Source organism: Lissotriton helveticus, chromosome 12 (genome assembly GCF_964261635.1).
Source record: "Lissotriton helveticus chromosome 12, aLisHel1.1, whole genome shotgun sequence".
Taxonomy (NCBI): Eukaryota; Metazoa; Chordata; class Amphibia; order Caudata; family Salamandridae; genus Lissotriton; species Lissotriton helveticus.
In genome coordinates this window covers 329,627,840-329,916,197 of record NC_136073.1, presented here as the reverse complement: position 1 = coordinate 329,916,197, position 288,358 = coordinate 329,627,840, and positions in this window count along the sequence as shown.

The window sequence follows — 288,358 nt, the reverse complement described above, 5'->3', positions numbered from 1 at the left end:
AGACCCATCCTGGGCTCACGTGTGCACAGCCGGGAGGGCTCCCCAACAAGACATGGGGGCCACCATGCGGGAGAGAGGGGCGAGTCCATCGAGGCGCTAGAGCTACTCTTCAAAAGACCCTGCTCTGCACCCAGACGGTCACCCACTTGGACATACTGGGTGAATTTACTCTTTAGTACCATATTACCACACACAGTGCCTAATTTGTAAAAAAAAAATATATATATATAGAATTAAAAACTATAAAATCAATGCAACAGACACGCATTCATTTACCATCTATTTTAAGAAAGACCCATAAAATATTTTACAAATGGATTAACATGTATTAATAAAAAAAATCTGTAAAACATTAAAACATTATTATTTTGCTGTGGTCAGTTTCTTATCAATTAATATCCTTATCAAAATGTTCATCTTCTATGTTCTGAACCCCATCATTACACAGGGGGCACAAACTGTCTTGATAAAAAGTCCTTGTCCAGCGATCAGTGTTCGATTTAGGGTGGTCAATTAGCTGTAGAAGATAACCCTAAGCTTTTCAGGTCGAGCCTGGGAAGCGCATGCGCTGCTCTGCAAGGCATGCTGTATTCAGGTAGGGACTTGAAGCTCCACCCATATTTTTTTATTGGCTTGTGTCATTGTCCACTGTAAACTGTGACTGTTCATTGGTGAATAGGCTTAGTAGTCCCTCCTTAGAACCACCTTGTCTAATTTTGTAACCTCCCATGGCAACACCCCATGTTGCGTGTGTTGTTACTCAGTAGGCTTTAATTACAGCCTCCGAGCACTATTTTCTCAAATAGCTTTGTCCTGCCTGCTGTTGCAGGCAGGTCACGCTCTCTCCTAACACTTTTTAACAATTGTTATTGCAATGCAATAGATCTCACATTTGCGAGGGTTTAAACTATTGGCATTGTAAATGACAATGCCTTAGATTCATCTGTATTAAAAAAAACACATAAATAAAAGACATTCTCAATTACATTGCCAATAGCTCAAACTCTCATAAATGTGAGACCTATTGCATTGCAAATGCTTGTTGTAATTGGGGTTGGCCCTGGGGTGGTGGTCCCCAGGGATGTAATAGGCCTAAGAGGAGGGTCCGCGTGGCCTCCCCTCCCATTATAAACTTTGGCCTTGCCCCGAGGAGGTGGTGGTATCAGGGCCTGTAAACAGCCTGGCGAGGGAGGCTGCACCCCTCCCCTTTATTTAACACTGGCCTGCCGGGGGAGGTGGCATCTCTTGGGTCAAAATCGGCCAAGGGGAGGAGGGCCATGTGTGCTTCCACTTCCCCAATATATTAATTTCATTTTGTCCTCTTGACCTGACTCACCGGGGGGCTGAGGTACAAACAAGCACAGGAGACTGTGCTTGTTTTTTCTCAATTTTGCTACAAATTTGTAGATCCACCCACAATTTTGTGACGAAATTGAGAAAAAAAGGCTTTTTGACCTCATCCCCAGGCCTAGGGGAACAGGGTATTCTTACCATGACCCCTTCTCTTTTTTCATACTTTTCTTTGCAGCTCAGATGAATCTGAGTCCCAAAATGGCTTCCCGCACTTTCTGGTTGAAGTCCATGTCCCTAGATATCTATGTTTCATTTTCCTTTAATAATTCTAAAACTATTGAAGAGATTTACACCAAGTTACTAAAAGTTCTCTTTCTTGACCAAAAGCTACCTTTCTGCCAAATTTGATGTAATTCCATCCAGTAGTTCGGGCTGCAGTCATGTTAAAAATCCCTATGGGAAAAGCACTGTTTTGACCCCTCTTTTTCTCTGCCCCCGCTTGACAAATCACTCCAAAACAATCCAAGCAAAACTAGACATACCAATCCACTTGTTTGGAAAATTTTGTGAAGATTCAAAAGTCGTCAAATTAAGACGAAAGTCACAAAATTCCGCAAGTGGGTTTATTTATATATATATGTATATATATATACCTAGATAGATAGATAGATAGATAGATAGATAGATAGATAGATAGATAGATAGATAGATAGATAGACATACATATATATATATATATATATATATGTACGTTTGTTCGCAAGAACAGTGTGGTGTTTTGGATATATATATATATATATATATATGAAATCCACTATTGCTGGTAGAAGGGGTCAGCTGTCACGGGCGGTCCTGCATGAAGCTACCAGCCAGCCACATTAAATTCTTCAGAAAAACTCCACCAATTATGGAAAGATGCAGGACACTCGTAGTTCAGTGGTATAAGATTTATTCCGCAGATGAAAAAGTAACGACGCGTTTCGCCAATACGGCTTGATCACGCTCGTCTGCAAGTAAACACAGCCATTTTTTTATACATCCAACACCCTAGTGCATAGTTACCAACTTGGAAAATAAGCAGCCATTTTGGAATGGTAAAATGTTGATGGAAAACATATGCTAACCCATCCGGTTCGCACTTCCTGACATTGATATATTTCAAAAACATGTAACTTGAATTATGTACATATTAAATACAAAAATATATTAGTTGCTGTCAAAAGAGTTACGTATGATCAAATCACATAATTTGAACTCCCACAATGTTATCGACATATCAGAATCTAATAAATGCATAATTATATCATCATTACACATGTACTCCCAGATATATTCCTCGGGAGAAAATAACTAACCAGCGTGAGTGATAGTATTTCATTCGCTGCTCAATAATCTTCCGCGCCATTGGTTAGACGTTGTCCTAGCTACACGCTGTCAACAGTCGTAATGATCGACTATGTGAGAAAAAGTGCATATAACGCTGCCCCAGTGGGCCATAAACCTCCCAAGTGTTCAAAGTCACGTGAAATCATATAAACCCCAGTGGGTAATGCATTTGAAAAATAATATTGCATTAATAGATTCTTCCAATAGAGTCCAATATCTTCTGCTAGCCCAAGTTGTGTGAAATCTAAAAACAATACAAAGATTGTGTTAAAATCAAGAAGACTACGGATACATTATTACAATAGATAATCTCAATGTGCACATATATTCATTCATATAAATGTACGGCCAGTTCTTCACTCATATTAAATCCTTTCGGAGTAAGACACTCGAAATCCACAATATATTTTGATTCTAGTTTCCTAAGTGACAACTCACGATTGCCTCCTCGGATCCCCAAATCAACATTGTCAATAACCACTAACTGCACCAATTTCTCATCCTGCATGTGTTCTGAGAAGAAATGTCGCGCTATAGGGTATTGTCTGTTGTTGTTACGTATTGCGCGAAGGTGCTCCAGTACTCTCTTTTTGGCCTCATGTTTGGTACTTCCCACATACCATTTATTGCATGGGCAAATGAGCACGTATACACTATAGGGTGTGTTGCATGTTAGATGTTTGCGTATTGTGAAGGTCTTACTAGTAGTGGGCACAAGAAGAGTCTGGCAATCATGACTAAATTTACATGCTTTACAGCGTCTGCAGCATTTAAAGCCAACATCCTGATTAGTTGTACTTGCTGATGTAACATAATTCCTACTTAGTTCATCTCTTAATGATCTGCCTTTCCGGAAGGTTATTTGTGGGTTGTCACTCAAATATTTCTTGAGATGTATGTCAGTATGCAAAACATGCCAATGTTTCTCAAATATTTTACGCACCTCACGTGCTTGACCTGAAAAAGTAGTGATAAATCTTACTTGGTTTACATCATCCGATGTAACTCTCGGAATTAATAATTCGTCTCTGGTTTTCAATGCTACTCTTTCCTTGGCAGTGTTGATCATATTAGGACTATACCCCCTATTCTGGAATCTCAGACACATTTTCTTCTCTTCATCACGAAACGCACCCTCGGTACTGCAATTCCGTTTGGCGCGGAGTAACTCGCCATACGGAATACTGTAAACCAAGCTGCGGGGATGGCAACTGTTCGCATTTAAGATGCTGTTACCAGCAGTTTTTTTGCGAAACAGCTTGGTGACCAGCTGTTTGTTCTCAACCTCAACAAGAACATCGAGAAACTCAAGCTTTACATCACTGATATGTTCAGTAAATGTAAGATTCAAATTGTTGACATTTAGTTTCTGTATAAAAAGCTTCACAGATGTCTCATCACCGTTCCAAATAAAGAAAATGTCATCTATGTACCGCAGCCACAGGGCCACGTTGTCAAAGTCTGCCATCTCACTGACAACCTGCTCCTCCCACCAGCCCATGAATAAATTCGCATAGCTGGGGGCGAAGCAGGTTCCCATGGCTGTGCCCTGTGACTGACGGTACAAGATGTTGTCAAAGAAAAAAAAATTGTTTCTAAGACAAAAGTCAATCATAGATATGATCATTTTCGAGTGTTGCAAGTACGAGACAGAACGTGTCCTTAGAAAATGTTCAATGGCTTTCAGTCCCTGCTCATGAAAAATACTCGTATAAAGGCTTGTCACATCTAGTGTGACAAGAATAAAGTGATCTTCCCAATGAATTCCATTTATGGCAGTCAAAAAATGGGTAGTATCTTTGATGTACGATGGGAGGGCGACCACATACGGTCTGAGGTAGTGGTCGATATATTTTGATGTATGTTCCAATAGTGACCCAATTGAAGAAACAATTGGACGGCCTGGTGGAACTAGGGGGTCTTTGTGTAGTTTGGGTAATAAGTATAACATGGGGGTTCTAGGATGGGCACAATAAAGATATTGAAATTCCTCAGGTTCAATTAATCCCACATCTTTCCATTCCAACAACAGATCCCTGAATGTTAGATTAGATTTCAACAGATCTTCCTGGTTGGTTTTACAGTAACACCTCACATCATTAAGTTGTCGTAGCCCCTCATTAATGTACTGAGTTTTGTTAAGCACTACAACGTTTCCACCCTTGTCACTCTGTCTGATGACAATACTCCCATCACATTTCAATTCATCAATGGCCAATAATTGGCTAGTGGTAAGATTTTTCTTTCTGCCCGGTATTTTCTGGTAACGTAATTTGGTCAAATCATGCAAAACACCTCTTTCGAATACATCGATGGCATCACACTGAATCAATGGAAGAAAAACAGACTTCGGTTTAAATTTAGTTCCCGGATTAAGACCCAAATCAGTCCCCCATGTGTCCCATTCCGAAGTATTGTGGGCATTGTCCGGGTCGGAACTCATAACATGTAATAGTTCCATATCATTCATGACTAAATTACTGGCAACTGATGTCATACTCACAGATTCGTTGCTCTTGGGTTTCGTTGCAAACCATTTCTTGAGTTTAAGCTTTCTTGAGAATAGAAAAAGATCAATGCGTGTTTCTGCAAAATTCATATTAAGAGACGGACAAAAAGATAAACCAAAAGCCAAAACTTCTTCTTCTTGCTGAGTAAGGATCCTGTTTGATAAATTCACAACTGTCATACTTGATTCTGTTGACGGCTCCTTGTTGCCATTCCCATTGGAGCATTGTTTCCTTTTGCACCTCCTCTTTTTGGCTTGTTTGTTGCGGTAGTTCCTCCTCTGTTTCCCCGTCCTCTGCCCCTTGGGGATCGTGTTTCCTGGAACATTTCTGTCCGATTTTTGCTTAACATTTGGAATTGTAATAAAAAATTCGGATTTCTGGTATTTTCCACTGTTACATCTTGATTTACTTCTACCGTCGGGGTATCAGAGACATTGCCATCTGAGATATCGCTTTCTACTACCTCTTCCCTTCCAGCCGATGATGGTTTGGTTATTGCTAGACCTGTTTTTTTGTCAAATAAATGATCATACTTTTTCTGGAACGTGAGGGTTCGTCCCGCTTGGTAATCTTTATAGTCTCTGATGAATTTGCGTTGTTTTTTAGCTGTAATTTCGCTTTCCAACTTATCCATTCTCACCAGTAATTTTTTGATGAAATCTTCCAATTCATCTTTCGTCATCATTGTGCTGATTTCCAGTGTTAATTGCTCAATCTCTAATAAGAGTTTCGCTCTATCTTTGATGGCATACTTGACCAAAATTCTCATCATGATCATAGAGCAGGCGGCTGAATTGTCAGACCATTCCTGTAGCATTTCTGCATCTGGATTTTCATAGGTTGGGACTGTAAACACTCTTAGTCCCCGCGGTACTCTTTTTACTCCAATATATCTTTGTAGGGATTCCGCTTCCCACCATTTTGACAGTTCTTGTTTGTACAGACGCTCCAGTTTGTTTAGTTTAGATTGCAAGTTTAGTTCTGTTCCCATACTCGAAACAGTAGGTCTTTCATCCATTGTATTGGCATCATTAGTGACGAACAATTGGTCCGCAGTCTTCTTGCGACGAGCATCTAGCTCATCTGCCATAGTAGGAACAGACTTCTTTACTGAACTACGTGCAACTTCTGCTGTATACAGCAAGCACTTCGTAGTATGCTCCCAACTTCGGAATTGGCGCCGGCACCGTCAATGCTCAGTCAGACAGACCCGGTAATCCGGAATTCCGAGCACATCTACCGAAATAGACCGCTCGTACCTTCCATTTCCCAGTGTGCCAGACACAAGCTAGCGGGCTCAGCTCAGCGTTTATGCAGCGATAATGGAATGCGTCCGGAATATACTTCGTAATAAAACGAGAACAGCTCACGTTGTAAACTATCGTTGGTCTGTTAGTTCCAGATGACAACCAATTCCGGCGTTTCCAAACAATTCCAAAGGTCAGCTACCTCTTTTACAAATTTGTGAAATCCACTATTGCTGGTAGAAGGGGTCAGCTGTCACGGGCGGTCCTGCATGAAGCTACCAGCCAGCCACATTAAATTCTTCAGAAAAACTCCACCAATTATGGAAAGATGCAGGACACTCGTAGTTCAGTGGTATAAGATTTATTCCGCAGATGAAAAAGTAACGACGCGTTTCGCCAATACGGCTTGATCACGCTCGTCTGCAAGTAAACACAGCCATTTTTTTATACATCCAACACCCTAGTGCATAGTTACCAACTTGGAAAATAAGCAGCCATTTTGGAATGGTAAAATGTTGATGGAAAACATATGCTAACCCATCCGGTTCGCACTTCCTGACATTGATATATTTCAAAAACATGTAACTTGAATTATGTACATATTAAATACAAAAATATATTAGTTGCTGTCAAAAGAGTTACGTATGATCAAATCACATAATTTGAACTCCCACAATGTTATCGACATATCAGAATCTAATAAATGCATAATTATATCATCATTACACATGTACTCCCAGATATATTCCTCGGGAGAAAATAACTAACCAGCGTGAGTGATAGTATTTCATTCGCTGCTCAATAATCTTCCGCGCCATTGGTTAGACGTTGTCCTAGCTACACGCTGTCAACAGTCGTAATGATCGACTATGTGAGAAAAAGTGCATATAACGCTGCCCCAGTGGGCCATAAACCTCCCAAGTGTTCAAAGTCACGTGAAATCATATAAACCCCAGTGGGTAATGCATTTGAAAAATAATATTGCATTAATAGATTCTTCCAATAGAGTCCAATATCTTCTGCTAGCCCAAGTTGTGTGAAATCTAAAAACAATACAAAGATTGTGTTAAAATCAAGAAGACTACGGATACATTATTACAATAGATAATCTCAATGTGCACATATATTCATTCATATAAATGTACGGCCAGTTCTTCACTCATATTAAATCCTTTCGGAGTAAGACACTCGAAATCCACAATATATTTTGATTCTAGTTTCCTAAGTGACAACTCACGATTGCCTCCTCGGATCCCCAAATCAACATTGTCAATAACCACTAACTGCACCAATTTCTCATCCTGCATGTGTTCTGAGAAGAAATGTCGCGCTATAGGGTATTGTCTGTTGTTGTTACGTATTGCGCGAAGGTGCTCCAGTACTCTCTTTTTGGCCTCATGTTTGGTACTTCCCACATACCATTTATTGCATGGGCAAATGAGCACGTATACACTATAGGGTGTGTTGCATGTTAGATGTTTGCGTATTGTGAAGGTCTTACTAGTAGTGGGCACAAGAAGAGTCTGGCAATCATGACTAAATTTACATGCTTTACAGCGTCTGCAGCATTTAAAGCCAACATCCTGATTAGTTGTACTTGCTGATGTAACATAATTCCTACTTAGTTCATCTCTTAATGATCTGCCTTTCCGGAAGGTTATTTGTGGGTTGTCACTCAAATATTTCTTGAGATGTATGTCAGTATGCAAAACATGCCAATGTTTCTCAAATATTTTACGCACCTCACGTGCTTGACCTGAAAAAGTAGTGATAAATCTTACTTGGTTTACATCATCCGATGTAACTCTCGGAATTAATAATTCGTCTCTGGTTTTCAATGCTACTCTTTCCTTGGCAGTGTTGATCATATTAGGACTATACCCCCTATTCTGGAATCTCAGACACATTTTCTTCTCTTCATCACGAAACGCACTGAAGAATATATATATATATATATATTCACATATATATATATATTTTTTTTAACTCTTTTGCTCCTTACGCTTGCCCCCGCCCTCGCAGAGGATAGCATATAGTTGGCGGAACGTGCCAACATAGGAATCCACTACATCGAAGTTCAATAAAGCGATCACTCAGAGTAGGCAAACACCAGTGATGGTGATTTATTCCCGGTTACGCATTTCGCTCACACAGCGAGCTTGGTCACACAATGAAACCGGGGAAAGTCAAAGCATTACATAGGCATTTTAGACACAAATGTAGGACCAATAAAAGGTATACTCTAACTTTGACAAATGGCATCCATTTTGTAGTGTTTAACCTTTAGAGAGTTAAGGTTGTGTATTACATCATACTTTCACCTTCTCATTTTATAGTCACAGTAAATGTATTATTGACAATTATAAATCAAAGTCAATCTCAAAAGTGAAGGCTGAAAACCAGGCAACCAAATAGTTATATAATTATATAATAAAGCCAAGGCACCATCTTGTAACGTGTATGTTTACCAAAATCAAGTGTTGTGCACGGTGAAAACACAAACAATGTCAATGTCTCTCCATAAATACGAGCAGCGCGTGGTGCACTGTCATAAGGACTATATGCAGTATAATGGGTAGTTTAAATTGTATTTCGTTCCAGTCAGCCCGGTGCCAGTAAAATTATTATGGTAAAACCAGGTATCCCAATATTGTTTATGGTGTACACATTTCCTTTGGACTAGTGCCTGTTTTTAAAGTTGCTGGTTAGTCTCCCCCTCATGATAAGTCTGTATGCTCACTTCCCCCTAGATCAGAGCTACACAAAACATCCACCGTTGTAAAGAAGAAAAGGGTAGGGGGTGTCAGAGGAGAGGTGGTCCTTCATAATCTGCCCCTTCCTTTTCTCCTGGAAAAAGAAGAAAAAACAAACATATTAAAATCCATGAACAGTCTCAATCAAGGATTAAAAACATTTCAAACAAAGTTACAATTACATCAGTGTACAGTTGTAGAGGAACATTGATTTTTTGAAAGAATGTTAAGTTTACAAGTATGTACTGACATTATTCATGGAGATGTATGCTCATCTCCTCATCCTGGTTGAGCTCTTCTGGGCTCTTTGTTTGGAGGTTGATTTTATGCCAGGATTCTTTTTTTGTGTGAGTATAGGACTCTATTACCCCCTCTATGTGCATATTCGATCTGCTCAATGGTGAAGAACGTCAAGAGGGAGCTGTTGGAGAGGTGGTACTCTGCAAAATGCCTAGCTACTGGGTAATGTGGGCCTTTGTTGGAAATAGCCCTCATATGTTCCAACACCCATTTTTTTGTAGCCAGAGTCGTGCTGCCTACATACCTCAGCTTACATGGGCACTCAAGAATGTAGATGGTAAAGATCGTGCCACATGTGAGGAATTGCTTCATGGGTTTTTCTCCGGTTGGGGTGCTGTAGCGTTTTCTCATGGAACTATTCCTACAGGTTTTACAGTGGCCACAGGGGAAGAATCCAGGGAGATTAATCTGGGAATTTAAGCTTTTGTTTGTGATATCAACCTTCACTAGGAAATCTTTAAGGTTTCTCCCCTTCCTGTAGGTGATCCGGGGTGTCTCCTGTATGGTGTGGCCTATCACCGGATCAGTGGTGAGAATGTTCCAATTGTGTGTAAGTATTTTAGATATGGCCTTCTATTCCTTGTTGTAAGTTAGAATCACTCTGGTGGTATTATCCTCCTCTGTGGTTTTCTCCCTCAACGTAGCCTCAACCTTGTCTCTGGCTCTCTGCAGGACCTAATTCGGATAACCTCTTTCTCTGAATCTTTTTATCATGATTTCTTGTTCAGCAAGAAAGCTTTCCTGGGTGCTGCAGTTTCTTTTTGCTTTCAGCAGTTCTCCAAATGGGATGCTCCATTTCAGTGTTTCCAGATGGCAACTAAATGCGTGAAACAAGCTGTTCCCTGTCCTGGATTTCCCATGAAGTTTGGTGTTTATTTTGTTCTCAGAAATCTCCACTACCACATCGAGGAATTCAATTTGACTGGTGCTGATGTTGTATGTAAGGGTGAGGTTAAAATTGTTGTTGTTCAGTTCCCTGATCATTTCTTCAGCACCTTCCTCACTGCTGTTCCACACAACAAACAGGTTGTCAATGTACCTGTACCATTTGACAACTTTATTGCCATTCGGGTCTTGGTCTAGTTTCTTAAGGACCTCCCCCTCCCATACCCCCAGGAAAAGGTTAGCAAAACTGGGGACAAAGCAAATCCCCATTGCCTGCCAAGTACTTGTTTGAACCTGGTAAGATTGAATATAAACATAATGTTGACCAGACAGAACTGCATCAATTCTTGCAGAGGATCGCATATAGTTGGCGGAGCGTGCCAACATAGGAATCCACTACATCAAAGTTCAATGAAGCCATCATTCAGAGTAGGCAAACACCAGTGATGGTGATTTATTCCAGGTTACGAGTTTCGCTCGCACAGTGAGCTTGGACACACAATGAAACCGGGGAAAGTCAAAGCATTACATAGGCATTTTAGACACAAATGTAGGACCAACAAAAGGTATACTCTAACATTGACAAATGGCATCCATTTTGAGGTGTATAACCTTTAGAGAGTTAAGGTTGTGTATTACATCATACTTTCACCTTCTCATTTTATAGTCACAGAAAATGTATTATTGACAATTATAAATCAAAGAAAATCTCAAAAGCGAAGGCTGAAAACCCGGCAACCAAATAGGCATATAATAAAGCCAAGGCGCCATCTTGTAACGTGTATGTTTACCAAAATCAAGTGATGTGCACGGTGAAAACACGAACAATATCTCTCCATAAATACAAGCACACATTAATTAGTGGCATTTTATGCCAGTATTCAATATAGATGACTAGCCACATCCACCTAAGGCTTCGCAAAACATACACCATTGTTATATTTTCGTATACATCTTGCCACTGTATGCTAGTGCATTAATCTGTATTGACACTAGATAATTTGATTGTCAACACTGCCAGTGTTTATGGTGTGCACATTCCCTCGGACCATAAACAGTAGTGGGATACCTGGCTTTTCCATAATAATGTTACTGGCACCGGGCTGACTGGAACAAAATACAATTTAAACTACCATACCACTGTAATGGAGAGACATTGACATGGTCAGTGACAACACTGATGATATCATTGATGATATTTTAGATGACATCTCTGATGACATCTTCCACAGAAACACCCACACACTCACTCAAACACCCAACAACCTCTCATGCATCTACTCACACACCCCAGCACCCACTCACATACCCATTCGTAGACCCATACAACTTCTGAGACACACTCACTCATTCATACAGCCACTCACACAATCTCTTTCACATATTGACACTCAGAGACCCATACAGCTGCTCACACACTTACTCACACATCCATGCAACCACTCATATACCCATTCACATACCCACACAGCCACTCACACAACCACTTATTTATCCATACAGCCACGCACTCACCCGTACAGGTAGTAACAGAGCTACAAAACCACTTACATACTGTGTGTTGTCAAGGTGTTCCAGGTATTCCATTCTGTTCAGAACTCAGGATTATGATGTAATATGTTGGTATATGTAGTTTTCAATGCAGAAGCTGTTGAGGTTTTGCTGTGGGTGCAATCTTGCTCCGGAACTGTGTAGCTACCAATAAGCTAACTACAAGAAGACAACTCCCTGCCTCATTTTTAGTTGCTACAGAATTGTGGCAATGAGCTGACTACACGGTGAATCGTGTGTGCATTTACCGGTTTCAATGCCTCTGATCATCTCATTCTGGCCTGCCACTCCATTATTCCCATGGAGCGAGATTTCTACTTTTGTTTCCATGTCACGGCGATCTCGGTTGCCGTTCTGTGCAAGGATTCGTTGAATACTTAAAAAGGTGATGCGTTGCAGTTGTTGCATTCAGCCAGTCTAGTGCTCCGGTGAAGATTTTTGGCTGCCATCTTTAAGGTACTGTTTCTCTTACCGTGATGTCGTGCGTCTGATGCCATTTTGACTTTCTCTTCTCCGATCATGGTGCCTGATGGAGCCTGACTCCTTGCTGCGGTCTGCCGTGCATGTTCATGTGTGATCACGTCGGGTGCACACTGGAAGCCATACTGGGGTGCTGTGTGCCGGCACGCAAAGGATAAACACTGTCTAGTGTTCCCTACCTACAGCACTGTGTGAGCTTGACTCTAGACCCTCCTCATATTTTTGGGGGGGTTATTTTGGCTAAACGTTATTCTTCGCATAGCCGTCCTCTTCTACATCAGCAAACGAAACCGTTCTTTTCTACTTTTATCAAGTCAAACTATACCCTTGCCTCCTGAGTGCAGAGAACTTCTTCCCATACTGTACTGACATGGTAATGTGCACACCTAAACACCAGTAAGTTTTCACCATGAAGGTTTCAACTAAGTCTCTATGTGTACAACCATTTACAGCAGGATTCCCGATGAGGTGCACAACTAAACTAGGGTTTCCTGGTTATCATTTCAGTTTGTGTTCACAGAGATGTGTACACTTGGTTAATCTATTCTAGAAAGGGCCCTCTAAGTCTGGAATTCAGGTGTTGCAATTTTTCATAATAGCACATTCAGTTGAGAATGTGGTACGTGTGTATTTTCTTAGGGATGCGGTGTAACAAGATCCCAACATTATTTTAACTAGTATATTCCTTTTGTTGTTTTAGCATGTGCACCATGAAAGCTATCAATCCCCTTCTTTCTCAGACAACCCTGGGGAGCTGCCTGTTCGATGTGAAGTATGGTATGATGCCTTTGAAACCTATTTGGGAGCCTTTGGTGCACTCAGGTTTACTCCAGAAAGGAAGAAATGTTTACTTCCCCATTCACTAGGGTTTGAAGGGAGGTCCATGTTCAAACATTTTCCTGATGTAGCAGCACAAGAGGGTGATGTTTTAGACAAATACAGTGAGACTGTCCTGATACTAAAAAACAGATTTGACAAGCAACCCAGCCTAATTGTCCTCAGGCACAAATGTTTCAAACGTAAGCAATCTGAGTGTGAAGATGTTGCTGGCTATATATCTTCACTGTGTATGTTGGCTTCTTAATGTCAATTTCTGACATCTACTGCTTAGTTGATCATGGATCAGTTTGCTTACCACTTTAAGGACAAACAAATCAGACAAAAGTTGATAAGTATGGGTAATCCCCCTCTTGAAGAAACTTACAAGGTTCCCAAAAGCATTGAACTATCTCAAGCCTCCTTTGGGGAACTGAAGTATAAAAATTTAGCGAGTGTGGGTGTGATGGGGGGTACAAAACCAAACTGAAGACAGGACGTCCTACATCTACTAAACTAGATAACTTTATTTCCCGGAGCTTGGGTATGTGCATGCGGTGTAGTAATCCACCACATCCCAAAGGTTGCAAGTGTCCTGCAAGTAATGTTATATGCAACTATTGGAAAAAATTAGGTCATTTTGCTAAAGTGTGTTTGAAGAAGAAGTCGCACAAGAAAAGCATTGCATATGTCCTCGAATCTGAAGGAAAGTCTGACTCTGAAATCATATTGATGGTGTGTGATGGATCAGAGAAAGGAGATGTGCTACTAGAAGGTGATGCCTCAACTTGTTTTGATTCCATCATGGAGGTTGTGGTGGGTGGAAAGGCTCTCAATCTTCTTGTAGATTCTGGAGCCAGGATTAATATGATAATGTAAAAGCTTTTTAAAGAGACCTGGGGTGAGAGACAACTATAGCCTTATGATTGTTCTCCTGTATCCTACGAGGGTCGTAGAATCTAGCTATTGGGCTACTTAGAAGATGAAATGTTGTTAACGGGCAGAAAAATTAAGGGAAAGATCTATGTAGCTTTTAAAGGACTTAACATATTTGGTTCCATCAAGGTCTGTTTGGCATGATATTAAAACCAGGGACAAAGGAACAAGTCCTCGTTGTTTTTTTCTGATGATTGGGGTACAAATTGGAAGGAAAGATTTCCTACAGCTTTTGGAGACGAATTAGGAAAGATAAGTGGGTTCAAGCATAAGATTATCAAGAAAGAAGGAGCAATACCTATTAAGCACATACTAAGGGGGGTTCTTTTAGTATTAGAGAGGTCTTAAATAAAGAATTGGAGTCTCTTTGTGCCAAAGGCATTGTTGAACCCACTGAGTCCTCCTTGTAGCTTTCTCCATTTGTAGTTGCCCGGAAAAGGAGTGGACAACTGTGTGTTTATGTGGACCTGAGGTATCTTAACAAGGAGATCTGGATTGATTTGCATCCTTTTCCCAAAAGAAAGATATTTTTACTTGCATACAGGGAGGAAAATGTTTTACCAAGTTGGATTGGCCATTGTATATCACCAGATTGAGCTACATCCAGAATCTCATCATCTTACTGCCTTCACTTCACCTTTGGGCACTTTACAATATTGTTGCATGCCATTTGTGTTAGCTTCGGCTGCCTCGGTGTTCCAAAGGGTGATGTTCAATCTCATCAACAATGTTAATGGTGTTCTTGTTTTTGTAGATAATGTTCTTATTTTTGTGAAATATGTTACATCACATGACAAGGTCTTACAGAAAGTTCTAGACATTTTTTCAAAGAAGGGTGTTGTGTTCAAATCAGAGAAATGCAAAATAAATTGCTCTGAAATAGAATACCTGGGTCATTTTATCTCAGGAGAAGGTACCAGCCCCAGGCCAGGTCTAGAAGATGCAATAGTTGATGCTCCTCTTCCCACAGACAAATTCAGTGTGAAATCATTATTAGGATTTTGTGAAAGTTCACCTGATCACCAACTTGTTAGAAAAGGGGATTAACTTTGATTGGTATAAAAACTGCATGGAGGCTCTTACCCTAATCAAGTCCATGTTGAGAAACAGCAAACTTTGAAGCCTTTTGATTCAGAGTTTTTGTGTTGTATCACTATGGATGCAAGCCAAGTAGGACTTGGGATGATCTTGACCCAATAGGTCGAAGGAGTGGAAAACAGCATCATGTTTGCCTCTAGAGTACTTAAAGAAGCAGAGTTGCAATACTCTGTTATTGAGAAGGAACTTAGCTTGTGCATGGGCCATTGAAAAGTTTCACCCATATGTCTGCTGGATACAATTTTTGTTACAAACTGCTCACAAACCCCTAGTCAACATTTAAGGGGATGACATGAGCAAGTGTTGCACTCCCAGGATTTTGAGGATGGTTACCAAACTTCACCAATATTAGTTTGATGTGTCCCACATGTCTGATGGTAACAATGGAAGTGGAGTGTGGGTGTCTCCCAATTTGGAAAGTGGGGCCCTCTCGCACCCATTTGGGTGTCATGCTTCATCGTAAGGCTTGCTCCTTGTCAGGCCAGCACTGCGATGGCTGACGGGCACCTTAAGGGGGGCTCTTTGTCTGAGATCTTATTCCCAAGCCATGTATGTGAGGTGCATGTGAGGGGCCTAGTGGTGTAGATGTGAGAAGAAATAAAATGTGGCGAGGTGGTGTTCAAAATTAATTTTAATCTGTGAGCCCCCGCATCTCATTAAAACCAAAATAGGGAAACCGCTGATTATAATGGTTGGATGTGTCTATATGTGTGTAGTCATGGTCAACATGTTTCTTGCCCTATGTGTGTAAATCCCTCAGCAATTCTTCAGGACCTATCTTGATGCCCTATCTACGCGGTTGCTTGGTTTTGAAAAGTGAACCAACCACTCTGATGACCTTTCAATGAGGTACCTTAATAATACAAATCATGGGACCAACGCAATTCGGGTTCAGGTCACACCTCATCAATAGTTAGGCAGAGCAACAATTGTTACAAAAGTTAATGTCATGAGTTTTCCTGGAAAACAGGTGCTGGGAACCTACCCCTCGCTCTGTCTCCCTCCTCCCTATGAAGGTCACTCCTTTTGAACTTTTGAGAGGGAGAAGAGCCAACACTAGTTTCAGAACCGGTTGGATGTCGAAGTGGCTTAAATTTGATTCCAATGTGAAGCAGCTGATGCTCATGGTGAAGGAGAACATGTTGCTTTCTCAGGGAAAACTGTGGTCAGACATAAAAAGGGGTGCCAAGTTGGTTCCTTTGACCCTTGTGGACATGGTTAGAATTAAGTCTCCTGTACATGTCAAGAAAGGGGGTGGTACATTTGGTGAGCTGGTCAGAGTGCTAAAAATCAAAGGCAATGCTGTACTGGTTGAGGGTAGACATTGGTGGATCCTTGACTGGATTATTAAAACAAGAGCAATCTTGAAGCCTTCTGGTCCTGAGGTGGAGAGTGGGTCTGGTGTGAACAATGAGTTTTTGGCATCTCCCCAATAGAGTTTTGGCGGGGAAAGTTCTTGAGTTTTTTTGGGATCTCCCAACTAAGTAGCGCCAGGAGAATCTCTAGAGTCAGGAGGATTCCCATTCGCTTTTGTACATAATGTTGGGGTTCATGTATTTTGCCATTTTTCCTTTACCATTCAGCGCTACTATATATAGAACTTTGTTTTTGTGTGTTTTGTTTTGTTTTGTTTGAGAAGGAGGGAAGATATGTGGTATTTACTACATAAATGTTGTCATTAGTGTTTCAGATATTCCATTCTGTTCAGAACACTCAGGATTATGAAGTAATATGTTGGAATGTGTAGTTTTGAACGCAGAAGCTGTTGAGGGTTTTGCTGTGGGAGCAATCTTGCTCCTGAACCGTGTAGCCAACAATAAACTAACTATAAGAAGTCAACTCCCTGCCTCTGTGTAGGTACAACACATATCCATTTACACAAAGGTACAGCTAGCACATGTAACAGCAGTAGCAGGGGGTGGGGGAGTCGAAGGACGAAGGGATAGATAAAATAAAATGCCTCACCTTGCGCAAGGTAAGCGGTTTTATTTATTTTTTATTTTATTTTGCCTATCCTGTTGCCTGTCAACTTCCCCCTGCTCCACCCCCACTGCTGTTACCTGTGTCAGCCACACCTGTTTACACATCAATGCAATCACTCATGACCCACCCTCTCATCTATACAGCCATTCACACAAATACTTACTGTGCAAAACAGCCACTCACACACCCAGTCACTTAGCCGTACACCCAATCAAAAAGCCACTCACTTACCCATACATCCATTTGCACACCCAGTCACTCACCTATAGAGTCATTCACACAGGCACTCAGTAAACCATACTGCCACTCACACCCACTCATCCACCCATTGAGCCTCTCACCAAGCTACCACAGCCACCGATACAGCCACTCACACACACATCCATCAATACAGGCACTCACACAGTTACTCACTCACCCATACAGCCACTCACACACCCATACAGCCACTCAGACACCCACTGCCACACTGATACAGTCACAGTGCCACTCAGATGACATATATAAGAAACAGTATAATCAGTAATACAAAAAGAATAGTAATTCAACTTATGAAGGAGCATAGTATATATCTTTAACTCTCGGAAACTTTTACAAAACACTAACACTCACTGGATGTCATCAGTGATGTCATTTGAAGTGTCATCAATGATGTAATCAGTGATGTCACAGACCGTGTCATGAGTGATGTAATATGTGAGGTCACAAGCAGTGTATTGTAGGGGCGTAAGTTATAGTAATTTTAAATAACTATATTTGCTGATTTTCATTTGTATGAGTGAAACCTGAGCCTAACTATAACATCGCAGTAACCTTTGTTTTTTTGTAGTGAATTTCCAAATTTTTTAAATTCCATTTCCTAGTTATAACGTCCCTGCAACCTTTGTTTTTTCAGTGAATTTCTATGTTTTTTTAAGTAGTAGTCATGTTTGCAGAGTGGTGGAGAAGGGGGGCTGAGCCTCCGACCAGTTCTCAGAAATCCTGTTATGTAGGACTTAAATGCGGTACCTGGAGGGCTTCTTGGCCACCAAGGTTACTCAGGAGTAAATTGGTCTTCATCTCCCAAACAGAAGTGCACCTGTAGGTGCGTTTGCAGAGTGGTGGAGAAAGGGAGTGTGGTCTCAGAAGACCTCCTAGGAATCTCTCTGTGTGGAAGTTACTGGAGGTAACAGGAGGGGTAGTTGGCCTCTAAAGACCCTCTGTACCCAAGAGGACTTCGTCCCCCAACCCCCAAATTATAAATAATTGTGCACATCCTCGCTAATGCTGAGACCATTTGGGGTTTTGGAGTTGAGTTCCAATATGTATTGGGTTTCTAACTGTCTTAGTAATTTCTCCTGATTACCACCTCTTCTGAGAACCGGGGCGTCATTAATAACAAAATACTTTAGTTGACTTAAATTGTTATTGTGAAATTATTTAAAATGACGAGCCACTGCGTATGTGGGATCGGAGTTGACAATGGCCCTTAGATGTAAAATTCTCAGGTGCACCTGAAGCTTGGTACTACCCACATACCTAAGCCCACAGGTGAATTCCAACACATACACAGCATACTCTGTTCTACAAGTGAATAATCATTCTGTTTCTACAGGTTCAGAACGGAACGGTGTGGTGACTTGAGTAGTGTTGGTCCCAACTCGGCAAATCCTGCATGTACTGCATTTGTATAAACCATTAATATATATATATATATATATATATATATATATATTTATAGATATATATATATATTATTTATATATATATATATATTACCTACTGGCGGTCGCCAGTAGGTATATATAGTTAGGATTTTTTCTCTATGGGATTTTTGAAAATTCTATGTCTAATAACTTTGGCGTTTGTGGACGGAATTGGCTGAAATGTTCAGGAAAATGGAACATTTTGTTTCTGAGTAGCCCCTGAAAATTTGGGGGGGTTTCGTCAAGGGGGGGCCGAGAAAAAAGGGGGGTCCCAAAACGTGTTTTTAACATTGAGTTTTCCATAGGGCGGTTGGCCTCACTTTTAGCCCGAACGGCTGAATGGATTTGCACAAAATTGGCAAAATTGTAGGGACTGGTAGCCCGATGTGCCTTTGCTAGGTCTCAATATATGTGCTCCAGTGGATTTTGAGAAATTAACGTTCAAAAAAAGATATATATCTGTAACAGCGGACCGGGCAGCGCTCCAGTTCGCGTACTTTTCGCGTTATGGAGCTTTGTGAAGCGAAGCTGATTGGTTCTCCGGCGTCTGTAAACATTCCAAACAGTCCGTAGCGGCCGCCATCTTGTCTCTCGGTAGGATCGAGAGACAAGAGGAGGCCAAAGCGAAGGGGAAAATGACCATAAGGGGGCATAGTAGATCCTCCCTGACCCCCTAGGTTTGATGTGGAGGTTTTAAAAGGGCCCCGCGGGGCAAAAAAAAAAAAAATAATAATAATCGAACGGCTGAATGGATTTGCACGAAACTTGGCAAAATTGTAGGGACTGGTAGCCCGATGTGCCTTTGCTAGGTCTCAATATATGTGCTCCAGTGGATTTTGAGAAATTAACGTTCAAAAAAAGATATATATCTGTAACAGCGGAACGGGCAGCGCTCCAGTTCGCGTACTTTTCGCGTTACGGAGCTTTGTGAAGCGAAGCTGATTGGTTCTCCGGCGTCTGTAAACATTCCAAACAGTCCGTAGCGGCCGCCATCTTGTCTCTTGGTAGGATCGAGAGACAAGAGGAGGCCAAAGCGAAGGGGCAAATGACCATAAGGGGGCATAGTAGATCCTCCCTGACCCCATAGGTTTGATGTGGAGGTTTTTTTGGTGGGGTGCGCCCGGTTAGCGTAACGGGAAGCGGACTGGGGAGCGTACTACAAGGAATGAAGAATGATTGACTTTTAACTTATTGTATGTTTATAGACTTTTTTTAAACTTTTTTTTCTGCTGAGTGACGTCTCGGCCTATCTTCACGGGATGCAGTCCCTACCATCTCGGCGTTTAAGCCCAGGGGGACCGGTAGTGTGGGAGAGATAACGGGGCATATTATCAAGGGGGTTTATCTCCGCTTTTTTGGCTTTAAAAGCCAAGAAAGCGGAGATAAAATTATCTCTGTATTACCTAGCTGTCGCTAACACCAGTTAGCGACCGCTAGTAGGAGATAGCGACCATCTTGGGCCCCACTTTGCATGTCAGTGATATTTATCACTAATGACATGCAAAGTGGGCATGCCAAGATGTTAGCGACTGGAAACAGTCGCTAACATCGCTATCTCCTATTACCAACTTTTGGAGATATTCGCGCTAAGCGCGAATATCTCCAAAAAGTAACACCTGCCCTGAGCAGTTCTTAGCCATGTTATCCAATGGGAGGTGGATAACATGGCTAAGAGCATTAGCTCGGTAATGCATGAATATCGCTGACTTTTCAGCGATATTAATGCATTGCGGCCATTTTTTATCGCATTTGCGATAAACCTTGATAATAGCAAGGTTTATCTGCAATAATTTCTGACGATGCTTAGCGGTAAAAAATTCGTTGCTAAGCATCGTTAGGGTAAATATCGCTTAACTTTGGTAATATGCCCCAACGTCTGTTAACGTTCGATTCGAAGGAAATCAGGAAGTGTTGAAAAACATTGTCTGCGCCATCTTGCCTTTTTTCAAATGCCACACTTTTGTTGTGCACGGCAGCCATTTTAGATGACTTGACCAGACCCACTCTCTGCACGCTGTCGATCCTTAGCATGGCTCCCCACCCTCGCAAGCATCTCCCCCAGGCACTGGTCACCCCCGCTCTCTGTCTTATGCATGGGCAATAAACCTCCCCCCATCTGCGCTGCTCTTCCCTGAGAATCACACCCTGTGCCCGCCCGACACCTCCCTTTCGCCCTATTCACTACCGCACCCTCTGACACTCCTCTTCCTCTGTGTCCGATTGTCCAGGCCGGTCCCAGGCTATCAGCTAGCCCTGCAGATGTAGTTTATGGCCCCAGCTGTAAAGAATTACCCCTCTTCAAAGGAGTTATAGTAGATCAAGGCCCACACCCGATGAGATCCGTCACACCACACGCGTTCCTACTATCTGAAAACCATCCTGTATTGTGATTGGGGAGCGGACCGAGCCTGAAGCGGAAGATTCCAGGGATGACTCTTTGTACATCAAAGTTTTTACAATTATGTGTCACATTAAAAATATATAGCACTCCAACAAAGTAGTAGGATTATAAAACTTTAATAACTTATAAATATATACAACAAAACAAAAACAGTAAAAACATTTAAACATTTTTAGGGAAAAAGAAGGAAGTAGCGGTCGGTTGTGCGAATAGTCCCAAGGCAGCACAACGTCCAGATTTCTGGACGGCACCCAGGTGATGTTGCCTGGGTGCCGCACTGATTTCGGTATCCGGCGTGGGACGTCGCGGGGGGTGGGTCATCAGTAGCGGTCTGTTGTGCGAATAGTTCCAAGGCAGCAGAACGATGGCACCAAGGTGATGTCCAGTAAGTTGCCGCCCTCCGAATAACGGCGTGGGGCGCCCCGGGGGGGGGGGAGGCGGCGTGAACGGGCCTCCCCAGGTGGAGCCTCGTCTGCTGTAGTGGGGCGCCCCTTTACCGTTTCAGTTGCCATTCCGTCCGCTTTTGGTCCACTGTGTCAAAATCCGCAATTCAGCTGAGTTGCCGCCCTCCGAATAACGGCGTGGGGCGCCCCGGGGGGGGGGGAGGCGGCGTGAACGGGCCTCCCCAGGTGGAGCCTCGTCTGCTGTAGTGGGGCGCCCCTTTACCGTTTCAGTTGTCATTCCGTCTGCTTTTGGTCCACTGTGTCAAAATCCGCAATTCAGCTGAGTTGCGCCCACTCTTGCGGTGCAGCGATAGGCGGCTGTCACAGGACTCTCAAAATGGCGGCAGGCTCTTTCCTTTTTGGGCCTGGTCCACTGAAATGGCCCTGGGACACCTTGGAATCGGACGCTTGTCTGCTAGGTCTTGGACCCCATTCTCGAAAGCGTCCCCTCCGCCTTGAGGATTCTACAAAAGTCTTGGGGGCCCCCGACTCCTGTAGGCTTCCGGTGGGGAGCGGCTGCCATGATTGCTCGCGGAATGACCACGACGGAGCCACGAGATGGTGGTGCTTTCATGCTGACGCCAGCTTCAGTCTGAAACATCCAGAAACAAGGTGGGGCTTTCATCGTTTGGGAAAAAAAAATAGTTTTCATCCAATGAAAAGTGTTATTTTTAGGTCATATGATCAAGCCTTCCATCATTAGGAAACCAAAAGTAAAATGAACCAATGAAAAGTTTTATAAACAAGTCACATGACCTGTTATGCGGCATAGGGTATAAAAAGCGTAGAAAATCCGTTGGCACGTGAGGCGGCGTCAGTAGCGGACCGATGTGCGAATAGGCCGAAGGCAGCACAACGCGCCAAGATCCGGATGGCACCGAGGTGGTGTCCAGCAAGTTGTCGCACTGGTGTGGCCATCCTACAATGCTGAAAGTCGGCGTGGGGCGCCCCGTTGGCCTGTGAGATGGCGTCAGTAGCGGACCGATGTGCGAATGGGGCCAAAGGCAGCGCAACAATATTTTCTGAATAGAAGACACCACAAGGCGCTGAGATGCCAAGATCCGGATGGCACCGAGGTGGTGTCTAGTAAGTTGTCGCACTGGTGTGGCCATCCTACAATGCTGAAAGTCGGCGTGGGGCGCCCCGTTGGCCTGTGAGATGGCGTCAGTAGCGGACCGATGTGCGAATGGGGCCAAAGGCAGCGCAACAATATTTTCGGAATAGAAGACACCACAAGGCGCTGAGATTCGGTTAGCACCGAGGTGGTGTCTAGCAAGCTATGCAGCTGAGTTGCGTGCGCACTTGCGACGAATAGGTCGAAGGCAGCACAACAATGTTTTCTGAATAGAAGACACCACAAGGCGCTGAGATTCGGTAGGCACCGAGGTGGTGTCTAGCAAGTTGCCGTACTGGTGTGGCCATCCTACAATCCTGCTCCGAATAACGGCGTGGGGTGCCCGAAGGGGGGGGGGAGGCGGCGTGAACGGGCCTTCCTAGGTGGAGGCTCGTCTGCTGTAGTGGGGCGCCCCTTTACCGTTTCAGTTGCCATTCAGCTGAGTTTCGGCCGCTCTTGATGCTACAGCGACAGGCGGCTGCAAGAGGACTCTCAAAATGGCGGCCTGTTCTTTGGATTTGGGCCTGGTCCACTAAAAATGGCTGTGGGACACCTTAGAACTCGGACGCTCGAATTTTTTTTCCTTTCCTCTACATGCAAAAAAAGGTAAATGCCCGGTACGTTACACGCTTCATCTGCCACGATGTACTCTCCAGAGGAACTATAGTTATGGTAACTATACCATGCATCGTCATATGGAGAGGTGGCACCGATTAATTATAGTGCTGCATAAAAGAGAGATTTGGAGGAGAACCCCCGACCTGCCAGTACATTCATCAAAGAAGTGGCCCTGACAGCATCAGAGGCAAGGGAAACGGTCCCAAATATTTAGAAGAACTTTGGAAAGATTAAAATGACATGTTTAGATTGTGGCAAATTAATTTCATGTGGACAGATGAGTGTTACTCTAATAAATACAGCATATGAACATCATCATAGTCGATGGTTGGTAGAGACATTTTGACTATATCCTGGACCTGCCCGTCCTCGCCCAAAATGGCGCCGGAATAAATGGGACTCGTAACTCCTTGTTGTGTACTGGTTGCACAACCTTGATATCACGAGATACGTATGCAGTTTTGAAGCACATGGCGGGCGGGGACGAGAATAGATTGAATATTTCGATATCCCTATTGATATTAAGTTCTGATGTGTTATTGATTACTGTACTATTGAAAGTTCGAATTAACGTCACCCATGGTACTTGCCCGCAAATGTATATCTAGATAATTTTATTGTAAGTGGCCCTGTCGTATTTTAATTATAAAATGTACGTCCACCGATTCCGCAACTGTTAGACACTTTAGTTCTTGCAACCTAATGGCCCGCCCGTTACGTTCCTCTACAGTGTAAATGTCTACTCATCATATACGATTACAGTTTGCTCCGTGGCCGGCCCACGTGGTTATAGGCCCGTATTTGTATAATGACATTTTCACAATAAAGGTTTTTAAAAGAAAACATGGTAGTAGTATATACATTGGTAAAGTTTTTAATAATAGTCACTGTTTTCGAATCAGTAAAAGGCAAGTGAAATAAAGCAGTCCAATTACATGAAGGGTAAAAGGTATAATACGCAGGAACGCAGTAAAGATAAATGGTCAAGGGCTGTTGTGTTTTCTACTCCTGCAACATAAAGTGATCGATAAGAATCTGATATTCAGGCGTATCGGCGACTAAGACAGCAGGCCGACCCTCTTTTGCTCAACGGCTCCGTCATGGGACGAAGAAACGCCCTTTTTCTCGAAAAAGGAATATATTTTACTTGCAGGACAGTTGTAAATTTTCCGTGAAAGTACATTAGCCTGGAACATTATAACATATATTTAAGAAAAAATAATGTTCGAAAGCATCATTAGAATAAGAAAAGTAAAATGAACCAATGAAAAGTTTTATTAACAAGTCATATGACCTGTTATGCTTACGTTACGCGCTGCGCGTCGCGCCCCGGATCACTTCCGGATGCGCTAACGCGGCGCGTCATATGACGCATTACGCGACAACGCAGGTCTAGAATATAGTCAAAATGTCTCCACCAACCAGCGGTCGGAACACAACCCCTTTCAGCAGGCTAAATAGTTCTGTTAAATGACAACAGAAGGGACAGGCAACAAGAACCATCAGTGAAAGAGGGGAGGGCTAGTTCTTCTCCACCGGGTCACGTTGGGGCGCTACCGGAACTGATCGAATTGGTAGTCTACAGTGTTTCTGGATGTTTTAGACTGAAGCTGGCGTTACCATGAGAGCACCACCATTTTGTAGCTCCGTCGTGGCCATTCGACGAGCAATAATGCTAGCCGCTCTCCACCAGAAGCCTGCGGGAGTCGGGGGCCCCCAATACTTTTGTAGAATCTTCAAGGCTGAGAGGACGCTTTCGAGAATGGAGCCCAATCTCTAGCAGACAAGCGTCCGAGTTCCAAGGTGTCGCAGGGCAATTTTAGTGGACCACGCCCAAATCTGAAGAGTCGGCCGCCATTTTGAGAGTACTGTGGCAGCCGGCTATCGCTGCACCGCAAGAGCGGGAGCAACTCAACTACATGGTGAGCGAGACGCTGTAGTCGAAAGAGCGGGCGGTAAACAGCTGAATAGCGGAAGAGGCACAGTGTAGCAAAAGCGGGCGGAATGGCAACTGAAATGGTAAAGGGGCGCCCCACTACAGCGTGTCTTTAGGTGAAACGGATTGTGGGACAAGGTCAAGAATGGAAGAGTTACCAAAAGGCAAAAAGTTCCGCTTGATCCCGGGAGCCGGCCACCTATGTCGGGGGCGATCTCAGGCTACACCAGGAGAACACGACTTGGGGAGGGAGCCGGAGCCAAGCGCACCCTCCAAGTCCGCGCCATCACACCGTCCCTCGGGGGCCTCCGTCAAGCGGTTCAGGGTGGCACCGCATTACATTGTTCACAAATGCAGTCACGTCCTCAAACAGTCCCCACTTTACTTTGACAATAGTGAAGCTGAAGCAAGTGCAAATAGGCTTCAGACAGTGTTACAAGCACTCCTCAAAACTTTGAACCATCAGAGTGCATGAGTTTCATGCTCGATCGATTGAGCTAGCCGGATCGGGCAACAAAAAGTATAAAATAGTTATGTAAATAGTTGTTTAATAAAATGTTTTACCCTGTTACTTTGCTGGTGTGTTGTATATATTTGTAATATTTGCATAGTTTATCGTTATTTTGGGCGGGGTGGGTGGCGGAGCCGAGCTGTATTGCAGCCATCATGGTGTGGAGTTCAGTTCATCTCAATAGTTTCGTGTTTGTCATGAGGGGTTGTTCCTAATGTTTCTATTTTAGCGAGGTCAAAAAGAGATCCCATTAGTGGCCTTATGATTTTGCTCGATTCCTTTTGTTTTTTTACACGATTTTTCGCTATCTGCAAAGACTAAACAGAGTATTGCGACTCTGTGCTTGTCTGTAAATAGAGAATGAACCAAAGAGAACCAATTCTAAAACAGTAAATGCTTGGATAACAATCAATCAAATGGAGAGAGAAGCAGGCACAACGGATTACAACGGGGGCAAAGGCCTGCGTTAACTACCCTTCACTATCTGCAAAGAGAGAGTACTCCTAATAGAAATGAGGGGGAGGGGGGGGCAGCATTCAAAGCAGATCAGTGTGCATAAACACGAAAATGTTTTTACTTACCACGTACTTGACATTCGACAGCTTATGATATTTGCTATTAAAAAACCATTGAAATTCACTGAAAAAACCATAGGTTAGAGACCATATATAGTTAGGAATTAGCATTTAAAAAACCTTGAAAATTCACTGAAAAAACCATAGGTTATAGACCATATATAGTTAGGGCTTAGCATTTAAAAAACCTTATTTTACTCACACAAAACCATTGAAATTCCATATATAGTTAGTTGCACTAACTATATATCGCGCACCCGCAATCCACTGCTGATGATGTCACATATTACATCATTCATGACATGGTCAGTGACATCACTGATGACATCACTGATGACATCTCAAATGACATCACTGATGACATCACTGATGACATCTCAAATGACATCACTGATGACATCATCTAGTGTCTGTGTGTTTTTGTAAAGTTTAAATATGTTTTACATATTGAAGAATGAGTGGATGTATGGAAGACTGAGTGTGTGTGTGGCTGGCTGGGAGGTGTGTGACTCTGTGCATATCAATGTGTACTTGTATCAGTGATTGTATAAGAGAGTAAGTATGTGTTAGTATATGTGTGAAAAGTATGGTGTTCTGTGTTTAACTGTATAGATGAGGAAATCGAAGTGTGATTGATTCTTCACAGGACTGACTAGGTGTATGAGTGCATATGATAGTGTTGTAATAATGAGTGACTGTATGTATGAGTGATTGTATGGGTGAATAAGTGAATGTGTGTGTAGACGTAGGAATCAGTGAGTGCGTATGTAGTAACTGGTATTGGTGTGTCATGATGTCATCAGTGATGTCATTTGAGATGTCATCAGTGATGTCATTTGAGATGTCATCAGTGATGTCACTGAAGTATGGTGTTCTGTGTTTAACTGTGTAGATGAGGAAATGGAAGTGTGATTGATTCTTTACAGGACTGACTAGGTGTGTGAGTAACTCCATGGATGAGTGGCAGTGTGTGAGTGTCTGCATAGGTGTATGAGTGCATATGATAGTGTTGTAATAATGAGTGACTGTATGTATGAGTGATTGTATGGGTGAATGAGTGAATGTGTGTGTAGACGTAGGAATCAGTGAGTGCGTATGTAGTAACTGGTACTGGTGTGTCATGATGTCATCAGTGATGTCATTTGAGATGTCATCAGTGATGTCATCAGTGATGTCATTTGAGATGTCATCAGTGATGTCATCAGTGATGTCACTGACCATGTCATGAATGATGTAATATGTGACATCATCAGCAGTGGATTGCGGGTGCGCGATATATAGTTAGTGCAACTAACTATATATGGAATTTCAATGGTTTTGTGTGAGTAAAATAAGGTTTTTTAAATGCTAAGCCCTAACTATATATGGTCTATAACCTATGGTTTTTTCAGTGAATTTTCAAGGTTTTTTAAATGCTAATTCCTAACTATATATGGTCTCTAACCTATGGTTTTTTCAGTGAATATATATATATATATATATATATATATATATATATATATATATAATATATCGGGGAGTGGTGCACTGTGGCGGTGGTTTCCTGGCAGGGAGCACAGCGGTATTCAACAACGGAGGAACTTTCCCTGTCCGCTGTCTGTGAGAACGACTCCCAGCCAATGAAAACACTTGGACTGTATTTTAAACAGCAGCTACGTGGTAAAACTCACCTTGGCACATTCAGCTACTTAACCGGCACTGATGAGGCACACGCCGAAACGCGTCTGCCGGACGCTGATACTGTGGACATCGCGAAGCTTGATAAATGTGCACCAGTGGAAATAAATCACTTTTGGGAAACCTGAGCATGTGTCAGACCTGTCTTTTAAAAAAAGCAGGATTGGAGGAATATATATATATATATATATGAATCCGTTTTCCCCAAGGGGAATTTTTCTTCATGCACTCTCGGGTATTTACAAATTACAAACCAACACATAAATTGCAAAGTTTGTGCGGTTTATTCCTCAATTTTAACAGCAAGCCAGCAACACCTTACGCGTTTCGGTCTCTACGGAGACCTTGCTCACAGAAAAACCAATTAGGCATTTTTTACACAGTTTAAATAAAGTGCATACTCATTACTGACACATCACTTCCTGTTACTTCACGGGAATTGTGGGACCTGTAGTTTTAACGCATAAAAAACGGATTCATTTAAATACACGCTTGGGTCCTGCCGCGCTTCGTGTGCACCGCCGAAGAGCACCCGGAAACCCATGGTCTGGACCAAAACGGGAAACGATTTGGAAAGGGTTCGGGTGAATGCCGACTTGAAACCTGTGACAATCAACTCTGTGGAAGGAACCGAGGGAAACTAACCGGCCCGGCTTGGAAACGGGTGGCAGTGGTTCCGGAGGGAGCACGTCAACCAGAGTACCCTGGAGCTGGTAAGCGACCTCTGGTTTTCACATTGTGATACAGAAACTGTGTATAAAAGTCTTACAGTACATTCTATGGTCGGCTGGTCTCTAACAATTGTGCCATCTTGTGTGGAAACTTACGAGTGAAATAAAGACTCGAGGAATTTTGCCTGGAATATAAAATCACATAAGTTGAGCCGTTGGAGGTTCTAATTGGACACAAATTGAGTCGGGTATTATAATTACTATAAGAAACGTCTTTAATACGAATGCAAACGCATTTTTGATAAAAATTCAGCTAAAATATTCAAAGTTGCCAGCTAACCATGGATAAGAGAGAGGTATCAAGAAATACTTTAATTCAATCATGTTTCGAGGAAGAAATAATAGCCACAGGAGCTAGTGGTGGTGTTCGCAAAACTGACCTGAAAAACAAACTATGCACATGGGAAAAACTTTCCAAAAAAGAAATCAACAAATGGTGGGAAGTTGCGGCCCTAAAGAAATATTTGGAAGTTAAGCGGGTGCCTCAAGCATTACGCATCAGTTTAATGCCCAGTCATCAAGACACAAGCAATGAATTGTTAAGTGAATGGGGAGAATTCATTTTAAACTCATCATTGGGTCTAATGCAGATCTTAGTAACACACTTTGAGATTGCATTAGAAAAAACGACAAAACAACTAAAAGACATGGAAAAGGAAATGGCTTCAATGGATTTAAACCCGGAAATGAAAAAATTCAAGGAAGACCTTGAACAATACATTGAAAAACATGAAGAGAGTGTACGTTTGAGGAAACAATCTAAGTTCCAACGGGATAAAGAGGATTACGAGGAGGGTCGTATTTTTACATACGCAAGAAAATATGAGAAATTCAGACAAAGTGATTCTGGAAGCATGATAACCATGGGAGTTTGGTTTGCCCTGTTCCCATCATGCACTGGGACAGGAACAGACTAATTTGCATATAGCCAAGTTCTGAGCTGGGATGGTGCAGTGAGCTAAAAAACGGTGATGGATCAAGCCCTGATCTTTGGACTGGGTAAGAGTGGTCTGCTTAATTCAGGCACTCTGTTCATCACCACCCCCTTTTCTGAATCATTTTGTCCACCATATGCGTGGTAGGGTATACTCAGATGTGAGTCCCTTGCTCATTGCACCATCAGGATTCAAGCAAGCCGGGCCGACGACGCCTGAAATGGCAGAAACCGGTCCCCGGAAGCTTGTTTCCTTCCCAGTATAAGAATTGGCTTGGTAGTTTGGTTTGCCCTGTTCCCATCATGCACTGGAACAGGAACAGACTAATTTGCATATAGCCAAGTTCTGAGCTGGGATGGTGCAGTGAGCTAAAAAACGGTGATGGATCAAGCCCTGATCTTTGGACTGGGTAAGAGTGGTCTGCTTAATTCAGGCACTCTGTTCATCACCACCCCCTTTTCTGAATCATGATAACCATGGGAAGCATGTCCTCCCTCTCCTCCCTTTTTTATTTTATTTTATTGAACTTGTATTGCGCACAGCTACCCGCAATGGGTTTCCCGGCGCCAGGGACAGACTAGAGAAGAAAACAAGCAGTAGCTGAGAGAAAAAACAGAACTGAAGAACTTAGAACAGAAAAGTCTTCAATTTTTTACGGAAAGCAAAAAGGCTAGTTTCTGTTTTTAGCGCCAACGGGAGAGCATTCCACATCTTGGGTCCTAGATATGCGAATGAACGGCCTCCCATTTTTGTCAGTCGGATCCTAGGAATCACAAGATTGCTGTTGTTGGATGACCTAAGAGAGCAGCCAGGCTGATATGGCTGGGCAAGATTGAGCAGGTAGATGGGAGCAGAACCCTGACGAATCTTAAATAGGAAGCACAAAGTTTTAAAGACCACACGATCAGAAATGTTTAACCAATGAAGGTCAGGCAGAGCTTGCATTGCGGACGTTCTCCGTGGAACATTGCGCAACAAGTGCGCAGCTGAGTTCTGTACAACCTGGAGTTTATTGATTGTGGCTTTATCTGCTCCTAAATAGAGCACATTGCCATAGTCGATACGAGACATCACAAGGGCCTGTACGACAGTTCTTCGAGTGGACTCAGGCAACATCCATATGATCTTCTGCAACCAGCGTAGAGTATTGAAACAGATTGCAGCGACCTTCGTTGCTTGCTGCCTCATCGAAAGTTTATCGTCAATCAGGACACCGAGGTTACGGGCAACAGGCACGGGGGTAGGCAGCGGACCCATATCACTGGGCCAGTGTCTAGAGCCCCACAGATCTTTATGTTTACCCAGTATGATCACCTCGGTCTTGTCTCCGTTGAGCTTTAGCAGATGCGCTTGCATCCAAGCTGCAACACGAGAAAGGCCAATTTTAAGGGCAGAAGTGTCCTGAGCCCTGCTGCTAGACAAAGAAAACACAATCTGCGTGTCGTCTGCATATGAGTATATAGACAGACCGGCGTCCTCTACGATAGAAGCAAGTGGTCTGATATAAATATTGAACAACAAAGGGCTCAATATAGACCCTTGAGGGACGCCGTAAGCAGAGGAGTAAATCGCAGATTCAGCTTTGTTTGAGAAAACCTGAAAAGTGCGCTCATTAAGAAATGAGGCCACCCAGGCAAGCGCTGGTCCAGCAACACCAAGGGAGCAGAGAGACTCCAATAGGATGGAATGGGACACGGTATCGAAAGCAGCGCTTAAATCAAGAAGAATAAGCGCAAAGGTCTCACCGCTATCGATACCGTGTCGGAGTCGCTCAGTCACCCCAAGGAGTGCGGATTCGGTGGAATAATTAGCGCGAAAGCCTGATTGGGATGGATGGAGATATCCCACGTTTTCAACAAACTCATAGAGCTGAGTGTTAACATGACGCTCCAATATTTTGGAACAGGCTGGCAGCAGGGATATAGGCCTGAAGTTAGCAAGATTTGTGATGTCAGCACCTGATTTTTTAAGCAGGGGAACTACCATGGCATGTTTCCAGTCCTGTTCTACCCGAGATTCAGTGAGAGAGATGTTAAGTAGCCTCATTAGGAATCGCCGTGGTTCAAGGTCAAGTTGTTTCAGTATCTTCATACGGACAGGGTCCCTCGGAGAACCTGACCTGATGCTTTTTAGGCAAGACAGGAAGGAGGAGTCATCAAATAATGTCCAGTTGTGAATGAACTCAGTGGGGGAGACGAAAGCATTGCAGGAAGAGCTGGGTTGAGAGAAATCAGTTGGAGGTAAAAGGGAGGCCAAAGATTGATAAATGCCCTCAACCTTGGATATAAAAAAGTCTGCAATGGCATTACATTGTATACCATCTAAAGCCGGCAGCGCAGGAGTGATATCAGCTCCTGTAAGTTTCTTAACTGTGACAAAAAGAGTCCGGGGACAATTTTGCACTGAGGTGATTGTAGAGGCGATGTAAGAGGCCTTAGCACGTTTACAGTTTGCGTGGTAGAATTTTAGTTCTTCTTTGTAAATCACTTTAGAAGGAGCAGAGTAAGACATCCTCCACTTCCTCTCCAGGGCTTTACATTTAGCACGTTGGATTTTAAGCTCATCCGAGTACCAAGGTGCTGGTGGGCGCAAGGATCTGCATTTGCTGCTGGACCGAGGAACGAGAACCGACACTGCATCTGTCAGCCAACCAAAAATGGGAGCATTCAAATTCTGCTCAGTGTTGATAAAAGATGGAATAGTCTCAGTCAGACGCAGATTAAAAGCGGCTACATCAAGCCTGTCCCAGCGATAAGATGATTTAATTTCCTCCACATAAACACTGGCCGAATATAGACCAGGTGGTAGCTCGAAATGTATCGCATAGTGATAAGACCAGACGAGCGGACGCGCCGAGTAAGTGCAATCAAATGACAGAGTAGAAATAATAGGATCCAAGAGATGACCGGCAAGATGAGTAGCTCCGGAATTACAAAGTTTGAGGTTAAAAACCTCAAGATCGGAGAGAAAAGATTTACTAAGGGGATTATTAACATCATCTAAATGGATGTTTAAATCACCAAGAATGGTGAAATTATTCGATTTTAGTAGTGTTGCTGATAAGCAATCAATGAGTGAGGTGATCCATGACGCGGCATTTCCGGGCGGCCGATAAATTAGCAGACCGGAAAGCGTCATTTGAGGGTTAATCATGAGTTTGAACAATGCTGCCTCACTACCTGGAAGATGTAATAATTCCAGTTTACATTGGTAAATAGATTTAAAGATGATTGCGATTCCACCACCTTTACCTGAGGGTCTATCCTGATGCAGCACAACATAGTTGGGAGGAATAGCTGCGGCTATATCCGGACCCGAGCTGGCATGTATCCAAGTCTCGGTCAGGAACAGAGCATCAGGGGATTCCTCAGTAATAAAATCGAAGATGTTTAATTTATTCTTAGGAAGCGATCTACAATTTAGGCTCCAGAAATGGAGCGGGGAAGGAGAAGAAGTATGACCCTTGGTAGGCTTCCTTTTTCCCCTGTAATGCTTAACACTCTGTTGTGTCTTAGAGAGCTGCATTTTGCCAGTAGAGAAGCCACAACCAGCACATAAAAAATAATGACGGGGTAAAATGCATAAGGTGCAGGAAGTGGGGATACAGGGTCGCAGTGAAAGTAATGCCGAGGAAGAGTAGTATACACGACCAACCAGAGCTTGCCTACCGGAGGACATGATGGTAGAAGGCAGCACGTCCTGCAGCCCGTCCTCAGCGCGGACGGGCGCAGACGGGCTGAACTCAGGCGTAACTCCGGCGGAAGTCCGGCGATCCCGCTGCGCGATGACGCTGCGCGTCTGCATGGCTCCTATTTATAGTGGTCGCGCCTCCTAAATGCAGACTAGACCGCGCTATAACTCACCCCTCACTCAATATGGCCGCCGTCGAGACACTGGCGAGGGACCCGCGAAATGCGGTGATTTGCTCGATTATGGTGCAAGTGAGAATGGCAGCGTGCAGGTAAGCGTGACCGGCAAGTTAAAATCAGGGAAAAAGATTGCGCTAACAAAAATAACACAAAACACTAAAACGGGAAGAATTAAAATCAGAGAAGCTGCACAATAGCAGAGCGCTATCAAGAATGACGCTAAAGCTAGTTAGCTTGCATCGACGGAGCCAAGCGTCAGCGGAGGAGAAGAAGAACAAAGAGAAGCAAGAGCAAGAGTCTCTTTTTTAGACGAAATGAAACTGGCGTTCCATCAAAAAAATTGGGAGAAATCAATGGGACCCCAAAAAACACCGTATCAAAGAGGAAAGGGGAGAGGAAGGGGCAATGCACCACAAAACAAACCAGAAGAGGCAGGCACAAGTGCAGTAAAAAATACTGGCGAAACCCGCGTGGGAACCATGACAAGGAACATGCGGAAGAAATGGAATCACTAATCATGGATGACGAAACGATAATTGAAAATCAAGAACTACAAGTAATTAACTTATCCTCTAAAAAACTAAATGATTTGGAACTTAATTTATTAAAACGTGGTATGAACTTCTGCCCAACAAGTGGAATGAACCTGGCAGAAACACGGGTGGATTTGTACAAATATATAAGGAAGATTAAACTGGCAAAACTCTTTGTGGACAAACCTAATATGGCTAACTGGAGAAGAACTGTACCCCAACCAACTATGGGAATACCATTACAAGAAACCGAACACTTTGTGAACCTAATGGAATTGAGTTAAGATCTGCAACAAAGCGGGAGGGAAGTACAAGCATATTGTGTACAATTAGGAGCTGGCATTTCCAAAATGAAACCACAATCCAAATTTTATCCGCAACTCCCACCAGGAAACAAAATAGACTTTTTTCATGAATGCGTAGTAAAAGATCTTTACCAACTGAAAATCCCTTACCAAAAAGACAATCTTACAAGGGAAGAACGACAGGCTTTGAACAAATTACAGAAGGATGACACCATCGAAATCAAAATGGCAGATAAGGGTGGAAATGTTATCGTCCTGGATAAGGAAACATATATGCGAGAAGCACATTCTCAACTACGGAATAGGGAATATTATGAAAAATTCAAAACGAATCCTATGCCTCAGCTGAAAGAGGAACTTGACCATAAGCTAGAAAATTGGTTCAAACAAAATCTTATTGATAACGATGAATACAAATATCTTCAGACATCTCACCCAAAAATGGCCACTATCTATTTTCTTCCCAAAATACACAAACACCCCACAAAACCACCAGGGAGGCCTATAATCTCAGCTAAAGGAGCCCTACTGAAGCCAATGGCAAATTATCTTGATATTTGTTTGCTACCCTACGTAAAAGGACTAACGTCGTACATCAAAGACACGGGAGATCTGCTGAGAAGATTACAGGACACCCCTTGGCAATCCTCCTATAAGCTAATTACAATGGATGTCATAGCATTGTACTCAAACATTCAAAACAAAATTGGCTTAGAGGCTTGTAAATCTTTCCTCATGGACAGAAATATCCAGTACGCAGATCATAATGAAATGCTTCTACAAATGATCTCAATGTGTTTGGAGCAAAATGTATTTATGTTTGGGAAAGAGATCTACCGGCAATGCAAAGGCACAGCGATGGGCTTTTCTTTTAGCCCATCATACGCTTGTTTGACAATGGGTCATTGGGAAAAAATATGGGCGTGGAAATGTGAAAATGATGTAGCAGTATCTAAAACCATAGCATGGCTAAGATACATAGACGATCTTTTGTTGATATGGGATGGAACAAACGAAGAATTTGAAGCATATTTTGAAATATTGAACAATTCAAACTTTGGTCTTAAATTCACATACACTATCAGCGAGTCAAAAGTGATTTTTCTGGATACAGAAATCTTTATTGAGAACAATGTAATACAGACGACATTACATCGAAAGAGTACTGTGACAAATCCAGTGTTACATGCTCAAAGTTTTCATCAATCCAGTTTAGCTCAAAATATCCCATACGGGGAATTCCTGAGAATAAAAAGAATTTGCTCGAAGGAAGAAGATTGGATCAAAAATCAAAGACAAGCAAGTAAAAGGTTTGAAAAACGGAAATACAATCCTGCTATATTTCAAACTGCTGTGAATCGCTCCTCCAATGTAAAAAGAACGGATCTGTTAAAAGAAAAACCTAAACCAACAATAGATGATCAAAAGATCCGATTCATAACAACTCATTCGACAGCAAACCAATCCATAACTAAAATCCTAAGAAAAAATTGGCACATCCTACGCATGGATCCAAAAATATCAGAAATCGTGGGAGATCATCCCAATATCACCTATCGTAGGGCCAAAAATCTCAAGGATAAATTAATTTACAGTCACTTTCAAGAACAAAAAAAAACAGAGGCATGGTATAAACCAAAGGGTTTCTATAACTGTTCTGGCTGTAAAGTTTGCTGCATTGCCAAAAACACAAAGGAACTGGAGATGGCCAATAAAAGACATGGAAAATTGGCCAACTGATCAACTGCAAGACACAATTCGTCATTTATGTTTTGGAATGCCCGTGTCGGTTGAAATATATTGGCAGCACCAAAAAAGAACTAAAAATGCGCATTTTGGAACATGTACGAGCCACCATTAATAACGACAGTAGCAATGCCATGGCCAAACACATGGAAAAAGAACACAATGGCAACTTGGAAAAACTCAGGTTTTATGGCATTGAGAGTGTTGGATCAAATCAGAGAGGAGGTGACCGTGAAAAAATCATGAGACAAAAGGAATCAAAGCACATAATGAGTTTTCGAACCTTGAACCCTTATGGGCACAACCAGGATGAAGAACTGCATTGCCACCTTTAAACATCCTATAACTGTAACAATATGAAGTACGAACTATACCTCTCTCAAGACATTTTAACTATTTTCACTATTATTATTTGTAACCTTTTGACTACACAATTTGTTTCACCTCAATTTTGAGAAAAATCTTTTTCACATCAATTTGTATGGGACACAGAATTGAATATCATATCTGTATATTAACAATGACACAAATGAGATAACACAAGGAGATGTTTGTGAAAGAATATTGTTTTAGCCCACCGGAGGGTTTGATTGGATTAGTTTCATGTGTAAAAATTCTGAATTTAATATAAACATATGGTGTATTATACATAAGAATCATGTGGTTCGAAATTCAAGACCAGTATCCAAGTGATTTATTAGTTACCCACTGGAGGGCAATACTCCACAATTTATTCCTCGCGTATCTCCCGGTTAAATTTATATACTTAGAATCGGATATTAATTTGAAATACGGTTCTTTTTTATGTGTTAAAACTACAGGTCCCACAATTCCCGTGAAGTAACAGGAAGTAATGTGTCAGTAATGAGTATGCACTTTATTTAAACTGTGTAAAAAAATGCCTAATTGGTTTTCCTGTGAGCAAAGTCTCCGTAGAGACAGAAATGCGTAAGGTGTTGCTGGCTTGCTGTTAAATTTGAGGAATAAACCGCACGAACTTTGCAATTTATGTGTTGGTTTGTAATTTGTAAATACCCGAGAGTGCATGAAGAAAAATTCCCCTTGGGGAAAACGGATTCATTTAAATACGCGGCTGGGTCCTGCCGCGCTTCGTGTGCACCGCCGAAGAGCACCCGGAAACCCATGGTCTGGACCAAAGTGGGAAACGATATATATATATATATATATATATATATATATATATATATATATATATATATATATATATATATACACATATATATATATATATATATATATATATATATATATATATATATATATATATATATCGAAAAACACACAAGTGGCATGCTTCTGCCGCTTTCACAGCGGGCGCTCGACAGGATCGCCACACCCTCAAAATGAACAGTTCCTGGCGTATAAGATGTATACTCAAACACCAGAGTCGAAGCCCAAATTCAATTTCAGTGCTCAGGTTTATTGGAGGAAAAACAGCCCCTACGCGTTTCGAGGTAAGCCTACCTCTTGCTCACGGGTGGAGTACAGGTAAACGCGCCAAACTTTTAAAGTGAAAAAGACACATTGTATCGTGTACCCCGTGGTAATAGACATTAAAGACATACTCAAGGCTACAATGTTTACAAGTCAGACGTGCTTCTCCCCCAAACAAAGTGACTGGTGACGCTTAAATTGCAGCGTTGTGCATTTTGCTACATCAAACAGTGCTATAATACTGTGTAAGTTGCAACATGGTAAAAATTGTTCAAAATAAACTACTCATATAAATTCATGAACAATTAAACAAATATGTCACCTGTTGCACTTAGTAGGAAGAGGCCAAATAAAGCATAGTGTTGCCCAAGTGGGCATTTAACAAAAGCTGACCCATTTAAAAAGCTTATCTGTAGCATTGCACATTTCATGGAATAAACATAAGTGCAGTGTTATTCAATTTACATAACAAACTACCATTGAAACAAAAAGTCCCGCAATGTTTTTCTCATATTGCTCACATTAGGTAAACGGGAGGAATAACGCCCCAGTGGGCATGTGTCATCTGATGTGTCTTGTTAGGTAGTTTTCAGAATACTTCAAATTTTTCAATTTTTTTTTCACAATTCAGCCCTAGTGGGCAAGGAATCCAACACCTGCAACAAAAGGACAGTCTACTTTTAGCCCGTATGTCAAAGAAACAAATGTATATACTATATACGTGCAGTTTAAAATCATAGTTCTCGTTAAAAGTTAGCAGTAATAGAAAAGGAAGCGGCAACTAGTTACTCAATATGAGTCAAAGTATACGCACAATACAGAATTAAATAACATTCAAATAGCATCCCAGTCATGCCTGTATTACAGACTTATTATTCTCTAAGGTGGACTGCTAGTTCCTCCCCAAGGTTGTGACCTACAGGTTGGATCGTGTTGTACTTGATTATATGTTTGGACTCCAGTTTCCTGAGATCAAGCCACCTATTACCCCCTCTTTCCTTATTGTCCACTTAGTCAGCTTTTGTTAAATGCCCACTTGGGCAACACTATGCTTTATTTGGCCCCTTCGTACTAAGTGCAACAGGTGACATATTTGTTTAATTGTTCATGAATTTATATGAGTAGTTTATTTGAACAATTTTTACCATGTTGCAACTTACACAGTATTATAGCACTGTTTGATGTAGCAAAATGCACAATGCTGAAATTTAAGCGTCACCAGTCACTTTGTTTGGTGGAGAAGAACGTCTGACTTGTGAACATTGTAGCCTTGAGCATGTCTTTAATGTCTATTACCACGTGGTACACAATACAATGTGTCTTTTTCACTTTAAAGGTTTGGCGCGTTTACCTGTACTCCACCCGTGAGCAAGAGGTAGGCTTACCTCGAAACGCGTAGGGGCTGTTTTTCCGCCAATAAACCTGAGCACTGAAATTGAATTTGGGCTTCGACTCTGGTGTTAGAGTTTACATCCTATACGCCAGGAACTGTTCATATATATATATATATATATATATATATATATATATATATATATATATATATATATATTACCTACTGGCGGTCGCCAGTAGGTAGTTATAGTTAGGATCGTTTTCCATAGGAAATCCGCAACATTCTATTGGGAATAACTTTGGCGCCGAATGAGGGATCTGCCTGTAGTTTTCCTTAACTTTGCCTCGCTGCGCTCCGCTCCTTCCCTGAAAGTGTCGGGGGGATCCTTCAAGCGGGGGCCGAGATAAAAGGGGGTCCCAAAACGTGTTTTACCCATGTTAATTTCCATAGGGCGGTTGGACTCACTTTTAGCCCGAACGGCTGAATGGATTTCCACCAAACTTGGCAAAAATGTAGGGACTGGTACCCCGATGGGCCTTTGCTATGTCTCAAGATATATGCTCCAGTGGTTTTTACGAAAATTAACTTTGAAAAAATATATATTGGGCTACATTGGGCTATATATATGTTAGAGCCCAAATGTAGCCCAATGTAGCCCAATGTAGCCCAATGTAGCCCAAAGATGGCCACCAGAGACAAAAAAAAACAAATGTAGCCCAAATATCAGCCAGATGTAGCCCAACTATAGCCCAATGACAGAATGTCCCAGAGTGTTCTAAAGAACAACTAGAGCGCTAACAGTCTTACTTATGACAAAAGTATGGCACACCTGAAGTCATCTTGATTGGAATAAAGTGTTAACACTTAAAACATTTAATTTGCAAAGGAACAAAATGAGGGGGTTTATTTTGCCATAGAAATTATGATTAGTGCTGAAGAAAGAAAAATTAGGGCACATTTTGAGTGACTTCTCAAATCCTCTTATATTTCATTAAAAAAATTCTGATATGCAGTCTCCCAAGATGGCCACCAGAGACAAAAGAGCCCAAATGTAGCCCAAATATCAGCCAGATGTAGCCCAACTATAGCCCAATGACAGAATGTCCCAGAGTGTTCTAAAGAACAACTAGAACGCTAACAGTCTTACTTATGACAAAAGTATGGCACACCTGAAGTCATCTTGATTGGAATAAAGTGGTAACACTTAATACATTTAATTTGAAAAGGAACAAAATGAGGGGTTTCATTTTGCCATAGAAATTTTATATATATACATCTGACTTGCATAGTAAAAATGTTACCTAGTAACTAGGATTTGTAGAGAATATATAGAAGCCTCCAATTCCTAATGCAGACATAAACATTCATTTAACTTGTTTTTAATCACTACACATTTTTTCTAGTTTTTTTATCACTTGGACCTATCAGCACTTTACACAGGGACTAGGTTCCATATAGTATTATAATATAAGTGGGCTAACATTCGGGATCGTATGTTGCCCAAGAACTTTTTTATACATCTATTTTCATATAGCACCAGTGTCTATATATTCTTACAATCGGCATATCACAGCGATACAAACTCATTTATGAGGTTCTTCTCAGCATAGTATTGCACATGAAGTGTTTTTTGGCATTTATGCAGATAATTGATTTGCACTGATTTGCACTGAAAACCTTGCAATATGTTGCACATTTATGCGTATATTTGCACATGTTATCCAACAAAATATATATTTTTTTGTATCATATTTATATGTTTTATAATAACAGGTTTTAATTACAATGAATTTTTAACATATTATTGTTATTGAATTGTAATGTGTATATATTTACTATGCTTATTTATTGCTAGAAGTTGCACCTTGTTAATTTTGTGCATTTATGCCAAGAATAATCAAAATAAGTAACCGCTGTATTTAATAATGCATTAAATTGTTGATATTGCCGAAATATATGTAAGAAATGCAAATATACGCTAAATGCGTTTAATCCCTGTGAGTCATGCACTTATTGCACTTTCAAGTATGTTTTCACTTTTCATTGTATCACGTGCTAAAACTCACCAATGAAACTAGTATTTAATGTGGTTTGTAAAACTTTGTCGACATGTGATCAAGGGCATTCTGTGCCCGAAACGCGTCATACCGAAATAAGACCTATGGAAGATAATAAACCTACCTACTAAATACTATCTGCTGCGTGGTGGTCCGTATATCTGTGGTGGTGGTGATTGACCAGTGAAACAGAGACTGGGAATATATATATATGTATATATATATTCACTGAAAAAACCATAGGTTATAGACCATATATAGTTAGGAATTAGCATTTACAAAACCTTAAAAATTCACTGAAAAAACCATAGGTTATAGACCATATATAGTTAGGGATTAGCATTTAAAAAACCTTATTTTACTCACACAAAACCATTGAAATTCCATATATAGTTAGTTGCACTAACTATATATCGCGCACCCGCAATCCACTGCTGATCATGTCACATATTACATCATTCATGACATGGTCAGTGACATCACTGATGACATCACTGATGACATCTCAAATGACATCACTGATGACAACATCCAGTGACTGTATGTTTCTGTAAAGTTAAAATATGTCTTAGATATTGAAGAATGAGTGGATGTATAAGTGTCTGGATGAAGGATTTAGTAGGTGCGTGACTGACTGTATGAGTGAGTGATTAAATGTGTCTCACTGAATGCATGGGTTAGTGACTAAACTGTCTTAATTTGTGCATCATTATGTCTGTTGTTCTGTAAACTGCTGCATGTGTTGATCATTAGCTATACGAGAGGCTATATGTGTTATTAATTGGTTGCCCAAGTATTTCTATGGGAGATTGAGTTTGTGTAGGGGTGGCTGGAAGGTGTGTGACTCTATGCATAGATGTGTGAGCAGTTTATTCACTAGGTGTATGAGTTCAAGAGGGCATGTGGAAACAGCTACATGGGCAGTTGACTGTGTGCATGAGTGTATTGATGAGTGAATGGATATCTCAATGCTACATGTCATAGTAAGTACATATGTAAAACACAGTACATGTGAGAGTTGGCATATATAAATAACTGTGCATGAGAGCCACTGAATGAGTGAGTAGTTGTATCGATCATTGTGAACTTGTATCAGGGATTGTATAAGAGAGTAAATATGTGTTAGTATATGTTTCAATAAGTAAGGTGTGTTTAACTGTATAGTTGAAGAAATGGAGGTGAGATTGTTTCTTTGCATGACTGACTGGGTGTGTGAGTAACTCCATGGATGAGTGGCAGTGTGTGAGTGTCTGTATACACTGAGTGTATCTAAGGTTATATTAGAGTCTGAAGAGGTTTATCGTATTAGCACAAGAATGATGTCAAATGAGATGTCATCAGTGATGTCATCAGTGATGTCATTTGAGATGTCATCAGTGATGTCATCAGTGATGTCACTGACCATGTCATGAATGATGTAATATGTGACATGATCAGCAGTGGATTGCGGGTGCGCGATATATAGTTAGTGCAACTAACTATATATGGAATTTCAATGGTTTTGTGTGAGTAAAATAAGGTTTTTTAAATGCTAATCCCTAACTATATATGGTCTATAACCTATGGTTTTTCAGTGAATTTTTAAGGTTTTGTAAATGCTAATTCCTAACTATATATGGTCTATAACCTATGGTTTTTTCAGTGAATTTCATTGGTTTTTTAATAGCTAATATCAAAACCTTTACAATGTATTATTCTTTAAAAAGAAAAATATTTTTTACATGTTTTTTATACAATTTTTTTTTTATTTTTTTTTGTTTCGCTCCCAGTACGCGTACCGGTTAGCTTCCCGTTAGCTCAATCCGGAGGCGCGACCCGGTACGCGAACTGGTAAACGTTCCTTTTGCGCACCTCTCGCGTTACAAAACAACATGGTGACGCTTCGCGTCAGCATGACGTTTCGCGTTCTCGCGTAATACGTCATATTACGTGCTACGTTCGCGTACCCGGAAGCGCACCGGTACGCGAACCGGAAGCGATCCGCGGCGCGGCGCCGACCGCGTAATGTAAACATAGCAGGTCATGTGACTCGATAATAACACTTTTCATTGGTTCATTTCACTTTTGGTTTCCTAATGATGTAATACAAGGTCATGTGATCTAAAATGGACACTTGTCATTGGTTTAGAACTTTTGTTTTTCCCAAATGATGAAAACCCCTCCTTCTTACATCACTCTGACTTTCATCTTGGTGAGAGAAAGACCCTTTATTGAGACTTTGTGATGGCTTCATTAGTAGCTTCAGCTGGTGCTAGCCCACCACCTCCACCAAATCCAAGAAAGAGAGGACCACCTGCAGAAGTAATTCTGCAAGAAGAGGAAGAACAGGAAGAGGAGGAAGAGGAGGAAGAGCATGAGTTTTTGCCAGAGGAGCCCAGGAGGTACAATCGACAGGAGAATTATATCTGGCAATTCTACAGAATTCCTGAGGGGCAAAAGAAAGTGAATGCTCGTTACGTGTTTTGCCGCATATGCGGTGACAGATTGTCAAGGGGCACCGATAAAAAATATAGTTATGGGAATCATACTATGCATCGGCATATGAGTAGGTGGCACCCAAATAACTATAGTGCTGCCCAGCTACGTGACCAACAACAACATCCCCTCCAAATGGCAAGAAGATCGGTGGTTCCAGAGGTGTCGGGACCAGAGGCGAGGGAGGTGATTGCAAACATCCAAATGTTGTTTGGTCACGTAAAACAAGTGTGCGTGGAATGTGGCGCTTTCATCTGCTACAGAGAAAGTAGCATCACTTTGATTTTGCGAGCAATTCAAAATCATATTAATGTTTGCACAAAACGCACCAAAAAATAAATTCATTTTTTTTTTTTGCTCCTGTTGAGCCCTTTATAATGGATCGTTTTTGTTTCCCCCCCCCCCAAAAAAACCAAAAATTTTTTAAAAACGTTCAGAAAATACAAAAAAAGTAAAAAAATGTTCAAAAAATACTACAAAAAATATAAAACAACAAAAACATAAAAAAAAAAGTTCTTTTCAGAACTAACTCCCCATTATAAAAAAATTGGTAGAAAATTTGGAACTCTGCCAACCTGTATTTCTCTTAGTTCGCTCCCGGAGCGCTACCCGGTACGCGTACCGGAAGCTAACCAAAAAAATATTTTTTAAAAAAGAACAGTAACTATAAGGGAAGGAAATACACAGTTATGTTAAAAGAAAGACAGCTCTAGGGAGTAAAATAAGGATACTGTTACCTACAATCCACTGTTGATGATTTCACATATTACATCATTCATGACATGGTCAGTAACATCAACAGCAGTGGATTGTAGGTAACAGTATCGTTAGTTTACTCCCTTTAGCTGTCTTTCTTTTAACATAACTGTCTATTTCCTTCCCTTATAGTTACTGTTCTTTTTTAAAAAACATTTTTTTGATCAGTCATAAACAGTGACATTAATAGAAACAGAGAGAGTGAACAAGAGTGAAGAACTATGGTCCTCCTGAGCCACCCTCAGAAAACCAAGGGGGTCAAGATACATCTACCGTGCCCCCTTCTACCTATTCTGAACATTATTTGCCCTCCATCTTGTATCTTGATTCGAACGAAACACAAAATGGTGGACTGCCATAACGCTGCTGGTTTGCGAACCGGGCAACTTCCCAGGAAGCGGTCCCCAAAAAAAAAAAGTTGGGAAAGTAATTCACAGACACTAAGAGTAATAGAGATGGAGTGAGTGAACAAGACTGAGGAACTATGAGAACAGAGGGACTGAGAAAAAGAGTGGAAGGAGTTGAGTAAATAGGTAATAGAGAAAGGAATGAGGAAAGTAGCAAAGGCAGGAAACTGAGGATTAAAGAAGTGAAGCAGTGGATCTAATAGTAGGTGAATGTGATAGAAATGTAACGAAAAGAGTACAACTATTTACCTTGTAATTGCTGTTAAATTAATCACATTTTATTTCTATACTTTCAATCTGTGAAAGAGAGAACCAACATTTAAAAAAAAATTAAAATATGTATTTAAAAATTACAAAAGACAAGGGAAAATATTGAAGGACAAATAGTTTTTCAACAACTTTGACACTGACAGAAGCTTCTGCTTCTCCAGGTCCTCTACACAATGCTAAAGATATACATTTTAAACTAACAGTATCTTGATGCAGATGAAGTGAGGACTATCTTAAAACATGGTGCATCTTTTGCATTGCTCTTGTTTCAGAAAAGTGTCGCTTCAGTATGCCAATAACATGTCTCCTATCCAGAGATTTGTTTGAGGTGAGGCCTACTCAGAGTTCAAGATGAGATTTACACTTGTTGAAGTGTACAGAGGAGATAATATCTGTGAAAGTCTACTAATGAAGTGAGTCATGTCCACTGCACTCTTCAACAAAGTAGAAACCTCCTATGTTTCCCTGGACAGACCTAAACTTGATCTGCACAATGTGATTCGTAATGATAGGAAACTCAAGTGATGTAATTGAAATATGTGCAATTTATTTTGCTCATTTCACAATCACATCACTTGTGTTTCCTTTGCTTAGGTATCTCATTGTGCAGATGTAGTCCAGCATATGAAAGATTACGTAGAAGTGCAGCACTGCATACAATAAATTTAACACTTACAGAAAACTCACCTTCTCCATGCCTCCTACACAGTTCTACATATACATCATAAATGCAAACAGTACAGAATTAATTATACATGTTAAATGGTTTATTTTTGCTGTTCTCAGAATGTATCAAAATTCACTAAAAACAGTGACTTGAAGGTATTCATCATGTAACAGCGGGGAAAAAAAAACACAATCAAAATGATTGTGTTTAAAAAACCCATACAACATCAGAAAATAAAATTCAGAACTCCTTAAAGTTAACTTACTTTCCATGACGTCCAAGGATGTCCTATGAACAGCTTACACTCTTTTGTGCTGTTATTACTTTCAGCCCGCCACTTTCTGAAAGAAAACCTCCATCGTTTTTAAAAACACGTTACATGCAATAAATGACTTCTTGCTCTCTACCACTATTTTCCACAAGGCCAAATCTAGTCAGAGATATTTATAACTCTTGGATTTCTTGTAAGCCAATCCCATCATTTGGCATTTCCGCAACTTTCAGAATTAAAATGTTGAAGATCATTTTCACAATCCTGGAATAGTAATATCTTCCCCTTCTTGGTCAGTCATGTTCTACATTTCCTATGACACTGATACTGCTTAATATGAAGCAGACTTACACTACCTCTATGAGTACTACAATTATTTAATTCTCTACATCACTTTTAATCACAAAGCAATGTAAAACAGTAGACAGCATTGCAGACTTACATTCCCTCTACTCCATGTTTTGATTGGCTGCTTCAATTAGCTTATGAAAAGAAACAATTTTTCTGAACTCATTTAAAGTGCACATACATCTCCATGATGTCCAATCCTTTGATTAGAAGTTATGTCTCTGAACTACACTTATCCTCAAGGCCAAATTGTGTAGGAGCCATTAGAACTTCTTGAAATTCCACAGATCATATCCCGAGATTATTTTCCTAAAATTTTGGTTTTAAAAACACCAGGTAAGAGTTTTTAAGGTCATACGGCAATTTTTTTTTGAAAATTAAAACAGAATCATTGCAGAATGACCAGCCATTTCTAGACTTTAAATAAGCTGTGTAATGTCCTGATGATATTGAAGGGCCGTCATGATATATAATTGCTGTAGTTACAAAAGTCCTTCCTGATATTGACAACTGCGAAGCTACAAAATTTTTTATTAAAGTTGTCAATTTTGTTCCATCAGGCCTACATCGTTGGAACATTAAAATGACGTACTGGCCATATTTTCGTATAAATAATGTGGACATCATTTCAGATTTACATTGGCTACACTCCATGCTGTGATTAGCAGCTTTTACTAGCTTATTAAAGGAGACTGATTTACTGTCTGGCAAAGTTAAATATATAAATCTTTCTGAGTCTACACTAGTAGTACTTGATACCATACAGTTCTCGCAGTCATGCTGCCATTGATAAGAAAGCCCAAACAGCTGATCTACATCTACACCTTCAGCATGTAATACATCAAGCATATACATTAAAAACTCCTGACAATCTTGCTGAATATTTTGAGAGAATTGTGTTTGCCCTGAACATCTGTCTAACAGGTTTCGAATTTCAGACACACTTTCTATTTTTGTTCTATCTGTGCTACATTTCTCTAACACAGAATTCAACAAACTGCAAAATCTTTGATCAGAATTGACCACAATCTCTTCTTTTACATTTTTTAGAGAAAACAAAACATTCATTACTACATTAGCATAGCAGTTGACACCAGAACTGTTTTCAAACTGAAAACCAACAACATCTTCAACAGAATCCTCTTTGTTTCTGCTTGTAATTTTAGGTTCATTCACTTTTTGTCTTTTTGCTACAACCTCCCCAGTATTGTTCTCATTTCTTCGTTTCCGGCCTACCAGACGTTTCTCAAACAAAGGAAACTGAGGCAAATGTGGCGCATACTCTCTTCTTAACCTATTGTATTCCTTAACACAATCTAGATCTGCACAAATGTTTCTGACATCACACTCAATCAAGTACAATCCCGATAAAGTTCTAACTCGTGACAATGCCACATATGCCATACCCTCCTTGAACACAGAACTGCCAATATTCACCAATGCAGTGTCTACACTTAAACCTTGCGATTTATGAATTGTCACCGCATATGCCAAGCAAACAGGGAACTGCTTACGGCGAACATATAAGTCTTTTACAAGCAAAAATCTAGCAGAACAACGAGCAATTAGCTGTACTTCCTCAATGCCATCAAATTTAATTTTTAAAAATTCAATTCCATCTCTATTTCTGTATTTCACAAAATCAACAACATTACCCATTGATCCATTTACCAGACCTCTTTCAACATGTAAATTCCTTCTTAAAATTATACGGCAGTTCAAGCACACATTCAGAGTCTTTTCAAAACCTGCAGTTTTAGATATAGTCTTCTCTAATGAATCCAATTTTGATTTCAGATTCTCAGACAAAATAATTGTTGATCCCATATGCTCTACTCTATCAATAGCTTCCACTTTCACAATCTCTTGCTTTTCTAAATGCAACATTTTGTTGTTAAATTTGGCACATTCTGCAAGAGTTGGCATCAAACATATTCCAGATTTCTTATCAGTAATTTTCTGAAAAATATTCTCAGGCACAACATCTTGTTCTGGATATAAATTTGACAGTAATCGTGCATGTAAAGCTTCTTTTCCATGCTCGGTCACTTTTCCAATTCTAACATCTTGTAGAATAGTCTTGTAAACTTCATCCTTTGCCTGACGCATATTTTCATGCAGTTCAGCATAATTGAAGTTTAACCATATATTGACGTTGCCAATGCTGCCTAGGCACTTCCTGGTATCTTCATGCGTGAGCATTTTGAACACAGGTTGCCCTTTCACTGGTGTCAGCTGCAGAAGATCTCCGAAAACAATGATGTGTTTGCCACCAAATAACACATCATACTCTGTTTTGAGAACTTCTTGCATCCTCAAATGCACAAAGGCAAGCATGACATTGGAAACCATGCTTACTTCGTCAATGATAAGAAGTTTCATTTTCCTCAAGATTCTTGAAACTTCAAAACAAGCATCTCCAGATAGCTTGTGATATTCTAATTTGTTGTCATGCTCCACTGGCAGCATCAGTAAACGATGTAAAGTAATCCCTTTAATATTATGTGCTGCCAGTCCAGTTGGAGCAGTGACAACACAAGACAGCGATGACTCTGTCCTTTCCTGCAAATAGCATGAAATTGCTTTAATGAGGAAACTTTTTCCAGTTCCCGCTTCTCCACTCACGTACAGTCGGACAGGCTTCAACGACGTACATGAGCACTCTTTCTTATCATGACTTAATCCATGATCAATTTGCATGGTAACTTCGTCATATATTTTCCTCTGCTCAACGTTGAGTTGCCTTTCCAACTCTTCTAAGTTAACCACATCCTCTTGAGCATGTGCCATGGCTCTTTCCACCTCATTCATAGCAGTGGCAGCTTCATTTTCAATAAGAGGTCCTCCTAGTGGATCCTGACTCAATGAAGCAGAACTCTGACTGTCCTGAGAACTGTCTCTGGCAATCTCGGCTGCAATTGTTGCTTCCTGCTCAATTTCCGCATTCAACATTTCAACATATTTGGGAAAAGCAGGACATTCTATGGTCTCCTTGGCGGCATTGAAAGAGTCTTCATAACAGAGGAAATCTCCAAGCAGTTCCTCTTCTGCACGCCAAGGCTTGAAAAGTTGCAAAAGTGCTAAATAGAAAAACTCCTTTTTTTCAGGAGATTCGCCACTCAATTTTCGATGGTTTATCAAGTGGCATTTTCTTTGCTTCACCAGACATCCCTCACTTCCTATTACAGCATACACTCCTTTCTCAGTATCTTCTTTGATGTTCCTCTTGAACATGTAATTTTGCAGAACCTCATACAGACAAACATTCTCTAGGTGACTGCTTCGATTTGGATAATATGTATCCAACATGTTTGTCTTCAAAATGTCGGTACTGTTTGGCTCCTTTTCCGCCAAATACTCAATTTCCCGCACAGGTTTGAGAACTCGATTACGCGTTGCAGCAAGACCAAGACTCGCCCAAACGATACTCCTGGACTTGGCATAGAGACTTGCTGAAGACAACCGGTCAGAACATTCGTACGCTCCGATTTCTCGATGCGACAACATCTTCAGACTGAAACTGTACAACTTCTTGCTGAGGCTCTTTTCATGGGAAATGTCCTCCCACATATCCTTCAATTCTGTCTTCTCTTTTTTGGTGATGTAAGACGTCACATACCGAGCCACAGCCATACAGTTATCAGCCACAAACTGTATATCCATGTTAGCATTCCACATGGACAAAATCACCGGGTTGTAGTCGTTGATGTACTTGGACTCTTCGTTCCTCTTCAAATTGTAAGTGTTTTTAGGTGATTTCTTCATGACATTGTGTCGCAGCGAAGACATCAAACTGTTTACTCTTCCTTTAGAAATCACCGGTCGTGGATAGCCGAAACGACATTTAGTGTAGAACTTGTCCTTGTTTCGGAATTTACGACGGCAGTACTTTCCACATCGATGGCTTTGGAAACGCAGAACTTTTTCTCTTAGGCTTTTCTTCTCCTTTGCGTTTGGAACAGCACACGTAGAATACTGTTGGATGAAACTCATCACTGAGTCATCTGGATCCGTTCCAAATTTAGGTGCATCCTTGATCCACAGCAACATATGTATATGAGGAGCACCTCTTGCTTGGTACTCCTTTCTCCAGAAGAAATCCAACACCTCTCCAAGAGGTGGATTCTTCTTATTCATGATGAAAGACATCATAGCTTCAAATCTATGATTGAAGTACCTACATACATTGACTGGATCCAAAGAGCACAGTTCTCCGGGTGTCTTGAATTCGATGTTTTCTACGTTAGCATTTGCCTCTCGTAGAAATTCAAGTAAGTCTTCCCAGCCATACTCGGCACAGCTCAGAGTGAGGAACCATGTGGGAGTACCTAAGTTCCTCAGCATACATTTTAAATCACCATGACGACGGTACCAGTACTCATTAGTACCACGCTGACACGCCATGAGATTAATCAGGTGAGAATCCAAAATACTATCTTGGACATTCACTTTATCCATAAAATCACTTGCCGAGATGTTTTGCATGTGTATACCACTTTTCAAGATGTGGTTCACTGCATATGACAGTCCAGACAGATCGCTTTCAAACAGGAGATGAAACAAATATGGAATGCATTGTCGAAACCTAGCATCTCCTGCATACAATCGCAAAGTCCGGTATTCAGAAGCAGGAATTTGATGAGGTCGCTCATCATATCTTCCTCCCTGACCTGTTGGAAAAAGCTGTGGGAAACACCGAGCTTCCAAACTTTGCTCCCAAACACTAATGGGACTCCCTTTGGCTTGTTTCATTTGAAACAACTCAATAGCATTCCCCATGACTTCCTTTGAATGCAAAGGATGAACACTATAATGTTCATATATTTCCTCACTAGTAGAGGGTTCTACTTTCTCAATTTGACCAGCACACAAATCGCTATCCTCTTCCTCACTTACTTCCTCTTCTTCAACATATACATTCTTATAGTATTTATTATTTTTTTTCAAATACAATGTTGCCTTTTTAACTTTCCTAACATCTACTAAATCTTGCCATATTTTCTTATTCTTTGTCGGAACCCCATTAACTAAGATAACCAGAGGTTCCTCTTCCACTTTTTCTACTCCAATTGTGTTAATGTTTTTCTTCAAATCTAGAGGCAAATAAACAACTCTTCCCTTTAATCCTCTCTGTAAATCTGATGGAGGCAATTTCCCTGTCTTTGGCTCCATTCTTACAATAGCCTGAAAGGGATGGATACTTTGAATCAAAATAGATTCATAAGTATTTAAGTCCTTCAATTCAGAAGGAATCTCAACCAATTCCAGATTATTATGAACTGCTCTAGCAGGCATCTGGTTTTGTTTTAATTTGTTACAACAATAAGTACACACACGTTGATCCAATCCCAAATCAAAACAATTTTCTACCATCAAGTATGTTGCAAAATCCTTCCATTCACTATTATTTTCCCTTTCACTTTTTGCATATAAATCCACTAACTTAGTCTGATTCTTATAATAAGTGCGTCGACAACACACACAAGTGAAATTAGGCCTCTCACTTGATTTCATGTCAAACGTCGCAATTTCCCTCTGGAAATTATCTGTACTGGAAACATGTACAGTATCTTCCAAATGACCCTCTATTTCTTGCTCAATTTCAACATTCTCCTCTTTACTTCCAAAGTAACAAAACTCAATTTCTTCACATATATTCCTCACATCTATTTCAGAACCATGCAGAAGAGCAGCACATAATTGTTTCAGCATAATTGCTGGACTCTTAGCATAATACAACAGTCTAACTAACTTCCTCACTTTGTTATGATGCACTGCTAGCATCCTGAAATGATGAAAAACACTCTGGCATACTCTCCTGGAAAGACAAGCCAGTGAATGACCATGCAAACCTGTCACTTCTCTCACTCTGCAAGGATCTAATTCTTGCAACAACCTCATTTTCTGCTTCAAACTTTTCTTGTTAAATGACCGTACAAAATCACAAAGCAAATTGATAGAATCCTGTCGCACACTGCAAATACTACTACACTTCCAGGTGTACACAGGACCCTTAGCACGTCTTCCTAAAACCTCATTACCTAACAACTCTTCTGCCTCTGTTGTCACAAGTTTTTCTTTTTCAACTGGACAACCATCTTTCACTTCATAAGCACGACCACTGATGTCAACTGCATGCACCAAATCATTATCCTGGAAATAACTCTCTTCATTAAAAAATGCCTCACAGCTTGAACTATGTATCCATTCTCCAGAAAAAACTTCACAAAAATTACTACGATTAACTATTCTCTTCCATCTACTATTTCTTTTGAAATCAAAAATTGCCTTGTTTAGCTTCCTAATTCTATTGATTATCAAAATAAATAACTTACGTTTAATTTCAAAAGCCTGATCAATAACTTTCTCAACTTTTTTTTTTCTCCTATAAAAAACTAATTTCTGTTGACCTTTCTTAATATTTTTTAACAAATTGCCAATTATCCTGTTACGGAACATTCGTTTACGAATCTCCGTAAACTGTTGTTTCCTTCTACTATCATGCACAGATTTATCTCTTGCTCTAGCAGTAACATTTTCATTTGTCCTTTTCTTTCCATTTGATTTACTTGTGTTGTTATGGATTGAAACATTTTCTGTACTAATATTTTTTTTATTTGAAATATTTTTTATGAAATATTTAGAGCTCTTACCCGGTGCTTTCTTCATCGCTTGAGAAATCTTTTTGTTAGAGGACTGCTGCATTTTTTTTTTCTCCTGCTGTCTTTGACGTTTTGCAGCCTTCATCTCTCTTATTTTTGTAGGCATAGTTGAATCTGAGGAAAAATATAATAAAAATGTTAATAAAAAAATATTATCAAACAGTAAATCAGTAATAGTGATCAAAAACATAACACACTACTTGACATTTTAAATAGAAGATTTTTTAGTCCTTGCAAATTTACAATACAGAAGTAGCAGAAAAGAAATGAGATTTATATTTATGTTACCTATGCTATTTTATATGTGAATCTGATCTAATTTTATGAGCATATTTTAATATTTTATTGAAGACACTACACATAACCTGTTTTTGAAGGTGTCTTTATTTTTAAATTAAACGGTTTACCTTTTTACTTTTTATTCATTATAAATTTTAAAAATAAATGTTTATAATTCCAAAGGCTCAAGCAGGTCATCTTCCCATCCTATATCATATAATTCGGACAAATCTGCATCCTCATCACGCTCTTCTTCATCCTCAGGATTTAAATCATCCAATGGATCAACATCCACTGATGTTTCAATTACAAGTTCAATGATGAGGTCAAAATCAACTGATTGCAGATTGTCGCTCATGTTGAGGTTGTCTTTATCTTTAAAGAAAGACAACAACAATGAGATGTTGCAGAGTAAGAGACAAATCTCACAGATTATAATAGTAAAATTATTTAACAAGAGTAACATTTTGCAGCTATTATTTAGCCATGTCCAGCGATGCTGAGCAGGTGAAGCCTATGTCTAATTTTTCACTGGACAGGACTCATCTGTTCTTAACCTTGGATAAGCCTCAACGACTCTGTGTCCCCTGCACATACTCAAATGTTAAAGTGCAGATTTATATTAAATGGCACATCCCCAGGCATGCACCAGTTAATGTGCACCACTGCTTTACCACCCATGGTGTGCCGCATTTACAATCAGATAGGAGAAAGCTGCTTCAAAACCCTGCACCTGCTTGAAGCTGGCATAGGTCTTGACGCAGCATTGTATAGATGGGGCACCCCTGATCCTTGCTGGAGCTGCATCGCACTTACGATACAACTCCAGCAATGCGCCACCTTTACAGCACAGATGCGTCACACATCTGTGCCTTTTTTGCCCCATGCTGCGCCGCATTGTAAATGCAGCACACCATGGGTGGCGGAACAGTGGCGCAGGATGACTGTCACATCCCTGGGGATGCGCCACTCATCATAAATCTATCCCTAAGCTTCTTATCTTGTTACAGATGAACTGCCATATGTATCATCAAAATATTTTACATATTATAAATAGCAAATTTTAAGGAATAAATAGCGATTCTTTACTATTCCTAATTTGCAATGAGCAAATTGCTAATTGCAAATTACCCATTCATTTCCATAGGCTAGGAGGCTCATAGGAATTAATGTTGCAAGTTGTGATTAGCAATTAGCTCATCACAAAATAGGATTTTTTTCAAGCGTGCAGGGGTATCTCAAGAACAACCTGCTGCACCCCTGAAAAAGAAATTTGGGAGCACATGGCACACCTACATGCCCTAATGGCATGTATGGGCGTCATATGGGACCTTTTTTTTTTTTAAAAAAAAATTCTTTTTGAAAAGAATTCGCAAATTACCACAAACTACAAGTTGGTGGTAGTTTCCAAATCCTTAATATCATTTTTTACATATTTTTTTTTTATACATTGCATTTAAGGAATCACAATTTTTGAATTATTGACATTTTAAGTAATTTCCACATGTGCACTGTTTTCTAAATATAATTTGAAAATCGTTTTTGGGGAAAAGTAATGGTTTGCAAATTTATGACAAGGACATAATGGTGTATGCTTCTCTATAAGGCATTTCAGTATCTCTAATGTCATTTTTCCCATATTACATTATAAGACCTTTCCCCATGAAGCACATTCCTTGTAAATATGCTCCCACCAGTGCATTGCAAATTTAGATTTTGACTGTTTCAGACACATAGCCATGTTGAAAGTGACCCAAAAAAATTGCAAACGTTTAAAAAAAACACATTCATGTGTCTTAATGACATTTTAATTCATTTCCCCATGGACAATGTTTTCTAAGTGGCACAAAAGAGGTATACACCTATCATAAATCTGTCCCTAGAATTATAAATGATTAAATCAGGATGACAATAAGATGTGGCCTATCCAGAGGTTTGTTTAAGGTGAGGCCTACTCAGGATTGCAGATTAAAGTTATGCTTGATGAAGAATACAGAGGAGATAATTTATTGTAAAGGCCTACCAATGAAGTAAGTGATTTCTACTTCATTGCACCAGTCATCATAAATGTATCCATAAGCTTCTTATCTTGTTAGACATCAACCGCCATATGTATCATATAACTATTTTGCATTTCCAAAAAAGCGAATTTTAAGGAATAAATAGCGATTCTTTACCATTCCAAATTTGCGATGAGAAAATTGCTAATTGCAAATTACCCATTCATTTCCATGGGCTAGGAGGCTCATATAAATGAAGGTGCAATTTGCGATTAACAATTTGCTCATCACAAATTAGGAATTTATTCCAAAAGTGCAGGGGTGTCTCAAGAGCACCCTGCTGCAACCCTGAGAAAGAAATTTGGGGGCATATGGCGAACATAAATTTTAACAACATTCCTTTACCTCAAAAACGATTTTCAAATCATAACTTCAAAACACTACACATGGGAAAATTACTTAAATTGTCCTTAAGACACATAAAAGCGTATTTTGATTGGCTTTCCTGCATGGTAGGGTCACTTTAAACATGGCTATGTAACATAAACATTCAAAATCAAAATTTTCAATGTACAGGTGGGAGCATATTTACAAGCAATTTGCGCCACAAAGAAAGGTCTGACATTAAAATGGGAAAAATAACATCAGGGACAGTCAATTGCCTTATAAAGAACCATACACCATTATGTCCTTCTCTTGAATTTAAAAACAATTCCTTTTTCCCAAAAACGATTTTCAGATCATAATTTCAAAAAACTGCACATGAGAAAATGACTTAAAATGTCATTGAAACACATGAAAGCGTTTTTTTATTGGCTTTCCTGCATGGTTGGTTCACTTTTATCATGGCTATGTAACACAAACATTGATAATTAAAATTTTCATGCACATGTAAGAGCATATTTACAAGCAATTTGCGCCACAGAGAAAGGTCTTACAATAAAATGAGAAAAATAACATCAAGGACAGTCAATTGCCTTATAAATAACCATACACCATTATTTCCTTGTCATGATTTTAAAAACAATTCCTTTTCCACAAAAACGATTTTCAAATCATAATTTCTAAACACTGCACATCAGAAAATGACTTAAAATGTCATTAAAATACATGAAATCATTTTTTGATTGACTTTCCAGCATGGTTGAGTCACTTTTAACATGGCATATAACAGAAACATTCAAAATCAAAAATTTCCATGCACATGTGAGAGCATATTTACTAGCAAATTGCGCCACATAAATCATAATTTTCTCCTTAAAGCACACTATTCTCTATCTAAAGTAAAGAAATATTTTCTCACCTTAGCAAATACTTTGAGTTTGAAAACAGTCTCAGAAACACACCAATTTGTCTTCAGCAGAGCAAAAGGTATGCACTCCAGAGTCTGCAGCTATCAAAAGCACAGAAATGGTGTAATTCTTCACACATATTTCTCATGTCACCCAATCAAAACTCTTCCCTCACTTTTTTTCAAATGAAAACCCTTCCCCCTCTGCCCTTTCTGCCTATTTTCCATAGCAACCACCTCTTGGAGAAACTCTGGTGTTTGCAAATTCACACAACAATGTTGCAATTGAACTCTGAACTCTCAGTGCACCTGCATATCCAGTGCTTTCTTTCATTTAATGATTTTTTATTGACCACTCAAAATACATCTTTCAAAGAACACATCTCTACACCCTAACTTTCTGTTTTCATCAATCAAAATCCACCAATCACTGTTACTACTTCATGAACACAGAAACTCCACAGTTTTTTTCATTTCAAACTCACATTTTTTCAACTGCCATTTCATTGCCACACTTCATCTGACTGCAGGAGAACCTTCTCTCACCATGTTTTCTGTCTGGATTGTTGGTCATAGTTATATTCACTGGGCTCAAAGGTACGTTGAAAGCAGGAATTTACCTAACCTCAATTTACAAGATGTGGAAATTAAGTGGTTTGGCCAGAGAGGATTAAAATGTCACCAATTGATACCATTGGTGAAAACCTTTATGCATTTGCCAAAACCTGACCTGTTAATTGTGCACTGTGGAGGTAATGACTTGGGCACTTTGACTGGTGTAGGTCTGGAAATGCTTTTAAAGGACACCTTTGAGCAATTAATGGCACTTTTTCCTCAGACTGCCTTGGTATATTCAAATATATGCCAAAGACAGAAATGGAGGTGGTCAAACCAATTTTGTCCACAAATTGAGAAGTCGAGGAAGCATGTAAACAAATCTGTTTCAGCTTACATGAGAGACCATGGAATGGGCTCCCTGTACAACAATAACTTGCGTTACTACATGCAAGATATCTACAGAGGAGATGGAGTTCACTTCTCAGATGAGGGCAACAGAGTTTTCACTCTGAATTTAAAAATGTGCATTGGTACCTACTTATAAGTACCTAAATGTACCATAAACCCAAAAGCTCTTCTCAGAGCTACCCTACATCTAATCACTCACAATTATTTTTTTACTCTAACTATTTTCACTAATTTTCAACAAAATACGCTCCCTGGTGCGCTACCCGGTACGCGTACCGGGAGCTAACCTCGCGAAATTTTAAAAAAAAATGTTTTTTTTTCCGCACATATGGGCCTCCTCAGCCACCCTCACAAAACCTAGGGGGTCAAGATAAGTCTACCGTGCCCCCTTCTACCCATTCTGAACATTATTTGCCCTCCATCTTGTATCATAATTCGACCGAAACACAAAATGGTGGACTCCCGGAACGCTTAAGGTCCGCGAACCGAGGCGCTCAACGGTTCGCGTACCGGGTCGCTTCCTGGGAAGCGCACCATCAAAAAAGGTGGGAAAGTAGTTCACAGAAAAGCCACTGGAGACAATTTTACCAAATATAGAATAGCTCATACTACATACCAATCCCTACCATTTTCACAAATTTGATTGGAATTCCATTTAGCCATTTAGCCTGTAGTCCTCTCTAAATACCGTGAGGTAAATTACTTCACAAAACACATCTGAAGTGTTGGAATTGACAACCAATTAAAATGTTACTTTCATTTTCTACTTTTTTTACATGATATTTGATTGGTTATGTACCCGAATATATATAAAGGAAGAGAAGGAAACACAGCCATTTTGACTACTACTTCCTGGTGTACATTTCATTTGGATTTTCATTAATAACTTCAACTTCTTTTTAAAGGTAAGTTGTTATTTTTAAAACTGAAGTATATTGTGCACTTTAAGTTAATATGGCAAACTTTTTCTGTTAGTTATATACTATCCCTCTGTAGTACTTATAAATTTAGATACACTTTTTTATATTCCTACTTCCACTCTGATACTATACACTGCCCAAAGATAAATTCTCTGATAAAAACTGCCTATCTAAAATTAATCCCAACAGTGCCCTACCTCTACTAATATATATTTTTTTTATGCAAATTTCAGGAAAAATGGAAAGTGAACAAAACATTTCATTTGAAATTGTCCTTCCAGAGTCCAACACAGAAATCATTGATCCAAATGAGATTGAATTTATGGATGAAACATGGGACCAAGAACTACTGCAATGTGTGCAAGCAGTAGATAACCTCCTTGCAAATGAGGACATTTTACAACCTCAGAGACTACAATCTATATTCCATGATTATGAAATTTCTGACAATGAAATGTTAGAAAGTTTAATAAATTATGAAACACAATAAAAAAAGTTTAAAAAAAAAAAAATAATCAACAAAACCAACAATCAATTAACATACAGCATTTGAAAAGTCTATCATTCATTTTTTATTGTGATACGCTCCCCAGTACGCTTCCCGGTTCGCGTACCGGGCGCTAACCACGAAAAAAAACAAAAAAAATTTTTTTTTTTTTTTGCTTAGCGGGGCCCCTTTAAAGCCTCCACATCAAACCTAGGGGGTCAGGGAGTATCTACTATGCCCCCTTAAGGTCATTTGCCCCTTCGCTTTTGACCTCCTCTTGTCTCTCGATCCTACCGAGAGACAAGATGGCGGCCGCTCCGGACTGTTTAGAATGTTGACAGACACCGGAGAGCCAATCAACTTCGCTACGCGAAGTTCCGTTACGCGTCAAGTACGCGTACCGGGGCGCTGCCTGGTCCGCGCTTACAGATATATATCTTTTTTTGAACGTTATTTTCTCAAAATCCACTGCAGCACATATATTAAGACCTACAAAAGGCACATCGGGCTACTAGTCCCTACAATTTTGCCAAGTTTCGTGCAAATCCATTCAGCCGTTCGGGCTAAAAGTGAGGCTAACCGCCCTATGGAAAACTCAATGTTAAAAACACGTTTTGGGACCCCCCTTTTTTCTCGGCCCCCCCTGGACCAACTCCCCCCAAATTTCCAGTGGCTGCTCAGAAACAAAATGTTCCATTTTCCAGAAAATTTCAGCCAATTCCGTCCACAAACGCCAAAGTTATTAGACATAGAATTTTCAAAAAACCCATAGAGAAAAAATCCTAACTATATATACCTACTGGCGACCGCCAGTAGGTAATATATATATATATATATATATATATATATATATATATATATATATATATATATATATATATATATATCCACCAAATCGTCTCCGTTACACAATCCTCTGGCGCTCCTTCCACCGGTGCGAAACTCCTAAGCAGAGCCCCGCTTTTGCAATATTTTGTCCAACTCCCTTTCATCATGGGAATGAGTCCGCACTCTCTGAGATAATTATTCCCAATTTCTTTTATTTCAAATCGTCAAGCTCCAAAAAACACCAGCACAAAACCTTTGTGCTGGTGTTTTTTGGAGCTTGACGATTTGAAATAAAAGAAATTGGGAATAATTATCTCCGAGAGTGCGGACTCATTCCCTTGATGAAAGGGAGTTGGACAAAATATATATATATATATATATATTCACTGAAAAAACCATAGGTTATAGACCATATATAGTTAGGAATTAGCATTTAAAAAACCTTATTTTACTCACACAAAACCATTGAAATTCCATATATAGTTAGTTGCACTAACTATATATCGCGCACCCGCAATCCACTGCTGATGATGTCACATATTACATCATTCATGACATGGTCAGTGACATCACTGATGACATCACTGATGACATCTCAAATGACATCACTGATGACATCACTGATGACATCTCATTTGACATCATTCTCGTGCTAATACGATAAACCTCTTCAGACTCTAATATAACCTTAGATACACTCAGTGTATACAGACACTCACACACTGTCACTCATCCATGGAGTTACTCACACACCTTGTCAGTCATGCAAAGAAACAATCTCACCTCCATTTCCTCAACTATACAGTTATACACACCTTACTTATTCAAACATATACTAACACATATTTACTCTCTTATACAATCCCTGATACAAGTTCACAATGATCCATACAGCCACTCACACATTCAGTGGCTCTCATGCACAGTTATTTATATGTGCCAACTCTCACATGTATTGTGTTTTACATATGTACTTACTATGACATGTAGCATTGAGATATCCATTCACTCATCAATACACTCATGCACACAGTCAACTGCCCATGTAGCTGTTTCCACATGCACTCTTGAACTCATACACCTAGTGAATCAACTGCTCACACATCAATGCACAGAGTCACACACCTCCCAGCCACCCCCACACAAACTCAATCTCCCATACAAATACTTGGGCAACCAATCAATAACACATATAGCCTCTCGTATAGCTAATGAACAACACATGCAGCAGTTTACATCACAACAGACATACTGATGCACACATTCAGACAGTTTAGTCACTAACCCATGCATTTAGTACGACACATTTATTCACTCACTCATACAGTCAGTCACGCACCTACTAAATCCTTCATCCAGACACTTATACATCCACTCATTCTTCAATATGTAAGACATATTTTAACTTTACAGAAACATACAGTCACTGGATGTTGTCATCAGTGATGTCATCAGTGATGTCATTTGAGATGTCATCAGTGATGTCATCAGTGATGTCACTGACCATGTCATGAATGATGTAATATGTGACATCATCAGCAGTGGATTGCGGGTGCGCGATATATAGTTAGTGCAACTAACTATATATGGAATTTCAATGGTTTTGTGTGAGTAAAATAAGGTTTTTTAAATGCTAATTCCTAACTATATATGGTCTATAACCTATGGTTTTTTCAGTGAATTTTCAAGGTTTTGTAAATGCTAATTCCTAACTATATATGGTCTATAACCTATGTTTTTTTCAGTGAATTTCAATGGTTTTTTAATAGCAAATATCATAAGCTGTCGAATGTCAAGTACGTGGTAAGTGAAAACATTTTCGTGTTTATGCACACTGATCTGCTTTGAATGGTGCCCCCCCCCCTCATTTCTATTAGGAGTACTCTCTCTTTGCAGATAGTGAAAGGTAGTTAACGCAGGCCTTTGCCCCCGTTGTAATCCGTCGTGCCTGCTTCTCTCTCCATTTGATTGATTGTTATCCAAGTATTTACTGTTTTAGAATTAGTTCTCTTTCGTTCATTCTCTATTTACAAACAAACACAGAGTCGCAATACTCTGTTTAGTCTTTGCAGATAACGAAAAATCGTGTAAAAAAAAAAAGAAAAGGAATCGAGCAAAATCAGTAGGCCACTAATGGGATCTCTTTTTGACCTCGCTAAAATAGAAACATTAGGAACAACCCCTCATGACAAATACAAAACTAGTGAGATGAACTGAACTCCACACAATGATGGCTGCAAAACAGCTCGGCTCCGCCACCCACCCCGCCCAAAATAACGATAAAGAGCGGCTGCCATGATTGGTTGCGGAATGGCCACGACGGAGCTACGAAATGATGCTGCTCTCATGCTAACCCCAGCTTCAGTCTGAAACATCCAGAAACACTGTAGACTACCAATTCGATCAGTTCCGGTAGCGCCCCAATGTAACCCGGTAGAGAAGAACTAGCCCTCCCCTCTTTGACTGATGGTTCTTGTTGCCTGTCCCTTCTGTTCTCATTTAACAGAACTATTTAGCCTGCTGAAAGGGGTTGTGTTCCGACCGCTGGTTGGTGGAGACATTTTGACTATATTCTGGACCTGCGTTGTCGCGTAATGCGTCATATGACGCGCCGCGTTAGCGCATCCGGAAGTCATCCGGGGCGCGCAGCGCGTAACGTAAGCATAACAAGTCATGTGACTTGTTAATAAAACTTTTCATTGGTTCATTTTACTTTTCTTATTGTAATGATGAAAGGCTTGGTCATATGACCTAAAAATTACGCTTTTCATTACTTCCGAACATTATTTTTTCTTAAATATATGTTATAATGTTCCAGGCTAATGTACTTTCCCGGAAATTTTACAACTGTCCTGCAAGTAAAATATATTCTTTTTTCGAGAAAAAGAGCGTTTCTTCGTCCCATGATGGAGCCGTTGAGCAAAAGAGGGTCGACCTGCTGTCTTAGTCGCCGATACGCCTGAATATGAGATTCTTATCGATCACTTTATGTTGCAGGAATAGAAAACACAACAGCCCTTGACCATTTATCTTTACTGCGTTCCTTCGTATTATACCTTTTACCCTTCATGTAATTGGTCTGCTTTATTTCACTTGCCTTTTAATGATTCTAAAACAGTGACTATTATTACAAACTTTACCAATGTATATACTACTACCATGTTTTCTTTTAAAAACCTTTATTGTGAAAATTTCATTATACAAATACGAGCCTATAACCACGTGGGCCGGCCACGGAGCAAACTGTAATCGTATGTGATGAGTAGACATTTACACTGTAGAGGAACGTAACGGGCGGGCCATTAGGTTGCAAGAACTAAGGTGTCTAACAGTTACGGAATCGGTGGACGTACATTTTATAATTAAAATACGACAGGGCCAGTTACAATAAAATTATCTAGATATACATTTGCGGGCAAGTACCATGGGTGACGTTAATTCGAACTTTCAACAGTACAGTAATCAATAACACATCAGAACTTAATATCAATAGGGATGTCGAAATATTCAATCAATTCTCGTCCCCGCCCGCCATGTGCTTCAAAACTGCATACGTATCTCGTGATTTCAAGGTTCTGCAACCAGTACACAACAAGGAGTTACGAGTCCCATTTATTCCGGCGCCATTTTGGGCGAGGACGGGCAGGTCCAGGATATAGTCAAAATGTCTCTACCAACCATCGACTATGATGATGTTCATATGCTGTATTTATTAGAGTAACACTCATCTGTCCACATGAAATTAATTTGCCACAATCTAAACATGTCATTTTAATCTTTCCAAAGTTCTTCTAAATATTTGGGACCGTTTCCCTTGCCTCTGAAGCTCTCAGTGCCACTTCTTTGATGAATGTACTAGCAGGTCAGGGGTTCTCCTCCAAATCTCTCTTTTATGCAGCACTATAATTAATTGGTGCCACCTCTCCATATGACGATGCATGGTATAGTTACCACAACTATATTTTTTTTCGGTTCCTCTGGAGAGTTCATCGTGGCAGATGAAGCGTGTAACGTACCGGGCATTTACCTTTTTTTGCATGTACAGGAAAGGAAAAAAAAATCGAGCGTCCGAGTTCTAAGGTGTCCCAGGGCCATTTTAGTGGAGGACATGATACAGCGATAATGCCCTGGATAAGGACACTTCCTTCGGGCACCCCACGCCGTCTTTCGGCGCAGCATTGTAGGATGGCCACACCAGTGCGGCAACTTGCTAGACACCACCTCGGTGCCATCCGGATCTCGGCGCCCCACTGCAGATGAACTGCCTCCACATGGAGAAGCGGGAGAGGCTCGTTTGCGCCGCCTCCCCCCCCCCCTTCGGGCACCCCACGCCGACTTTCGGCGCAGCATTGTAGGATGGCCACACCAGTGCGGCAACTTGCTGGACACCACCTCGGTGCCAACCGAATCTCAGCGCCTTGTATTGTCTTCCATTCCGAAAATATTGTTGGCAGCATTTTGAAAGGAAAGATAAACAGCCGTTTGTGGCCCTCACTACACCGTTCTCCTAGTGAGTCTCACATTGTTACATTTAGGAAGAATGTTGAAGAGTAGTATGTTGAAAATCTGAAGCCATTGTTATACAAACTCTCAACCAGCCTTGGATGGAAAAATCCTGAAGAATGTACAAACTGAAAACCAGTTTTTGTCTGTATAGCATCAGCAGCAACGCTTGAGTCAGCTTTGTGTGAAGCCGCCATTTTGATTCAATCAATAGCGTCCCCCTGCACACATTCAGGGACCTGGTCGTGTCTTCAGGTCAAACGGATTTTGGGACAAGATGCACAAAGGAAAAGGAAAAAAGTTCCGCCGGACCCCGGGAGGTGGCCGCCTATGTCATGGGCGATCTTAGGCCACACCAGGGCAATAGTGAAGCTGCAGCAGGTGCAAATAAGCTTCAGACAGTGTTACAAGCGCTGCTCAGAACTCTCAACTATGACACCACCTCGGTGCCATCCGGATCTTGGCGCCTTGTGCTGGTTCCGGCCTATTCACACATCGGTCCGCTACTGACGCCACCTCACAGGCCAACAGGGCACCCCACGCCGACTTTCGGCGCAGCATTGTAGGATGGCCACACCAGTGCGGCAAATTGCTGGACACCACCTCGGTGCCATCCAGATCTCGGCGCGTTGTGCTGCCTTCGGCCTATTCGCCACAAGTGCGCACGCAACTCAGCTGCATAGCGAGTGAAACACCAAGGGGCGCCCCACTGCAGCCGAGGAACCTCCATCTTGGGGGCGACGCACAGCATCACATTGCTTTCCAATGCAGTCAGATCCTCAAACAGCCCCCACTGACTGACGCGAACTCACAGGCCAACGGGGCGCCCCACGCCGACTTTCGGCGCAGCATTGTAGGATGGCCACACCAGTGCGGCAACTTGCTGGACACCACCTCGGTGCCATCCGGATCTTGGCGCGTTGTGCTGCCTTTGGCCCCATTCGCACATCAGTCCGCTACTGACGCCATCTCACAGGCTAATGGGGCGCCCCACGCCGACTTTCAGCATTGTAGGATGACCACACCAGTACAGCAACTTGCTAGACATCACCTCGGTGCCATCCGGATCTCGGCGCCCCACTGCAGATGAAGTGCCTCTCAACTATGAAACCACCACTGTGACATCCGGATCTTGGCGCGTTGTGCTGCCTTCGGCCTATTCGCACATCGGTCCGCTACTGACGCCATCTCACAGGCTAATGGGGCGACCCACGCCGAGTTTCAGCATTGTAGGATGACCACACCAGTACAGCAACTTGCTAGACATCACCTCGGTGCCATCCGAATCTTGGCATCTCAACGCCTAGTGGTATCTTCCATACAGAAAATATTGTTACGCTACCTTTGGCCCCATTCGCACATCAGTCCGCAACTTAGACATCACCTCGGTGCCATCCGGATCTTGGCATCTCAGCGCCTTGTGGTGTCAGTCAGAAAATATTGTTGCGCTGCCTTTGGCCCCATTCGCACATCAGTCCGCTACTGACACCATCTCACAGGCCAACAGGGCGCCCCACGCCGACTTTCAGCATTGTAGGATGGCCACACCAGTGCGGCAACTTACTAGACACCACCTCGGTGCCATCCGGATCTTGGCGCGTTGTGCTGCCTTCGGCCTATTCGCACATCGGTCCGCTACTGACGCAAACTCACAGGCCAACGGGGCGCCCCACGCCGACTTTCAACATTGTAGGATGGCCACACCAGTGCTGCAACTTGCTGGACACCACCTCGGTGCCATCCGGATCTTGGCGCGCTGTGTTGCCTTCGGCCTATTCGCACATCGGTCCGCTACTGACGCCGCCTCACGTGCCAACGTATTTTCTCCGCATTTTATACCCTATGCCGCATAACAGGTCATGTGACTTGTTTATAAAACTTTTCATTGGTTCATTTTACTTTTGGTTTCCTAATGATGGAAGGCTTGATCATATGACCTAAAAACAACACTTTTCATTGGATGAAAACTTTTTTTTTTTTCAAAACGATGAAAGCCCCACCTTGTTTCTGGATGTTTCAGACTGAAGCTGGCGTCAGCATGAGAGCACCACCATCTCGTAGCTCCGTCGTGGTCATTCCGCGAGCAATCATGGCAGCCGCTCCCCACCAGAAGCCTGCAGGAGTCGGGGCCCCCAAAACTTTTGATGAATTCTCAAGGCGGAGGGGACGCTTTCGAGAATGGGGTCCAAGACCTAGCAGACAAGCGTCCGATTTCCAAGGTGTCCCAGGGCCATTTCAGTGGACCAGGCCCAAAAAGGAAAGAGCCTGCCGCCATTTTGAGAGTCCTGTGACAGCCGCCTATCGCTGCACCGCAAGAGTGGGCGCAACTCAGCTGAATTGCGGCTTTTGACACAGTGGACCAAAAACGGACGGAATGGCAACTGAAACGGTAAAGGGGCGCCCCACTACAACAGATGACACTCCACCTGGAGAGGCCCGTTCACGCCGCCTCCCCCGGGGCGCCCCACGCCGTTATTCGGAGCAGCATTGTAGGATACCAAAACCAGTGCGGCAACTTACTGGACATCACCTTGGTGCCATCGTTCTGCTGCCTTGGAACTATTCGCACAACAGTTTGCTACTGAAGACCCACCCCCCGCGACGCCCCACGCCGTTATTTGCTGGGTGGCAACTTACTAGACATCACTTTCGTGTCATCTAGATTTCAGCGCGTTCTGCTGCCTTGGAACTATTCGCACAACAGTTTGCTACTGATGACCCACCCCCCGCGACGCCCCACGCCGGAAATCTGGACGTTGTGCTGCGTTGGGACTATTCGCACAGCCGACCGCTACTTCGTTGTTTTTCCCTAAAAATGTTTATATGTTATTACTATTTTTGTTTTCTTGTATATATTTATAAATTATTAAAGTTTTATAATCTTACTACTTTGTCGGAGTGCTATATATTTTTAATGTGACACATAATTGTAAAAACTTTGATGTACAAAGAGTCATCCCTGGAATCTTCCGCTTCACGCTCGGTCCCCTCCCCAATCACAATACAGGATGGTTTTCAGATAATAGCAACGCTTCTGCTGTGACGGATCTCATCGAGTGTGGGCCTTGATCTACTATAACTCCTTTGAAGAGGGGTGATTCTTTACAGCTGTGGCCATAAACTACATCTGCAGGGCTAGCTGATACCCTAGGACCAGCCTGGACAATCGGACACAGAGGAAAAGGAGTGTCAGAGGGTGCAGTAGTGAATAGGGCGAAAGGGAGGTGTCGGGCGGGCACAGGGTGTGATTCTCAGGAAAGAGCAGCGCAGATGGGGGGAGGTTTATTACCCATGCATAAGACAGAGAGCGGGGGTGACCACTGCCTGGGGGAGATGCTTGCGAGGGTGGGGAGCCATGCTAAGGATCGACAGCGTGCACAGAGTGGGTCTGGTCAAGGCATCTAAAATGGCTGCCGTGCACGACAAAAGTGTGGCATTTGAAAAAAGACAAGATGGCGCAGACAATGTTTTTCAACACTTCCTGATTTCCTTCGAATCGAACGTTAACAGACGTTGGGGCATATTACCAAAGTTAAGCGATATTTATCCCTAACGATGCATTGCAAAGATTTTTTTACCGTCAGAAATTATCGCAGATAAACCTTGCTATTATCAAAGTTTATCGCAAATACGATAAAAACCGACCGCAATGCATTAATATCGCTGAAAACTCAGCGATATTCATGCATTACCGAGCTAATCCTCTTAGCCATGTTATCCACCTCCCATAGGATAACATGGCTAAGAACTGCTCAGGGCAGCTGTTACTTTTTGGAGATATTCGCGCTTATCTCGAATATTTCCAAAAGTTGATAATAGGAGATAGCGATGTTAGCGACTGTTTCCAGTCGCTAACATCTTGGCATGCCCACTTTGCATGTCATTAGTGATAAATATCACTCACATGCAAAGTGGGGCCCAAGATGGTCGCTATCTCCTACTAGCCGTCGCTAACTGGTGTTAGCAACAGCTAGGTAATACAGATATAATTTTATCTCCGCGAAGCGGAGCGCTGTTACAGATATATATCTTGTTTTTGAACGTTAATTTCTCAAAATGCACTGAAGCACATATATTGAGACCTAGCAAAGGCACATCGGGCTACCAGTCCCTAATATTTTACCAAGTTTCGTGCAAATCCATTCAGCCGTTCGATTATTATTATTATTTATTTTTTTTGCCCCGCGGGGCCCTTTTAAAACCTCCACATCAAACCTAGGGGATCAGCGAGGATCTACTATGCCCCCTTATGGTCATTTGCCCCTTCGCTTTGGCCTCCTCTTGTCTCTCGATCCTACCGAGAGACAAGATGGCGGCCGCTACGGACTGTTTGGAATGTTTACAGACACCGGAGAGCCAATCAGCTTCGCTTCGCAAAGCTCCGTAACGCGAAAAGTACGCGAAGCGGTGCGCTGTTACAGATATATATCTTTTTTTGAACGTTAATTTCTCAAAATCCACTGAAGCACATATATTGAGACCTAGCAAAGGCACATCGGGCTACCAGTCCCTACAATTTTGCCAAGTTTCGTGCAAATCCATTCAGCCGTAAGATTATTATTATTATTGTTTTTTTTTGCCCCGCGGGGCCCTTTTAAAACCTCCACATCAAACCTAGGGGGTCAGCGAGGATCTACTATTCCCCCTTATGGTCATTTGCCCCTTCGCTTTGGCCTCCTCTTGTCTCTCGATCCTACCGAGAGACAAGATGGCGGCCACTACGGACTGTTTGGAATGTTGACAGACGCCGGAGAACCAATCAGCTTCGCTTCACAAAGCTCCGTTGCGCGAAAAGTACGCGTCCTGGGCCGCTGCCCGGTTCGCTGTTACAGATATATATCTTTTTTTAAACGTTAATTTCTCAAAATCCACTGGAGCACATATATTGAGACCTACAAAAGGCACATCGGGCTACCAGTCCCTACAATTTTGCCAAGTTTCGTGCAAATCCATTCAGCCGTTCGGGCTAAAAGTGAGGCCAACCGCCCTATGGAAATTAACATGGGAAAAACGCGTTTTGGGACCCCCCTTTTTTCTCGGCCCCCCCTTGACGAACCCCCCCCAAATTTTCAAAGGCTGCTCAGAAACAAAATGTGCCATTTTCCTGAAAATTTCAGCCAATTCCGTCCACAAACGGCAAAGTTATTAGACATAGAATTTTAAAAAATCCCATAGAGAAAAAATCCTAACTATATATACCTACTGGCGACCGCCAGTAGGTAATATATATATATATATATATATATATATATATATATATATATATATATATATATATATATATATATATATATATATATATATATATATATATATATTCACTAAAAACCATAGGTTTCACACCAGTTATAGTTAGGAATTAGCATTAAAAAAACCTATTAAATTCACTGAAAAAGCCATAGGTTTCACACCAGTTATAGTAAGGTGGAAATTTTACTCGCATAAAACCATTGAAATTCCCACGTTATAGTTAGTTGGACTCACTATAACTTGCGCGTGCAATGCACTGCTGATGACGTCACATATTACATCACTCATTACATGGTCAGTGACATCACTCATGACATCACTGATGACATCTCAAATGACATCACTGATGACATCATCCAGTGAATGTGTATCTTTCTGAAAAATAAATATTTTTTATATATGTATATCTAAAGGTTGATGGAAGAATAAATGGGTAAATAAATGTCTAAATGGATGGTTTTTTTTGTAAAATTGATTGGTTAACTGACTTATTAAATGTATCTTAGTGAATACATATATTAGCGAGTAATGTTTAAATATTTAAATATCTGTATCTGTGTCTCACTTTGTGTATAAGTGGCTGCATGGGTTGGTGAGTAGCTAAATGAGTGTGTATATGGGTTATTAGTTGTTTTTTTGAGTATCAGTATCAGTGTCTGTATGGTTCGGTGGGGGATATTAATTAGAGCACAGATGCATGAATGAGTGACTCACTATTTGTATGTATTTTGAAGACAGCATGTGTGCAAGACTGTATGGGTGGATGATTCTGTTTATGGGTGGGTTAGTGAGTATGTGTTTTTATAATCGATTGTTTAAGAGAGTAAATATGTTTCCGTTTCTGTAGAAGTATGTGTAGTGGTGTGTATATAGCAGTATAATCAAGTAAATGTTTTTTTGATAGTTTATTTGCATGTGTGAATTTGTGTGTGAGTAACTATATGGATGAGTATTAGTGTGTAACAGGATGTATAGGTGTATGAGTACATATGATGAGTAAGTACATGCATGAGTGACTATATAGAACTGTTGGTGAATGAGTGGATGTGTATGTAGATGTTGGAATTACCTAATAAGTTGTTGTAATTGGTATTGGTTTCTCCTTTTTTAAGAAAATGTTAGTTTCTATTTTTGAATGTGTGTGTCAAAGGTTATTTTATGCTGATAGGAGGTCTGCCACTTTGTCAAAAGGATGTTGTCATCAGTGATGTAATTTGAGATGTCATCAGTGATGTCATGAGTGATGTCACTGACCATGTCATGAGTGATGTAATATGTGACGTCATCAGCAGTGCATTGCACGCCCAAGTTATAGTGAGTCCAACTAACTATAACGTGGGAATTTCAATGGTTTTATGCGAGTAAAATTTCCACCTAACTATAACTGGTGTGAAACCTATGGTTTTTTCAGTGAATATATATATATATATATATATATATATATATCACCTCGAATCCCCTGGGTTCACGTAGTTTCCACAGAAGTCATGGCACCACAGCAGCAGGTAAGTTCAAATGTCTTTTTTTTTCCACAAACACCATGTGCATTAGCAACAGGACGGCCTACGCGTTTCGACTACATTTAGTCTTCGACTGGTCCATAGAGTCCCTTGTGTCTAGACAATTTATATTGTGCTCTGTGTTTAATAACCTCATTAGTTTCTATACCTTTAAAAACAACTAGACTACCAATCCTGAGTGTGATATCACGGCAAATTATGGTCGCCATTTTTCCACCTTGTCTCTGTTCACCTCATGGTTTTCAGTAAAGTACTGTATTAGGAATGAAATTCTAAAGTGCAACGTGCACAATGTAAAGTACCTAAAAAAGGAGGCTTATTTACATTCACAATGAGATTATTCATAGACCAAGGTGCAAATTACGTGCATAGTTCCAAAGTTCATTTAACAAATTCATGTAGGAAAACTGGTTGAACCTCTTAGTGAGAAAATTTCTGTGAAGTAAATTTTTGCTACGTCGATTACTAAGGAGCGACAAGAGTTCATTCTTAGTTATAGGTTTTAGAGTTACAATGATTGATCAGATCATTATGTGCAAACGTGCACATTTTACAGTTATTTTTCTTTCTTGTTCTCCCCTGTTTCTCATATTCTCTTTTCCCGTTTATGCTCTATGTGCTGAAGTAGATAATAATGTCCAGAAAGAGAGACTTCTTCCTCTCAACAAGAAAATATTTTTGTATTGTTAACCATGTATCCTTGTTTTAAGGACAATTGCATTATCATTTATATCCTCCCTCGGAGATGACGTCCTTTTCAATTGCACAAGAGTTGATCATATCCATTATGATACATTTCATCTTATTTTATCTATGTCTTACAAACTTTTTACCTTAACTAAGTGAATCAATTCGCTCCCTCAAGGTCAACCATTTTCTCCTTTGGATGTGCGTGTCTTCTAGGGCTTTGTAAATGTCAAAAGTTAAAATTCTTGCGGTTTCATAACTAATTGTGAGTTTATGTCCATACAATGCTTACTGTGAAGTTGGATTTTCAAAGCTCATCATTGATCTCTGTTACTCGATTATTTTTCCAGATGTACATGTAATTCTGCGTCCAAATTATGTCCATATGGGAATTCCGTTCCCATACAGAGAATCATCCTGCTCTCCATTTTTCTTAACTTTAAAGTGCGGTCTCCTCCTCTCTCAGATATCTTGGCGATTTTCAAACCTGAATATGTTAGTTTGCTGCAGTCTGCTTGATAATGTTCATTGAAATGTTTCGCCATGGGATAACTTGGGTCGTTGTTTTTAATCGCACGCAAGTGTTGTAAGATCCGCAGTTTCAGTTTGTTAATTGTGCTCCCGATATAGTCTCTTCCACATGGGCATTTAAGTCTGTAAATTACAAATTTTGAATCGCAGGTGATGTGATCTGTGATCTTTTCAATTTTTCCACTCTGGAGTGTGTATTCTTTGATGTTCTGTCCATGGACGCAAGCTTTGCATTTTCACACTTCCAGAACCCTGGTGTATTCAGCTAAGACGTTTTATCCTTCGGCTTGATCTCAAAATGACTTTGTGTCAGAATATCCCTTAGGGACGCTGTTTTCCTGTAGGTGATACTCGGGTGAGGTGTTAGATGTTCCTTAAGAGTTTCATCTAGCAGGAGAATTTCCCAATTTTTCGTTATCACCTTCTTCAGATTCTGACTCTGGTTGTTGAAGTCCATAATGAGACGTGTTTTGTTTCCTGACTCCTCCAATTTTCTTTTTTCGGATTTCTCCTGGACTCCCGTTGTGTGTGCTTGTTCTTTCCGAGAGATCAAGAGATCCGCTCTATCCTTCAGGTGCATCCGAGATTTTGCTGTCATCAGAACTTCCAACGGGTATCCTCTAAATAGGAATCGGCCAAACATTCTCTCTATTTCCACATCCAAATCTTCTTCTTCAGAGCAATTCCTTTTGGCCCTTAGCATTTCTCCATATGGTATACTCCACTTCAAATTTGAAGGATGACCGCTGTTGGCATGGAGAATACTATTGCAGGATGTGGGTTTGTGGTACATTTTGGTGCATAGTTTGTTGTTACGTATTTCCACTTCTACATCCAAGTAAATCACACTGGTGTTGCTGATGGTCGATGTGAAGTGTAGATTGTACCGGTTGTTTTCCAGAGAGTCTATGAAGGTCTGTAACTCTATCTGGTTCCCGTCCCACACTAGAAAGAGGTCATCGATATATCGATACCAACTTTTTATCTTTTGATGTTTCTTGTTCTCTTCCAGCAGAACCTCTTTTTCCCAGACGGCCATCAGTAGGTTTGCGCACGTGGGGGCAAAAGATGTTCCCATTGCCGTCCCCTGTTGTTGTAGGTAGAGATTGCCTTGGAAGAGGAAGATGTTGTGTGACAAGCAGTAGGTCAACATCTTGATTAGCATAGCAGAGTGTTCCAGAAAGTTTATTGCTCTTTCCTTCAAGAATGTATTTACCGCATCTATACCATCTTGATGTCGTATGGATGTATAGAGCGAGGAGACGTCGATAGTTGCCATAAGAAAACCCTTCTCTCATTTCATGTTGTTCAATTTATTTACAAAGTCCATGGTGTCTCGTAAATACGAGGGTAATTTCATTACATAATTCATCAGAAAAATGTCTATGAATCTTGATGTTGATTCTAGTCAATCAATCATTCAATCACGGCATTTGTAGAGCGCGCTACTCACCCGGGAGGGTCTCAAGGCGCTGGGGGAGAGGGGGATGTTACTGCTCGAACAGCCAGGTCTTGAGCAGCTTCCTGAAGGAGAGATGGTCTTGGGTTTGCCGGAGGTGGGTGGGGAGGGAGTTCCAAGTCTTGGCTGCCAGGTAGAAGAAGGATCTTCCTCCGGCGGTGGCTCTGCGGATGCGTGGTACATGAGCGAGGGCTTGGATGGTCGATCGTAGCTGGCGGGTGGGCGTGTAGAAGGTCATGCGGTCATTGAGGTACTTGTGGCCCAGGTCGTGGATAGCCTTGTGTGCGTGGGTGAGGAGTCTGAACGTGATTCTCTTGCTGACGGGGAGCCAGTGCAGGTCTCTCAGGTGTCCGGTGATGTGGCTGTGTCGGGGGATGTCCAGGATGAGTCGTGCGGAGGCGTTCTGGATGCGTTGGAGTCTTTTTTGAAGTTTGGCTGTGGTTCCGGCGTAGAGGGTGTTCCCGTAGTCCAGTCGGCTGGTGACGAGTGCCTGGGTGACGGTCTTCCTGGTTTCAGTGGGGATCCATCTGAAGATCTTGCGGAGCATGCGCAGGGTGTTGAAGCAAGAAGATGAGACGGCGTTGACTTGTCTGGTCATTGACAGGGAGGAGTCCAGGATGAAGCCCAAGTTGCGTGCGTGGTCCGTTGGCTTGGGAGCGGTGCCCAGGGCCGGGGGCCACCAGGAGTCGTCCCAAGCGGAGGGTGATGATCCCAGGATGAGGACTTCCGTCTTGTCTGAGTTCAGTTTAAGGCGGCTGTTCCTCATCCAGATGGCGACGTCTTTCATCCCTTCGTGTAGGTTGGCTCTGGCGGTGGTGGGGTCGTTGGTGAGGGAGAGGATCAGCTGGGTGTCATCGGCGTAGGAGATGATGTTGAGGTTGTGTTGTCGTGCGATGGCTGCGAGGGGGCTCATGTAGACGTTGAAGAGGGTTGGACTAAGTGAAGATCCTTGTGGCACTCCGCAGATGACTTCAGTGGCCTCAGATCTGAACGGGGGGAGGCGGACTCTCTGGGTTCTTCCGGCCAGGAACGAGATGATCCACTCCAGTGCTTTCTCTTGGATTTCGACGTTGCTGAGGCGCTTCACTAGGGTGCGGTGGCAGACTGTCAATATCGCGACGTAAACAAACTACGTCTCCCGGCATGCCCTGTCCCGGAACTACAATTCCCGTAATCCTTAGCGGCGCATCGCGTTCTCACGAGGAAACATTTAAGGAGGACGGCGGCTGGGGATCGGTGTCGGGTATTCCGGTCAGAGAGCTTGTTCGGAATTGAGGACTCGGCTGTCCTGGTGCGGTAAGGGTGCTTGCACCACAGTGCTTCACAGCGGGAACGCTGTTTTCAGGTTGCCTAGATACTTTGGGATTCACGGTAACGGCTGTTATCGTGGTACTGGTTTTGTGACTTGTATATAATTGGATTTGGCTCGGTTGGCCTTCTCGGCCAACGGTGTTTTCTCTGCTATGTACTAGCAGCCTTTGAGAAGCTCTAAGTACTATTGAGGTTATTCTTTTTGTAACTTGGGATTCTGCCACATACCCATCTAAGAGGCATTATTTGGGTGCTAGGAATCGCCAAGAGTTCCAGGGGTGTTCTTTGTTTGATTTCATTTGAACTATAATTCTCATCTAGAAGTGGCAGCGTGTATTACGATATACAAAGGTGTTAACTGTTGTATGTACCTCTTCTATTTAACAGGGGTTCTGGAGGTGTAAGGTTACACTCTTCCCCTGTGAAGCTTAGTAGAGGGATACTTAGGTAGGTTCCTATACATGTGAATCAGGATATGAAGATATTACATTGTATGATATGACAATTATTATATCACGATTACATGCCTTTTGTGTTACTGTAGTTACACCGCATCAACCCCTACGTTGCCTGATACCTCTACACATCTACAAGGTTTAAATATTCCTTTACAGGTATAACTCCTTACATTAGTTTCACGTGTCTTGTTGGTTCTAAGGCATAGAAACATAGTCTTATGCGTGTTCTCTGTTTATGTCTTTCAGATCTCCCTCCCTGCTGTCCCCTTCCTTTCCTTCCCTGATCTGTTCTATTTTCCCCTCGCTTGATCTTGTCAATGCTCTGTGCCATTACGGCAATTCAGGCGTTGGCTCGATCAAGAGGTGGGCATACCAATCAACAAACCGATCCTGAGGACTATATCACAACAGAATACCCGACCCACGTATCTTAGTCCTCCCGGTCGGGTTGTGCCAGTATGGTCACATTGGAAGATGTGTGATAGAGGCTCTGGGTGCTCTACAGTTGGAGGTAGCAGCGTCCCAGTTAGAGACTGCTGACTTGAGGGCCCGTGTGGATGGCGTACAGCGCAATCCTTTTGATGCGGGGACCGCTCCTCCGCCGCAGCCGGTGGTATAGGAGATGCCAGTGTCTGTTCCATTAGCGTCACCTGAGCGTTTTCATAGGGATTCGGACAAAGTTCAGGTGTTCCTCACTCAGATAGCATTACATTATTCTTGTAAACCTAGATCGTTCCCTACCAATCAGGCCAAGGTGGCCTTTCTGATATCCTACTTAGCTGGCAACGATGCACAGTGGCCGGTCCCGTTGGTTAATCGCAATGATCCCTTATTGCATGATTGGGAAGCCTTTAAAACAGAATTCCTTAGAGTGTTTGATAGAAGGGCTGATTCCTATACGGCTGATAGGGAATTGTTGGAATTACGGCAAGGTAAAAAAGATTTGGTTGCATATTTCAATGCCTTCAGGCGTTTAGTGACAGAAACCACATGGCCCTAAAATAAATAGGCATCCTTGTTTCATCAAGGGTTGAATGATGAACTTAAGGATGTCATAGCACAAATCGATCCTCAACCCGCTACATGTGAAGGTTTGATTAATTTGGCCCTGCGGTTAGATCATCGACTAGGTGAGAGGAAAGGTGAAAATCGGAGGAAACCAGTGGTTGAGACACATGTCACCAAGGAAGGGAATCAGGCTTCCTCTTCTGAACCTATGGAGTTAGGGGCGGTGAGATCAGCTTTGACACCGGCTGAGAGAGAATCAAGGCGTAAACAGGGCCTTTGTTTATATTGTGGAAAAAAGGGCCACTATGTGAGAGAATGCCCAGTAAAGCCTAAAACAAACCGTTTCCGAGGTAACCGAGTGGCCTCTGCTGATACAGAAAAGGTGACGGAAAACTAATTGACTCTGGGAAACGGGAAGGGGTTTCTTGGAGTCCTATGTATGTCCCTTCATTATGTGGCAGACTGAATAGGGTAACAAACCATCTGTTTGTGTCCATTGTGTTAATGTTGGCCGGGGAATCTGTAGTGACATCAGCTATGGTGGATTCAGGGGCAACGGGCATGTTCATTGATATACAAGAAGCCCAATGCATGGGATTAACTCTTGTGCAGAAAGAGAGGCCTGAAGAAGTATATGCTGTTGATGGGAGGAAGCTCAGTATGGGTCCCATTAGCTATGACACAGAAGAAATTGAGGAGTTACTAGGGGACACGCACTCTGAGTTTCTTACATTCGGTGTTATCAGGGCTCCTCAATACGGTATAATCTTTGGTTTACCTTGGTTGGAGAAACACAACCCTAGTATAAATTGGGACACCAGAACCGTTCATATGGGTTCCGAGTATTGCATGAATCATTGTCATAAGGGAGCTATGAAACCTGCTCAAGCCTTATCTGGTGGGTCTTGTATTGCCACGGCCGCAGAAAAATGTGTTCAACTTCCTGCTGAGTATCAGTCCTTTGGCAAGGTGTTCAATGAGGTACAGGCTGAGGAGCTCCCTCCCCATAGGCAGTATGACTGCCAGATCGATCTGGTCCCGGGAGCTGCGATACCTTGTGGGCGGATTTATGCTCTGACGGAGCCAGAGAACCTACACCTACGCGAGTATTTGGACAAACTGTTAGGTCTAGGTTTTATACGTCCATCTAAATCCCCAGCCGCCTCGCCTCTTTTTTTTATACCAAAAGCAAATGGCGAGCTGCGCGCGTGTGTAGACTTTAGGGCACTAAATGCAATTACTGTTAAGAACAGGTATCCTCTACCCTTGATCAGTGTTTTGCTGGAGCAGGTGAAAAAGGCTACTGTGTTCACAAAACTTGATTTGAAGGAGGCATATCATCTGGTCCGCATGCGTAGCGGGGATGAATGGAAGACCGCATTCAAGACCAGATACGGACTCTTCGAATACAGAGTGATGCCCTTCGGTCTCTGTAATGCCCCTGCGGCCTTTGAATTCTTTTTAAATGAGGTGTTCCGTGACATCTTGGACCAGTATGTGATAGTCTACATAGACGATATTTTGGTTTACTCAGACTCAGAGGATTTGCACTGTCAGCATGTGGCAAACGTGCTTACCATTTTGCAGGCAAACAATCTTTACTGTAAACTCAGTAAATGTGACTTTCATGTTCGTACTGTGGAGTTTTTGGGGGTAATGCTGAGTCCTGAAGGCCAGGAGATGGCCGAACGGAAGGTAGCGGCTGTGAGGGATTGGCCTGGTCCATGTAATGTTCGTGATGTACAGTGTTTCATCGGATTTGCCAATTTTTACAGGCGTTTCATCAATCAGTTCTCTCGGTTGGTGGCGCCTATCACTCAGCTGCTGAGGAAAGCGAAGGGATTTGTATGGTCTGAGGAAGCGCAAGCCGCTTTCACGTCTCTCAAAGACGCTTTTGTGTCAGATCCTGTGTTGGCCCACCCTGATCCGGGCAAGCCCTATGTCGTGGAGGCGGATGCCTCGATGTGGCGATCGGGGCTATCCTATCTCAACACCATGCGGATACGGGTCAGTTACACCCGGTGGCGTATATGTCACGTAAGCTGAATCCGGCCGAAAAGAACTACCACATCGCCGAAAAAGAGTTGTTGGCCATTCGGGACTCTTTTCAGGAATGGCGGCACTTCCTAATGGGAGCCCGTCACGTGGTCACTGTCTATTCCGACCACAGGAATTTACAATTCATGTCTGCCGCGCGTCATCTCTCACCTAGACAGCTCAGGTGGATGATGTTTTTCTCTGGTTTCAATTTCATCATCACGTACCGCCCTGGTACTGACAATCGGAAGGCGGATGCACTCACTCGCACTCGCCAGTCGACGGTTACTCCTTATGAGGAGAGGGCCGAGGCTAGCATTGTTGCTCCGGACAGAGTGGTGTGTGCTATGCAGTCTGATACATTCCTGAGGGATGTCAAGAAAGGGGTGGACTCCTTCATTTGGAAGACCTGGCTTGGTTGTCATCAGGAATGGAGGTTGCATGGGGGCCTGCCGATGTTTCGTAACAGATTATTGGTGCCTACGTTGGCTTTGAGGAAGCGGGTCTACGTCTGGTGCCATGAGTCGCCAAGTGCGGGTCACCTTGGTTTTGCCAAGACCCTGGAGCGTGTACTGCGACAGTTCTGGTGGCCTTCTGTGAGACCTGATGTTGGGCGATGGGTGTCCGCCTGTGCTTAATGTGCAAGGATGAAGTCCGACCACTCTCGTCCACATGGGTTGTTGCAGCCTCTCCCTACTCCATCGATCCCTTGGGATCGGATATCGGTGGATTTCATCGTGGGTCTTCCCGCTGACCGTGGATGTATGGCAATAATGGTGGTGGTTGATTACCTGTCCAAGAGGGGGCATTTTGTGGCCTGCAAACAAGTGCCTTCGGGGGGTCAGCTGGCTGTACTGCTCATGGTCAACGTGGTTAGGTTACATGGATTGCCAAGTATCATTGTCTCCGACAGAGGGTCACAGTTTACTGCCCAGTTTTTGAAGAAATTATGTTCTTCGTTGCATATTGACTCAGCCCTTTCCACAAGTTTTCACCCACAAACCGATGGCCAGACTGAACGGTTAAACCAGACTCTTAAGCAGTATTTGAGATGCTATGTGGATAATGGTAAGGAGAACTGGGTGGACTACTTGTGGTTGGCAGAGGTGGCTTATAATAACGCCACGCACAGTTCCACCAAGAACACTCCTTTCTATTGTTTGTATGGCAGACACCCCCGGTTTCTTCCCTTTGTGCACCCGAAAATGGACTCGCTCCTTCCGGAGGTGGCACACAGAGTGGCTCATATTAAAGAGACACTGTTTAAAGCACAGGAACAGCTGCAGGCCGTGAAACTCAAGTACAAGGCTGCCGCTGATAAACACCGGAGACAAGGTCCGTTGTACTGCAAAGGTGATGAGGTGTGGTTGTCCACAAGGTATCTGCGTTTCAGAAAACACAGTGTGTTCAACCCTAGGTACATTGGACCCTATACGATGTTGAAACATGTGAACCCGGTGGCGGTGAAACTGAAACTCCCTTCTCATCTACGCATCCATCCGGTGTTTCATGTCTCTTCGTTGAAACCTTCAATGTCTAAGGGCCAGCATCGTCCTCCTCCCTTGTTGATACGGGGTGAGTTGGAGTATGTGGTCCGCCGAATTCTGGATTCCAAGTATCGGAGGAGTAAGTTGTGGTATCTGGTCTCATGGAAGGGGTATGGGCCTGAGGAAAATTCATGGGAACCTGCTCTGGGGATTCATGCCCCGGTGTTGGTGTCTGCCTTCCATCGGAGATGCCACACGAAGCCTGGTCCATGACCCACTCTGTTGCGAGAGGGATGTACTGTCAAGATCACGATGTAAACAAACTACGTCTCCCGGCATGCCCTGGGCCGGAACTACAATTCCCGTGATCCTTAGCGGCGCGTCGCGTTCTCACGAGGAAACATTTAAGGAGGACGGCGGCTGGGGATCGGTGTCGGGTATTCCGATCAGAGAGCTTGTTCGGAATTGAGGACTCGGCTGTCCTGGTGCGGTAAGGGTGCTTGCACCACAGCGCTTCACAGCGGGATTGCTGTTTTCAGGTTGCCTAGATACTTTGGGATTCCGCGGTAACGGCTGTTATCGTGGTACTGGTTTTGTGACTTGTATATAATTGGATTTGGCTTGGTTGGCATTTTCGGCCAACGGTGTTTTCTCTGCTATGTACTAGCAGCCTTTGAGAAGCTCTAAGTACTATTGAGGTTGTTCTTTTCGTAACTTGGGATTCCGCCACATATCCATCTAAGAGGCATTATTTGGGTGCTAGGAATCGCCAAGAGTTCCAGGGGTGTTCTTTGTTTGATTTCATTTGAACTATAATTCTCATCTAGAAGTTGCAGCGTGTATTACGATATACAAAGGTGTTAACTGTTGTATGTACCTCTTCTATTTAACAGGGGTTCTGGAGGTGTAAGGTTACACTCTTCCCCTGTGAAGCTTAGTAGAGGGATACTTAGGTAGGATCTTATATATGTGAATCAGGATATGAAGATATTACATTGTATGATATGACAATTATTATATCACGATTACATGCCTTTTGTGTTACTGTAGTTACACCGCATCAACCCCTACGTTGCCTGATACCTCTACACATCTACAAGGTTTAAATATTCCTTTACAGGTATAACTTCTTACATTAGTTTCATGTGTCTTGTTGGTTCTAAGGCATAGAAACATAGTCTTATTCGTGTGCTCTGTTGTCTTTCAGATCTCCCTCCCTGCTGTCCCCTTCCTTTCCTTCCCTGATCTGTTCTATTTTCCCCTCGCTTGGTCTTGTCAATGCTCTGTGCCATTACGGCAATTCAGGCGTTGGCTCGATCTAGAGGTGGGCATACCAATCAAAAAACCGATCCTGAGGACTATATCACAACACAGACAGTGTCGAACGCCGCGGAGAGGTCCAGGAGGATGAGGGCCGCTGTTTCTCCATTGTCGATCAGGGTTCTGATGTCATCGGTGGCTGCGATTAGGGCGGTCTCGGTGCTGTGGTTGGCCTGAAACCTGGACTGCGAGGGGTCGAGGGATCCGTTCATCTCGAGGAAGGCGGCAAGCTGTCTGTTGACGGTCTTCTCGATGACTTTGGCCGGGAAGGGAAGGAGCGAGATGGGACGGTAGTTCTTGAGGTTGGTGGGGTCCGCCGTTGGTTTCTTCAGGAGGGCGGTCAGCTAGGCGTGCTTCCAGCTCTCCGGGAAGGTGGCGGTGTGGAAGGAGGAGTTGATGATGTCCCGGAGATGGGGTGCGATGATGGCGTCGGCTTTGTTGAAGACGTGGTGTGGACAGGGGTCGTTTGGTGATCCGGAGTGGATGGAGTTCATCGTGCGGGTGGTATCTTCGGTGCTGATCGGGGTCCAGTTGCAGAGGGTGGTGGTGGCGAGCGTTTGTTCGGTGGTAGGGTGCGTGGTCTGTGCGTCGAAGCTGTTGTGTATGTCAGCGATCTTGCGGTGGAAGAACGAGGCGAGTCAGTTGCAGAGGTCTTGCGAGGGTGTGATGTCGTTGATTCCGGCGCTGGGGTTGGAGAACTCTTTGACGATGCTGAAGAGTTCCTTGCTGTCGTGGGCGTTGTTGTCCAGTTGTTCTTTGAGTGCCGACTTCTTGGTGGCGCGGATCAGCTGATAGTGTTTGCGGGTGGCGTGCTTGAGGGCGGTCCTGTTGTCTGTGGTCTGGTCGAGTCGCCAGGCTTTCTCGAGGGTGCAGCAGTTCTTCTTGGATTCCTTGAGTTCGTCGGTGAACCAGGGGGTTTTCTTGCTGCCGGGTCTGCTGGGAGGGTTCTTTAGTGGTGCGAGGTCATCGGCGCAGGCGGTCAGTCACTCGGTGAGGTTGCTGGCTGCTTCGTTGGGGTCCGTTGTGCTGGTGGGAGTGTTCTGGCTGAGGGAGGCGGTGAGCTGCTCGGCGGTGAGCTTGCTCCAGCTCCGGTGGGGAGCCTGTTGCGGGTGGTGGTGGGTCGTAGTTTTTCTGAAGCTGAAGTGGACGCAGCTGTGGTCGGTCCAGTGGAGTCCTGTGGCGTGGCTGAAGGAGATGTGCTTGCTGGATGAGAAGACGGGGTCAAGCGTGTGGCCGGCGTAGTGGGTGGGGGTGTTCCCCAGTTGCTTGAGTCCAAGGTTGGCGAGGTTGTCCAGCAGGGCGATGGTGTTTCTGTCGTTGTTGTTCTCCAGGTGGAAGTTTAGGTCCCCTAGGAGGATGTAGTCGGCGGAGGGAAGGGCGTGCGGGCTGATGAAGTCTGCGATGTCTTCGCTGAATTGTGTGCGTGGTCCCGGGGGTCTGTAGATGACGGTGCCTCGGAGGGTGGTCTTGGGGTCAGTGTGTATCTGGAAGTGCAGGTGTTCGGGGGTGGTGAAGGTTTCGTCGGAGTTGGTCGAGATGCGGATGGTGTTCTTGTGTATGATGGCGATGCCTCCTCCCGTCTGGTTTACGCGGTCCTTCCGGGTGATCTTGTATCCGTCCGGGATGGCTATGGCGATGTCGGGCGCTGAGGAGGCGTTCATCCAGGTTTCGGTGAGGAAGGCGACGTCCGGTGCTGTCGCGTCGAGCAGGCCCCAGAGTTCCACGGCGTGCCTGTGGACGGAGCGGGTGTTCAGCAGGATGCACTTCAGGTGGTTGCTGCTGGTGCTCGACTTGGCGGTGGTGGTGCCGGTCCAGAGGCAGGTGAATCGGCAGGCTTGGCAGGCGAAGGGTCCGTCGGTGCGTCTCGGGGTGGCTCGGTAGCAGGCAGGGTTCCGGCCGGCATTGAGTGCGTTGAGGGTGGCGGCGTCGTAGGTCCGTCGGGTGGTCTTGCAACGATGGGGGCCAGGGGTCCTGGCACTGGGCGCGGTCCAGGCGCGGACGGGCGCAGACGGGCTTGCCTTTGGCACGCCTTCGGCACACAATCGGTGCTCCCGCTGCACGTGACCGCTGCGCGCGCAAGGGGGCATCATAAGTAAGGAGCCGGGAGGGAGGGTCAGCTGGGTGGCGGGAGCGGGGCGACGAATGGGCAGGAGGGGGGCGGGGCCGCAGGGAGGCAGCGGCGGGAAAGTGGTGAGTCGGGCGGCTCAGCGGCGGCTGTGTCGGCCGGCGTCAAGAAGCAGGAAGCAGGCAAAAAACGAGGCAGAGAGCAGTGGTGCGTGGGGGCCACCTCACCTGGAGTGCAGGCTCAGCGGTCGCTCCCTGTACCTGGCGCGGTCCCCTTAAGTAAGGAGCCGGGAGGGAGGGTCAGCTGGGTGGCGGGAGCGGGGCGGCGAATGGGCAGGAGGGGCGCGGGCCGCTGGGAGGCAGCGGCGGGAAAGTGGTGAGTCGGGCGGCTCAGCGGCGGCTGGGTCGTCCGGCGTCAGGAAGCAGGAAGCAGGCAAAAAACGAGGCAGAGAGCAGTGGTGCGTGGGGGTGACCTCACCTGGAGTGCAGGCTCAGCTAGTAGAGATCCAATTGAGCTGACAATAGATCTTCCAGGTGGTTTGTTGATCGACTTGTGTACTTTCGGCAGAAAGTAGATTGTTGCCGTGATGGGGTTATCCGTTTTTAAGTACATGAATTCTTCAAAGTCAATCAATTCCCTGTCTTTCCATTCTAACAGGAGGGTATGATATTTTTCCATCCATTTCTCAATTGGATTCTCTCTCATCAGTTGATAATGTTCTCTGATTCCTAGCTGGCGGTTAGCTTCCTCCACATAATCCGAGATGTTTTGAATCACAATATTACCCCCTTTGTCTGAGGCTTTGATTATTATGGTGGGATCATTTTTGAGTTCTGACATGGCTTTATATTCATTCGGTGTGAGGTTCCAGTTCTTTTTCCTATGGGTTACGCTCTTGTTCTGATTCAAAATGTTGGCTGATCTTGACGCCATTTTTGTAATTTCCTCCACCATGATCTCTTGAAACAGGTCGACTTTGTTACCAGCTTGTAGTTGTGGACAGTATCTGGACTGTTTTTTGAGTCCACTCTCTCCTCCTCTATTGGTTGCCACCCCTATTGTGTTACAAAATTCTATATCCGAGACTGTTGAGTCTTGTGTGTCTTCCATATTGGGGGACACTCCTGTGTCTAGACGAGTTAATGTTTTTAGTGCTGGAAGATCTTTCTGCAAGATTGGCGATGGATCTGTTTTTTCCTTTTGCCGGTTCCTGGGTGGGGGTTTCTTTTCCAGGAAATGTTTCTTAAGTTTAACTTTCCTGCAGAATTTGTAGAGGTCTATTCGTGCATTCGGGTAGTCCATTTCCTTGTTGGGGCAATAGGATAATCCCCTATTTAGCAACTTTATTTGAGATTCTGTTAAGGTTTTGTTCGAAATGTTAATAACTAAGTTGTCATTTAGGTTAGCCTTCATCTTCAGGAGAGCTATTTTTGTCTTCCCTTTCCTCTCTTTGGTTTTGTTTCTTCTCCTGCCCCTTCTGGTGTTTTTGGCTGTCCTCTCCCCCACGTGTTGGTTCTGCCTCTTCCTCTTTGCCGCGTTATCATTTGGGCTAATTGCATCTCCCCCCGAAAATCCAATGGCATTGTAACTGAGTCTTCATCCGCAAAGCTTATCTCTGAGCTATCCACGTCGTCTATGATTGTTGCAGGGGTGCCAGCACATTTGTCCATTACCACTCTACTTCTCAGTGTGTCGTACTTTCGGGCAAAAGTGTAAATGCGCCCGTTGGCATAGTCTAGCCTGTCTCTTGTGAATTTATGCGCTTTTCTCTTCTCCACTTCCGTTTCATGTTTGTTTATTTTCTTCTCCATGCTGTCTACTAGTTCTTTATTTTCCTCAGATGAAGTAAATTTTGCCAGTTCTGAATCCAGTGCTTGGATGATTGCAGTTATCTTATCCAACTTCCTCTCCGCATGTATGATTAATGTTCTCATTAGTTTGAATGAACATTCATTTGTGTTCTGTTGCCACTGTTTAATTAAATTTGGATCTAAGTCATTCAATGTGGGCATAATTAATATTCGAAGCCCCCTTTGGGACCCTCTTGAATTGAATATATTTTTCCAAAGTTGTCTTTTCCCACCATTTATTCACTTCCATGGTCCTGTTTTGTTGGAGTTCTCTGAGGACATTTAGAATGGTTCTCTTCTCCTTTTCCCCTGCTGTACCCTTCTTGTTAGATCCCATATTGGTATTTGTCAGGGGAACTGCTTCGTCATTCAACAATTCACTTGCCCTTTGTTGGCGATTTCTTGATTTATCAGCCATGATTCAAAGCTCAGGTTGGTATTTTTCTCAATTTGCTGATTTGCACTGGTGTTATTTCTTTTGTGTTTATATTATTCAAAGGATTTCCTGCCAGCTGCTCCCAGACCTGACAGGTTCCAATTACTGCTGCTGTTCCTTTCTTTGCTGTGGGCATAGTTTCAGTTTCGCGATATACTTGTTGGTGTAAATATCCAATATGTTCAGCTTTCTATTTTCCTTCGTTACACCGTTATTTTATTGGGCCGTTCGTGGGACACGTGGGCGTTGTATTTCTCGTGATGTTTAATTATCGGCTAATAATTCTTAGGCTTATGGTGTACAGCCCAAAGATACATTCGCCGTTTTTCTTGCCCAGGTTACTCCCCCGGCAGTTCGTACAGTCAGCTGGAGGCTGCGAGCTCCAGCTGCTCCCGCGCCGCCTTCGCCGCGCTGCAGAGCAGTGTGAGACCCGCCCACCCCCTGCCCCGTGTACTCACCGCCACGGCTTTCACCGTCCCACTTCTGCGTCTTCCCCCTGGTTGCTGCTCCGTGAAGACGCTGGCCAGGCTCCAATGCTCCCATGCTTGTAAGTAGAGGCGTCAGTCCCGTTTCATTCGAAAAAACAATTTTCGCTGGATTAGGCTGGAGACTGCTATTCCTCCCTCGCGAGTGCCTGTGATGTGTGTTCCAGACGTCGCACATAAAATACCTCGAATCCCCTGGGTTCACGTAGTTTCCACAGAAGTCACGGCACCCCAGCAGCAGGTAAGTTCAAATTTCTTTATTTTTCCACAAACACCATGTGCATTAGCAACAGGACAGCCTACGCGTTTTGACTACTTTTAGTCTTCAACTGGACCATAGAGTCCCTTGTGTCTAGACAATTTATATTGCGCTCTGTGTTTAATACCCTCATTAGTTTCTATACCTTTAAAAACAACTAGACTACCAATATATATATATATATATATATATATATATATATATATATGTATAGGAATATATACTTGCAGCCCGTCCCGACGTTGTCTGGGTATGAAAAGAATGTCTGCAATGTTTTGAATAGGTAAGAATATTTTATTTCAAAACCTCGTTTTTTACCTGTGTTGTCGATCCGTGCACACACGCTAATGCTGAGTGTACCTTGCAGCAGAACACGTGTCTCAGTTTGTCCAGCCACTGCTGGAAAATGCCCCAGCGATATGTGCCTCTGCATCCGCTGATGTCGGCGCCAACGTTCAGAGTGTGTGGCTGCTGTCAATTCCCTTGGCCTCACAGTGTCCAAAAGCGGCACCGCGATGCTCTGCGTGTCCCCAATTTCTCCATTAAATGTGAAATAGCACCCCAGCGATGCTCATGTGCCTCTGCATCGGCTGATTAAGGCACTGACGTTCAGCGTGTGTGCCCGCTCTGAAGTTCTCAGTCCTTGGAGCAGAAGGTGAGCGTGTGCTCTGAGGATCTCTGTCCTTGGCACAGACGGTGACCGTGTGTGCCCGCTACCAATTAGACAGTGTGCAAATGCGCCACAGCTGTCTTGGCCTGCACAATGTGCCCGGGTGCCTTCGTACATTCACTCACTTCAAACACACGGCGTGGTGCACTGAGATGCCACACACCACGTCAACGTCATCCGACGGCGTTCTCAGACGTCACACATTTCTACGTGATTGAAAGCTATTCTCATGCTTTCCAATGCTGCAGGCGGCGTACTCAGACGCCACACATTTCTACATGATAGAACGCTATTCTCACGCTTTACAATGCTGCAGATGTCTCACGCTTTACAATGCTGAACGCAGACGCCCACCAGAATGCTGAACGCACACGCCCACCTCAGAGCTGGTGCTACTTCCAACGGACTACTTTGTCCCACAACGTCCTTTGTCCCTTCCAAAGTAAATGTTGCGCTGGTGTACAGCCAATGTCCATCTGATTTGCCTCACCTTTCCAATGCTGTATGCGGTGTGCCGGTTGGTGCTGTGGTTCCGGAGCTTACCCGCCTCAACGGTTTGGTCTCTCTCTTTATATTATTAGTATGGATATGTTTTTTCACTATTCTCTTACTCCAAATCTTAGCGACTCTTAGACGGCACTTCAGAGCCAGTTTTCAGAAGAGTTTTATTTTTAACATCAGTGCAACAAGGTACGATTGACTTCCACAGGAACATAGAGTCCTGGTGTCTAGCTAGTCCTTTTAACAGTGTTTGTGACCATAGTCCATGAATATGTTTACTATTTGGGTCATAGCTATACCACATTTCATTTCTCTTATCAAGCGATTAATCCATGGTGTTTCAAATAAAATTAATGTAAAGCACAATAATTTGACATATAGCTTGAATACCTATTTTGCAATTCATGCAGAAATAAGGCATCTCAATTCTTTATCACAGTAAAGTATTCAAGTTGATAAAGTTATTTTTTATGCAGTGCAAATATTAGTTAGATGTTCACAGATGGAGGAGCCTCTCCTGTCCATGTAATCACAAAGATAGATGCACAAGAATAAATGCAAAGGAATAGGAATACTGGGGAACTGGAAAGGGTGGAAAGAAAGTAAGAAGAGAGAGAGAGAGAGAGACACACACACGGAGAGAAGATATAGGGAGAGATATTCAGTTTTATGTGAGAAATGGAACAATAAATATTCCGGTTTCAATTCACATAGATTCCGATAAGATGCAAATGTAATTTTATTATTAGACTGCTGATTAAACATTCTCTATTAAGTGCATATATAATGGCAGTTCATTTGAGCAAATTGGAATTTATAAAATGATATGATAGAAACAGAAATACATAAGTAGTACTCTATTTAATTTTAAATTAGCAGCAATTAATTGTAATTCGAAGTGTCAATATTTAAATGGCTATTGCCAGCATCATTTTATAAAGTGTGCAAGTGCACCATTTAAAAGATGGTAAGGGATAAACTGTATTTACCACTTAATAAAATGCTAATGCATAAATGATTGTCAGCAATCGGTTCATAAAGTGCATGATCTATCTCACATTTCACTCATAGTCATTATAGTGGAATAACCTTTCATTAAAAATATAAATACATCAAGCAGATCCCAGATGTTAAGATTCAATGTTTGAACTACTATTTCATATCTTACAGATACACATGTAATTCTGCACCAAGTTATGTCCCATTGGTATTTCAGTTCCCATTAAAATTATCAGCCTTGATTTCTTTATTCTCAATAGTATTTCTCTATCACCTCCTCTCTCATTTTTCTTTTTATGTTTGTTTCCGAAGTATTAAAGATTCTTAGTCACCCCTTGATGTTCCTCATTGAAATGTTTTGCAATTGGGTATAAATAACTGTGTTTCTAATGGCCTGTAGACGTTGCAATCTTTTTAAATTTGACTCTGTTGACAGTACCTCCCACATACTGTATTTTGCAAGGGCACTTTAAGATATAAATTACAAAGTATATGTTACAGGTAATGTGTTCTTTTACCCTTTCAATAATTCAATGTTGCGGTTTGTATTCCTTTTGGTTAATTTCATCTTCACAGGCTTTGCATTTAGCACATTTCTAGAAGCCCGGTTGATTAAGTCAGTTCGTTTTATTTCCTATTCCAGTAGAGAAATTACTTTTAGTTAAAATGTCTCCCATTGAGGAAGTCTTTCTATAAGTTATGTTTGGATGATCCATCAGATTCTCAGTCAGGGATTTATCGGATCTTAATACTTTCCAATGTCTTTGGAATATTTGTTTTATCTCCTACTTTTGCTTGTTATAATCCCTAATTAATCGGGCTTTCTCTTTTCCACTCTCTATCATGACTTTCTTCGGTACCAATAACATGCTTCTTGATTTCAATGATGCTCATTTCATGGCTTCTTCTATTACTACCGATGGATACCCCCTCACAGCGAATCTATTTTTCATTTCCATTATTTAATCTTTGAAGTCCTTGTCCTCTGAGCAATTTCTTTGGGGTCTTAGCATTTCCGGGATGCTCCAACTTAGTTTTTTCAGGATGCCCGCTATTTCCTTGTAAAATACTGTTGCATGATGTTTTCTTCCTATGTATCTTTGTGCAATTGTGCATGTCTCTTATCATGACCACTATGTCTAAAAATGCATATATATGTAACTCACACTCCCCCAGACAGGAAATGCACACTCAAGTGTGGTAAAAATGAAATCCACTTAATTAACTTTCAAGTGTTTATTGCATTACCAACGTGAATTAACTGGATTTCATTTTTACCACATCGTAGTTCTCATCTCCTGTCTAGGGGTGTGTGAAGTTTATGGTTATTGACAGTATAATCACCAGTGTAACACAGGCCTCCACCATGACCAGTTTTCTCATAAATAATTTTATTGGAAATGTGGCAGTGATATTATCAATGATGCCATAGAAGATGTCATGACTCATGTAATATGTGGGGGAATTAGCAGTCCATGGCGAGGGTGCAATTATAGTTTCCTCAAGGCATGAGTTTTAGTTTCTTAACATACCTATAACTTTAACTGCTGAATTTCTATGGATTTATGTTTGTAAAATCGGAACCTAACCTGTGCACCTAACCCCGCACTGCCTTTTGCCATGTGCAGTGGGAGTTAACCACAAGGTCTGGCCTGAGGCAAGGGCCTGTGGGCAACTACCCAGAGGAACCAACCCCCACGCTGCCCAGACCCTTTGAGGGGTAACCTGCGGGCTCCCTCCCTGTGCCGCTTTTGAGCCAGAGATGCCATCCCCCAGGGCCCAGCAACATATTTCAAGGGGTGGGCGGCATGTAGCCTCCTTCCCATGGCCGTTTCCGTCCCTGTGGACCCCATCCCTGTGGCTAGGCCTTGTGGTCAACCCTGCAAAGGTAGCAAATGTGCAGTCCCCTTCCTGGGTCCCTTTTGGGCCCGAGTTCCCATCCCTCAGGGCCCAGCAAGATAATTCAGGGGCTGGGTGGCATGTGATCCAGGGCCATTTCCATCCCAAGGACCCTATCCCTGGGACATAATCAATGGTCAGGGGGACGCTGCCCCTTCCCACAGGCTGGATTTGGCTTAGGGAACCCCATCTCCTGGGGCCCGGCCATATTACAAAAATAGGGAGGGAGGCAAAAGGCCCACTTCAACCTGGGGACCCATTCTCTGAAGCCCAGCATTATTGAAAAACAGGGTGGGGGAATGCAGCCCCCCTCCCCAGGCACATTTTAACCCCCTCCTTGGGCAGATTACAGCCCGATGGACCCCATCCCCTGGACTCAGTGCATTTTGTTAGTGACCCATGCCGATTTTGGTCCTGGAGACTCCAACCCACCACTATATTTGTGGGAGAGGGGGGCATTCAACCCCACACACAGGTCCTATTACAGCCCAGGGGACACTCGTCTCCCAGGGCCTGGCCATATTACAGGAAGGGGGAGGGTGTAAGCAGTCCTCCTTGTCCCGGGGACCTCATACCCTGGGGTCTGTCCATTGTGAAATAGGGGCAGGGAACACACAGCCCCCCTACCCAGGCTGACATCTGCCCGAGGACTCCATTCCTCTGGTTCTGACCAATGTCCAAAGTGGGAGGGGGACCTTGCTGCAAAATATGAAAAAGTAAATAATAAAAAATACACAAATTATTGTAAACAATAAATAAAGTATTTTACATTTTTTTTAAACCACATTTACAAAGAAGACTATAAACATTATTATAAATGTAAAAATGAATACACATTATGTAAAATATAAAATAATTTAAATAATTAATGCTATAAGCTCTATTTAACCAACAATATTAAAAGTATTGGAGTCTAATAAAATTACATAAACTATTCCCACTCTAGTGTATGAAACAGTAGGGAAAGTGTTGGACTTTGGAGGGGTAAAATGCACTATTCTCACTCCAAATATGGCAACAGTTGGGAAAGCATTTGATTTCAGAGGGGTAAAATGTACTATTCACACTCAAGACTGAGCAACAGCATGGAAAGAAATGGATTTCTCAGCAGAGAAATTTACCATTCCCAATCCAGTCAGAGCAACAGTAGCGAAAGTGTTAAACTTCAAAAGGGGCTACATTTATTATTCCCAATTCAGACTCTGAAATAGTAGGGAAATCATTTGATTTTGGAATCGTAAAATGTGCTATTCCCACTCCAATCTGTGCAACAGTAGGGAAGGGGTTGCATTTTGCAGTGGTTATATTTACTATTCCTACTCCAGTCATCACAAGAGTAGGGAAAATGTTGGACTTCAGAAGGGGCAAAATGTAATTTTCCCACTCCAGACTCTGAAACTGTAGGGAAAGTGTTGGATATTGGAGGGGTGAGATTTACTATTCCCTCTCCAAACAGTGCAACAGAAAGTTTTGAATTACAAAGAGGTTAATTTTACAATTCCAGCTGCAGTCTAAGCAAGCGTAGTACTTCACTTCAAACATATTACATATATAAGTAACACTATAAATGTAGAAAAACTATTAAAATCCTAATATAAAAATGATTAATGAACATCAAAATGTATATATGTGTGTAATAAAAACAAAAAAACATTAATCAATGTACATGCTGACTATTCAATAAAAACATTAATTGTCAATTAATAAATAGTAATCAAAAACCTCCAACCTATATCCCTCCAAACCTAGCAACCCACACCTAAAATATAACTTAAAAGACTAGCATTCCATAATTTACATATCTAAAATAAATTAAATAATGAATTAACAATTTATAATGAATTCTTAATTAATATTTACTTAATTCACTTCCCAGCCTAGACCCTTTCAAACCTAGCAGCCGTCAACTAAAGCATAATGAAAATAAATAAGCGTTCCATAATTTCAAAATCAATAAATTATGAATTTACAAATAGTAATTAATTAACTAATTATTAATGGGTTAACTTCCCACCTATATCACTACAACCTTAGCAACCTGCATCTAAAATATCACTAAAATAAATCAATATTCAATTTTTTACACAATTCAAAATGAATTATTAAATGAATTAACAATCAAAAACGCATTCTTAATTCATTTTATCTTAATTAAAATGCACCCTCCACCCCTACAAACAGCCAGCGAATAACATATAGCAAAAAAAATCAAGATTACATAATTAGCATCAATCATATAATTAAGTAAAATGTATTCACTAATTCATGATTATTATTAATTAACTTCCCACCCCATCCCCTATAACTCCAACAACCCACTACAACACTATAGGTTGTTATAAAAAATAATTATATAATTCTAAATCACTTAAAATTGCAATCTATATTAAAAAATAACTTTACACAAACAATACTAAACCATACAATGAATATAGCTACTAAATAATAAAACATATATATTTTTAAACACTAAATTATTTAAAACTACATTAACAACATCGATATTATTTACATTAATATTACTTACCTCAAGAAATGTAATTGTGCATCCTAATATTTGTGTAGCGCGATATTTATTTTTGATATTTCTGCCTCCCGATTTTTTTTATGTTAATGTCTGATTTAGCCAGGAACCGCCTCATTAATAGGAATTATTGCCTTATTTTCAGCAAAATAAATCTGAAAATTACAGCACTGAGGATTGACTGCTTACTGCAGAAGTGATTATGAGGAAGCTATTTTAGAGTTTCAAATAGTTGCGATTGATAATGAAATAGTCAGGCAGATCATTTATGAATGTTTATCAACTAATTAAAATGTTTAGCATCACCATGAAACAATACGTCTGATGCGTAGACCTGTGAGTAACTTGCAAGTCACAGTTTTCAAAACATGCATGAAAAACTCAACATTTCATCCTTCTGAAGTGAACTAAATTAATATTCTGGAGCTGGGCAATACTGAAACCTAATATGTATCTTAGGATACAGGTCCGTATCTGTGCAATGTTGGCTTTTGGTTTCATTCTTGGACAGTAAGTATAACAATCAATATTAATAAAATACCCATTATTAACATGCCAATAAAATGCTTCACTTCTAGAAAGACAAGTCGGTGTTGCAGTGGACAAAAAGAGAACCATTGAATTATGTAATAATAAATCGTATTTTTAAAAGTTATAAAAGCCACTAGTTCTCATTTTGTCACTGAAACGCTCTCTGCTGCTCATAGGCTCACTGGGCCACACAGCCTCAAACTATCACTGCTCCATTATCTACTCCACAAACCATCACCGTATCCCACTCTGCCTCATCACTATTTCATTCTCTACTACACGTAGGATCACAGGGTCCCACATTATCACTGCTACACTATCTACAGAGCACACAGTATATCCCATTCTTCCCCATCTTATTATTGACTGATTCTCTGCTGCACATTAGATCACAGTTTCCCACACAATCACTGCTACACTATTTACAGCGCACAGCGCCAATGGATTCTCACTCTGTATTATGTATCATTTAATCACTGAATGATTCTCTACTGCACATAGGATCACAGGTTCCCACACTATTTACAGCACACAGCATCACTAGATCCCACTCTGTATTCTGTATTATTTTATCACTGATTGATTCTTTGCTGCACATAGGATCACAGGTTCCCACACTATTTACAGCACACAGCATCACTAGATCCCACTCTGTATTCTGTATTATTTTATCACTGATTGATTCTTTGCTGCACATAGGATCACAGGTTCCCACACTATTTACAGCACACAGCATCACTAGATCCCACTCTGTATTCTGTATTATTTTATCACTGATTGATTCTTTGCTGCACATAGGATCACAGGTTCCCACACTATTTACAGCACACAGCATCACTAGATCCCACTCTGTATTCTGTATTATTTTATCACTGATTGATTCTTTGCTGCACATAGGCTCACAGGTTCCCACACTTTTTACAGCACACAGCATCACTGGATCCCACTCTGTATTCTGTATCATTTTATCACTGATTGGATTCTTTGTTGCACATAGTATCACAGAATCCAACACTATCACTGCTACAATGTCTACACCATACACCATCACTGAGTCCGCTCTGTCTCATCTTATGATTCTCTGCTGCATGTAGGATCACTGGGTCTCATTACATACTATTTGGGACCCTCTAGAATTAGACATATAAGTTAATAGATTAGACTGTATAAGTGTGTTATATATATGTTGATGGGAAATTTCCCAGAGCAAGAAAATGAAATTTGATAATGATATGATTTGTACTGTATCTTATTGCCTCTCATGGTAATGACTATATATCTGTTTGGATGTACTTTCTCTTATTTAAACTGTAATGTTGATTCTTTGCTGACAATAAAAATACTTAAATAAAAAAAAAGGATCACTGAGTCCCAAACTTCCACACAGAATCTCTGCTGCATTCTCCACAGCAAACTGAGGGGCATATTAGCAACGAAATGCGATAAATATCGCAATCCTCGTTTAGCGAGGTTTTTATTATCGCTGGCTATCGCTGGATTACATCGCCCTGTTAGCGACGTATTATCAACACGCCACTAACAGGCGATGTAAAATCCAGCCAGAGAGGTGAAAACCTGCGATAGCGGAAGAAATCCTGCGTTAAAAATATAGCGATATGAAAAAGATTGCTAATACGCAAGTGTAGACTTAACGTATCAATCCACCTCCCATTGGAAAGATGGTTAAGTCATGCAAAAAAGGGGGCTTAGCGTGACTTTTATTATCGCTGTGCAGGTCCGGGGCTGCATTGATGATAGTGCGAAGTTGTGTTAACGACTATTTACATGGAGTTCAGGTAAGGAACGCCTACCTTGCATGTCATTAGCAAAGACTATCGCTGACATGCAAGGTGATGGAGAAAATGCCAGCTATCGCCTGAAAGCTTGCGCTAATGCATGTTAGAGCAGGCTTGCTAATAGGGCGATAAAAATATAGCTTCTTTTTTGGCAAAAAGTGCAGCAAAAGTGGAGATATTTCACTTGATAATATGCCCCTGAGTGTTATTATTCCTTGCACTGTATGCTGGAACAGCATCAGGCAGGAATAAGCACTCTATTAATACTATTTGTACACCTACTTTTCCTTTTTTTTTACTTTTCCAGTGAAAGAACATTTAAAAAAAAAAAACATAAAGTTTTACTAGTACCAGGACACCCATGTCTGCAGATGAGCCGATCTTAATTATCTTTCCTCTCACTACATTTTCTATGCAGCTTTAAAAGGCAACTGTCAGCTGAATTAAATTGCTCACAACTGCTAGTGAACATTTTTTTTTCGTTTATTTTTTCATATGGACAAAATGGTTAATTATTTTACATCCAAACTGTATCCTTCAAAAACAAGCGCATCATTAGAACAGATGACAAAATGTTTTATTTTGCTTTAGAGCGTGAATGGCTTCTGAAATAGCTGCTTTATCCACCATCACAGTTGCTAACGTGATTTGCCAAGCAATAACATGACGATTCAATTTTGAAATGGAAATCAAGGAATGCAAAGAAAAAGAGCAAGTTTTCATTTTTCTTGCAATAATTGCAGTGATAACAGGGGTAAATAGTTTTATTGACTGAAATAAAAGAAAGTCTCCTCTAATGAATATTCGATGAACTGTTTGTACTGGAAGGTGATATGTAAAGGTTTCGAGAAGCATCTTTTTTCGCATGATAGTCGATTAAAACGGGACCATGTCTACATCATAAAATGTCTCTACTCAGTAACTCACGAGGCAGAGAATATTTGGCTATGGCAATTTGGCTATGGCAGTAGCAGACTGACACGCAGAGAGCATAGGCCTGCAAGTAGGTGTGCTGGGTTGGGGGGTGGGGGAGGAGGCAGGGAGTGGCACCATGCTGGAGTTTAGAGGTGAATGAGCAATAAAGATGCTTTTACATTTTATTTGTATCTTGTCCGATTTGCTGGAGTTTAAAGACCGAGGGTAAATGTCAGGTTATGCCTTCTGACAAATAGCTGCTTATTCGTTTACATGGAGATTGGTGTTTACTTTTCATTCTCGCACTACAAAGTGAGGGGATTTTGTAAATTGAACCTTGTGTCAAACTTGCTGGAGTATAGGGGGTGTGACAGGAATAGCTGCAGGATGTCAATTTTTTTCAAACACCACAAAAGCTTCATACCTGTAAATGCACTGTGTAAATATTACAAAATATATCATAATTAAGGAAGCACAAATAAATCACTTTTTTCACAACTCTGAAGTGTAATGTAAGATGAAAATTAATCGAGATACTACCACAAATTGTCCTTTATGCTCTATACAGTTTTATCAGTAAAACTGCATTTCTGTGTGAAGTTAGAGGCCATTTCAATGGAAAATGCGTTGTTTGTCAGCTAGCACACCATGCTCTAGTAATATATTTGCGACAATGTGCTCCAAAATGCACATCAGCTGGCTACATACCACACACTTGCCACTCTCCGGCTGTAACATTGTTGACAACACCCCCACTCTGAAAATTGTTTAAACACCACTGGCTGAGACATCACATTGTGAGTAGGATAAGTGTCAACGATGCGTAGAGTACCAAATGGAAATTAAAGCTTAAAAAACTGAGCCTAACACAAACACTAGTAACATGTGGGTGCAAACTATCGACAAATGCCCGAAATTGTGCATTTCTAAAAGTCAAATCGATGCGCAGCACAGAATGAAATATTATGGTGAAAAGCAGACTCCAGAGTCCTTGCATCTCTGGCTACGATTCACTGAAAAAATAGGAAAGTTATGCACACAAGGCAAGATGTAGGAGTATAGAGTAGGTAATGGCAGATTCTGGGTCGAGGCAAGACCTTCACTTAATGCTTGATAGTAAAGGGCATCTTTCAATAATTGATGGATTCCCCATCTGCCACACGCAGGATTCTTTCAACTCTTTTAAAAGTAGGGAATCTTTTAAGTTTGTGACGTTGGAGCTTCCACCAGCTGTGGCATCAGAAACACTGATTGGAAAGCAACTGCTGGCATTTGTGACAATCATGACATCGGTTGGACCACCCTACCAATGGCATGGCTTATGTTGCTATGTTTTCAGTTTTTCTGGCTATGAGCATGGTGCTTTCCATAACTGTGCTGGGCAGAAAAAGCAGCCAGTGTCCCTCAGGCAACGGCATTCATGGTAGTACTTAATTTGTGCCTGTGGTTCCCAGTGTTCGGCACCAACAATTACTTCTTAATGCAGGCAATTCTTTATGACATGCTGACACTGTCACCCAATGTTCAGCAGAACAAATTAGTTTAGCATTTTATTATACACTGGAAAATAGAAGGGCATCCAGGCAATTAGTACGGGCTTTTGTCAGCAAGGGCAGAGGCAGTGTTTGGTGCAAACTTCAGTGGCCTCCTTCGCCATACCTGGGCACTGGCACTTCTATTTTTAAAAATTACACACAGTGTACCAGCATGTCAGAGAAGTTGATATTTAGTTTAGTAAAACAAATATCAGCTTTGAGCAAAATATCAGATAATCCACTGCAGGCAAGTAGGTATTATGCAATATCACTGAAAGTGCACACACTATGTTGGAGGTAACATGTTAATTAAAATATTGTCACTGAACTAAAAACATCAGATGCGGGATGAAGTGGTAGTATCAACACCAACTCAGACACTTGGCAACCTGTCCTTGGAAGTTGGACCTCTTAATAATAACTCATCCTCTCACTAGATGACTCCGCCAACACCAGAACAAACTTCCACAGATGCATGACAAACGTCGCTGACTTGATGAAGAACAACTGCCAGCAGCTGAACACAGTCAAGACGGAAGTACCGATCTTTGGCTATGGCGGCAATACATGGAATTACTCCTGGTGGCCATCAGACCTAGGACCCACACCCACTCCATCCAACCACTCCTGAAACCTCAGAATCATCATCGACAAGAAGCTCAACATAAAATCACAGATCAATGCCATCTCGTCTGCCTGATTCTTCACTCTGCAAATTCTATGTAAGATGTGGCTACCCCCACACACAAGATGCACTGTAACACAAGCCCTCATCACCAGCCAACTGGACTACAACAACGTCCTCTCTGTAGAAATCATCACACACCTCCTACATAGTCTTCAGACCAAACAGAACTCCGCAGCCAGACTCATCCTCGTCCTTCCCCGATGAACCCACATCAAAACCCACTTCAGGCAACTCCACTGGCTCCTTGTACAGAAGAAATGCCAATTCAAGCTGCAGACCCATGCACACAAGGCTCTACACAACCAAGGACCCACCTACATCAGCCACCGCCTGAACTTCCACCAACCGCCGAGAAGACTACGCTCCACCTCCCTTTCACTTGCCCATACTCCCCACATCTACTGAAGCAGAAGTGGAGGATTCTCCTTCTCCCACATAGCAGCAAAGTCATGGACAGCCTCCCCATGCACCATTTGACCATCTGTTTCAGAATTCTAAATTGCCCTCAAGGTCTGGCTATTCGAATAATCCTTCGGGACCTGCATGTGCCTGGATAACTTATTGGGGCATTAGCCACACTTTAAACATCCTGATTGAATGATTGATTGATTGAACATTAGTGACAATGCATAAAACTTCATAAGGTTTTCGAGGGTTTTTGCCTCACAAAAATGAGTATGTAGAAAGCACTTCACTGAAAACACTCTCCATTCCTTCTCTGCAAAACATGGTTCATTGAAAAGCTCTGCTAGTATTAAACACACAGAGGAATATTTTTTCATTCATTTTTCTACATGGAATAATACAAATAGAGAAATGGTGCAAACCGAGCATAAGTTGGCCTGTGTTTAAGTCTGTGACTTTAACTTGAAGTTGCCTGCTAGGCTTAGCACCCATGTTCAGATCAATTACTTTTCAGATTTTGAACTTCATTTGGGTTTTGCAATCGGTTTTGCAAGCTTATATTTTTATTTTGATTACCCAAAATAAATATGTTATTGCTACTTGAATGTGTGTTTAAAATTCTAAATATATTTTTTGTAGGAACTGAGGCCCTGAGTTATCAAACTTTCACGCAACGTAATGCAACACAGCAAGATATCCTGCTGCACTGTGCTGCACTTCATGTAAGGGACAGGGTAGGAGTGTGCCATATTTAACATTATATGGTTCATTCCTGTCTTCACCTTGCGCTAGCGCAAAATGTGCTGCCTTGCGCCAATAAAGACACCCTTGCTCCGAGGTGCAATCGAAGACAGGATTATCTTTGTGCCGGTCGGGACACCTTCCTTCAAAAAAGCAATCCTCTGAGGCTTTTTACTCTTTCTACATGTCCTACAGAATTCAGAAAAAATTAACATATTCCTCCTCGTTAAGCCTCCCCATGGAAGGAATTTTATTTTGACATATTCCCAGATCTATCACTCACGGTAAATATGGGAATGCGCCAACATTTTGCGCTGCCTTACGTTGCTCCAAATTTACCTAGCACTGCAGGGCCACGCAAGGTGGCCTTGCATTGCTTGATAAATCTGACTTTAGAGTTGGGTTGCCCTTGCAATATCTTGCGTGATGCAAGGGCAACAAACAGAATGATAAATCTGCCTCTCAATATTTAACACTCCTTCAAGTTATTGTAATTTTCAATTTGCAGGTGATAGCAGCATGTAGAAAGTACGAATAGCCTTGCCAGCAATAAGGTATGCAACATTCACTGTAGGCAAAATAAGCTTTCAGAAATAAGCACAATCCTTTAAATTACACTTTTTTAATAAGTGGAGGACAGACCGCTGTTTTGTGGACCTAATGAGGTTTTCTTAAACAGGAAAAATAGTGGTATAGACAGTGGGAGAGACTCTCAAACATTTTGTGCTGGTTAGCATCACAAAAATGATGCTAACCAGCACAAAATGTTTGTTTTTCCTGATTCTCTTTCCAGTGTAAAACTACTGTTTCAGAATGTTTTAAAACCTCTAAATTCTTTCTATTGTTGCTACTGTGAGTGGGGCAATAATCTTAGCCTCCGTTTCGTTAATAAAATCCAGATTTTCTACCCAACAGGCTGCGGAAAATCTACATTTTCATGAGCATATTATTTTAGAAAAATAACACTAATAGAAATGTCAGTTAAACCTCACATAAACACGCCTATGTGACATACTTCTATTACTCAGAGGCCATTAATACTGACTTGTATACTTTTGTCCATTTGAAGTAGCAGCACTGTTGAATATTTCTTTTACCTTCACAGCATAATGCTTTTAATATTGTCTGTGATTTGCCCTTTTTTCGCAGTTTCTGTATAGACACACTAATCTAATGGTGTGCTGAGCCATCCATTCTTGGCCATGATTCAGAAAATCACTCATTGGAAGAGCTGGCTTGGATGTCAGAAACAGGAAATCCCTCACTTGTGTTGGCGAAACATCTTTCTTGAAGCTGACTTTTATAAATGTTATATGGCTATCATTAGAACTCCTACAACAGCTTGATAAAATATAACAATTGCATCCAGACAATAAAGAAAACAAACAGTAGTACTTTACTGTTCAAACTAAATTCGGCTAATTTTCTTGCCTTAACCAATATTTGACAGGTATGATGTCACTTGGGTGAAATATTTTCATATATCACAGAATGACATAATTCCGGTAAAACATAGATTGCATTTAACAGGTGGCCTGGTCTCATCTTAATATTCTTCCTTCTAGCTAATAGGTCCTCAAGCATGACAGTTCAGTTAGATAATGGCAACTGCTTCAATACACAGTTTAAGAAAATAATTGCATTTAACATACAGAGCTAAAATGGGAAGGTGGTCAGGTAGCTCAAAGCAAACTTTCACAGTTTCAAATGTAATGCAGGAAACCTGGGTTCAGTATTGACCTTGATTAAAAATGATGTCTCTAATTATTATTATTATTATTATTGTGTATTTTGTATAGCGCGCAGCTACCCCAACGGGGTGTCCCGGCGCTTCTGAGTGAAAGCGGAGTGATAGTCCTGGTGGGGTTAACAAAAGAGGAAAGTTTTTGGTGCCTTACGGAAGGGTAATTCTTCCTGGATCATCCTAATTGCGATCGGGAGTTTGTTCCAGAGAGTTGTGGCACAGACCGGGAAGGTTTTACCTCCAGAACGTGCTTTCCTGAATCTTGGTATGGAAAGCAGATGTTGGGAGTTGGAACGAAGGTTCCGAGAGTTACAGTAGGGACGAATACTAACAGAGAGGTAGGCCAATCCCCTACCCCTAGTTGCTCGATGGGCTAAGGTCATGGCTTTGAATTCAGCTCTTTGATGGATTGGTAGCCAGTGTAATGCTCTGCGATGTGGCGAAATATGGGTGCGTAGGGAAACCCCGCAGACCAGCCGAACAGCCGCATTCTGGACTGTCTAGAGCCAATGTAGGTGGCCCGCGGGCAACCCTAAATACAGGCCGTTCGCATAGTCCAGGTGAGATGTAATCAATGCCTGGACTATGGTTTTCCTGGTGTCACTGGGGAGATAGGTGATGAATTTCCTAATCATCCTAATCTTGGAAAAACAAGCGGCAGAAACGGTCTGTATTTGGTTACTAAAGGAAAGATTTGAGTCCCACTTGACCCCTAGATTTTTTACAGAGTCCTTAGGGACAGGGGGAAGGCTGAGTTCCTGTGGCCACCAGAGAGTTGCATCAAGATGGGAGGGTTGATGGAAAAAGAGAACCTCCGTTTTCGCCGCATTCATGCGGAGGCAGTTATGGTCCATCCATTTTGAAATGTCACGCAGACAGTCCTTCAGAGGATCAAAAGTAGTCTGCGTGGCACTCTCATAGGAGAAAAGCAGCTGAATATCATCTGCATAGGAAGTAGCTATGATGCCCGACCTAGCAATGAGTTCGGCCAGAGGAGAAAAATAGACATTGAACAATAGTGGGCTCAAAGCCGAGCCCTGAGGGACACCCCATTTCAGGGTACGGCTAACAGAAGTAAAAGGGTGAGTATAGACTGCCTGGGTACGATTAGACAAAAAAGAGGTCAGCCACTCCAGGGCCTTCCCCTGAATACCCATCGACCGAAGACGGTCAATCAGGATGGGGTGAGAGACGGTGTTGAATGCTGCCGACAAGTCGAGCAGCACCAGCACCGCTCTGGAACCCCCATCCAGTTTCCACCGTACAGAGTCGGCCATTTCTATAAGGGCCGATTCAGTACTATGGCACTTTCTAAAACCATGTTGGGATTCATGAAGTAGGCCGTGGAATTCAAGAAAACCTGCCAGTTGTTGCTGCGCTAGCTTTTCAAGGACCTTGGCAGGGGCTGGGAGCAGAGAGATGGGTCTATAGTTCACCGGCTCATTAGGATCTGTATTAGCTTTCTTTAAGATCGGGTCCAGTTGGGCATGTTTCCAAGACTCCGGGAAAATTCCGGTTTTGAACGAGTCATTCCAGATGTAGTTGAGGAAGGGATTAAGAAAGGAGGCCAATGATTTATATTGCTTAGCTGGCCAAAGGTCAAGTGGTGAGCCGGAGCGGCATCTAGACAGTTCCAACAGTGAGTACTCCAGTGAAATTGCCTCAAAGTCTGAAAAGGTGGAGGAAGACTCGATGCAGTCAGGTAGAGACGTATCACTCCCTAGATCATTATTCTTGGGGAAGGTGTCATAGATCTTCGCGATCTTGTCTTCAAAGAAGTCAGAGAGGCGGGAGCAAAGGGCCTGAGAGACTGGAAGACACTGTTTAAGAGCCAAGGGATCTGTGAAAGTCTTCACTGTGTTAAAAATTTTTGCCTGGCTGAGCCATGCTCTCTATTAATTTTCTCCTCCAGGTAGCGTTTTTTATGCTCAATTATTTTCCTACGGTATTCTTTGAGGGCCAGTTTATATTTAAGTGTTGTGTCAATAGCATAGGATGACCTCCACCGGCGCTCCAACAGCTTGCAAGAAGATTTATATTTCCGAAGCTCGTCGGAGTACCATGGGGCGGAGGGAGCTGCTCGAAAGGTTTTAATCGGTTGCATAGGAGCGAGCGAGTCAATAGCAGAGGAGACCCAGCAGTTGAAATTAGTCAGGTGTGAATCTAAATCAGGGGCGTCTTTGGGAGTGGTATTTACAAGATGTAGGGCAACACTGTCAGGGGAGATCTTACTCCAATTACGTCCTACCACCTTAGGGGGAATTCTAGGTCTCACATGATGGCAAAAGTGAATAGAAAAAGGGATAAAAAAGTGGTCCGACCAAATCACCGGATAGGGATCCTCAATCAGGATGTTTGAGAAATTCGAGCAAACAAGATCAAGAGTATGACCAGTTTTGTGCATAGGTTGAGAAACCAGTTGGCTTAAACCAGCATCTTTTAAAGTAGAAAGAAAGTTAAGGCAAAGCTTGTCAGAAGAGTCCTCTGCGTGTAAATTTAGGTCTCCTAGTGAGGTAAAATTGGCATAGCGTAAGCTAGCCTGAAGGACATAGTCCAAAAATATAGCCAAGTAGGAAGCCTTAGATTTAGGAGGGCGATAGACCAGTAGCCCTGTCAGTGTGGTGTGTTCAGCTAATTTAATACAGAAGGGAAGGGCTTCAATCAGTTCAATTTGTGTGTAAGGGAAGGAAGAGATAGTCCATTGGGATCTATAAATAATAGCTACCCCACCTTCCCGGTTGCGACCCGCTCTATTGGCGCATAAGATATTATATTCCGGGGGAATGGCCAGGCATAAAGACGGATTAGATTCATCCTCCAGCCATGTTTCCGTAAGAAAAAGTAAATCCCAGTTATTATCCATCAGAGACTGGGCGATATCGAGAGAATGTTTAGGCAGGGAGCGACAATTAATTAGGCCAGCCTTAATAGTGAAATTGCTGGTGTCTTTAGGGGCCTGAGACGGCGGCTGATCAAAGGGGCACGGGACCAATGTGTCATTCAGCATATTACAAGGTATGCCCAACACTGGATATAGGGCTAGGTCCCTTTGAAGAGAAACAGTGAGAGCACAGCATTTGTGTTGTAGCGAAAAAAGAGACTCCTTACTATATGTTTTGAAGCAAGATGATGGGGTTTCCACAGAGTACCTGGCCTCGGCCGCGTCCTGATCGCGGACGGGCGCAGACGGGCAGGACTCTGGCACGACTCCGGCGCAGATCCGGCGCGTCCGCTGACCGCGTTCGCTGCACGGAGTCATGACCGTTGCCTTTTATGCTATTGACTGGACGCTTCCCCTACCCAAAATGGCTGCCGCGCTTCTGCCGATTCGAGGGAGAGCCTCCCAGCCCCGAAATCGACCGAGGTAGGCTCAGGGAGCAAGGCAGTGCGGGGAAAAACAATTTAGGTAGGATACCATGTCGAGTTTGAAATTATGAGCAAATTAAAACGATGTGCAATGTGCAAAGAAATCAAGCGCTTTGTTTAAAATGCGGCGAAAATAGAGGCAATAAAATATATAAAATGGTCACAGAGTCACAGCGCACAACAACCTCCCGGCTTCCGCCTCAGGAGGGACTCACACACTCACTCAGAAAGGGCGAGACCTTGCGAGGGGAGTGCCTTTTATGCTAGTGACTGGACCCTTCCCCTACCCAAAATGCCTGCCGCGCTTTAGTCGATTCGAGGGAGAGCCTTCCAGCCCCAAAATCGACCGAGGTAGGCTCAGGGAGCAAGGCAGTGCGGGGAAAAACAATTTAGGTAGGATACCACGTCAAGTTTGAAATTATGAGCAAATTAAAACGATGTGCAATGTGCAAAGAAATCAAGCGCTTTGTTTAAAATGCGGCGAAAATAGAGGCAATAAAATATATAAAATGGTCACAGAGTCACAGCGCACAACAACCTCCCGGCTTCCGCCTCAGGAGGGACTCACACACTCACTCAGAAATATAAAAATTATCTCTAACATATTTAATAAATGGCAGGTCTGTCATTAATATTACCAGCAGCCATTTCTGCAATATTTTATTCATGTCAGCAGATTTCAGGGATTTCAGGGATTAAGTTTACAAAAACATAATTTCTGCTGCTCATTGTAGGAAGTCAAGACTCCCTGCAAAATATTATCTGGGAAATGCTAGATCATTTCCGAGAGGCTGTAGTATTACCCTGACACTTCATGATATTACCGCTATAGCTCTTGATAAATAGTAGAAATGTATGTAATGCCCTTGCTACATGCACTGGTTGGGAGTCACTGGGGATCCCCAGGGCCCAGTGGCCCCAGCTGGCTCCCTGTTTGGCACGGGAGCCTGATTTGCTCCTACCAGGAGAGAGCAGCTATTTATGGTGCTCCCTCCCGGCATGAGCAATATCTTGTTCTGTTACGGGCAGGAGCATTCCTAAAGCTCCTGTCTGCAGGGAGCAGACTTTGTGTTTACTCCCGTTTGGCTGGAGATTTGAAAATGCCCAGCCAGATGGAAGCAAACACATGTTTATCTGTCAGCAAGACTGTCAGCAGGGAACCCACTGTGTCCCAGGGGTGGGCTCTCCAGGACACAGCAAGTGAGCCGGTCATGGAAGATGGGGTACCTATGGCCACTATAGGCTCAGTGAAGGTGGCTGCATGGCCCCTTCTGTCTTAATTTATGTAACACCCTGGGGGTAGGATCCCCAGGTTTTTTGGAGTGTCGGGGAGGGGGGTCATGTGGCCCCCTTCCGCTAATTAAATATATTGGGCCCCAGGGACGGGTCCTCAAGGCTGAAAATGGTTCCCTCCCATTAAATATAACTACACAGCCCCAGGGGATTGGGTCTCCAGGGACCTATATGGGCTGGCCCTACTGATGCCCCCCCCCCATATATACTTTAAATAATGGTAGTTGGATTTGTTTTTGTTTTTTACCGTGACAGGATTGTGGCAACATTTGGCAATTTTCTTTTTTCTTTTACCCTGCCACAATATATCCTTTTTTTCACATTGGGAGAAATTGAAGCAGTTCTTGAATTCTTCATGCCCTCTGGGGTTAGACGTTTGTGACCTTTTTGGACTGGTAAAGCGATACCCAACCGGGTTTAGATGGAAATATGTCCATGCGACAATGGGCTATACTTCAGGAACCAGAATGCCTTGTTCTGCTGAAGCCCAGGTGGGCGGGACAATTCATGTCAATAAAAGCTGTTTTCCTCTTTGCTTGGCTTTCCCTCATCTATTCAAAAGAGCCATTGATCAAGAGCATTACTTGCTCGAAACGCGTTTGGCAGTCATGCTAGGAGGAATTGAGGGCTGGCTGAAAATTTCTGCTGCCGGTGGCTGTGTGCATTACCCCTTCACGTGCAACTTCCTCATTTGGGGCTGCCTGTTTTTTCTTGTTTAGCGGCTATCCTGGCCGCGAGAAGGACCCGCCACTGTTTGGCAGATCCATGGAGTTCCGACATGCCGAGCGCTGCCAGGAGTGAAGGGGGCCTAGCTGCCGGAATCACATTGGGCAAAATTGAAGCAGTTCTTGAATTCTTCATGCCCACTGGGATTAGACATTGGTGAACCTTCGAACTGGTAAAGCGATACCCAACCAGGTTTAGATGGAACTATGCCCAAGCGACAATGGGCTGTACTTCATGAACCAGACTGCCTTGTTCTGCTGACACCCAGGAGGGCGGGACTATTCATTTTAATAAAGACTGTTTTCCGCTTTGCTTTGCTTTATTATTATTATTATTATTATTGAATTTTGTACCGCGCACGGTTACCTAGGGGCATCCCAGCGCTTATAGAAACCAAGAGCAGGCTACTAATGGAAGCAAAGAAGCTGCAATTATTCTGGAAAGAGATGCGTTTTCAGATGTTTTCGAAATCTGAGAAGATTTGGTTCGGAGCGCAGTGCGAGTGGGAGGGAGTTCCAGGCGCGCGCTGCATGGATAGAAAAACTCCTGCCCCCTGAACGGGCTCTCCTAATTCTCTTTGTCTGAAGGAGATATTTATTGTCGGAGCGTAAAGATCTTGTGGGCTTATAGGGCCGGATCATGTCCTTCAGAATAGCTGGTCCTTGCCCCTGTATGCTCTTGTGGGCAATGCAGAGGGCTTTAAATATAACTCTCTCTCTGACAGGGAGCCAATGGAGTTCTCTTAAAGCAGGCCTGGCTGACTGCCTGGCCGGAACGTTCCGCAGCAGCCTTGCTGCTGCGTTCTGCACTTGTTGCAGGATCTTAAACGTTGACTCTGGTGCTCCGAGAAAGAGTGCATTACTGTAGTCCAGGCGTGAGATGATTAAGCCTTGGACTAACAGCTTCCGGGAGAGTTCTGGCAGCAGGGGGAGAACCTTGCGGGCCGACCGGAGCATTCCATAACACACGCCAGCGGTCTTCTTGGCGTGTGTCCTAAAGGACAAATACGGCTCCAGCCAGACCCCCAGGCTCTTAATCTCCTCCTTTGGGTCGGGCGGGGTACCCATACAGTTGGGCCAGCTGCTCGCCGAGAGGGCAAAACTTGACTGGCCCAAGATCATCAGCTCTGTTTTTGATCCGTTCAATTTGAGCGATGACCTGGACATCCAATCAAACACCTCTCTCAAGCAAGAATGGAGCGTCTCAGGCTGTTTCTCCAGCTGTGTCAAACTCACCACAAGCTGGGTGTCATCCGCGTAGCTTATGGTCTTAAAGCCAAATGGAGACACCACACCCTCCAGGGGTGCCATGTACACGTTAAATAACGTGGGGCTCAGAGATGAGCCCTGGGGCACCCCGCAGTGAAGTGGGAGGGGTGGGGATTTTGCGTTTCCTTCCCAGACCTCGAAGGTATGCCCCTCCAGAAAGGAGGCCAACCATTCCAGGGCCACTCCAGTGACACCCGACTCAGCTAGACGTTGTATCAACACCCCATGGTTGACGGTATCGAAGGCCGCACTGAGGTCCAGGAGGATCACTGCCACTGACCCCCCTGCATCCAAAGTGCTCCTGGCCTCCTCTACCACTGCTAGCAGAGCCGTGTCGGTTCCATGGCCTGGTCGAAATCCCGTCTGGGAGTCCCTCAACCGGCCGTTCTCCTCAAGGAAGTTGGATAACCGATGGTTCGCCAACTTCTCAGCGATCTTACTAACTCCTGGTAACAAGGAGATGGGCCTGAAATTGGCCAGATTCTGCGGATCCAAGCCAGGCTTCTTCAGAAGCGCTTTGACAACCGCACTTTTCCAATCAGGCGGCACAGTCCCGTGGGAGAACGAGAGATTGACCAGATCGGTCAAGGGCTCTCCTATCGCCAAAGCGGCCTGCTTTAAATACCGCATTGGGACTGGGTCCCGCGGTGAGCCACTTTTCAGGCTCCCGAGGACCTTCAGTACTTCGCCTGAAGATACAGGGCCAAAAGACGTCAGTAGATTTTCCGACATGCTGAGGTCCTCAGAAGGGGCCGCTGTTCCCATCACCAAAGGGAGAGAACTAATAATAATATCAATTTTGTTCTTAAAGTAGGTGGCTAATTCCAGACATTTTTCCTGTGGTCTGTCATAAACAGGAATGGGCTCGGGCGGTTTAAGAAGCTCCTTCATTACTAGGAAGGCTTCCCTGGATGAGGACACAGCGTGCTTTACTCTCTCCCCATAGAAGGAGGCCTTAGCAGTACGTATAGCACGTTTGTATGTTCTTCATTCCGTGCGATATTTGTCCCTGTTATCTGTCTCCGGGCTCCTCCTCCATAGTCTCTCCGCGCGTTTACAGTTCTGTCTCAGGGTTCTGAGCTCTGGGGTGTACCATAGGGCAGACCCCATTCTTTTGTCCCTAATAAGCATCTTCTTAAGTGGAAGCACAAGATCCACTGCGTTGGACAACCAGTTCCTCACTGTAGCGTCTGCGGTTACCGGATCATAACCCTTCTCAGGCTGTGTGCCCTCAAGGCGGGCGTTCCAGGCCTCTACAGGGAGCCTTGACCATGCCCTGTCTATTCTAAATTTCCTGAAAGGGAGGGTGTCATCGCACTTAACTTCCCAGTTAGCCCTAATCAAGAAGTGGTCGGACCAGAGAAGAGCGAGGGGAGGCATAGCGGATATACCCGTCATGTTCGTAAATAAGGGGTCCAAGAGATGACCTTTGACATGTGTGGCCCCAGTATTTATCAATTTCATCTGCAGGGCGCTTAACTCGCTCATCAAGTTAGTTGCCATTAGATCAGTTGTTTCATCAAAATGGCAATTGAGATCTCCCAGCAGAATGAAGTTGGACGAGACCGCAGCCAGGAGGGTGGTAGTTTCCATTAGTGATGATGTAAAATCACCCACACTCCCAGGGGGCCGGTAAACCACAAGGCCTGTCAGCGTGCAGGTAGGGGAGAACTGAAGCGAGAATTGGCAGCTCTCACAGTCTTTGACCCCTGCCCCACGTGGCTTACAACCCAGTGACTCCCTATATATAATGGCCAGTCCCCCCCCTCTCCCTACGCCTCTGTCAAGATGGTAGATCAGATATCCCGGTGCCAACGCTGTCACTACGTCCGGACCTGAGGTGTCAGATAGCCAAGTCTCAGTAAGGAACAAGGCATCAACCTTGTGGTCCAGTAGTAGGGAGTTAATCTCTGTAGCGTGGCAAGGGAGAGACCTGCAATTAAGCAGGGAAAGTCGACGCAAGGTAGTGGGGGTGGCTACTCCTAAATCTGGTTGGCAAACTCTACATCCCCTAAAGCGCTTTCCATCTTTAGCAGTATAGCAGCATCTGTCATATTTCGGTGTTCTATAAGATAAAAGATCATCCTTCGTGTACCAGATCCTAGTAGCTTGGTGGGGGCTCGCATCGGGCATAGCAACTGGCCCTGGTCCCGTCTGGGCCCAGACGGGCCCAGACAGGCTTAACTCTGGCGAAACTCCGGCGCTTGTCCGGCGCGTCCGCTGCACGTGTCCGCTGCGCGGAGCCATAAGTGACTGTTTATATAGGGCGACTAGACCGCTCGGCGAATGTGACCCCACCTAAGATGGCCGCCAAAACCGGATCGAGCCCGGGACCTAGTCGAATACAGCACCCAGGGATCGGGGACCGGGGGAAATGCCCAAATGAATTCTCAGCCCAAACGAGGGTAGGAGCGTTCAGTGGCAAATTTCTAAAAGATTCTAAAATAGATTTTAAAAGTTCGGTATCTTAAATCCTAAATGTCGTGCAAATGCAGGGGGGGATCGGACACAAGGGAAAATTCAATAGCAGTTTTCAACAGGCTAAAACAACGACTGAGCGCTCAACTAGCAGCCTCTCAGTGATTCTATCCCCGGTCTGGTCGCTAGGCCCTCCTTTTATAGGGCGACTAGACCGCTCGGCGAATGTGACCCCACCTAAGATGGCCGCCAAAACCGGATCGAGCCCGGGACCTAGTCGAATACAGCACCCAGGGATCCGGGACCGGGGGAAATGCCCAAATGAATTCTCAGCCCAAACGAGGGTAGGAGCGTTCAGTGGCAAATTTCTAAAAGATTCTAAAATAGATTTTAAAAGTTCGGTATCTTAAATCCTAAATGTCGTGCAAATGCAGGGGGGGATCGGACACAAGGGAAAATTCAATAGCAGTTTTCAACAGGCTAAAACAACGACTGAGCGCTCAACTAGCAGCCTCTCAGTGATTCTATCCCCGGTCTGGTCGCTAGGCCCTCCTTTTATAGGGCGACTAGACCGCTCGGCGAATGTGACCCCACCTAAGATGGCCGCCAAAACCGGATCGAGCCCGGGACCTAGTCGAATACAGCACCCAGGGATCGGGGACCGGGGGAAATGCCCAAATGAATTCTCAGCCCAAACGAGGGTAGGAGCGTTCAGTGGCAAATTTCTAAAAGATTCTAAAATAGATTTTAAAAGTTCGGTATCTTAAATCCTAAATGTCGTGCAAATGCAGGGGGGGATCGGACACAAGGGAAAATTCAATAGCAGTTTTCAACAGGCTAAAACAACGACTGAGCGCTCAACTAGCAGCCTCTCAGTGATTCTTCCCTCATCTATTCAAAAGAGCCAGTGATCAAGAGCATTACTTGCTCAAAACGCTTTTGGCAGTCGCACTATGAGGAATTGAGGGCTAGCTGAAAATTTCTGCTGCCGGTGACTGTGTGCGTTACCCCTTCAAGTGCGACTTCCTCATTTGGGGCAACCAGTGTTTTTTCTTGTTTACTGGCTAGCCTAGCCACAAGGAGGTCCCACCGCTGTTTTGCGGATCCATGGCGTTCGGACATGCCGAGCGCTGCCTGGACAATGGGCTATACTTCATGAACCAGAATGCCTTGTTCTGCTGACGCCCATGTGGGCGGGAAAATTCATTTCAATAAAGGCTGTTTTCCGCTTTGCTTCGCTTTCCCTCATCTATTCAAAAGTGCCAGTGATCAAGAGCATTACTTGCTCCAAACACGATATTGCAGTCAGGATATGAGGAATTCGGGGCTGGCTTAAAATTTCTGCTGCCGGTGGCTGTGTGCGTCACCCCTTCATGTGCAATTTCCTTATTTGGGGCAACTTGCGTTTTTTCATATATATATATATATTCACTGAAAAAACCATAGGTTATAGACCATATATAGTTAGGAATTAGCATTTACAAAACCTTGAAAATTCACTGAAAAAACCATAGGTTATAGACCATATATAGTTAGGAATTAGCATTTAAAAAACCTTATGTTACTCACACAAAACCATTGAAATTCCATATATAGTTAGTTGCACTAACTATATATTGCGCACCCGCAATCCACTGCTGATGATGTCACATATTACATCATTCATGACATGGTCAGTGACATCACTGATGACATCACTGATGACATCTCAAATGACATCACTGATGACATCACTGATGACAACATCCAGTGACTATGTTTCTGTAAAGTTAAAATATGTCTTACATATTGAAGAATGAGTGGATGTATAAGTGTCTGGACGAAGGATTTAGTAGGTGCATGACTGAATGTATGAGTGAGTGATTAAATGTGTCTCACTGAGTGCATGGGTTAGTGACTAAACTGTCTTAATTTGTGCATCATTATGTCTGTTGTTCTGTAAACTGCTGCATGTGTTGATCAGTAGCTATATGAGTAACTATATGGGTTATTGATTGATTGCCCAAGTATTTGCATGGGAGACTGAGTGTGTGTGTGGCTGGATGGGAGGTGTGTGACTCTGTACAGATCAATGTGTACTTGTATCAATGATTGTATAAGAGAGTAAGTATGTGTTAGTATATGGTTGAAAACGTAAGGTGCTCTATGTTTAACTGTATAGAGTAGAAAATGGAAGTGTGATTGATTCTTTACAGGACTGACTAGGTGTGTGAGTAACTCCATGGATGAGTGGCAGAGTGTGAGTGTCTGTATAGGTGTATGAGTGCATATGATTGTGTTGTAAACATGAGTGATTGTATGTATGAATGATTGTATGGGTGAATGAGTGAATGTGTGTGTAGACGTAGGAATCAGTGAGTACGTATGTAGTAACTAGTATTGGTGTGTCAATGGTTTCAAAAATTATACTCTGTTTTTAACACTGGGTGAAACAGAGGTTATATTAAAATGTGAGGAGATGCATTGTATTGTCACATGAATGATATCATCAGTGATGTGGTCATTGATGTCAAATGAGATGTCATCAGTGATGTCATCAGTGATGTCATTTGAGATGTCATCAGTGATGTCATCAGTGATGTCACTGACCATGTCATGAATGATGTAATATGTGACATCATCAGCAGTGGATTGCGGGTGCGCAATATATAGTTAGTGCAACTAACTATATATGGAATTTCAATGGTTTTGTGTGAGTAAAATAAGGTTTTTTAAATGCTAATTCCTAACTATATATGGTCTATAACCTATGGTTTTTTCAGTGAATTTTCAAGGTTTTGTAAATGCTAATTCCTAACTATATATGGTCTATAACCTATGGTTTTTTCAGTGAATTTCAATGGTTTTTTAATAGCAAATATCATAAGCTGTCGAATGTCAAGTACGTGGTAAGAATTTTTTTTTTCGTGTTTATGCACACTGATCTGCTTTGATTGCTGACCCCCACCCCTCATTTCTATTAGGAGTACTCTCTCTTTGCAGATAGTGAAGGGTAGTTAACGCAGCCCTTTCCCCCTTTGTAATCCGTCGTGCCTGCTTCTCTCTCCATTTGATTGATTGTTCTCTTTGGTTCATTCTCTATTTACAAACAAGCACAGAGTCGCAATACTCTGTTTAGTCTTTGCAGATAGCGAAAAATCGTGTAAAAAAACAAAAGGAATCGAGCAAAATCAGTAGGCCACTAATGGGATCTCTTTTGACCTCGCTAAAATAGAAACATTAGGAACAACCTGTTGAAAATAGCAATGCGTATGTATATAAGCGGCGTTCATTTGTGTTCACAGTACCCCTTGTTGATTGTTTCAATCGAGCATTAAATTGTTCGAAGTTAATTCTCTTAACGATCTTCTCTACCTGCAAACGAGGAAGAATAGGAATATTCTATCTCCCTTTGCAGATAGTGAAGGGTAGGTAACGCAAGCCTTTAACACGTCGTACCTATTTCATTCCTCATTGATTGATTGATTGTCCGAACATTGACTGTTTGGGAATTAGTTCTTTTTGGAGGTATTCCCTGTTTGCAAATAAACGTAGGAAAATCTTTGCAAGTAGTGAAAGGGTACGTAATGCGGACCGTTCTCCCCCGTTGTAATCTGTCATGCCTATCTACTCCCCACTGATTGATGCACCTTTTTCACCCGGACCATTTACTAGAGATACGTCATCTGGCCCGACCAGAGAGCACCCCTAGTGAAAAGGACATATGCAATAATAACGAAGTGATCACTGTATCCTGTTAACAGAAACTTTACCATGAAACAACCTGGAAAGAAAAAAATAGGAAAACGAAAATCAGTAGGCCACTGATGAACATGAACTTTTATTAAACAACGAACAAAGAAACGATAACATAACGTAATGATAAAACCTATTAATGTCCTAGAAACAAGAAAACGTTAAAATATGCCAGTGGTGAGAGACCAGAAAAACAGTAAGAGAAACCAAATCACCCCTCGCTGTCCCACCGCCTGCCACGCCAAAAAAATCGATAGACTAGGGAAAATGCAAGTCAGTAGAACATCCACCCCCACTCTGGAAACTTCCAAGGTGGGGCAGGGTTCCGGCTACGCCCAGCCGGGAGCAGCCCATATAAGGCAGGTCCTGCTGCCACGCCTCGGCCAGGAGATCCTAACGTAGGGTGTAGCCGGAGGAGAGGCCGAGACCAGCGGGACCCAGCCAGGGGATTGCCTTTACAACGCTGAACAGTTGCAGGGGGGGGGAATGTCTCCTCGACCCTCCCCTCTCTCTCCCAGTCCGGCCGCGGTGGCCCTTGAGAGTTGCAGGTAGTCACATGCTCTTCCGGTCCGACCACCAACGGTCGGGGGGCCGAGGCCGACGGGATCCGGCTGCAGCCGATAAACCAAGAAACCCGTTCATGGGGCCAGAGCCAGGGGCGTCCGGCCGACATCCACCGGAAGCCCGGCCCGAAGACGGACGGGACACTTCTTTCTTTTATAATGGCTGCGACAACACTGGAGGGGGATGTCTTGCACATGCCTCCGACCCCCCCCTCGTCCTCATCGCCTGGTCCGGCCATAACAAATCTCAAGCGAGACGCCGTGGGGTGCACTGGGAGGGAGAGACGGTGCGAACAGGCCTCTCCCGCCTCCCCAGGTGGAGGCTTCCCAGCTGCACCCTCAGCGCTCCAGGCGGTGGCATCCTAACAACTACAGTGCTGCACAGTTTCGGAACGACCTAGATAACGGTTCTTCCACTGTGGCCATGCTGCAACGTCTCGCCCGGCAGGGTGGAGCCCGTCCGCTCATGTGACCCCGCGATCGCCGGTAGCTGCCGAACTCTCAAAATGGCGGTCGACCTGGCAAGAGCGGGCCCAACATAAAGAAATGGCCCGGTCACTGGTTGACTCCACCACCGTAGTCCTCCACGACCTTGAAGATTCTAGAGGAGCCGCGGGAGTCTCCGACCCCCGATGGGGAATGACTGCCATGATCGCCCGTGGAGTGACGAAACTGTATCCGCGGGACGTCGGCGCTCCCATGCTGGCGCCAGCCTCACTTTGAATTACTACAATCCTGCAGACCTCACTTCCGGTGAAAGCACAGTGTGACCCGGTAGGAAAAATTATTGCACCCCCTCCCCTTTTTGACTGATAGTTCAAACCACCGATCCTTTCCTTTGCCCTTTTAACGGAACTTTGGACTGCCTCCCCCTCTTTTACATTTTCTAGAGAAAACAAAACATTAACCACTACATTAGCATAGCAGTTGACACCAGAACTGTTTTCAAATTGAAAACCAACAACATCTTCAACAGAATCCTTTTTGTTTCTGCTGTGACCCTGCTACAGCACAGGCATTGTCCCCAGCAGTAATTCTGCAATGCCGGTAAGAATAGCTGTGGTGCCTACTGGACTCACTCACCCCCGCGGCGCCCCACGCCGTTTTTTGCTGGGCGGCAACTTACTAGACATCACTTTCGTGCCATCTAGATTTCAGCGTGTTCTGCTGCCTTGGAACTATTCGCACAACAGACCGCTACTGACAAGAATATTTCATTATTGGTGCTGTCAATTTCAATAAATCTATTGGATAATTAAAAAGAAATTGCCACGGTCTCTTCGTTGTTTAAATGTTTTTACTGTTTTTGTTTTGTTGTATATATTTATATGTTATTAAAGTTTTATATTCCTACTACTTTGTTGGAGTGCTATATATTTTTAATGTGACACATAATTGTAAAAACTTTGATGTACAAAGAGTCATTCCTGGAATCTTCCGCTTCAGGCTCGGTCCCCTCCCCAATCACAATACAGGATGGTTTTCAGATAGTAGGAACGCGTGTGCTGTGACGGATCACATCGGGTGTGGGCCTTGATCTACTATAACTCCTTTGAAGAGGGGTGATTCTTTACAGCTGGGGCCATAAACTACATCTGCAGGGCTAGCTGATAGCCTAGGACCGGCCTGGACATTCGGACACAGAGGAAGAGGAGTGTCAGAGGGTGCGGTAGTGAATAGGGCGAAAGGGAGGTGTCGGGCGGGCACAGAGTGTGATTCTCAGGGAAGAGCAGCGCAGATGGGGGAAGGTTTATTGCCCATGCATAAGACAGAGAGCGGTGGTGACCAGTGCCTGGGGGAGATGCTTACGAGGGTGAGGAGCCATGCTACGAATCGACAGCGTGCAGAGAGTGGGTCTGGTCAAGACATCTAAAATGGCTGCCGTGCACGACAAAAGTGTGGCATTTCAAAAAAGGCAAGATGGCGCAGACAATGTTTTTCAACACTTCCTCATTTCCTTCGAATCGAACGTTAACAGACGTTGGGGCATATTACCAAAGTTAAGCGATATTTATCGCTAACGATGCTTACCAACCAATTTTTTACCACTAAGCATCGTCAGAAATTATCGAAGATAAACCTTACTATTATCAAGGTTTATCGCAAATGCGATAATAAACGGCCGCAATGCATGAATATCGCTAAAAACTCAGCGATATTCATGCATTACCGAGCTAATACTCTTAGCCATGTTATCCACCTCCCATTGGATAACATGGCTAAGAACTGCTCAGGGCAGGTGTTACTTTTTGGAGATATTCGCGCTTAGCGCGAATATCTCCAAAAGTTGGTAATAGGAGATAGATATCTTGCATGTTGTAATGCAAGTTATTGTGGTATATGGAACTCATACCATAATCTCTCAGGAAAGCAGAAACTGATCCTTTTGGGACCGCCTAAAAAGGCCTAGGGGGTGAGGAGTACTCTACTTTGCCCCCTTTTCACGTTCCGAACTATTTTATTTTACTCTCTTCTGTAATTACACAAAATACCAGCGATAAGATGCATCGGAGACACACAGTGAGAGAAAGGAGGCCGGAGATGAAGAAGACATGTCAAATACACATTGGAGATAATATAGTGGCAGAAGGGAAGTAAATATGAGTAAACTTACCATGTAACATAAAAATGTTGCACTCTATACTATAAGTCTCATTTTATACTACAATCACTTCGCTACAACCTCATAAATTAAAAATAAAAATGAATAATGTCTCAAACAATTTTTGATTTCTAAATATAAATTTATTCTTCAGAATTTTCTAAATTTGAAAGAACTAGTAACATGTCCTCATCAGTAATTTCCTCTTCAATCATCTCATCTGGAATCTCCTCATTAAAAGTCTGCAATGATGATTCTTGTAACTCTATGGTCTCCAAACACTCGATAAATTCGCCATCAAGAGATTGATCAAAAAAATCATTCAAGTCATCTCCTCCTTCTGACAATATTTCATTATTGGTGCTGTCAATTTCAATCAATGTAGTGGAATCATTCAAGTCATCTCCTCGTGACAATATTTCATTATTGGTGCTCTCAATTTCAATCAATGTAGTGGAATCATTCAAGTCATCTCCTCCTTGTGACAATATTTCATTATTGGTGCTGTCCATTTCAATCAATCTAATGGAATCATACAAGCCATCTCCTCCTTGTGACAATATTTCATTATTGGTGCTCTCAATTTCAATCAATGTAGTGGAATCATTCAAGTCATCTCCTTGTGACAATATTTCATTCTTGGTGCTGTCCATTTCAATCAATCTAATGGAATCATACAAGTCATGTCCTCCTTGTGACAATATTTCATTATTGGTGCTCTCAATTTCAATCAATGTGTTGGACAATTCAAAAGAAATTGCCACGGTCTCTTCATTGTGAGCCATTTTATTTTGAAATTGCTTGCTGTAAATTGCAGAAAAAAATAATCACTTTCATTTATCGTCTTTAGTAATACATAATATAAAACTAACTTTATCAAGTATTTAGTATAACAGAAGGACTGCAAATAAATAACAGAAAACATTTTTCAAATTATCTTCAAGTGTACAACATAGTTCCCCATACAAATTAACAACTCACCTTTTTAAAAGTAGCAGAAGTGTTAGTACTGTGTAAATCAAACACCAGAAATTCACCACCAAAAATTCCTCACAAATGTACCTCAGACAGTAGTATCACAAAATGGCTGTGGTTTCCTCTCATTTGACATATATACATAACCAATTAACTTTCATCACACACAAATACAAAACCAAAGTAACATTTTAATTGGTTCTAAATTTCAACACTTTCAAATGTGTTTTCCCCATGCAATTTTCCATAGGACATTTACATACGTCTACAGCCTGAATGGCTGAACGGAATTACACCAAACTTGGCAAAATGGTACATCAAACCTAAGAGGTCAGGAAGGATCTACTATGCCCCCTTATGGTCATTTCCCCCTTCGCTTTGGCCTCCTCTTGTCTCTCAATCCTACCGAGGGACAAGATGGCGGCCGCTACGGACTGTTTGGAATGTTGACAGACGCCGGAGAACCAATCAGCTTCGCAAAGCTCCGTAACGCGAAAAGTACGCGAAGCGGAGCGCTGTTACAGATATATATCTTTTTTTCAACGTTAATTTCTCAAAATCCACTGGAGCACATATATTGAGACCTAGCAAAGGCACATCGGGCTACCAGTCCCTAATATTTTGCCAAGTTTCGTGCAAATCCATTCAGCCGTTCGATTATTATTATTTTGTTTTTTTTTTGCCCCGCGGGGCCCTTTTAAAACCTCCACATCAAACCTAGGGGGTCAGCGAGGATCTACTATGCCCCCTTATAGTTATTTCCCCCTTTGTTTTGACCTCCTCTTGTCTCTCGATCCTACCGAGAGACAAGATGGCGGCCGCTACGGACTGTTTGGAATGTTGACAGACGCCGGAGAACCAATCAGCTTCGCTTCACAAAGCTCCGTTGCGCGAAAAGTCCGCGAACCAGAGCGCTAACCGGTCCGCTGTTACAGATATATATCTTTTTTTAAACGTTAATTTCTCAAAATCTACTGGAGCACATATATTGAGACCTACAAAAGGCACATCGGGCTACCAGTCCCTACAATTTTGCCAAGTTTCGTGCAAATCCATTCAGCCGTTCGGGCTAAAAGTGAGGCCAACCGCCCTATGGAAAACTCAATGTTAAAAACACGTTTTGGGACCCCCCTTTTTTCTCGGCCCCCACTGGACGAACCCCCCCCAAATTTTCAAGGGCTGCTCAGAAACAAAATGTGCCATTTTCCTGAAAATTTCAGCCGATTCCGTCCACAAACGCCAAAGTTATTAGACATAGAATTTTCAAAAAACCCATAGAGAAAAAATCCTAACTATATATACCTACTGGCGACCGCCAGTAGGTAATATATATATATATATATATATATATATATATATATATATATATATATAAAGAAACAGATGCCTGTCCCAGTTCGTAAAAGCAATGCATTTATTCCGGCAACACAATGTGCTGCCCATTTCCCTAACATTTCGGCTCCATTTAGCCTTGCTCACAGGTTGGGAAGTTTATTGTTACGTGCTTCTCTTAAATGCTTGCCATTACGTGACCTTTCTGATTTTTCCGCATGCACATCCCATAGTGCACTATGAAAATTCACAGTCTGATCTTTTAGCTGCAGTACAGAATCCGGCAAGTCATAATGAAGTAATTTTACCTTTGCAGTTAAAAACATTTCCAAATCTGTAACATAGTGCATTCGGCCAATGAAAGTTCAAATAATGGGAAAAAGTCTTGTGACATTATACCCCAGTTTATGGCAAGCAAAATAATACTTCGGAGCTCTGCCTTGAACACAGTCTCTAGGTGTATTTCCTTAATAGTGCACCATAATACGAAAAGTCCAAAGAAGAGAAATATTCCCTATCTCTCATTCCCTTTCTCACCGTAGCCATCATCTTAGGGTAAATCCTCTTGGGGCATCACAGCGAGAGGGTCATGCTCTCAATTTATATCCAAAAAAGGAAGTCTCTGATTGCGAGAGCCTCCAACCCTGCAGGGCGGCCTGGAGTACACAGGCACGGAGAAGCCTGAACTCCACTTCATCAAAGAAACAGATGCCAGGCCCAGTTCGTAAAAACAATGCATTTATTCCAGCAGCACAACTTGCTGGCCATTTCCCTAACGTTTCGGCTCCATTTAGCCTTACTCACAGGTGGGGCAGTTTATTGTTAGGCTGCTACGTGCTTCCCTTAAATGCTTGCCATCACGTGACCTTTCTGATTTTCCGCATACACATCCCATAGTGCTGTATGAAAATTCACAGTCTGATCTTTTAGCTGCAATACAGGATCTGGTAAGTCATAATGATGTAATTTCACTTCCGCAGTTAAAAACATTTCCAATTCTGTAACATAGTGCATTCAGGGCAATGAAAGTTCAAAAAATGGGGGGTCCCAAAATGCGTTTTCCCCATGTTAATTTCCATGGGAAACTTTAGACAAAGCTACAGCCCGAACTGAGGAACGGAATTACATCAAATTTGGCAAAAAGGTAGCCCTTGGTTCAGAAAGAACCCTTTTTCTAAATGGTGTAAATCCGTTCAGCAGTTCCTGAGAAATTAGAAAAATACATTTTCCATATCTGAGCACCAAGGAGGATTCCCACACCCTCCCGAGCATGAGCTACACTCTGATTGGCAGCCAACACTCCAAACCAGGAAGTGTTGGCAGCCATCTTTGTGACTTGGTATAAGTAAAAGGCCATGTCCCTTTTTACACCACTCTGCAAACGCAGCTTCTGATGCACTGCTGGTGGGGCGATGAGGTCCTCTTGTGTCCTGAGGATGTCAGGACACAAGTGGACTTCATCCTCCGAGCAGCAGTGCACCAGAAGCCGCGTTTGCAGAGTGGTGTAAAAAGGGAGCGTGGCCTCGGACCACCTCTCTGCAATTCAGCTGTGTGGTGCTTTCTGGACGTACCTGGTGGGCTGGTTGGCCCCCAGGGATCCTCAATATTCAAGGGGACTTAATCCCCCAACGTAGAATGCGCCAGCTGGCGCATTTGCAGAGTGGTGGAGAAAGTGGGCGTGACTTCTCAGCAATCCCACTGTGTGAAGCTTACTGGAGGTAAGAGGTAGGCTAGTTGGCCCCCAAAGGACCCCCATCAGTGAAGGGGACTTCAATCCCCATCTAAGAGCGCGCCAGGGAGCGTGTTTGTAGAGTGGTGGGCAAAGGGGGCATGGCCTGCTACAAGTACTTACCAATGCTACTGTGTGGGACTTACTGGAGGTAATAGGATGGGTAGTTGGCCCCCAAGGATGTCCTTGGGGGTCAACTACCCCTCTTGTTATCTCCAGTAAGTCCCAAACAGTGGGATTGCTAAGACGTCTTCGGAGGCCATGCCCCTCTTTCTCCACCACTTTGCAAATGTGCATCCTTGCAGACTACAGGATGGGAGATGAAGACCAATTTACTCCGGAGGGACTTTGGGGGCCAAGAAGCCCTCCTGGTACCTCCTGTAAGTCCTACCCAGCGGAATTCTTGAGCACTGGTTGGAGACCCAGCACCCTTTTTTTTCCACTCTGCAAATGCAACTACTACTTAAAGTAGCATGTTTCTGCAACTCTGACTTAGAGGTAGTTTTAATCCCCCTGCCCTATTATATACTAGGGCCTTACAGGGGAGGTCATGTCAATCACAGCGGTACCCCAACCCATAGTGTACCCTAGTGTATGTAGGTGGTTTCACTGTATTCTAAGTGTCTTTCAGCACAGCACTGGCTCCAGGCCTGGTTAGTCAGAGTGATTTACCACCAGTACCAGTCAGCATAGCGTTTGGGGCACAGGATGACTTTGCAACAAGGCCTCTTTCTGCTCCTCTGTTGGTTCTTTGTGCACATCTCTTGCTTCTTTCTGCACCTCTCTTCGTCTTTCAGGTATTCTGTTGCCTCTTTCTGCATTTCTCTCGCTTCTTTCTTCGCCTTTCTTTCTCTTTATGCACAGGTCCTACCTCTGTAAGCATAGTTAGAAAATAGCATTTAAAAAACCTTTGAAATTCACTGAAAAAAACATAGGTTTCAGGGACATTATAGTTAGAAATTAGCATTCAAAAAACCTTTGAAATTCACTGAAAAAAACATAGGTTTCAGGGACATTATAGTTAGAAATTAGCATTTAAAAAAACTTAGAAATTCACTGAAAAAACATAGGTGTGTGAGTACCTCTATGGATGAGTGGCAGTGTGTGAGTGTCTGTATAGATATGTGAATGCGTATGATAGTGCCGTATTGATGGATGACTGCATGTATGAGTGACTGTATGGGTGAATGAATGGATGTGTGTGTAGACCTAGGAATTAATGAGTGGGTATGTACTAACTGATATTGGTGTGTCTATGGTTTCGAAAATAGTAGTCTGTATTTTAGAGTGGGTGTATCAAAGGTTAAATTAGGGTATGAGGAGGTACATCAGATTATCATGTGGATGGTGTCATCAGTGATGTCATCAGTGATGTCATTTGCGATGTCATCAGTGATGCAATCAGTGATGTCACTGACCATGTCATTAATGATGTAATATGTGACATCATCAGCAGTGCATTGCGGGGGCGCGAGTTAGCTGAACTAACTATACCGGCTGAATTTCTCTGGATTTGTATGAGTAAAATCTGACCCTAACTATAACATCCCTGTAACCTTTTGTTTTGTTAGTGAATTTCTAAAGTTGTTTTAATTCTTATTGCTAAATATAACGTCCTTGTAACCTTTGGTTATTCTAATGAATTTCTAAGTTTTTTAAATTCTATTTGCTAACTATAATGTCCCTGTAACCTTTACTGTTTTTAGTGAATTTTTAGTATTGTTTACATTCTATTTGCTGACTATAGCGTCCCCGTAACCTTTGTTTTTTTTGTGAATTTCTTTTATTTTTATTTTTTCATTGAAATCCACAGTATTGACAATGCCTTAATACATAAAACTAATAAATCAGCATACAATAGCAATTCATTCTTCTGCAAAGTGTACCATTTGAATTTCAACAAGTCAAGTGATCAATCATAGCCCCCAAGATAAGTAAACCAAGTTTTTGCTTTCTGGGCCCTTTAACCGAATACAGGCTAAACTCCAAATTATACGTACAGTAAAACCTAGCATGCCACATTTCAAAAGATGGTGCATCGGGATGTATCCATGTGGAGCTAAACACAACTGTGCAACTGCCATAGCAACAAAAATAGGTACCTAGATTTATACATCAGCATCCCTTGCCGTAGGTCTTCCCCAGTCCCAAGTAACATTATAGAGGCTGAGATTTAATAGCAACTCCTGTTACCTCTGATAGAAACCTTTCAATGGTCCTATAAACAAGCCAACTTAGTACATGAATAAAACACATGAAGAATATCAGCATTATCTGCACCACATCGGAAACACTTCCCATCGTTCACCCCCCACCCCATTTCTTTATCTTTGCTGGGGTGTGGTACAGATTAAATATTGTATTATAATACTGTGCTTTTAAATTGGCAGCTAAAAGAATCTTTTCAGCTACATCAATCAAATTTTTTAATAACACGGCCTGTTCTTTTGAAGAATTTGCAGATTTAAGATTGTGTTTCTCTAAATCGTCCACTTTAGTAGCTTGCAACACTTTATAGAGAGCACCGATTTTTTACTGGCGTCTGATATTTTCTACTATCTTATACCGTGTTATCGTAGTTACCTGCTTGCCTAGGAAGTTCTGAATTTGCAAAAACCTAAAAAATTGACTCCTAGGTAAGTGATGTTTATCCGCCAACGTTGAGAAGAAAGAACTTACCCCAGCCTCATAAAAGTGACCTATTTGCGTGATAACCAGAAGTCTCCATTGCCCTGCCACATAATCCTGAAATATCGATGGAAGAATCCCCGCTGCAGATGTAGGTGTATAGAATGATATTTTTTCGATCTGGTGACTTTTCCGCACAGTGTTCCAAACCTTATAAACGGCACTTAAGATTTGGAAAGACTTTTTTTATAATAACTTCCATTGATTCTTTTAAAGAAACAATTTTTTACCTCAGTCCCCAAAACCATCTGATAGATAGATGTAGCCTCGGCGAGATTGTCCCTTCTTCTCCAGTCAGTAATACCCGTATATTCGAGAGAATACAAGCATAATATTATAATGCGAAGTCGGAACTGCCCACCCACCTCTATCCCTAGGAAGAGTCATAAAACGTGCAGCCCTTCGTGGTTTCCCCAAGGCCCACAGAAATCTCGAACAGAGTGATTGTAGCTGTTGGAGTTGCACATGAGATAGTTCCAACAGCATCACTCTAAAAAAGTATAGCACTTTTCGAAGAATATTCATTTTAAGAACATTAGTTATGCCTACCAGGGAAATATATCAACTTTCCCATCTCTTGAGTGCTTGTTTAATATTTGCTGTAATAGCCCCTCAATTTACCTCCACCAGCTCTTTCAGACACACTTGAATCTTAATGCCCAAATATGTGACTTCATTAATGATTAGAGAATCATTAAATAAGATTTGTTTAGTACAAAGAATCAGCGTTTTAAACGTATTAATCTTATAGCCAGACATCCTTCCAAATTCATATGCCATATGTTTGATTTCAGGTAAAGCTGTCACAGGGTCAGATGTAATAATAGCTATATCATCTGCAGATGCAAAGACACAGAACTGATCCTGCTGAACATAAAACGGCTTTATCTTAGCACTCCTCTCTAACATATACAGAAAAGGGTTGATGTACAGTGCAAACAGCAGAGGGGAGCTGGGACAGCCCTGCTGTGTACCTCTAGAGATCTGAACGGGTTCAGATGACAATCCCATTGAACAGATCCTAGCCACGGGAGGTCGATATAGGACCTGCAAAGCCTAACTACACCCTTTACCAAATCCCATCTGCTGTAGGATCCCCCAAGGGAAGTCCCACGCCACACGGTTGAACGCCTTTTTGGCATCGAGCAAAATAACTCCTAAATCCCTGTATTCAGCCTGAGCAATATAAAGCAGAGTAACTACTCTGGCAATATGATTCACGGTCCCCCTCCCGATGATAAGACCCTAGAAGGTCTGATGGTTTGTCCTTCTTCTTAAATACCACAATGTTGGTCTCATTCCATGATTGCGGTGCACCACCGCTTTGAGCTGCTTGAAAAGTGGCCAGTAGATCCATTTTGAGATCATGAAAAAAAGTCTGATAGACCTCTGAGGGAAGTTTATCTGGACACGCCGCCTTACAGACCGTCATACTATTAATGGCCTGCTGCAGTTCATCAATGGTAATAGGGCTATCCAATATCTCTGCTTCTTCCGGTTCTACCCAATGTAATGGTCGATTTTGAATCCATAGATCCCTAGTGGCCCCCCCTATATCCTGCTCTGTATAAAGCTCTTTGTAAAAATTATGAAACATTTCTAGAATCTCCTGGGGGTCATATGGCAAACTGCCTAATGCATCCTTCATACCATCTATTCTTTGTGCGACATCTCTGAGCTAGACAGCGCCCTGCAAACTCACCATACTTGTAACATTCTTTCTTATACAGCTGATATTTTAGAGCGATTTCTTTGCTCCATGCCAGATTAATGTTAGCCTTACACCTGGCCGCATTAGTTTTTCTTGTTCAGCTTTAAGTTTAATATATAATTCTTGAATTATACTCTTAGCCTGCTTTTGCTTATACAATCCGTAACTCAGGACTTCCCCTCTAAAACAAGCTTTAAATGTATCCCAAACCGTCCCACACGTTGTTGAATGAGGATTATTTTGAAAAAAATCCCTGATCCAATTTCTCTTATGATCAGTAAAAGTGTTATCCAGGAGAAGCTTCTGATCAAAAGTAAACATCCTTGAGGTAGTATTAGTACCAAGAGCCGGAATATCCAGAACCACTGGAGCAAGGTCCGAGGTAATTCTAGGACAAACTTGTATCTGAGCTCCTGTGACTAATAGAGGGGATGTGAAAAAAAGAAGGCATGTGAAACATACTCCAAACATCTATCCAACCGTGATCAGAGAATACATGATATAATGCTTTAAAAACCTTTGCTTTGCTACCTTTATAGCTTTGAGTACCTGATTGTATTTCCCATCCTAACAAATTAATATTGAAATCCCTGCATAGCACAAGTGGGGTTGGCCATGTAGCAAGCTCGAGATTTAAATACTCAAGAACTGGGGCCTCATGAAAATTAGAGCCATATACTGTACACAGCGTGATTTTAGAACCCCCAAAACACATTCAAAAATAGCCCACCGACCCTGGCTATCTACTAAGGTACGTCCAGATGTTTGCATATTAGATTTGGCTAACACCGCCACCCCACGAGTCATTGTTGTTTGCTGTGAGGCTGCTAAGACTGCGTACCCCAACTCTGATAACATTTTATGCTTTCCCCAAGGTATATGTGTCTCCTGGAGCTCTGGAAGTAACACCACATCCTCTCCCCTAAGTGCAACATTTAATCAAGTGGTCAACTGTATAAAAAAAACTAAAGATAACAAATAATTTAAAAGGGCTTTGACACTATTTGAAAACTCAGAAAATATGTCCTGATTTTATTTTTTTAATGCACTAACCATAATTTTGATGCAAATAAGACCCTCTCATATATGTAATTTCTAAAGGAAATGCTCTAGGTATTACAGTTTTGATTACATCAAGATGACGTCATGCATTCCACACTTTTGTAATAAATATAGAATGTTAGCAATCTAGTTGTTCATTAGGATACTGTTGAGTAGCAGAGGCCAGGGGCACGGACTCTGAAAATGGAAGGCAGGTAGGAAGGTGCAATGGCAACAATTTGACCACACTGGACAGGCAGGAAGGGCAGCGGCAGCACAACAGACTACGGAGGGCAGTGGAAAGGGGGCAGGGGCAACACACCAACAATACAAGACTGGCAAGAGAGGCTGTGGCAATATAATAGACCATTGTGGGCAGAAGGAAGAGGCAGTGGTAGTACAACCATACATGCCAACAGATCCGATTCACCCAGGAAATGTCCAATGTTTTTAAGCCCAAATGGGCTTTGTTTAATCTGTCTCCTGTCTACAATCTCCTCTTTTGCAATGTAAGTCAAAGGGGAAAATCAATACCCCGTTTTTTTTTCAAAATCTCCCTCTTACCAAGTTCAAAATGTTAGCAAGTATGGTACATTGGATCATGGAAGGCAGGAGGAATTGGGGTAGGGACATGGACTTGGATAACCGAGGACAGGAGGGACATGGAGAGGTGCACAAAACTGACCCTACAGGGCAAGCATCGGGGTTTGGAGCAGCACAATACACCACACAGGGCATGCGGGATGGGAGTGCAGCACAACAATGCATTGAAAGCAATAGGGAGGGGACAGGACCATGCACATGGACAACAGAGAACAGAGGGGAACGAGGCAATGGTGGCTAGCTGACCATAATGGACAGACAGGAGAGAAGGCTGCAGCATAACGGACCATAAAGGGCAGGAGGGACGGATCAGGGGCATTACAATGGAACAGACAAGCCAGGAGGGAGAGAATAGGGGTCTGCACATGGAAACAGAGGGCAGGGGGCAAGAGAGCAGGGCAGGAGCAGCAAGATGACCATGGAGGTCAGGCAGGATGGGCACTAGAAGCAAGACACACCATGGAGAGCAACAGTGAGACTATAATGGCATACACACAGACCATGGAGGGAAGGTGGGAGGGGGTCAGGGGCAGCTAGCTGACCACACAGGGAAGGTGGAAGTGCCGTGGCAGCACAGAAGACCATGCATGGCAAGAGGAAGGGTTAGTGGCAGCACAATGGCTATGATGGGCAAGAAGGAAGGTGTAAGGGCATGCACAAAGGAACATGGAGGATAGAAGGGAGGGTCAGGACCTTGGCACAGACAAGAGAGTTCAGGGGAAGGGGCCCCACAACAGACCAAGCAGGGCAGGCAGGAGGAGCAGTTGCAGCACAACATACCAGGGAGGGCAGAAGGGTGTGGCAGTAAAATGGACCATGGAGGACAGGAGGAAGGGGATAGGGGCATGGAATGTGTACAGGAAGGGTGGAGCTGGCAGGGACAGGTTACAGTCATCTGACAATGCTAGGCAGGTAGGAGGGTAGTGGCAGCTCAACAGAACATTCAGAGTAGAAAGGAGTGGCAGGTCCATGGAACATGGTGGGCAAAAAGGATGGAGCAGGGGCATGCACACAGACATTGGAGGGCAGGGAGAAGGAGAATAGGGGCAGCAAACTAAACACAGAGGCTAAGCAGGAGGTCAATGATGGGGCATAGAATTGGACAATGGAGGGCAGGCGGAGTGGACTGGTACAGCATGCTAAATGGAGGGCAGTGGCAGCACATCAGACCATGTATGGCAGGAGGGAGGAGGCTAGTCCATGGATTCAGACAACAGAGAATAGGGAGGAGGTGGATGGGGCATCAAGCTAACTGTTCAGAGAAGGCGGGAAGGCCAGTGGCAAAATAACGGCTGCACAGGGCTGTAATAAGGGAGCACGGACATGGACTTGGACAATGGATGGCTAGGAGGAGGGAAGGCAGGAGCAGCAAGCTTGGATGGGGGCAGCACAATGCCAGGCCCTGCTTCCAACCCCCCACTATCCATTGTGATATGCATCTTACTTAACATTAAAAGAAAAACTAGAAATTTTCTGAAAAAAACAAAGATCACAGGGACGGTATAGTTAGACTCAGATTTCACTCATACACAACCAGTGAAATTCAGCAGTTATAGTTACCTGATCTAACTATAACTTACGCCCCTGCAATGCACTGCTAATGACCTCAAACATTACATCATTCATGACATTGTCAGTTACATCACTCATGACATCTCAAATGAGCTGTGAATGGAATGGAACTATAATCGCTAGAACTTTATTTAGGGATAGTGTGTGTATATCAACACCCCTTTTTTTTCTTTTCTTTCATGTAAGAACCATTATAATACGCAACATGCCCAGATTAATATGGCCGATAGCCTTTCACTTTAAAGTAATGTGTAGTCCAATGTTTATGTTGATGTTTGCAATCCTAAGTATGTTTATTATGAATAAGTCACATTGACGAACATACAGGTATGGCGGTCACAGGGCAAGATATGCTGAAATGACATTGTTTGCATGTTAACACTTGTTTTCTTTTCCTTATTGTATCAATTCCAGAATTTTCACATCGTGACCAGGCCAATATGGCCGCCAGCTTTTTGGATTAAAGTAATATGTAGTCCTATGTTAATGTTTAAACTTTAGGCATTTGTACATTTAAATAAGGATGCTGCAATGACGTCTTGTATCGTTATCAAGGTTCGAACGAGCCGAAACGCGTGGATCACGTCTTTTGCAGATTAAATACTTCCAAACTGCAACCTGAGTGCTGATTCCTTCCTTGTAAAAGTGAGAGGAGATTAAATATATATATATAAAATTCACAGAAAAAAACACAAGTTTCAGGGATATTACAGTTAGAAATTAGCATTTTAAAAAACCTCAGAAATTCACTGAAAAAAACCACAAGTTTCATGGACGTCATAGTTAGTTGGACATTTCACTTGTACAAAACAAGAGAAATTCGGCTGTTATAATTAGTTGTGCTAACTATAACTCGCGCCCCCGCAATGCACTACTGATGACGTCACATATTACATCACTCATGACATGATCAGTGACATCACTGATGACATCTCAAATGACATCAATGATGACATCATCCACGTGATCATCTAATGCATCTCCTCACACCCTAAAATACAGACTATCATTCTCGAAACCCTAGACACACCAATACTAGTACTTCTACAATATTCTGTGCACTATGCATGCAGACCTCTAACCAGTTACATACTATTGATACACTCTTCTAAATACCCAGGGGCATATAATCAAGACACATATCGCCGCTTTTTCAGCATATAGCGCCAAAAAAGCAGCGATTCTAATATCGCACAATCATCAAGGCGGCACTAACATGCATTAGCGCATGTTAGCTGCAGTTTTCCGAATGCCTCGCCTCACATCACTAATTAGATGCAAAGTAGGCGTTCCTCACATAGAATCCATGTAAAACATCGCTGACACAGCATCGTGATATTTACAAGGATGCCCCAGAGCCGCAAAGCGCCGATAATGCCCCTTAACACTAGATCCTAACATCTGGTATTTTCTTGACTACACTATGTGTACTATTGGAGGTGGATTCTGGGGTTGAGGCCACAGGGCACTATCAGCAAGCTCATCTCCAATTCTGCTGGATTATCGCTAGTTTTCCAGTGATGCCGCCCCATATTGCCGGCTATCGCAGGAAATAATATCGCCAAAGCGCTAGCCTGGCGATAATTTCCAGCGATAGCCGGCGGTAGGCAAAACACGCTAAGCATGTTCAGCGATGTTTATCGCTGAGGCTTGCTACTATGCCCCTCAGTTAGTACCTATGCAGTCTAGGAATCCTTCTGTCTGTCCAATGCACTTCTCAATTCACCCATCCAGCACTATCTACATATCCTATCACTCCACCAATGCCTAAGCACCTATAAATACAGCACGCACTTTCTTTGCAACACTGAAATTACTCCAGTTATTAGTCGTATACTTAAGGAATGGCGTAGTCACTAACACAAGTGCAGGTACAATATTTTGTACACTATGCATAAACATCTCTAACCAGCTACAAACTATTGATACGCTCTTCTAAATACCCAGTTAGTACCTATGCAGTGTAGGAATCCTCCTGTCTGTCCCATGCATTTCTCCAATCACCCATCCATCACTATCTACTTATCATATTACTCCACGAATAACTAAGCACTTATAAATTCACTATACACTCTGTTTGTAATACTGTAGTTATTCTAGTTACTAGTCATGAACTTATGGAATAGCCTAGCTACTAACACAAGTATAGCTATAATATTTTGTACACTATCCAAGCAGGCCTCTAACTAGCTACATACTATTGATACACTCTTCTAAATACCCAGTTAGTACTCATGCAGTGTAGGAATCGTCCAATCTGTCCCATGCACTTCTTTAATCACTTAGTTACCACTATCTACTTATCCTATCACTCCACCAATATGTAAGCACTTATAAATTAAGTGTTCTCTCTGTTTGTAGCACTGTCATCATTCCAGTTACTAGTGGTATTCTTATAAAATGACCTAAGGACCAACACAAGTACACATAAAATATTCTGTGCATAATCCCTTCAAATCTCTAAGCAGATACATACTATTGGTCCACTCCATTAAATACTGAAGTAGTACCCATGCAGCGTAGGATACCTCCTGTCAGTCTCATGCAATTCTTCAATCACCCATCCAGCACTATGTTCTTATTGTATCAGTCTGCAAATACCTAAGCACATATGGGGCAGATTTACAGGCACCCTGCGCCACCAGTATGTCATTTTTTGTAACGTAGTGATGGCGCCAGGCACTCCTTCATATTTACAAAGAGAGGAAAAGCAACCCTGCATGGTTTTTCCTCTCCTTGTAAGTACGACCCCTTCATACAAAGAACTTTGCGTTGAAGGGGCGTTCCATAGGTGTTGCTGTGGGTGTTCCCACGCAACACCCATAGAACAAGACACATCTCCATATTTATGAGAAATCGTAAATCTGGAGATGTGTGTGAATGCTGCGCCATCCTAGAGTCGGTGTTGCAAGGCGCAACGAGGAGAATTGTTTTCATTTCTCCTCATTATTTCCTCTTTCAATGGATGCTGCATTCCACAGCATACATTGAAAGAGGAAAATGCCTTTACTGATTGATTTTGTGCAGGAAGGTTTCCCTTCCTGCACAAAAACAATCTCCGCACGACACAAACATCCTTGCACCAGGGTGCCTGTGTCACCACATGGCTGCAGTTTGTGCAGCAGTGCAGAGGGAAACACAGAGTTGCAACACATTCATGTACACATGTCACATCCCTGTGCTTCAGAAGTGCCGCAGTGCATCTAAAGAGCTTGCAGTGTCACGCTGCAGTACTTCCTCATAAATCTTCACCTATAAATTCACCATACACTACTAATGCATTCTTTCAATCAATCATGCAGTATACATGTATTCAACTAAACTTTTACACATTACCTTGCAATTATAGTTCTTTCTTTAACCAGATAAGGTAGCTCTGTATTTTCAAAAAACTAACAAAAAAAAGAACAAATAAAACAGGAAACTTTTGGAATTACTTATCATTCCAAAAACAACACCAACAAAAAATTAACAACAATGGTTACGTTGTGCAGCACAAACTGCATCCAACCACTGCTCACCGAAGCATATAGGTTTCTTACACTTCACGCAGTGTTGATCGAGAAAGGCAAATTCTGGCCTAATGTCAATTGCAGGTGTTCCTGAGGACGCTCCAGATGTACTTGCCACAGCAGGTGAGGGCTTTAAAGTATCTTGCCTCATTTTCTCCTGAGCAAGATTGAGAGGATGTGTGGTCCGGAGATGCTTGTACATAGAAGCAGTGCCACAAGAGTATTTTTTTTCACTGCCTCTTGACAGGACTCGGTCACAAATTTTGCACGTCACCTTTCTCGCATTTACTTTCTTCTCTCCAGGTGGAAAAGTGAAGAATTTCCACACAACAGATTCCGGCCTCTGTGGACATGGTGCCTACTGCAAAAATACTTCCTCCTGCTGCTGCTGCTGTCCAGATGCCATTTTGTTTGATATTTTTTGAAAAACACCACAAAAAAAAAGCAAAAACGGTTCTTGTAGGAAAAGAGATGTCTCTCTAAAGATGCTCCATCAAGAATGATTAAAATGGGTGGGGTACTTCAATAGTTACAGTGGGAAATGTTATGAACCAATGAAATCTTTTTTTTTAAGTCCCATGGGATCCGCGCACTCTGTGCTCACGAAGCACGCACCCGACGTGACTTCGCAAAAATATATTTAAAAATAATATACATTTATTAGAAGTACAAATATATTATTTTTATGAATATCTATTTGAGATGTTATCAGAGATGTCAATGACCATGTTATAAGTGATGTAATATGTGACGTCATAAGCAGTGCATTGATGGGGCACGTGTTATAGTTAGCTAAATATTAGGGCTGAATTTCTGTGGTATATATATGTATATACATATCAGAATGTGACATCTGAAGTGGCATCATTGATAACTACACTGCGCAAGTAAATTATAGTTACTTCAGTTAACTCTGTTTGTGTTAATTTTTTTAATTGTAATATTTAAATGGGTATTTTCACCAAATTATAACGTCACTTTAACCTTTGTTTTTTTACAGTGAATGAACATTTCTAGAGAGGAGCTTAGGTGGATGAACTTTTGTTTAGAAGGTTTTATGGAGATTTGTCAATGGCGCAAAACTTATTTGCTAAACAAAAGCTCACAGCTTATGACCTCACACATTACAACACTCATGAGTCATGACATGTTCTATGACATCATTGATAAGATCAATGCAGCATCTGTATGTGCATCATTGATGACTACACTATGCATGGCGGGGACACAAGTTATATTGACTTTAGTTAAATCTGACTGGTGAATTTTGGTGGCTTTTTGATTTTAACTTGGTATTTTTTACAGACATTTTCACATATCTATAATGTCATGTTAACCTTTGTTTTTGTCAGTGAATGTATATATATATTTACTGGAAAAAAAGGATAAAGGAACATTATAGTTAGGTGAATATGTCTGTGATAACATTAAGATTGTGAACAAAAAATACATAGAAATTCACCCGTTATAATTAGCAGCGCTAACTATAACATGCACCCCTTGATGTGCTGATTATAACTTCACATTTACCATCACTCATGACTAATTCTATGACATAATTTACATCACTGATGACATAATCCAATGAGTGTGCTAGTTTGTTTTACAGTTTACATACTGGCGGGTAATTATCATATTCATTTTCTCTACAGTTTTATACAGTTTGGGTCCAGCTAATGGGTGTAAGTGTTTACAAAACGCATGAGCTCCTAATGCACCATAGCTGTGTAAAGGTATTGAACATGTAATAAATGTTTGCATTGAATAGTAACTCTGTGTACAAGTGACAGTTGTCTTGTATTCATTATGCTCCACACAACTTGTTGGTTCTGCAGAAAATGTTTCCAAAAAGACAAGTATATATGAAGTAAATACTAACTTTTGAAAGTAGCTTTGAGTTATTAGAGGGAATTGTGCTTGCATGATAATTTATACATAACATAGAATAGTGTGGCGTCAGCTACTAACCTATGTACACATGGTTGTTTCGCTTCAGAAGAAGAACTATATGTAAAGTTTTCACCACAGTATGAAGGGTGCATGTAGTATGATATTTAGTACCTTGAGATCTTTGTTATTGTTTGCAAATAGTGTCTTTTGTTTAACAACTCTTGCATAGAATGTACACTGCTCTTAGTTGATTCTTTTGAATACTCTGTAGTGTGTTTCTAATGAGAGTTTCACTGTTTGCAAACAGTATGGTATAGAATGAACTCTCCCCATAGAGCAAACACTGCTTTCAGTAATCAGTTTTCTACTGATATTAACTTCATGTTGTAACGTAGGTTCAATGTGTTTCAGGGGTTTGATACAGATAAAAGCTGTCTGAAATAGGGCATTTGTTTTGGAATTCGCGTTCACTATTTTGGTTTTCTCTGAACAGTTGTATACAGATTGAACACAATACTCAATGAGGGTTTCCCATACATCTGTTGTTGATTGTTAATGTGAACTAGGTTACCTGTAAAGTGTATGCTAAGGGGTCAATGCTGCACATAATGTGTGTTTTCAACACGTATGGGAATTGTTTCTGTGTTATTAGTAACAATGCCTAATGTTCTCCTGAGATTTTTTTATACTTACTGTCAGGCCTCTAATTCCATAGTAATTTATAAAGCAATATGCAGGTAAGCAGCACTTGGATGATGTCATCAATTGTGTCATTTAACATGTCATGAGTGATGTCATATGTGAGGTCATCAGCACTGCATGGCATGGGTACAACATATAGTTAGCGCTGCTAACTACAACTGGTGAATTTGTGATTTTTTTAGTTGAAAACATTAATGTTATCACTGTCAAATTCAACTAATTATAAGGTTACTTTAACATTTGTGTTTTTTCAGTGAATTACTAAGGTTTAAAAGAACTGATCATTTTATCACACCTAACTTTAACATGACCTTAACTTTTGTATTGTTTAGAGAATTTCCAGCACTTTTGTTTTGTTCAATATCTTTATTGTTTTTAAAAAGTAAAAATTCAGACAGTTATAATAAAATGCAATACATCAGGGCAAAGTAATCAATAAATAATAAAAAAAAAATGATTAAGAGTATATATACACTAATATAGAAACCATATCAGAAGAATAACAAAATCACAAACAACACTAAAATAGGGTAATCAATATAAAAATATTTCATGTTAGAATGATAACAAAAATTTAGCTGTATTGCACATACTTCAAAAAGTATCAGAAGGAGAAGGAGAAAATGAGAGAAACATAGGATAGAAAGAAGGAAGCAGGAGAGAAGAGAAAGAGGAGACAATGTATAGATAAATAAAATGATAGGTAACTGGCTAGAAAATGTAGAGTTATACTTATTTACCAGATATAAATGCAACTCCCACCATGCAAGATTTTTGGCTGCACACGGCGGGGGATTGTCTACCGGGCTGCATCCAACCCTACCTCCTTTGAGACCTCTCTCTTAATTAACAGGTGTGCATTGTAGTGAGTGGGGTGGGACTGCCCTCTCCTTCGAAACCTCTCTCCCAGGTGACTGATATGCGTAATAGGGTATATTGGGAGCGCCTGACCTCTCCTTTGAGACCTCTCTCTCACATGACAGATGTGTGTAGTAGAGTGTGTGGATGTACTGGCTGATCCTTTGAGACCTCGCGCTTAGATTACGAGTGTGTGTAGTTGGATGTATGGGGAGTGATAGGCCTTCCCTTTGAGACCTCTCTCTCAAATGACAGGTGTGTGTAGTAGTGAGTAGGGAAAGACTGATCTTTCCTTCAAGAACACTTTCTCAGATGATAAGTGTGAATACTAGGGTGTGTGGATGTACTGGCCTTTCATTTCAGGCTTTATCTCAAATGACTGGTGTGCGTAGTAGGCTGTGGGGATGGACTGGCCTCTCCCTTCGAACCCCTCTCTCATGTGATGGATGATGGGTCAGCGTTGTAGGGTGCAGACAGGGAGTGGCCTGTCCGCTTAGACCTTGGATAATGGGTGTGTTAGTAGGGTACAGAGAGATACTAGGATCTTCTTTCAGACCTTTCTCTCAAATGAAATATCTGTTAGTAGGGTGTATGGAGGGACTGGCCTCTCTGCTGGGACCTCTCCTATCAGAACTCTCCCTTAGATGATGGGTGTGTGTAGGGTGAATGTAGTACTGTGTGGGGAGGGACTAGCCTCTTCTTTCAGGTCTCTATAGCAGATGATGGGTGTGTGGTGTTCCTTGTTATGCCTCACCTTTGGAGGCATAGGTTTTTAGCAGATTGCCAGGTCTACAACTTCTGGTAAATCTGGGAATGCATTAAAATCCATGGATGTTGTGAGAGAACACCCACACAATGCATGGGAATGCCTCCCTGGCACAGTGTAATGCAAAGCAGTGGTTTGCTCTGTGCTGCATTGCCTTTATCGAGATTTATAAATCCACTCAGGCGTGGCTTCATAAATCACATTTTTAAGTTGCATCGCTCCCGCACCACATTTCGTGGTGCAAGAGAGGTGTAAAGGAGCTCATACATATGCCCCATAATGTCTAAAGTAATGGCATCATGTGCTCCGTTATATAAATACTTTATGTCGATGGTAAAATCATTGAGTCAGCAAATAGTGGTCAAAGACTAGTCTTGACTCTATCTTTATTTCAATCTTAAAGGTACAGACATATTGATAACCATATGGTAGGGAAAATAAATATTCGGAATTTATAGATTTAATAGTATCTTGCTTATCCCTGCATGTTCATGAGACTCTCTGGCCATAAAAATTACCTCCCACTGATAGGAGATACTGCCTACCATCACAGATAGCATGTCATCCTACTTACCAACATCTACCTTCCCAGACGACTGGAAGCGCACAGAAGTCAGACCCCTGCTCAAGAAGCCCACAGCTGACCCCACCGACCTCAAGAACTACCGGCCCATCTCGCTCCTCCCCTTCGCAGCCAAAGTTGCAGAGAAAACAGTCAATTAGAAACTTCCGCGATTCATTGAAGAGAACGCCGTACTCGACCCATCCCAATCCAGATTCCGAAGCAACCACAGCACAGAAACCGGCCTACTTGCCTCCAGAGATGACATCCGCACCCTCCTGGACCAAGGCCACTCCGCAGCCCTCATCCTAGTCGACCTATCAGCGGGTTTTGACACTGACTCCCACCACACACTAGTCGCCACACTACACAGCTCAGGCATATAAGGAACAGCTCTTGACTGGATCCGATCATTCTTCATCGAATGAAGCCAAAGGATCAGTCTCCCACCCTTCTTCTCCGACCCCACGAAAATCACCTGTGGAGTCCCACAGGGTTTATCCCTGAACCCCACCCTCTTCAACATCTACATGGCCCCCCTCGCAGCCATCATCCAACAACACGGCCTCAACATCGTATCCTACGCCGACAACACCGAGCTCAGCCTCTCCCTCACCAAAAACCCCTACCAAACTCATCTTCCAGAAAGGAATCCAAGACGTTGCAGTCTGGCTGATCAACAGCTGCCTGAAGCTCAATGCTGAGAAGACCGAAGTCCTCGTCCTCGGTACCACCTCTTCTGCATGAGACAGTACCTGGTGGCCGACCGCTCTCTGAAGCCCACCTACCCCTTCAGACCATGCCAAGAGGCTCGGCATCTTACTTGACACATCACTCACCATGAACCAACAGGTCAACGCTGTCACCTCCAGCTGCTTTAACACCCTTCGCAAGTCCTTCAAGTGGATCCCCCCTGAGTCAAGGAAGACAGTCACCCACACACTCATCACCAGCAGACTGGACTATAGAAACGCACTCTACGCCGGCATCATCAAGTCCCTACTCCGCAAACTCCAGACAATACAGAACACCACTGCCAGACTCCTCCTTGGCCTCCCCTGACACGATCACATCAGCCAACACCTACGAAGTCTCCACTGGCTCCCCGTGGAGAAAAGAATCACTTTCAAAATCCTCACTCACGCCTACAAATGCCTAAATAACAGACGCAAATACCTCAATGGCAGAATTAACTTCCACGTACCCAAAAGAAACCTTCGATCTTCCAACCTTGCACTGGCCGAAACCCCGCTATCCACAGAGCCAGAGCTGGCGTAACATTGCAGCCAAGAACTGGAACAAGCTACCGGCAGACATCAGATGCACCCCCTACCTGACCACCTTCAGGAAGACCCTCAAGACCTGGCTCTTCGGCTAAATAGATCTGCTGACCCCCCCTCCCACAGCCTTGAGACCCTCACAGGTGAGTACTGCACTTACATTTCCCTGATTGATTGATTGATTGATTGTTATGGTGGCATATTAATACAGACGAGTGATGCCCATCTTAGATAGTAAAATGTTGAGACCCTGCAGAGAAATCAAACCACGTCTTAAATGCTCAGGTGTTAGGTCCAAGACCTGGGTTCCAATGTCCAATTATGTATAGTGAAATATGTAAAGTGGGAATTTACCATATTGAGGTTGTGGTGCGGTTTATTTATTTATTTATTTTAAAGGTTTTATATAGCCCTAGCTAGACCCTGAGATATCAGAGAGCTTTACAGGAGCGCAAAGAGGTACAGTAATTGATACATTTGGTCAAAAACATTGCCATACAAACCAATATAACAGGAAAAGCCAATAAATACGAGTGCTAATTACAAGAGTACAATGATAAGCTCATGTTGGTAGAGGGTGATTAGATTAGGGTGGATCTCCTGACTGGATACGTATAAACCCATATATTAAAGTGGTCAGCGGATTCTATTAAGGGACATGCACTTCTAGTAACTGGGCCTCCCCAAGGAAATTTAAATTCGAGGATGAGTAACTTTACACAGCCACTGTACCCTGCATTTACTTGGTTGTGCGATATAACAGACCCCAGATAATTAGTGAAATTACTTGAGGATGTGTTTTTGCAAGAACAGGAGAAAAGCATGTCAAGGATTTGGAAAATTCCATCTCAATTTGAGTTATAATTTCCAGCTCAACCAAATAGTAGTATAATTTTAACTTCAATGGACACACCAACATTTATTCAGGATAGAAATTCAAACTAAAATAATTCTCTCTCTCTGTCTCTCAAAGACACACACTCATGCTCACTCACTCTCTCATTATGGTGTAATTCCTGTTACATCCCAGCGTCATGGATATTGCTCTACTAGTAGCATTTAAGCTCCCATATGATTTGACTGTTTAGAAGCAAATGTTACTTACCGGTATGATGTCTATCCTTGTGCCATTAAACCATTTTAGCATATGTCCTCTAAAAGCGAATAAAATAACACAGCACACAAAACCTCTTGTGACACCATTTAACTGGGCACATCATTTTTTAAAATATTTCTTATCCAATTTTCTTTGTTTGACCGGTGAAACTGAGAGGCCTGTACCATGTAGAAGATGGACACCAACATTGCCTTGTGCCAAGCTTTGGCCAATGCTTACCTTGTTGGTCCATGCCAGCCATGTCTACACCTGAAATTTGTATACTCATGATTGTGAGAACCAGAAATCTTCCCATTTTTACTTTTTGTTTTATTTATAAAGTTTTATATAGCACGCACATGACCCTTGCAGCTATCAGAATGCTTAACAATGTTCAAAGCAAAATGTATAAAAAACAACATCATCAAGAATGGAACATGGTATGGGAGAATCTCATAGAGAAAAAACCTAAGGTCCCAGATGGACAACTACCAAAATACAACCATAACCTGCGAGAATTAAGCATGTGTGCAGACTAAAGGATAAATCTTGCCCTGGAGTGTTGTTCATGCATTCTACAGCAGAATGTATTCATCATTCTCCTTTTCACTTCTTTTTGAATTATGCTTTTGTGGGGTTCATTCTGATTTCAGAGGGAAGTGCATTACAGATTCTTGGGGCAATACCTGAGAAGGCTCGGTTATATGTTTTCTTATCATAAATGTTCAGTGGTTTCAGCAGTAGGGAGCTAGTGCCTCTAAGTGCTCTAGTGCCACTAGATAACTCTATTTGTTATGCAAGTTATCCAGAGTGTTGAACTGTAGGGCTTTATGGGTCGTGCAGGCAATTTCGAAATTAATACTTGACTCATGTGGGAGCCAGTTTAGAGATTTCAGATCAGGAGTGATGTGATTGTTTCTTTTCGATCCAGTAATGAGCTTAGTAGCAGAGTTAAAAGAGGCCCTTAGTGGCACCAGCCTAGTTCTGTGCCGGCTGCAGAGGGTTGCACTGCCATAGTCCAACTTGGAAATCACTAGGGCTTGAACAGATGACCTGAAGACATCTGGGGTAGTAAGGGTCTTATGTTTCTTAAGATGCTGAGGTGGAAGTTCCCTCCTTTGGTGGCAGAGCTGATGGGTTCCTGCCTGTTCAGATTCTTGTCCAGCGTTATTCCCAGAGATCTTGTTGACTCTATAATGCGTGGTACGGAGTTCAGAGCTGTTAGATGTTTCATCCATTCTGAAATGTCATGTGAATGTTTGATGGGCAATACGGAGAAATTCTGTTTTGAGAGCCTTTAGTTTGAGGTGCTTCCCAGTAAACCAGTTTTGTGTTTTTGGGAGGGTTGAGTTAAGAGACATATCTTCGGGGTAAGATATTTTCAAGTACAGTTGGTTGTCTTCTGCATACATGTGATAGTGGATGTTAGATAAATTCAATAATTTGGCTAGAGGTTCCATGAATAAGTTAAAAAGAGTGGGAGGGAGCTAAGACCCCTGAGAATCCCCTTAAGTGACCTATGTGGGGTTGGATAGGAACATATTCACCTTGATTGTTTGAGTTCTGGTGTGGAGAAATGAAGGGAACCAGTTAAGCTTAAGAACAAACCCTGATAGTCCCATACTACGTTCCAGTAGGATTAGGAGGCTATTATCATTGACAGTATCGAAGGCTGACGAGAGGTCAAAGAATATAAGGCAAGATTCGTTCTGATCCAACATTTTTAGCACCTCAATAACTATGTGTGTGAGCACTGATTCGGTGCTGTGGCCATGGTGGAAGCCAGATTAGAATTGATCTACGAGAATGAATTGGTCAATCTGGTAGCAGAGCTGTACATGGACTCATTTCGCAAGGAGCTTTGTTAGTGTCAGAATCCTAGAGGTTGGCCAAAATTTGTTTAGGTCTGAGAGTTCCGCCGTGATTTTTTTAAACTAGGGGTGACCTGTCCAGCTTTAAGGGAATTAGGGATCAATCCTTAAAGTAGTGAGACATTAACTAATTCAATCCAGAGAAGGATTAAGGAAATTTTGATCTCATTGAAGACATTCAATGATAGAGGGTTGCTAAAGTGGTTTGAGGGTTTTAATGCTGTTAGGATTTTGGGAATAGCGCTTTCATCAAGGTTTTGAAAAGCCTACATGTAGCATTGTTTTTGGGGATGAGAGCTGAGAGGCATGGTGTCTCATCCATCTGGGTTAGGGGGTGTTAACATAAGACCCACTAAGTTCTAGGTATATCTTAACCAAAAAGTCTATTGGTAAGTGATCTTGTGATACACCAGCATGCATATGTGGGTATTCTGAACACAGAACTACTTGTGGATTGCATTGTACTGCATTTTATTTTACTTTATTGCATCATTAGTAAAGCTGTTCACACTCCTGTGAATACTGCAAAGTACTGTGGGGGGTCACGTAAGAGGATACCTTGTCAGTTGTTCTTGGTTCGTAGATGTGGATTTGTAGTATTGACTATGTGGGAAACGGTTGATGTCATGGGTGAGGTCCACTGGGGTACTCCACTTAAGCAGGTGAGAACTTATATATATGCTTAAGTATGGAGTTGAGCAGGTGTAAAGGCAAAAGCAGTCACATTTCAGGTATATGCTATTCAATAGTACGGTCCTACCACATCTATTGTGTATGGTTGGTGGTGTTCGTAACTTGAGCTCTGTAGGTCATATTGAGTATCAAATAAGAGGCTCAGTAAAGGGTTGCAATCATGTTGTGGTGGACTTGTAGCTGCTAAAAAGCAGGAAGAGGGGCCAAGAAAAGTGAGATAAAAAGAGCCAGGCTTTCAAACACATACCCTTTTCTTGTACATTGACCTGTTTCTGAGACCGTCACATGTTGCAAAGTAGTCAAACGTCAAATTACAGTACTGCTGTGTGGCACAAAGGAATTTTTAGCCCTTACTTTGTACCCCACTGGCACTTCCCTACTGATGAATACTCTGACAATAGTGCTACTCCTTCTCCCATACCCATCGGATGGGTTCACATTTTTTATCCCAATGATATCAAAGGCATTTTCCTCATTTATATAGGGGGGGGTTGTCCCCATGCAAAGGAGAAACCCTCAGGACATCATTCCTATCAAGCATTTTTGGGCCTGAATGTTTCTAAAGGCATCCAAGACTGAGATTCATGTCTGTTTTCTGTGCAGAGTGACATGAAGTAATCACACATGTGATTTCATTCAAGCATTCCTTCCATGACCTTGTTATTTTTTTGAGAAGACGCCTTAAGTGGGTTGAGTATGCTCAGCCATGAGTCCCATGCTCACCGTGAAACAGGACTAAAGCTGCACCTGGAATGGGGATGCTTATGTTCCTATCTAGAGAGGACATGAACTGGCAGTTGTGGCTGCAATCTCTGTATACAAGCAAGGCCCAGACTGATTTTCATATGGTTGAAAAATATCTAGAGTTGAACAGTGGACAAAAAGATTACTTCAAGCATTCCTTCTACACTTTGTTGTTGCAATTTACGTACTATGGCACCAGACTTTAACATTTTATAGGTTCAAAGTATTTGGTGATGATGATGATCTTGCTTTCTGCAGTAATGGTGGCACCAGTGTCATAACAGTACCTCGGATCCCCCTGCAAGGTAAGGTTAGGGGGCCCCCATTAACCATTCCCTAACTGCATTGCTGCATCTGAGTGTTGTATTTGTTTACAGCTGACTAGTCCATGGAGACCCCCTTTGATGTGAATAGTATGCGGTCCCCATCGCACCCTGGGGGCTGTGTGGGCCCTCGGTTACAGACCTGGATGGCAGCAAGACCTCACGAAATTTAAGGTGGTTGTTGATGATCTTTAATTTTGCTGGAGAGAGTTCTCAACGCTGTCCAATCATTGCTATCTAAAGTGTTTCCTGATTTTGACTGAAATAGAAGAGCTGCCCATATGAGGCCACATATCCTTTGCAAAGATGATCATTTATCCTTGGTGAAACATCTTACTATCTGCAAACTGAATTTTGGTTTTGCAATTTGTGTGTACAGTTGTGTGGTGTGATGGTAGCAACTTGTGCAAGGGTTTGGACTATTGAGGATGTGCTTCGAGATAGGGTGGAAGAAGAAATCCTTAGGGTGTCTGAGAGGCTGTAAGGATTGCTCTCCGAGGCAGAGATATGCAGTTAGCAGGATGTTTACATGTCTCAGAGTACTTTCCTGACTTTTTATTGGAATACTTAATTGTGGCTGCTTGCAATTGTGGGAGGAGATAACTGAAGCTCACAAGTGCCCTGGACTAGGAGCGTGTGCACTAAAAACATGGAATGTAGCAAAACCTATAGTGATGAAGGGGATTCTATTTAGATGTGGAATACTGAGTGGGCAATGGATGATGATCCCTGCAGCTCATTCTGGGTTGGTGATGCAGAATTCAGGTGTTTGCTGTTTGTGGGAGCTCACAACTTCCCCATGCATCAATCTTTCTCCTTGCCATGGAGTCAGAGCATCCACTCAGTCTTGTGCATTAAAGAGAGTAATGATACCCACCTACCCATGCCTAGTTCCAAAAATTAAATAGGATCAGAACACTAATCTATTGGGACATAGATAGGCAAACACATTTTACTTCAATGCAAATGATTCTATTCTGCCTCTACTACTGCTTGACTAACGAATTGCAGCTCTCCTACTCTGCTGTCTTCCCTTACCTAATAAAGTAAAAAAAGCACAAATTACTGGATTTTTAATTAATAAATGCACCCCTGAATGTCCTCAACTCATGCAACTTACAACGTATACAAACCCATCAAACAGAGGTTTGACAAGTCAAGTTGCCCTAGGAATTCCATTCACGCCAGACATTCAGAGAGTCAGTAGAGCCACACAAACCATGGATCAGATCACACACCCTGTCTCTCCTTGGCCATCTCTTACATTATAAAAGCAGTGAGCACAGCCCCCTCAATCCTTCGTATATTGTTCGGCTAAAATTGCAGGTGCATTAATTGACGTGCTTGCCAGACTTCTGTGTTATGTGCCCCTTGAACGAACCCTAAATATAAAAAAAGAAAGGAAAACTGTGGAATTATTAAACTAGCTGTCAGAAACACCAGCTACACAAAGAAAAAAGTTATCAATATCAGTACCAGGGGAAAGACGTCCATTGTCCATAAAACAGAATGTTCGTTAAAAAAAGAAAAAAGGTTTTGGGTGATGAGCTGATTTAACAGTGAAGCAAATCACCCTCTGCATAAACCATGAATTGTGTGAAAAACGACATATTTCATGAAATGCTAGAATAGAATATCTACAAATATATGTTCCCACAGAAAAAAAAGCAAATTTCCTTTATTTTGAATATTTTTAACACAAAATAGAACACATCAAATAGTTTTCTTCTCAAAGAATTTCTCACAAAAGGAACAATTAGACCAATAATATTCAATGATGATTTTTATATTTCAGTTCCAAAAATACTGTCTCAATTGCCCCTATTTTAAAATATGGACCTCGTTACAAATGACCTTGTAATTTTATTGGGTTGCAAATATGAACACAAATAGGAATTAAAATGAATGAGTTGTTACAAGTGTTTCTGGACATATATTCACCTACTGACAACAGATGGAAAATATACCAGAGAAAAGGCTTTGTAATCAAGAAAAACATGCAAACAAGGTGCTACGTTTCAGCATTTGCATATTATCCCGCATTCCGGCCCTGGAATATCTCATTTCTTTGCAATGGTGCAGAAACACCGCCCTATAACTGTCTGTCTGGTGTGATACTATCTCATTCTGCCTGACCACGAGAGAGGTTGTTCTTTAGCTCTGCTGAGGACATTTCCTTCTTAAATAGAATATCTATATGACTTTGTGAACACCCTCTGTTCCGTGTAAGCCCAGAAAGTGCCTGGTCCATTTTACCTTCTCACAGTTGCTTCTTTGATTGTTTTATGGTTTTACATTTTATACACTTTTTACCCATCTCTCTCTTACCCTTCCCAACCAAAATATTGATAAAAGCAGTAACATCAAACTATCCAGAAACTTGGAAAGTAATGTGATCCGAGATCCAACTCAATCCATGTTTTGATGCATGCAAAGCAGAAGGCCAGCCATCCTGGCATTCTCAGGTATCATCAGATTTATCACAGACCAGACAGAGCAGAGCACCTGTCCACAACATTCAGCAAGGTCTCACACGCTATCCTTATCTCTCATCCACTTGAAGCAGGTATCTGCAAAAACTCTCAGAAGTGGATTCACTCCTTCCTCTCTGATTGCACTTTACCTACATATCTTGCTCCAGTCTTCTGTAGTTTCCTCAAACGATGGCGCTCCACAGGGATCCTCGCTTAGTCCCATCCTTTTTAATGTCTATGATTCTCCTCTTGCCTCCTTCATCTATAGCTGTGGCTGTGAGATCATCTCCTATGCTTATGACACACAAATCCTGCTGTTTATTTCCAATAATGTCTAAGAAACACAAGCCAGCCTTCAGGGCGGCTTGGAAGAAGTCTCCAAGTGGATATGCACAAACTCCCTGATTCTCAATCGAGACCAAACAGTGGTTCTCATCTTCAGATAGGAGACCTCTGTTTAGTTGGTGGCCTTCCACACATGCAATCACAGCAAAATAAAACGATGGTTTATTGGTGGATGACAAACTCTCCTTTGCCAAACAAATTATTCATGTAGTGGATGTCTGCTGTCCTCTCCTTGGAATGCTCCAAAAGGTTTTTCCATTACTTTCCATAACATTGTGTGAAATGATAACTCAAGCCCTGATACCCTCCAGACCGAATCATGCTTAATTACTCTGTTTAGGACCCCTCACACCCACAGTGCTTACTGTACACAATTCTGAGGTCTACCTTCTGCTGAACCTAAACTTTCATACCTCCATCTCGTCTCATCTGCAGGGTCTACACTGGTTGCCAATCATAACCACAATCCCCCAGATGCATCAAGGCCAGATTCTGCGAATTCCAAATTGCGAAAAATACCGAATCACAATTTAGAATTCGCAGAATGGGATGCATCAAGAAAAGTGAATAAAAAAAGTGAATCGCAGTCGGCCGCAATTGCCGATTGCGATTTTCGCAAAATCGCACAAAAATCGCAAAATTGCCCGTTTCCCATGTTGAAATTGCGTTCTCGCAATTACCGAAATCGCAAATTGCGATCTTGCTAATTGCGAGATCGCAAAAACGGGAAGTCGCATTTCGAGCACAATGATGACATCACAACCAGGAAATAGGCAGTTTTCTCACTCATTCAGAACACAGACCCTGAGAGTGGAAGAAGCACAGCCCCGAGCTCCACAAGACACATCCTGCAGCACCACAACAGGACACACACACCAAAACAGAATGTCCCAGGAAGCAGCAGGAAGCAGTGCACCTGGCAGAAAACGCAAAATAAAATTTTCTGAACAGTAGTTGGAGTTCCTCATTGAGGTTGTAAGCAGGGACCATGACAGGCTGTTTGGCAAGGAATCCCGGAAGATGCCTGAAGCCGACAAGAGGCGCATTTGGCAGCGCATCCGGTCCAAGGTGAACTCTGTTGGAGTGACCCAGCGCTCCATTGATGAGCTGAAAAAGAGGTGGTACGACCTCAGAGGTCGTGCCAAAGAACGCATTGCTGAGAGGCTGGGGGAGCAACATGCCACCGGAGGAGGAGACCCCACAGTTGCGCCCAACACTCCACTTGAAGACCTGGTGGAGGACACACTCAACCCTGCAGCGTGAGGGTCACCCGGCTGGACACCTCCCGACCGACCCAACAATCCCAAGGTAAGTGCCATGCAACTGCGACCCCATCCCCTAACAATGCCCATGCCTCCAGAGCTAGCCATTTGATACCCCAGTAATGCAGGCCATGCACACCTAAAATGCCATATTGCATTGTGGGACCTGTAGTGTGACAATATTTCCCGGATAGCCACACACAGCCAGACCTGTCAAGTGAATCATATCCCTAAAGCCAGTCAGGGAATGCAAGCCTGCATGCATGTTGCAAAATCCCATGTGCAAGATACATATCATTAATCATGCACCCATTAACATCACAGGTGCGTCAGAACAACCCAGCACAGACAGCGAGGCACTCCAGATTGAGGAGAACCCTGAGGACACCGAGGGAGAGGGTCATCCTGCCCCACAACCTGGACCATCACAACCACCAGCACCAGTACCACCACCTCCCCATGTGGACAGGGCCACCCCTGCAGCCACAGGAGGACAGCAACCACCCCATGTGACACCCATGGCAGTGGTACAGGCCACACCACCACTGAGGAGGCAGACACGGCGCACAGCCACTGTGCGTTCGCAGTCCAGCGGACTGATGAGGCAGCAGCGCAACGTGTCAACACGCGCTTGCAGGGGAAAACATGTCCGAGATCCTGGGCTGGGCATAGAACGCCGGATGCTTGCTGCCCACCAAAAGCAGGCACGGCACATGGCAGCCATGCAGCTGCAGCTTTATAAGACAGCGCTCAACGTGAGCCAGCTCACGGAAAGTGTGCAGGTGCTGACAGCTGCTGTCAGGGAGAACAGCCAGATCATGGTGTCACAGCAGGACATCACTCGCCGCCGCCACTGCCAGCTGCTGATCCGCCTGTCAGCATATACCAGATCCAACCATCTGATTGGTAATGGGACCTCCCAACTTTCGCGCCGGTCCTGGCGATGCAAATTCAGATGGTTCAATGCTGCCAGGACGTCGCCAAGGCCTTGGAACAGGTCACAACAGCTGTCCAGAATGAGTAGGCATGTGGCCATGGCCATGCAAGGGGGGGATGATGCCAGTGAGGGCACATCAAGTCTCAGCAGCCTGTCCGTGCCGGTGGTAACCGTACGCCGCCACAGCACCAGGCCCAGTGCAGCCTCACGGGCCAATACTGGCGAGGAGGACGTGGAGAGGTGACTGGGTGCTTCAGGCCAGAGATGCCAGTGACTCTATGTACTCTAGCTGCAGTGCCATGCTGATAAGACAAGCACGCCTGCTTCGCTATCATGGGGCTGTATGAGGAAATACAGTTGTCATGTATTGTGAAAAAATAATTTAAAGAAATATTATTGTGCAAAAAACAATAAGAAGTTATTTCAAACATAAATCTGACTCATGTCATTATTTCATTTGGCATGTATGAGTGCAGTGTGGTGGTGTGGAGTGCAAAAAAAGATGGATTTAGGCCCAGATCTCTGTACTGGGGTGAATGTATGACAATGTTCTGCATTCTGTCCATCACCTGTTGTTTTTGCCTTTGTCGTCCCGAGTGGGATGGGTATGCTCAGACGTGAGTCCCATGCTCTCCACACCACTGGAGTCAAGCTATACAGGCTGATGACGGCTGATAGCCAGAAACCGGTCCTTGGATGCTTGATTCCGGTCCAGGAAAGACATGGCTTGGCAGTTCGGGCTGGACTGTTCCCATGAGGCACAGGGCCAAGGCTGATTTGCATATGGCCATGTCTGACCTGGGGTGGTGTGGAGTGCAAAAAAACGTTGGATTTAGGCCCAGATCTCTGTACTGGGGTGAATGTATGACAATGTTCTGCAATCTGTCCATCACCTGTTGTTTTTGCCTATGCTGATAAGACTAGCAAGCCTGCTTCGCTATCATGGGGCTGTATGAGGAAATACAGTTGTCATGTATTGTGAAAAAATAATTTAAAGAAATATTATTATGCCAAAAACAATAAGAATTTATTTCAAACGTAAATCTGACTCATGTCATTATTTCATTTGGCATGTATGAGTTTAGTGTTGTGTGAGGGATATGGGTGCACTAAAAATAGTTCATTGTGATTTGGTTGTGGCGCCTGTGTCCTTCTGCAGGATTCTCCCCGCGTACATGATGCACATGTAAAGGTGGGCGGTTATCCCCCTCCGATTCACTGCCAGAGATCTCCACAGGTATCCTCCGCTTGGTAGCAATATTGTGGAGTATGGCACACACAACCACGATGCGGCAGCAGACCTCGGGCTGGTATTTGAGGGCCCCACCAGTCTTATGTAGGATGCGGAATCGGCTCTTTCACAGCCCAAATGTCAGTTCAATGCAATTTCTAGTGCGAATGTGTGCAGCATTGTAACGCCGTTGCTGTGGTGTGGCAGGGTTGAGGTATGGGGTGAGGAGGTACTCACGGAGGACGTAGGCGCTGTCACCTGAATGAAAGGAGTACAGGGTCAGTGCCTGTTATGCGCAGCTACATGGTCTCGACGTACTGTATGTGGGCATGTGTACTTACCTAGGAGGTGTCCTTCGCCATAGTCACCCGTGGCCAAGCGGGTGTGTATGCCACTGTGCCGGAAGATGAAGAAATCATGCGTTCTCCCCGGGTATTGGGCCACTATGTCAGTGATGATTGTCTTTGCATTGCAGACCATCTGGATGTTCAGTGAGTGGTAGGACTTGCGGTTCCCATACATGTTCGCTGTCTCAGCGAATGGGCAGATGTGGATATGGGTACAGTCAATGAATCTAATTACATGGGGAAATTGCGCAATGTTGTAGAATTGAAGCTTTGTTTGACTTAAGTCCTGTTGGTTGTTTCGGAAGGTTATGTAATGGTGTATCTGGGTCAGCATGGCGTCCAGGAAACTCAGTAGGCAGCGGGAGAGTGTGCTCTGGGAGATCCCCCCTGCATATGCAACTATCCCCTGGAAGCTTCCAGAGGCCAGGAGGTGCAGGTAGCACAGGGCCTGGACATGGGTGGGCACGGCATTGGTCCTCCATGTTGGGTGCTGCATCAGGGGGTCAAGGTCATCGATTAGCTTCTTATTCATTGCCCCATTCAGCCTGTATTTGGAGTAGATCTCCTCATCAGTCTGGCCCAGGAGTGTTATCCGCAGCCGGAAGATGCGTTCCTGAATCCTGCGTTGGTTCCGGGCTGCACGCTGGAGCCTCAGCCGCCTTGCCACGATGTATAGACCTGGCATTGTGAATGTCCTCATGCTCCTACTGTGTCTCCTTAAGTGTGTTTGTTTTGACCCGCCCATTTTTACATTTTGAAATTGTTTTTCTTTTCTTCCAATTGAACTTCATGGTTACCACCTGATTTGACTTCTCCTTAAATAACGCCTCGCTAATTGGGATTTTGTTTTTTTTCGCTAATTGTGATTTTTGATGAATTGGATTTGCGAATATTTTGTGAGTTCGCTAATTATTTCGCAGAATCAGTGGAAAATCGCTATTACAGAATCGCAAAGGGGGTTCCACGTTAATTCTGCGAATTTAATTGCGATCTCGCAAAATATTTTTGCGAATTCGCAATTTGGTTGGTTTTTCAATCATGAATTGCGGGAACATAAATTGCGATCGCAATAGCTGTTTCGCAACTATTGCGATCGCAATTTTGGTTGATGAATCTATGCAATAATCTTTAAAACCTCATGCTTCACCTACAAAGCGGCTACTAACATTTTACTTCTGGGTCTATTGTCCTTCCTCTATTGCGCTCGGCTTCTGATTATCCTGCAGATATGCTGTTGACAGTTAGGCCATTCCTTCCCTTACCTGGCAGCCAAGTACTGGGCTTTGCTTCTTAATAAGATTAACCTTTCTTACACTTCCGATATTTCAGAAGAAACTGAAAACCTTGCTGTTTGAGCAGCACTGAAATCCTTTATAAGATTGCATCAACAACGACAGGAAACCATCTGGTGTAAGTGCGTTCTATAGAAAGAATTATCATCATCATTTTCATCTTCACTACTTTTACTGGGACGCTTGTAATGGAGCTCTGTCAGGGACTTTGATTTAGAAATTCAGATATATAGTGGAAAACATGGATGTTTTGAACCGAGAAGCAAAATGGGACTAGGTAGCGGGGTGGACTCAGCCAAATGAAATAGTAAAATCTCATTGCAGATGCGCTACAGAAAAAGCAATATTTTTGTTGAAAACATTTAGGAAATGTTTGCTTCTCTTTAGGAAATGTGAACACGCACAGTCATATACTAACACAATAGATCAGATGCACAGTCCAAAAAAAAAACCAAAACAAACAAAACAACAAATGTGTTCCGAGATAAATGAAAAAACAAAACATATCAGTCATTTGAAGAAATGCCTGAAACATTGCATTCTGCAAAAATATGTCGTTTTACTGCTTAATATGAGTGAAACTTACAGAAAATGAATCTCAACCAAATACCTTTGTCTCCACCCTATCAATTTATCTTTGGCATGCACAATATGTATTTCGAGGAGAGCAAAGGAAATGAGCGCTTATCTGGTAATAAAATATATCCTTCAAACTTAAAAGAAATCGTTTTAATTAGAAGCTTGGAAGAATATACCCTATAATTGCTGCACTTGTAGTTTCAGGGCCATCAATATCTTTGCTTCTTTCATTAATAAACTGGCAAGTCAAGTAGGAAAGCTGCAGGAGTGTAATTTCCCCCCTAAGCTCTGCTTAATCAACGGCGGACTTCATCAAACAGAAAGAAAAGGGAGACTGTAAATCATTTGCATTAATTCTGCTCACAGTAAATAGGAAGAAGAAAGCTAAACATGAAAGCGTGCCTTTTTGTGGCGAATAGTTCAGGTTCCAATGAATAGAGGACACAGGTAGTTAAACAGCCCTTTAGATTGTGTACGACTGGAAGGATGCTGGGGCTTATGTATGGATTAGCACGGTGATAGACCCTGAGTACTGAGAGACGATGAATAATTACCTGACAGCGCCGTACTCCATTCGACTTGGTCAGTGAAATTAATTTTCCCTTTCTGCGCCGGCAGAGAGCAGCTGCAAAATTTCAGTTCAATACTCATATTAACTACCAGTCTAAATGATTTCATTGCGCATGCTGAAAGAGATGGGTGAGTTAGCAAACTGATCTCGATTTTTCTATGCTGTGGAAGGATTATTTTAACTGTTTTAATCTCGAGACCTGTAGCCTCTAAACCCGGAAGTGATTTTGAAGGCACACCAGACGTGCTCGTAGAGCTCGGTGCATTCAGGCCGTTCTACGGTGAGCGAGCGCAAGCACGGCCTCTGAGTAGGGGGCATAATTGTGAAGGGGCTTGCTTAATGTTTGCACCATGGAGCGTGGTACATGCGCAACACAAACCCAAAATGCAATTTATTAAGCTATGCAAGGCCACTTTACGTGGCCCTGAGTGGCTTGATAAATTTGGAGTAAAGCAATGCAGCGCACACTGATGTGCTTACTCTGCCATGGGAAGGTGTTCCAAGGGTGCTGCATGGGTCATCCCCCCAAAACTTCCATGAAATTTGACGCATTCCCAGAAGTATCGTCACTGGTAGAACTGGGAATGCGCCAAAATTCTATGCCTTCCAAGGAGTACGATCCAGTACTAAAAGATAAATATAAAATCGCCATCAGAGCATAGCACAAAGAATTAAAATCAGCACAAGCAGAATTATTTGAGTAAAAAATCACTCATGCTCTTAACTCCCCTAAGGAACTCTTTAGAATAGTCAAAACCTTGACCACACAACAAGTGACTAATGGGTTCAAAATGACCAACAAAGATCGATGCAATGCAATAGCCTTCTTCTTTCATAAGAAAGTAACAGACATCTATAGTCTCTTCCAGAACCTTCCTCTGCCAATGCATGAGGAGGCTAACACAGTAGGGGAACCAACTCTAACCCCAAGTCTCTCACAACTCCCTCTACTTGCGGATGAAGTGATCCTCAAATGTATTAAATCCACGAAATAATGCTCCCAGCTCGACTCAACACCTCCTCATGCCCTGCTCAAGGTGACAGAGATAATATTCCCTATGCTCAGGAGTATCCTCAATAAATCACTCGAGTCTGGTGTGGTCCCACAATCCTGGAAGCACACAGTGATAAGACCAATTCTAAAAAAAAAAAACATTTGGATCGTGACATACTCGGCAATTTGCATCCTATTTCGCTTCTTCCCCTTCTGGATAAACTTTTGAAAAAGCATGTCAACTACACTTTAGTTAATTACCTTGAGGAGAACAAATTACTTCACCCAACACAGATGGGTTTCTGTGCCCTCCACAGCATGGAGACAGCTCTTCTGGTAGTTACAGAGGAACTAAAAGCCCTACTGGATGATGGGGGAGCCGCTGCCATCATTTTGCTGGATCTCAGTGCGGCCTTCAACACCGTCAATCATGCCATACTGAAAGATAGATTGAAGGAAATCTGTATCCGGGGCAAAGCAATGGATTGTTCAGCTCTCTCCTGGACCACCTGCCAATCAAATTTGGAGTACCACAGGGTTCATCCCTTAGCCCGACTTTATTTAACTTAGATGTAAGACAGCTAGCCTATATCATTCAGGAGTTTGACATCTCATGTGTATCGTATGCTGACGACACTCAGCTGATCGTCTCTCTATGAAAAGGCCCAACCAAGTCAGTCTCCAATTGGGTCCTTGCGTGAACAATTTTTACCGCTAGATGTCAAACAATTATCTTAAACTGAATGGAGAAAAGACCAAACTCATGATTTTGGGGAACATGGCCATCCCCAGGTCACTGAATAACTGGTCTCCATGCTTTGGAAATCTACCCTCTCCCAGACCAGTTGTAAAAAACCTAGGTATCTGGCTGGATAGCTCCCTTGCCATGAACCAACATGCTATTAAACTGGCTGGCATGTGTTTCGGGCTTCTAAGAATGCTCAGAAAGATACTGGATCTCATTCTGGAGCAGCTAAGGAAAACTACAGGCCCTCGTATTCTCACGTCTGGACTATGAGAATTCTCTTTACCTTGGATTACCCAAGTACATGATCAAAAGGCTACAAACTGTGCAGAACGCAGCAGCCAGGCTCCTGCTTAAACTCCCTAGGCATACCTTGGTAAGAGAGTACCTCACACAGCTCTACTGGCTACCAATCACTGCAAGGGTAAAGTTTAAATCCCTGTCCATCGCTCACAGGATTTTGAACAACAAAAACCTGATAGCTGCTCATGCGCACACCAGACTACAGAGGTCTTCTCACCTGCACCTCCTTCATACCACCAGAAGCAAAAAATCTAGGTGGGGGGGCAGATCTATTGTACATTTGATTCCCAAGCTGTGGAGCGATCTCCCTTTTGAATTAAGAGTAATGCAAAATGAACTGGCCTTCAGGAAAAACTTAAGACCTGGTTGTTTCCCCAATCTCATTAAGTGGGCTCTACTCTCTCCACAGCACTCTTGGTTACCGTGGGGAAGCCTTCGGGTAACCAGGCACTCTATAAATCCCTCAATCAATCAATCAATCAATCAATCAATCAATCAATCAATCAATCAAGGAGAGGTGTAACAAGGAGAAATACTTTTATTTGTCCTTTTGACTCTCTCTTTTTATGTGTGCTGCAGAATAGCGGCACACATAGAGGATTATGCCTCAGGGGATTGTTTTTGTGCAGGAAGGTGCCCCTTCGTGCACAAAACAAACCTGCATGCAACGAAGGCACCCTTGCACCATGGCGCAAGGGTTTCTGCATTGGTGCTAGGCATCCCATTGTGTGCCAGTGCTGGGGAAAGGACACAAATGCACCATATTGGGATAAATATGGTGCATTCCTGCCCTTTCACTCTAATACAGCGCTGCAAGGTTGACTTGCTGCACTGTGATACATTTTAATATATAGGTCCCTTAATTCGGATTTAGGGATCTCGATGTGTTTTGTAAGGTCATCTTTGATAGCTTCGATGACTTGTGACACTAAAGTATGTTGATTAAAATACCTGGAATACATTCAATGCTAAATGCAGGCCATTATTTCAAAGCATTCGCAAATATGCCCTTATTTACATCAATACAGTACTAAAATGACCAGGGGACCCAATTAGAAGGGGCCCTCACATCTCATTTAGAGGTTGTGTAATGCAGTTTAATTTCCTGATCAAAGATCTGATGGCTCCATTGCTGGAAACATATTTGCTCGGTCCCATTAACAGGGTGAGTGTGTGAAAATCAACAGATAGGGCAGCACCTCTGACACCATGCCTATCAACATCTATTCTGGACAACCATTTCAAGCAAAGTGGTCAAAAAGAATAAAGGCCCAGAAATGTTCTCCACACACCAATAAAGAACTCCTACCTCATGGAAGACATTAGTTACATGACTTCTGAAGAAGGAACCCTAGAGGTCTGCCGCCAAGCCACAATGACATGGCAGATGCAAGGGCTCCCACCCTCTGCCTTGGAATTGGCCATGGATTTGTAAGCCACTATGGAGTGGGTCTTCTGTGGCTGGTGTAACAGTGGAAGTGCTTTTTCCATAACAGCAACAAAGCAGTCCACGAGTCTAACCGAAATGAAGGCCATGGTTGTTAGGCGCCCTGTCTGCACCTGAGAAATGTTATCTGTATTGGTTTTTGCTATGTTCTTTTTCCTTTTTCATAATGGAAACCATTATCACTTTCATATTTACTATTATAGCCCAAGAACTACCAGATAATACAGCCAGGCCCTTCATTAGTTCAACTAATGCAGGCATGTGAATATTCCATGTTCTTTAAATATGAACTATGGTTAGGGTTGAGTGATGGAACCACGTATGCATTTAGAACGCACGCCGGTTCAACACAGTCTTAACAACGCAAGTCTTAACCACAAAAATGTTGTTACCACGCATTCCTTTACAATAAATTATGCATTGTTAAGGCAGGTATGGTAAAAACATATCTGTGGTTAAGACTTGACAGGTAAATCTTAACCCAGTGACCTCTGCCCCATCCTGAGTCCTAAAACTACCCCCTCCCTCTTGAAAACCAACTCCTTCCCTCAAGCCCTAAAAACGTCCCTGCCCATCTTAAAAACGACCCCACCCTTCCCTAACCCCTAAAAACGAGTGACCCCTGAGACTTAAAAACTACCTAACTTCCCCTAGTCCCTAAAAACTACCCCTTCCCCAAAGGGCACTAACAACTACCCTGCCCCACCAGCCCTAAAAAGTATTACGATCCCTGCCCTGGGCCCTAAAACAGCCCCAAAACCCCCACCCTGACATCTAAAACTACCCCTCCATCCTAACAACCAGCCCCCCCAGCCCAGCAAGCAGCCCCCTCCCCAGCCCTGAAAACTATTCCACACTGCCTCCTGCCCTTAAAACTACCCCGACCCGACCCCTGAAAACTACCCCAAACCCCCCTAGCCCGGAAAACTACCCTGAACGCACCCAGCCCTGAAAACTACCCGACATCCCAAAAGCATACAAACTACCCCCCTCTAAAACCCAGCCCCAGCCCCACTTACTTTGCTGCATTGTGTCCTTTTTCAAACAACGCAAATGCGTGGTTAAGGCAAGCGTCGTAGCACTTGCAAAGTTGGAACATGCGTGGCTCGCATTGTTCCGACTGAGAAAACTTTTTTATATTCACAAACACTTACTTTGTCATCACCAAGGGCTGTCCTTGAACATACATTCAATGATGGTAGAGATATCAAGATGAAAGCTACTGGCAGAGTCAGGAGACCACATAAGTCACTAACCTTTATCTCTCTGTGTGGAGTAGTACATGAAGTAGATAGCAGCAGGCTCATGAGTACCTGGGTGGTGGTGAATAAGGTGGATGAGAATGGGTAGAGGAGCAATGAGACCGTTGCACATAAAAGGGTAGAAAATGCTGTATGCAATCAAGGTAATGGTGTGGATGATACAGGAATGAACAAACTAGCCCAAGGAACCCATATTCTGTGGGAAAAGCAGCAGATTGAGCTGGGATGCATGGACATCTAATTGTTTAGATAGGCTAAAGGGACCATTATAGTTATTTCAATGTAAATTAAAATGTCCAGTTTGTCACTAATGATAGGATCAAGAATTCTCACTCTAGCTTGACTCAGACAGGTGCATGCTGGACCTCAGTTCTAACCAAGTGCAAGGGGAGAGCATGCTAGTGTTTTTCAAAATGCAGATAGCCCAGTGCCCAAGGGCTTTCTCTGGCAGTACCAGCCCTGAACATTTCCGACTCTTAGATCATCAGGTATTTCTGCATAGGGTCTGCATTTGTTAACCAATGTCCACTCCCAGCACAGAGGTTGGCTGGATAGCCTATACCTAAGAGGACTTGGCTGGAATACCAATACCACATTACAGGGTTCCATCCTGTTAGACCAATGGACTTCCCTGATTTGCACACTCCTAGGGGGCAATGGTTATACAGGGCAGCAATGTCACCCCAATTTATTGTATAGCAGAATATGGGCCTAATTTACCTAGGTCTTCAAGATCACTGAACTGGTCACAATAGCCCACTGATACTAGATCATCAACTGGCTATGCTGGGGACAGATCAACTCCATTTTTATTAGACCACCCGGTGCATCCGTGTCAGTGTCAGAGGGGCTTCAAGTTGAGCAGAAAAGGTACATACTTGGCTTGCTACCACAACCTAGCTAGAACAAAGCAGTGGGTCATGTTATCCCTATCTCTCACCCATCTCTCTCTTCCCATATACTGTCAATATACATACTCTCCTTTGTAGTGTGCCACATCAAGCACCTAGCCATAACATTAAGTCCAAAAGGATAGTGCAAAGATAATGTGAAGGATGGGTATGTGTGCTGTATGACAGCATGATAAGTGAGTAAAGGTGAACATGAATCTGCTTAATAAAGGGCTGGCAAGAATGAAGCAGAAGTAGGAAAGTAACAAAGGGGCAAAAAGTGTGGTGACGGTATTAGAAAATGTGCAGGAAGTGAATGATCAAGAGATAGTGCTGAAAGCAGGAGAGAAATTGATAATCTCCAACACAAGGTTATGAGCAGGAAAAGTTCATACTGGCCAGAAGAAAGACCAAAAACGGAGGACAAAATACTGGAGGAAAAAAGGGATGATGGAGTGAACCCACTGCAAGAGTTTTCAGCTATGTGATGCAACCACAATTAAGGTGACAAACACACTATTAAATAATCAGTTCAAATAATGAATCTAAATACATAGGAGGCAGACAAGAAATCAATTTGAGCCAATTAAGTTATGGCAGTTTAATAAAAGATAGTTGGAGGGCGCCAAAAATATCATGGTCAAGAATGCTTTACAACTCACTGGTGTGAGTGGAGTGTATGAGATTTCAGTAATCATCACTGTCTCCTGGAGAGTGGGCCCTGTTTGGAGAGAGATCAGGTGCCTTGAAATCTCCTTAAAGAACTTGGGAGATGTAGGAGAGATCAAGACTGACTCCCAAAAAATCAAGAAACATCGGGTATTTAGTGATTTCTTTTAACCTCCAGAGGATTAGAACAAAGTGCTAAAGCTACCCAAGAAAAAATAGCCCTTTCCAGTTCATCGTGCTCCTAGATTTTTGCTGTCAATAAAAAGGCTTCGGTAGAACATTGCAGTGAAAGCATCTTGTCTTATGGAGATTTGCTCAGCTAGAATATGCAATCTTGCCATCGCTGAGGATTATGAGGAACAAAAAAGTAACTAGGCCCAAAAGTAGGATTTGGGACAGTGTGAGATGCACTTTTTGGCTTAAAAGTCTAAGCATACATATAGGCAAGTCTGCGAAAATATATATTCAAACATTAGGATGTCTTTTTGCCTATAACATTTTCTTGATTTTTCTGAACTGGAATTTTATGTTGATGTGTTCTTAACTTTATTTTTATTAGGTTCTGCTTGAACTTAACACACATTTCTCATAGAAATTACCTTGTGCCATATCTACTAGTAGTTAAGCAGAGATTCACACTGAAATGTACTTTGCCCTAGATTGCGATTATTGAGTTGGCTGGGGTGCCCCCTTAAAATTATGAAAAAGAGCAATTACTTCCCATACCAATAAATTCATGATTATAAAAAATGTCATAAAGAAAAGCCCATAAAATGTACACACATACTTTAAGTACATGAAAGCATCAATACAATTACCAATTTGGGACATCTGATAAACATAAACATAAAGTGTCACAACTGATAAAAATAGGTGATGGAAAGACTGAAAGTTATTGGAAATTATGCAAGTGTTAAGGAATTCTTCGAATCTAAATAATCTGTTCAAGCAAATTCACAAAGGATCTGAATTAGCAAATTCAAAATGAGCCATAGGGGTGAATACAGACTCCCCTTGATTCCCAAGGTCTGGTAATCAGCCTATGGAAAGCAAACATGAATGAGTTGAAGTGAATGTAGGTGGCAAATACGTAAGGACCTGTTCACCAAAGCACTTTAAATACGGTAAGTAGTACCTCAGTAGTAATACTTTATGTACTCACAAATGTCATTTGCAAATCTCCAGTCAAAGATCTCCACCTACCCCTGTCCAGTCACTAATGTATTCTCAACACACAAAGGGATATGTTTTTTAGTAAATGTTGGAGTGGCAAGGGGGGTTTGGTAAATATGGAATGTCTAGTACTAAAAGAAACCCTGTTTTATCATATTGGTGAATATATTTGTTGCCTTGTCCCTCAATTGGAGTAAAATATATTTGGGAAGATGAGAGAGAACTTATAGCTAGAGGATTAACATATTTCATATGCACAGCAAAGCACTGATTGCTATATATTCCTTCTTGTTTCACGTGATCCCTGACATGGTTGCAGACTGGGAGTAGGAGCTAAGTTGACCTACACCCCACTCACAACCCATTTCTGTGCATGTTAAACTAATGGCTTCATGGCAAAAGAGAGAGGGAGGGAAGAGATTGTGAGAAATGCCAGATTAAAGGGAGGTAGGGTGCAAGAAAACTTTAGGATTAGATAAAAGGGAATAGAGATATGGAATAGAGATATGATGAAGGAGATGCGGGGAACAAAAGAAAGGGAAGAAAAAGAAGGAGACGGTAAGGGGAGCAAGGAGAAGAGAAGAAAACATTAGAAAAACTTAAGTAGAAACAGAAACATTAGGGTGGATAAGCAGGTCTTGTGGCTACGGCCAAGAATAGGAGAGTGAAAAGGGGAAGGGATAATTGAGAGAGGGACAGTGATGGGAGAAGAGATGAGCACTGCAATAGCTTTCATTGGTGATGAAGGTGCAGTGACATTTGGACTCAGAGATTCAAGGGTCCTACTTCACCTCCATTACGACTCTCGAAATACCAATCTGAGGGAGGGCACGCTGTTCAAATTTTCTTGATAAGATTAGGGCTATTGGCCCCTTTGCAACACATGTGTCTACACGTGGTCCTGGATATTTTGTGTGGCTATTCTTTAAATGGAGCACTCTGCCAAACTTGATAACATCGCTAAGATTTACTAAGAGCTACACAGGCACAAGAATATGCTGCACTATTTCGTACTGTGCCCAAAGGCTTTTAAAATGATTAGTATTGACACAGTCCTTTGCTTTACTCGTCACCACGTTGACACCCATGTAAAACCTCAGTACGGGGTCAGACTGACCTACAGGGCAATCTGGCTTTGCCGAAGAGGCTGACCTGACAGGACAGTACGTGGGCCATCTTTTTGGCTGTGTAGGTGCCTATTTTATGGTATGCTAGGCCAGTCTTTAATGTTAATTTCCTTGATATTATCAAAAACATTGCCTGCAGCAGGGGTACATGTTTGCAGTCTCCCATACCTTGCAAAACACCTTTACAGCATCCTTTACAAGTTCAAAACTGCCCCGATTTGCAAATGTTGACCACCTTTTTAGCTATCTGATTTGTATTGGGTGTCACTTTTATTTGTATTTATTTTCTTTCCCTGTTCGACCCTGCCTCAGTAAATATCTCCCAATGACTATTAAGAACTCAAGATTTAGAAAATCACAATACACAACACATTTGCTGATTAAAGACATGATAAACTGAAATTAAACTTTGCATATGCTAGACACAGTGATAAATGAAACTGAGACAAACACACTGTAAAAGCATGCTTTAATATGTACGATGAAGAAAACATACATGCAGAGTAATACTAATACAGATACGTGAGTTGCACTGATTAATTTCTTATGAGCATGTTGTTTATTAACATTTTACGATGATATTCTGCTGTTAAGAAAGCATGCCAGTGTTTCTAATGCCTTTTATTAGTATACACCATTTATAAAAGTCAGTGTAAAAATGTTTAGAAACTTGGTAAGATCTTAAAATGTTAGGCTTATAATACTGGAGATTCTATAGTATATGAAAAGTGAGGATGCTATGCTGATCAGTTTTTGATGATTAGTAAGAACTATGTTTTCACTTCTGGACTCCTATGCTGAGGTTACATTCGGTAGCTGATGGACTGAAACCTTCTTTGCAGATCCATTCCCTTATTTCTTTTGATCTATGCTAATCACCTCGCCCTTAATGGGCTTTGAATTTGAACCTTTTCCTTTTCCTTGTAGAACTTGAGCTGTTAGACAAACAAACTATCCTTCTGACTTTAATGGTAGTGGAGCTCTGTACTTTTGAAAACTGATTTTTATAATAACCATCCAAGCCTTGCCTAAATAGTCAGGACTTTAGTACAAGCTGTGATATTCTTAACTGAAATTCTCAAAAGATTGCTATTGCTATGGATTTTAATTCTTTAATATAAAAACAAAATTAATCTAATATATGTCTGAGTCTATTATTGACCCTTGTTGATTCTTCTATTTTACTAATGACTTAAATGCGTCGTAGGGAGAATCAGTGAGCTCTATCAGAACATTAAGGGCCTTATTTATGAAGGCCTTGCGCCGCCGGTGCGTCACTTTTTCCCATTTTAAAAGTGGCGCACCGGCGGCGCAAGGCCTTCATAAATAAGGCCCTAAGTATTACTTCTTTTGTTCTGTGTAGCCATAGCAGAACTTTTAATCTGCATAATTCTAGTCTGACTTAATTTCTTCAGGAGGTTGGGTCTTTCTATTACTATATTTTATTTCTATAACTTTGTCTTAAGAGTGGTGTACCTAACGTTCTTCTCACATATGTGAGTTAGCTGTTAATTAAGGGACCTCACTGGACAGCTAACGTGGTGTTTTTGCCACCATAATATCCACCCCTTCCACCGGCAGAGAAAGATTCATAAGAAGATCATTGCCTCCGTGGTAAATGGGAATGCTGCAGATTATTTAATCGTAAAGAGCCCAGTATGGTTAGTGTACTAAGGAGAGTAAGCTTATAAAAACATTTTACCACACTTGCGCTGCAACACTATTGGGTATGGGAGCTCAGAAATACACTGGCCAATGTGTAAATTATTTAAAGCTAGCAGTCCACGTGTCCCATCCTAGAGAACTTCTAAACGAAGGGAATTTTTTAATATAATTGCGAGTAGATGGGTAGGATAATTGGCTGTGTTGTTGGCACAGCCACACCCATACATGTTTGCACAAATGTTCTCAAATAAATCCACAGGTGCAAAACTCACTGCTGTTAAGAACAAAAATACAAATATAATTTTGAAGTATAAAGAGCTATTACTTTATTAGGCTCTTGGATCAATGAGCGAATATTAATCAAATCCTGAGATCATCAGTTCCATATGGTATGACAAGGGCCCGATTTTTCCCCTATTCTAAAAGATGTAGTTCATAATAGGAGTGATTTTGTGCGAAGATACGAACAGAAAACTGTAATCCCGAACACCAGGAATCTCCAGACATGCTTACTCTTAACTCGTAATCAAGGCTTAAGACTGTCGTCTTAGATGGGCAAACTAAAATCCTATTCATCTTGACCCATGTCATGCATTCATGTTGGTACTTTGAACATCTCTGTGTATTATGCCACCTTAAACCATTAAAACTGTTCAGTACCTGTATTTAGAAATTTACAGGATGGGAGGTATAAGGATGACCTTGCGATGTGATGTGGTCCTGTAGCAATCCTGTTTGGTTGTGTGTCTCTGTATATCAACCAAATCTCTAAATCGCACATCACGCAGGATAAAGAGGACGGGGCATATTATCAAGAAACAGCATTAACATTATCGCCGCTTTAGCGGCAGAAAACTGCCGCTAAAGCAGCGATAATGGGCTTGATAATACGCCCTTGTGAATTCCCATAGGCCCATGTTCTGGTGTGTACATGGGCTTCTATGGGTATTCTCCACGGCATATTATCAAGCCCATTATCACCGCTTTAGAGGCAGTTTTCTTCCGCTAAAGCGGCGATAATGTTAACGCCGTGTTTCATAATATGCCCCAACATTCTTTATTACAGGGTGTTTAGAAGGGAGCAAATCATGAAAACTGCATTGATAAAAAAATATTCGGACAAATGCAGTGGTCAAGAATGAACTCTTTCTGAGGTCAGTAGAATGAATATTCAAGGGGGAAATGGATGGTTCTACAGAGGTATTTTGTTCAAGCACATGAAGGCATCCCACAAACTTTGCACTGGTGCAAGTCTATTTGCACCATGTTTGCTGTTTCTACCACAGAACGAGAACTTGTAGAAAGCGGTATTTACCTAAAATTGAACGATATATTTAATTTTAAATGGGTAAAAACGTTAGCCACACCTATAAAGTGAGAAGGAAGAGCTCTGATTGAGGTCAAATCAATGTTACTAGGCAAAAGTCACATCTGTGCAGACTGTACCATTAGTGTTTTTCCCCTTTGTCCCTGCAATTGACCCTGTCTTAAAGAGTGCATCTGGTGCTCCTCATGGACACACTTTGTGTGCCATGAGGTAGAGATTCACTTTATGAATGTCCCAACACTGTAGGCTATGATCCTTTTTTGACTCTCCTATGCACAGGACCCTACTGGCGGCAACACCAATGGGATTTGGGTTCCAGTAGCTGCCCACAGGGTAGACGCTTACCAGTCTTCCCATGTGAAATCATGTTTGGGGTGGCAAACAATTTATTCTTTTAGAAAGTTTGAAAAAGTTCATTAAAAGTATGCATATTGATTTTGCAGTGATGATTGTAAATATCGGAGCCTGTGTGCAAGCTGGATAGTTTGTTAGGACTAGTTGTACACCTGTCGCACAGTTATCTTTAGCTGATTACTACATTTCTATATGTGTGAGAATGGGAGTTACACAATGAAAATGAATTAAGCCTAGGGAGGACAGGAGCAGCAGTTATAGCCACTTCTATTTCCTCCTCTGTTCCTTTGGTCTCCAGGAACTGCTGGAGTGGAAAGCTTAAGTTGCCCCATGGATGAAGGCTCCTAGAGCTAGTTGCACAGAGGCCTCCGCAATGGTTTCTGGAAACATGTCAATGGGTGCTCTTCACAGAAAACACACGGAAAAGGAACTCTGCCAAAGATGCACACACTATGGTTGACAGTTGACCAAAAGCAAAATGGCAGGACTTGTAAAATGAAGCTGACTCTTCCCTCCAGCTTATTGAACACCTCATTGGACGTAGATCTGCATAGACCCTGCTGCTGCTCTGGTGCTTCCAGAATGTATAACTGAGTACTCAACGTATCCAAGCCTGGACAAGCCTGAAACCCTGTTGTAGCTCACTTGGCCGACTCAGCGGGCCTTGCATCCAAGGTAACCATCATCCAGCTCAAAGTCCATAGATGAGTCCATAGAATGAGTCCATAGAATGAGTCCATAGAATGAGTCCATAGAATCTCCACTGGGGCGCACCGCAAGACTCCTCTGCAAACTCACTGGCCACCTTCCTCTCTGCAAATGATCTTATCCAACACTGCACTGAGTCAACCCACTCCAAAGGCGCAATCCTGGACCTTGTTATTTCTAAAGCAGGCATGCTTTCTACTACTACCCCAATTCATGTAGACTGGTCTGACCACCACCTCATCCCTTTCTCCCTTCAACTTTCACACTCTATAACTCTTGGCCAACCCAAGAGGGCCATCTCCTCGTTCCGTGATGCCAAAAACATAGATATCGGTCCCCTCTGTGAATCAGCCTTGCTATCTCTTCCAAGGCTAGACCCGAACATAGCTGTTGACGATCTCACCTCCCAATGCCTCACAGTTCTTGCAGCTGAAATTAATAACGTCGCTCCACTCAAAAGCAAAAGGATAAGGCCCACTCCCTCAGCACCTTGGTACAACAAATCCCTTTATGATGAAAGGAAGCAGCTAAGATTCCTGGAGAAGCAATGGAGGCAATTGCCCTCCAATGACAATTTAGCCATGCTTCGCACAGCAAGATCCAAGTACCACAAAAACATCTTCCTTGAGAAAGCGACACACTTCAAAACCCTCCTTGACTCCGCCAAAAATAGACCCAAAAAACTATTCGATCGCATCAAGACTCCGAGCTGCTCTCCCCCAACCTCTAAGGTGGAGGATTCTTCAAAGAGAGCAGCGGATTTCGCTGTTTTCTTCGATGGAAAAGTGAAAGCACTTGTGGATCAGGTTGCTCATCCTACACCTCCAGAGGAGCGCAAATCCTTAGCCATCTGGCAGAGCTTTGACCCCATATCCGAAGATGCCCTTCTCAAGTGCATACGCGAAACAAAGCCCTCCAACCATTCTCTTGACCCTATCCCCAGTGCCATTGCCTTTGACTTCTATACCCATTCCATTTCCTATTGGACTACCCTGATCAACCTCTCCCTCTGGCAAGGCTCCCTTCCTGTCTCCTTCAAAACTGGGCAGGTCACCCCTCTGCTTAAAAAGCCCACTGCTGATGCGAATGACCTCAACAACTTCCGCCCCATCACTAACCTTCCCTTTCTTGTGAAGATCACAGAAAGATGTGTAGCAAAACAACTCTCTCGTCATATCAAGGACAATGATCTTCTTGACAATTGTCAGTCCGGCTTCATCCAAAACTGCAGCACTGAAACAGCCCTTCTGCAAGTGGTTGATGATGCCCTGAGGATACTCGACTCAGGGGGGTCCTGTCTGCTAATTCTCCTCGACCTTTCCGCAGCCTTCAACACTGTTAATCACAACACCCTCCTCAATATTCTTCAACAGAGAATGGGCATGGAGGGTACTGTGCTTAAATGGTTTGCATCCTTCCTCTCTGACAGATCTCAAATGATAAAAATAGCGAACAGTCTCTCTTCTCCTGTGGCGGTGGGTCAGGGTGTTCCCCAAGGTTCGATACTAGCACCAACATTGTTCAATCTCTACTTAGAACCACTGGGAAACCTCCTAAGCAAATCTGGGATTCACTATCATCTCTATGCAGACGACACTCAACTCTACCTCAAGGTTGCCTCCACTCAAGATCTCTCCATCCTAAGATCTACTCTTGACTCCATTCAAAACTGGATGTCAACTCATCAATTGATTCTGAATCCCTCCAAAACTGAATTCCTCCTCTTCTCCTCCTCACTCTCTCCTCCCCCGGTTCAATCATGGATGGATCAGATGAATCTACTAAACAATAAACCCATCATTGTCGACAGTGCAAAATCCCTTGGTGTCATTCTAGACAAAAAACTCAATCTAACTCCCCACATCAACTCTATTGCAAAATCTGCTCGCTACCAACTGTGCCTTCTTTGGGGAATTTGTCGCTTCTTCCCGGAGCAGGACCTTATAACCCTGGTGCAATCGCTGGTCCTCTCTAGACTAGACTACTGCAATTCTCATCTTACTGGCCTCCCCAAATCTCACCTGTCCCCACTTAAGTCTGTCTTCCATTCAGCAGCTGATCCAGCGGGCTATAGAAAATATATCATAAACTACGCTACCCAACTTCATAACCTATAAACAAAATTCTATACTAAATATGGACCCATTTATGAACCTGATATATTTTGGGCCTACTGAATCAGGTGGTCAGAATAAATCTATATACACATTATCTACACACTATATACATATTTATACATTTGCAGAAAGAATATTGTCATTAGAATAAAACCCAATCATTTAAACGACCACCATAGGCGACGTGATCTAGCTAAAGGTAACCTACACTTCTGAATAACCAAGACCAGCTTGTTTGTCAAAAGTAAGAATTTATTTTCTAAATTATGGTATATATGTTGTAAGTCTTATAAATGAAATTTATTTGCAATAAAGCAAGCATGATGGTAAGAAATAAGAAAAATACAATTTAAGCAATTGAATTAACTTCAAAGAATTATATAAAGTTTAGCATTTCTAAAACATATTTTCCTAACTGAGCTAAATAGACAGAAATTAAAGTAAAGATCTTTGAGGATTCTTACGTGCTCCACGCAAAGTCCAGCAGCACATCACCCTCATCGGAAAGTCAGAAAGCAGCAGCCAGCCCAACCCTAAGGGCATGACTTTTTATACCTTTCTACGCTAACTAAACTAGCAAAGGAAAGTTTTCAGAAATACTCGACGTCCCATTGGCTGAGAGTGACAAGTGACATGTCACCCAATTCTTAAAAAGTTCCACAAAATCATGTCTTACAAAGACCATTGTCTCTTCCACGTGAAGCCAGAGGCTTCCTGCGATTGCAACTTTGTTTTAAGTCATCCTCGCAGCTTCCATAGTCTTACAGTGCAACTTCCGCGGATGCCAAGTTAAGGACTGACAAAAAGTTCACTTTCGACCTTGGCCATGTCCGACAGAATGATGTCAGCTCATCAGTTTTTGCTTTGTGAATGCAGCTTCAATAAACGTTTTAATTCAGAATGGGCGTCTCGTGACTTTCTGCAGAATTATAGATCAGCTTTTATTTTGCGGCTCAAATAGCTAGGCCTCAAAAGCAGGCAACTTATGATTTCTAGTATAAAACAAACACAAGAAAAGTATTAATGTAAGAAATAAAGTATATTCTGTATCCACCCCATGGTTTACTAAATAATTAGCCCACCCGATTAATCAAAATGTTACCTAGCCATTGCAAACAAATAAAGCAGCGTTTATATTTACCAGTCTCCGTTTTTCTATGAGACCCATATGCACCTAGAATAGTAGAAATGACATCACACAGACAAGAAAAAGCAAAACAAGCACATGCTTATTTTAAATATGCAGCAATTAGTAATGACAAAAACGAAAACAATAAATTATTTTATTATTTTGCACGAACAAAAAGATGCAACATTTATGCACGTTTATGAGCACACATGTTAGTCCCCCCCACGTGTAAAGTTTAATCTAGGTTGTATTAGCACGACATATCACAAATCATTAATAATTTTATTCATGTTATGGAAATGTGACTTTGCGAGTTTAAACAAAATTTTGTTTTCTATCTCGCTCCATCAACTCCCTCATCTGGTGATTAACAAATCACCACACCAGCACTCAAAATTTTCGTAAATTTAATTTATAAGAAATCGATTCAAATTCATTGTATTAGTAAACCTAAAAGTCTGTTTCAGCATAATCTTTACAATTAACATGACGCTCTCTATGTAACTCCTGCAACTCAATCTCCCTTTCCTCTTCTTTTCTTAGTTTATAAATTCTCTTCTTTTCTCTTAAATGCTTCTTTCTTTTATGCAACAGACAACCTACTTTAGTCAAAATAAAAATAAATATAATTATAATCAAAGGTGCCAGAATCTTGCCAAGAATTGAACTTCCGATATTATGAAACCAGTTTTTAATTGCTTGAAACCTATTTGAAAGTTTCCCAGTAAAATCTTCTTCTTCTAAAGGAATTATTTCAGAATGCATTTGTGTAATATTCTTAATATACATTTCAATATTTTTACTTTCATCCGGTATATATGTACAGCAATGTTGGACATGTAAAATGCCACAGACTCCTCCCTCTTTTGCTAGGAGTATGTCTAAAGCAAGACGGTCTTGAATTACCATGGATCTAATTGCAATAACTTCAACATTCACTAATTGAAATCCATCAGCAGTGTCAGTTGATAATCTATCAACTATAGTGGACAATTTTCTAATTCTCCCTGCATTTAGGGTTATACCAACAAAAGGTATTACAGCTTGGAAAATATCTCCCAGAACTTCAGTAAAAGTTTCTCTTTTAGCTCTATTTACATAATTATGAATTTTAAATAATCCTTCTGAATCTCTGTCAACATGAAACACTTTAGGAAGAACAATTCCCACATAACAAGTTCCATACCAATGGTCTGGAAGGTTGTAGTAGGCTTTGTCACCACAAACAAAATAAATTCCAGGAAAGATAGGATCTTTTCCACCTTTAAATCCCCAACCTCCCAAAATCTGATAAGTATCTTCACAGTTGCTTGCACCTACAAAATAATTATCAAAAAGTGTGTTATCTCTTCTAATGCAAAGCTTTCCACTAACAGGTTTGTCTATGTGAATTGCAATATTTTCAAGCATTTTGCCATTTAGTTTCTCATCCTCTTTTTGCCAGAATGATGACTTAGTCTGCTTGACTAATTCATTTCTCTTATAAATTGCTCTTCTCTCCTCAACCATATTCAGAAATTTCTTCCCTTCAGCACTTAATTTACATGTTAGATTATTCTTGTAAGCATACTCATAAGTGAGTTCGTTAGTAACAAGGAAATATTCTCTTAATTGTTTAGCTTTCTTATGCTTATTTAAAGCATTATCAATTTTAACATTAGCAAAAATTTCATCATAATTTGAATAGTAATATTCTAAACGACCAGTTTGATAAAATAAACTAGTTAATACACTACATGTAACAGCATAAGTGAGAGGAAGCATATTATATGTTACTCCCTCAGAAACAGAAGCGGGTAACTTAACGCATACATAACAATCCTTTGCATCCATTACTTTTACATATTCACTCAAAAGCTTTGTGAAAGTATTGCTTGAAAAATCACCTATTGATTTATCTTGATGAATGTTAGGCTGATGATCAATAACCTTTGCAGATGCACTATGTTTAGTTTGGCTAACCAGAGCTTTGCTTGTTATGTTAACTTTATGTAATTCTCTATTCATTTCTAAAGGCATAATCACTGCTAGTACCAACCAGAGCAGAACTAAAATGAGCAGACACACCAGAGTCATCTTACAGCATCTTTTAAAAACAGAGCATTTTGAAGTGCTCTCCTTAATGTAAGGCATTTTTAGGTTAGTTTTAGCCTCAAAAATAAAATTAAAAATAAATTTTAAAATTTATATACACCCCCCTTTTAAAATATATTTTTCTTTTATAACCCTAAACAAGATTTCTTCGACCTTATGTCATACATAAGTTTTCTTCTATTAGACAGTTTTCTTCGACCTTGTGTCAACTAACAGGATTTCTTCAGCCTTATGCCAATTTAATAAATTTGTACTTCAATCATTGTCACTAATTTCTTGGATTTCGTTTTCTTCTTCACTACTATCATATATGTCTATAACAGGTGGAATTACTAAGTAAGTCCACTCAGGAGACTTGTATTTCTGGTTTGGTCTAATTATTCTCTTCCCTTTTCTCGATATCACTTCTATTTTCCTTCCAACTCCAACCTCTTTTCCAGGACTCTTTTGACTACTGATTTCTTCAACTTGTTCTATTGGCTTTTTAATCAATCTGACTCTCAATCTTCCACCAGGCCAGTAGTCTGCTTTTCTCACGTACTTTTTCTTTGGTTCAGAATTATTCGATTCAGATTTCCAAGTCCTTTTCTTTCTGCTTTCACTTCCACCTTCCACGTCACTTTCTTCAGTTTCGTAGTCTGAAATTTCAATTGACTCAGGAACTTCTCTATTCGGCAATTTCACTCCTTCAGGAACTTCGCTTTGTCTTCCATCACTGGTACTCGGTAATTCGTTCTCCTCCTCTTCCTCAATTACCTCTAGCTTCCCAGATTTCGGATTTTTGTTCCTTACTTCAGAGCTTGTTCTCTGCCTTTCGATACTCTCCTGGTCTGTAACTTCTTTTGGTTCAGCTTCTCTGTCTTCAATATAGACAACCGAATCCTCAGTTATCTTTCCTTTTAACAGATTCTCTTCACCTTCAGAATCTATTTCAATTATTTCTAAGTCTTTTCTTGTCAGATTTCCATCCACTGGCACAGTTTCCAGATGTCGACTTTCTTGTCGATCTTCAGAATCTGGAATTACTTCACCTTCTGTTCTGTCTTCTGCTTCAGAATCAGAGTCATCTGTGGTATCACTTTCAACATCAGAATTCTCAGGAGTTGGTATTGGAATAGTATGACTTGGATGAATCCAGCGCTTCAATCCTCTGCACTTTACAGCATTAGTAGTGATCAAGATTACCTGCCTAGGTTTCTGCCATCTAGGAGATAGACAATTCCTCCTCCGATGTACTTTCGTTCTGACCCAGTCTCCAGGTCTCAGATCATGTGTCAAAACTTTGTCATTTGATTGTGCTTCAGTTCCCACCTGATTAGACACAGAAGTTACCATATCAGATAACCTTTTACAGTAATCCAAAATTGCACTGTCATTTATGCTCAACAGTTTACCTACAGGTACAAAAGCTTGCCTCATAACTCTTCCCATCAAAATTTCATGAGGACTCAAACCTGTCTTTTTATCTGGTGTACTTCTTATTGACATCAAAACAAGTGGAAGAGCATCAGTCCACTTAACTCCTGTCTCTAGACACATTTTTCCAATTCTGTTTTTGATAGTTCCATTTATTTGTTCAACTACACCTGATGCCTCTGGTCTGTATGCACAGTGTATTTTCTGCTCAATGCTCATAGCTTCGCAAATTAACTTCAATAGTTTGTTATCAAAATGACTTCCTCCATCACTCTCAATAGTGACTGGAAAACCGTACCTTGGGATGATTTCTCTGAGCATTAGTTTTGCTACTGTAATTGAATCACAATGTCGTGTAGGAAAAGCCTCTACCCACCTTGAGAATAAGCATACAATTACAAGTACATATTTCAAACAGTTGTGTAAGGGCATTTCAATGAAATCTATTTGTAACCTGGTAAAGGGACCACCCTCTCGACCAATTATTCCTGTCCCCACCACTGATTTTCTGTTTGGATTCATTTGTTGGCATGACAAACACCTTTGACAAAAAGATTCTGCAATGGTTCTAAATTTGGTATTGAACCATGTTTCTTTAAACAGTCTGACCATAGAATCTCTTCCTAAATGTGCAGGACCATGATATAATCTGGCCATGTCAGAAATCATGCAATTTGGTAAAACTACTCTGCCATCTTTGTAAACCCACACTCCATCTTCATCACGTTGTCTACAATCTGATCTTAACCATAGGTCTTTTTCTTCATCATCTGCTTCGTTTTGTAAATCTCTAATCTCATTCCATGTTTCTACAATAGTTGTTAGCATTAATGAATTTGAATCAGTTTCTGTACTTCTATTCCGATTGTAAGAATAATTTTTCCTTGCGCAGTACTTTGCTGTTTCATCTGCGAAGGCATTTCCTTTGGAAATATAATCAGTCCCTCTAGTGTGTGCTGCACACTTGACTATGGCAATTTCTTTTGGCAATTGTATTGCTTCAATTAATCTTCTAATGAAAACTGCATTTTTAATTGGTGATCCTGTTGATGTCATGTATCCTCTCTGTGACCAGAGTTGTCCATAATCATGCACAACTCCGTACCCATACTGGCTATCAGTAATGATGGTAACTCTTATATCCTTTGATATTTCACATGCACGAATTAAAGCAATCAATTCAGCTACTTGAGCTGAACGAACTCCTTCAAGACATGATGCTTCTTTAATGTTTTCGACTGTACAAACTGAGTATGAAGCTTTCAAGACACCACCTTCGGATCTTAAGCATGAGCCATCTACAAAGTAGACAAAATCCGATTCAGGCAAAGGTCTGTCTTTGATGTCTTTTCTTGGTTTTGTGCAGAATTCCATGACATCTAAACATTCATGTTCTGTCTCGATGTCATCAACAATTTCAGAATCAGGCAGTAATGTAGAAGGATTCAGATTCAAACATCTTGAAATCGAAACATTATCTGCTCCTAGTATGATTTTCTCATACTTTGTCAATCTGCTACTTGTTAAATGTTGAGTCTTACCTCTTGTCAGTAATATTTCAACTGAATGAGGCACAAAAACTTTCACAGGAAATCCCATAATGATTCCTTCACTTTGTTCAAGACTGATACTTGTAGCTGCAACTGCTTTTAAACAACCTGGTAATGCTTTTGCAATTGGATCAAGAACTGCAGAGAAATATGCAATAGGTTTCTTTAAGTTTCCATGTCTCTGAATTAACACAGATAATGCACATCCTTCTCTCTCACTGCAATACAGTTCAAAATCTTTCTCATAATTTGGCATACCCAAAGCAGGAGCTTGGCATAAGCTCTTTTTCAGGTTTTCAAAAGATTTCATCTCAACATCATTGAGAATAATTGGATCTTTTACATCTGATTTGGTCAGTCTTTGTAGTGGTTTCGCAATTACTGAAAATCCACTTACCCATTGTCGACAGTAACCTACCATTCCCAAGAACATTCTGACCTGTCTTTGTGTTCTTGGCGGTAACATTGCTTGAATCATTTTTATTCTCTCTATTGTTACTTGTCTTTTTCCCTTTGCAATTCTGTGACCAAGATATTTCACTTCCTGTTTGCAAAACTGTAGTTTTGCTGGGGACACTTTATGTCCTTCTTCTGCAAGGCGATTTAACAGAATTATTGTATCTGTTACACAATTTTCTCTTGTCTTTGCAGCTATTAACAAATCATCAATATACTGCACCAGCGTAGACCTACCTGGTAAGTCTAAATCTTCTAATGATCTTTTTAACAGTTCGTTAAAGATTGAAGGACTTTCTGTATAGCCCTGAGGGATTCTTGTCCATCCAAGGGTCTTACCTTGGAATCTGAAAGCAAAGATTTCATAACTGTCTGGGTGTAGAGGAACAGTAAAGAATGCATTGCAAAGGTCAATGACTGTGTACCATTCAGCATCATATGGAATCTGAAATAGAATCACTGCTGGATTTGGAACCACAGGACAACATGGAATAACAATTTGATTAACCTTTCTCAGATCTTGTACGATCCTAAATGTTCCGTTAGCCTTTTTAACTCCCATAATTGGTGAATTACAAGAGCTACTCTTCATTTCTTCCAATACACCTTGCTTGATTAATTTTTCAATTACAGGTGTAATACCTTCAATTGTCTCTGTTTTCATTTTATACTGTGGAGTGTTTGGAAATTCTATTCCCTGTTTCAATGCAATTTTAACAGGATCTACGTTTTTCATCAGACCCATCTCATTCCCAGTAAAATCCCATATTTCAGATTTCACTGTTTCTTTTAGCTCTTCAGGTAAATCTTTTTCTTCAAATGCAGGAAACAATTTTGTTTCTTCTGCTTCCATCATCATCATTGTCATTCTGTACAAACCATCTTCCTCCATTGTTTGTAATTCAACTCCTTCAGGAGAACAATATATTCTGCAATTCATTTTACATAGGATGTCTCTACCTAATAGATTTACTGGACTACTATTACAAACCACAAATCTGTGTTTGTCTCTGTAATTTCCAATTTCAACTGGTACTGGATCAGTTAAATCTGTTTTAATTTGCTGATTACTTACTCCGACAACTTGGATGGTATCCCCAGAGAGAGGTAGGTTTTCAATTTCCACTGATCTAACAGTAGAACGGGTAGCACCAGTGTCCACTAGAAAAGTGATGTCTACATCATTAACTTTCCCGTTTACATAAGGACCAGACTGGTCAACCTCAAGAGTGGCTCCAACAACACACTCTTCCTCCTCTCTCGGGCACCGTCAGCAATAATCATCAGAATCACTGTCTTGGCTTTCTGTTAATAAAAATTGTTGTGAAGCATTTTGCATTTGAACCCTTTGCTGCTTTTGCTGTTTTTGTGGTTTTATTACCTGTTCACATCCCTGAAATCCCACGTTTGGATTATATTTTTGAACTCCCCCACAATTCGGAAAAGGTGGTTGTGGCAACTGGTCCTGACGATTATTCACCTGTTGTTGTTGCTGTTGTTGTAATTGTCGCTGAATATTAAATTCATTTAACCCCTGTTGCATCTGTAGCTGTTGCTGCACGTTAACACCATTCTGCATCTGTGGATTCAATAAGGGATTCTTTAAGTTTCTAGGAGGATGAGGACACTCGTCCCTCCAATGTCCAATTTCGCCACAATTAAAACAAGGTAATCTTTGTTTCAGCTCTTCTATCTTTGGGCTAAATTTCTTTTGGAAATTATTACCTTTAAACTTTCCTTGTATCTGGTTCGTATTTCCAGTTTGAACAAAATTAGTGTTCTTATTTCCCATGCTGGCAATCTGTTGCTCAGCCACTTTTACCTGTGCCCACATGGCTTTCTCCTTCAGCTTCTTCTGTTTTACTTCTAATTCATCGCTACAATATTTTGCCTTTCTCAGAATATCATCAATAGATAGTGCTTGCCATCCGACAATACTAGTTCTGATCATTTCTCCAATTTCAGGTTTTAGTCCATAAACAAATCTATAGATAAAATGACTCATGTCTTTCTCATCTAATTTTTCATAACCACTGTATTGTTTAAAGATTAACAGTAGTCTTTCATAAAAAGAATGAACTGATTCTTTTGTTTCCTGCTCTGTTCTTTCTATTTTAACCCAATCAACTTCTTTGGGTGGAATTTTATTTTTCATCCAAACAATTACTTTCTCATAAAAATCCATTACAAGTGGATTTGGGGCACCTGTTTCTTTGATTCGCTCAGGTTCTGTTTTTGGCCAACTAATAGATATTTTACATTCTGTCCAAAGATCAGATGGAACAACAATGTCAAAAAATCCATCCAAATCAATCCACAGAACTTTTGACACTTTGATAAATCTATCGACTTGCCTGTACCACTCAACAGGTTTCTCTCTTAATTTTGGAAAGTCATTTGTGAATAACAGAATGTCTTGTCTCGACCATGGGACATGAACATATCCTCCACCTGCAACTTCTCTCATTGGAAATTGTTTTGACATTCTTTCTAATCTTTCATCTTCCTTCCTTTTAGTCCATTTCACTCTCCATTTGTTCAGTTCTCCTAGCTTTTTGATATAGACAATTAAATCTTTAATGTGAACTATTCTTCCCATTGAGTTCAAACTCTCAATGTCACTTTCTGAAAAATCTAATCTGTAATGTTTTGCAAAATTCTTTTGTTTACTCACATCGATTTCAAGTTCGGCAGCTAGATCCTCTAATTGATCATATTTATTTTTCGTTTTCCATTGAATACTTTTGCAAATGAATAATAGTTCATCATCCCGATAGTAATTTAAACTATCTGGGCCAATTGTTCCAATTATTAATTCTTCTATATTCGCTTTTAATTTGGCCACATCAAGTTTTGGTGTGGTTACCCTGACTTCAGGACTTCCTACATCTGACATAGCACCCATTGGTGTTTTTGGAGATAAATCCTCATTAAAAGTTAAATCAGGCATTCTCGATTTAGAAGTGTTTAATTCTGTCAAATCTGAATAAAATTTTTCAGCAGGCTTTTGAATTTCTGTATTTAAAGGAATAGTTAATCCAGTTTTGTTTGTATTTCTTTGATCAAATATAGGCTGAACAGGACCTATTGTTACTGGAACTGTGACAGCTTCCATGCCTTTTGTCATTCTTTTAATTAATTCTTCTTTAGACCTTAAATATTCATTATAATCGACATCATCAACATTTCTTGTCTCTCTTGCATAATCTTTTGGAGGTTCCCTTGCTCTTGGAGTCATTGAAAAATGTCTACCTTCATTTCGAGCATTCTCAAATTCTGATCTTCTAGGAGTTTCAGTGATTTCACAATTATTTGGATAAAGTTTAGGAGCTTCATTAATTGGAGGTGCACTCGGTGAAGTTTCAGTAGAAACCACCGGAGTAGACCATGATCTAGGAGGTCTCAAAGGCTGATTAGGCTGTTTATTTCTAGCAGTTGTATATATTTCTTCCATAATTGCATCCTCAGATTCACTTTCCATAGATTTTCCTGTAGGAGAACCCATTACCATTTCATGAATTAAATACAATCCTTCACTCATGTTTCCCTGTCTCCACATTCGTAATCTATCTTCATGAGTTTCTCTTTTCCATGATGGATTTTTAGAAGGTCTTTTAATTCCACTAGCTTCTCTTTGTAACTGATACATCTCATCTTCCCACTCAACTAAAGCTTCAAATTGAGTTGGTCTCGGTTTTGGAACAAGAGCATTCATTTTCTCTCGTAAGTTTCTTAAAACCCTTACATTAAATGAACCATCATCAGGCCAAGCCAAAACACCATCGTTTTTAGTATAACGTTTCCAACTGTCGAACCATAAGACAGTATGATATCCGTATTCACCTTCCATGTACGCTGCAGGTGTTTTATACTTATGAAGTAGTTTACCACCTCGCGTTTCGATTTTCTTGTCAGGTGAAAATAAATTCTTAAATTTCTGAAATAATGTTGTCTTTTTCTCAACATGTTTAAAATGATAACTCATTTTCAAAAGTTAAATTTAATTTCACAAAATCGTTTGTAAAATATTTCCGGGATGTTCCGCAAAACAACCAATCCGTGCGCGAAACACACCAACAGGCCAATGGCAGTTGAGCTACGTCAGTTTCCTGCTCAACCTATAATTTTGGAGAATTTCTGAAGGACCAATCAGCTCACAGGCCGTCAGAGACTCAGGAGCCAATCAGAATACAGCTTGTGACGTAGGTCACCCAATCCCAGCGCGGCTCTGTGACGTACACAGCAGCTGCGGTTTCTCGCTTCTCACTCCTGGCGCTTACCCCTCCTTCACAAAATCTTTTCACAGCGCCATTTTAAAAACACTTTTCAGTGTAAATTAATTCTTAACAATGACTTATAAAGACAACATCTGTTCGTTTCACTAATTAGGATAGTTTACATACATTCAAGTATCCACACTTCGGAATAGACGGCGCTATTCACACTAAGGATAATATTCAATTGTCAGTAGAGTAACCTTACCCCACCCTTCTAACACGTATAATTATGAACTCGCTTTGCTCTGAACCCACCGCGAAGTGAAAGTTCTAAGAGTTCCACTTGAACATAAAATACAATTCAAACTCGCACTTTTACACTGAAAATTCCCTAAATTCAAACACACATGAAATCCGTACAGGACTCTCACCTGTTTATAGAAATCATGCACCGTTAGCAAAATAACGACGTTATCCGTACAGGGCTCTCACCTGTTTATAGATATGAAACATGTACCCGTACAGGACTCTAACCTGTTTATAGATAATCATGCACCGACGTTAAATTTTACCCTTCACTCAAGCTCGGATATAACTAATACTCTCATCACAGTGAGTTTTATGGAAGGCGCTTTGTCCCTATTCTCATGCTGCTTTGATTTCTTAGAAAATCCTCACTATACAAGAATCAGACCTAGCCCTAAAACTGTGCTGCTCGGCGACAACACTATGGTACACGGCGATACCTCTTGTGATACTCGGCGATATCACTACAAACGAACAGATGGCTTGCGTGACTAATTTCTCGCCACACAATCTATACCGGTATAGCTTACAGATAGGCACGAAAAACGAACTTAACGAGTGTTAAAACATTGATCCTATTTTCATACCATGACGCAATCCTTAGCAACCAACATGTTATCTTGGTTACCGCTTAGCAACCATCAATTTCTGCTACCAGATAATTGATCCAGCGGGCTATAGAAAATATATCATAAACTACGCTACCCAACTTCATAACCTATAAACAAAATTCTATACTAAATATGGACCCATTTATGAACCTGATATATTTTGGGCCTACTGAATCAGGTGGTCAGAATAAATCTATATACACATTATCTACACACTATATACATATTTATACATTTGCAGAAAGAATATTGTCATTAGAATAAAACCCAATCATTTAAACGACCACCATAGGCGACGTGATCTAGCTAAAGGTAACCTACACTTCTGAATAACCAAGACCAGCTTGTTTGTCAAAAGTAAGAATTTATTTTCTAAATTATGGTATATATGTTGTAAGTCTTATAAATGAAATTTATTTGCAATAAAGCAAGCATGATGGTAAGAAATAAGAAAAATACAATTTAAGCAATTGAATTAACTTCAAAGAATTATATAAAGTTTAGCATTTCTAAAACATATTTTCCTAACTGAGCTAAATAGACAGAAATTAAAGTAAAGATCTTTGAGGATTCTTACGTGCTCCACGCAAAGTCCAGCAGCACATCACCCTCATCGGAAAGTCAGAAAGCAGCAGCCAGCCCAACCCTAAGGGCATGACTTTTTATACCTTTCTACGCTAACTAAACTAGCAAAGGAAAGTTTTCAGAAATACTCGACGTCCCATTGGCTGAGAGTGACAAGTGACATGTCACCCAATTCTTAAAAAGTTCCACAAAATCATGTCTTACAAAGACCATTGTCTCTTCCACGTGAAGCCAGAGGCTTCCTGCGATTGCAACTTTGTTTTAAGTCATCCTCGCAGCTTCCATAGTCTTACAGTGCAACTTCCGCGGATGCCAAGTTAAGGACTGACAAAAAGTTCACTTTCGACCTTGGCCATGTCCGACAGAATGATGTCAGCTCATCAGTTTTTGCTTTGTGAATGCAGCTTCAATAAACGTTTTAATTCAGAATGGGCGTCTCGTGACTTTCTGCAGAATTATAGATCAGCTTTTATTTTGCGGCTCAAATAGCTAGGCCTCAAAAGCAGGCAACTTATGATTTCTAGTATAAAACAAACACAAGAAAAGTATTAATGTAAGAAATAAAGTATATTCTGTATCCACCCCATGGTTTACTAAATAATTAGCCCACCCGATTAATCAAAATGTTACCTAGCCATTGCAAACAAATAAAGCAGCGTTTATATTTACCAGTCTCCGTTTTTCTATGAGACCCATATGCACCTAGAATAGTAGAAATGACATCACACAGACAAGAAAAAGCAAAACAAGCACATGCTTATTTTAAATATGCAGCAATTAGTAATGACAAAAACGAAAACAATAAATTATTTTATTATTTTGCACGAACAAAAAGATGCAACATTTATGCACGTTTATGAGCACACATGTTAGTCCCCCCCACGTGTAAAGTTTAATCTAGGTTGTATTAGCACGACATATCACAAATCATTAATAATTTTATTCATGTTATGGAAATGTGACTTTGCGAGTTTAAACAAAATTTTGTTTTCTATCTCGCTCCATCACAGCTCGTTTCATTTATGGGGACAAAAGAAGCGATCACATCACACCGATGTTATCCACCCTCCGCTGGCTTCCCTTCGAGGCTAGAGCTATCTACAAGACTGCCTGCATTACCCACAAAGCCTTGCACTCCTCATCTCCCCGCTACCTGGCGAATAAACTGAAACTCTCTGGTGGCTCTAGACTTTCACGCAATGCGGAGAATCTACTGCTTGAACCTCCCACTTTCAAGAAGGAAAGAACAATGGCCCAATCCTTTTCAGGCAACGCAGTGAAAATCTGGAACTCCTTTCCACCTCAGCTCCGGACCACCGCCTCCTCCCAGGCCTTCAAAAGGGACCTCAAAGTTCTCCTCCTCCAGAGACACCTCCAAAAGTAATTCACGTCCTCTTGCTATTTGTGAGGAAGACTTCCCACTAATGTTAATTTCTACTTTTCATGACCATGGAAGTGCCTTCCCAGTGTATGCCTGTGATTTGGAGGGTCTGCCTTTTTGCAGTATTTTCCATGTACTGGTGTTCGGTGCCCTTTTGTAACATGCACACACCACTCTGCCCTTGCAACACACAGCTGCTACCTCTCACATGTTTTTACCTTTGATACTTGCACAAGTGCCACCTTGCCCACGTAACGCTTGTTCCTGTGCCTGAGTGTCTAGCACTTATTGCAGTACTATACCTCAAATTATACTCTGTTTTCTCTTATAACTGCACACTTGTCACTTTCAACTCCTCTTGTGCACTTTTGACTACCTCATGTATTTTTGGTTGCTCACAATTTTTTCTCAAGTATTTTGTTTGCTCACGATTGTCACTATTACCTTTACTACCTCATGTATTTTTGGTTGCTCACAGTTTTTATTACCTCATGTATTTTGTTTGCTCACAATTGTCACTATTACCTTATGTAAGTAACGTATGTTTTTGCAATCTGTTCTTTTGTAATGTTTCTCATTATGTTTCATCTCTGTTCCTAATGTGAAGCGCTCTGACGCCTTCGGGTAAAGTCCGCGCTATATAAAAATGCATAAATAAATAAATAAATAAATAAACTCACCTTCTTTTAACAACTTCAAATCTTGTGCTTCTTCATTTGATCAAGCGTTGTTGTAGAGGTCAGCTGGTCAGCATGTGAGACAGATCGGCATGGGTCTGTGTGGTCACAGTGTGTGTGCTCTTTCTCCTGTTGGGCACACATAACTGTGTCCTAGTAGGCCAGCATGTGATTTGCTACTCAGACCTTCAAGCTTAGTTACCCTAAGTAGAAGACTGTGACTGAGCACCTCAAGAATTGAGAAATATCCTCATTGTAAGGAACAAACACCACTTTCCCCTAAATTGAAGCATACGCATATCTTTCTGAATCCTGTCACTCCATTTTCTGATCTGGGACAATTTACTATTGAACATTTAACATGCAATTTACTATTGAACTATATTTTGGTCGTCACTGAGCCAGTTTATGGTGTTTGCAATAAGATGGATTATATAAGGAATATAGTACTCCCTGCCATACAACATAAGGGTATTGCAAGTCACTGAGAAGTTCCATAACAATATAGAGGAATGCAACCAAAAGTCAACTTCCATCATAAAGTTACGGAACTCCAATCGTATCATGTAAAGCAAGGGGTACCTTATTCCTTATAATATATGCTCACTCCATCATCTTTCTTATAAATCACTTAAATCGTTGGCACGCAGCTCTTTCATATAAAAGAATGAGCATGTTTGCCAATGTAAACAATAAAAATAGAATCTCTGGTACAAAATTAAATCTATCAAAAAGCTGTGAGAAAGTTTTTTGCAAAAAGATATTAGAATCAATTTGAGACAAGTCAGTCTGTTTTATTAAAACAAAACAGTAGCTCAGGATGTAGACAACAGCAGAAAGTTTAACTTTTCTATAATTATATAAGGAGTGCAAAAGATATACATGTAGCCATAGCTACTTCAATTATGCTCAGTGATATGGCCCACCTTTCCTCTCTGCTGGGTTTGGCAGCAGCCATTGTGATATAGACCTCGACTAAAAAATGTTATTATTGTTGAGTTCTGACGTATTTTCTTTATAATCAGTGACAGGCTGTGTCACAACTCGCCAATGATAACGAAATCAGAGATAGGTTTGTATGCCTGGATTGCTGAATCCTATGTATTATATAAAACTTCAAAAAAGTAATTAGTTTTGACAGGGGATTTGTGATCATCCATCTTCCATGTCATTATTTGTTATCAAATAGCAGTTGTAAATACTACATGTTTGTGAACATTGAATAACTCATTCTATCATTATATGAATGCATTTTGAATTGATGAGTATTTTGTTTTCATGAGTTTTTTCAGAGCTTTCTTTAGGAAAATGATGACCAGTGGTGTATACTGTTGTACCCTATGCCCTTGTCTTATCATTGCAATGTGTTGCATGTTTATTTATTTATTTCGTATTCCCATGTTGTGCTTTTTACTGTTTCACCTTCGTGTGTATGCTACTTGTATATTGAGATATTATTAAAGTTCTAAATTTGCAAGAAGTTACAAATCTGGTTTGAGATTGACATACATTTTGCAACTATGATACATGTGTTATACTGTATATAGACTCAGCAGTATCTCACCTCTTTCGGGACATGCTTTGGTACCAGAATATATTGAGTTTTTAAATATCATATTACAAAATATCATAGTAAAAATATCGGAAAGCAATATATTGATAAGGTAAGTATATAGATAAGCAGAGATTTACTATATTTAACCCCACAAATATGTACTTAGAAAATGTATAAATGTTCAAGCTATTTACGTGTGGAATTAACAAAAGTAAATATGTACTTACCAATATGCATTTGCTGCCTTGTGAATAAGGCCCCCTTTCACGCTGTGTTTAGCGTGAAAGGGGCTTGCAGTGGGTGTTGTGGTGGGCGTTCCATCGCAACACACGTTGATTTTGACGCTGCCCCCTATTCACAAGGGCAGCGTAAATAGGAGGCAACACCCAAATTAAGGCCCGGAAAACCCTGGACTTAATTTGGCGAAACAAGGAGAAATGCTTTATTTCTCGTTGTTTTTGCTTTTACCATGTGTGCTGCCCTGTGCACCACACAGAAAAAAAGCAAAATGTGATGGTTTGTGTATGTACAGGAAGGTGCCACTTCCTTGTAGGACATGAACAAACCTTTTTTTCAAATGCCGTTTTGTAACTTGCATGTGTGCTGCATGAAGCAGCGCATATGTAACTTACAAACTGTCATTTTAGGTTTGTTTATGTGCGGAAAGGGAAACCTTCCTGTACATAAACCAACCTCCCTGCTTGCAGACTCCGTGCAAGGGTGCCTGTGTTTGCGCTAAGTTGTGAAACTTAGTGCCATCGCAGGGGGAAACGCAAGGCTGCACCATATCCTTGTGAATATGGTGCAGCCTTGCGTTTCCGAAGTGGCGGAGGGAGGCGTTAAGCTAAGAAGGGTAACACCTCTTTCCACTACTTCCTTGTGAATATCCCCCTCAAAGTGTTAAATTCTCTGATTCACTTTAATGATTTTTAAGCTGTAGACTTGGTGCGTATGGGTTTATCATGCATTTTTTCAATTCTGACCTCATCCATTCTTGACTATGGACCAGAGCAAAATGCTTTGCTCAAATCCTTAATACCTTAAAAAAAATGATGCAAATGAATTTGCCTTAGCTTTTGAACAAGGGTAACTGTCTATCATATGATGCCCAGGGCCGGGTTGTGAAAGCTTGCCTTTTCCACCAGAAGTGAGATGGACTCAGGCACCCTTCTGCTCCTCCACAGCAGTAGACACCATTTGTTGGTAGGCAAGTGCAAAATGCTACTGAAACTACACACATCCGTTATTGAAAGGCCTTGCAAGGAATGAGTCCTTACACTTGCATGCAACTGCTCAAGCATTGCAATCCTCCCATTTTTTTAAAGTTCATTTGCCATATTAAAGGATATTGGTTCTCTTTGTTGTAGTATTTATGAAATAAAACCTTGGTCACTTCCATTCTCATGATTATTTCATGCACAGTCATTTTATGAAATCCTAACAGGTGTAAGATCAAGTTGGGATTTCCTTAATACCATTTAATGAAAATCTTTACGGTTGGGCCGGTGGCCTACCATCCCAACATACTTAGAGATATCGGCCGGCCAACCAGATATCTGTGCCTTTCACATTAACTGGCTCTGAATGGTTCCTCTGAAGGCAGTGTAGGTTTGCTGAGTGGGCTAGATGACCTCGGAGTTGTCTTCAATTTATAAGGGTCATTTTTACTTTTTCCTCGTAGGGACCACTTTTTCATTTTAGGGACAACCATGCTCCTGGCAGTCCTGAACAGGAAAGCACATCAAAAGAGTTCCCCTAGATAGAACGATGTCCTGAGGTGCTTAGAGTGGCCACCTGATATCCGTGGGGTTTTCAGTCTAAGGTTTCTGATGGCAGAGCCAGAGGTAAAATGCAATGGTTTGTCCAACTCTAAATAGAGCATGCAGACCAAGAGTTTGAGCAACTTGATGCTACAGTATGTTTGTGATGGAGTAGCCTGTTTGCAAAAATCTAAACAAGGAACATTGGGCCTGATTACGAGTCTGGCGGTCTTGCAACCGCCAGACTCACAGTGGCGCAGGATTGGTAGTCCACCATTTTACCGATTACATTACAACTTTGTAAATCGTATTGGTGGTTGTCCGCCAGCTGCACCCTGGGGGTGGCACAGGGTCGTCACAACGCCATTATGCTGATCAGGGACTGGCGCAGTCCCGCTCAGAATATTTTGAGTTCCTGGACCACCAGCCTTTTCATGGCAAACCCCACCATGAAATGGCTGGTGGTGCAGGAACAAAGGGGGGACTGCAGGGCCCCCAAGTCCCCCCGGCCATGGGGATACATTGACTGTATTCATGCAGTTCCAGCACAGCATGGAGGTCAGCATCCATGCCGTGCTGGAACTGCATGATCTTGCCCATTGCAGTGCCTGTTTTCAAGGCACCGCCAAGGGAAAGGCCAAATGACCACTGACCGTATTACGAGTTGTACTTTTACAACTCGTAAAACGGCGAGCGGTCCTTGAGCGGGTTGGGGGCAGTGGAGTCGCCGTTGCTCCAAACTCTAATCAGGCCCTTAGTTCCAACACAACACCTTAATACTCCCTAAGTCTCACTATATATGGCATAGTTGCTGAACATATACACTACATCAAACAAGTGAACCTGAATGGTCTCATTACAGTGCTTATGTGTAACCTTTCGTCTGGGCCCAATAGGAGGACTGCACTAAATTAGAGATACTGGTGTTTTAGACCTCAAAACCTGCTAGTGTTGAGCAAGATTATTGTATTCGTATTTTTGTATTCTATCCTTTGTCTTTTGGTGTCAATGGTATTTGTAAGACAAATGAGAATGCACGGATTCAATGCATTAAATGAACCATTTCCAGGGACGGACTCACTGTTGATGAACGGGCTATAGAACACATAGGAATTTTAAGGAGAAGTGCATCCAAGGATGTTGACCAAAATAACTTTAGTGCACCTGAGATTAGTTAGCTATATATGCATCACTTAATTTGGAACAGAATGGCATGAAATGCAAGTGTACTGGGGAAAATGTGGTACGTAAAAAAAGCCATCAGGAAGTGGAGCTGACCTCTGAAACAAGCATACAGTGAAATGCTGGCAATAGTCACTCCGGCAGTATCTTCAGGGAGAAAAGGAATTAAACAAAGCAATTATGTCCATAATGTTTTCAGAAGTTGGAAGATTTAAATATATGAATCTCATCTGTTTGTAGTCTGATTCAATGCTCTTTCCTGCCAAAAAACCTCTTGACAGGAAACAAACATTAAAATAATCTTTAATCCCTCGACTGGTCTATTACCATTAACAATTGATGCACTTTAATTTTGTGGGATTTTAACTACAAAATGGAATGGCTAAGTAGTGATAATTGGGTTTGGAATTATACGGTCATTTATATCAACAGAACTGCAAGTGGCTGGGAGGGTGATTAATTATTCACCATTTCCTGGCTGTGGTTCCTGTCGTAGCATTCCCTTATATGTTCAGCTGTGAACAAACCAGAGTAAACAAATCTGTACCGTGAGCCTGGCGTTTATAAATTAAACTATATTTAGGTGATCCATATTTAATTTCCTTCACCCCATGGATCATGTTTGTCTCTGGCAGGTTATTACTCCCCCACCTCCTTCAAAATGTATCAATCAGGTAGGATTTCCCTGAATATTCATTCTGTATCGAACAATGTGTTACAGACTCCAGTCCCTGAAAAAAACTCATAAACTGAAATAAACAGTAATCTTAAACTAGGGAAAGGAGATGGTATACCAAGGTGTGTATTTTTTCATAGGGACTGGTAGTTGACAAAAGAAATACATTGATTATGTATAATACAAACACTGATGCTCTCTTTGTAGTGTCGGTTTCTTCTGCTTCTGTTTATGGCCAATTTCAAATTTGTAGGATATAGAGATGAATTGGTTGGACTGAAATGACAAGGTGGAGAGAACGGCCAGTCAGTTAAATCCTTTCTGTTTACATCGGGTGCAACCACGATCCTAGCATGGGTTATTCAGCTTTTTACCCTTCCTAGTTCAATCAACAAAAAAATATTGGCCTACCTAATAATTATTTTATATAATGGCAAAAATTATGTTGCAGAGTGCTATATAAAACCAATTTTTCTTCTAGTACCTGGATATATTGCAAGAGGTTCATTTAGTGAAAGCAATTGCCAGCTGATTTGCAACTTCCGTAGTAGTAGTTTATCCTATTGTAATATATAGAGCCCTGCAAATACAGTACAACACCAGCCTCAAATGTTCTTACTACAGTCTAGTTGTGACAACACTAGGTATCTGTAATAAGAAAATGATGCAGTTTCTTCCCTGTGGTGCATTCTGGCTGTTGCAGTCTTGTTTCGCTACCATTGACCTAATTAGACAAACAAAAGTGAAATCAATCGTGAAATGTTTAGCACTAGAGAGATCGCGTAATGATAAGGAGTGAGGTAGTGTCCCTAATTACAGGTCACTTCGGAGATCCAGTACCTTATAAGAGCATGTGTAGTTCAGCTTTCATTCCTCTAGATGGTCACATAACTCCTCCCTGAGTTGCAATATCCTTAAAATGCACATTAAAGGGTAATGTATCCTATATGTGTTACTTTATGTTAATCATAGCAGGTCCTTTAATCTTCACTGGTTTTTGTAGCTGGTAATTTCTGCCTCCTATGTGTCAAGATATGTAATTAGGTTGTAAAAATGCTGTGCAATGACACATAATCATGGTATAAAGTCGTCTTATATCATGCCCTGTGATTTCATTTGCAGACACAGGACATTTTATTTTAATTTTGCAAACAAGATATTGGTGAAATTACACCAGTGATTCGATCAGATCTAGTGATCGATACTCCACACCCCTCAGGTTGGATTTCAAGCACAGCAATCTGAAGAAATATATGTTAGCTATAACGTTACATTAATGATTGGAGGAAGGGCATATTTACAAGCCCCTATCGTCACTTTTCAAGATGTTGTGGTGGCGATAGGGGCAATGCATTCTTTACAAGGCAGCGTTAAGCCACTTAACGTGGCTTAACACTGCCTTGTAAATAAGGCACCCTTTCACTCTATATTTAACATGAATGAGGTGGGCAATGGGCGTTCCACCGCAACACCCATTGATTTTGATGCTGCCCCATATTTACAAGGGTGGCGTAAATATGGGCCGGCGCCAAAATTAAGACAAGGGAAAACCTGGTTTTACCATGGTGCAACAAGGACAAATGTTCTTTTTCTCCTAGTTTTTGCTGTTTCCATGTGTGCTGCTGTTGTGCAGCACACATCGAAACAGCTAAATGTCATTGATTGTTTATGTGCACACCTTCCTGCACATAAACAATCTTTAAAAAAAAAGATGTTTTGCAACTGAAGTTACAAAACGCTATTTTGGGATTGTTTAAGTGCAGGAAGGGACAACTTCCGGCACATAAACAATCTTCCCTTACAATGCAGAAACAATTGCACTATGCTTCAAGGGTGTCTGCGTTGCCACAAGGCACCTACATTTAGCGCCAGCTCTTGGGGAAATGCAGGGCTGCATCATATTTTCTAAATATGGTGAAAGACCTGTGTTTCAGAAGTGGAGGATTGCATTGTTAAGCCAAGAAGGCCAACGCCACGCTCCATCACTTATTTTCTAAATATACACCTTAGTTCCTTAAAGACTGTTTCATGGATCCCCAATGTTCTCAATATTGATGCTATGGTCTTGTACCTTCTATTAAATCTTTGCAGCATACAATTTATCTGTTCGACTTCTTGGGTGCTAAATATGTGGATTTCTATAAATTACACTGAAAAAAACATACATATTTCGATTTGATCTATAAATGCAAAGAATCTGAATAATGTCACTTTTAAGTATATTACACGCAATATTGAAATATTGGAATGTTGTGAGCTCCCCTGCAGAAAAGAGTGGCAGAGGGCCTTTAACCAAATGCTTATCTTTCCGTGTCTCCGTTTTTGGTTTAGAACATTCAACACTCAGTGGGTGAAATGTTCTATTATCATTAAACATATTATTGCTTCTAGTGATACTGGTCATGAAAGGGCCTCTCATTTTCATTATGGCCATTTGCCTGTGGTTTCACCATTTAATTCGGGTAGATTGCCTTTACAAACCAGAATAGTCCTTGGCAGTGGGGCTGATGGTATAATATACATAAGTGGATCACGTGGTTAAGCAAAGCCTATATTCATAAAAACAAATATAAAGATAAAACAACATTTATAATGAAAATATATTGGGAGCAACGATTTTACACATTTGGAAAGAAAATGAGGGAGGAAAAAGAAAAATATTACATTTTTCATGAAACTGAAGTTGAATGGAAGACATGATTGCAAAGGAAAGCTATTCCAAAGACTGGGAATGAGAATTTGCCTAACCTTAGTGCTGGCAAGTTCCAATTCTATTAAGGACTCGGAGGCGAGGATTATGCCTTCTTCCTTCACTTTATTTTTCACAGCAGCAAGAAAACACAGAAAAACTACTTTTCCCATGAACATTCGGGAAACAGGAAACTTAAACATAAGTCCTTCGTCAGTCTTTGCACTCCAGCCGCTCCCATCATGCTCCTCTGCTGCTTCCTCTTCCTCTTTCTTCGCGCGAACCCCATGTTCCGGCATTCTCACGCATCCTGTTTGGGACCGTCATTCCCTGCAAAAAACGCGCAATCAGATACTGACCGTCTCTTCAAAAGGTACATAGACACAGAATACAGTGCAGCAGCAATAGTCATAACAGCATAAATTCTGTGAATGACTTACTTACATTCCATACGCGGAGGTTCCACTTCTTGGAAGTCATTTGGGGGGATAATCCTCGCCTTCGAGTCCTTAATAGAATTAGAACTTACCAGCACTAAGGCTAGGCAAATTCTCATTCTATGGCAGGACCGGAGGCTTTGGATTATGCCAAATCAAAGCTTCTCGACAACCAGCCGAGCCACTACCAACACTGGCTTAAAATAGAACCTCTTGAACGTGGAATCTGAGGACCTATCGGCCGCTCTCATCAGATCCTAATCTAATCGAGCCCCAAGGGCAAAAGCTTTGGAGGCCATAGCTCCTCTTGCCGAATGAGCTCCAAATTGCTTGGTATCAATCCCCGCCTCCTGCATCACCCAACGCACCCACCTGGCGATTGTTGGGGAAGAAACAGCCTTGTACGGTTTACGTAGGGCAATGAGAAGTTGTCTTTCGCCCGGAGGGCGAGTGTCATCAGTCATATCTTTGTAAGCACGGAGGCACTGCACTATACACAGTTTAGGGAAATCAGTAAAAACCGGGCACTAAATAACCCGTGTGAGGGTCTTGGTTTGCCTGCTCACAGTAAAAGACACCCCATCCAGGGAAAAAACTCGGGCCGTGATGTCGAGAGCTCGAACGTCTGAGACCCGCCTGCAGGATATCAGCGACAACAACATCGCTAATTTGGCCGTAAGCTCTTTACGGGAAAGAAACCTATTCGGCTGCCACAAAAAAATTAATTCAGAACTCTGTTTACGTCTCACAGGACGGAGTAGCGCAGTTCAAGTGGCAGCGAGAGGCGGATCCCTCTCAACAACCTGCACACCAAAGGGTGCTCCCCAATCGGGGAACCTTGCACCAAGTCATGTCCAGCCGAGATCGCAGAACGGAAAGTATTGATTCACCGGTAGGCCAGGCCATCTTCCGCCAGACCGGCATAGAAGTTAAGGACATGCACTACATCTGCCCCCACGGGATCGAAACTCCGTCGCACACACCAGCGACGCCACCTATGCCATGCTGATCGGTATCTCTTGGTCGTGCTATCCGCCCATGCCTTGTAGAGCAGGTCCTCTGCTTTTTCTGAAAGGCCTGGGAGCGTCCAGCGACGTCGGAGATCCTCCAAGCCATCAGCTTCAGCGATGCCTCCTGAACCAACCGGTGGGGAGTCCCGTCCGGACTGAGTAGAATGTGAGGAGAGAGGGGGAGTAGGATTGGAAAATCCCAAGAAAGTTCCAGAAGAACCGGAAACCAAACTTGAGATCTTCACCAAGGCGTGATCAGCACCGCTTCTGAAAAACTGACGACGCAGCAGCGCCGACACTCACGTTATCATTGAGAACGGGGAAACGCGTACCCCTTCTCGCCCGACCAATCCTGGAGGAAAGCGTCTGTTGCCTCCGCCAACAGATCCGGGCACCAACTGAAGTACCTCTGGAGTTGATGATCCAGGCGAGACGCAAACAGGCCCACCGAGAAGGGGCCCCTTCTCGCCCGACCAATCCTGGAGGAAAGCGTCTGTTGCCTCCGCCAACAGATCCGGGCGCCAACTGAAGTACCTCTGGAGTTGATGATCCAGGCGAGACGCAAACAGGCCCACCGAGAAGGGGCCCCTTCTCGCCCGACCAATCCTGGAGGAAAGCGTCTGTTGCCTCCGCCAACAGATCCGGGCGCCAACTGAAGTACCTCTGGAGTTGATGATCCAGGCGAGACGCAAACAGGACCACCGAGAAGGGGTCCCACTTGGCCGCCAACCGAGCGAAGACCTGAGGGTGCAGCTTCCACACACTGGCATCCAACAGGTGTTGTGAGTGCCAATCTGCCACTTCGTTCTGCCGGCCCGGCAGGTACTCCGCCGTGACCGACACCTGATTGTCCAGGCAGAAGTGCCAAAAATCCTGTGCGAGGTCCGCCAGCATCTTGAATCTGGTCCCACCCAGATGATTGATATATCAGACCGCCGACACGTTGTCCATCCGTAGCATGACACATGATTGCACTCTGACCTTTGTCCAACACTGGACTGCAAAGGACCCCGCTAGCAACTCCAAACCGTTGATATGTAAAGACTGCTCGTGGGCAGACCAGGCGCCACCCATGGAAAAATCTCCGCACCCGGCCCCCCAACCGGACCGACTGGCGCATGACTCGATAACTATATCCGGGGCTGACCCAAAAATCGCACGGCCGTTCCAGGCCTCCATGTTCGACAGCCACCACTGCATCTCGCCTCTCACCTCCTCCGACAGAGGAATTAGCTGAGAGTACGTCAGACCTTTCCGAAGGTGATACGTCTCCAGACGCTGCTTCGCTCGTTAATGGAGGGGGCCCGGGAATATGGCCTGAATCGAGGATGACAGGAGACCCACCAAATGCGCCAAGTGGCGCAGAGATATGAGCGGCCTCGCCAGGGTCTGTCGCAGCTCGTGTCTGATCTTTGCCATCTTCATGGCGGGAAGACTCAAAGTGGCAGACACTGAGTCTATGTTGAACCCCAAAAAGGTGGCACGCTGGACAGGAACCAGAAGAGACTTCTTCTCGTTGATACCAAAGCCCAGACCTTGAAGGAGGTCGACTGCGACCTGCAGCTGGGACACCAACCATTCCGGACACTGGTCCATGAACAGCATGTCGTCCAGGTACACAATCATCCTGATACCCCGTGCCCGCAAGGCCTCCACCGCCAGACGCAGCACCTTTATGAAGCATCACGGAGCTGAGGAGAGCCCGAAGGGCAGCGTGGTGAACTCGTAGACCTGATCATCCCACTTGAACTGGAGGAACCGGTGGTGGGGAGGGAAAATCGGGACCGCCAAATAGGCGTCTTTTAAGTCGAGCCTGACCATCCAATCGGACGGACGTAAAACATCCCTCAGGAGGTGAATCCCCTCCATTTTGAAATGGCGGTACACCAGTCACTCGTTGAAGTCCCTCAAATTGATGACCGGATGTCGGCCCCCGTCGACCTTGTCGACCAAAAAGAGGTTGCTGAGGAAACCCCCAGGATGTTCTCGCGTGCAACAGATCGTCCCTTTGAGGAGGAGGGCGGAAACCTCTTTCCGCACCAACTCTGCATCTCGCTGTGAGAAAGTAATGGGGCGGGGACACTGTAGCTGACAGGGACGACCATGGAACTCCATCTGAAAGCCCTGGACTGTCTGCAGCACCCAAGCATCGCTTGTAAGGGCAACCCACGCCGGGAAAAACTGCGCCAAGCGCCCCCCTACCCGCAAACTCGCTGAGGGCAGCATACTCACCTCTTCCAGCACCCTGCTGCTGGCCTATTTGGCCTCCTCGGCCACGGAATCTCTGTCCCCTCATCGGCTAGAAGCTATTGAAGCGGTTGTTGGTTTGAAACTGACCGCGGCTGGAGCCTAGCCCCTGATCGGAGCTGTTGCCATGACCGAACGAGCGCCCCTGCCACGTCCGGCCCTCTCAAAAACCCAACGGGCAAAAACTTTCTTTATATTGGACTGTGCTCTGTCCAGGGAGGTAAACGTGGCAACAAATTTGCCAAGCTCTTTGATGAACGGGTCCCCGAATAGTCCTCCTTGCGCCACAGCGCCAGCCTCAGAAGAAGCGAGGTCACCCAGCTTAGGGTCAATCTTAATTAAAAGTGACCTCCGTCTCTCTGTAGAGAGCGTGCAATTGCCAAGAAAAACAATGGCCAGCTGCGCCCAATTTGAAAGGACCTCTGGGGATATAAGATCCCCTGAGACCTTGGCTTCCTCGGCCATGTCCAGAATCTTGGTCACGGGACCCACTGCGTCTAACAGCTTGTCCTGGCAGGTACGCCAGGGCCTGTCTTTACCATTCCTAGGGTCTTTGACAAATTTAGCTAAAAATGTCGACATCTTGGGGTCTATATCCGGGGTCATCGCCAACTTACCCTTTAAGGTGGGGCAAGGACACTCCGCTCTAAAGCGACTGCGGGCGTCCTTATCACGACCTAGAGGAACAGGTGACCATCCTGGCTTCGTCAGAAGCGGTCGCTCCCTTCTGCCCTTACTCGATCCTGCCTACCCTGCCTGGTATCGTTAGCGCTACGCTGCTATTCTCAATTAGCGCTTGACCGTGCCTGCAGTATTACTTAATTATTTCCAAGTGCCTTTTAGCTTGATCGACAGTGCCTGCATTGTTTGCATTAATTCGGAGTGCCTGTGTTGTGCTGTACTATTTCCACGTGCCTATTTGCTTGATCGACTTTGCCTGCATTGTTTGCATTAATTCGGAGCGCCTGTGTTGTGTTGTTTAGCTCACATTGCCGCATCGTTTGTTTAATTTTTGCTGTGCTGCCCACCGCGTAGATAATTAATTTCACTTTCCCCCAACCCGGTCTGCACTTCCGTTCTCGCCGCCATTTGCATTGTTGTTGTTGTGCCCGGAGCCCGCCCCCTCCACCACGCACCCGCCTCCCAGCTGATCCTCCCTCCCACTAAGAGGCTAGGCTTCCCCCTGAGCACGGAAGCGCTGTGACCGGCCTGGCTTCGTCAGAAGCGGTCGCTCCCTTCTGCCCTTACTTGATCCTGCCTACCCTGCCTGGTATCGTTAGCGCTACGCTGCTATTCTCAATTAGCACTTGACCGTGCCTGCAGTATTACTTAATTATTTCCAAGTGCCTTTTAGCTTGATCGACAGTGCCTGCATTGTTTGCATTAATTCGGAGTGCCTGTGTTGTGCTGTACTATTTCCACGTGCCTATTTGCTTGATCGACTGTGCCTGCATTGTTTGCATTAATTCGGAGCACCTGTGTTGTGTTGTTTAGCTCACATTGCCGCATCGTTTGTTTAATTTTTGCTGTGCTGCCCACCGCGTAGATAATTAATTTCACTTTCCCCCAACCCGGTCTGCACTTCCGTTCTCGCTGCCATTTGCATTGTTGTTGTTGTGCCCGGAGCCCGCCCCCTCCACCACGCACCTGCCTCCCAGCTGATCCTCCCTCCCACTAAGAGGCTAGGCTTCCCCCTGAGCACGGAAGCGCTGTGACCAGCCTGGCTTCGTCAAAAGCGGTCGCTCCCTTCTGCCCTTACTTGATCCTGCCTACCCTGCCTGGTATCGTTAGTGCTACGCTGCTATTCTCAATTAGCACTTGACCGTGCCTGCAGTATTACTTAATTATTTCCAAGTGCCTTTTAGCTTGATCGACAGTGCCTGCATTGTTTGCATTAATTCGGAGTGCCTGTGTTGTGCTGTACTATTTCCACGTGCCTATTTGCTTGATCGACTGTGCCTGCATTGTTTGCATTAATTCGGAGCACCTGTGTTGTGTTGTTTAGCTCACATTGCCGCATCGTTTGTTTAATTTTTGCTGTGCTGCCCACCGCGTAGATAATTAATTTCACTTTCCCCCAACCCGGTCTGCACTTCCGTTCTCGCTGCCATTTGCATTGTTGTTGTTGTGCCCGGAGCCCACCCCCTCCACTACGCACCCGCCTCCCAGCTGATCCTCCCTCGCCCCTCCCCTTCCACTATCCATATATGTCTGATGCATCGTCGCGCAGCGGTCGCGCCCCATGCGCGCCGAAGGTGCGCCAAAGGTAAGTCCGTCTACGCCCGTCCGCGCCTGGACCGCGCCCAGCGCCATTCCTCCTGGTCCCCGCTGCACCCAGCCCACGAAAATCAAATATGATGCCGCAACTCTCCTCGCCCTCAACCCCGGACGATCACCACAATGCTGCGAAGCTACACCAGGACGCACTCACGGCCCTTTCGCCTGCCTCACTTGCAAGTTCAACTGCTTCAGAACCCTCACCAAATCCACTTCCTACAAACACAACTCCGACTCAAACCGCCTAAAGTGCATCCTGCTCAACACCCGCTCGGTTCACAGACACGCAACAGAACTCTGGGACCTAATCGACACTGCGTCACCTGACATCGCCTTCCTCACTGAAACATGGATGAACACATCATCCGCTCCCGACATCGCCATAGCCATACCGGACGCTTACAAGATTATCCGAAAAGACCGCTCCATTCAAACAGGAGGAGGCCTCGCCATCGTCCACAGAAACACCATCAAAATCACAACCAGCTCCGACGACAATCTTGCAACCGCCGAACATCTCCACTTCCAGATCCACACCGACCCCAGGACCACACTTAGAGGCACCCTCATTTACAGGCCCCCAGGCACCCGCACTCAATTCAGCGATGACATCACGGACTTCGTCAGCCCACACGCCCTCGCCTCTGAGAACTACATTCTTCTAGGAGACCTCAACTACCACCTTGAAAACAAACACGACAGCAACACCACCACCCTTCTGGACAGCTTGGCCAATCTCGGACTCAAACAACTTGTTGACACCCCCACTCACTCAGCCGGACACACGCTCGACCCTATCTTCACCTCCAGCAAGCACATCTCCTTCGATCGCACTACAGCTCTCCATTGGACGGATCACAGCTGTGTTTACTTCAGCTACAAAACCACCCTGACTCACAACCGCCCACAACCTGTTCCTCGAAGAAACTGGAACAAAATCACCTCCGACCAACTCCTCACATCACTCAAACAAAACACTCCCCCCCTCTCAATGGACCCAGACCAAGCGGCCACCAACCTCAGGCTATGGATTACCCACAGTGCTGACGAATTAGCACCCCTGAAAAAGCACCAGATGAAATCAACCAGCAAAAAGGCTCCCTGGTTCAATGATGAACTTACAAAATCCAAGAAGCTATGCCGCACCATGGAGAAGAACTGGAGAAATAACCCAACCTCGGTCAACATGGCCTCCCTCAAGACAGCCACCCGCAAACATCACCAAATGATTCGATCCGCCAAGAAATCCGCATTCAAGGACCGTCTCGACAACAACACTCACAACAGCAAGGAACTCTTCAATATCGTCAAAGAATTCACCAACCCCACCGCAGCATCCAACGACATCACTCCCTCCCAAGACCTCTGCGACGCACTATCCTCCTTCTTCTACAACAAAATTGCCGACATCCACAACAGCTTTGAGAATTCTCCCAACGATCAACCCACCCCACCCCCTTCAGACCCTACTCCTCCATTTTAACAACCTCAACGTCTGGAACCCAATCTCCACTGAAGACACCATTCGCCTCATGAACTCAATCCACTCTGGCTCGCCTTCTGACCCCTGTCCCCACCACATCTTCAACAAAGCTGACTCCATCATCGCACCCCAACTCCGCGATGTCATCAACTGCTCGTTCAACTCTGCCACCTTTCCAGAAATCTGGAAACACGCCGAACTCAGCGCCCTCCTGAAGAAACCCACAGCAGACCCCTCAGAACTGAAAAACTACTGACCCATATCCCTCCTCCCTTTCCCTGCCAAAGTCATCGAGAAAGCCGTCAACAACCAGCTCGCCACCTTCCTTGAATCTAACAACTCCCTTGATCCATCTCAATCTGGATTTCGAGCCAAACAAAGCACCGAAACCGCCCTCATAGCAGCGACTGACGACATCCGAACACTGCTGGACAACGGAGAAACAGTGGCCCTCATTCTACTCGACCTCTCTGCCGCTTTCGACACAGTCTGCCACAGCACCCTCATACAACGCCTCAGCAACATCGGCATACAAGGAAAAGCCTTGGACTGGATCATCTCATTCCTCGCCGGGAGAACTCAAAGAGTCCGACTTCCCCCATTCTACTCAGAGGCCACTGAAGTCATCTGCGGCATACCTCAAGGATCCTCACTCAGTCCTACTCTCTTCAACGTCTACATGAGTCCTCTCGCCTCCATCGCGCGTCAACACAACCTCAACATCATCTCTTACGCCGACGACACCCAGCTAATCCTCTCCCTCAGCAAAGACCCCAGCACCGCTAAAACCAATCTTCACGAAGGCATGAGAGAAGTTGCCAAATGGATGAAACAAAGCCGTCTAAAACTCAACTCAGACAAAACGGAGGTGCTCATCCTAGGATCTTCCCCCTCAGTCTGGGACGACTCTTGGTGGCCTTCCGCTCTGGGCACAGCACCCACACCCACAGACCATGCACGTAACCTCGGTTTCATCCTAGACTCCTCTCTCTCGATGTCCAGACAAGTCAACGCCCTCTCGTCCTCCTGCTTCAACGTACTTCGCATTCTCAAAAAGATCTTCCGCTGGATCCCCCTCGAGACAAGAAAAACTGTCACCCACGCACTGGTCACGAGTCGGCTGGACTATGGGAACACACTTTACGCCGGAATCAAAACAAAACTACAGAAAAAACTCCAGCGCATCCAAAACGCGACAGCGAGACTCATATTAGACATCCCGCGCCAAGAACACATCACAGGACATCTAAAAGACCTCCACTGGCTTCCCGTCAACAAAAGAATTACTTTCCCCCTGCATGATGAGGTAAATTAGGCTCTGCAGGGAACCCAGGGAATGGCACTGCAATTAAACAAGCGCCGTCCCCGGCACCAACTTTCCATTTGGGAGGGAGCCCAGATAATGTGGGGGCACAAAAGGTACAAAATTTTAGAGGGTGCCAGCCCCAGGGGACGCTGCAACCCTTCTATTTATAGGGCACCACCCGGAAAAAGCGTCCCACTGCACCTCTTTTAAACTGGCTGGTGCTAATTTTGACCCCACAGGGTGTCAAAGAGTACAATACAACCCACACAGGGCATGACAGATGTGAACAGTCTAATTTGCGACCCCCAAGGGGTGTCAATCCGGGTGGCAGGGGGCAAAAGACCAGGCACCTGAGGCAAACACTAGAAAAAACGCTGTGAAAGCGCCCTTTCCCGGCGCTGGCAACAGAGCTAAAAGCTCACCCCTCAGCGGTGGGAGGTCCTTACCGCGCTACAAACTGGGCACCAAAACGCGTGAGGAGCGCGAAAAGCGTTCCTCGATTGACAGGGGACTCTGCAATCAAAATATATGTTAGCGCTAGCCTGTAGAAACAAAATGCTAACTCCACAGCCCCCAAAACCCAGGAGAGAGAGATAAAATCCACTTAACTTGCTGCTGAGCAGCGAAGAAAGAGGAAGAGGAAGCAGCAGAGGAGCATGATGGGAGCTGTTGGAGTGCAAAGACTGACGAAGGACTTATGTTTAAGTTTCCTGTTTCCCAAGTGTTCATGGGAAAAGTAGTTTTTCTGTATTTTCTTGCTGCTGTGAAAAATAAAGTGAAGGAAGAAGGCATAATCCGAAGCCTCCGGTCCTGCCATAGAATTACAAGTTTGTGAACCACTAGTTTTGAGTTTTGGGAAAAAATGCATTGTTTGCTTATTTGTAGTAAAATATCTAATAACAATGAATCTTTTTGTCAATTTCGTAAAAAAGTTGAAATGATTTATATGAAGGTACCATGGTGGATCAGAGCCACATTAAATTTGGACAATGAAATGAAAGAAAGCAATGCAAAGAGCAGAAATCAATCTTTTTATGAAGATCAATCAAGGATTGCCAGGAGTAGCAGCGGCTATCCCCAGAGTCCTTACTACCCTCCTCTCAGGGGAATGAAGGTAGCAACAATAACAGAATGTAAACAAAACTCTGAAAGCCCAGGCAACTGGTATAGTTTCCACATTTTACTATCCCGTAGACCCTCAGCAGCAAATAAGTGACTGTAGGGGGAAGGCTATGTATGGAAAAAGGTATTCAATCTGAGATGTCATCAGTGGTTAGACGGTGTGTGATGTCATGTGTAATGTGCTCTGTCATATCCACTGTCAAGAGAATTTTGTTCAACTGATGTCCTAAATCTTTGTGGGGTTTACACTGCCGGAAAAATACAAAATCTTTTTGTATGGCAACGGCCACTCTTTTAGAGATGGATGTATTGGATTCAGGACATTTATATAAGGCTGTGTGTCATTGATGTATAAGTGGCTAGAGAAGCATTAGTGGATAGCGATTCCCTGGCTATGCACACAGCCTTTATCAGTAACTACAATTATAAGACAGTACTTTCAACAGAATGTATTTTGGGGACTGTTCAACTGGCAGTGGAATTACAGAAGAAGTACGGCTTCCTCTTTATCATTGATTTTATTTACCTGCCAGTGTTTGATGCGCGTATCAAGTCTTTCAACACATTTGTTGACCGTTTCACCAGTTTTCTGTTGCTCCTGATATATCTTTTGTAATTGACATTCAGCCTTGGATTGAATTTAATATTTAACGCCTTTTTGATTTGATGGTATGAGAATTCTCTGTACCAGGTAGTTTCTGCCTTTAGCGCTATTGTTCTGTATGACTTATAGATCAGTGTTGCATTGTGGTGCAGTGCCGCTTATAAGGCCTCACCAGCAGGTTTCTGGCCAACGATGAGTAAACTTCTCTGGCAGGCTTTTGTTTTCATCTAAACCTTCTTACTGGCCGGAGTAGTGCTTTGACTCCACTTATGACAACCTTCGATCTCCACTTTGAATGAGGCATGTGTGGCATGCACAAGTAGTTAGCTGGACCATAGCAAACTCACTGGGAGAGCACTATCGATTCTTCGGCTTACTTACCCCCTATTTTGTTGACAGTTGTTGCGTTCTCCCCTGCCTTGATACATGTAAATGATTATGCTACACATGGTGCATGTCTTTATTTCTCAGCGTATAATCGTGAACTCATCATTCTAAATCATGAATTCTATTAACCGCACCAGATTACTTACATCCCAGTTCTACGGAGTCCGTCAGGAACCAAAATGGTCCCGTCATCGCTAACTCACAAAACACTACACATTGTAGCATCCTGCATGGTAAAGACCGTGGGTTACAGACGGCATACTGCAAGCCATTGATCAGATACAGGCTTTCTCGTTGGAATGGCATAAATTTACAGAGTGGAAGCTGTCCCTTGGCCAGTGGCGGCTGGTAAAGTTTGAAAATGGTGCGGCGTAAAATGAAGCCACCAATTTTCCATTAGTGAGCAAACATAAGTAGGCATAAGCTAAAGATGTTTGAAGGCTGTAGCATTTGCTGAAAGAGAGGCTAGGCTGTGATGGGAGGCATGGTATTTTGTTCACTGGACAGGATAAGCCAGGTACCAATGGTGCAGACTAAAATCAACAGTTTTATTAAACAAAAGAGAAAAAGTCAAAGAAGCTTGGTGCTGGTTACTTTTATGATATGCTTTATGGGTCTACCAGCACATTACTCTTGACAGATCAACAGGACAACAATGTATGTCATAGCTAGCCCTTTGAAATTATTCACAAAGGAACATTATTTTGCCTTTAATGTGTCTTCTTTAACCCAGTTCCTCTCTTCGCCTCTGCAAAGCGTTGAGAAGAAAGACTTACAAAGCACGTCATTAGAACACACACACACACACACAGATTTAACATCTAAGCCACTGCAAAGCCAACAATCTATTAAAGTGCAAAGGAAAAGCTCACCAGGGCCTGTATATGTTGACTTTCAGCGAAGCACAAAGAGACAGTCAAAAGGTTTGCATGGCGTCCTGCAGTCAGGTCAGACAATTCCAACCCTTCTCTTATGGTTCGTGTTCAGATTCCTTGCTGCACCCTTGGCTCTCCTAATGCACCTCCTCAAATGGTTAATGGAACCAGTAGGGTGTGCTCACCACGCAGTGGCACTTCACCAGTGCATCTGTTTTCAAGTATTAAACCCCTTTTGCTGGAAAATTGTATCCTGACTGGAAATAAATGCTAGCATACATCAGCACCATGAAGTCAGAGAGGGAAATACAGGCACTGTGGCTGGTGTGAGAGAAAACAGTGTGACTGTTGTGAAGTCACTTTGGTAACACATAATTAAATATGCACATGGGGGCACCCCAAACTAAAAGTACGTGCCAGGAGCTGCCAATACAATTGTGCCACAGCATACTGTCTGCATTGATAACTGCAAGATATCGATCACGCTCACTTGGAGAGGCTGATCAGTGCTGCAGAAGTTGCTGTGCATTCAGAGAGATCGCGCAGATAACTAGCCAGTATTCACACTTACTTATTTGCACAGCTTAATTTGTAAAATATTAAGTGCAGGTGCTAAACTTTTTGTAGGAGGCCACACCCACTTTCCCAGCTCCACCCACTTCTTATACTGGCTCCACCCACTTGCTATATTGGCTCCACATCCATCCTCAACTGGTACCTCTGAAGACATGCGAGGCAGACAGGCATGCATCCGAACAGAAGGAGGCGGTGGAAGGGACAGTAGATATATTACTTGGCCATTCACAAGGGATATAAATTAAATAGCCCTGGCCCTGTCAAGTAAGTGCCAATGCTTAGCACCGGAAACCAACTGCACAAATTAAGCACTGTTCAAAAATGCCAAAATGCCTGAAGTCTTTCTTTTTTCTCTAAGTATACAGCTTGCACTCTCCATAAAGCGCTGACCTGTGATCTCTTAATTCATAATGCAGTCATGTTATTCACACCCTCCCCTTTCCCTGCTAGGAGCTCTGATACAGGTGCAAGTCAGTGCAAGCACTATATAAAAATATCCAAAGGCAATTAAATTAATAATAATGACCACTAGCAGGGCTGCAACCTCCTTTACCCAGTAAAGCAACGGCTGCCTGGTGTTTATTGTTGTTGGTGTTGCTTGGTCATTGTTATTATCGCGATTATTTGGGATGGTTGAACAATGAGACAAAGCGTTTTACTTTCAGGTCTGGTTGACTTGATGCTTATAGTAGACATTTGTAGGACAAAGAACTGTCCCTTGTCCTGCACGGCAGGCACTGTTGAAACCAGTGGTCTGACGTTCTCCTGGATAATGTTCCCGATTTTCTTGATTTGTGGTGATGTAAAACGGGTTCTGTTTTATAATGCAACACCTCCCCCAAAACCCAAAAGGGTTTCACTACGTACTTGGAATTGTAAACACACGTTTAAACTCCAGCTAAAAACTGCATGCAAAGATTCGTATCAAAACACCTAAGGACCATCCATTCACATTTTCCCCTCAACTCTCTGTCCACAAGTCTTTTCTGAACTCTCTCATCCCTCCACTTGACCTCACCATTTCCATACTCCTCCTCGCTGCCAGCACTCATCTCCTTCCTCTATGAGCCTCCCCTCCCTCTGGAGCTCCCCTTTCCCTCCAGTGACAACTCCCGGTTCGGCACCTTATGCCCCCTGTGCCCTTTATATACGAATCTTTCCATGCAGTTTTTAGCTGGAGTTTAAACGTGTGTTTACAATTCTATATATATTATATATTCTTCTACAACACCCATCTCTTGTATAGATATTCTATCTATGGTGACATTTACTCTCCTTAGAGTGAGAAATTAGGGGTGGGGGAAAGTCAAGTGATTTTACTTTGCTGAATTCAACAGAGTTACGTGGGAGGGGGGTCAGGGGCCGCACTCCTCCGCTCTCCTCGTTACGGGGGGGGGGGGGGGGGGGGTGATGTGTGTGTGTTTTGACGTTCTGTACATACAACGTTATTAAAGAAGGAGTGAAGATTACGCACCTTGTAGAGGTAACATTCAATAGCTATTGCATTACAAAAATGTTAGCATTTTAATTGGAAATATATTATACGAGGAGATGCAATAATAATATAATCAATAATAATATTGAAAATACTAGGAACGTCGCAAATACCCTGGTTTCTGTTTATTAGGCTTTCACAATGGTTAAGTAAAAACAATTCATTAGATCAGTTCAGAGATATTTGCTCACAGTTTACAACACAGAAAAGTACGATATCACAGCCAACATAGTCAGTCCGAACCCCTAGACAAGTTGCATTTATCAAACATACATCCATTTCAATTGCTTGATGTCGCAATTTAACATGACATCACAGCCGTTTAATTGTTCACGGTGGACGTGCGTCTGGTGTGTGTCAATGAGTAATCGTAATATTTCAAACCTTTCTGTTAAGTCCTCTTTCACCATTTTATCAGGGAGACAGCCAGGGCTTCCTGGCGCCTGGCAGCAGTGACTGCTAATCTACCAGCAGATTTTGTCTTTAAGGGCCTAACCCAAGTAAGTGACAATGTTCACATCTCCTTTTTAAGTGTTTTCACCCCTAAAGAGTCGCTCAAGCGCCAAGCCCTCCCCGGGACACCCTCATCTCCAGGTCTGTTGTTGTGCAGCAAGATGTCCGTCAGTCTGCGCCAAGCTGCAGTGCCTCCCCCCACACAGCCAGCCTGGCAGGAGCTGCGAAAGGGAACGGAAACGGAAACAAAAAAACACAACCACTGGCTAAAACCAATAGATTTGAGATTTCGCCTAACTTAAAAGTGCTTCACTTGCTTCTAATCTTACCGTTACTCGTGGTGGGCCGGGGGACACAGTCTACACACACTGCTGGGTCCACTGCAAACTGCCTTGTGCCTTTGCTTAGTAGGTACGAACGTTACTACAATTAATTTGGCGGCGGCCTTGTGGTGCTGGCCTGCAGTGAATGATTATGCTGGGGCGTGGCAACTGGTGGAGGCAAAGTGAAAGAAATCTGCGCGCGCTCCCGCCCAAGGCGCCCAAATACTTAGAATGTCCCGATTCCGAACTTCCGAGGCAGGCTGCCTGCTGGCTGCTGCAGGCTAAGTGATTAACCGCTATATGTATCAACAAACCATTTTGCATTTCCTAAATAGCGAATTTTAAGGAATCGCTATTTAGGAAATGCAAAACGGTATGTATGTACAAAATCGCTTTCCAATAGCGATTCCTTAGCATTCCTTAATTTGAGATTAGCAAATTGTCAATCGCAAATTACCCCTTCATTTCCATGGGCCAGGAGGCGCATAGGAATGAAAGTGCAATTTGCAATTAGCAATTTGCTGTCGCAAATTAGGGATGTTTCCAAGGGTGCAGGGGTGTCTCAAGAACACCCTGCTGCACCCCTGAAAAAGACATTTGGGGGCATATGGCGCACATACATGCCCTAAGGGCATGTATGGGCGTCATATGGCACCTTTGGTTTTTATCAAAAAAGATATTTGATAAGAATTCGCAAATTACCACCAACTAGAAGTTGGTGGTAATTTGCTAATCCTTAATGGCATTTTTTGCATTTTATTTGTTTGATACATTGCATTTAAGGAATCGCAAAATTTGCAATTCCTTAAGTGCAATCGCAAAATAAGGAATAGCAAATTTTGCTATTCCTTATTTTGCATCAAACTAGTTTGATACATTCCATTTGTCTAATTAGCATTCGCAAAGGCCGAAATTCGCAGAATTTCGGCCTTTGCGAATGCTAAATAGCTTGATACATATAGCGGTTAGAGCTGGGAGTGAGTCGCAAAAACACTAAACGCCACCGTGACTCACACTCGGCGGGATACATACGTGTAAAATACACTGCGTGGCTGCACCGAGTACAAAAAGGTACATTTTAAAAAATATTAATGTGGGCGTGCGCAGCAAATGCGTAGACCCGGCCCTGGTAATTAAGTGCCGGTGCTAAGCACCGGAAAGCACCGGCACAAATTAAGCACTGCTTATTTGTAGAAAATGAACAGCGCTGGTGGCTAGAGTCCAGGGTTGAGCTTGCCGCCTCCATCCTCTAACCCCACCCACTCTGTCACAACTCATCACTGGATGGGGGTCAGTGAGGCTTGCTCCCACCCCATCCTGTCACGAGTCCCCCTGGACCTGCAGGACTTCAGCCACAAACGCTCAGGGACAAACTTTCCACCCATGTTGTCAGGCGGTGGATCTTAGCACAGAAGGGAATGATTTTAACGAACTGGTGACATTACAGGCCTGGTAATTTGATGCAAGCCTTACTGAGTTAGCTGCACAGGTGCAGCAGAGGACTGTTCGAGGAGTTTTTGTCTTAAGGCGAGTTATTTCCAATACTTCCCTAAAGAAAATCGTTCATTTTGGAATGGTGGATTTAAACATTTTTTCATTAAAAAAAAGCTATTTTGGGGAAGGAAATAAAGGGGTGGAGCCCAGGCGCCCATGTGAGGGAACCGCCCCTGCCCTTGGCCATTGTGGGCATCAGGCTAAGCTGGAAGTATTCCGGAAGATGACGTTATGCTCCCCCTGATGTCAATCAATGAATTGCCAACATTATCTTTTAAATGCAGCCCATGCCTCTTTAAGGCTCAGAGGTTGGTTTTAAAATGCTCCCTTCAGTGATTGCCAATGTGGAGACGGAGACCTGTTGTCCATCCTAGTCCTGCATTGGCAGCCATTCACAGGCATTTGCAACCGGACGAGTTTTTGTGACTCAGTTCAAAAGGATGTTTGATGCTATAACTGTTTTTTACATTAGTCACAGGAAGAAACGTAGGATGCGTTGCAAAACTGTTGAAAAAAAACATGATGTGGAGTTCCTCAGGGATCGGCTTTGTCTCTGACAATGTCTAATCTGTACGTCGCACCACTAGCTAGACTAATAAAAGATCATGGTCTAATGCTTGTGTCGTAAGCGGATGACACCCAGTTAGTGGAGTCAGTTACACAAAGTGTGGATATAATGGCTGAACGGTTGCCTCACTGCACTGATGACATGGATGAATTCTAACTTTCTGAAGCTTAACACAGAAAAAACCGAGGTTGTTGAGTTTGGTCGAAACCCTGTGTATGGAGCCAATTATGGTGGCCCCCGAAGCCGGGGCATGCCCTGTCCCTGTGTCCAAAGCCAGGAATCTGTGCTTTCTGATTGATAAAGACCTAACACTCGCTCCACAAATAAACTAAGTCTCCTCCACCTGCTTCTTCTGCTGGTATGTCTCCCCAGGAGAAGAAGAGTCAGACGGGGAGGAAATGGATTCTCATACCAAGCGGCTAAACTATGGAACTCCCTCCACAAACAGATACGACAACAGCCAAGCAGGACTCTCTTTAGAAAAATGATAAAAAACATGGCTTTTTGCCAAGCTTTAAATCTGTCAGCGTTGCCTTATTTTCACACACCTCAGCACCAAGACGCCTTGGCAATAGTGCACTTATTATATATTTCAGTCAGTCAGTTTGCTATACGATCTGGGCTCAAAGAGCCCATGTTCTATGAAATCAGATGTTAGATTGTGCCGTTTGACCTTTCTGACCCCTTTCTTCATGAATTATCAGTTTCAAGTATGTTCGTTCAATTGTTTTTCAATGATGAAGGCTATAAAGTACTAGCAGGGAGTAAACTGATATGTGTAATAATCATTATTTGCATGCCTCTCTCTTTGCTCAAGAGTACACATCTTCCCAAAGGTGCTGTGAAGTTGTCATATTCATTTTTTGGATGTAAATCTTTTCCCATAAATACTCTGCTCTGAGTCAATTTCCTGTACTCAGTTTGGAAAACAGAGTCCATCGTCTTCCATACTCTCTTCTCTTTCATCTAGGAACATTCAGTGACCTTACATCTCAAAGTGTAATGCTCTGTTATAATCCCCAGTAATACGTTAAACGTATGCAGTAAAAAAACTGGCCAAACCTGCTTGTTTCATATAGTGTGAATTGCTGATCTGTTTTTCCACAAGAAATATTGTTAAGATCGCTAGTAAAAGTAAGAATGATCACAGTTCCTTAAGACCTAAATAGATGACTTGGACTTATGTTTTTCAATCACATATTTAACATTTGAGTTATCAAAACGCAAGGAGTTTTTTAAGATCGCTAGATATTGTTTTACAAGGGTCTCATACTGTAGTTCATGTATTTGATTATAAACATTTTACCTATATTTTTAAACATTTCCCTATTCTGTTGTTTGACTTTTCTGATTACTTATGTAACGCTTTAACAAATGCCTTCATTGTTTTACGATTGGGCGACTCATCTAGAACAAAGCACTGATAAAGCCAGTAGTTTGAGCTCTTCTGCAGTGAATGGTTTAACCAAGTTTAAATAATGCGAGCAGCACAGGTAAAACATGGCTGGCGGCAGTGCTAGCATTCCTCACTCATCTCATAGGCATCATGGAAAACTAGAAAATGGTATGTGTGCAGAGGATGAGACTGAGCAGAAAAGGGAAGTTGTGTTACCACTGCACATCATTTGTAAGGTCTCCGCTGTAGTTCCATATTAATGCCCCGATTACTTACTGGTAATCTTCATTACTCCGAGTATAGTCTTCCTCGCCACATGACTTACATAGGGAGCTTCAGCTCCACACCAGAACCCTCCAAAGCAAAAAGTTAGCCTCCCATGCCTCCCATCCCTTCCCAAGATGGCCGACCCATTACCACCTGACCTCTATAAGAGGCGGGCCGGCCCAACCCATCAGCCTGAAACCACCAAGCACAAACATGAAGCCGATAGCCAGACAGGGAGGGAGGGATGGGAACTCATGTGGCGAGGAAGACTATACTCGGAGTAATGAAGATTACCGGTAAGTAACCGGGGCATTACCTCCTCGTTAGTCTTCCTCGCCACATGACTTACATAGTGAGCACATACCAAAGCCAAGCGGCTTCATGGAAACTCACAAGAAACCAACAGACCAGAAGGGGATGACCACGAAAGAGGACAAACCCAACAGACCAGTACGAGTGGAAGGACCACCCCGGAGAGAGGCAACCACGAGCAGGAGAACCAACCCGGGACCGAAGACACCGGGAAGGCCGAAAAACAAACCGGACCCCGGAGACACCAAGAGTCGCCAGGAAAACCGCCCCAACCGAAGGAAGGCAGAGAAAGGCACGGGACCGGACCGCACAGAGCCAAAAAAGGCAACAGCAACCAGGGCCAGAACAGAATGAGCAGGCCCGAACAACACACCAGGGCCGCCCAACAGGCAGCACAAAGCAAGAGGGGAGCAAAAGTCCAAGAGAGGAACCGAACGAACAGAGGACAACCCCACCACAGCGACCTAACAAAAAATCAACAGTGGAAAGTGGCAACCAGTCCGTCCAACACAGCAATACCGCAAGGGCGACCACAACCCGCGAGAGAGCCGAACCAGGAAAACAGGGAAGCGGCACCAGTGCCATCCAACAGACAGGCAAGAACCGGAAGAATGGAAAAGGGTGCCGAAAAGAAACAGCAGGGGAACAACCACCGCCACACAAAGGACCCCCGGAAGGGACCGCGACTCCAAGGAGAGAACCCAGGCAGGCACCAGGAAAACCGAACCCAGGAAGGAGCCGGAAACGACACCGAAGAGACCCGGAGGAGAACCTACCGGACAAAGGTGAAAAACTGAAAACCCACAGGCCCGCCCACGGCCAGAAGGGAGAAGAAGAGGCAGAACAGGTACAGGAACACCCTGCACAGGGACCAAGCAACCGGCCCAGGAAGAAACACAAGAAGGGAGCGAGCCCCCGAAGAGAGCACCCAGGCGGGCAAACAGACAGCCAGCCCACAACCAGGCCCCGCCCAGCGAGACAAAGAAGAACCGACAGGCATAGGAGAGCGGCAGCAACACACCAAAGGCATGAAGAACAGAAGGGTAGGGTGAAGACGAGCCCGAGCCATGACAAAATACCCAGGGAGCCACCAGAGCCAACAGGACCCGGGACCCCAAAACCAGGGGAAAGAAACGAGGACACACCCACACCGGAAGCGCAGGGCCCCGCCAGGAAATCCCAAAGCACCGCCGGAAACAAAAAACAGCCAGCAGGCAAAGGGACCCCAGGAAGCGCAAAGCCGGGAGCCCAAACGAAAAGGCCGAAGAGCCAAAAACCGGAGAACCAATGGAAGCAGACAGGGCCAGACGGACCCAGGAGACTCCCGAACCAGGCACAAAAGAGGCCCGACCCACAAACCATCGAAGGAGAGGCGATGAGAACACGAGCACCCAGGGCCAGAAAAGCCGCAGCCAAAAATGACCCAGGCAAGGACAGTACCCATGCGCGAAAGACAAAAAAGGGGCGAGCCCCGCACACACCCCGGAGCACGAGGTAGGGTACAACTCACCACAGGGACCAACAAGCCCCAGCAAGGCAGGGGAAAAACCCAGAGAAGCCAAGGAACGGCAAAATAGAAGCCAGACGGGAAAAACGACCACAAAGGAAATCCACCGACCCAGCACAGACCGGGAACCCAAGCATGGCCAGAGGAAGGCACCACCAACACACGGGCAGGAGGAACCCAGCACTCCCAGGAGACAGAGCGGGAAGAGTCGGGGGAAAAAGAACCAAGGAAGGGCCAGAGCCACCGAGACCAACAGGAAGAGGAGGATCCGCAAAGGACAGACAGGGGCGAGAAAACACCGCCAGTCCCCAAGACCCAAACCACGACCAGAGGAAGGCCCCACCAAGGCAGACAACCCCAACCGGAAAACCCACGAACAGGACCCGGAGAGAAAGGATCAGCGAAACCGTCAAAAGCGACCCTGCAACAAAAAGGAAGAACGCACGCCCCACCAGAGGCAGGCGCCAAATTCCATGCCCGACCAGGCAGGCACCACCCAAAGGAAGCAGAGCCACCAGAGGGCCATAGCCCCAAGGGCAACGCAGGCCCGGAAGAGAAGGAACACAACAAAGACCCGACCCCCAGGGGGCAAGGAGAAGCACGGTGACAGCAGAAAACTGAGAGGAAAAGAGAGCAAGAGCCGCCCACCGAGTCCCGACAAGACCAGGAGAGCCCTCCAGGAGCAGAAACAGTCAGCAAGAAAACACTGACGCAGCCCAGAGACGGACGGACAGACCCCAACAACAGGAAGACCACCTCAGACAAGCTGTAGCCCACAGTCCCTGGAAAACCCCGGAGGACGGCCAACAAGGAACCAACCGGGACCGACCCCACTCAAAAACAGCGGGGACAGGAGTCCACAGGACAAACGGACCACAGGCCCAAAGCCCGGAAGGTAACACAGCGAAACACGAAGCAGAGGCCCCACAACCCAACGCCATAGGCGCCGAACAACAAGCAACCCAAAAATGCACCACACACGGATACAAATACAACGGCCGGAAAAGAACGCCGGCCTGATACTGGCAGGCACCACCAAAGGGAGAAGACGTACCCCCGAGCCACAGCACCATGGACACAAGCCAAAGCAAGGAACCCTGCGAAAAAAGCAGAGAGAGCAACCCATTGGGAGACGCTGAGGTGACAAAGGAACGCCTCACGAAGAAGCGTGACAACCACCGGCAAACCGGTAACCCCAGAGCCCCAGGAGGCAGCCGAAGCGAACACGCCCCATGAGCACCCGCAGAGCATGTGAACCGCACACGAGGAAGAGGGCGCAAGGGGAGCCCGGCGAGCACTGGAGCAGGAGGTGAAACCACCGCCAAGGTCCATGGAGGAAAAAGTCCGAACCAAAAGCCAACCCGGAGACCACAGAAGCAGCCCGAGAAGAAGAACAGGAGCAACAGTCCCCGGAAACCCCAAAGGCCACACCAAGCAGGACCAGGAACAACTGCGGAGGGCACAGAAATGTCCAAAAAAACACAGCCCCACAAGAGGAACTGAGAACCACCATGTCGACAGCACCAGGTAAACACAGGAGGAGACCCACCCAGGCACTAGCCCCGACCATGCCCAACGACTGAAAACAGACGAGAAGAGGAGCACAAAGACCCCAAATGGCCGGAACTGACCCCGACACCCGAGGGCAGGACAGAGCACAGAGACATGGAACGTGGAAAACCAGCCACCCAGTGACAACCAATACGCGTAAAACAAGAAGAAACACAACGTATGACAAGGAACCACCCGAGGATATGGCCCCAGCAAGGCAGGACTCCAACCCAGGGCCGCAAGAGCAGGCGCCAACAAAGGCAAACCACTTGCAGAGCCAAAGCCCCATCCAAGAGCGAGGCACAGCCACAGAAAATGAGCGCAGGAACCGGGAATGGAAAACAGCCCCCCAGCGAATGTAAAATGAAACACTCGAACTCCGAAAAGCAATCACCGGGGGGGCACGGTCCAACGAGCCACAGCACCCGCATATCAAAAAAACAATCACTGTGTGAAAATTACCCAACTTGGGAAACTCCTACAGCATCGGCAGGATTCGAACCCTGGTCCGTGAGGGCTGTCCCCACCAAAGGCACAAGACACACCCTTGAGCCATAGCTCCTTGGTTGAGACCCGAGAGCGACTGACAAACCACTCCCAAACATGCATCAGCAGGGCCCATGGTACACAGGCAACCGGTGGCCAGAAGAGCGGGGCACCGCCACAGTAACGTGGAACATCAGCGTAAACACCGAAAGAAATATAAGAGAGTACAAAAAATAAAAATAAAATACTAATCCCTTTGCAAACTAACAGTTTTAGAATGCCAAACCAGGGACCGAACCATGGACCACTAGAACCGCAGTCCAATGCACTACCAACTGAGCTAACCCGGCCCACCCGCCGCATCCCCGTGAGCGAAGTCAGGGAACCGGAACAGGACCCGCCCACCATCGGAGCCCCGGGGGAGGAGCAGAACGCCACAGCCTCCCAGGCTGGAAAACGCGGGAAGAAGGACCCCGACCGGACCGAACACAGCCGCGGAAGAGAGGACCGTCCAAGGACCGCACCCGCCCGGACGGCAAAGGTGAGTCCGACAGAGAATCAGGCTGCCCGTCCAAATAGTGAACTCGACCGGAAGACACTGGAGCGCTCACAGGAGCACCAAACAAGCCATACAAGGCACATTCGGCAGGCACAGGGAGATTAAGCGAATAGCACAGAATCTCAGGAAGTCGAGCCGACCCCGCGATCCGAACCTGGTTCCACAGCGCCTAAGACGGCAGCTCAGACCGTCACATCACCTCCCACTGGATCGCAGTAAAGCAGGAATCAGGCGGAGCGGCCACAAAAACGGGCCGCCCCCCAAACCTCCCCCCCGAATGGCAGGGACAAAACGGAGAAACGCCGCCGCACCCGAACCAAGCGGGGAAATCGCATAAAAATGCGCCCGATACATGGGAAGGAAGGGGACCCGGGAAGAGAACATAAGACAAACACGGGCCCCTTGCAGATACCGGTGCCGGCAGTAACAAACAGTTACAAGCAGCGCGAGGCGAGGGGCCAGAAGGGCTCAGAAAGAGCAGAGCCCCAGACCAACCCCCCGCCCCCCTATTGACCCTTGGCTCGCTAAGGCAGAGCCTAACCGGCCCCAAAGAGAACGGAGGAAGGAAGGGGGGAAAGTCCAAAAAGCCCAAGAGTCCGCTAGAGCAGGACCACCGACCAAGGACCCAAGCTCCTGCTACAGCAGGAACCACTTACCTGAAGACGCATCCGGAGAGTAATGACGCGCAGAACTAAAAAAACAGGCTGATGGGTTGGGCCGGCCCGCCTCTTATAGAGGTCAGGTGGTAATGGGTCGGCCATCTTGGGAAGGGATGGGAGGCATGGGAGGCTAACTTTTTGCTTTGGAGGGTTCTGGTGTGGAGCTGAAGCTCACTATGTAAGTCATGTGGCGAGGAAGACTAACGAGGAGGTAATGTTCTGGGGGATAGCTTTTCTGTGTGCTGTTCTTTGGTCCTCGCTTGTGGTCCAGTTACAGAGGCCTCACTTGTCCAAAATCCAGAAGCCAGTTTTTTCCTTTTACGGCAAATTATCTAGACGCCATCTAACATACTCTGTGAAATCCTGGAGTCCACATTTGGAGTGCGTGTGCAGACTGCAGTTTTGTTGACACTATATTAACTATTATTCTCAATGTTTGAGGCCAACTCGAGACATGCTGTGTTCTGTTCCAGGGTTTCTTTTGTCATGATGTCCTCTATTCTGGAATGACTTCTAGAGTTTTGTGTCTGTCTTGTTCTTGAGGCTGCCACTGACTTATTATTTCCGATTCTGAATTCCATAGCTGAAGTGTTTTATCCAGACCATATACAGAATCTATCAAAATTAATAAAACAGTCAGAACAGGATAGGGGCATTATGTTTAAGAAACCAGATAACGCATAATCCAATTGTTGAAAAGTGTTTTACTTTAATGAAACCATACCATTAAGATCGGAAGACCACCGTGCCCGTTAAAATAAAATGAACATTCTGATGAAACGTAAAGTTATAAACATTGTTTATAAACTTAGAACACTTTTAAAATGTTTATGATTCTCCAAGGGACTTATAACATTTTTAGTAGGTTCCATGCTTTTGCAGTTAGTGGCGATGCTGACAGTTTTTCATCTATGAAGATAGAAATCTACAGTCTAAAATTGTTATTCTCAGCAGTACCCAGTACTTGCATATTCTGTAACAGAGGCTGCTCTGCTAAGGGGAGGAGGGTCGCCCCACTGCTTTCAGCAGTAGAAACAAAGGAAAAATAAAATCATAATAACTTGTTATTATAATTGTATTTGTTTCTGCTACAGCATCTTTGGAGGGTGGGGCGGGATGGGACTGCTCTGCTCTCAGAGCAGGGGGGGAGTGGTGGGCACTCTGTGAGTGTGCAATGGCTGATTGGCCAGGCCCAACAGTTATGCGTTCTTTACATATTCTCCACAAAGGCATTACAGCCTGGGTGGAGAACATGACAAGGCACCCATTTCATGGCTGAGCGCTGAACCAGAGCGCTCAGACCAATCAAAATGCTGCATTGCAGTGCTGTGATTGGTCAAGTGAGACTGGATGTGCTTTCTGTTCCTGGCTGTGAGAGAGGTGGCAAGATGACTAAGGAAATACACGGCAAAGAGAGAGGAGCGACGCGGCGAGGAGGTAGTTTTTTCTATCTTTTTTAACACAGTGTGTGGTTTGATGTTTGCGTCCTTTTTTATACTATGTGAGTAGTGTTTTCATGTCATGCATGCTGACCACTAAGGTGCACTTCATGTAATGTGTCTCAGTGCCTATCAATGTGAGGATAAAGAAGTTTGAGATAAAGGTGCACAATTTATGATTTACGATTTTCAGTACGCTGGAAGCTCTGGGTAAGTCTTTAGGTCCATTTAAACTACATATGATTAGAGTCGACCTAGCTGGGAATCTCATACGTTTTGTTTACAGTTTATGGTCATGAGCTGTCATAGGTTAGAGAGAAATATGATGGGGAGATCCGATGGAATGGACATAGTTAATTTCACCACAAATATGATTGCTCTTATCAAATGTCAAAAAGTGCTCTTAGTATGTAGTTTGTTGCCCCCCGTTGGCCAGTGGCATGTAGCAGGCCTCTTCAGTTTTCCCTGCCTGTTGTGTTAATGATGGGTAGTTTATTGCTGCACACCAGCAAAATATTAGCTGATTGAAATGACTCATAGTAGTTTTGTTTTAAGTGAGTGTCAATCAGTTTATGAGAACTATTACACAGCCTGTATGAATCACAAATGACTGCCCAACTACTGAGTGTTAGGGTATTAGTATTTTTTTGGGCTAGTAGGATCATATATTAATATTGACATTGTACTGTATTGTAGTTGCATTTATATAGCTCTTACTGCCATTGATGAGGCCTCTGAAGTACTCAATGCCAGACAGCATGCTTCTCTGGACTCCAAGGTTAGTAGTGTTCTCAGTGGTTATTGTTGGTTTATTTAATTAGTCTTATGCTCTCAAGGAAGCCATTCCATTTATTTCATTACAGTTTCTATTTATGTTTGGTGATATTAATAGGTGAGCTACATACATGAGGCGTGGGCAATTTGAGGAAATAAAATAATATGGATTAAGGCATGCATGTGTGACTCAAGGTAGGCTGTGCACAGGGAGATGAGGTATGCAAAGTATGGAAAGTAAGGAGATATTCATTCAAAATAAAAGAAGAGGTAACATTTGGACGTTTTAAGTCAAGGTCAATTTTTATGGATTACAGAGAAGACTTTTTTGAGATAGCATGCAATCTGAGGATGCAAAACTGTAGAAAGAAACATCATTATTTGCAAGTGAAATAGTGCTATATTGGGTACTTCTGATAAGCACTAGAATTAGGTAAACAGTCTAACCCCTGAAAGGCTGCTGCTGAATGACCACTTCAGCAAGAACACTTGATCATCTCAGGGGCTGGAAGCATAAAGTAAATGCTGGACCCATGTATAGGGAAATATCAAGGGTTTAAGGCTGTGCTCAGAGGCAGCAGTCCTCATGACCATAGCCAAATGAGAGAGTATTAAGGGTAAATAAGGCAAACAATAAATATGAGATTCTGTGTATGTTGGAGAGGTGGCTTCTGATGTTCACCCTTAAAACTTAACTCACAGAGTATTTCTTACAAAAGTGAAGTTGGAACCATTTGGAATAACCCTTGCTGTGGCATGGCACAAGACAGGTTGAGGACAGCTTCTCCAGACTGTAGGAGTGTATTGCCTACATTCCTAAGGCTTAAGGGTGGAGACCCAAATAATAAAGTGAGGAGGACGTAGTCAGGGCTAATTTTAACATTGCCACGAGCCTTGTTATCAAGGGGGTGATAATAAAGTCTTCCTGAGCATTGCCATTTGGTAGATGGTATGGGGTGAAGAGTGGAACTGTAGTTTCTTACTTTCAAGGTGAGAAAGTTTTTAGGCCAGGCCTGCCCTTTATCTATACCCAATTTCTACATCATAAAGTTAAAAAACAGCCAGGTACAGAGATCTCATGCTGCATTCTGACCATGTTGTGAGCACTCCTGCTTGGAGCCAGCCCCAGAGCTATGTGTTGTGAAACGCTCTACAGAAAGGCAGGGAGCCTTAGAAGAACACTTGAAACAATCAAACTTACACTCAGTTCAGTGCTGTTGGTGCAGCTGGAGTAGATTTTTGACTTTTCAACCCTGGACTTTGTTCACCATATCCCTGATTCATGATGCAAGATTCAAAACTGTGGCTTGGAAGTTACACTCATATCTCAACAGTATGTGCTTAGTTCACCAAAATATGTTATTAGTAAACAATAGGAGCACACAATGCACAAAATATAACTATGCTAGATTCCTCTGGGCTGACAAGTTGTCATACTTCACTTAACCTATGTAGCATAGCATAAGACAAAACAAAATACCATATCAGTTTATAGCATTGTACACAGACTTGCAAGCATACGTGCATACACACATATACATACACACACACACACACACACACACACACATGCGCACTCTCTTCTCTACATAAAAATGAAATTGAATGTGCATATTTATTATACAGCTCAATAGTGTGAATCTTGTGAACCTCAGTAAAATGCACACCAGAGTCAGTCCTGATGGAATTCTGATCCACAAATTGCTCACAAATTGCAGCGAACTCATTGAGCTAACTTGCTGTCTTTAATAAGATAATTCCGGCAAGTAAATGATTTTTGTGTATAGATCTCTATGTTGCTCTTATGGGGCGATGTAGGTGGGTTACAAAAGTGAAGGAGGACCTTTAAATTAGTCACAGTTGTTTGTTGTACCATGGGAGTTCTTAGATGAAAAATTGAGATCAGGAGAACCAGCATTGAAAAATCCTTTTGAGAATCTAAGAGCCCACAACTGACATGTCACACAGCACAGAACTCCCCAACCCAAATTGAGGACTCACTGGCGATTTAACTAAGGCACAAGCTGTTCATAGGTTGGTGCTTCTTCCTCCCTTGGGACCACTCTGTGTCATCATCCCCATGCCACCTTAAAATATCCCTATTTCAGAAATAGCCATCTCCCAGCAATGGATGTAATGGGAAAAACAGGGCACAGGGGGTTCTGCTTTTGCAGGGGAAAAGAAATTCCCTTCTCACAATAATTCAGCTCTAAACACCAGGAAGTCCCCATTCACCAATCACAAACTTACATGCCATAATTGGCGCTAACCACATGTGAGTAACTTGACGCAAAATATGAGAACCTATTGAAACCTGTTAGAACATAATGTATTACTATCAATAGTAACACAAATCACTATAACGCATTGTAATATACCTTCACCTGGCAGAGCATAGGAAAACATTGCCACGTAATATATCCTGATACATTTGCATAACACAACATTGCGACACTGCATATCCTATCTTAGTAGAACCAAAAGCAGCCTAAAACATCAGAATACGAGAAAATGCAACATAATATACGGTAGCATAGCAGAACGGCTCAAAATCTTTCATAGCATAATATCTACCACAAAAACATATAGGGTAACATAAGATATTATGATAAGTAGGTCATAAAACAAAACAAAGTGTAAGAAAGCAGAGCACAGCATGATATAGCAAGCCATACATTATCACAAGAAAACATACCGTGGTAAAATATATGATAAAGTGGGACGTGATGTAATGCAAGTGATATGGAAAATTCTAAACATGGGTATGCAGTTTTTAGAAGTGGCAGATGTACCATTGTCTTTTATCACTTAAAGACAACCACCATGGCCGTAGATGTGACTATATGCCCCAGTTAAAAACACAATTTTTAAAGCATTACTGGAAAATAAATGAGGTTAAAGTGGAGGGGCAGGGAGTTTACCCGTGGATATGTTAAGGTGATTGGGAGATTACTACAACCCTTCAATATGATTAAGAATAAAAAAAAAATAGATATAGTAAATCATAAGCAATAAATTATAGGTTAGTATCCGTTTTGTATTTTTCTTTATAAAATATGCAGATACAAATGGGTGAATGTCTGGGGGAAGCTAAATATAAAACATTTGAAAGTAAATAATTTCCCTTGGAGACAGGCGGTGCTTGAAAGTGAGTTGGTCCCTTCCCCTGTTAACCCTTGCATTGCTTTGGCACGCTTGTAGAAAGAGGCTTAAAGCCTCACTGTGCTCTTGGTCATATTGGCTGGGTATAACAAAACAAGAGATACACATCCTAACTAACTGCACGGCAATTAGTGATAAATAAACGTAATTGTGACATCACAATAGAAACAAAAACTGATAATAACATTTAGTTTAACCTGCATGTCATTCACTGTCTACTCAAAAACTAGGCCTGCAAGAAATTCCAGTAGATCAGCTACAAGTGGCATCAACTGGGTCTACATTAGAAATCTACATTCTGGGACAATCGTCTATATATGCCATGTGGAAAAATCATAGGCAATCAAATAATTAAATAAAACAGCAGTTGTAGAGAAAATATACCATTAGACATACTAGACACTAATAACCAGGTTAAAGGCACAGCTGGGATATAATGTAATGTTATTATGTGCAGTGCTTAAGTTATATGGATGAATCAATGTATTCTTCACCAAAGGTGAAGGCTGATAGAGTCGTGTTCAGGCAGGCTTGCGTGACGCTGACATCATCTGAGCTATGTAATATTACACTCTAGATCTAGGAAGAAGAGCTCAAATACACAATTCCACACAACGTAAAACATTTTCTGACTTTCCACATTGAAAGCTTTCCGCAGTGTATTCTGCACAATTCAAGTGAATGTATCAGTCGATTCATCTCAGCCCTATCCGGGAGACCTGTATGTGGCGAGGGATAGCCCTGCATGGCTGACTGAATATGAGCATCAGTAAGGGGCAGCTAGGCTTAACTGTTGCTATAGCTGACCTGCCCTTCGGTGCCCTGGCACTGCACTTGCTACTCCTGCTCACTGGGACCATGAAGTAAGAGCAACAACTTGATAACAGGGTCCTATGAACAAGAGTTATTTTATGCAGTTCTCTCACCTTACCCTTCCACTCCCCAATCAACAGGAAACAGGAGGCCATGGGAGGGTAAGAATGGGATGGTTGATGAACTCTAAAATGACACTGGAGTCCCAGGGAATGCCATGTGAATTCTGCTATGCCGGAAATTTTGGTCAAATGACGTACCAGCCGCAGGTAAGAGACGTGGGGCCAGGTGGGGGGTGGAGGGGATTTGGACAGACTATGATAAGGGGAAATTGATTATTTATTTAATTTTCCCTTGTGGTCGTCTGTCGAATCCCCCCTCAACCCGCCCCATTTTGCCCCATCGCTCTTAGCTGCACATCACTCTTAGCTGCACAGGCCGTGGCTGTGTACATGCTGGGATATCATGTGCTACCCAGGATCAGGATTTTTGGCACTACAGGCAATGTTTCATTTTGTAGATTCTGCCCCCTTGCCCCCCACCCAACAGGATAGTATAAGCAATTCTTATCTACTATATGGTGCCCACCATCTCCTCCTTCTGCTTCCTCCTCCTAGTTGTGGCCCTAACCAGCCGCCATGATTCTACCAGCCTGAACTAAATAAACTCTTAATACAGCTTCCGTTTTTTAATTCAATAAAATATCAAATTCTGCACTTCTTTAAATTACAAATGTGAGACTAGTCAAAAATGCAGGCGTGAATTCCTTCAGCATTTCATTTTAAAAAATTGAGAGAGAGAGAGAAAACATGAGTTTTGGTAACTTCAATTCCCAGTAACGAAAACGAGTTTCAACTTGACGATCGTGCCTGTGTTGCATGTTCGGTTTAGGAATAACATGCTTATTTTTATTCATAAAAGATGACCCGTGCTTTACAGGTCTTTTATGCGGTATTATAATAATTCAGCAGCCAGTCTGTAAAACAAAACCCGACGCTTTATCCCCAGTAGAAATCCGCATCCAATTAGGCATGTTGTCAGAAGATTTTAACATGTAAATTGCTCGCAGGGATAACCATTTCACGCTTAATGATATCTGCTTTGGGAGTCAACATCACACCACCTCACTGATAATTTTAGCTCATCCATCAGTCTAAACAGCAGAGGAAGCCCAGAGCTGCTGCCAGAGTGAAACCGAACACCCTTCTATCCTTTCACTCTGCCAAAGAGAGAGTCTATTTATCAGCCGGGTGGCTTTTCTTTATGGGCTGCTGGAGAATTTAAGCTGCTACAAGATTCGACTTCCTTGTGGACCAAAATAAATACTGTATTTGCTTCACGACGCATTATAAATTGTTTATAGAGAAACCTTCGTTTAAAATGTGTCTTCTGGCTCTCAAGGTGGGCTTCTTTTTTTACTCTTTTCTTCCAATACATCACATTGATTTCCTGTATGACTTTATCTACTTAATACAGAGCAGGACTAAACTGTTATTTTTGTGGATTTACCCATTCCTTATCAAACATTTATGACATGGCTGTTCCCGCAGCTTCTTCTTGTAAAGTCTCTCGAATTTTTATCTTTTCAGTAAGTGTATGATTACGTTGACAGGACTGTAATAAACCTGCCTCTTGGAAGCTGCGGGGTATTGAGGGAAACAGAAGTGAGCAGGCATGGTCTTAAAGAGTGAGGGCAACATGGTGGGGAGTTTGACTTGCAAAGTGAATGTAGTACTCCGCTCTCATTTACAGCAGGCGACTTCTCTAGATCACTTTCTGTGCAGCAGTTTTAGAGGTGATATGCCTGGGAGAAAAAAATATCCAACAGTCAAAACACGGGAAAATGTTCTTGTGTAATACAAAAGTGAAAATCTTTATTTCGCTCTGGTGCATATTGCCGACATTTTTGCATCTGGGGAAAATGGAGAAAGAAAATTGCGAAAGAATTTACAGCACATTTTGCTCTTGGTTCATTTAAATGAATTTTATTTGAAATCTCTTTTATTCTTTTCAATAAGGTAGTAGAGCAGCATAGAAGACGCTTTGAGACAGGTAACTCCACCCCATAGGTTCTGCGCAACAAAAACAATCCAACTACTCTCCTTCCCCCTCACCTCCCTCCTCCAGGTATACTCACTCCTTGATAATATGCCCAAGGTGCACAAGTGTCTCCCTTCCCTCGTGCGCCTCTAGTCCACTTTTTTCGTGTCAGGTGCCGTTAAGCGCAGCAGGCGAAGATAGAGAGGGCAAATAAAAATAGTTAAATTCAGCCTAGAGAAGCGATATATAAGGTTGCCACAACTCTCTGTAAGAGCTAATGAGATAGTGTAAGAGTCAGACGTTCCATACCAAGAATGTGCCATAGCCTATGGAGCCATGAGGTATGTGTCAGAAGTTTCTCTGTACCCCAGTGGGAGAGAACGGTGTGGAGTTGTGCTCCCTGCGCCAGACCAATATGTTGCCCCTTGCGTGATTTAAATCAGTGAGTTGGGTAGTCCGAAAATAACATACGCTGGGAAATTGGGCAACTGTGTATCTCTCTTTGATAACTTTATTTCGGTCAGATGACCATAAAAAGTGCACATAAAATATATCAGCACAATCAATAAAACAATAAATAATCATAAAATGTTAAAACAGGATTAAACTACAAGTTATCAAGGTACAACGATAAAAGCAGTTGGTACAATTAGGGTAAAAAAGTTTGTCTTCTACGCCACATGCTGAAGAGATAACGAGAAACCGCAAACACAATGGGAGGATGGGTGTCATAGGTCAATATCCTGCAGGCCTGTGTAAAGTGCAAGAATCCCAAATTCTTACAAATAGGGATCAACCAACATTTTCTAATTGCAGAGTAGGCAGGGCAGAAAAACAATACATGTGTTACATTCTCATTTTTATAATTACATGCAGGGTAGACTTTCGTTGCTAGATTTTACCCATTTAGATGTAAAAGATTTAATTGGTAGGGTGCCATGCCTTAGCTGAAGATATAACTTATGAGCAAGCCGGGGTAGAATTTTGTCCATGAATTCTTCAATCTTGGGTTCAGATTTGACTAAGAGGAATTCAGTTGTCAACCTGCCCAGTGATATAGAGCTCAATAGTAACTGGGCGTTCAGCATGCGTATGTGAGAAAGAAGTTCCTTCTTTGATATCCCTAGGCAATAAGTCTTAGGATTTTCCCACAGCCCCAAAAGACCTAACCGGGTAATGACCGCACGTATGTGCTGAAGCCAAGGGATCTTTTTGGATATAAGAAGAGACAAAATCTCAGAAAATTCCGCTCTATAAGCGGCCAGTTCAGGGACTCACCACAACCTCTTCCAATACATAATTGGCCTTGCCCTGATAATCTCTTCTATTGGAGCCATGCCAAGGTCCAATCTGAGAGGGATCAGAGGCGTGCTAGGCGGTAACTCAACTAGATTTCTCACAAAGGACTGCTCTACCTTTTTAAGGTTCATTATCTGCTTATGCCCCCAAAGTTCAGCCCCATAAATTGCTGTCATTCTAGCCTGGCAGCAATACATTTCCAGGGCTGGAGACACCGGCCTATAGTTTGACTCCCTAAAAACTTTGCTTATACCTCCCGCAAGCTGGGATAGCTTAAGAGTGGACTTAGCAGTCTGCGCATTCCAATCAAAATTCTCAGTTAAGGTAACACCCAAATAAACAAATGTTTTAACCCTTTTGAGGGGAGTGCCATGTAAGACCGGATTTGGGCGTACCCGCTTAGAGGGATTAAAAATCATGAACTTAGTTTTTCCCAGACTGATTTCCAATCCCCGAAGCTCGCAGAACTCCACAAATGCGTCCAGTGTTTTTGAATGCCCGATGATGTTCTAGACAACAACAGAGTGTCGTCTGCGAACATCAGAACGGGCACTCTACCCGTAGCCAACTTGGGGGCATCGTTGTTAACCACGCCATTCAGATGTTCCACCAGGCCATTAATGTAGAGGCTGAATAGAGTGGGTGCCAACACACACCCTTGGCGAACTCCTTTTTGAACTGGGAATTGATCTGTAAATTGAATCTCTGACAGAATATCGAGGCTGAAAATATCGACAGACAAAATATCGACGCTGGAATATCGAAGGCAAGTATATCGACACCCTATCTACAACATGGTAAGCACAAAAATATCAAAACAAAAATATCGATGTTAAAAATATCGTAATTAAAAATATCGTTTTTAAAAAAAAAGGTAAAATTAAGTAAATAGTACTTATATATATTTTAAACTTATGTTAAAATGTGTTATAATGTTTAAAAAGAATAAATAATGCATATTTACTGTTAAACATTTAATTAAAATTTATAATAAAATATATAATATATACTTAATTAATTATAATATATACATAATTGTTTTAATAAATATAAAATATTAACAAATACTACAATTTAAAAATACATCAACACTCATAAAATAATACCATAAATATTAACAAATAATTATATTTAATAAATAACAACAATTAAATATACTTTCAATCTTTTTAAAATTAATTAAATACAACATTATGTAACATCTTAAATACATAAATAAATATAAATAATATTGAATAGCATAAGGGTAAAAATTACTATTCAAACTCCAGAGGGTGCAACAGTAGATAAAGCGTTGGATAGCGTAAGGGTAACATTTACTATTCCAACTCCAGTGAGTGCAACAGTAGGGAAAGCGTTGGATCGCGGGTATGTAAAAATGACTATTCCCACTCCAATGAGTACAACATTAGGGAAAGCGTTGGATAGCGTAAGAGTAAAAATTACTATTCCCACTCCAGAGAGTGCAACAGTAGGGAAAGCATTGGATAGCGGGTGGGTAAAAATTACTATTCCAACTCCAGTGAGTAGAACAGTAGGGAAAGCATTGGATAGCGGGTATGTAAAAATGACTATTCCCACTCCAATGAGTGCAACATTAGGGAAAGCGTTGGATAGCGTAAGAGTAAAAATTACTATTCCCACTCCAGAGAGTGCAACAGTAGGGAAAACGTTGGATAGCGGGTGGGTAAAAATTACTATTCCAACTCCAGTGAGTGGAACAGTAGGGAAAGCGTTGGATAGCGGGTAAGTAAAAATGACTATTCCCACTCCAATGAGTGCAACATTAGGGAAAGCGTTGGATAGCGTAAGAGTAAAAATTACTATTCCCACTCCAGAGAGTGCAACAGTAGGGAAAGCATTGGATAGCGTATGGGTAAAAATTACTATGCCAACTCCAAAGGGTGCAACAGTAAGAAAAGCGTTGGATAGCGTAAAAATAATATTTAATATTCCAACTCCAAAGGGTGCAACAGTATGGAAAGCGTTGGATAGCGTAGATTAGAAAATTACTATTCCAACTCCAGAGGGTGCAACAGTAGGGAAAACGTTGGATAGCGTAGGGGGAAAAATTACTATTCCCACTCCAGAGAGTGCAACATTAGGGAAAACGTTGGATAGCGTAAAAGTAAAAATTACTATTCCCACTCCAGAGAGTGCAACAGTAGGGAAAACGTTGGATAGCGGGTGGGTAAAAATTACTATTCCAACTCCAGTGAGTGGAACAGTAGGGAAAGCATTGGATAGCAGGTATGTAAAAGTGACTATTCCCACTCCAATGAGTGCAACATTAGGGAAAGCGTTGGATAGCGTAAGAGTAAAAATTACTATTCCCACTCCAGAGAGCGCAACAGTAGGGAAAACGTTGGATAGCGGGTGGGTAAAAATTACTATTCCAACTCCAGTGAGTGGAACAGTAGGTAAAGCGTTGGATAGCGGGTATGTAAAAATGACTATTCCCACTCCAATGAGTGCAACATTAGGGAAAGCGTTGGATAGCGTAAGAGTAAAAATTACTATTCCCACTCCAGAGAGTGCAACAGTAGGGAAAACGTTGGATAACGGGTGGGTAAAAATGACTATTCCCACTCCAGTGAGTGGAACAGTAGGGAAAGCGTTGGATAGCGTATGGGTAAAAATTACTATGCCAACTCCAAAGGGTGCAACACTAAGAAAAGCGTTGGATAGCGTAAAAATAATATTTAATATTCCAACTCCAAAGGGTGCAACAGTATGGAAAGCGTTGGATAGCGTAGATTAGAAAATTACTATTCCAACTCCAGAGGGTGCAACAGTAGGGAAAACGTTGGGTAGCGTAGGGGGAAAAATTACTATTCCCACTCCAGAGAGTGCAACATTAGGGAAAGCGTTGGATAGCGTAAAAGTAAAAATTACTATTCCCACTCCAGAGAGTGCAACAGTAGGGAATACTTTGGATAGCGGGTGGGTAAAAATTACTATTCCAACTCCAATGAGTGGAACAGTAGGGAAAGCGTTGGATAGCGGGTATGTAAAAATGACTATTCCCACTCCAATGAGTGCAACATTAGGGAAAACGTTGGATAGCGTAAGAGTAAAAATTACTATTCCCACTCCAGAGAGTGCAACAGTAGGGAAAACGTTGGATAACGGGTGGTTAAAATTACTATTCCCACTCCAGTGAGTGGAACAGTAGAAAAAGCGTTGTATAGCGTATGGGTAAAAATTACTATGCCAACTCCAAAGGGTGCAACAGTAAGAAAAGCGTTGGATAGCGTAAAAATATTATTTAATATTCCAACTCCAAAGGGTGCAACAGTATGGAAAGCGTTGGATAACGTAGATTTGCTAATTACTATTCCAACTCCAGAGGGTGCAACAGTAGGGAAAACGTTGGATAGCATAGGGGGAAAAATTACTATTCCCACTCCAGAGAGTGCAACAGTAGGGAAAGTGTTGGATAGCGTAGGGAGAAAAATTACTATTCCCACTCCAATGAGTGCAACATTAGGGAAAGTGTTGGATAGCGTAAGGGTAAAATTTACTATTCCAACTCCAGTGAGTGGAACAGTAGGGAAAGCGTTGGATAGCGTATGGGTAAAAATTAATATTCCAACTCCAAAGGGTGCAACAGTATTGAAAGCGTTGGATAGCGTAGGTGGGAAAATTACTATTCCAACTCCAGAGGGTGCAACAGTACGGACAACTTTGGATAGCGTTGGGGGAAATATTACTATTCCCACTCCAGAGAGTGCAACAGTAGGGAAAGTGTTGGATAGCGTAGGGAGAAAAATTACTATTCCAACTCCAAAGAGTGCAACAGTAGGGAATGCCAATTAATAAATATTTACAAAATATATTACACATAAAAAAATGTAATTAATTACAATTAAATTACTTCCCACCCTATTCCCCTATAAACCCACAACCCACTCTTGTACTAAAACATAACATTTAATAATAATTTACATTAATTACCAATTAAATAATTAATTTATCAATTATACTAATTAATTGCCAAATAATTATTAAATAAAAAATTAAATATTTACAATTAAATTACTTCCCACCCTATCCCCCTATAAACCAACAACCCGCTCTGGTACTAAAACATAACATTTAATAAAAATTAACATTAATCACCAATTAAATATTTAATTCATCAAATAAAATAATTAATTGCCAATTAATAATTACAAGTAAATTACTTCCCACCCTATTCCCCTACAAAACCACAACCCACTCTGGTACTAAAACATAACATTCAATAATAATTAACATTAATTACCAATTAAATAATTAATTTATCAATTAAAATACTTAATTGCCAATTAATAATTAAATAAAAAATTAATTAATTACAATTAAATTACTTCCCACCCTATTCCCCTATAAACCCACAACCCGCTCCGATACTAAAACATAACATTTAATAAAAATTAACATTAATTACCAATTAAATAATTAATTTATCAATTAAAATAATGAATTGCCAATTAATAATTAGAAGTAAATTACTTCCCACCCTATTCCCCTATAAACCCACAACCCGCTCCGGTACTAAAACATATAATTTACTTAAAAATACATTTATTAATATATAAAACTAATACACATATAATATACATTAATTTTAATACTTAACAAAAACATATAAGACATACTTAATAAAAATCAAAAAAATAATACAAATATCGATATTAATAACATCGAAATTAGTTACATCGATATATATGCTATCGATATTACTAACTTCGATATTACTTACATCAATATAAATGATTTCCATATTACTTACCTCAGGGTCGATATTCTGTCCTACGGTATTCTTGACATCGATATTCTGTACCTTCGAAATTTTAAACACGATATTTTGGTAGGTCGAAATTTTCAACTCGATATTTTGACTGTGTACCCTGTAAGTTCACCATGCCTACCACATCTGACCTGGGCATAGTTGTTTTCATGGAGCCTAGATAGTACATTTAATAAATATGGCGGGAGTCCCAGGTCTGCCAGCGCCTTCCATAATTTATCACGCGGAACCAGATCAAATGCCGCCCGCAGGTCCACAAACACAAGATAGAGGCTGCCACCCTCTACCTTTGCTGTTTTCCAATACAGAACCTGCAGGCGAAATATCTGGTCTAGAGTAGATGTACCAGCCCTAAAGCCTGCCTGGAGTATAGAGAGAATCCCTTTCTCTTCAATCCATCCAAGAATCCTGTCAAGGATGACCCTCCCCATCAGCTTTTGTGAAGTATCAATTAAACTAATGGGTCTATAGTTGGAGGGTGTTAACGGACAGCCCTTTTTTAAGATGGGGACAATTTCTGCTCCTAGCCAGTTAGGGGGCAGGTCATCTCCCTGCAGAATGCCATTGAATAAAACGATCAGGTAAGGGGCCCAGATTTTAGGTTGTGCCCTAAACAAATCCCCAGGCAGTTTTTCCAATCCTGGGGCCTTGTTAGGGAGCAATTTACCTATAGCCGTCTCAACCTCAATCAAAGTGAAGGGTTCGATTGGGGCGAGGAGCGTAGGGGCTTTGATCAACCATCTGCGCCCCTCAGCTCCCTCAACACCCTGCAATTGCTGGGGTTCGAGAGTACTAATAGGCGAGGCATCAGACTCAGGAGTACCATATAAAGCAGCAAAGTGACTTTCCCAAATTGAAAGAGCAATATTGGGAGCGAGCGCCTGCATATGCCCACTAAGTCCAGTTGCGACAATGGACCAGAATAATTTGGAAACTCTACACCTAAGTGCAGATCCCAATTCCTCCCACATTGTGGCTTCCCACTCCCTTTTAGCCTCACAAATTGCCTTTTTATATTTTGTGCGATGCACCTTGATGGCCTCACTATCGTTAGTTTTTAGTGCTGTAAGCAAGGCCTTTTTGGCCTTCCGACAGGAGGTATTAAAGCATCGAGAAGTCGTAGTAAGGGGATGGTTTGCCCTTCTAACAGGGTACAGGATATCTTTTAATATGGCAACCAGTTGGTTATGTATCTCAGTTGCCCTACCCAAATGGCCAGATTTCCCCATCTCTTCGATGAGCGGGATAATAGTCTCATATAGTTCAGAGAGTTTAGTGATCGACGCTTGTAAATCAGGCCATTTAACCCTTCGCCTACAATTTGTTATTATTAGTGGCACAGTGTCACAGTACTCAACCGAAGTTGAGACTTTCAGACCAAAACTCCCCGGTTTAAGGGACAAAACTAGGGCATTATGGTCGCTGTCAAACCTTTCAATAACCCTAAATTCATATAACCTGTCCCAATGCCTAGCCTCAATAAAAATATAATCGATTATTGAGGTCTGATTCAATCGATTAAACATGGCTCTCCCTGGTCTGTCGGACTCCACCCTCCCATTGCATGCTCTTAATGATGTAGCTAGAGCAAATGACTGCAATTGTAGAACAAGAGGGGTCCGTGCCTTGACCTGGGGAATCAATGGCTCTGGGATTGCGCAAAGCAAATCCACATCATCCGGATCACCAGAGTTCGGGTCCATGAAGGGTTCAAAGTGACAATTAAAATCTCCACCCAAAATTAATATGGTGGAGGAATCAATTGAATGCATAAAGGTTAACAGCTTTTCAATAACTTCTGACTCAAGACCCCGCCTGACTGGCCTTGAATATACATTAATCAAGGCAATATTTGGCCCATTAGGCAAGGTCAGCAAGACACACTGAACATCCAATGAGTTAGTTATGATTGGTGTTGCCATCACTCCCAGGTGCGTACCAACCCATATAGACAACCCGCCCGAGGGCCTACCCCTGTCCCCCGTGCTTGCCAGGATATCGTAGGTTGCAAAACCCTGGGCTACACTTTCTTTTAGCGCCCAAGTTTCTTGCAACATACAAATATCGTGCGTAGCCATAAAGGAGCCCCACTCTGGAATGGGGAGTTTACTCTTAAGTCCCGCCACATTCCAGGATAAGATTTTGACTTGAGCATCAACCGGATCATGCTTGATGTGTTCAATATCCAAGGGGCCAGGAAGGTCATTGGAAGCAGAGGGGCTAGCTTCTACACCTTGCTCAGATTCGCAATTCACTGGGTGTCGGTCATCAGGAAAAGAGACAATTGCAGGCTGAGTGATATGTTCTGTTACCAAGTTTTTTTCCAAGGGGCTTAATTTTGCATTAACAACTAAGTTATCAGTGGTGGGTAGCATATTAATAGGAGCCCCCATCTGTCAATCGCAGTCATCAAAGCCCGAAAGGGCATCGAATCTATTTGCAACTTCCAGCGGGCTAAACGGCAACAGATGGTCCATCATCCTATTGCTATTTCTATGACTCCTAAATGGTACAGTGTCCCACCCAGATAAGTTATCATGATTCACAGGGTTGAATGCATGCATCCTTTGCCGTTTATAAAAAGGCATAATAGGATTAGTCCGCAAGCAAGATGGAGCCCCAGGGTATATTATAGGGGTCACCAAGGGTCTAGGATAGAAATAGGTATGTTCATAAGGAACAATTGAGTTTCCGGCATTCCCTGGGGACCAATTTAGAATATATCTAACGGCTCCAGGATCCTTGAAGTTAATTACAATTAGGTCCCCCTTGATATCTTTTGGTCTGCTTCCCAACCATGAGTCGCCGGACATGCAGGATCTCACCATTAATGTTATAAGGGAGTGATCGATTTTGGGCAAGCCAGTGTATAGTTTTATTTTTTAACTGAGAGAACCCTTCCCTCTTTCCATCCACTAATGTGGGGACTCCCGTAAGGACAACCACAAAATGTACCGCTTCTGGGAGTAATTGAACTTGATGACCCCTATAATACCCTGCCCTAGTGGGACTAATGCTTCCCCTCTCGTCACGATTTTCTCCTGTTTTAGATTTTTTATTGTCTACCTTCTGTACTTCACTAACATCAACCAATGCAGTTTTTTTAACTGCTTTGGGATGTATTGCTCCATGCTGTTTAAAGTTTGTAGGCTTGTTGGATTTAATTACACCTTTATGAGCAAAAGAAGTGGAAGTTAACACTGTTGCTGCAGCGGGCAGTGCCGACTTTGCAAGGCCCTTCGTTACCCCCGCTTTGTTGCTAATAGCCAGCTCTAAGTTCCCCAACCGTTGCTCAACCCTCTTTAACCTCTCTATTATAGGTAATATGAATGACCTAATTAAGTGTTCCAAAGTTTCCAATGGAGCAGCAGGCAGTGCTTCCATTGACGGGCAATGTAGAGGGATGCTTAAGCCTGGTGACGTTGGTGCAGTTATTATAGGGACTTTTGGGGTTGGGGGTTGGTACGGTTGCTATAGGGGCCATTAAAATTGGCACAGTTGTTCCGATAGCCTTTGTGGTTTTACCAAAATCAGAATGACTAATCTTCGTTCGTGGCGGATCACCACCCCTCTTTCGGCTTTTACTTGGTGGTGGGCCAAAAGCTTTAATCATTACTGGTTTCTTATTCCTCTACTTAGCAGTCCCTACTGCTGGTAAAGGTGGCTCGACTGCCACATCTGATCCTATAGTAGGATTACTACTAGGGAGAGATATGGCATTTGTGTACAAGTCATTAGACACATCAAATGAAGGAGATATGTCTCGCAGGAGCATAGGAACGCTGTCTATCGAAAGAGGATCTTCACTTTCAATATTGAAGCTTCCATCAAGTGGAGCAATTTGTTTTACAAGGTTCAAGGGAGGTCTATTTTTCATACCCTCAACAGAGCGTCAGCCAGTACAGTCTCCCTTTATATGTCTGGGGCAACCTTAGTGAAGTAGCTGTCCAATATACCTTTACTAGTTCCTCCTGACTTCACCGGTGGAGGTTTTTCAGGATTCAGTGACATAGTTACACAGGCAAGGAGTTCAAGCAGATAATCCTTTGAAAAATGTTAGAGAATAGGCCCAGCCCAGCCTCCTCAAGCCTCTGAGGGCCTAAGAGGGCCCGCCCTTTGCCCGGGCTTCGCCCGGCATCCCGCGGAACGGAATAGGGATCTAGATTAATAGGGCGTGTGACGTGCAGGAGGCGTGGCTTGCAGGGTGCGCAGGCCAGGTCACGCAGGCCGAGCAGGGACTCCTGGTCAACTGAGTCCCTGCAGCGCTCCACCCCGGCCGCCGCTGATTGTCTCCACGCACCCCCAAGGTCCACAATAGATGTAAGTGCCGCATCGCGGCACCGGCAAAGCGGGTGCGGCGAGGCACTACGGCGAGTTGAAGGCTCCCAATGTCACAAAAGAAGAACGCGGGATCAGCGCCCAGTAAAGTCCGTAGTCCGCTCCACTCTCCCGAGGAGCAACAGGTGATGGGGGGATTTCAATAGATTTTCCGGCAGGAGGCGGGGCTCGCAGGGTGCGCAGGCCAGGTCACGCAGGCCGAGCAGGGACTCCTGGTCAACTGAGTCCCTGCAGCGCTCCACCCCGGCCGCCGCTGATTGCCTCCACGCACCCCCAAGGTCCACAATAGATGTAAGTGCCGCGTCGCGGCACCGGCAAAGCGGGTGCGGCGAAGCACTACGGCGAGTTGAAGGCTCCCAATGTCACAAAAAAAGAACGCGAGATCAGTGCCCAGTAAAGTCCGTAGTCCGCTCCACTCTCCCGAGGAGCAACAGGTGATGGGGGGATTTCAATAGATTTTCCGGCAGGAGGCGGGGCTCGCAGGGTGCGCAGGCCAGGTCACGCAGGCGGAGCGGCGATTCCTGGTCAACTGAGTTCCCGCAGCGCTCCACCCCGGCCGCCGCTGATTGCCTCCACGCACCCCCAAGGTCCACAATAGATGTAAGTGCCGCGTTGCGGCACCGGCAAAGCGGGTGCGGCGAGGCACATCGGCGAGTTGAAGGCTCCCAATGTCACAAAAGAAGAACGCGGGATCAGCGCCCAGTAAAGTCCGTAGTCCGCTCCACTCTCCCCAGTGGGAGAGAACGGTGTGGAGTTGTGCTCCCTGCGCCAGAACAATATGTTGCCCCTTGCGTGATTTAAATCAGTGAATTGGGTAGTCCAAAAAAAACATACGCTGGGAAATTGGGCAACTGTGTATCAAAATACCCGTTGATATGAATTAAAACTGCATCCCAATAGCCTGTGAGTTTGGGACAGGACCAGAGGAGGTGAATCAAGGTCCCGGGAGCTCAACAGCATCTCCAGCAATCAGCACAACAAGTGGGATTTACCTTGTGAAGTCAGACCGGAGTGAGGTACCAGTATGTAACAAGTTTAGTGGCAGTTTCTATGCTTTCAGTGTTACATGCGGTATGTCACGCCCTATGGTAAATCTCCTCCCACTCTTTATGGGATAGCGTCCGTCCCAGTTCATGTTCCCATCTCTTTTCCCCGGAGATTTATCTGCAAGATGGGCTTGCAGCAGCAAGGCGTACACTTCAGTGATACGGTTCCCGTCACTGTTTTTGGACAAGAGCCACTTTTGAAAGAGTGTGAGTGGACAATGCATCCCTTTCAAAATTGTCAGGGTGGGTAACCCATTGGCGAATCTGCAACAAGTGCAGCCTCTCTGATTCTGGTAACCCAAAATAAGTTTTGAGCTCCTCTAAAGGGTTGTAGCATCAAACAGGTGTCTGATGAAGTGGTAGCTTGCTTCCTGCCATACTGCAAAAGCGGCAGGATGTAGACCTGTGGTCAATTCCGCATTGCCCAAGATAGGGGTTGTGGGTATGGAAATGAGGTCAGTGTTTTCTGAGTAGCCATATAGTCCTGGACCCCTAGGGTAGCTCTGGTAACGGGGATGAATATAGTGCCCAGGCTGTATGCTGTTGCCATAAGAAGGGGATTTTCCAGAGATGTTCACCCACTTTTACTATGTCCATAAAGCACCAATGCTTTTCAGACTCCTTATGAGTCCACTCCACCAGGAAGCAAACTGTGTCACCTGGTACTAAAGAAAGAGATTTGGGACCCCCTAATCTCCCCTAGCGAGCTGGGTGGTAGATCTAATGGTGGCTCACCCAAGGTCTCCCACCGCTCAAAGTGGTTGAATTCCTCCTGCATAGCTAGGAGCATGCTCCCGGGGGTTCCAGAGAAAGTGCTTGGAACAAGAACAGAGTCTTCGGGAGGAGAGTCATCTTCAGTACCACTACCCTTCCGAGCCATGAGAGCCGATAGTGCTTCCATTGAGCAAGGCCCACCCTTTTTTGCCAAAGCACGGGGAGGTAAATGACGTTCACTGTCTCCCTCACCGTAGAAGCAATCTTCATACCAAGATATGGCACCAATGAGGGTGCCCACTGAAACAAATGGTTATTAGGTTCCCAACTATGTCTGCACAGCCTGTTACCCTTGAAGATTGGCGCTTAAGCCTGCAACCTCCTGAAATCTCCCCAGCTCTCAGAGGAAGGTTGGTAGGGCCCACAGTAGGTCTTCAAGCATGACTATCACAACATTAGCATAGAGACTGATGATGTGCTCCTCCCCCCAAAGTTAACCCAAGTGATTATCCCGCACTCGCTGTGCCATCAGTCCCATATATAGAGCATAAAAGTAGGGGGATAGCGAGCATCTCTTCTGCATCCCCCTACCAATGGGGAAGGGGGCCAAAGTCCAGTCATTGACCCAAACAGTTGCCCATGGTACCCCATAGTTGCTAAGCACCCAGGTGAAAAACCTCCTCCCAACACTAACGTGGTGAAGTGATGCCTTCATATAGGGCCACTATACCCAGTTGAATGCTTTCTCTGCATCAATCTTAAGGAACATTATTTCCCTCAGTGCTTGCTTGGTTTTGTCTACAAGTTGGAGAATCCGCTTGGTGTTAATGCCACACTGTTGATGGGGGATGAAGCCTGTTGGATCAGGGTCCACTAGGCCTGGCAAACAGGGCCCTAACCACTCTGAGAAAATACTTGTGAATAGTTTACCAAACACATTTATGAGGAAAACGGGTTGATAAGAATCACATTGCCTCCTGCCTTTTCCAGGTTTAGGTATAACATTGATGGAAGCCTCATGCATAGAGGGTGGCAACACACACGTATCTGCTAGGGAATTGAAGAGCCTGGTGTGGATAGGAGCTAGTGCTTGCCAACATTTCTTAGAGAATAGGCAAGGAGGCCATCATGGTCTGGTGACTTTAGAAGTTTCTGTTTAGCGATCACCATCACCACTTCATCCATGTTGATGGGCTGATCTAAAGTGTCAGCCTCCTCGGGGTTCAATCGGGTGTGTGCACTCCCTGGAGGTTCATGTGGGGACCATCGAAAGGCAGATCTAGTGTGTATATAAATCTCTGTATGGTATTCCCAAAAGGCAGGAGTGATAGGTCCATCCCCTATTATTTCAGTCCCATTCTGCTGAAGGATGGCATCTACTCTCTTGGCCTGACGCTTGACTATTAGCCTCTTAACCAAGAGCTGTCGACATTTATCCTCCCGTAATTATAGATAACAAAAATGAAGAACAATGGAGAGATTTATGGAACTTAAAGAAAAAAATTGTAAGAACAGAACTACATGCCGACTTTATGGTGGAGTACTGTAAAAAGGGTATTATTCCCAAAGGGCTACAAGTGACCAATGAGCCAGGTGTCTTCGTGAAAATCAAAAAATGTATAGAAAATTGGACGCTAATCGCCAATAGATGCAGTAGAGACTGGATGCTCCTCATCATTGAAACAGCACAAGATGTCCTTATTATTGAAAGAGCTGAAATTGAGGAACTAGAAGCCAAACTGTTAGAAATGGATGCCCTTGAAGAGGCTAAAAAGAAACTAGATGAAATCCAAGCAGATATATCTAGCTACAAGGATTATATGACTAACAAAAAATTTAACAAACTTAAAAAAGATGTCTCACAATATAACCTAGAGAGAGTTTATCCTTACCTACAGAAGGATTACTACGATAGATCAAGAGAGGAGAATCAAAATAGGAGACAATGGACACATCCGAATCAAAAATTCACCCCTAAAAAAGTTAGGTTTTTTGATAATTCATATACGAGCTCAGACTCTGACAATGAGGCCTCTTATGATACCTCAAACAAAGAAAGAACAGACGGCTCTACTAACACGAGAGAGAGTTTATCTTTTTTAGAACAGCGCCAAAAACCCTTCGGTCCCCAGAGAGGGAGAGGGAGAGGAAGAGCGAGAGGGAACTTCCCTCCCCAGAACCAGTTCCAACAACGTCAATACAACACACGGAGTCAGAAGAAATGGGATTAGACCCCAAGGCAGCAATAATAAATGTATCCACTAGATCTGTCACTGATAACGAGAAAAAGATACTTGAAAAGGGATTAGGATATGCAATAGCAGCACTAATTGATAAATATGGCCTAGAACGTGATTTACAAAGTTTCTTCCGCAAGGTGAGGCTGAATGCCTTCTTTGAAGATAAAAATGGAACTATAAAGGAAAACAAATCGGGCCTAAAACCAAAATCTAAATGGACCCCACAGACTAACATGGTTAAGAAAGACATTGAAGTCTTCGAACGCTGTGTGGAAAAAGAAATTGAGGACCTCCTAAATAAAAAATCGTGGGTAGACTATAACCTCACACTAGCAGAGAAAAACTCTTTAAAATCACTAGAACAAGATTTATCAATTATAATAAAACCAGCTGACAAGGGAGGTAGCATCGTGATCATGGACACGGAGGACTATAATGATCGAATGCTTACCCTCCTAAATAACAAACTGCATTATTGCCCCTCTAGCAGGGAGGAATGGAATAGTCTTGCAAAATCCATCAATAATATGTTACTACTAGCAAAAGAAGATGGAGTAATATGCCATGAGGAATATCAATTTTTAAGAAACGAACATCCTACAATACCAGCCCTTTATGGGCTCCCAAAGGTCCATAAGAACATGTATGACCCCCTAATGAGACCTATTGTCTCGAGCATAGACTCCCTAACAGAACCCCTTAGTAAATATGTGGATGTCTTTTTACAACCCATGGTCAAGGCACAAAAATCCTACATTAAGGACACCACTGCTATGATAGAGAAGGTGGAAAGATTAGTTTTTGACCCGCATAACCAACTGCTAGTGACCTTGGATATAGAGGCACTGTATACCAATATACCTCAAAACGATACTATAAATATGATGGAAGAGCTCCTGAGGGAGGAACATTTTGATCTATCACCACATGCAACGTTTATTGTGGACTGTATTACGATCATTTTAAAAAATAACATCTTTTTGTTTAATAAAACCTTTTTTAAACAAATCAAGGGGACCAGCATGGGGGCCACATGTGCCCCTAGTCTGGCCTGCTTGTACGTAGCCAACTTTGAAGAGAAACATATTTTTAATGACATGGCACCTTTTTATGAAAATATAACGCACTGGGCGAGATACATAGACGACGTCTTTTTTATCTGGACTGGGACTAAAGAAATCCTGGTAGAGTTTATTGATTGGCTCAATCTAGGTGACCACAATCTAAGATTCACATATCACATTACCAAAATGAATGTGAATTTCTGGACATTTCCATTAAACATCGAGAAGGATTGCTAATAGTAGAACTCTACACCAAACCATCTGATAGAAACACGATGTTGCATTTTAACAGTTATCACCCTGGTTGCCAGAAGAACAATATCCCTTACGGGCAATTCCTCAGATTGAGGAGGAATTGCACCAGGAATGTGGATTACGATAAACATGCTGAGATATTAACACAGAAATTCATTGACAGAGGATACCCGAGGAGACTAATCAGACACTCGTACAAAAGAGCAAAATATTTCAATAGGGAGAGCTTCTTTGAGAAAGAGGAACAACTTGAAAGTAAACCATTACCCCTGACTTTTGTTACTAACCATAGTAATCTCAGTAATAAAATAAAAAACATAATAAACCGGAATTGGCACCTAGTGACCAATAAAAACAATGTGATCCTACCAAAACCAATGTTCTCCTACAGAAGAAATAAAACGATAAGGAACAGCTTAGTCAAAACATACAGAGAAATCCCTGTTCCAAAACAACCGAGCATTGTCAAAACTCCACTGCCAACGGGAACATTCCCGTGTGGCAATTGTGGCATTTGTGACCACATTATCAAAGGGCCCACAATATCAGTAAATGGCACCACCCACAAGATAGGTGATTTTCACAACTGTAGATCCAAAAATGGAATATACCTGATTAAATGTCCCTGTAATCAAGCCTACGTGGGCGAAACCTCTAGGGAGATTAGAATACGTATCAATGAACATAGATCAGCAATCAGGACCTCAAAAAAATCAGCACCACTAGTAGACCACTGGATTACTTTAAAACATAAATTGGAGGACCTCCAATGGTGTATATTAGAAACTATTAGAAGCACTATACGAGGAGGAGATCTTACCCTCAAGAGAAAAAGAAGAGAACAGTTTTTTATGTCAAAATTCAACACTGTACGGAAAGGACTAAACTCTAAGGAGGATTGGGAAAGATTATTACGCTAGACCAATCCTGCTCCTGTCCTATTGAAACATACCAACTAGCGCTAAACCAGATAAGCGATGCCACTGAAAATTCCATATTATAACTAACATATAGCCCTCGAAATTGGACCATTAACTCACCTTAATAGCCAATGTACAGGACACCTAAAACTATTTCCATATCTAACAGCATCAGTCACTATTGAATAAGTTATTGACGTGGATTATTAAAATATGTCCGCTCCAAGATGGCCGCTCCGTTTCCATAACCTAAAGGGGGCCACTCGAAGGACTAAACCCTTACCTATACTAAATATACTTTATAACAAGTTATTTAAATAAAAAATAGCGTCATCCCTAAGTGTGTGAAATAAACGTTTGCGCTCTGGGTAAAACATTGTATTGCAACACTCGCTTATATTAAAACCTAGAATAACCTACGATTAACGGATCATAAATCCAATACCATGTTATCGTTGTAACAACCCTAAGAATCAACATATTAAAAATACGGGTGGATCTATGATAGGAAACCAAGAATTTAGACATAAATAAGGTTGAGTCTTATCCATTTCAAAATGGCCGAAGGGTTAGATAACATATGTGGGGGCTTATCATACATAAAAAACACGAGGTAAAAATGATCGAAAATTTTAGCATTATCTTTCGAAGACTTAAAACATATATACAACAGCGAGAGAATCGTCTACCGCAATGAGTTAATAAATTTCCGTGCAGTGGCTGACATCTCTGGTAAGTTTTGTTTACCTGACTCTGACCTCCGCGAAATCCCACATAAATAGCGGGAAAAAGGGAGAGTAGTGACTATCGGGACCCGGAAGCTGTATGACGGAGAAGGCAGGGAGGCCGACACTCGCGCTGAAGGTAGGCGGCGAACAAACCCTTAACCCCTGGGGATAAACGGGACACTCTCGGTTTTTTTAAACGTCCAGGGACTGTTTATTCGTAAAATAACCTCTTTATCTTATAAAATACCCGCTTACCCCACCCCTTACTACTGGGTGTAAATAGTATAATGAGAGGACAAACTCATAGACCTGAATCATACGATCCATCTCCCCGTGGGGTTAGTTTTAAAAACAAACCCTTTTAAAAATAAACCCTTTAAAAATAAATCCATCTCCCCGTGGGGTTAGTTGTAAAAATAAACCCTTTAAAAATAAATCCAAAAAATCTGAATCAACAAAGGATACTGAATGGATATCGCAAGTATAGCGAATGAATACCAAAGGCCCGCACTGTTACACCAGTAAATCATGAAAATATTTTGATACTAAGCTTTGAGAATACACACACCTATAGACCTGTGTGATGCCTCATCAAAACAGCTAGTGGTAATCTTTATATTCCGCTAACGATACGCTAAGACAAGTTGATCAAAACGACAACAAAAGACAAAAGAGGACGTTAACCCCAATGTCTTCCTTTTCCCATATTTCCCCTTCTGGACAGAATACCACTAATTCCAAAAGGCAATTCCAGGCGAAAAAGTAGAAATATACAATACTACCTGCCGACCCTTGAAGATAGAAGTCCCCATGAGTAAAATACGGCGACTAATGAGGTAACAATCTTTCTGAAAATATTTTTTGGTATTCATGAAGACAATTGAAGACAAATTTTCTTGAACAAAGGCGTGTATTTCTGTTCAGGTGAAACTACTGGGAAATTTCAATCAGTAAGAAAAAGATACGGTGGCCATTCTCCATACAGCTTCATTATCAGCCCTGATTTTTAACAACAGGTATGAGACAGTATTATTTAAACATAAAATCAGACGAAAGCAATCTTATTCTGGACGATGTGGCAAACATTATAAAATGTACATATTGTCTCAATCTAGGTGCCATTTTTACCTATACAAAGTGGAAGCCATAAGAGCACTTTCCCTGAAACCAAACGGAGTGATCTCTTACTTGAACAACATTTGTTTTTAATTAACAAGGTATGTCAACAGCCCATCTCTGTACAATGTATTGGTATTTGAGGTATAGGCCTGAGGGAATCGATACTCATACACTACAGAAAAGGATTAAAATGTGAAGCCTATATCATTTATAGAACTCTAATTTGAATTGCGCCTGTAGAAAGCAAAGATGTATATACAGTTTGGAATTAGTATACAATGTATTAGTTGCACTGTATCTAAGTATTGATGTATTTGGCAGGTATGTGAGGTTTAAGAGGAGTCTATGTATTAAATATGTATAAATATTTTTCCATTAGATTAACCGTCCTGAAGAAGGTGTCACATCTTCATGCAAGCACCGAAACGCCGCGTCGACTTTTTTTGGTTTTTCTATGAAATTATTGTGAAATTTTAACATGTTTTTATTCATTCTGTAATAATGTTTATTGCATTTCTTTTCTCTGACTGAGGCTATCCCTCTTATGTTTTTTAATAATAAAAGTAACACAATCTTTTAAAATACTTACATGTGGTCGTATTTGTTTGACATAGAACTCCCCTCACAGAATATATTTGTATGTGCACTGATATTGTATTTTCAAACTTCGTGCCTCCATTATGGCCTAATGGTTACTTTGATAATCATTATAAATTCTGAGACACAAGGTCTCTTTTACTCACACATTGAGTTGCTGCCACATAGCAGATACTAGGTGGGACTTCTCGTTGTTGTAAATCAGACATTTATCCTCCCTACATAGGAGCCTTGCACACAAAGCAGTGCATATTCAGCTCTATCTAAATCCAGAATGGCTAGCTGCACCCATGCAGACCCCAACTGTCGCCAAAGCCGGGAGGCAGTAGTTCTTTTACAGACAATCTCTAGTTCTTTCACCTTCCACTCTAAGGCCTCCTGTTTCAACCGGCAGAGTTTGTTTTCAACCGCAAAGATAGCAATTTGTCCCCCTTAATGACCTCCTTTAACGTCTCTCATAGCTTACCTGTGTATTTGTCAGTGGTATCATTGACACCTAAAAAGTCTGGTATCGCGTTTGTGATGTGGTAGACCATGGGTACTCACAAACTTTCTCTCGGGGGCCAAATTTACAGTGTGGTTTGTGGCCGAGGGCCGCACCGGTGGGGGCGGGGTCAGAGGGGGAGGGGGTGATGCCAAAGCAAAAAATTATCGTGACCATGAGGTTGAACACAGGTCCCTGCAGCAGACGCCTTCGTCCACTGAGCCACCAGACCCAGCATACACATATCTCTTTCTCTCTCTCTCTCTCTCTCTCTCTCTCTCTCTCTCTCGCTCCCTCCCTCTCCCTCTCTCCCTCTCTCTCCCTCCCTCTGTCTCCCTCCCTCTATCTCCCTCCCTCTCTCTCCCTCCGCCTGTCTCCCTCCCTCTCTGTCTCCCTGTCTGTCTTCCTCTCTCTGTCGCCCCCCTTTGTCTCCCCCCTCTGTCTCCCTCCCACTGCCTCCCACCCTCTGTCTCCCTCTCTCTGCCTCCCTCCCTCTGTCTCTCTCCCTCTGTCTCCCTCCCTCTGTCTCCCTCCCTCCTCTGTCGCCCTCTTCCCTCTGTCACCCTCTTCCCTCTGTCACCCTCCTCCCTCTGTCTCCATCTCTCTGTCCCCCTCTCTCTGTCTGCCTCCCTCCTCTGTCACCCTCCCTCCGCTGTCGCCCTCCTCCCTCTGTCTGTCTCCCTCTGTCACCCTCCTCTCTTTGTCTCCCTCTCTGTCTCCCTCTCTCTGTCTCCCTCTGTCTCCGTCCCCCTCTGTCTCCGTCCCCCTCTGTCTCCCTCCCTCTGTCTCCCTCCCTCTGTCTCCCTCCCTGTCTCTCTCTCTCCCTCTGTCTCCCTCCCTCTGTCTCCCTCCCTCTGTCTCCCTCCCTCTGTCTCCGTCTCCCTCCCTCTGTCTCCCTCCCTGTCTCCCTCCCTCTGTCTCCCTCCCTCTCTGCCTCCCTTGCTCTGTCTGTCTCTGTCTCCCTTCCTCTCCCTCCCTCGGTCTCCCTCCCTCCCTCTGTCACCCTTCCTCTGTCACCCTCCCTCCCCTTCCCTCCCTCTGTCTCTCTCCCTCCCTCTGTCTCTCTCCCTCCCTCTGTCTCTCTCCCTCCCTCTGTCTCCCTCCCTATCCCTCCGTCCCTCTCCCTCTTCCTCTGTCTCCCTCCCTGTCTCCCTCCCTCCATCTGTCTCCCTCCCTGTCTCCCTCTCTCTCTGCCTCCCTCTCTCTGTCTCTCTCTGTCTCCCTTCCTCTCCCTCCCTCTGTCTCCCTCTCTCCCTCTGTCACCCTCCCTCCTTCTGTCACCCTCCCTCTGTCACCCTCCCTCCCTCTCCCTCCCTCTCCCTCCCTCACCCTCCATGGCTGCCAAGGTTTCAGATTGATATGTGTGACATTTTCATAGTTTCAGCGTAATTATGAGTGACATTTCCACACATATGAGTGACACTTCCTCACAAACATAATCAAGCACTGAAGACGAGGGAAACGTATAAATATCAGACATTACACCCAGGAAGGTCTTAAAAGTACTGCATAGCACCAAAAATGGAAGAGCACCGTGGGACCCAACTGTAATAAACAGGATGTGAGAGGCCATACTTCCTGCAATTGAGCCTCATGTTCCATTATGCTCTGCCCACCCCACTCCAGGGTATGCCATATGTGAATGCATGTGGGATTTTTCTGTATTATAAATACGCAGGAACAAGTGTTTTTTTTTAAGAAGACTTAAGCTTGGAGTTAATGTAAATTATCCCTGCGGCATGGATAATACAAATGCAGCGCAGGAGTGTAATCCTCTGAAGCTAGGAGAAAGGATTCCTCGACTCTCACCACTGCGTGGGAACGATTTGTTCTATGCGTTTAGCCTGGCACAATGACCTCGTCTCCCTGTTCCCTAGAGGGAGACCCTCGTCTGCAGAAAGGACGGTAGGAAAGTAATATCTGCCAAGCCAAGCAGGCAGGGATTCTAGTACAAAGACAGTGGTGCGTGTAATATGGCGTGTAGATAGCAAGTTGGCACGTTAACTGAAAAGGGGGACACCCGATATCGTTTGAGTTGCTGGTGAATAGATGCGTGTGACAATCTTAAGTATTTCTCCTTCTGCAATCCGAGTTTTTTTCCCTATACCCCAACGTGCTATTTAAGCTGAGTCCTGCAAAGGAGGGTTCGAGTTGGAGGAACATTATGCCATTGCAGGGGAGGCAATGAGTGCAATGCGAAGAACCCACGAAGGAAGCAAGAGATCTGTGAAGGTGTACCTCTGTCACCCCGCCCTGTGTGTGTGTCAGCCCAGGCTGAGAAAGCTTCCTCAGCGCACACACACAGCCACGCCCCAGTACTTCAAAGGTTTGTGAAAGACCATTTACATGTTAATGAGGCTTTGTTGTACTTCACCTCTTAGCGCCCCTACAGCTCCCCTGCTGCGGCGGTATTTGCTAACACAATTAAAAAACAAAAAATAAACACGGGTGTCTACAAGGTCCGCGGGCCACCCAGAAAGGCTTGCCGGACCGCTGGTGGCCCGCGGGCCGTACTGTGAGTACCCCTGTGGTAGACCATATCCGGCTGCTGCAGTAAGCTTTCTCTCAGGCATCATGGGCGAGTCTCCCATTGAGACTGGTGCACCCAGAGGGGAATAGTCACAACTGCGTGGTCAGACAGAGTTCTAGGTTCAATCTTGACCACCTCTGTCCGCTTTTGGGTGGTGGATGTTGCCAAGAAGTAGTCAAGATGAGCATAGATTTTGTGTGCATGGGAAAAAATGGTATTGCCCCTAGTGTGTTGGTGTGAGGCCCTTCATAGATCGTGTAGACTCATCTCTTGCAACCAACCTATCCCGACCTGCAAGAGCACCACTGCCTGGCCATTCGTCTGCCCAGAACAGTCAATCCTATTAATCAACACGAGTTTAAGGCCCCCCCAAGCAGTACCGTTTGATCCGGGTAAGCCATCACTATGGCTCTCTTTAGAAATTGTTCCTGGCTATCATTATGGACATATTTGGGAGCCAGTGTAAATTTCAGGTACTCTATGGGTGCCTGATAGGCTAAAAGTCTCCCCTTTATTTCAGCAAATTTGAATCCCACCATGCCCCTGAAAAGCAGGCTATAAGAATACCCACTCCACCAGTCTTGGTTGAATTGGAGGAAAAGTATTGCCTAGGGAAGTACTGTGATTTCAGACAAATCCAGTCATCAGGTATGAGGTGTGTTTCCTCTAGGATGCATATATCACCTCCAGCATGTTCCAGATATGATAGACTAGCCTTGTGTTTTACTTAGCTATTAAGCCCCTTCACATTTAAGGTAATGATCTTCAATACATCGTGTGGAGAGGGTCTGCTATGGCTGAGGTGGTTTTGTGTAACCGGAGAAAGCACAGACATCAAGTTGCTCAAAAACCCGTATGTCAAGGGAGGATTGGACGTACGAGGGACCACCCATCCGCAAAGTAGTGCAAGCAATTAATAAAATGAGTACCCACCCAACCAAAGCCCCAACCATAAACTGAAAGAAAATATAAAAACAATGTTAACCATTTCACCAGTATGAGCCCGAAGAGTCCTAAGAGTGTTCTCAGGTGTGGGGTCTAGAAGAGTTGCCTTCATTCATAAAAGGCGGGGGCCCACGTCTCCCCGCCACACCTGTCTTAGGAGCCAGATAGTGATACTTTATCACCGTAAGTATATGAAGTGTGCACCACATTGAGGAGGGTCTCAAGTTGAGTCCTGCCTCTCTGGGTTTCCATCCAGTGTATCTAGGACCACTTATCTCTCCAGGGCTATAGTTGCTGGGTCTGCGTGAAGTCCTTTTGGGGAAGCTGGGGCCTTGCTCCAACGATTACACTGGCACTCCCTGCGCCTGAGTGAGCCGCTCTACAAACTCTTTCCCTCCACGTCTGTGAGGTTCAGAAGCGACATGCCTCCGGCAGTGATTTCAGCTGTTGAAGTTTCCCTTCCCATTGAAAGATGAGGTGAAACCATCGCCCCAGTTGTAGGAGATCCTTTGGTTTTGAAGGAATGTCATATCTGGTTGCAAGTCCCAGTGTCTCTGAAGATTCAGAATGGAAAGAGCCTGGTACAGCGCCAGCTAACGTCCTCTGAGGTGCATGGGACGAGCGTCCCATGCCTTTCTAAAAATAGTCTCTTTCAGCTGAAAGTCATGGAAACAGGCAAGAATATCTGGTGGAAGTCTGCCCTCAGGCGTTGGAAGGCTAAATCTATGAACACTGCCCAGCTACACCTCTGTTTCAGCTGCGCGTCCAGTATCTGGAGGAAGAGGGCCCTCACTTAGGCCCTGATATCTGAGCCTTCTCCTTTATCTTGTGCCCCACGGATGCGGACATTGTTCCTGAGGGAACAGTTTTCTGGGTCCTTTGCATGGGCTTGCATAGTGATGTGTTGGTCACGTAACCACAACGCTTCTTGCTGGAGGTGTTCAACCTTTTGATCCTGGCTAGATTCATGATCTTCAAGGGCAGACACTCTGTCGTTAGGACCCAATGAACGTCTTTAAACTCTTGAGTTAACTCTTATTTCACTGATTGGATGTCCCCCTGCAGGGATGCAAAAAGTGCCTTCATGAAGAACCTCTTCTGCCATGTTAGATCTGGGGGTCTCTAGTTGGCAGAGGTAGGTACCACTGTCCAAATAGGGACCCTTGCTTCTAGTCAGGGCAAGGAGATAACCCTCTGAGATAACCTCCGCTCACCCTCTAGGTAGCTTGGCACGAGCAGTCTAGGCTAACCAGAGGCAATGCGTAAAGTATTTGTTCCAACACTCACAGTAACACAGTGAAAACACCACAAACTGACTCCACAACAGTTTAGAAAAATAAAGGTATTTTTTAATCTAAACTACACAAGACCAAAACGACAAAAATCCAACATACACAGTTCAAGAATATGGTTTCAAAAAGAGTTCTTAAGGTTGCGTTAAAGTTCTTCAAGTTGCGGTAAAATAAACCACAGATGCGTGAAAAGTTCACAGTTGCGTCACGTTTACTCACAGTACCTTTAGTTGCAACAAAGTTCCAAAAGCAGAAGCTGGTGCGGTGTAAAACAAGCGATGCGTTGCTCCTGAGACCCTGGGGAGGCGATGCGACAGCCCCGCTGCAGCAGCGGGCGTGTTGCGACGAATCCGGTCTGTATGGGGAAGAAGGCCACTTGTATGGATTCCGGTGCGTAGGTTCCGTAGGAAGTCTGTTCTCGCAAAGGCACGATGCGATAATCTCGTAGGGGCTGCGACGATCTCCGGGGCGACGATGCGCGGTCCAGCGGGGATCCTCTCTCTCGCAGCTCCTCGATGCGTTGATTCTGCGACGACACTTGCAGCGACGTGATGCGACCCGCAAGCAAGCGGTGCGGCGATCTCACCCAGCGACGACAGGCTCTGCGACGATACTCGCAGCGATGTTCAACTCTCCCGCACCGGTCTGGTGCGTCCCGCAAACAAAGGATGCGACGGCTCTGGTAGCGGCGTCAGGCGCTGCGACGATCTCGACCTTCGTAGCGGCAGGAAACTTCTCGCACTGTCGGGGATGCGCTCCGCAAGCGAGCGATGCGACACTTTTCAGATTCAAAAAGTCTCTCAAGCTTAGTTTCAAGCTTCCCAGCACAGGTACAACCTCCAGAGGCCCCACAACTGGATCAAGCACTCTAGGAGGGACAGAACTCTCTCAGCAGAGTTCAGGGAAGCTGGGGGTGAAGTCCTTTTGTTCCTGGGACTTCAAAACAGGGAGCCAGCTCTTCTCAGGCCCTTGGAGATTCCTTCAAGACAGGGGACACAGCACACAGCAAAGTCCTTCCCCTCTCCTTGGCAGCAAAGCAGCAGGTCAGTCCAGCAGAGCAACAGCAGGACAATCTTCCTTCTTCAGTTTCAGCTTTCTCCTTGGCAAAGGTTCCTTCTTGATTTCCAGGATGATCTAATTTTCTGTTGTCAGGGGTCCTGTACTTATACCCCTAAAGTCTTTGTTCTCTTGGTGCATGTGGGCCCTGAGCCCGGTCTGAACCAGTTCTGGGTGGATCCTGAGCACTTTGTTTTGCTGGCTGCATCTTTCCTTTCAGAGTGAGGGGCAGGGTCCTCAGCCGCCCAGCAGGGGGGTGGAGCCAGCATTGTGGAAGGCAGGCACAGCCCTATTCAGCCCAGGTGCTAACTCCTCCCACCACTCCAGTTGCAACTGCAGTCATTCAGCCTAGTGCTGACTCATCCATCCTGCTGGGGAATTCCCCAGCCCCTGTCACTCACAAACCAGACAGTCAATACACAAACAGGCCCAGGCACACAGAAGGGTTAGACAAGAGAACAGCAACTTTCTAAAAGTGCTGTTCTCAAACACAGGATCTAAAAACAATCTTTCCTAAAAGATGTGTTATTAAATTCTGAGTTCAGGGATACTAGATACTTATGTCCTATCTTGTTCCTATGAGAAGAAATGCTGTTAACCACTGTAGCCAGCATCCCCCATGTTAACCTATGGAGCAAGATAGCCTTACAATAGTGAAAAACGAAAATGGCTGTAATTCACTACCAGAACATGTTACCTGCACCAGTACATGCTCTACCCTTCACATACACTGCACCCTGCCCAGGGGGGTACCTTGGGCCTTCCATAGGGGTGGCTGATGTGCACAAAAAGGGAAGGGTTAGGCCTGGTCAGTGGGGACACTGACCAGGAGGACATGGCAATTCTAAACTGCCCATAGGCACTGCAGTGGCAGGCCTGAGACACCATTTTAGAGCTACTCTTGTGGGCGGCACAATCAGTGCTTCAGGCCCACTAGTAGCATTTGTCATCACCAGCCCTGGCACACCCAGTGTACTTTACTAGGGACTTCGTGGTGATACAAATATGCCAAACAGGTATATTCAATCAGAATAACAATTTACACAGGGAGCACTTACACTCTGGCACTGAACAGCAGTGGCAGAGTGTCCAAAGCATCTAAACCAGCAAAAACGAAATCCAGCACAGCATCAAAAATACAGGAGGTAGAGGCAAAAGATAGGGGAAACCACGCCAAAGATGCCAGGTCTAACACGTGTCCCCTCCAGCTGAAAGTGGGGAGAACTACCCACCCTCTTGGGAGTTCTCTTCACTAAGGCGGAAAAACCTGGACAGACCATCAGCGTTGGCGTGTTCTGTACCAGGGCGGTGTTCCACCGTAAAGTCCATTCCCTGTAGGGAGATGGACCACCTCAACAGCTTTGGATTCTCACCCCTCATCTGCATTAACCATCTGAGGGGCCTGTGGTCAGTCTGAACACGGAAGTGGGTCCCAAACAGGTAGGGCCTCAACTTTTTCAGAGCCCAGACCACAGCAAATGCTTCTCTCTCAATCGCACTCCACCTCTGTTCCCTGGGGAGTAGTCTCCTTCTAATGAAGGCTACCGGCTGGTCTACTCCCTCCTCAGTGATTTGTGAGAGTACTGCTCCCACACCATGCTCTGAAGCGTCTGTCTGAACTATGAACTCACTGGAAAAGTCAGGTGCCTTGAGCACCGGCGCTGTGCACATAGCAGTGTTCAGGGTTTCAAAAGCAGTTTGGCAGGCGTCAGTCCAGTCAACTCTTTTGGGTAACTTCTTGGAAGTGAGTTCTGTCAAGGGGGCGACAATGGTGCCATATCCCTTGACAAACCGTCGGTAATACCCGGTGAGTCCTAAAAAGGCCCTCACCTCTGTCTGGGTCTTGGGGGGCTCCCAAGCCAGAATGGTATCAATCTTGGCCTGTAGGGGCGCCACCTGGCCGCTTCCCACCTGGTGTCCCAAATACACCACAGATCCCTGCCCTATCTGGCACTTGCTGGCCTTGATAGTGAGGCCTGCCCTTTGCAGAGCCTTCAACATTTCGCAGAGGTGTTGCAGGTTTTCCTCCCACGTGGAGCTGAACACAGCAATGTCATCCAGGTATGCGGCGCTGAATTCCTCCAGCCCGGTCAGTACCTGGTTAACCAGCCTCTGGAATGTGGCAGGGGCATTCTTCAACCCAAAGGGCATGACACGGAACTGGAAGTGCCCCTCTGGCGTTGAAAATGCAGACCTCTCTTTGGCCCCATCAGTTAAGGCAATCTGCCAGTACCCCGAAGTCAAATCAAATGTACTGAGGTACTGGGCAGCTCCCAACCGATCCACGAGCTCATCAGCTCTGGGGATGGGGTTTGCGTCAGTCTTCGTGACCGCATTGAGCCCACGGTAGTCCACGCAAAACCGGAGTTCTGGAGGGCCACCGGGGGTAGCAGCTTTCTTGGGTACCAAGACCACTGGGCTAGCCCAGGGGCTGCTGGAGGGCTCAATCACCCCTAGCGCCAACATCTTGGAAACCTCTTCCTTGATGTTGGCCCTGACCTTGTCAGCTACCCTGTAAAATTTCTGTTTCACAGGCAGACTGTCTCCAGTGTCCACATCATGGACGCACCAGTTGGTGACTCCTGGGGTCAGGGAGAACAGGGAGGAGAACTGACCCAACACTTGGCGACAGTCACTCTGCTGTTCTGGGGTCAGGGTGGGCAAGAGGACCACACCATCCACTGACCCATCTTGCTCCTTAACTGCCAGGAGGTCAGGGAGAGGATCACTATCCTCTTCCATTCCTGCATCTGTAGCCAGGAGCATGGTTACTTCAGACCTCTTAAAGTATGGTTTGAGGCGGTTCACATGCAAGACTCTCAGGGGCTGCCTGGGAGTCTTCAGGTTAACCAGGTAGGTTACCTCACTCTTCCTTTCCACCACCTCATATGGCCCAGTCCACTTGTCTTGGAGCGCACAAGGCTCCACTGGCGCCATCACCCACACTTCCTGCCCAGGTTGAAATTCGACCAGAGTGGTATTCTGGTCATACCATCTTTTCATTTCTTCCTGGCTTGCTTCCAGGTTCGCCTGAGCGAGCTTCCTGAAGCGTTGTGTCTGGTTGCGGATGGCCAGCACATAGCTGAACACATCCTGGGGGGTTTTCCCACGGGACTTTTCCCAACCCTCCTTCACTAGTGAGAGAGGTCCTCTGACAGGGTGGACATACAGGAGTTCAAAGGGACTGAACCCTAAGGACTTCAGAGGCACCTCCCTGTAGGCAAACAACAGGCATGGTAACAAGACGTCCCACTTGCGTCTCATGGGCTCCGCTAGGCCCATAATCATACCTTTTAGGGTCCGGTTGAACCGTTCAACCAACCCATTTCCTTGAGGGTGGTAAGGAGTGGTGAACTTATAAGTTACCCCACACTCCTCCCACAGAGACTTCATGTACTTAGAGATGAAGTTGGTACCCCGGTCGGAGACCACCTCTCTGGGGAACCCCACACGGGAAAAGATCCCCATCAATGCACGGCCCACCACAGGTGCTGTGATTGTCCTGAGAGGGACTGCCTCCGGGTACCGAGTGGCATGGTCCACCAAGACCAGGATGAACCTGTTGCCTAAGGCCGTCTTGGGGTCCAGGGGCCCTACGATGTCTATGCCCACCCGCTCGAAAGGGGTGCTCACCACTGGGAAGGGCTGAAGGGGGGCCTTCAGCTTCATTCCAGTCTTGCCACTGGCTTGACAGGTTTGGCAAGATCTGCAAAAGGAACCAACGTGCTTTCTCATCTGGGCCAGTGAAAGTGGGTGACAAGCCGGTTTAGGGTCTTGTCTTGCCCCAGATGTCCTGCAAGAGGCACATCATGAGCCAGACCCATTAGGAAGTTTCTGAAGCGGTCGGGTACCACCAGCACACGGGCTGCACCGGGCTCAGCAAACTTAGGCTCACTATACAACAAGTCATCTTCCCAGTAGATAAAGTGATCTCTGGCTGCTCCACCTGCTGCCTGGTCTACAGCCTGTTGCCGCAGACCCTCGAGGGAAGGGCATTCTTTCTGCGCCTGGCAGAATTCCTCCCTGGAGGGACCACCTTCTTGCTGCCAATGGGTCAGCTCAGGCAATTCTCCCAGTTCGGCTACCTGTTCCCCTGTAGGTTCCAGGGCATCCCCCTCGGGTTCTGCTCCCTCCTGGACCGTGGGAACGGCTGGGGCTGGTTTCCCGCGCCCTCTGCCTCTTCCTCTCCTGGCAGGTCTCTGGGCCACTGTTTCAGGCTCCAGTTCTGCTGAATCACCCTTACTGGCTGCCATAGCACGCGTGGTCACACAGATCCACGCAGGCAGACCCAACATCTCCAAGTGAGTTCTGTGTTCTACATCCTTCCATGGAGTACTCTCCAGGTCGTTGCCTAACAGACAGTCTACAGGCAAGGCATCACTGACAACTACCTCCAAAAGACCAGAGACTCCTCCCCATGCAAAGGGAACCTTCGCCAGCTTGCAGAGGCGCACTGAGCTGTCAGCTGCCACTACAGGGCGGAGTACACCAGGGATGATTTAATCTTCAGACACCCACTGACACCTCACGGATGTCACGCTGGCTCCCGTGTCTCTCAGAGCCTCAATCTCCCTCCCATTGATGGTCACCTTCTGCTCATATTTCTTAGTGTTAGAGGGCAGTAAGGTTTCCTGGACCATCTCTTGGTCTCCTAGAGAGACAAGGGTCATGACTGCTAGCTCCCCCAATCAATAGAAACCAAATCCCCTCCCAAAGCTACACTAGTTAACGCTGGGGCGGGGGCACCAGTGGGTGTTTGCTTCTTCTTGGGACACTTTGGAGCTATGTGGCCCACCTCATTGCAGTGATAGCAGGTAGGTGGGCCCCTGTTGTCTTTATTGTCCCGCCTGCCCTTAGAGGGCCATGGCTGTTTAGGTTTGGGGGGTTGGGATTCCTTTCCCTGGGAACTATTTTGGGGCCCTTCTGAGAACTCCTTTTGATTACCCTTGTCCCCCCCACTCTTCTGCTGGGGACCCTGCCCACCTTTGGCTGTGGTACCCACAATTCCTCTGTGGACCCTGGTACTGGTCCAGCGGTCCGCCTCCTTAGCAAGCTCAATGGGGTCTGTCAGCTTGCTGTCTAAAAGATGCTGGCGCAGCTCTGGAACACAAAGACTACTCAAGTGCTCCCAACTGATTAAATGCAACAACCCCTTAAAATCAGTTACTTTACTGCCCTTCATCCAACCTTCCAGTGCACGCGAGTACAAATTCACACACTCCATCCAAGTCTCAGACTCTTTCTTCTTGGAGTTCCTAAACTGCAGTCTGTACTGCTCTGGGGTAAGGCCATACCTGAGACATAAGGCCTCCTTCATATTGGGGTAGGTCATGGCACCTGCTAATTCTAAGGGTTCTAGAGCACTCCTCCCAGAAGCCTCAAAATGTTTCCACAGGCCCGCCCCCCAATGCTGATCAGGCACACCATTCATGTTCAATGCAATTTCATACGTAGTGAACCAGGCATAAATATCCTCACCCCTATGGCAATTCTGTACCAGGTCCTTGGGAATATATACTTTACCCCCATGCACTGGCTTCGCGCTGCCACCATTTGAACTGGCATCCACCTTCCTGGCTTCAAGATCCAGTTCTTTCATGCTCAACTCATGAGCCAAAAGCAATTTCTTTTCCTCTAGGGCACGAGCCTCTCTCTTGTCTTCCGCTGCCCTTTCTTTCTCCAATTCCAATTGCCTCAGTTTCATTTTCATGACTTCCAAGTCATACTCTCTTACTCTCTGATTTTCTTGTAACTCTTCTGGGGTGAGGCCCCTACCGGAGTGGTTGCTGCCAGCTCCTGAGCCTACTCTGCCCACTGGCAGGTCTGCGCTTTGAAAACCATTTTCTACATCCACATCATTTCCCTCTTGTGCCTCCCAATGGGCTCTCAAGATTCTCTGCAGCTCCTCCTTTCTGTAGGCGCTTTTTATGGGGCACTCAAACTCAAGGCAGAATTTCCTCAGTTGCTCAACTTTGTATGAACACAAGTCCTCAATGCAAAACTCCAATTCTGCTTCTGCCCCCTCACTGAGTGCCTTTCCTTTCGCAGACATGATGCTTTGAAGAGTTACTCAAAAATAGAAAAATCAAAACCAAAAAAAAACCAGTAGTATGCGGTGGCATAGTGGTCTGCACTCACTAGTGATGTACACCAATTACTGTGGGTCAAGTACAAATACAAGTTCAAATCCCACCGCCTGACCACCAATGTTAGATCTGGGGGTCTCTAGTTGGCAGAGGTAGGTACCACTGTCCAAATAGGGACCCTTGCTTCTAGTCAGGGCAAGGAGATAACCCTCTGAGATAACCTCCGCTCACCCTCTAGGTAGCTTGGCGCGAGCAGTCTAGGCTAACCAGAGGCAATGCGTAAAGTATTTGTACCAACACTCACAGTAACACAGTGAAAACACCACAAACTGACTCCACAACAGTTTAGAAAAATAAAGGTATTTTTTAATCTAAACTACACAAGACCAAAACGACAAAAATCCAACATACACAGTTCAAGAATATGGTTTCAAAAAGAGTTCTTAAGGTTGCGTTAAAGTTCTTCAAGTTGCGGTAAAATAAACCACAGATGCGTGAAAAGTTCACAGTTGCGTCACGTTTACTCACAGTACCTTTAGTTGCAACAAAGTTCCAAAAGCAGAATCTGGTGCGGTGTAAAACAAGCGATGCGTTGCTCCTGAGACCCTGGGGAGGCGATGCGACAGCCCCGCTGCAGCAGCGGGCGTGTTGCGACGAATCCGGTCTGTATGGGGAAGAAGGCCACTTGTATGGATTCCGGTGCGTAGGTTCCGTAGGAAGTCTCTTCTCGCAAAGGCACGATGCGACGATCTCGTAGGGGCTGCGACGATCTCCGGGGCGACGATGCGCGGTCCAGCGGGGATCCTCTCTCTCGCAGCTCCTCGATGCGTTGATTCTGCGACGACACTCGCAGCGACGTGATGCGACCCGCAAGCAAGCGGTGCGGCGATCTCACCCAGCGACGACAGGCTCTGCGACGATACTCGCAGCGATGTTCAATTCTCCCGCACCGGTCTGGTGCGTCCCGCAAACGAAGGATGCGACGGCTCTGGCAGCGGCGTCAGGCGCTGCGACGATCTCGACCTTCGTAGCGGCAGGAAACTTCTCGCACTGTCGGGGATGCGCTCCGCAAGCGAGCGATGCGACACTTTTCAGATTCAAAAAGTCTCTCAAGCTTAGTTTCAAGCTTCCCAGCACAGGTACAACCTCCAGAGGCCCCACAACTGGATCAAGCACTCTAGGAGGGACAGAACTCTCTCAGCAGAGTTCAGGGAAGCTGGGGGTGAAGTCCTTTTGTTCCTGGGACTTCAAAACAGGGAGCCAGCTCTTCTCAGGCCCTTGGAGATTCCTTCAAGACAGGGGACACAGCACACAGCAAAGTCCTTCCCCTCTCCTTGGCAGCAAAGCAGCAGGTCAGTCCAGCAGAGCAACAGCAGGACAATCTTCCTTCTTCAGTTTCAGCTTTCTCCTTGGCAGAGGTTCCTTCTTGATTTCCAGGATGATCTAATTTTCTGTTGTCAGGGGTCCTGTACTTATACCCCTAAAGTCTTTGTTCTCTTGGTGCATGTGGGCCCTGAGCCCGGTCTGAACCAGTTCTGGGTGGATCCTGAGCACTTTGTTTTGCTGGCTGCATCTTTCCTTTCAGAGTGAGGGGCAGGGTCCTCAGCCGCCCAGCAGGGGGGTGGAGCCAGCATTGTGGAAGGCAGGCACAGCCCTATTCAGCCCAGGTGCTAACTCCTCCCACCACTCCAGTTGCAACTGCAGTCATTCAGCCTAGTGCTGACTCATCCATCCTGCTGGGGAATTCCCCAGCCCCTGTCACTCACAAACCAGACAGTCAATACACAAACAGGCCCAGGCACACAGAAGGGTTAGACAAGAGAACAGCAACTTTCTAAAAGTGCTGTTCTCAAACACAGGATCTAAAAACAATCTTTCCTAAAAGATGTGTTATTAAATTCTGAGTTCAGGGATACTAGATACTTATGTCCTATCTTGTTCCTATGAGAAGAAATGCTGTTAACCACTGTAGCCAGCATCCCCCATGTTAACCTATGGAGCAAGATAGCCTTACAATAGTGAAAAACGAAAATGGCTGTAATTCACTACCAGAACATGTTACCTGCACCAGTACATGCTCTACCTTTCACATACACTGCACCCTGCCCAGGGGGGTACCTTGGGCCTTCCATAGGGGTGGCTGATGTGCACAAAAAGGGAAGGGTTAGGCCTGGTCAGTGGGGACACTGACCAGGAGGACATGGCAATTCTAAACTGCCCATAGGCACTGCAGTGGCAGGCCTGAGACACCATTTTAGAGCTACTTCTGTGGGCGGCATAATCAGTGCTGCAGGCCCGCTAGTAGCATTTGTCATCACCAGCCCTGGCACACCCAGTGCACTTTACTAGGGACTTTGTGGTGATACAAATATGCCAAACAGGTATATTCAATCAGAATAACAATTTACACAGGGAGCACTTACACTCTGGCACTGAACAGCAGTGGCAGAGTGTCCAAAGCATCTAAACCAGCAAAAACGAAATCCAGCACAGCAGCAAAAATACAGGAGGTAGAGGCAAAAGATAGGGGAAACCACGCCAAAGATGCCAGGTCTAACATGCCCCATCTGCTGCCAGGCTTGTTCTCTGCAACTGTGCATACTCCCCCGTAAGGGCCCCGGTGTACCGGGTAAGCATTTTCTTTAATAATTTCTTCTTCTTCCCCCTTGCAGTCGCTATGGCCGATCTATGAGTGGGGTCCTTCGATAGCAGCATGTAGGGGTTGTTGCACATCTTGTGGGCTGCAAAGTCCCATGTGGCTGTGTGCACCTATTTCGCATGGTCCATGGGGCACCCCGGAGCCCCACCCCACAATCCCAGAGGTCCCCAAGTCCTTCTGCATTGCCTGCAGAATGCCAAGCCATGTCACCAAGTGTGTGGCACAGAAGGTCCCTCCTAGAGCTGGAAAGGAGGGCCCGAGATAGTAACAGTCACTTAGTCCCAGGTTTAGACCAGACACAGAAGGTGCACCTACAATTTGTTGTGTACGGACTGCACAATTGTATTATGCTGAGGTTTCACGGGCATGGGAGTACTCAGGCCAAATCTATCTCTCTGTGCATCCTGCAGGCTTCAGTAGTACTCAGACTTACTGGGGTGTCTCCCATCCACCTGCTTATGCCGGGACGAACTCCATCCCAGGTATGCAGTGGGAGGCACAAACTTGTGTTAACTCTTCTATGCCATACGTGGTGCTACAGACACCAAAGTCACTGCACGCCCCCCCCCCCCCAGTGCTGTCCCCAGGCGTCCTAGGCATGGTCTAGACTTACAGTGTGGCAGTGTTTCCTTGTGGCCTGAGGTGCGTTTATGGCCGAGAAGCGCCCCACTCACCCTCTAGGGCGCAGCTCAAGCGTCTCTCCAGGAATATCCTGCTGTTTGCGCCGGCCACAGTTTCACACTGGCTGCTCCTATGCCGACCGTGGCCAGTCCGCTTGCTCACCCAGTGTGGCTGCAGCCATTTTGGGGAAGTTGACAGGGCCTCGGGCACAAGGAGAGGTCCGTCTGCCGGTAAACGGGAGCCGCTCTCCTTCCTGTAGCATCAGCGTGTTCTCTAGCTGGTCCCACTTGTTGTCAACCCATCTCCAGGTCTCGGGCTCGGTGATAAAAGCATCCTGCAGCTGCGGGCAGTGGAGGACCGAAATGGAGCGTCCTATCCATCTGCCATCTAGGCCACACCTCCGCTTAAATAAATTATAAAGAAAATAAATAGCAAGCAGTCAATAAAGCTTTAAAAATAAATAAAACAATGTTTCACTATTTTCGCATTTGAAATATGTTTATGGCATGTTGCGCTACAAAGATTCCACAGCACACCATTCAGTATTTGCACGTGTCTTATCACCTGGTATGACAGGCTTTGTTTTCCAATGAATGTTCAAAATGGTCGTTTCTAGAGTGCTTTACCTCAGTTTCTTTTTTTCTTCTTCCTGATTTCCACTGATCTAAGTGTTCGCCTTAGAACTTTGAGCGCGTTTGACACTGCCATTCAATTCTAAGACAATGTGCTTGTCATATACATACTAGTGATTGGTGTATACATGATTGACTGATTCAAGTTAGCTGTAAGTCCCTTGTCTAGGGTAAGACATATACCCAGGGCATGTACCTCAAATCCTCCTCTGTTGGCCTGCAGCACTAGTTGCGCCATCCACAGAGGTAACTCATCAACAATGCCACAGGTTTGCCCTGGTGGGGCCCATGTTCACAGGTTACTGTTACTTGGGTTGGCATTTAAAAAGCTACATGCCAAGGTTCTGCATGTCTCTTGCTATATCGGGCATGTGCACATGTGAGTTACATGCAAGGGTCGTAAATGGCACCGGATGGTATGTTCGGTACAACAGGGTCTGCTTCTCGCATTGGATTAGCATGGGGGAATGTAGGGAAATGATATTGACCAGTATTTCCTACATGCAGAATAGTCGAATTATAGTGTTTGATATCAATTAGTCCGTAATGGCAAAATCCTCTCCGGTGGCATGAGTGGAATCAGTATTATGTGTGTGGAAGTGTCACTTTGGCAAGTGGACATTTCAAGGCGCGTGGCTCTGTGTGCCTGTCGGCCTGTCTCCTAATTCACATCTGTGTGCTGGGGAGACAACCACATCTGTGCATTCCTGATAGAATGCCACAAACTAGGGGCTCAAGGGAAACTGCAGACCTCTGACTCTGTGGGACCTTTTTGGGATGGCTATGTGGGAATGAAATTGGCACCAGCATTCCAAGGGGCAGGGTCTTAGTCCCACTAAAGGCAGTGATCAAACTTCCTGTGGTAGAATGGTAGACAGGACATAGTTTAGAGAGGGCCTGTGCATTTCAAAGTTGCCTTTTGAACTGGTCATATTTTTAAAGGCCATTGTGGGTATAACTACTGGGGTTTGGGCCTTTGAAGTTAGAAACCCTTTTGGATTTGGAACTATTCTACACTGTTCTGACACTGGATCATCGACAAGAGGAATCATTAGGACAGGAGGGATTGCAACTGGACTATCCACAGACTTATCAGGACCTGGAGCTTATCGTGCTCCAGGAAGGTGACAATCACTTGGTGAATTATGAGCAGACATTGCTGGCCTGCAGCTAAGTGGCAACTGTCGTGGGCTGGGTCCCTGGGTCCTCTCCAAGGGCCGGTTGGCCGGCCTCCTCCTCTTCCTGTCCACAAGATCCCAGGGGCACAAAGGATCTCCCTATTTCCAAGAGATAATAAGAACCACGCAGAGTGCAGTGTAAATGGGTGGAAGTGATCATTGGTTAGGACAAGGACCGTCCGGACGTTAACCATCATCACAATTTGCAGAAGAGTATACTCATAAAGATCAGAGGTACACCTGAGATGCTTGGACATGAGGAGTACAAGGAGTGTGGGCAAAACTTGCAGAGTCCGAGGGACCAATGCTTTCAACCAGGGGATCCATGCTAGCTTGCACTCCAGAGCATGTGGTGTCTGAGGTATGTTGGGGGACCTGAGCAGGGAGCTGAGACTGACTTCCACCTCCAGATTGGGAGGACGACAGTGCCTAACATCGCGCTTCTGGCTCCCTCTCCCTGGACCCACTCCTCAAGGTGCTTTGTTGTGGAGAACATTGTGATATGTGGGCATCTATGAATGGCTGCCAGGAGCTACAGCAACTCATACCTCCACTTGAGAGGAAACACTTCTCCAGACTTGGAAGCATGCTAGCTTCCCGGGTCTCTACCTTTTGTCTATGGGGGAGGATAGTCATCCCGCACTTGTGCAGGTGCCGTTGGGCACCTGGAGGTCTAATCGGGATGGATGAAACTAAGTAGCTGCTTCTTTCTGTTTTAGGTGGTTCTATCAATCTAATCAATGTGGCGCCAGCAGTGTCACCGTGTATTGACGACAGGTGTCGTGGAGTGACTGCGGGGCTGGGTCACGAGGTGTAGTCAAAGACCTGTGATTGCTTGACTATTGCAACTGTTGAGGGTAGGCGATATTAGGTAATGTTGTGCTGGATGAATACCTCTGAATAGAGTGTATATGCCATTCCGCTGAAAATTTGAAATTTGCATATAACTGTTAAGTTAAGTGTATATGTAATGTGTGTATCATTTTGATGTCAATGTGTGTGTAATACAAAGACCAGTGTTTTATACATGCAGTGTTGAGTATTTTTCTGGCAAATGCAGTGTGTTGCAAGGGTGGTATTATGCCAATACTTTACACTTGAGCACTGAGGCCTGCCTGCTCGGTGCCAAGCTACCCAAGGGTAAGCACAGGTTATCGGACACATGTATTGCACTCATACTATCTTGGACGGTGGATCCTGACTGGCTCTGATGCGTCTCAGCCATCGGGTCTAACAATTACTTTTCCCATCGAAGGGTATATATGAGGAAGAGTTTATTCTGCATCCCCTTGCATCAGTAACTGTGAGTATAATGGCTTGGTTTGTGGAGGTCATCATCCTAGGTAGGACCTGCAGGGATGGATGGGTTTTGCAGCCCTCCAACCTAATCCATGTGTATCTAGAATACTTATTAGATTGTCTATGGTCGCTCACAGTTGCTGTTCTGGTATTACAGACCTCCAACCTAACCTGCAATAGGGTTAGATGATGTCCAGAAGTATGACCAGTGGAAGTGCAGTCTTTGCGGCTGAGTAATTTATACTAGTTGTTTGTTCCTGACCTAGGACCCTGTGAGCCAGGATTATGACAATGGATCGTGTCTGTCTCCTTGGATGCAGGTGCTCTTGCCTTACCAATTATGTTCTTGTGAGCTCTGGTCTAATTTTCCAGTGCTCCTCCTTCTTGGAATTTCTAACCTGGGCTAATTCCTTACTACAGCTCACTCTGAGAGGCTGAAAGGTTGCGCTACCTGACATGCCAAGTGGCACAAAGATGTCTCCATACCTCCTGTATGAAATGTGGCTCCTCTGCATACAGCTGGAGAAACTTGCAAACACATCTATTGCACACCTGGTTCCTAAGGCTCCCATGTAGTACTGTCAAGAGCTGCCAGATGGGATGCTAAAGATAAGAGGAAGAAGAGATAGGAGAATGTTTTTAAAGGGGAGAAAAAAATGCAGCTGAGACAGAAAGGAGAAAGAAGAGAGAGAGGCATGGGGAGAATATTGGTGGAAAGAGAGTGCTGGGAGAGGGTTGAAGCAGTGATACAGAAGTGGGGGAGAATATATATAAGGGGGTTAGTGGTTGGTAATGATTTGATGATGAAGGGGCTATGGGACTGTGTTGAGAGAATGGTAAGGAAAGACAGGGATATAAAAATATTCTGGAAGAAATATGAGGAATGGATATAGGAGAAGACACTCAAGCCATAAAGCACATCTTGGAAAGATGGTAGAACGTGAGAATAGACCAGTAAACTATTACATGAGCCAGGCCCTAGACTGTTACTCCCTCCTCATAGTTACGAAGCAGTAGCTCCTTGAAACCAAGTCCTAATTGGTGACAGCTGTTCCACATTTTAGGCATGTGCATAAGCACCCGGTTGTAATACCTACTGACCCACATTTAAATTAGACCCAATGTTTTCTATGTGAGAAACCTCATTATGTTTATTCTTGTAAAAATTATCTGAAATGCAAATATTGTCTGCTTAAAGTTTCACAATAGTCGCTAACATCAGAACAAATGAAAGAGAAATAACTGTAATCTTGTCGGTACACCTGATACTGAGCTGCCCATCACTTAAATCAAAGATCTCCTTGGGAAAATGATGTATGTAGGATGGATTGTCTATATTGTCTAGAAGAAAGACAAAGCAGGGGCAAGCCATCTGTATTACATTTTGGAAGCAAAGCAAGCCTCCTCTGACGAGTATCCTCTCTGAGGAAGGAAAGCTGTCCCCATGTTTACTGGTTGGATTTAAACTTCAAAAGATGGACCAGAACGGACTTGCACTGAGTGGCTGAGTGATTGTGAAGGATCGTTAATGTAGGTTGAAGCTCCACTCCAGAAAGTTAAAATGCTACATTGATCTTATTACAGTGCTTCATGAACAGTGAATTTAGTGCCGTCTATTACCTTTGAGGTAATAAAAATGCTTAATTCCCTTCTGAAGCTCTGATGGCCTACCCGTCAGTTGACCTTGTATGCATGGAATCTCCCAATCAAGCCAACAGGCTCGAGGTAGCTGAACAAGAGTATCAAAGCTTTTCAGGGTGGAGAATGTCTAATTTAACGCTGTCTACAAGTGCAACTGAACAGCATACTCTCTCTGGTGAGCACTCCCCTCCTCATGCACACATTTACTTGTTTATATTTGTGGGAATCCCCACTCGCCTTCCTTTTCTGGCAGTCACTAGCATGTATCAAACATGGCATTGAGCAGAGGCTTATAACCACACTGATTTGCCTGGGTGCTGGAGGGAGTGGACATAATCTGCATATGGGACTCCCCTGACCCGTTTTCAAGGTCAGTTGTCCACTACTTGGCTTATGTGCTAGCAGGATCCACAGATCATAATATATTATGTTATTTAATACTTAAACACTGCTATGTACACCAAAGTTTCATGGCACTAGTAAACAAAACATGACCACAGAACAGTGAAAGTTTTTTTAAAAACTCAGTTCTGAGAAACTAGTACATCTTTAATGATAAAAAAGCAGAATCTTTTCAATCCTGTGAAAGTCCTGAATAGAGGAAGGAGACAGGAGTTGAAGTGGCAGATAGTGCCAAGACTTTGCTCCCACTTCAGAAAATGCCTTACCACCAAATAAAGCAGTTATTGTCTTACGGATTACAAACCTTGCCTTATGTAATTGAAGCAGCCATTTTATTGTAGAACTTACAATGCAATGTGGTTCATAAGGTAAAACATTTGCAGCCATTAAGTGGCATATTTATCTTTGTGTTGCATCGCCTTGTGTCATGCAACGGGGAAGCAAAGGCGACGCAACAACAAGGTCAGATATATCAAGCCACGCAAGGCCCCCTTGCATGGCCCTGCATTGCTTGATAAATCTGGAGTAATGCAATGCAGCTCATATCGCTGTCTTGCGTTATACTGCCCCAGGGAGGCATCTCATGAGTGGAGCATGAGTGTTCCCATGCACCACCCATACATTTTGAAGCACTCCCCAGATTTACCATTAGTGGAAGATCTTGGAATGTGTCAGAATGCTACGCATCCCTAGTGGAGGCACAATAACAAGAAATATCTTTATTTCTCCTCGCTCATTCCTCTTTCTATGTATGCTGCATTCAGCAACATACATAGAGGAAAATGCCTCTCAGGAGTCTTGTGTGCAGGAAGGTATCCCTCGATGCACAAAAGCAATCATGCTAAAAAACAAAGGTACCCTTGCCCCATGGTGCAAAGAGGCCTGCTTTGGCGCTAGTCAGCCAAAATTGCCCCAGCACATGGAAAGGACAGGAATGCACCGTATAATGTTAGATAAGGCACATTCCTGCCCTTTCCCTTTCATACAGCGAATTACCGACACAATATCGATGTCGAAAATATCGACGTCAAAAATATTGGAGGCGGAATATCGAGGTCAAGAATATCGAAGTCCTATCTACATTAAGGTAAGTACAAAAATATCGAAAAAAATATATTGTTGTAAAAAATATAGTTTTTTTCATGTTCACAAATAATATACCATTAAATAAATAATACATATAATTAAAATAAACATAGTTAAAAATATATTAAAAATTATAAGTAATACATATAATATGAAAAACAATTAACATATACATATGAAATATAATATATATACTTACTCTATAATATTTACAATTAATTGCTCTAATAACTTATAGATTGTTAACAAACATTTTATAAGTTATAAATACATACACACACACATACGACAATAATATAAATAAAAATATCAAAACTATATCTAACAAATTAAAAAAAATAATCTATATATATAAAAACGAATGTATGTCTGTCTGTCTGTCTGTCTGTTTGTCCTTTATGCATTACTACACCATTCATCCGATCGCCATGAAACTTTGGGAAGTTGTTGAGTACACTCCCACGAAGGTTTCTGGCATAAAATCTTTTTAAATATCGGCCCCCCCAAGGGACCTCATAATCTTTCAAATACTGATGTACGCACCAGACGTAAAAACAACAAATCGTGTATCCATAAGCACGCAAATAAATAAATAAATATAATTAAAACACCTTTCATTCGATTGTCATGAAACTTTGGGAAGTTGTTGAGTACACTCCCGCAAAGGTTTCTGCCATAAAAATGTTTTAAATATCGGCCCCCAGGGCCATCATAAACTTTCGAATACTGAGGTACGCACCAGACGGAAAAATAACAAATCGTGTATCTACAAGCACTCTAATAAAAAAATAGAATTAAAACACCATTCATCCGATCGCCATGAAACTTTGGGAAGTTGTTGGGTACACTCCCGCAAAGGTTTCTGCCATAACATTTTTTGAAATATCGGCCCCCCAGGGCCCTTATAATCTTTTGAATACTGATGTACGCACCACACGGAAAAACAAAAAAATTGTGTATCCACAAGCACTCGGATAAATAAATAGAATTAAAACGACACTTTGAAATGTTTTGCTTAACAAAATGAATAAGTTTCAATAAAAATGACACAATGTAAATTGAATGTTATCATGACGAGTTTCCTTGAATTTCCTTTCTTCGGAGATCGCAGCAACGCGCGAAGGGTAAGCTAGTTTTAAATAAATTAAACACTACATTAAAGAAAGCAGTAAATATTGGCTAGCATAGGGGTAAAAATTACTGTTCCAACTCTAGAGAGTGGAACAGTAAGGAAAGGGTTGGATAGCGTAGGGCTAAAAATTACTATTCCAATTCCAGAGGGTGCAAGAGTAGGAAAAGGGTTGGATAGCGAAGGGGTTAAATTACTATTCCAACTCCAGAGGGTGCAACAGTAGGGAAAATGTTGGATAGCTTAGGGGTAAAAATCACTATTCCAACTCCAGAGGGTGCATCAGTAGGGAAAGTGTTGGATAGCGTAGGCGTTATAATTACTATTCCTTCTCCAGAGGGTGCAACAGTAGGGAAAGTGTTGGATAGCGTAGGGGTTAAAATTACAATTCCAACTCCAGAGAGTGCAACAGTAGGGAAAGTATTGGATAGTGTAGGGGTTAAAATAACTTACTAATAATTAAAATATTTTTTTTTTGTAAAAATGTACAATTTAATTACTAATTACAACAATTTAATTAACAAAACCGATAAATAATTATTTAAAAATATTTACCAATGAATAATTAACAATTAAAATTAATACAATTAAATAATAATTATAAAAAATTTATTAACAAATAATAATAAAATACAAAATAAAAAAACAATACCAAAAAACATTAATTATTAAAATACAATTAACAATTAATAATGAATTAACAATACATTATTGATAAATACCCAACATTATAAAAAATCAAATTTAATTACCAATGAATAATTATTAAACTATTATTTGAAAAAAATGTTTACATTTATTATCAATTCATTATTGAGTCACAATATTGTAATTAACAATACTTAACACTAAAAAAAGTTAATTACAATTAAGTTACTTCCCACCCTATTACCCTATAACCTCACAAAACACTTTAATAATAAATTAATACACTTAAAATAATTTCCAATTAATCGATTAATAAAAATTAATTACCAATTAATAAAAATTAATTACCAAATAAGAATAAAATACAAAATGTACAAAATGCAATACCAAAAAACAATAATTATTTAAAATGTTTAAACAATTAATAATTTATTAACAATACTTTATTGATAAATACCACAAATTCTAAAAAATCTAATTTAATTATCAATTAATAATTAATGAACAATTATTTTAAAAATAATAATACATGTATTACCAATTAATTATTGATTAACAATACTTTAATTAATACTCAACACAAACAAAGCTAATTACAATTTAATTAGTTCCCACCCTATTAACCTATACCTCACAACACACATTAATAATAAAGTAATACACTTAAAATATTTGCCAATTAATCAATTAATACAAAATATTCACCAATTAATAAAAAATTAATTACCAATTAATAATTAATTAACATAAACAATATTTATCAATACCAATAATTAAAATTAAATATTGACTTAATTACAATTAAATTACTTACCACCCTATTACCCTATTACCTCACAACACACTTCAATATTAAATTAATACACTTATTATAATTACCAATTAATACATTAATAAATATGCATTACTAATTAATAACAAGTAATTAGCAATTAATAATTAATTAACATAAAAATATGTATCAATACCAATAAATAAATATTAAATATTTACTTAATTACAATTCAATTAGTTTCCAGCCTATTCCCCTATAACCCCACAACCTGCTACAGAACGAAGACACAAAATGTATTTAAAAATATTTAATAATTCCTAAAAAAGATTAAACTAATTTACTATAATTAAAATACTTTTCACCCTATTCCCCTATAAAGCCACATCCCGCTACGGTACAAAAACGCATAATTTACTTAAATAAATTATTATTAACTTCTAAAAATGTAATACATATATTTTAAAACTAGTACAATAATTAACAAAAAATATAAAAATAAACATATAAATTACATAATAAAATGCATAACACTAATATTAATATTGATATTAGTAACATCTATATTTTTGCTATCGATATTACTAACTTCGATATTAACAAAAACTATATTTCTTACCTTTAGGTCGATATTCTGGTTGTCGACATTCTTGATTTTGATATTCTGTCCCTCTGAAATTTTGAACTCCATATTATTGTCTGTCGAAATAAAAAAGTCAATATTTAGACTGTTTACCCATACAGCGCACGTAGCAAGGTGGCTAGCTGCATTGCGTGAAAGTTTGATAAATAGGCCCAAAGTCTGGTGATTTGCTGTGCATTGTGAAATGCGCAATGACATTTGCTTTAAATAAAATGTGTTGATGAATCCAGAGCCCGTTAGGAGACCTTCTTCTTGCCCCAGTCTGGAGTCTGATTGCATTGTGCCCTAGTTGTATTCCTTTTGTCAATTTTTTTGGAACAACTAGAAATATTGGATACATTTGTGGGATAAAGCTCAAATATCATTTATGTGTTCTTTGCATAAATATTGTGATATGGGATATCTTATATGATGCAGGTGAGCGTCCACTGTGCATGTAGACTCACTCATCAATTTGTCTTATGATCAGACCTTTATTTGGCCCCAATATGTAACATGATCTGTCACCTGACTTTGAGTTGGAGTCATTGACACAGTTTTGCTAGCAGTTTTAGGTCTGGATCAATCTCGTTTTTCTGCCCTCTGTTTTGCCCTCATCTACTCTGTGTTGCCCTTTCTGCAAATTTTTCTGCCCTTTGTTTGGCTTTTACTGCTCGTTTTTCTGCCCTCTCTTTGCCTTTTCTGCTCGTTCATTTTTCTGCCTTCTGTTCTGCTTTTTCTGTTTGTTTCTTTCCTCATTCTGCAGTTTCCTCAAGACCTAGCTTTTCGAACGAGACTTCACACCCCAGCACTCAGATAACTCAAGGGCGACAGTGCTGCTTACTACAAATGCTGATTGATTGGTTGATTCATTCATATAATTTTCCCTCGCACAATAGAAAGCAAAAACACATTTTGTTGCCTCAAACTTTTCTTATAGTTATTTAGCATTGAGTTAAGCATTTTATTTATTATGATCAGTTGTACTTGTCCACTGTGTAGAATAACGGGCCAGATGTACGAAATTCCATTTTTGCATTTCCTGAAAAGCAAATCCTAAGAAATCACAGCTTAGAAATGCAAAATGGAATATACAAAAATAGAGATTACCTAATAGCGATTCCTACAGAGTAGGAATCGCTGTTCAGAAATTGCTGTTTAGAAAATGCCAAAACATTTGTACCTATGGGCGTAAAGGACCACAGTTATGAATGATTTCGCATTTCCTAATAGAAAATCGCAAATTAGGAAATGCTAAAGCAAGGGTGACTATTGGCCTAAGGCCCCCCTTGATGCACCCCGAAAAGAGTGGTGCACATGTAAAGCGGACACATATCCCTTAGTATTTACACTTCAATTTGAAATTCTTTCACATTTACAGAGAATTTTAACATTTTCAGTTTTAGATTTTGCTTTTTTTGTAGATGTACACTATGTTATTCTCCTAGTATTGTTTCTTTTTCTCATCATTTGTGGACACCCTCAATAGGGGGCCCATTAGCATCTCGGGCGGATCGCCACCGCCCGCATGGCGATGGCGATCCGCCCGAGATCCGTCCCCGCGCACCACCCGCCACAGAAAGACCGTCCGCTGCTTTTCCACCCGGTCAGCAAGTTGACCGGGCAGAAAAAATTTCAATATGGTGGCGGTGTCTGTTAGACACCGCCAGCCATATTACTATGGGGCGGAAACATGCCTTTCGGTGGCGGCAGTGCCGCCACGAAAAGGCATGCAGGAATTGCGTGCGGGGCCCATTGTGGGCCTCCAGAGACTCTGGGGGATGAGGGGTGCACATGGGGTGTGCTTATGTTACCCCCCTGCAGTTCCATGCACAACATTGCAGCCACTGCATGGTGCCTGCTGTGTTGTGCATGGAAGTGCACGACATGCCTTCCTGGCATTGTGGCGGGAGGTGCTGAGTGCACTACCCACCACAATGTCAGGAATGCAGGATGCGCCCGCCACTGTGGCGGGCGCATTCTAATGACCCCCTTGGTGTTGTGTATCCCCATGTTTCCAATTTGTAAAGACTCTGAAGTAGCATGTTTAATCAGTTAGTGTACTGGTATGTATGTTTGAGAGGTACAGGATTTCTTGGCTGTAAAGTGTGCTGATAATACCTGCATGCTAGTCACATTTCTTATAATCAGCAGTAATTCCATCTCAAGCATCGAACTGCTATGTGTTTATTATTACATAAAATCAGAATAAACAAATGTAGAAAGCCAACAAAGAGTAGTAAGAAAGCACCAGTTAAAAAAAACTCAGTGAATTGAAATTTGAAATAAATGGTGCTATGGTGCTAGAGTACTTGATATCAATCATTTACTCAAAAAAAATCCACACACTCAAACATATGATAGGTAGTTACAGTTAGGACCTAGTTTCCATAGGAAAAGCATTTTTCTTTTGCCAATATCTTTGGCACTGGTTGACAAATCTTTGCAAAATTTTCAAACCTAATGGGGCGTTCCGGTCAGCTCCTTTCTTGAAAGTTTCGGGGTGATTCATCAATCAGGGGCCAAGAAAAAAGGGGAGTCCCAAAACGCATTTTCTCCATGCTAATTTCCATAGGAAACTTTTATCACGGCTACAGCCTGAACTGCTGAACAGAATTACACTAAACTTGGCAGAGAGGTAGCTCTCTGTCCAGAGTGCACTCTTTGATTTAAATGGTGTAAATCCATTCCGTAGTTCCTTAGATATTAAAAAAAAATTAAAATGACACATTTGGCTGCTGCAGTGGATCCGCGAAACCCTCCCGATCACGAGCTTGTCTTTGATTGGCTGCCAACACTTCAAACCACGTAGTGTTGGCAGCCATCTTGTGACTCCGTAAAACGAAGTCACAAGAAGAAAATTATTTATAAAAAGGGGCAGGGTAGAAACACCCTGAACCTCTAGGCCTGGTCTGGGGGTCCAACAGGGACCCCAAGGGCAAAAAGCAACATTTAAAAAAAAATACTTTTAGCGGTATTCGAGTAGGTTGCGCAAACCCCGCCAATTTATTTTCAAAACGAAGTGCAGGCTCCAGCGCTTCCTTGCTTTTTTTTTTTTTTTTGAAAACCTTTATTGTGTATCAATAGCATACACATACGGGCCTACAACCACCTGGCCGGCCTCGAAAGCAAATATGAGCACATTCGTCAGCAATGAAACAACTCAGCAGTCCCCCCATTACGAAATACGACAGTATGTCCAAAACAATACTTCAGTTGAACATGACCATTGAGCTACAGGATTCGATATGGTTAATTTTGCAATTGAAAATAAGAAGGATCAGGTGCAGTATAGTTAACCGAGGACAGGGAGTGAGCAACGCTCACAACAGGATATCAACAGACCAAACAATAATAATTGAGGTATCGGTGCTGAAGTATACTGATCAGGATGAGAGACACATAATCACATTTCGCACCAGTCATCGCCCACCCCAGGAACGTAGAGTTATCGTAATAGTAAGCACAAAAAGCATAGAGACAAAAATGACAAAAGGCGCAATATCAAACCGACATGCTGACCCAAAAAGGACAAGAAGATAAAGAAGACAAAGAAAAGGAAAAGAGAAAAGACAAAAAGGCCTATAGAAACTGAAAATGGACAAAACGAAAGAACCCCCCCTCCTCACCCCCACCCTGCACCTCTGCAGAGGCTACGGCCTACCCCCCCCTAGCAGCGTGCCTGTCGCCCACGGAGAATACCGGAAATTTAGTCACAGAAAAGAGAAAGAAAAGATATTTTATAAAACTGGAGGAGGGCCATCTGTACGGGCACCCGGCCAACCCCTTCCACAAAAAACACTCCTCCCCAAGCCCTATAGTACACAACAGCAAGCAATCAAGTCAGTCAGTAATGGGGAGAATTATCAAAACACTGTACAAAGAAGCATATCAAAAATAACGCGCGTCCCCCATCCCCGCCAGCCACCCAGATGTCAACATTGAAGGGATACATCTCACCCTTGGCCAGTCCTCGCAAGTCCCATGAGGCATATCTGCCAATCGATTCTCATATCAGTCAGGAGAAAGAAAGAGAGTACCCAAACAAGGCCGAAGAGCAACACGAACATACAAGATGGACGTCGCTGGCCACCAACAAAGTCATCAGAACATACGGCCATCTTCCCTAAGACAGTCCCAGCACACGCAGTCCACATCGGGAACGCAAGGACAAGGACGGAAGAAGCAGGCACGGGAGACAGCCGTCGCTGTGACCAAGCATGGGGCGTCAGTAGCGGTGCAGAGTACGAAGCCGCCATCATCTGCTGTGAAGGGGGACCATCAGAATAGTCCAGGCCAACGGATAGCTGGCCATAATTCACCTCACAGTCCAATCTCACACGTACCCCTCCGGAAAGAGGGGCAGCCACGGAATCCCCTTCGAAGATAGTTTGGGGCAGATCCTTATGTACCAGGGGGCCGTCCGATCGTGAGTGTCCCAGCAAGAGCGTAACACCGTCCAGCTTCCTTCCCAGCTCACGGGAGCTATGTTCCCAGGCAGATCGAAAGTCACCAATAGCAGCAAGGATATCGCCGCAGGACAACGTAGTCCTTTTCTCCCATATCGCAGCGCCACTTGATTGTACATACTCCCCCCCTTGTTGGACCCCGGTAGCCAGGATGGCAGCTGCCGTCCCACCCATGCGACACTCCGGCGTTTCCATCATAAACGGGGACTGGTAGTCGATCAGAAGCAGATCAGCTTGATGTGGCCGCTATTCGATGCGTGAAGACAATGAAGGCAGACTCACGAGGAGAGATCTCCCGCAGCTATCGTCCTCGCCCCGATTATCGCCAGCCGAAAATTCGGGAGTGGCCCGCGAAAATCAGGCCAAATCCTAAACAGCGTCGGAGCAACTACAATATGTGCTCCGCAGGCATAAAATATATCCACCAGGCCAGCGCTTCGGGGGGTGCCACATCACCACGTTGCTTGCCAATTAAGGCGTCCGCGGGAACAATCCGGCCAACAGCCACTGCGCACCAGTAGACCGACTCCGCCTCAGTACAGATGGCCGCTGTTGTTGCCTCGTCACCCGGCCATTTTCTGCAGCTTACGTCCCGGCTCCAGAGACTGTAGGGCCGCTGACTGCCGCCGCGGATTTCTCCGGTTTTGGGGCCGGCAGGGATCTGGGGACCGCGCCATCAGTTTCAGTGCTCCTTCCCCAACACAGAGTGTAACACGATGCCAGGATGAAGTACAGGATAGTCGTGCAGGGCTCGGAGGGTCACGGAGCCGGGAGCCTACGCGTCCGTCCCGATCGCCATCTTGGCTCCTCCCCTCGTTTCCTTGCTTTTAAGCCCCCAGGTGGGCCAGGTCATGGGGGAAATGTATGATTGTTATGCGGGGGGCCCCCGCAACTCTGGGGACCACCACCTCCCTAAGGCATTGCTATTAATGTGCAGGGGGCACGCAGCCCCCCACAGTCCCAGGGGCCAACACCTCTTTTCTTAAATAATGCATGTGGGGGCTCCTGCCCACCCACACTGCCCCGGGGACCACCACCACAGTATATGAACCGTAACATTTTCTGGAAATGCACGAGATTCTGCATGCCACTCAATCTGGCTTCCGCCCTAACCTCAGCACAGAGACAGCGCTCCTGGAGGTGTCGGAAGACATTAAAGGGGTCCTGGACTCTGGGGGTAAGGCCATGCTGGTCATGTTAGACTTGTCGGCGGCCTTCGACACCGTTCCCCATGAGGGCCTTCTCGCTAGACTCTATGAGGTTGGCCTAAGGGGGACGGTGCTCAGCTGGTTTTCATCATTTCTAGCTGACCGCCGACAAACGGTCTGGGCCTCCCCGGACTCCGCTGTGATGCCGCCTTTGGGTGTCGGGGTCCCGCAGGGCTCTATTCTGAGCCCGACCCTCTTTAATATCTTTATGACCCCTTTGGCGGCATTGGCGGAGTCTTTTGGGGCCCGGATCATGTCCTATGCTGACGACACACAGCTCCTCCTCTCTTGTAAGAGTGGAGGAGATTTTAATGGAGAGAGCATCCGGGATTGCCTTGAGGCTGTCTTTAGATGGTTTCATCTGAGTGGCCTCAAGTGCAATTCTGAGAAGTCTGAAGTTCTCTTCTTTGGGTGTGCGTCGGATCCTGACTGGCAAACTTGGTGGCCTACCAACATGTTCCCACCATCCCGTCCATCTTTAGTTGCTAAGAACCTGGGGGTCAAGATGGACAAGGGCCTGACGATGAGAGCCCAGATCCTTGGGGTGACGGGCACCTGCTTTGGCCTCCTCAAGGTGCTGAGGAAGTTTTTACCCCTTTTATCGGAAGAACATCGGAGACTGACCGTGCAGGCTTTGATCGGGTCCAGGCTGGATTACGCGAATGTCCTTTACCTGGGCCTGCCAGAGTATCTGCTGCAGCGGCTTCAGGTTGCGCAGAACGCTGCGGCGAGAGCCATCTATGGCTTAAATAGGCGTGCCAGTGTTGCGGGTCTCTTGCAGGCCCTACATTGGCTGCCTATCCGCAAGCGGATCATCTTTAAAGCGCTGACTCTGGCCTATAAAGCCCTCCATGCTGGGGGAGCGAAGTACCTCCAAAGGAGACTGGTTTTCTACCATCCGGCCCGCGCTCTCAGATCGGAGTCACAGTTTTTGGCGGTGGTGCCACGTGTGAAAAGAGCTCGCATTGGAGGCCGCTCCTTTGGACTGTTGGCACCACAGCTGTGGAACTATCTGCCGCTGACACTTCGGGGTGCCACCAGCCTACTTGCTTTTAGGAAAGGTCTAAAGACTTGGTTATTTACTCTATAGGCTTTTTTCCCCTTTTTCTTTATTGAGCTCCCCCTTTTTGTTTTACTGCTGTGTTATGTTATCTCGTCGTAGGTCTCATTGCTAAAGCGCCGGGATACTCTTTTTGAGTCGCCACACGCTATATAAAAAATAAATATAACATAACATAACATATAACATACAACATAACATAAAGTTCCTCCATCATTGAAGTTGGATTTTAAAATTTATAAACAAATAAACTACAATATTTTTTATACAAAGCCATAAAAATAATTTCTCAAATGATTGTAATGTATGCCTTCTTTGTTGAACAATCATAATTGTTTTAAATATTTATTAACACAAGTGATTAAGTTATGGTTGTTCCACAAAGGGGGAATACATTACAATCATTTAAGCAATTACGTTTATGGCTTTGTATTAAAATATTGTAGTTTATTTGTTTATACATTTTAAAATCCAACTTCAGTGTTGTAGGAACTTTATGTTACGGTTCATATACTGTGCAGTGATCTTACAACAACAAATGATATTTCTATATGGAAGTCATTTTCTTCATTCATTTTTCTATTATATACATGTTTGCCATTACCAATCTTAGAAATTGCTCGTTATCTAGTATTTCAAGAATGCCATCATAACCCCAATCTTAAATAAAACTACAATGAACATATCCTCCCTTCTGTGTCTAAAGTTCTTGAAACACTTGCCTCACACCAACTCTCCTTTAACCTGGTTCTGAAACTCCTTCTCAATGACTTCCAATTAGGATTATCCTGAAAATATGCACTGAATCACGTTGTTATGTATAAAACAGGAACTTCCATTGGCCCACGACCAGGGCCTCCCTTTGCACCGATACTGCCTGACCTACCTGCTGCCTTTGACACCACTGACCAGAAGGTGCCCAAAGATAAACAAGCAACTTCTGCCAGCAGAGGCAGTGCAGCACTGGTATATTTCTCCTCCTTCCTACAAAACCATAAATATCAAGTAAAACTGGGTTCATTCCTTTCTAGAACAATTAACATCCATTGTGATGGTCAAGTTTCTATTTTGTGTCCCATTCTATTTTATCTCCACAATATCTCCTCATTAGGTATCCTGTATTCCTGTCACTTTCGGTACCACATGTAAGTAGATGTCATCCAGTTATTCCAGAATCTAGAGGACAGTCTTGAACACCCTCTCTCAAGCTTTCTCAAGGTCTCGTTCATATTCACAGGTGGGTGCAAAATAACTGGCTATGCCTTGACAGGGAAAAGACTAACATGTTTTTCTTTGTTTGGGTCAGCCCTTCGTTGCTTATTGATTTGTGGGACGACTTGGGCTCTTGACCAACCAAATGAATCAAGCTTGCAAACTGGGAATGATCTTCAATAGTGATCTCACAGTCTTTCTCCAGATAAATGTGATATGCAAAAAAGCATTTTACCACCTTCATACGCTAAAGAGAACCTTAACTCTGCTTCTCTTCACTATTCTCAGAAATGTGCCTTGATCCACGCAGTGGTTACTCATCACTTGGTTTGCTGCAATGGACTCTACACTGGAATTCCCATGACTTTCTTAACCAACCCAAATGATTTTAAATCTATGATGCCCAACTGATATATATTCTCAAATGTTGTGATCATGTTAACCCTGGTCTCAAATCACTCTGTTATTTCCCTGTGCAAGAAATGGCAAGGTTCAAAACACTCTGGGGCTCATGTACAAGAATTTGGCATAGGACAGCTTCACAAGTCTTTTTGCTGTGCTGCCCTATGCGAATTTGAAAGGGCAGGAATCCGCAGTCTTTATGAGATACAGTGCATTCCTGTCCATTCAACCAGCGCCGGCCCACAAACTGGTGCCTAGCACCAATGCTGGCACCCTTGCATCATGGTGCAAGGGTGTCTGCATTTTTCACAGGATTGTTTTTGTGTAGCAAGGGACAATTTCCTGCACAGAAACAATCCTAAGAGGCGTTTTCCTCATTTGATGTCTGCTGCATCATGGTGCAAGGGTGTCTGCATTTTTCACAGGATTGTTTTTGTGTAGCAAGGGACAATTTCCTGTACAGAAACAATCCTAAGAGGCGTTTTCCTCATTTGGGGCCCGATGTAGGTAGCCAAATACCGGTCGGTAAAATCGGCCATTACCGACCGGTAGTAGTGCATCGAGATGTATGTCACCAAAAACGTACCGAATCGGTAAATACCAGTCGGTAAAACACCGAATCGGTATTACACGATTCGGAATTTACCGAATACATAATCTCCGAATCGGTAAATAAGAAATGGTAAGTTACCGAATCGGTAAATACCAGATTCATATTTACCGAGTCGGTAAATAAGAAGTGGTAAAAAAGGCCATTTGAGATGTAGCAAAGTCAGGAAATACCGAATTTCGTGAAATTCGGTATTTAAGAGTCGGTATTTAACATGGATTGGAAGCAGGTGGAAACCAGGAACAGGATATATAAGAAGCTCCCAAAATGCAACAGTACACCCACAATGGCGGTCTTCTACGTAATTGCAAGGCGGCTACGGATACAGGCAGCAGGAGAGAGGGTCTGGCTAAGGGAGGAGCAGGTATATAGGCAGAGGATCACCCTCTTCCAACTCACTGAATCAGAGATCCTGCAAAGGTACCGACTCCACCCCAGAACAATCCTGGACTTGATCAGGGACCTCCACCCATATCTGGAACACTCAACCCCAAGAGCACACGCCATCCCACCCCATGTACAGGTGCTGTGCTGCCTACACCTTCTTGCCTCTGGGAGCTACCAGCACGTGATAGCCTCTGTAGGTGGAGTGTCCCAGAGCTGCCTGTCACGCTTCTTCAGAAAATTCCTAAACGCCATGATGCAGAGGATGGAGCACTACATTGAATTCCGTGAGACACCTGCAGAACTAGCAAGGACAAAAACCGAATTCTATAAACTTGCACAGTTCCCGCACATAATAGGCTGCATCGATGGTATGCACATCCCACTATGCCCACCTGCAGCAACTGAGCACATATACAGAAACCGGAAGTCCACACATTCAATCAATGTGCAGGTGATCTGCAACGCTAGCAACATGATAACGGACATTGTAGCTAAATATTCTGGGAGTACCCACGACTCCTACATATTCACCAACAGTGGGATATACAGACGCCTTGCTGCTGGTGATTTTGGTGATGGATACCTGCTGGGTAAGTATGTGTGAGACATCCTGACAGTTCATGCAGAAGGAGCACTCCTGAGTATGTGACTAATCTAATTATCCTTTCCCACCCAGGTGACAGTGCATATGCCCTGCGGTCATTTGTGCTCACCCCCTACCTGAACCCATCCACCAGGAGTGAAAGGCGTTATAACGTGGCACACAGAACAACACGTTGCGTGGTGGAACGTACATTTGGGCTGCTGAAAAGTAGATTTAGGTGCCTCCATAAGAGTGGAGATGCACGTCAGTACACGCCAATTATCTGTTGCAAGATTATTGCGACCTGCGCCATGCTGCACAATCTTGCCACCAAGGAGGGCACAGAGATAGAACTCACATATCATGAGGACATTGATGATGGTACAGCACAAGCAGATCACAATGCAGCAGGAGCAGCACCAGCAACAGATGGTCGACTGCGACGTGCTGAAATTACCAACAGATACTTCTAATTGAGCGATGACACACAGCCATGTCCAGTGATTGGAACACTCACTTTAATGTACACAACTGCACCTTCCAAAAAAAAATATATAAAATTAAATGCACTTTGCACAATGTTTTGCCAAAGTTTCCTCACTTTGACCTGTCCTGTGATCAATATGTCTCTCAATGATTGCGCTTACGCATGATGTTTTGCGAGGCACGGGGCTGGGGGTCTACATGTGCAGTGGTGCCGGTGTCTTCGGCATGGAGTCTGCTGCTCCAATTAATGTCCTGAACAGGCGTGCTGGACCCACTCCTGCTCGTTGACTCCTCAGTGTCCCCAACATCCATGTTGCCACCTGTGGCTGTCAGCTGTGTCAGCATTGCCTCCATTGCTGAGGTCACCCTCCCCATCCCCCGGGACAAGTCACTGCAGCAGTGAACAATGTCAGTCTGCAGATTAACAGAGCGGCGACACTGCAGGGTGGTGGATGTTGCCAACCAGGTAATCGACTGATTGAGCAGCCTGACCTCGCGCCTATACCTGCGCCTCTCTTCTTGGTCACTTTGCAGCCTGTCACAGAGGGTGCCCATGCGCTCCTCCATGCCCCTCACCCCCTCTGCCATGGACTCCATCAATTTGCCCATTGCCTCCATCCCTTTGCCCATGGCCTCCATTCCCCTTGCCATGGCACCTATCCCCCAGTCAATGTCCGACATCCTGGTATTCAGGATGCGCACCTGCCGGTGCACAGCCATGATGCCTTTGGCCTGCATACGCTGGACTTTCACCATTGTGGCTTCAAGCCCAGCGAAGACACCCTGCACATCCTGCCCCTCATCCTGCTCTCGTGCCCTACGGACACTGTCACCTGCACCGCCAGATCCCAGAGAGCCAAGTTGTCCAGCGTGGCCAGCCATTGTTGGTGTACTAGGTCTGGGAGCCACTACCACTTCTTCATCGGAGCTCTCCAGGATCCTTAAAAGTGGTACATCCTGCCTCCTTGGCCTCACGCGCACAGGGGACCCTGAACTGGGTGTTGTGGCTTCTGCTGGTGCTGGCTGAGTCTGTGTGTCGAACAGCAGGGGCGAGAGTGGCTGAGCAGTGGTGTCGTGCTCCATTGCTGTGGGTGCCTGGGGTGTGGATGTTTCCACAGGGACAGTGCTAGATCCAGCAGTATCTTTGGCCTTCTCCCTCGCAGACGATGTTGTGGCACTACACTCCCCTCCCAGCGCTGCTCTGCGCGATGACTCTCCTGTGAACAGACATGGACAATGATCAGCTGCCTGTTTTCCCAACACAGATTCCTAACACACATTTTCATTTGCCTAGACTGTTTGTGCATGTGGAGTGTGGCATGGCATGCAGGGTTCGGTGTTGGCAGCTTTGATGTATGTTCCTATGACTACAACTACCATGATGCATTGCTGGGGACTACAGTCATGTGTGCTAGATTGTGAGTGTTTCACCCACATTGGGGAAGGGGCCTGGGAATGTGGGGTACATGTCCATGCATCTTACCTTTCTTACTTGCAGCTCTGGCTGAGCTATCAGCATCCCCGATCCCATGTATGCTTTCAGGCTCCATGGTTGATTCCACGAGCTGCTCCAGGTCGGTGAGGCTTGGGGCACGGCTCTTCCCCCGACCGGTTGCTGCTGATTCCATCCTCTGGGTGGCTAGTGTTGTTTTGGTGGTGATCCTCAGATCATACCACCTCTTCTTCATGTCGTCAATTTCTCTGTGGGTCACTCCTAGGGCATTGACCTTGCTCTGTATTTGCCAGCCAGGTGGTCCTCTTTACAGACTCAGCAACCTGCAGAGACTGTCTCCCGAACAGCTGGCTGTAGTGCTCCACAACCTCCTCCACCAGCACCTGGAGCTCTGTTGGGCTGAATTTAACCTTCCTCTTTCTGTCCCCTCCATCCTTTTGTGCCTCCTGGGACTCCATGCTGTTTCTCTTCTGGTCTCAGTGCAGCCTGCTCCTCTGTCTCCCTTCCAGCTCTCTCTGCAGTTCTGTTGCTCTGCACCTGCATGGGTGTGGCCACCTCCAGGTACTGGGGTGTGGTACCTGCACCTGATTGGCTGATCTCTCAGATGCTTGGTTGTGGGGTGGGTGGGTGTCCCTGATTGGTGCAGAGGCTCACATGTCATGTATTCGAATTTTCGAGATCGGAATTTACCGAATCGGTATTTACCGATTCGGTATTTACCGAATCGGTAAATTCCGATTCGGTGTCTCCCATTCATTCCTATGGGACTGGAAGGCCATAGGGTTGTATGGGTGTTACCGAGTCGGATATTACCGAATCGGTAGATACCGATTCGGTATTTACCGAGTTTGAATACCGATTAATACCGAATCGGTATTTTTTACCGGATTTTTACCTACATTTGGGTTTCCGGTTCATAAATACCGATTTGGTATGAGTCGGTATTTATGAACCGGTAAATAAAAATTACCTACATCGGGCCCCAGATGTCTGCTGCAGAATGCACCACACATGGAAAGAGGAAAAAAACAGGAGAAATTAAAACATTTATCTTCGTTACACCTGCTTTGGGGAGGCACAAGATTTAGGGGCTGCCCCAATTATGTGATTGTGTAAATCTGGGGAAGCGTTAAAATCAATGGGTATTGCATGGGAACACCCACAGCAATGGCCACGGAATGCCTCCTTGACGTAGAGTAAGGCAATGGAGCACTTTGGGCTGCCTTGCCTTGCTCCATACAAATGAGGCCATGCAAGGCATGCAGGATGACTTTGCTTCACCTCATAGATATAATTGAGAGGCCTGTGCCCCGGAGCATCAAAAAATGTGATGCTCTGGTAATGCAGACCTCTTGTAAATAAGCCCCTCTGTCTTGTCCTCAAGACAATAAAGGATTGCACCCCAACCTATATTGCCAGTCTTTTTGTTCTCTCTCCACCATCTCAGAGCCTCAGGTCTTCCAACAAAAGACTGTTGATACCACATTAATTGGGATATAAAAGATTTTGCAGCCGGACCCTTCTTCAGCACTGTACATCCCTCTGGAAATCATTTTCTGACAAACTCCGATTGGAAAGCATACCTTAAAATTCTGAGTACCTTAAAGACTCTCCTTTTCTACCTAGCATTTGAATAATACCAAGACTCTGTATCCTAGACCAACTGTCAGAATCCTAAGATTCGTTCTCCCTAGCACCTTGGCTCTGACGGCTTATATGAAAGGCTTTATCATCTATTGATCTTTTAGTGAGTCTATTTTTGACTTGGACTGAAAGTCCACTAATCTACTGTGGGCTTTCTTCAGGTGAAATAGTTCCATAATATGTGCCCTCAGATGCATCCAATTGGCAGTTAGCAGGTGGAACAAATTCCATAAATAAAATAATTAACACTCATACAAAGTTCAAATTCTGTTTCCCTAACAGCATCGACATTGCCCTTATTATGAGTATTGGTGTTATTTAACACACCAGATAAATAACAATACCATGGTATAGGTTATTCATCAGGGTGCAATATATAGCACCTATTATGAGTCTATGGGGAATAACATGCGGATGTTGGTGTTAAATGCACCAAAATATGCATGTTGCAGTAAATACCCTATGCTTTTCCTCTGTTGAATTCCTGCAAGTTTGACCTGCTGAAATTTGATGCGCCTTGAGGAATTTAATGCATCTGATAATTATCGGATACATTAAATACCCTTTAATTTGTAATGCCAAACCATGCGTAAACATACACCCGGGTCGGAATACACTGACCACGTCATAATTAGGCTCATTGTGTCTGTGTAGTCTTCCTTCCTGACATATCCGGACTTGTTGAGAAACAAGATCTAATTTCCCTACAGTGTGGAGAAGTGCATTTCAGAATTCCCTTTTCTAAAATGAATATGTCATAGAATTTCTTGTGATAGGAATACATTTCAGTACTTAAAAGAATGGTATATTCAGCCACGGCCGGCAGTGAGAGGAAATGCAGGGCGGTGACGTGGGGAGGGGGAGGGGCAGGGTGGGGGTTAGTAATGTATGGATTACGGAGTTTTACAGGTAAGTAAACATTTAAATAAATAAAACAAATTTCGTTGAGTACACTGCATCCCAAAATGTGATGCAGTGCGCGCAACGGAATTAGTTTTATTTATTTAAATGTGTACTTATCTGTAAAACTCCGTAATCCATACATTACTACCCCCACCCTGCCCCTCCCCCTCCCCACGTCACCGCCCTGCATTTCCTCCCACTGCCGCCCACGGCTGGGTATATTTGCTGGGTTACTAACTTCAACTAAAACAAATTAGAGTGGTGAGAAATATTTAATTGCATAAGAGTAGTATCTTGTTGTACCCGATTATTGGCCTACCGATGTCTCACGTAGTTGCCTGCCTTTCCTTCACTCCAAAACTGGTGATGTTTTTATTGCACACCTTATGTGTCTCCAGAAACCCACAAAAATTGTATATGTGAGTACATTCCTTGCTTATCTTTCTCTTGCAATTATTCTGAAACTACTCCACATAGGTAACTCACAAGCATGTTGTATTCTACTATATAGCATACCTTGCTTGCCTTTTTATAGCAATTAACCTAAAACGGTGCCTCTCTTGTAACTCATAAACATTTGGGGTACATTTACTATTTTTTCATACAATGCAATGAAACAAGGGAACTCGCTGGGCTGCGTTGCGTGAAAGGGAGAGAGCGGAAATGCGTTATATTTACAAACAAATGTAGCACTTCTGTTCTCTCTTTGCAGTGGCGCACTGTTTGCTGCCTAGTGCCAACGGAAGCACCCTTGGAAAATAGTGAAAGAGTGCTTGCGGTTCAGGCAGGATTGTTCTTGTGCCGGAAAGAACACCTTTTGCACAAAAAAACCTCCTTAGAGGCATAATCCATGTTCTATGTGTGTGGCATAAGTCAGCACACATGAAAAGAGGACGTAAGGAGGAGAAATAAATATATTTATCCTCAATAAGCCCCTGTCGGGTAGGCACACTATTTTGTTGCAATCCCGGGTTTATATGTCTTTGTAAATCTGGGTTTGCATCAACATACATGGGTGGACTAATGGGAAGAGGCTTTGCATGGCTTAGTAAATGGCAAAAGTGATTTTTCATCATCAAAACAGCGACACAGCCCTGATGCAAAATCATTGTAAATCCGGACCTCTGTATGTTAGTAATTACTAGGGCCATGCAAAAGGGGTGTTATGGCAGTGCAATCTTGAATAATTTAGGGGATCTTTTGTTGCAAGATGTTGCATAAGAATGTGGCATATGCAGCAAACATTTAGCACTAATGCATGGGAAACATTCATATGGCCAGAACGCCAGCAGCTGCTATTTGCCGTGCTTGTTGGTTTCCCGCTATTTTTTGTTAGTGCTAAATGTGTCCGTGTTTTCAAAATAAATGCAATGATGAATTTTGCGCTAAAATATAGTGCCAAATGTTGATTTTGCCTTTCACATACTTTTTCTGAAATATCGGAAAATTATAGAATTACAAATTGAGTGAATTGTTCACACCCGTAGAGCTTACCTTGCTTAGCTGTTCCTTGTGAATGGCAGTCACTAAACAAAAAAGTTTTAAAAATCCCACATTACTCCTCATTTACTCTTAAATTCTAGAATTTCCATGAGTAATTTACACTCTTCACGGAGGAAAGCTTTGTGAATATGTCTTCCAATTCACCGACTAAAATGTATATTGCCCATTTTAAGCAGTTTTCTCATCTGTTATGGAAACTCAGCCAATGGAATTGCTTCTAACTTTTTCTTTGTCATGAAGGTTATTAACTGTTTGGTAGGGTTTAGAATCCAGGACCTTAATATTTGAACAGATTTTAGTGCCATAGCACAAGCCCCTAAGCCCCCTGCCTTTGTTAAAAAAACCTGTTTAACAAAAGAATTACAAACATTAAAAAGCTAGTCAACGTTTCATTCATAATAAATACATCTATTTTACTCCAATATAGTATTTGTCCTTTTTATAAAGCTCACCTTTATCACGTGTTGTTCTGAAATTGTGTTCATTTCAGACTTGAAATCTAACCTGTTTAAAGGTTGATTTTATGTCCTCGCTCATGGCAATAATAAAAAAGTAAATTATGAGAAGATTACACTAATCAGCTCAAAATCTGTTTTTTTGTTTTTGTTTTAGCCTTAACGCAGTAGCCATGAATATAGTCACTTAAAAGCGTAACTGGAATTGACTGTACCATGTATCAGCCTGAAAGCCGCGGCCCCGGCTCAGTATAATGAACTTTGGAAGGTTTTTCTTAATGAAAGAACTGACGTTTTCTGTGCAGGAGCCGCATTCATCAGACTGCTCGCCGTTCATTACACTACAAAAGGCTGCCAATGCGAGTTGTTAGCCTCATCTGTTAGGCCCAGCTGATGAGGAGAAGAGATGAGGCGGGAGTGGTAGGTTTAAGGCTCAAAATGAAATATCCCGAATTCTAACACAATGTGTAAGAGCCGAACCTTTCTCCGAGATTTATACAGCAAGGAAATAATATGTCTGGGATAATACTGGAAAAATACTCACAGGAGATAAAGTGTGTGTTTAATTTCTGCATCCTTGTCGGATACACTAAATTTACAGGCATTATGCTACGTGTCTCAGTGGTTAATTTGAGCCCGGGGTCACAGGTGGGTCCCACTGTTCTTATTTTTGGGAACCGGCAGTTATTCTTTTTACAAATTAAGCACTGTCTGTGTTGAAATTTTAATGTACTCAGTTTCGCTGCTCGGACTATTAAAACTGGACGCGTTATCTCTTTCAATTAGAGGTAATTAGGTTCTAAAACCGCCATATTTCGTGGTAATAATTTGGAAAGATGTCAGAGAAAGAGCGAGCGTTCTTTCCTGCAGGGGTGAGCCGAGCCGAGCACCAGCTGGAATCAGACGGAACAAGACACGCTCGCTGGCAAGGTCAAAGCGGGAAAGCCCGCTGCTGACTAAGGCGCGGGCACATTAGTTCAGCGGGGATTGCGTCTGTTCTCCCCCTGCATTGGCTAACGGGAACATTGTCTCTTCCTTTATTGAGGGATTTGAGATGACAAAATGCGGGGATTAAAACGTTAGAGCTAGTTTTGGTTCGCTTCTCCTGGCATGGACAGCATTAAAGAATATTGCTGCGCGAGGCCATCCGATGGACATTTCATTTAAAGGCCTTCGCGTCTCTTCCCCACGCGCCATAGTGACTCCTGCTGTTGCAACACTGTCAACTAGTCACTCCCACCTCGCTTAAAATGATAAATGTTTATGTGATAGTCACTGGGGCCATTTTGCAGACTTGGAGTATGACATAAACGGCGCATGTAAACATAAAAAAACATGTTCGCGTAGTTAGTGTATAAAAAATAAATTCTCATGATGAGCTCATTTTTCATTTTCTTCCAAGGTATTCCTTTGATAAATCCATTGTAAAATTAATGTGCAGAAGAACACTATACAAATGGTTAAAATGTGAATGCAAGCACCGACCCCCCAATAGGAAAAAGTGAAATGTTATACATTAGGTTTAGGCCACCTTTCAGTTTTCTCTGTACACTGGGGGTTGAAAAGAACCACGGCTACAACCGCTCCCAAATAGCTTTAAAAAAGGTCACAGAAATGTGACTTTTATTGCCCCTTTTTCTGTTGTTTCCTTCGATGAAAATGACCGAATTGATGTGTAATTATCTCATGAATTTTCAGTTTAGTTTCACAAGTTTATGGGAGAATTTCTGGACTAAAACCTTAGTTCCCTCATTAGTGGCCTGCGAAATTAGTCATTAATTCTTTACCCCATATATGATAGATGCCTGGGGCCATATTACCTAAAGTGCCCTGGGGTGCAATAGGTGTGTGCTCCTGCTTACTTAGCCCCTGGGGCACTTTGGTATTACAGAAGAGTCTGCAGATGCTAGAGGCAGGCCCGGACTGGCCATAGCGAGCACCGGGCAATCCCCCGGTGCGCCGCACGGGTGGGTGCCGGTTTTGGGCCCCTGGGGGCTGTTTTTGTTACAGGGCCGTTTTTGCAGCATAGATGCAAAATCAGCCCTATAACAAAAACGGCCGAAAACTGGCCCCGGCAAAGAGCTTGGCGGCACCTCCAACCCCCCCCCCCCCGAGTGGGGGGGGGGGTTGGAGGTGCCGCCAAGCTCTTTGCCGGAGCTGCTTGTGGTTCCCAGTCCGGCCCAGGCTAGAGGGGCCCCTCCTGGAATACAGATAGCGCCTGTGTACTTGTTGTGCTGTCCGGATCCTAAAGGGGTCTTTCATCACTTGCATGGGAACACGGGTGCTGCGTAAGTCAGGGAAGTACTTTGCCATGGTGCCCGTGCCTTATTATGAATGCAGTTACAAAAACAAAGAATGCCTTCACAGGATTTGTTTCATACTACTTAAGTTGATACAATTCAGTCACCAAACAGTGATCTTCAATCAACAAAATGCAGGAAATACAATTTATCGTGTCATTTATTCACAATTTTTAAAAAAACTGAAATATGGCAACATATATACTACTCCAATATTCACATTTCATTATCGGTAGTATAAAAAACACTTTTCGCTCCTTCATATGGACCAATCAAAGGACCATATATCACAGTCAATTTTGAATATCAATAAACCAGTTTGAGGTCATAACAATGATCTTTATATTTGCGAAACAGTGTTTAACTGTCGACGTTTCGGTCCCCCGTTGGTCTATACAATCCTTGGGACCATCATCAGGATGGACAAGTTGCACATCAATATCTATAAATAAATACAATCAAGAATAAGGAAAACCTTAAATTCCCTGCATAGGAGGTATCGTCTACTCACTTTAAAATCAACCAAGTGATCAGCAGCCAAAGTGTTCCCAAATTTACCCATCTAAATATGTGCAGGGTGTGCTCTAAACCAAATGCTAATCAAATTAAATTAAATAATAATTGGAAACATTACCAATCACTTCCAGCCGGAAGTTCAGATTCTCCACGTCACTTTAAAATCTTTTGGTCTACTGGACATAGGGAATATAACGCAATACCAATATCAGTATCCTCAGTGGTGGAACAACACTAACAACGCCCTAGGAAAATAGCCTCACAATACTTACACAAATCACCAATGTCTTTTAATATGATCTGTGAAGGAAAAGCAATCTTCAATGTAACCCTTCTCTAACTTTCCAAAGTACATACAACCGAAATCAATGCATGAGCGAGGTCTGGTAACCATACTTACATCAAAGATCCACAATAGCTTATCAATCACCTGCAAACAAAAATGTATCGAGGTGTTAACTCTAAGTAGCCTGACATACTCTCGACTTATATCTACAGATTCAGCAGGAGCCTTGCGTTAAATCCACTTACTTTAGTAGTTGGAGCGCTCCACGTACTCTGTCCGTGTGCTGCCAGTAACAATCAGGCGAATACGCCGAAACCGGCTAACTGCGACTCTTAATCTCACTTGAAGAAGATCACGTGAGACATACTAGTAGTATATAGTGATACCTTCACTTCAACTCTGGCCTTAATTTTGACAGCTCCGGCCAGGAATCCTGGCCTTAAATGTGATGGTTCTAGTCTTAAATATGACAGGCCTAGTCTTAAACTCCTGGCCGGAAATTTGACTGCTCTGGCTGGAAACCATGGCCTTAAACGGTTGGCAACAAGTGACAGGTGGCACTAGTGTTGACAAGGGTAAGCAGCTGTCCCGGAAGGGGGGCGGCTGAGTCATAGGGGGGTGTGTAGTTTTGTTTTGGAGACATAGGCGTGGCGGAGCCGCCAGAATACATATAAGCCGGTGTCAGGAGCCTGGTATAGCAAGCAACCGCTGGACTACGTGAAGGAGCGCCATGGCAGAAAAGAAGAGCTACAACCCGTTTGCGAGAAAACACTGGGTTGGTGGCTCACAGACCCCCATCAGTAGCTATTACAGAGCCATAAGCCCTTTGGTAATGGACGAGAATGCTCAACCAGAAGAACCTAAGGATATGGGTTGCGACGTTACTGCTTATGGCTGTGGGTTTGCTACGCGCTTTGGCGCCCCTGGTTTCAAGGATTGGCGGTGTCCGCTGTCCCCGATTAAGAGCGACAGCAGCAGCGGCTCTAGCGAGGGTTCGAGTGGCGACTTGACGGTTGAGCAAAGCATGCTCTTGGAGTCGGAGGATGCGGAAGACACCATAGTTCCGCCTAATACACCCGTCTATGAAGACGTGGGTTTTCGCGAGAGTCTTTTTCCTGAGAATGTCCATGTTCAAAAGCTTGATGCAAACGTGGAAGATGAGGGAGCATCGGATGTTATTCCCACCTCTCAAAATGTCAGAACCGCGGCTGATGGGGCATCGCAGGATATTAACAACTCTCAAGATGGCAGAGCCGCCGCCGAGGGTGGTGAAAATGTAGGGGTGAGTCAAAATGTTATGAGCAGCCATTTATCATAAGGATGTATTTTTTATTTTCTACAACTAGCGAACACTAATATTTCTTTTTATTTTTGTTTGTGACCCTCTAGAGAGCAGAACCAGTGGGATGCACTTACTTCATAATGCACAAAGAAAATCAAACTATGCCCCCGCCTAATACGCACATCTATGAAACCATGGATGTTCAGAAGGCTATGAGTCCTACGAAGGTAGTTGTGCAACAGCCTGATACAAGCGTTGAAGATGAGGGATCACCAATGGATATTACCGACTCTCAAGATTTCAGAGCCGCTGCAGAGGGTGGTGAAAGTGTGTGGGTAAGTAAAAAAAAAAAATGTTAGGCGTAGACCCTTTACTTGAAAGTTTGTTGTCTTTCTACCGCTAACGGGGTGTCAATATTTGTCTTTTGAACCTAGGATGAAACACCGAAAAGAACTGAGGCCCAGGGGCAGACTGCAAAAGGTCGCAGCTTGAATCTGTCCTGTATATGCTGTGCAAACCAGACTGGAAGTTCCACAAAGCCGAGTTCACCTCTGCCCATGGAATGTGAAGATGGTTCTAAGAACGATGAGTTTGTAAAAGCAACGGCGTGGTTCCCCAGAGACACTATAGCTGGTGTCAAAGGTTTCGCAGCTATAGTTGTACGCGCGTGTGTCAAACGGGACTATTAAAACATGTGTTTCGGCCACCGTATTAGGGACCCTCAACAGGAGGCGCACGAGTGTCTAGCCGAATCATACAGAGACCGAATGATACGGCACATATGTAGTTTGCTTGATCCGTACAAGATGTATAAGCTGCTAAGGGTGGTGCACGGCCTGAGTGATGAAAATAATTTTGTCCACCCTAACATGTTGAAGATCTTGATGGCGACAGTAAAGGAGATACGCTATGCCAACGACCCCTGCGCAAAACTAAGAGGCATGCCAAACGCCTGTGCGTGCTGTGACAGAAAAATGATAGAAAGACTTATAGAAAGGCGCATGTGTAATGTGTATCTAAAAAGCAGAAAAGTAGTGGCCCTCGCACCACAAAGGCTATTTTATAATAGATAAGTCCTGATGCATTGCTAAGTGCTAGCGTGTATTTAAAGTAAAGTAGTAGAATGTTACACCCAAAAAAAGTATATGTGTTAAACCGTACTTACTACGCATACTGTGAAAAGATATGAAACCCCTTTTTGTTTGTGATTTGGTAATACTCATTATTTTTAATAAAATGTTCTTACACAAAACAAGCGTCTTTCATTTCCTGTACTCTAATGACTGCTAACATGTCGGAGGGCCTGTTAAGAAAACTTTATTATGATACAAGAGGGGTTGGCAGCTTTGGAAGCGGCGCCGCTCTATATAGAAGGGCTGTGGCTGAAAAGAAGTCGGTAAGCAGAGAAGCTGTGAAGACATGGTTATCAGGAGAGGAGGCGTATTCACTACATAAACCAGCCAGAAGACGCTTTAAGAGGCGTCCTACAATCGTTAATGCGTGTATAGATTATCAGTGGCAGGCGAACATAATCAGCCTTCAAGATACTGCAAAACATAACGACGGCGCCTGTTATATATTAACAGTCATAGATGTGTTGTCCAAATATGCGTACGCAGAGGCGCTGCGTGATAAAAGTGGAGCTAGCGTCACGGCCGCTTTTAAAGCCATCTTCGATAAGGGTCGTATTCCTCAAAAACTACAAACAGACGCAGGAAAAGAATTCTTAAACAAGTCATTTCAGAAATTATTAAAGCAGCACAATGTTCAACATTTTGTAACACACACCGAGGTAAAAGCAGCGGTTGTAGAAAGGTTTAACAGAACTTTAAAGTCTAAGATGTGGCGGTATTTTACGGCCAACAATACGTACAGATACGTGGATGTTCTACAGGCTTTTTTAGCTGTATATAATGCCAGTTATCATAGGACCATCAAAATGGCACCTGAAGAGGTAACATCTAGTAATTCGTTAACTGTTTGGAGAAACTTGTATGGTCCTAACTTTGGGACAAAGGTGAAGAAGTCTGTATTTAAAAGTGGTGATCACGTAAGGATTTCAAAACTGAAAGGAGTCTTCACAAAGGGTTACCAACAGACCTTTAGTGATGAAATATTTATAGTGGAAAGTGTGGAGCTTAAGGAAGGGCTGTATATTTACAGGTTAAAGGACTACGATGGGGAAACGGTGTCGGGATCCTTTTACAAGGAAGAGTTACAAAAGGTGCCCAATGATCCAAACCGTGTGTATAGGGTTGAAAAGGTTCTGAAAAGGCAAGGTACAGGTGCTAAGAGCCAGGCATATGTCAAATGGCGCGGCTGGCCTGAGAAATTTAACAGTTGGGTGTTGGC